At 40.1% G+C, this 285,730-nt stretch overlaps 2 protein-coding genes and 2 long non-coding RNA genes across 4 annotated transcripts; 2 read left to right on the top strand and 2 right to left on the bottom strand.

Annotated features, from left to right (window-relative positions):
- The first annotated feature begins 3,807 nt into the window (after positions 1-3,807).
- LOC118498746 lies at positions 3,808-5,332 on the top strand. The gene is made up of 2 exons (XR_004901211.1): positions 3,808-3,995; positions 4,797-5,332. It is a non-coding gene; the product is annotated as an uncharacterized LOC118498746 (long non-coding RNA).
- Positions 5,333-13,119: 7,787 nt separating this feature from the next.
- LRP6 (LDL receptor related protein 6) lies at positions 13,120-151,956 on the top strand. The gene is made up of 23 exons (XM_028533098.2): positions 13,120-13,456; positions 34,291-34,684; positions 63,605-63,802; positions 87,449-87,645; positions 89,338-89,469; positions 92,261-92,657; positions 93,711-93,882; positions 111,261-111,477; positions 112,190-112,479; positions 113,740-113,966; positions 117,044-117,228; positions 117,860-118,186; positions 125,116-125,318; positions 127,885-128,096; positions 129,075-129,265; positions 133,885-134,094; positions 138,980-139,105; positions 140,319-140,555; positions 141,351-141,461; positions 146,263-146,493; positions 147,982-148,118; positions 148,770-148,867; positions 151,630-151,956. Exons 1-23 carry the CDS (start codon positions 13,402-13,404, stop codon positions 151,922-151,924), a joined length of 4,842 nt encoding a protein of 1,613 aa, XP_028388899.1. The 5' UTR covers positions 13,120-13,401; the 3' UTR covers positions 151,925-151,956.
- On the bottom strand, positions 61,009-63,576 carry LOC118499135. Its single transcript, XR_004901654.1, has 2 exons — positions 62,250-63,576; positions 61,009-62,034 (listed from the first exon to the last, which is right to left on the bottom strand). It is a non-coding gene; the product is annotated as an uncharacterized LOC118499135 (long non-coding RNA).
- A 14,755-nt stretch (positions 151,957-166,711) lies between the features above and the next one.
- BCL2L14 (BCL2 like 14) lies at positions 166,712-187,861 on the bottom strand. Its single transcript, XM_036019329.1, has 6 exons — positions 187,659-187,861; positions 181,781-182,226; positions 176,961-177,140; positions 174,917-174,987; positions 171,746-172,012; positions 166,712-168,101 (listed from the first exon to the last, which is right to left on the bottom strand). The coding sequence occupies exons 2-6, from the start codon at positions 182,217-182,219 to the stop codon at positions 168,063-168,065; spliced, it is 996 nt and encodes a 331-aa protein (XP_035875222.1). The 5' UTR covers positions 182,220-182,226; positions 187,659-187,861; the 3' UTR covers positions 166,712-168,062.
- Positions 187,862-285,730: the final 97,869 nt, after the last annotated feature.

The following is a 285,730-nucleotide window of genomic DNA, read 5'->3' on the forward strand; positions in this document are numbered from 1 at the left end:
TCTAGAACTCTAGGCAGACTAGGAGGTCTTTCGTGTATCATCTTTGTTTCTATTCTGGCTGGGCTGGTTACCCACGCTTCTTTTTTTCCAGCCCAGGTTCTTCTTGAAGTCATAGAAAAGGTTCCATTAATTGCTAATCTGTGAAAGTCTGCACCTCTTAGAAGGGAGGCTTCTATGACCTCACCTCTGCCCACTTCTTGAGCCTTCTACCCTGCTGCCCTGGGGGCACCTCCTCTCAGGCAAGAACTCTGTGGGAGGGAACTGAGCAAAATTCTTATAGAATTCTAGCTCACAGAACTTTATTGCCTAAACACTATGTGCCAGGAATTCTCCTAGGGACTAGGATAGAAAGATGGTTTACAAAACAGCTTAACATATTCTGGAAGAGACAGCCAAAGAAACAAATGATTTAGCTACAGTGAAGTTAAATGCTATGACGAAAGTTTTTCTAGGGGGATGTAGAAGCACAAAGGAGGAACATTTAAGGCAGGGAAAGTCTCCTGGAGAAATCAGAACTTGCACTTCAGAACACCATCCTGAAAGTAGCTGTGAGAAAAAGGTGGAGGTATGTACCTCCAACAAAAGGAATGGTTTAATCCAAAACAGGGAGCTGAAACAGGATGCAAGCGCTGGGATGCAGAAGTACTCAGAAGTCAATGTAGAGGGGTGGCAGGTTAGGCAGCTGGAGAGGGAGATGGAGGGTGATCACCTGTCTCACCTTCTCCCCTGAACTATCCCAGTTTTAAGCATCAAAAGTCCCCTGTCCTTCAGTCTAGTCATACTAAGACAGAAGGTCATGTGTGCCATGAAAAGAAGTACACATGCTCTGGCTGGTGTGGCTCAGTGGAATGACTGTCAGCCTGAGAACCAAAGGGTCCCTGGTTTGAACCCCAGGACGGGCACATGCCTAGGCTGTGGGCCAGGTTCCCAGTACGGGACCCTTGAGAGACAACCACACATTGATGTTTCTCTCCCTTTCTTTCTCCCTCTCTTCTCCTCTCTCTAAAAATAAAAATAAAAACAATCTTAAAAAAAGAAGTATACATACCCATCAGTATGTAAGACTCTTACTAAAAGCAACGGGATATACAGTGGTCCTTCCTCATCCACAGGAGATACGTTCCAAGACCCCCAGTGAATGCCTGAGATCACAGGTGGTACCAAACCCTAAAAATATTGTTTTTTCCTAGACATACATACCTCTGGTAAGGTTCAGTTTATAAATTAGGCACAGTAAGAATTAACAATAATGACTAGTAATAAAATATAATAATTATAACAATATATTATAATAAAACTTATGTGAATATTGTCTGTCTCTCTCAAAATATCTTATTCCATCTTCATCCTTCTTCTTGTGATGATGGGAGATGATATGATGCCTAAGTTATGAGGCCAAGTGAGGCGAATGAGACATTGTTAAGTAAAATAAGGGTTACTTGAACACAAACACTGAGAAACTATGACAGTTGATCTGATAATCAAGACCACTACTAAGTGACTAATGAGCAGGGAGTATATACAGTGTCGATTCGCTGGACAGAGGGATGAGTCACGTCCCAGGTGGGAAAGAGCAGAACAGTGTGAAATTTCATCACATGACTCAGAAATGCATGAAACTTAAAACTTATGACTTGTTTATTTCAGGAATTTTTCATTTAATGTTTTCAGACCGCAATTGACCATGGGTAACTGAAGTCACAGACGAGGGGGGAATACTGTATTTGGGAAAGTCTCCTGGGGCTGTATTAGCAAATATAGGTGCTAACCCTTTACCAGCGAAGGGAAAGCCGACTCAAGTCTCCTGGCTTTTGCTGTCCCACACAAGTGGGAAAATTAAAACATGTACAAAGAAACATTGTTCAAGAGAGAGGTAGGAAAGGCAAGAAGCCAAGGAGGGAGGCTAAGACTTGAAGTGTGGAGTTCTGTATTCATTGTTTCCACTTACACATTCTCTGTAAACTCCAGCTTCCACATCTGTGAAATGGGATAATACCTACCTCCTTGGTGTGTTTTGATGATCAAACAACAGGGTGCATGTGAAAAAGCTTGGTAAGCTATAAAGCATTATATGAGTATCACTAATAGGACCACTGTCATACTCAAAATGTACGCAACCACATCAATCTAGAGAGTGTAATTTTGGTAGGAGTTGCATCACTTTGCTTCCTGCTTTTCCCCAGCACTGTCATCATTAACAGCTCCAGCGTGTCAGCTGGCTGGAGTGCGGTTGAGAGTTGCTGGGAGAATTGCTAGGGCAGAGGCAGTCCAGAGTTGTCTTCTTCTTCTCCCACAGCATAAACATTTACATCAGTTAAAGTGGGATTGAAGTGTCCCAGGTTCGATTCCCAGCCAGGGTACATTCCTGGGTTGCAGGCCATGACCCCCAGCAACCACACATTGATGTTTCTCTCTCTCTCTCTCTCTCTCTCTCTCTCTCTCTCTCTCCCCACCCTTCCCTCTCTAAAAATAAATAAATAAATCTTGAAAAAAAAAAAAAAAAAAGACCATAAAAAATAATGCTGTTCAAGGACCTGTTGTACTTATTTACTGTGCTCAACCCACTTTAAAAAAAAAAAAAAAAAAAAAAAAGTGGGATTGAAATGAAAAAAAAGGGGGCTGGGGACAGAAAGGCATGGAAGAGATTCGCTCTAGATTTCCAAATGCCATCCTAAAGATTGATATCAAGTCAGATCATACCCTGCTTATGGTCTTTTAACAATTCTCTTTTGCCGGTGGGACAAGGCTCACACTTCTTGATCTGGTCCCTACTTACCTCTCCAGATTCTCTTTAGTCTTTCCTCCACAGGCTGCATGCCAGCCAAACACACTGCCGGCCGTAAAGGAATCTGTCCTGCTCCCTCCTTGCCTTCCCTGTCCTTTCCTCCTCAGACTTCCAATGTCGGTTCAGGAGCTTCCTTCGAAGTGAATTCTGTGTTGTCTCCCCCAAAGCCAGGCGTCAGCAAGCCCATAGCACCTTGGAAACATTCCTGGTGCAGGGAGAGTATGGAAAGCTGGGTAGCAGATGAGAGCATTGGGTTTTCAGGCACACTTTGGCTTTTACACTCCCATCAGCCATTCATTTATTTATTTTTTAATGAATAATTGGCCCCCGCCCCTTATTCCACCATTGAGAAACACTAATCTAGGAGATCTGCCTAAATCTTTTGAGAAAGAGTAAATTTTGGTAGGACTGTTTTTTTCTTTTATTTCTGAGGGAAAATTTTGATTCATGTGCCTCTAAACTGAACAGATTCTGCCGACGGTGAAGGAAAAAGAATTTTTCCCTCCCTGAGGCAGTATTTCTCTCTGTCCTCTCAGCAATGGCAAAGGGCACTGGGAGGAGGGCGTTAGTTTACTTTCCAGTCACAGTTTCCTTTCAATACTATTTCATATTAGTTTCAGATGTACAGCATAGTGGTTAGATAATCATATACATTACACAGTAATCCCCCTAATATTTCTAGTACCCCCTGGAACCCTGCGTAGTTATTACAATATTATCGACCATGCTCCCTATGTTGGACTCTTTTACAACCGCCAATTAGTACCTCTTCATCTTTTCACCCTTTTCACCCAGCTTCCCACCAACCCCCCTACCACAGCAACGAGTCTGTTCTCTTTATCTGTAAGTATGTTTCTATTTTTTTTGTTCAGCTATATTGTTCTTTAGATTCCACATATAAGTGAAATCATATGGTATTTGTCTTTCTCTGTATGACTTAGTTCATTTAGCATAATACCCTCCAGGTCCATCCATGCTGTCAGAAATGGCAAGATTTCTTTCTTTTTTTTTTTAAGCCATTTCCTCCTTTAGGCAAGGCATCAGAGGGGCAGTGGAGTGGGTTGTGAAGAACATAGATACTGGAGCCAGACAGCCGGGCTGCGAGACTTTGGACTGAACTTAGTGCCCGGTGTCCACATATGTAAGATTGGGTGATGTCAGTGCTCACCTCACAGGATCGTCATGAGGATAAAGTGACTTAGTATACGAGGTATGAAAGCACTACAAACAGTACCCAACACGTACTTGTTACTGCTTATTATTAATCTCACAGTTTCTTTTTTTGTGAAATGGTAATAATACTCACTGGAGAGAGCTGATATGAGAATTGCTCAAGATAAGCAGGAGGTGCTTGGCTTAGAGAAGATCCATAATAAATCTTTTACCTACTCTTTTAGCTCTTGCCCTTTGTATCATAATTCTTTATTTAAAGGGATCTCCACCACGAAAAACTCTTAGCTTCTCTAGGAAAGAATGGATTCATCCATCTTTGCATCCTCAGTAGGCCATGGAAAAACTTAAAATGGCCTTAATTTCCTCTCAGTGAAATTCTAAAAGGCCACAAAATAGGCATTTAATCCCTAAAATTTTGCCTCTTTATAACCTGTGTCAAAGCCATAGTTTATTATTATTTTTTAAATTTCGTGTTTTGTGTTTGTGCTTCTTTGTGCATATATTTTTCCTCCTTATTTCTCTCTTCTCTGTTTTCATCTTGGGCAGAGTTTCTTAATCCTGCCACTAACAATTCTTTGTCGTGGGGACAGTCATGGGATTGTAGAATGTTTAGCAACATTCCTGGCCTCTACCCATGAGATGCCAGTAGCATCTCCTACCTCTAGTTTAACAACCTAAGATGTCTCTAGACATTGCCAAAAGTCTGGGAGAGGGGACGAAATCTGCCCTCCCCTCACTTATTCCCCTGTTGAGAAACACTGGTCTAGGGAATCTGCCTAAATCTTTTCAGACACAGTAAATTTTGGTAGGACTGATTTTTGTTTTCTTTTATCTTGAGGCAAAAATTTGGTTCACGTGCCTCCAAACTGAATAGGTTCTGCCAATGGTGAAGGAAAAGGAATTTCTCCTCCCCAGAGGCAGTATTTCTCTCTGTCCTCTCAGCAATGCCAAGGGGCTCCAGGAGGAGGAGATTAGTAGGACCATGTTTTATGTATCTGGACATATGCCTCCAAAATAGCAATTGCATATTTCTTTCATTTTATTTTGTGCGGAAACAAAGAATGCAGTGTTTTACAACTCAGATTAAAGCTAAAAATCACATCAAGCTGTCTGATTTTCTAGGAATGAGAAGTGGGAGAGGGTCGTTATTATGGCGTAGCTGCAAACTAACTTTTCAACATCAGAAAAACTTTACAGCGTGAAAGAAAAATGTATATGTTGAGAAGAAACATAAATGTTGAAACACATTGTTACTATAAATCCTGAGTCTGAGACACAATTCATAATGCTGCTTTACTAATAGTACAATTTTAAACCTACTTAAGCTGGGAAATTTGTTATCAGGTGACTCATACATGTGGGGAAATCCAGTTCGTTTGTGCCAAAGATGAAATAAAGCGATTAGGTATTTAAATGCTGAGATTCCACTTAGTCTTGTGAATGAACTGCAGTAATCTTGGATGGGGAGAAAAGAAAGAGGGTAGTTACTCTTCAAGTTAAAAAATGTTAAAAGGTTTTTTGGATTCAATTAATAAAACCTTATATTTATAACACATTTATGTTTAAGTAGCATAAGTACTGTTATTTCTTTTTTATTTTGAAACATTCAAAAAATTTCTTAAAAGTTAAATACAGTAAGTACCAAGAACTTTTTGTTCTTAGCCATTTGAGAGTAAGTACAGACCTGACGTTTTGCCACTCCCAGATGATCGTTAGTGTTATTTTCTACAAAACAAGGGCTCTCTTCTGTCTAATCACAATGAAAATCAGAGAATTAACACTGATACATGACTGCCATCTAATCCTCAGACTCCACTCCAGTTCTGCCAATTGTCTCAAGCAAATGTTTTATAGCAATGGGTCTGGTTAGAATCACACACTGCATTGAGTTGTTCTGTCTCCCCAGCCTCCCGAAGCCTAGAACAATACCTTGACTTTCATAACTTTGACACTTTTGAAGAAGACAGGTTATTTTTCGAATTGTCTCTTAATCTGGGGTTTACTGGCATCTCCTTGTGATTGGGTTAAGGCTATACGACTTTGGTAACAAGACTATAATAGAAGTGATGCTGCTTTCTTCTCATTATATTCGGTCAGGTGGCTCATGGTTTCAGTTTGTCTCATTACTAATGATATTCCTTTTGATTCCTTGATTGGGGTGGTATCTACCATGCATAGCCTCTGGGAACATGCTCTTTTTCCTCCCAAGACCATGTTAATAACCCATTCCTCATCAAACTTTTGATGTATTCATTTACTTATTTATGTTTGTTTGCACTCATTTCTATTTTATTCAATGGGTTATTGTATTTTGCTCTCATTTTTAATTTTGATGCTCACATTGTTCCTGATTTGGCCAGTGGAAGTCCCTCTAAGCTGGCTTCTATGTCTTTTTGACATATTCCCATCATTTCTTGAGTCCTCCCTTGTTCTCTGTCCCAAGTTGTTCCAGACATGCTTTTTCCCTACTCCAGATGTGGTACCAGCCATTTCTCTAAGGAGCCCTAGTTTCTTTCAAAGGAAGATGTATTTGGAAGCCAAGGTCTCAGACACCAGCTGTGCTCATTGCTGGGAGACTGCCACACCTGCTGTGTAGCTATAAAAACGCGTCACTCGGATCTCCTGGTACAGGGAGCATAACTGACTGACAGTGCCAACGACTGCCCCTGTACCTGCCGCCCTCTGCACAGAGGTTACACTTTCCAAGGGTTACTCCCAGTCAGTCTGAGGGCGCAGCAGGGGCACTAAAGCAGGCGCATTCTGGCAGGACACAGAATTCTTCAGTGGGTAACTCTGGCTGGGGAACGCCCCATCCACCTGGTAAATCCGTTCTTGCAACTGTGCCGTCCAAGACCTTTCCTACTCCAACCCTTCCTTCCTTGTCTCCTTCCACAAATGGCAGACTACGTCTCAGTCTCAAGGGTCTCTCTCCACTTCTCATTACCTATCGCTGTATAGCAATTACTCCCACAATGTAGTGGCTTAAAACAAAGTAAGTATGTATTCTCTCACAGTTTTTGTGGGTCCGGAATTCGGGAGTAGATTAGCTGGTCTGGAATTTGTCACGATGCTGCTGTCAGGATGTCGGGCCCAGCACAATCATCTGATGGCTGGACTTGGTCCTGGAGGATCTGCCTTCAAGATGATTCACTTGGCTGTTGGCAGGACATCTGTCCTCCCCACAGGGACAACTCCATAGAGCCACTTGAGTGTCCTTGAGACATGGCAGATGATTTCTCCCTACAGAAAGTTCTCCAAGAGAAGTCAGAAGCCACTGTGTCTTTCATTGTCCAACCTTAAAGGACAGCAATAGGCCAGCTCTATTCAGTATGAGAGGGGATTTCCCAGGGGTGTGACTACCATGAGGTGAGAATGCTTGGGGGCTGTTACCTTGAAGCCTATCGCACTCCCCCAATAAATCTCTTGCACATCTAATATGACCTTGTTAAATCACTGCCCCGGGCCCTCCTAGGGCCTCTGGAAGAAGCCTGTGAGAGTGGGGGTGGTAGGAAGGCAGCTGAAACTTGCACGGCCTTTGCTGGGCACACCGGTTACCCTCTCCTCCAGAAGCAGCTGTCCTCCTCCTCCTCCCCTCCAAGGCCAGTCCATCCTGCTGAGCTCCAGATCTGCTGGACCGTCTCCGATGCACTTTTCTTTCCTCATTCGTTGTTACATCATTCACTTCAGGTTATAAATACAATCGTGTTCCTTTCAAACTTAAAGTAATCAATCAACCCTAACCAAGTCAACCGCCAATTCCTCCACCTTCAAATTCCTTTCCAGCCACCCAATTGCTCTCTTGCCTTCAACAATAAAATTCTGGGAAAACCACTATTTTCCTTCCCTGTTTTCCATTAATCTCTCCATCCACTGCATTCTTGCTTTGGTTCTTATAACTCTGCTGAAATTGCTTTGTCTAAAATTACCAATGACTACGTTGTTTACTTTCATTTTATTGGCAGTTAAAAAACCCCTAGTCATTTGAATTAAAAAAAAAAAGTCCTCACAGTATTTCAAATAGTTGTGTCTAAAGCAGGCCTAAGTTTCCTTCTCTTCCTGTAAGTACACTCCTGAGTGTTCGTCCACTTTTAACAATTTCATGTTTAGCCTTCATTCTTTTTGCTTTGCCCATCCAAATCCCAAACAGATGTGTACAGCTACATAGGATTTCTCTCTTTCTCTCTTATTTCCCTTTTTCTCTCCCTTCATTCCTTTTGTCTTCCAAATAAAAATTCCATCATACCATGCATATACATATTATTCTCTAACTTGCTCTTCAGTTAACAATATATCAAATCTGTACTTTCAGATCAATACATATAAATCTATATAATTATTTTTAACAGCCGTATAGTATTCCACAACAAGGACCTATTCTCTGTTGAAGTGTGTTTAGGTTCCTTTGATTAGGTTGAACCATATAAGACTCGTATCTGTAGGGTTTTTTTTGTGTGTGTGTGTTTATTTTCTAGTACAAACAATATTATAAATATCTGTTTATAATACATATCTCTTATGCATATACATATGCTTATACATATCTCTACAGAGTTTTGTTTTTGTGGATAAAAAGATGTGGGATTTTTGTTTAAAAGATGTGTTTATTCTACTCACTGAAAGTAGATTGCTTTCCTAAAATACCGGTATAATATATGGTCCCAGCAATGACCTTCAGGGAAGTTATGCCACAGTGGCCTTTTTTTTACTGCTTCTCTTAGAAGACTTCTCCCCAGTTCACTGTATTTGTCATTACCACACCTTCTCTCCTCGCACCACTTCACACCAGTTTTCCCCCTGCCTCTTTTTGGTCCCTCCCCTCCCCTCCCCTCCCCTCCCTTCTCTTCTGTTCTTGTTTGTTCCTAGATATTTGAATACCGCCTGGTTCCGCCCTAGCTTACTTCTCTAGCCACACTAAAAGCTCTGTTCTCCTATTAGGTAAGTTTAAGGTTTCAACGACAATCTCTACCTACTCTCAACCCACCAATGAGGTAGCCCAAAGGTCCCTTCACCTGAATTAGAAATAGGATTTCCCTTCCTGAAGACATTGTACTGTCACTGTCCAGAAAAGTGTGGTAATTACTATTCAATCACTGTTCAATATTCTACAATATGTCCCCAGGATTGTGTGGTATATAAGCTCCACAATCCTCATTGATAGCTGTATTTACCATTTTTCTCCTGATTTCAAACTTCTGTATCAAAACTGTCCAGTGAACATCTCCAGATGGATGTTTTACAGATGCTGCCAGTATAAAAAACCCTTCTTGAAATACTTATGCATTTCTTTTCTTAGTAAATGAGACTCCCATTCACTGGGGTACACAATTCAGAAACCTGAAAATGCATTCTAGATCCCTCCCTCCCTCCCTCCCACCCTTGTGGTTGTCAATTCACAACCAATAGGTTACTAAGTCCTGCTGTTCAGATTTCATATTCCTGAAATCCATTATTTCTTTTCAGTCCCCAGTGCTGCTGTCTTGACCATCCTTTTCAAAGACAAAAAATAACTTCCCACTGGTCTTCCTATTTTCTGCCCTGCCTCCCTTCTATTATACATACTGTTGCCAGAGAGTTTATCTAACATGCAAATCAAGGAGAAAATAATGTCCACATTGTTAAGAGGCTAAAATCTAAACTTTTTAGCATGACTTTAATAAGAAGTTCTTTATTATCCAATGCTACTTACAAGCCTTGACACATTTCCTGACATTCGCTAAAAGCAACTTATGCTTCGGCTATATGGGTCTACTTTCCAATCCCACATGCCAAAAGCTCTCTAACAATTCAGTGCCTTTGCAAAAGGCATCCTTCTGCTTGGAATTCCTTGTCTTGTTAGCCTGAAAAACACTTATATTTCAAGCCTCAGCTCTAGGGTTATTTTCCCTTCTGTAAATTTTTCAGGCAGACTTAAATGCTTCTGCACTTGAGTTCCTTATTAATATGGTGCACTCTTGCACTATAGCAATGTTAACATTTAAATTATTTGTTATATTAATTAATGTTTCCAAACTAGGTTGTAAGCTTCTTAAAGGTAGCAACTCTGATTAATCTCCTATTTGCATCCTTAACACTTATTGTATTTTGTTTTGTATAACATGCACCCACATTTTTGGCTTAAACTTTCAGTAAAAAAATCCTTCATTATAATTTTTTAATTCAATTTTTTGTCTATTTATATTTAGAAACAAAGCCAATTATCATATTCCAGGGTATTATTTTGCATAGTTATTGTTTTCTAGAGTTACACTTTTAGTGTATAAGCATAAATAAAATAATTAAAAATACTTATATATATACAAAATTAGTACTACTATTGTACTAATGTATAATGCACATCCTTATTTTGCCCTAAAAAATTTGGGTCAAAAAGTGTACATTATACATGACAAAATAGTGACAGTGATTGGCATTGATTATTTAATAGGGGCTTAAATAAATGCAAAAACAAATTAGTTGAGTAATGAGAAGAATAGTATCCAGACAAGACTTAAGCTTATAGATTTGTACTTACATAATTTTTAAAAATTGTAGAAGAATATATAATACATTAAGAGAAATTTAAGAACAGAAAAGTAAATACATTATTTCAACATTCTGATCCTTGGTTTAGTGCATTTACTTTCAGTCTTTGCTCAAATATGTGAGATTTATATATATATATTTTTAAATATTTTATTTATTTATTTTTTAGAGAGGGAAGGGAGGGAGATAGAGAGAGAGAGAGAGAAACATCAATGTGCGGTTGCTGGGGGTTATGGCCTGCAACCCAGGAATGTACCCTGGCTGGGAATCGAACCTGGGACACTATATTTTTTATATGTCCATGTATGTGAGATATTTTTATATGACAATATATGAGATATGTGTTCATATATGTATGTTTATATTTTACATAGCTGTAATTAGAATCTACATGCACTTTTACCTGCTTTTAAGTTTAGCTAACTATAAACATTTTCTAACACTGTTGCATCATCTTGCAAAATATCATTTTTCAGCATTATATCTCATTCCCTTACTTAGATGATAGTCTAAAGAAATTTATGCTGTACTCAGTTTTCTATTATAAACAGGAAGAGATTCAGGTTTTGTGAAATTGACAATTTTGAGGGATTTAAAAAAAAATACAAAATTAATCTTATTTTTGCAAATAGGACCATGTGACCAGATTGTTAGCATCCTTCACTGGGCTCTGGAAGGGGCTTGGGAAAGTGAGAAGTCCTAAAGAGTAGGTTTCATTGGCTTCACTATCATCTATGTGTAGCTTCAGTGATAAATAATTCTGCAGTAAACATTTTGAACACGCAATTTTTGTCTGTTTTCAGTTATTTCCCAAGATTCCAAGTTACTATGACACCATTCACCTTAAAGGAGTTGAGAAGGAAAGGAAATGGTTATATGTTGAAGTTTATATATATATTATTTAATTTAATACCTCTTACAAACCTGAAGGAGGCATTACCCCCGTTTTACAGAGGAGAAAACTGAGGTGTGGTGCATTTAAATGTCACACCCGAAGTCACGCATCTAGTTACGGGTAGGGTTTGGATCCTCACGCATGTCTTACTCCAGAGCTCATGCCTTTGTCACTGACATCATGATGTCTCCACAGCCTCAGTAGCTTTCCAGTAATACAACCCCTGCTATTGATGAAAGACATGGTTCTCATTTGTGTGTTTTGAGGAGGCCAGAATACAAAATGTGCAGAGTACTGACATGGTTTTTGGAAGAAGGTAATTTAAATCAACGGTGGCTAGACTTTCATTTAAGTGAATTTAGGAGAAAGTGATTTAGCTCTCTGTCTTTCTACCTTACAGACATGCATGGCTCTGGTTCAGCATACATTTCTTGGAAGCAGGCTAGTGAAGTCAGAAGTAGACTTGGGTTTGGGTCCTGCTGTTCAGTAGTTGAGTGGCCTTGGGTACGTCATTGAACTCCTCACGTTCTCACTTTCCTCCTTTGTGCAATGAAGATAGTAACAAAAGCTGTGTTACCGCAGGGTAGTTTTAAGTGTCAAATATGACAATGTGTGGGTAAGCACTTGGTGAAATCCAATGTCACTGAGATACTGGTAACACTGCTGGAGCAGCTCCACTTCTTCGCCTGCGTGCCCCCAGGTAAGGGCATGTGACAGCTGGGCAGAAGGGAACTGATGGCTCCATTATCGTTAACTCTTGGAGTGCCCTCCTAGTCTGCGGCAGCCACGTGATTTTCAGGCACTGTCTGTGAGGAGACTCTCGAATGCCCAGTGCAGTGGAAGCAGCAGAAGCAGTGCAAACAAGTCTGAGATTCTGGGGGAATTCTTTCCTCCTCAAGCTGAGAACTAATCATCAAAATATGCCAACCATTCATTATAATGCAACGTGTAAAATTCCAGATACAGTCCTGTCCAATTGTCCCTTTGCTCTGTCTTAGGTGCTGACGCATTTATCTTGGAATTTTATCTGCCAGGTTAGAAATCTTTAGTTCTGGCCTGACTTAATTTTGGAGCCAGTCTGTAGTTCTGGGAAGCCAGGAGAAAATACAAATCTTAGTTTGAATTCAGTTTGAATATCCTTCACTAGATCCACGTTTAAAGCTGGTGTAAGTACCACTGGCTTTTATTTTCCTTAAATAACAAACTGCTAAAACCTGCGTGCTCAATCCTGAAGATTGCGCTCATCACCCGGTGTCGGGATCCGCGTTGCTCCGTGAGCGTGGACCCGCAGCTCAGCCTCCCCCAGCCCGCCGGCCCCCATAACCCCTGGCCCAGGTGGCAAACGGCGTAGACAGCAGGCTCCACCTGGCTCTGCCGGCGGTAGCCGCACAAAGAGCGGAGCAGGCGGCGGCCCGGCCGAGCCGCAGAAAGTAGTCCCGACTACGCCGGTTCCAATGTTGTTCGACGTCGCCTCACGCCCTCCGCAGGGAAGACCGAAGCCGCCGGCCCAGGAAAGAATCCCATTGGAATGCGTCGCTGGGCGGCCTTTCTCTTCCAAGTCTCTTCAGCTCGCGGGGCAGACACCCCGGGGTCTCCAAGCAGAGGCTGTGCGTGCGCCCCCCACTTCTTTTCATAACTGCACAGGAGGCGGCGCCGAGGGAGGGGGTTCGGCAACGCGCAGGAAGACCTTGGCGAAGACCAGAGGCGGCGGGAGGCCCGTATCCCTGCGCCGCTGCGTGAGAGGAAGAGGCTGAATGAGGAACTGCGCGGGGGAAGCGGGGCGCCGGGGGAGGAGGCGGCGGGATGGAAGCAGACGCTGGCGTCGCGCGAGCCCCGGCCAGGGCGGCGCGGTAGAGAGGGCGGCGGCGCGCGCGGAGGCTTGACGTGCGCCTTTCTTTCTTCTCTCTCTGGCAAGCTGGGAAGCATGAGCGTGCAGACCTGCTGCTGCGGCGGCCGCCCCGGCTCCTCGCCTCCCCCTTTTCTGGCCGCCCCTCGCCGGTGAGAGAAGAGAACGCGAGAAGGGAAGATGGGGGCCGTCCTGAGGAGCCTCCTGGCCTGCAGTTTCTGCGTGCTCCTGAGAGGTAGGAAGAGTGGAGGGGACGGGAAAGTTGGTGGGGTTTTGGGGGGGGAGGTGGCCTTGTTTTGTGTGTATCTGGGGGGGAGGGGAGGGAGGGAGAAAAGGGGGAATAGGAGCGAGGAGAGGCCTGGTCGTGGGGAAGGAGAGAGAAGGGGCCGGGAGAAGGGGCTGGGCGCCCTGCCTGGCCACAATGCAGACCCCTGCCTAGGTTTCTGGACCGTATCTGGGCAGATCGTAGCTTCAGTCCGGTTGCTGGGCTCAGTGAACCCCTGCAGCACCATGCTGTCGGAATGACTGACGGTCTGTGGGTCTCTTTCTGCCTGGAGTCCTCAGGAAGAAGGATCGTTGTATATATTTTGGCTTTTAGAATATTTGAGCCCAAGATGCTTTAACGTTGGTCTCCCTCGAAGCCCCCACTTTTCTGTGTGTCTTACGTGAACTTTTAGAGCCCTCTTACTATTTTTTCAGGCCTTGTTACAACTAATAATTGGCTTCCGTGGGGGATATAATGATCCTGGGAGAGAACACAGTTGGGAAGTGACTCCGAGGTTGTAGGTCGAGCAGTTCAGCACTGGGAATCATCTGAACTTCAGCCCATAATGAAATGGAAACGTTGACCTGCCCCTATTTTGGGAGCATGCAAGTGTACAGTTGGCACTAACTGGGAAAGTCATCCTGGTGTGAAAAGGAGCCTGTCTTTGGGACCTACGTTATCATTTGCTGCGCTCCCCAGGGGACTGCTTGGCACTTGGGTAAATAACCTAGGCTCTTCTAGGTGATTTGCTCTAAGAATCTCATGCATTCCCTGGTCCTGTGGTTTTTTGAATCGGCCTACAAAGCTGTCACTTATTCTGTGGCTTCTATTTTGTGACAGTTCACTAAGGCTTGACCGGCCCGCAGGATTTCAATACCTCCTCTCAAACTTAGCTGTCCGTCCTTGTCGAAACGGTGATGAGTCCTAGGCTCTTGAGCCAGCAGAGGAATTTAAGTCCTGATTGATGGAATGGCTTGTAGCCTTTTTTTTTTTTTGTTAAGATTCTCGCTTGTGTTCATGGTCATTTCTTTTCAGGCATGGGACTTCTTGAGTCAGTGGAGATTTTTAGTTATTAATTTAACAAGCTGAACTTTTGGTAAGCCTCCAAAACTTACTGAAGTATAGAACACAATAGTAACTAACGATCTCATGATATAAATGAGCCAGGTGTGCCATTCCTGTGTGTACATACTAATTTTGTATGAGCACGAGTTGCCTTTTACTTTTCTTTACTTTTTTTTTTTGAGGAAGAATTTTTTCTTTACTCCTCTGTAGGATTATTATATTTCCATGTTATATCTACTTATACTTAATAATGAGGACTCATTAAGCATATTCCAAACTGTTTCCACATGTAAACCCCAGAAAGATAATGCTCATTTAATTTTCTTGGCAGAGGATTTAATGAGGTGTTATGTACTTGAGAGGTTTAATAAGTGTATGTCTAGTATAGTATACTCCCTATTGAAAGGGGGTTTTGCCATAGCTGTGAGAAACAATTATATTTGACATCACATATGTAGATATTTTAAGACAAAGTTATAATGTTAACAAATATGGGAGTCTGCTGAGAAGTTAAAGTCTTGGGGAAATCTAAATCTATAACCCAGGATGCTTCTGGTTGCCCAACTGTATTTCTTGGAGGGGGATCCTGTGATGTAAATGCCATTAGTTTATTTTAACACCAAGTTTGGCCTTGAGTTGGGTTTGTTCATTACCAGAGTTAAGAGAAGTTGCATTTGAATTAATATTTTTGAAGTGTGGTAGTATTGTAACAAGACCTAACAGTTAATGGTTTAAATGGCCTCATTTCCACTAAGTGGAGTTTTCATTTTAAATGTAGCATAATAATGGTCTTTGAATTTAACAGCACTTGACTGTGAATACATATTATTTGAACTAAAACTGCCTTTTGATGTGGAAGATTTTTATTCATAATTTAGATTCTTTTCATTCTTTGAAAATGTCATCTTCTGTTGTAATAGTGATATTAGTTAACCTTAGGCTCCAAGGAGAAAAATGTTATTAATTTGTTGAATTAAGGACATTTTTCTGCCCTGAGCAGTGTGGCTAGGTTGGGCATTGTCCCTCAAAGTGAAAGGTCGCCCAGTTAGATCCCCTGTCCGGACACATGCCGGGTTGAGGGTTTGGTCTCTAGGTGTGGTGCATACTAGAGGCACCTGATTGATGTTTTCCTCTCACATCTGTCTGTCTCTTGCAGTGATGTTTCTCTTCCTTCCCCTCTCTCTAAAAATAAAATGTTAAAAACAAAAGACGTTTTTCTTTACAGAAAAGTTAGAGCTTTAACATTGGGAAGATGGGATGATGAGAGAGTTTGGACAACTTTTGTCCTGTAGCTCTGTTACATCAATAGCTGAAAGTTGGGAAGTAATACTGTCATCATCTAGGCTGCATTTCTTCTGTCCGTGTCACTGGAGGTGAATGGAAAGAATTGGAGATTTCAGTACTAAAATTTTGGGTTTAAATTCCACATTTCACTACTTAATAACTTTGTGTTTCTGGTCTAGTCAGTCAGTTTCTCTGGGCCTCAATGTCTTTACCTGCAAAATGTAGGTAGTAATATTGCTCTAATTTGCCATTTTATTGGGCATATTAAATGAAGTAATGAGTATGAAGTAATAGTGGGGATTGAAACCCACCTCACCATTCTTTTTACATTGTTTCTGTTAAGTGCTGACTCTAATATGTGGCTTGTAGATAAACAGCATGTTTATATAAGAATCCCAGGAACTAACTTAAAAGGATACAGACTCCAATCTTCAGGCATCCCACCTCCAGGAGATTTGCTGACCTTCAGCCGTGGAGCCAGGATGACTAAACCAGGATGATGCACACCAGACCGTCACTTGCCTTGTTGGAATGGACTATGCTCGTCTGCATGAAGAGAACTTTTCAGCCCCCTCCCTTGACCTCTTTGTCCTGCTCCCCTCTCCCTCCTTGTAAAAGCCTCTGCCTGCACTGAGATGTTAAGATGAGCTTTGAGACAAGAGTCTCCCATCTTCCTAGAAGGTGAACTTTAGGACATGAGTCCCCCATCTTCCAGGTTGTCAGCACTCAAAAATAAACCAATTTTCTTTACATCAGCACCTGCCTCTCGTGTATTGGCTTTCGAAGAGGCAGGCAGATGGACAGACCTGCTTTCGGTTACAAAGTGACCTGCCAGTGTCATTTTTTTGTTGTAATTTTTTGACTGTGGACATGGCCACAAATGCTGGAGGTTTGAGACTTAATTTGTGTAAGATTCATGAATGCTTAAAGGTGGAAGAGATCTTGATCATTTTGGTCTAACCACTTTATTTGCAAGTGGGGAAACTCGGAGTCAGAGATGATAATTTGAGCAATAGCCTAATGCTAATTAATGGTAGAGCAGGGATTTATTTTTCATTCTTTCAGCAAATACAGGGTGGGGCAAAAGGTTTACAGTTGTGAGTATGTGAAACAATTTATTCTTGTTTTATTATTTATTAATTATTGTATTCCCATACAACTGTAAACCTGATTTTGCCTCACCCTGAGTGTATGGAATACCTACTGTATCTTAGGGCTCTGGTATATTTGTGAGCAAAATGGACATGGTTGCTGCTCTGATGGACCTCACAATCTAAGTTGTCATTTTTAACCATTCTCTTAATTCCGTCCAGGTACTGATCAGAAAAGATTATATCTCTGATGATCTAGAGGAAATATTTCTATAAGAATATATGTTTTGCAGTATTGTTAGTGTGTGTAATCTGTAAATACCATGTCCCAGCTTCCTTTGAGGACGCTTTTTGTTTTATAAAAATTCTTTGCTACTTATTTCGGTGGGGTGGTGGTAAATATGTTAGGATAAGAGACATAGTTTCTTAAGTTATATTTTTATAGAACTGACCCTTGTAAAAATTTTTAAAAATAATACCAGAACGCTGGCTGGTATAACTCAGTGGATTGAGCATGGGCTGTGAATCAAAGGGTTGCCAGTTCAGTTCCCAGTCAGGGCACATGCCTGGATTGCAGGTCAGGTCCCCAGTGGGGGCTACGTGAGAGGCAACCACACATTGATATTTCTCTGTCTTTCTCCCTCCCTTCACCTCTCTCTAAAAATAAAAAAATAAAACCTTTAAAAAACAATATTACTAGGTATGACATAGTCTTGGGGAGGTAGAATAAATTTTGGAGTGGGAATCAAAAGAATTAGATTCTCATTCTAAGTTTGCCATTAGTTAGCTGTGTGACCTTAGATAAGTCACTTAATTTCTGTACACCTTATCTTTATTAGGATAATGGAACTTTCTTTTGGAGATCATAATTTATATTTGCACATTAAGGACTCAAACATCCCCAGGCAGAAAGACCAACTTAATAACTTTGTTTAACCCACTATTTCTCAAACTTGACAATGACTTTTTTTCACATTCTTTTAACATTCTGCTGACTCTGTTCCAAGCAACACATTTGAAGGGAACCTTGACTAGATAACTCTTCAGGCATTGGGTTGATTCATGTGAATTGATACTTGATGACAGTGTCATATACAGTTCCCCTGGTTCAGTTTTTTGTTTTTGTTTTTGTTTTGCTTTAATTGGAGGTTTTTCTATTTGCTCAACTGAAATACTGTTTTCGTATAGTTATGCATGCTTTGGTTATCAGAAATGACTTTTTTTTGACTATCAAAAAAGATTCTGTAGAGAGGTATATAAATGGAAACCATTTATGTGAACTTAAAATTTGAACATAATAGAAAAACAGCACAGGTTACAGTTCTGTTTAGGCCACAGGTAACTATGAGAAAATCCGTTTCCATCATAGAAATTTTATTGCAAACTTATATATTCAGAGAAGATTATAAAGGGGTACACTATGTTAGAAATGTATGGGCTTTGTTGACAAACAAACCAAGTTCAAATCTTCTATTACTTCATGTAACCTTGGACAAATTACTTAGCTTTAGTTTCCTCTACTGTCAGGTAGGAATACATTACAAGATGATTGTGGGAATCAATGAAATAATATTTGTAAATGGATAGGACAGTGCACAGTCAAGAGTAGACTTCAGATAATTGGTTGCTATTATTAACATGGTTAAATTGAAAGAAATATTCTCAGGAAAATATTTAAGTGTCAAGCACTGTTTTAGGTAGTCAATAATTTTAGGTCAGTGGCTTTTTAACCTTTTTGACTCTTCTGATATTTTCTATTTTGTTTTATATAAACAAGATGACCACTACCTACTAAATTTTTTTTTACATTCTAAAGGATTGTAACTCTGTGTAGGCAAAATAATTTTATCAAACCACTGTCTAATTGAGAAATTTTATTATTTGTTTATAATTAAAGTTATTCAGTTGATGGACTTTTCTCTATAAGGATAGGTAAAGGTTATATTGAGTTCCTGTATTGCATGTTTCACCATTTGTTTCACCATTTGTGTATCTTCTGTAAAATGAGTCCATCTTAATGAAGAGAACACTTCTCTATGTGAATAATTTTGACATTTAGTTAAATACATGTACTGGGCAACCTAGGATTAGGATGCTTATCCTTGAAATTATTCATTTTAAATGTAATTCATCATTAATTCAAAGAAAACAGTGTTGCCTGATACTAGGATACACTTCGTTTTTCAAGCTTGTGTTAGCCTCACAAAAGGTGCACGACATTCAGATATGGGACTGGGAAATACTAAAATGTGCCTGGGCTCCATGTGGTGAAAATTGCTGGTGCTCAGTGCTGTGATCCTGGTAGCTGTGATATGACTTGCTCTTTTTTGTTTCTGTTATATCTTGCTTGGAAAGGCCAGAGATTGGAGATGTGAAATAAAATCATATTTTCAGGCAAAAAAAAGTGAAATTTTAAGTTATTCATTGACAGTAAGCCTAAAGTTATTGATCAGATTTTTAAAAAGATTTATTTATTTATTTATTTTAGAGGGAAAGGGGGGGAGGGGGGGAGAGAGAGAGAGAGACAGAGAGAGAGAGACATCAATGTGTGGTTGCTGGAGGTTATGGCCTGCAACCTAGGCATGTGCCCTGACTGGGAATTGAACCTGCAATGCCTGGTTCGCAGCCCGCGCTCAATCCACTGAGCTACACCAGCCAGGGCGATCAGATTCTTGGTAAAAAAAAAAAAATGCAGAGGTGAATGTGGTCAACAGTAGTCCTGTCTTTCAAGAAAGTAGTCACCCAAATATTGGAAAACTGTACCTTTATCAAGTAATGTATGTTTGATCAGGAGACCATTTTCTCTAATGGCCTTGGTTAGTCATCACTTATCATTCCTGGACCAAAGCCTTGTCAAGTAAAGGATTTAGGGATAAGAATCTTCCTCCTTATTGGCCAGCTTTATTGGAGGTGTAATTTATGTGTGTCCATATATCAACTGTATTTCGCAAGTCTGAGAAAGCTAACAGCTGAACTCATTAAGGTGAACTCTTAGCTACATATTATATGGTATTTCTTTGTAACAGTTTCTTGATTTATGCCAGCTGAAGACAACAGCCCTTTGTTAGGTTAAAAAGTGTTTCAAGAATGGATTTTTTTTCCTTCATATACCACGATGGACCAGAGCTTTGCATATATTAGGTATTCAAGTTTTATATTTAAAGCACTGTAAAAAGATGTGAATTTTTGTGGTATTTATACAATCTTAAGTTATAAATTTGTAACTACTATAAAGTTTTTTTAAAGCACAACTAATCATACTAATAGAAATAAATCATGTTTATAACTGAGGTTGAATTTGAAATGTGGATTATGTAACATTTTCTGGTGTTAGTATATTAATATTGCATTGGTGATATAATAATGTGTTCAAGTACATTTCTAATCCAGTTTTTTAAAAAATACATAATTCACATGCCATAAAGTTCATATTAAAGTGTCCAGTTCTTTGGTTTTAGTATATTCGCAAGGTTATACAACCATCACCACTGTCTAATTCCAGAACATTTTCATCACCTCCAACAGAAACTCAATGCCCCTTAGCAGTCACTTCCCATTTCCCCTTGTCCCCAGTCTCTGGTAACCACTAATCTACTTTCTGTCTCTATGGATTTACCTATTCTGAACATTTCATATAAATGGAATCATACCATATGTAGCTTTTTGTATCTGGCTACTTTCACTTTGCATAATGTTTTCAAGGTTCATCCATGTTATAGCATGCATCAATACTTTATTCACTTTTATGACTGAATAATACTCCATTGTGTGGATATATGAAGTACTTTTGAATGAGTGTGTGTTCGATCATTGAAATTATTGAAACTTTTATCTTGAGAAATTATTTTTTAAATCTGTTTTTGAAGTTATAGAAATAGGCTTAAAAAATGTTCCTGTTTTTCTGCTGGAGAAGCACTCTATAGTTCACCAGCATCTCATTTCTGTGTATTGACTTATGAATAGCCCTGCCCCCATTAAACCTTTTTACCAAATTCATACCTAGGACAGAAGGTATATTAGAAATTACCTGGCCTAACTTACTCATTTTATAAATTAGAAAGATGACTGGCTAATGGCTAACCTAAGGCCAGATTGCTGGTCTGGACAGTAATTTTATGTGCAGTGCTTTCTCAATGTACCTAATTTTATGTGGGTCTTACTATGGTTTTGAAGATGATACTACTTTTTTCCTTTTTGTTTTTCTCCTCACCCGAGGATACTGTATTTTCATTGCTTTGGGGAGGGAGGAGAGAAACATCAATTGGTTGATGTTTCTTGTACTTCTTGTACCTTCTTGTACTTGCCCCTACTAGGGTTGGAATCCGCAACCTGAGTATGTGACCTGACCAGGAATCGAACAGTGACATTTTAGTTACAGGACAATGCTCCAACCAAGCCACACTTGCAAGGACAATACCAGTCACTTTTGATAGAGGAAAATAAATGTTAGTGTAATTTTGGAGTTTGCAAATAGGTGTCTTGTCATAGCACTGTTAAATAAAAACATCTGGATTTAGGTAAGGAGAGACTTTTATTCAAAAGGATTATTGCAGTAGGGAAAATGCTCTGAACGCCAGATCTAGGCATCTCAAAATCAAACACAAAAAGACTCCTTTTATAGAGAAGGGTAAGCAGGGCTAGTAGGAATTTTGTAGAAGAGTGTGCCAAGTTGGTAGGGGTGAGCAGATTGCGTGTCAGGATACTTAACTGGAATCTTTTATTTCCTGTGGCCATCTTATGTTTGAAATGAACTGTTAAGGGAATACGTTCTATATGTACTAGCTTAAACTTACAGCAAGCCAAAGTTTAGGGGAGAAAAGGCTGACTAAAGTTTGGTCAAGCCAAGTCAGTGGATAGGTAATGGGCAGTTGTGAGCACTAGGTCAGTCTCCCTGTTGTTTAAAACAAAAACTGTTTAAAAAGTGTTGTTATTATTAGGGATATATTGCTGCTATAACAAAAATAGTATAGACTAGGTGGCTTATAAATAATAGAAATTTATTTCTTACATCTGGAAGTCTAAGATCAGGGTGCGAGAATGGCCAGGTTCTAGTGAGGACCCACTTCTGTTTTGAGCTCTCTGTATCCTCACAAGGTGGAGAGCAGAGAGAGGATGCAAGCTCTTTCTTAACTCTCAAAAGGATACTAATCCTATTCATGAGGATTCCACCCTCTTTATCTAATCCTAATCACCTACCAAAGATCCTACCTCCTAATACTATCACAGGAGGGGTAGGATTTCAATATGAATTTCATATTCATATTCAATATGAATATGAATTTGATAGGGAATGAACAAAAACATTTAGACCACAATGGGATAAAATAACTTCACAATTGCAAAAGTTTGTCTCATTAGATTGGCCTGATTATTTATGTAGAGGTAGGTCTTTAACGTTTGCTTTGCTGAAAGTTTTTATAAGGAATCTTGGGTTGGACTTTTAAAAGGCCTTTTGAAACCAGGAAGCGAAGCTAGAATTCACCCATCAGGTTTCACTTGCACTATCTATCAATTTGGGTGAATTCTTTAGGTTCGCAAAATATCTTAGGGTTCTTGGGCCTGCCCAGAAGTGACCTTGTTTATTTCACCTGTAAGGCTGGGAAGTCTAAGCTGGGTGCCTGTCCAATTTTCCCATTGGGACTGTAAGTAAGCATTGGCTTTGTAAAGTTAACCATAGCTCCTTAAAGGTGTCTGGTTATATTTGATTAAATGAGCACCACTTTCAAATATGCCCTTCCAATCAAACTTTGGTTGCATAACCAGTGTTTCCAACTAGGACAGACTCTTATTGAACTTATGCAAATAACTGTACTGCCATGAAAATATAAATACTCAAAAGAATCTTTGAATTATGGAGGAGTCAGGGAGAGAAAAGATAAGTGTTTTATTTCTGTTCACAGAAGCATATTTTGCTTAAATTGTTAATAAGTTATAGATAGCGTAAGAAAAGAGGAGGTTCCTTATATCAAAAACAACAACAAAAAACCCCCCCAAAACCAGGACATTAAAGCATCAGCAATATTTTTAAACCAAACTCAGAATCATCCTTCATCAGTTTATTCAGTCCTATGTAATTAATTTTGTTCTGCTTGGATGTGGGTTATCAGTCTCATGAGTCCATCTATCTGTTTTTCTTATAGCTTTTTTTGAAATCCTGAGTCAGTCCACTGGTATAGCCTCAAAGATATTTCAGTGAGGCCATCAGAAGCTTGTGCCCGAGTACCTGGTATAGTTATTTTCAGTGGTCCTTTTTTTTGTTGACATGTAGCTCATATGTAAGTCCTTTCAAGAAATCATCAGAATAAAGCAAAAAACTGCCAATAGATGACAGAAGACTTAAACATGGAGATGATTAACTTATTAGTGATAATTTACAAAATTGAAAGATCTGATGGGACATTTTTATACAAAATTACAATTGACAAGGAAGTTTGGTTTTCGTGACGTAGAATCTAGATCAAATCAAAGCAGTTTTAGATAAAATATAGTGATTCACCCTTGTTTTAAAGAATAGTGAGTCTGGAATTAGTCCTAAACATATCTATAATAAAATTCCCTTAGAGCTAAGGGATGTGAATCCCCAGTGAGAACCATTGGCTCATTTAAAATATACTGTATTCAAATTAAGTCAAATTGTGACCATGTTAACATAAAAATATCATTGAAGTTATAAAAGGCATAACTGAATTATGACTTGTGATACTATACTGTGGTCTAATATTAGGCAGAGCAGCGCTGGGACTCGTGATAATTAGAAACATATGGACAGTGAGAGTATTGATAAATTTCTAGGAACTACTATATAGTTTCTGAAATAATCATATTAATATTTACCCATACCAGATTTAACCTAGGGGAGGATAACATCTCTTCTGATTTGACAGTGCTTCCCATGTAAATCTTAAGATGATCAAATAAACCTAACTAGTTTTTAACACCCTCTTTTTACCAAGTGAAAGAATAAATCTTTGTGAACCTCAGGGACCCCTGGGATATTTCAGAGACAATTGTAGGTGCAAAAGACATTATTTTGGATTTGATTTTGAAAAGACAGAATGTCACAAGTCAAGAGGTTTTGAAAACTTGATTAAATATTATTATAGTTTGATGAGAAAAAAGTACATGGCTACTTAGGTAACCAAACTGTCAGAATCTTTTTTTAAAAGTTTACATAGGGAGGAACATGATGGTAAAGAACCTTACCTATCTTTCAAAAGGATATGAGAAGACTTTGTTTATTTAAGTACAGTCACGCTCTGCTTAACGATGGGGATATGTTTGAGAAATGCATCATTAGGAGATATTCCATTGTGTCAACATCATAGAGTGTACTTACGCAAACCTAGATGGTACAGCCTACTTCACACCTAGCTAAATGGATAGCCCAGGGACTTTCAACTGGTGTGCTGCAAGAATTTTTTAAAAAATGCATTACCTGACTATGTAGTCAGGGGCACTGACCTCTTTTCCTTTAGATTGTCAAATAAAAAATGACAGCAGCCAACACAAAATAGCTGTCTGATATGAATGAATCAAAATTACACCTAATTTTTGTCAGATTGGTAAAAATTATATTTTGGTGTGTTGTAGAATTTTAGTAATTAGTTTATGTGTTCCCTGAGATGAAAAAGGTTGAAAATTGCTGTGGTATAGCCTATTGCTCCTAGTCTGTAAGTCTGTATAGCATGTTGTTCAAAATAACGTGAGATTAAATCAATCACAAGAGGAAATGATACAATCAAGACATGGTAAACCATGTATGAGGCTGCTGCTTGTATAACTCAGCATCCTGTTGTATAGCCAGCTTTTTTTAAAATAAGTAGACAGGTCCAGTCTAAAATAATAAAAAGTATAGTATAGTAAAAACATAAGCCATTAACAGTCATTTTTTATCGTTATGTAGTATTACGTGCTGTACATGATTGTATGTGCTATACTTTTATATGACTAGCAGGGCTGTAGATATGTTTATACCAGCACACCACAAACATGTAATGCATTGTAGTATGATGTTATGATGGCTTTGATATCACTAAGTGATAGAAATTACTCAGCTCTGTTATATATATATATGTGTGTGTGTATATGTCTATATGTGTGTGTGTGTGTGTGTATAAATCCTCACCTGAGAACATACTGATTTTAAAGAGAGGGGGAGGGAGAATAGAGAGGGAGAGAAACATCTGTGTGAGAGAGAAACATGGGTTGGTTGCCTCTCCTAAGCACCTCGGTGAGGGACTGAACCCACAACCTAGGCATGTGCTGTGCCTGGGAATTGAACTTGCAACCTTTTGTTGTATGGGACTGCGCTCCAACCAGCTGAACCATACCGGTCAGGATTTAATTTAGTTCCATTATAATCATATGGGACATCTGTCATAGACAGTTTGTTGACTGTTGTTGACTGTTATTAAGACATAATAAAGTCAACATCAAGCACAGGAAATTCTGATAATGTATTTTGTCTTACAAGGAGATTACTCAGAAGGCAAGAAAGAAAATCTTTTATAAGCTTTGTTAAGAGCAGACCAATAACCCAAGAAAATTTTGTTATTTTAATAGCAAACCAAATTTTATTTTACATCAGTGTAATGTTTGATACTCAAGTGCTTTTTGGAAATCTTACAAATAAGCCTATTGAATTTTAGCTGGCTGTTATCACAACAAACAAAATTCCTTTTTCATGAACTCTTTATAGCTTTCTATATTCATTAAAGTTTTGTCCTACATTTTCCTCTTCTCACTCTGGAGGAATTAGTCATTTTACTTTAGGACTGTTTGTGTGTGTGTTTTTTAATTAAAAACACATCCTACATACTTTGCATACAGGTTGTTCTTTTCTGTAATTATTTCTTCTAGTAGAGTCTCTACATAAAATTAGAACTTACAATTACAGTATCGACTATTTTGCAGAGAAAACTATGAGGTAGATAGTTGTGAACTGTCACACGCCAATAGACTGACCGAGCATATGAATATACACATCTTACAACTTTTTATAGCCTATACTTTCTGATAGTACATCTTCTCAATGTTGGAGAAATGAGTATGTTCATTAATAGACTCAACTATATTTAGCTTTGGTGCCATAAAACAAGAGGCAAAAAACTGTATAAAATTGGAATGCTTATATGTTTCAGTGTTCTATCTTACTTTGAAATAACCTAGGTATTTAATGACTATCTGTGAATTAACTTAGAATAAGTGTGAGTTTTTAAGTTAGTAAAAGATTTTGGGAACTGTTTCTATGTTTGCTTATTACTGTTGAAATAAAGTTTGTCAGAATTATGCTAACTACAAATTATGCTAGTTATTCTATCAGTAAACGTCAGGGACCTATAGGAAAAAAAGAGTCCGTGGCTCAGGCAGCCCCTGGTTCTTCCCAGTAATCTGCTTGGCTGGCAGGCCTCCTTCGGTTCCCAGCACCATTGGCTATGTCACCGGAATCTCCAGTTCTTAATCCAAAACCACATGGCACCTCCTCATGGCCCACTAGCCAGGAGTCCTTTCACCCCTTTCTTTCCTGCAGCATCTCCCTTGCATTCTTCCAAACTGCTAAGAAAGCTCTGCATTGCTGCTACATCTTGCTTTCTGGCATTCTAAGCTGCATGGTTCTTCCTTTCATGGCTGCCGCATCTGGGTTTAAATCCCTACTCTAGTCTTCCTCTGCAGCCCCATTTCTGACTCCTCTCACAGTCGGCTACACCTGTCAGCATTCCCACCTGCTAGCATTCCTGTATTTTCCAGCTTTTCTGGGCTGCCATAGTAAGTCCGGGCAGGCATCGCCCTGTGGTGTGGAGCCAATCATCTCCAAGCTCTTACGCAGGCCTTACCAGCCAGGGAGAGTTGCCTCCCAGTTATATCCTGTGGAAGTCACTCCCATCTCCCTGGCTCAAAGCATGGCCACAGCTATTTAACATACCTGTGAGACCAGTTAAAGGTTATAGATATGTTAAGTAACTGTTCTAGAGGTTTTCTGCAAAACTGTTGCTATGCAAAACAGTTCTCAATGGCTGTGCTCCATGTGTCCCATCTCCCAGTTCAGACTTGTGGGGGTGAGGACATGCTATATTTTTAATATTTCCTGGACACCCTGAGTTCTGGACCTCATTACAAATCCTTCTTTTTGGGCCCCCCTGGCTTCACCCTCTTACACTAGGAATGCTGCCTAGAGATAGGAAAATATTTTATATACATAACATATGAAAACATACATATAGACAAAGGTAGAGAGCTTACAGCTTCAGTTTGAAATTTACAGCTCACTTTCTTTACCTTTATTTTTTTCCTTTCTTATCTTAATTGTGTTTCCTGCTCAGTCAATTAGTGCTGAAGTGTACTCAATGATGTTTGTGGAAGACACCTTTAAGATAATCTTTGCTTTGATGGATAGTCTTATGGAGGTTGTGGACTAAATTTTCAGTGAGGGAACAAAGAGAGACCAAGGACTGTCTGGGTGTGTCTAAAGCTCATTTGAGTAGATAAAAGATTTAGCCTGTTTCCAATTTTTTTCTTTTTCTTAAATTCAGGTCCCTGAGCTCTTAATGAGTCCCTAGTGGGGAAAAGGAAGAAAAGGGAGTCTTAAAGCTCAAATCACTACAGGCAGATGAGGAGTTAGGTAAGAAGGGAAAGGTCTGATGGGTGGATATAGGGATAGTGGAGGCTGGGTATTAAAAGAGGATAGATTAAGGATTCACAGGAGCTGACAGGAAGGTCATGGGTGGTAAAATGGAGGAAATAGCAGAGAGTGATGGAAAGGAGAGGTTTTCCCTAAAACAGTTTTGGAAGTTTCCGAGTTTCCCAAGGAGGACACTGAAGTTCTAAATTGTCTTTAGAAAAATTTTGCCAGTTTTGAAGATACTGAACTTGAAGTAGTTCTGTAAAGGTGAAGTGCGCAGTCAGTGGAAGAAGAAGAGGGAGGGCGCCCACTAGAGTGAGCGTTATCTGTGGGATTAGATAATTAAGTCAGAGACAAGAATTTAAAGGACCGGGGAAGAGGACTATTCCTGTGTGAGGAGTCAAGGGAAAATAGAAGAGACCTCACAGAAGAGCTGGGATTATTCTCACTTTAGTCAGGGTGTGATTCTCTACTTGGCAAAAAAAAAAGTTACTTTGCTTGAAAATATCAAAGTAACTCCTTACCATGTTGCTGTAGACAAGATGGAGCACTGTTTTATGAGTTAAGCTTAAGGAACGGTCCCTCCTGAGCAGGAGAGGAGTTTAATTGACTCACAAAGTGACATTATTGAGGTGGGAATGGTGCGGATCCATAGGTGAAGCCCAGTCCGCATCCAAGTCAGTCACCATAGAGATTTTAAAAATAAATCCTTACTTAGGGAGAGGTTTTATTCGAAAAGACTACTGCATTAGGGAGAATGCTCTGGCCACGAGATATGCAGGTATTTGAAAATCAAACACAAAGAAGGCTTTTCTCTTAGTAGAAGTGAATAGTGCCCGCAGGATCTTTGTGGGAGAGTGGGACAGGCAGGTGAGGGTTAGCAGATGACAGGACAAGGGCCGTTTAACAGATATCTTTTTCAGTGGTCAGGTGATACTCAGAACGAATCCTTAAGAAAGGATTAAGAGTTCTTCATTGGCTTGTTTGAGCTTAGAGCTAGCCAAATTTTAGGAGTCTGTGGGGAAGAGAGAAGCCTGACTAACTTTGGTCAAACCAATTTAGTGGGTAAGTAATGGGTATTTGTGAGTACTCAGCCAGTACTTAATGTATAATCCTTTTGGGCTTTTGACAATAATTTTAGATCAGGTTCTGGGAATTTCTTTTTAATTTTAGTTAATGCTTACCATATTATTCTTCAGTGAACTGCTCGAGGGATTGGGGATAAAATTAGTTATAAATGTGGCTTCTGTTGTGGTATTTTGTTTGGAAATACTTTTTTTTTTTTTTATTTTTTTGTTTTTGTTTTTTTTTTTTGTTTTTTTTGTTTTTTTTGTTTTTTTTTTTTTTTTTTTTTTTTTTCCAAGGGCGTAGATCCTAGTTGAAATAGGAAATACTTTTTTTTTTTGATCATTTTTTTTTAAGATTTTATTTATTTATTTATTTATTTTTAGAGAGGGAAGGGAGGGAGAGAGAGAGAGAGAAACATCAATGTGCGGTTGCTGGGAGTTATGGCCTGCAACCCAGGAATGTACCCTGGCTGGGAATCGAACCTGGGACACTTTGGTTCCCAGCCCGCGCTCAATCCACTGAGCTACGCCAGCCAGGGCTAGGAAATACTTTTAAAAATGGTTATATCAGAAATGTGGTAAAGAACCTACGGGCTCAAAGGAGGAAAGCCAAGGCAATTGGAAAGATTCATGGAATAGATAAGATTTGAATCTGGCCATGAAGGATTGCTTGCTAGAATAATGAGAGAAAAGTATGGAGTGGGCAGGAAGATGAATACACTGGAGCAATGGAATACGATGTGTTCAAAACCAGTTTTGAACCAGTTTGTATGATGGAGAGACTGTAATAGGTAAGGTAGAGTCATAGGTACAGTCACCTAAGGTATCGAGGCTTTTTATTTTAGGCAAATCTTATCAGAAAGCTTTTTGAGTTGGATAGAGTTGAAGTATTGGAAGTAGAAAAGGGAAGGAAGTGTGTTGAGATCACTTACATTAGGGTAGATTAGGTATAAGGTCATGAAGATCTAGAGTAGGATAGTGGTTCTAAAAATGGAAGAGGCAGATTTAAGGACATGTTAAAGAAGAATCAACACACGGCAGTAATTAGCAGACTGGGGGTGGGTGGGAAGGGAGGTGTCAAAGACTGCTCTAAGGTAGACTAATGAAAGGAAAATTGTGGTATCATTGACCCTTGAGGGATTTTTTTGGGGGGGGTATTGGGTGAAGGTAGTGAATTTTAAATTAATGGCAGGAAGTGATGGCCAACAAGAAGTTACAGGTACAGAACTGGAGATGATGATTTGAAAATTACATGAATAGAGTTGCTTGTTGACCTGGTGAACTTGAATAATTTTCTATATTCTCTTATTTGAGTAACAACAGAGAATCTTGGGGATACCTATATTTGGGAGTTGGAAGATTCGAAACTAAAAGGCAGACAAAGTATGACCAGTAAAACAAGAATAATAGTATACTGTACATAGGTAAGGATACAACATACTCATATTGAATGCTGCAGAAAGGTCAGAAATTAGATTTGGCCACTGGATTTGGTTATGAAGACTTGGAGAAAGCAGAGACAGTTGAGTGATGGATAGGAAGTTAGGCTAAGGGTTAATAGCTAATGGATGGTGGTATGAAATGTATACCAATATGTAAGTTTTGTGGTTAGGAGAAATAAAATTATGCTACTAGTGATAGCAAGGTTAGGGTCATCAAAACAAAGTTTTTTGTTGTTTGTTTGTTTTTAAGATTTTATTATTTTTTAGGCAGAGGGAAAGGGAGGGTGAAAGAGAGAGAGAAACATCAATGTGTGCTTTCCTTTCACGCAGCCTCCACTGGGGACCTGGTCCACAATCCAGGCGTGTGCCCTGACTGGGAATCAACTGCCGGCCCTTTGGTTTGCAGGCTGGTGCTCAATTCACTGAGCCACACCAGCCAACGCAAAACAAAGTTTTTTTGATAGCAGGCACCTGGCAGGGGCCGTCAAAGATACAAGACATAGAAAACAGTTGATAAGAGCAGAGTTGCAGAGTAGAGGTAGGGAGGCTGAACCAAAAGTATTGCTTAATCTTAGAAAGGAGGAAAGACAGCTTGTCATTTGACACTTGAGGACAAGTTAAAGGAGGATTGGTGGGATACAGAAAGATTTTTGAGAAGTTTATTTAATAAAGATGTTCAGGATGGAAGACATTTACCTTGTTTCCTGCGTTACTGATTATGTCGGGTGATCTGAGAATGAATGATTCAAAGCATGAAAGTTGTCTTTAGGAATGCAGAAAAAAATTTAGAAAGGCTACTAGTGAAAGTTTGTTAGGAAGTTAATAAAGGAAAATAAAGATTCCTACATACCCAGGTAGGTTCCACTAAATAGACAATGGTGGCTGTTTGGGTTATTTGGGTGTTAAGAAGTCAGAACTAACTTCTTTGGATTGGAAGATACTGAGTGCATATGTGCTATAACTAGGGGCAAGTGTCTGTGGGTCCAGTGTATCTCTTTAGTAGATTAAAACAATGTTGCTGGAGGGAATAGATGTGTGGAGGTGAAAGTGGGTATAAGGAGGATAAATGGCAATGGAAAAATACAATAAAAATTAAACTTACAAAGATAGTACTGCAGATTGAATTACACCTTTTAGCTATCTCAATACTGAATAGACATTAGTGACAGTATTGTAGAAATATTCAAGTAGCAGAACAGTAGTTAGGATGAACTCTGGGATTGCTTTTTTTTTAGATTTTATTTATTTTATTTTAGTCAGTGGAGAAGGGGGAGGAAAAGAGGGAGAGAAAACACATGTGCCCTCACTGGGGATCAAACTGGTGACCTTTTGCTTTGCTGGGTGGCACTCAACCAACTGAGCCATTACCGGTCAGGGTTGTGATTGCCTTTTAATATGTGTAGGTTTACATACAGTCTTTTAGTAATCCTTAATTATAACCAGTACTACTAACTTAAACAGGAACAACTTTTTTCTCCGTGTACATTGAGTAAGGGCCATAAATGACCAGAAAGTTTCTTGCATTTTGTAGGCAAGGTGTTTAGTAGAATGTTCACATTTGATTTAAAAGTCATAGAAGACATTTAACTGCTACATAATGCCATATACAAATTTGGCACGCAGTTTTCCAAGAATTGTGCCATAAAAAAAGGTTCCCAATAAATACTAGATTATTACTTCTCTTGGATTTTAAGTTGTAAGTGCACTGGGGTTATTTCTTAGCCCTGTGCAGCATTTAGCATTCTACCCCTTAACTGATAGGGACTTTTTTCTGATTTTTATAATTGGCCCATGTTATGATGCGCATTGTAAGATAATGCAGTGTAGGGACTGATAAATCAGTACTATGTATGAAAGCCTGAAATGAGTTAAAAGTGAAACTGTGAGGGACATTTATTAATTTGCGAATAGCAGCAGTAAATACATAGAATAACATAAAGGACTCATTGTCACTTTTTAAAAAATGGTCTACTCATTAGTTTTTGACTAAGAAAATTGGATTTAAGCTTAGAAGGGAAGTTCATATTTGTTGTACTTACAGATGAAAATAATGGGACTTCATAACTCTTTTGGCAGACAGAGTCCAGATTCCAGAGTCCAGAGTCTAAGATGGCTTAAACAGTACTCTTTCTTGACCCCTTTGTTTTTGAAATAAATTTCTTTTTAAAAATTTAATCTTTATTTTATTTTTTCCATTACCATTTAGTCCCCTTATACCTCCCTCCCTCAGCAGTCACCACCTTGTTGTCCATGTGTCCTTTTTCCTTGAAATGTTTTAAAAAAGAGGGAGTGGTTGCTTTTAAATGATACTTGTCTTGGCTTTGGATGACACATTTTAAACGTTTAGTAAGGAATTGTGAGAGAAGATCATGTTAATTATTGCATCATAACTGGTCATATTTTTGCTGCCTCTTCGTGTTCTTCACCTCAGCCCATGCTATATGACCACTTGTCTGTTTAAATTTTAATGAATTAAGATTAAATGAAATTAAAAATTAAGTATCTTAGTCACACTAGTCACATTTTAAGTGCTCCATAGCCTCATGTGGCCAGTGGCTCCTGCATTGCATAGTGAAGAGAACCTTTCTGTCATCACAGAAAGTTCTGTTGTATAGTGGTGCTCTAGATCTTTAATTTCCATTGATACCAGGAAAGTAAATGTCTGAAACTTGGAACAGATACTTTAAAAAAAACAAAACCATAAAATTTGTACTACTGCAGTCATAATAGTAGCTTCAGCTTTCTCAAAGTTAAATATTATTTAGGATAAGCTTTATATTTAGTTTTGGTATTAGGTCTTACTCAAAGGTCATTCTAATAATATATAAAAGAGAATAGCCCCTGGGTGGTGTAGCTCAGTGGATTGAGGGCAGGCAAAGGGTTGCTGGTTCGATTTCCAGTCAGGGCACATGCCTGGGTTGTGGCGAGGTCCCTGGTAGAGGTACTTGAGAGACAACCACACACTGATGTTCTCTCCCTCTCTTTCTCCCTCTCTTCCCCTCATCTCTAAAAATAAATAAACAAAATCTTTAAAAAATAATAATAATATAAAAGAGAATAAAATAGTTGTATTAAGAACTATCTCTGCCAGACTATGTTAATGGTTTATTGAGATAAAATTGCTGTACAATAAATTGCATGTGTAAAGTATAAAATGTAGTAAGTTTTGACATGTATACATCTCTGGAACCATCATCATAGCCACTATAATTGTAGCCATCATCTGCAAAAGTTCCTTATGCCCCTTTATAATCCCTGCCTTCCATTCTTTTTCAACCTTCCTCCTATTTCCAGACAACCACTGATCTGCTTTTCGTCACAATAACTTGAATTTTCTAAAATTTATATAGATGGAGTCATGCAATATATATTCATATATTGTCTGACTTCTTTCATTGTACGTAATTATTTTGTGATTCACCCATAGTAAGTTGTACAAATAGTTTATTACTTTTATTATATGAATATATCACAATTCATTCATCCATTGTTTGTTGATGATGTTTAGGTTGATTCCAGTTTGGGTTATTACAGATGAGCTGCTATGAACATTTATGTACAGTCTTGGGATTGAATATGGTTTTATTTCTTAGGTAGGTTGTATGTTTAAACCTTTAACAAACTGCCAAACTGCCCTGAATGGTGGTGGTTCAGTTGGTTAGGTGTTCTGCAAAGCTCAGGGTCTTTGGTTCCAGTCCTGGTCATGGCACTTGCCTGGGTGGGGTTCAGTCCCATGTTGGGTGAAGATGAGAGGCACCAGTGTTTCTCACATTGATGGTTTCCTCCCACTCTTTTTCCCTTCTCCTCTCTCTCTAAAAATAAATAAATAAAATATTTATAAAAAACTTGACCATGTCTAGAAAAACAAAAAAAGAAGAAACTGCCAAACTGTGTTCTAAGGTGGCTGTACCATTTCACATTGCCCTAGCAGAGTATGAGCATTCCTGTAACTCCATATTCTTGCCCATTTTTTGGTATGGCCAAACTTTTTAATTTCATCTGACAGACCATTTTAACAAGACTGCCCTGGTAGAATTAATATTTTCTTTTGCAACTTTCTGTATTTAAAATGCTGCAAATATATTATTTCATTTGTGAAAAGATTTTAAGACCATCTTCTATAGATTTATTTACTCTTTTTTGATAGTATTTGTTTCCTGATTCTGATTTGAACTCATTTATGAGAACCAATACATTTCCTTTCATTTACTTACATATTTTTCTTTTTTTATTCTAGCGGCCCCTTTGTTGCTTTATGCAAACAGACGGGACTTACGATTGGTTGATGCTACAAATGGCAAAGAGAATGCTACGATTGTAGTTGGGGGCTTGGAGGATGCAGCTGCGGTGGACTTTGTGTTTGGTCATGGCTTGATATACTGGAGTGATGTCAGCGAAGAAGCCATTAAACGAACAGAGTTTAACAAAACTGAGAGCGTACAGAATGTTGTCGTTTCTGGATTATTGTCTCCTGATGGGCTGGCATGCGATTGGCTTGGAGAAAAATTGTACTGGACAGATTCTGAAACTAATCGGATTGAAGTTTCTAATCTAGATGGATCTTTACGAAAAGTTTTATTTTGGCAAGAGTTGGATCAACCTAGAGCTATTGCCTTAGATCCTTCCAGTGGGTAAGTTTTGTGTAATGTACAAAGGGTATTGCATCTCCTCCTGATTTCTCTTCTCTGGCTTAGTCTCGAAGCTTGGGGAGAGAGCTTAGTCCCCTCTCATCCCCAAGAAAAAACAAAGAGCAAAAACCAAATTTTATATTCTTTGGGCTTTTTTTGTCAAGTAGACTTGAATGTGGGGATTTATATTGTGTTTTTAGGGTGTTTCTATAAATAGTTTTTTGTTTCTAATGCCACTTATGGTATAGCCATATTTACAATTCTTGGTTTTTCTTCTCTGTTTATTTTTTGTAACTATGAGAGGATAATTATAAGGCAGAGAAGAAGGAATAAAGACTCAACAAGAGTAGTATTTGATAGCTCAAGATTATAGAAAATAACCTGCATCTTACAACTTTTGTTTTATATATATATATAGTCATTTTTGATAGTAGTGTCTTTTATATTAAACTGTATTTATTTAATGTCAATATTCAATGAAAAATAAAAATTAAATTGTTAAGTAATAATTTCTTTCTAGTTAGATAAACATATATTTGCTATAAAGGTTTATTTTCACATGAGAAGGGAAACTTAAAGCCAAATATCCCCTTAGAAAGTTGGAACTGTGTCCTCACATGCTTCTTTATTACTATGCTTCAATCCTGCCGTATACCATTCCTGGATATTTCTTTGTTGAATACAGTGTCATACAAGACTCTGTCTTAGCTAGGTATAGATGACTGTCTCAACAGGAACCTGAAATGAGTTACTAATAATTGATAAAATTCTAAAGAGAAATAACTTGTAAATAACTTTTAATATTTTGTTTTCTTTGACTTTCAAGTATGTCAGAATGCTTCAAAACTTATTTATAAAAGGGAATGTATTAATATTATGTAATAAAACTTGGGGAAAATGAAAGACAGGTTTATAGTTGCTCCTTTGTCTTGATACCAGGCCTTATTTAGTACAAAGGTTAAAGATGATGCCACGTTGTAGGGAAATGAAAATACTTGTTTGACTCTAAGAGAAAACGGGCAATAGCGTAGTGAAATTTTAGGATGAGGAGTTTTGGAAAACACAAATATACATGGTTTATATAACAAAAGTTATATTTTTTAGAGGGACATTAAGATATCTGCTAAAGTCAAATGGTCATTTAATAATGCATCAGAAAATATTATAGTGGCTCTTGGGGTAGGTAAAAGAATTGAGTGTCCCAAGGAGAAGTTGGACGTTGGATGTGCAGTGATTTGTACTGACTGACAAATTTGGTTGTTGAGAACTTGCAAGATATTTTTGAGAAATGTAATCTGTGTTTTGCCAACAAAGTTTGTAAGTCTCGGGTAGTGTTGAAATGTTTCTGAGGTTGCTGCTTGGTAGAACGCACAGGGTTTTGGTGATCATTGGAGGGTAACATTTTGATGAAAAGATAAATAGTTCTTTTTGACAAATTCAATCTTATGGTAAGGGTGATGATGGAAATTCACCCAAATATCTATTATGAAATGGTTAGTATGTTCAGAGCTCTGCTTTTTGTACTTTCGTCAAGAGAGAGAGCTGGTATCTCTAAGGATTTACTATCTAAGAACATGAAACTTAGGAGAGAGATAACTTTTCCTTCTTCAAAATATGTTTATTTGTATTACATAGTAGTATATGTAGAGGGGAAGAGTGGTAAAGGAATTAGAGGAGCCACAAGAACTGTTAATGAAGCTGGGTGGATAAAATAACTCCATTACCACAACTCAGGAGCGGCATTTGATAATTTCTGTGTGTGATAATGATTGTGTGACAGTACATATTCAAAGGAGCTGAATTTATAGGCAACTCTTGATTATTCATGGTTTAGTAATTTAATTAGTAAATGAATCATTATCACTTAGTAGTAAAACTAATGAGCTTTATTTCTAGAAAGCAGGTCTTATAAGTGTTTTGGGAAGTTTGCCATTTGATTAAAAAAGCACATTAGAGTTTCTGGGGCTTTTATCCAGGATACTTCCCAGAATTGAAGGCAGGAATTCACCAGAGATTCAACTGGTGAAGGAACTAGAAGAACCAACAATAATGTGCTTTGAAGGTAGAAAGTAGTATTATTTAAGCTTCTAAGGGATATTCAATGAAGAATCACTATATTTTTTGATCTTTATGGTTAGTGTTGAGTGTGTGTGTGTGTAAATTCACCCCCTCTGAACACTTCTCTTAATTAAAAAAATTTGGGGGGGGAGGTGCTATTTTGTGTCATGGGGTTATTTGTAAAATCATGCAACTGGAAAAAAACAATGCAGCCAAATGGTATGTACATTTGAGAATTACCATGATGGAATGTATTTAAAATTCTATTTTAAACTCATGCATTTAAATACATATTCTGTCAGTTTGTCTTTTGTGTTATCTTAGATCTGTGTTAAGGGTTGTGATTTTAATGGAAAAGTAACTTCAGATTGAGTACATCACTTATCAAACAGAAGAAATGATTTCCACATTTATTTTGGGGAAAAAGTGAAGTTTTCTTCCAGAGAAAGTACATGAAAACAGTGCTGAGGAAAAATGTAGGCTTTATTAGAGTTCCTGGATCCTGGGTTATGAGGTTCAGAAGAGCTGACTGAGCTCACTCTCACATCAGCTTAGTAAAAGGAAAGCTACTGAATGACTAGTATTGTTTGAGTCCTGGGAACTAGTGCAGACATCTGTGTGCTTTCGGGATGTATGGAGTTCTTTGTGTAATCAGTCCATTTAGCCTAGACTGAAGGATGATTTTTATTTCCCTCCCTAAATTTGGCCTCTATTAGTCTGAGTTTTGTTTTTTTTTTTCTTTTTGAGTGACTGGCAGTGTACAGTTTAGAATAAGGAACAGGAAAATGTGTATAGCAGTTGTTCCAGAAATGAACAACTATAGTTACAGAAAGCAGTATCCTTACTTTATTCCTGACTGCTCCTAATCATGGAGTTCCTTAATCTGTTCCATAATGACTATACTAATCTTAGTGATGCTGAGGACCTGCTGTTTCCAATACAAATAAAGCAGTCCCAAGGTTTCTAAATTTTTTTAAGGATCTGTTCATATTCCAAATCATTTTGGATATTTTTTAAAGAGTTAAACTTTAGTGATTCAGTCAGAAGTGAATTCCTACTGAACAGCTTTGGATTATATACAGTTGACTCTTGAACAACACAGGGGTTAGGGGCTCCAGCCCCTCTCTGCAGTCAAATATGCACACATTTTTGACTCCCCCCAAAACCTACTGTTGACTGGAAGCCTTACTGATACCATAAACAATCAGTTAACACTTTGTTTGTTATTTAACCTTACAATCAAGTAAGCTAGAGAAAAGAAAATGTTATTAAGAAAATCGTGAGAGAAAATATATTTACAGTTTATTGAAAAAATTCCTTGTGTAAGTGAACCTGTGCAGTTTAAACCTGTATTATTCAAGGGTCAGCTGTATGTTTTAAAAATACATTTTTATCATTGTTAAGAATAATATTAACAACACTAGAACTTCTTTAAAATCCTTGCAGACCTAACTTAATGGAAAATGAAAGGTTTATACTGTCCCTATCAATTTTACACATATAATTGTCATATCTTGAGTATGTTTAAAAGTATTTTCTACACTGGTATATTCCAGATGACAACAATAGTTCCTGCCACATAGTAGGTGTTCAATAAATATTTTTTGAGTGACTGGACTTTATGTTTTCTTTTATAATCCTGTTTGTTTTCATTGTTAGGGGAGAAGGTTTTCTCTAAGCTGGTGTAAATTTTAGCATGGGTGCTTATGAATTCTAAATCTATATGGCTTTGATTACAATAGTTTATTTAAAACATAATTAAGAGTTTTGTTTTTTTAACAGAAGTTATTAAAATCACTTTATAAAAATATACTCATTGGAGCTTGTTTTCTGTCACACCTTGTTCTGTTTTGAAAGATGTCTTGGTAATTCGGGAACCCTATTTTCTATCCATAAAATCTAGAGCTGGGTGGGAATGTTACACAACTTCTAGCTAAATGCCTTTACTTTGGGGTGAAGAAACCAAAACCGTTGGCCAAGATAAGATTAGAGAAAGCCAGATTCTTAGTTGAAATTTTCTAGGTCTGTGTGTGGTGCTTTGTTCTTTGTGAAAAGTATCTTGCTGAAGCTATGTTTTATTGTCGTTTTGTTTTGCAAATGAATTATGCTTAAAAATGCAACCTGGCAGCTTTATTTCAAGGAGAATATTATAAATTCTGTGTTTTTAAATTTTATTCACTGTACCAGTTTCTTATTTTGCCATTACTTTCCGCTTCCTTCTGCTTAAAGTATATTCTTTAATATTTCTTTCAGCAAAGTTCTGCTAATAATAAATCGCTTTTATCTGAAAATGTATTTATTTTGCCCTCATTTTTGAAATGATAATGAATTGATTGTAGAATTATAGGTGAGACTTATTTTGACTAAGTCCTTTGAAGATATTATGACTTTGTTGCTTTAATAAATCTGCTATTTTCTAATTATTGTTGCCTTGTAAGGTATTTTTTTCCTGGTTATTTAAAAGCATCCCTTAACTTTTGATATATTTCAAAATATACTTCTGTGTCTAGAAGTGGTTGTATTTTAATTTACCCTGCTTATAACTGATGTTTCTAGAAGTTTAATCCTTAATGTTACTTGTTAATTCTAGAAAATTATTATCCATTATTTCTTACTTTTCCTTCATTTTTTTAAGTCTCCTTTGGAACTCTTGTTTAACATATGATGGATTGTCTGATTTTTCTGCTCCATACCTCTTATTCTTGCTTTTATAACATCTATCTTTTTATCTCTCTAAATTACTATCTGGTTAATTTTTGTACCTGCCTTCCATATAACTAATTCTTTCTTTAGTTGTGCTGAATTTTATAGTTTGTAATGAATCAATTGAATTTTAATATTATTAGTTGTATTTTGCTTTTCCAGAAGTTCTTCAGTCTCCTCATTTAAAAGACTTACGAGACAATGTCAACCTGTGTGAAAGTACAGTCTATCAATAATCGTAGACCTTAAAAAGTTACAAAAATAGTATACAGTTCTTGTATAATCTTCACTACGTTTCTCATAATATTCACATTTTATATAACCATAGAACAGTTATCTAGATCAGGAAATTAATGTTGATACAATACTATTAACTAACCTGTAGACTACATTTGAATTTTTCCAATTTTCCCACTGGAGTCCTTTTTCTGGTATAGAATCTCATATTCCATTTTGTTATTATTTCCTTAGTTTTGTCTAATCTGAGATATTTTTGCAGTTTTTGTCTTTATAACCTTGACCTTTTGAAAATTACTGGCCATTTTGTGGAATCTCTCCCAATTTGAATTTGTCTGATGTTTTCTTATGATTAGATTAAGGTTATGCATTTTTGTCAAGAATGGCACACAAGTGATGTTTTGCTCTTCTCAGGGCAAATTAGGTACATGATGTGGATATTGGTGATGTTACCTTTGATCACTTGCTTGTGGTGGTATTTGCCAGGTTTTTTTTTAAATAGCATTTACTATTTTTTCCCTTGGAATAAACATTCAAATCTATGTGATTATCCTGTTTCTTGTCATGCTTTTATCCATTAACATTAGCATTCTTTGATAGTTGTCCCAGACAATATTGGGAGCACCTTTAGACTTGTTCCTGTGTCTTTTTTACAATCCCTCATCATGTTTTAAGTACTTTTTTACTATCTGGAAGTACAAGATGTTCCAGATTTATCTTGTCCTCTTACTGCCTCACCCTTGGAATCAAATGGTACTTAGAAGCTAAGATCTGAGCAGTTTATAACGACAAAATTTATTGCTAATGGTTTTGGAGGCTGGGAAGCCTAAGATCAAGGTGCCAGCGTCCCCTTCTGGTGAGGGCCTTCTTTCTGGTTCATAGCTGGTGCCTTCTTGCTGTGTTCTCACCTCATGAAGGCCTAGGAATCTCTCTGGAACCCTTTTTTTAAAGCACTAGTCCCGCTAATTTCACCTCCCAAAGGAAGGCTCCACATCCTATTTGAGGAGACACATTCAGACCAGAGCACTATATAAATCATATAAAAAGACTAACCAGTAATTCTAGGTGTTTTGTAAAAAGAGGGCTTTCAGGTTATCTTATTACCAAATTACTTGATATAGAAAATCTAACTTTCATGTTTAAATATTGCCTTTTCTTATTGGGGATATATGTGCATGATAGTTGGGTATTATTCATACTTACAAATTTGTGTATTTATAACTTCTTTAAATTACAGGATTGTATAAATAACAGGATCATGAAGTGATTTATGATCTGGTTTAGATTTGGTTCACTTAGTTTTTATGGCCCAATTCTAAATGTCTTAATTAACCACCTTTGTATGTAATTACATCTAGTAAAGGGTGAACATTTATCCCCTCAGTTTATTGAAATGGAATATTTCTGAATATTTTGATTAGGGTAAACTGGATTCAGATTCAGTATACATATTAGTGTGAATATTTTGGAAAATTTACTATTTTAACCTTACCTATTTATAGAAATTATATAACTTTGGATTATAATAAATTTGCATAAAATGGCTAGTATCTAATCTGATTGGTTAGTTGAGATACAGTGTTTTTACTTTCCTGTCATTAAAAATTTTGATGTCTTGAAAAAAATTTTTTAATTGTATATTACTGATTATGCTATTAACAGTTGTCCTGATCTTTCCCCCTTTGTACCCCTCCAACCAGCACCACCTACTCCCGGACCTCCCCCTACTTCTTCAGCCCCCCTCCCCCCATTCATGTTCATGGGTCATGTATATAAACTCTTTGGCTACTCCATTTCTATACTGTACTTTACATCCCCATGGCTATTCTGTAACTACCAATTTGTACTTAATCCCTTCACCTCTTCACCCATTCTCCTTCACCTCCCTCCCATCTGGCAACCATCAAAACGTTCTCTGTATTCATGATTCTGTCTCTGTTGTTCTTGTTTGCTTAGTTTGTTTTTTAGATTCAATTGTTGATACATATGTACTTTTTGCCATTTTATTGTTCATAGTTTTGATCTGTCTCTTAAATAAGTCCCTTTAACATCTCATATGATAAAGTTTGGGTGATGATGAACTCCTTTAGTTTTTTCTTGTCTGGGAAGCTCTTTATCTGCTCTTTGTTCTAGATGATAGCTTTGCTGGGTATAGCAGTCGTGGCTGTAGTCCCTGCTTTTCATGACTTTGAATATTTCTTGCCAATCCTTTCTAGCCTGCAAAGTTCCTGTTGAGAAATCATAACCTTAGGCATCTTAATTATGATGTGTCTCAGAGTGGGCCTCTTTGTATTCATCTTGTTTGGGACTCTCTGTGCTTCCTGGACTTGCATGTCTATTTCTTTCACCAAAATAGAAAAGTTTTCTTTCACTATTTTTTCCAAATAGATTTCCAATTTCTTCCTCTTTCTCTTCTCTTCTCCTTCTGGTACTCCATATAATGTGAATGTTTATTCACAGAGGCTGCTTATACTGTCCTTATTTTTTGGGATTCTTTTTTCTTGTTTGCTCTGCATGTTTGATTTTTGGTTCCTTATGTTCCAAATCATTGATTTGATTCTTGGCTTCATCCACTGTACTGTTGTTTCCCTGTAAATTGTTCTTTATTTCAGTTAGTGTATTCTTTGTTTCTGAGTATATCTTTTTTATGCCTTTAAGGTCCTCACTAAGTTCTTGGAGCATTCTTATAACCAGTGTTTTGAACTCTGCATCTGATAGATTGCTTATCTCTATTTCGTTTAGCTCTTTTCTGGAGTTTTGATCTGTTCTTTCATTTGGGCCATGTTTCTTTGTCTCATCATTTTGGCAGCCTCCCTGTGTTTGTTTCTATGTATTAGGTAGAGCTGCTATGACTTCCTTCTTGATAGCATGGCCTAATATAGTAGGTGTCCTGTAGGGTCCAGTGGCACAGTCTCCTCTATCACCCAAGCTGAGTACTTGAGGTGTACCCTTTGTGTAGGCTGAGAACACCCTCTTGTAGTTGAGCCTTGATTACTGTTGGCAGATAAATTCGAGGGATTTACCCAGGCCAGTCAGCTGTAAGGACTGGCTGTGACCACTGACCACTAACCTTCAGCCTCCTTGGGTGATCAGCTGTGCAGGTGTACGGTGGTGGTGCTCTGACATGGTCTGTATCTCTCCACTGGGTATGCTGGCCCTGGAGTTTCCTGGGTGGTGCAGGCCAAGGTCAGCACCAAACTGTGTCCTGCCTGGTGCCACCCTGCCTGAGCTATAAAGCAATCTGAGATGGCTGCTACTTGTGCTGGGCTTGGAGATTCCCAGGCAAAGCCAAGCTGTGAATCTAGGCCTGCTAGTGCTGGGCCTGGGCTCACTGAGGCCAGCCATTGCTTGTTTGATAGGATTTAGGAAATTATGAAGCATGAGCCCAAACCAGCCATTCATATGGAAAAGCACCTTGGTTGGGCTGGTCTGTTGGGTGGGGCAGAATCTCTGGGGATCTCCAGGGGTAGGGGAGTCACACAGTTTTAGCCAGGTTGATGGAGTCTTAGACATGGCCCTAGCTTGCTGGCTCTGTGGTGGGAAGGCTTAGAAAAGAGACAATGGTCTCTGCTCACCTTACTGCCAGACTCTTCACTTTCTCCCTATATACCACTGGTATCTTTCAAGCTGCCACGCAGGTGCTGGGGCTCAGAGGGAGTGAGTCTGAGTAGGTAAGTCTGTGTGTGGGTTCTTTAAGAGGACCTGCTTGGGGCTCTAGCAGTTTCTTGCACCGACTCAATTCCTCCTGGTGTTTGCAGCCAGAAGTTGTGGGGACTTACAATAGAACCATAGGCTGGGGGACCTGGTGTGGGTGTCGGACCAGCCTGTTTTGTATCCGTGTTCCTCCTACTAGTCTGGATGGGTGTGGTTTCTTTAATTCCGTACTTGTCAGACTTCCATTCAGCTTGATTTCTGATGGCTTTGAGTGATGATTGTTCTACATTTTAGTTGTAAAATTGATGTGGTTGTTTGAAGAGGTGAGCCATGTCTGCCTATGCCACCATCTTGACCGGAAGTTGACATCTTGAAAACTTAATGTTTACTTTACTTTAATTCCTAATTAAAATGTGGCCTATTGTCTATTCTTCGCTTCATTAAAAATTTATTTTCCAGAAGGCTTTAAAAATGGATATCAGGCCTGATACAGCAGTAAAATTATATGTATGAAAATTAGTGAACAGCATATAACAATCTGGTACTAGTTTTCATGATTTTTGATGAAGAGCAGATGTTCATGCTATTGCATAGTGGAGCTATAACCACATATATTTAATTCTTCAGTATCAAGCAAATATGTTTATCTTCTCTTAATTCAAAGTCAAAATAGAACCCATTGAAGCCAAAGTAAACCAGGGGCCAAATAGATTACATAATTGGAGAGTTAGTAATAATTGTTGCCAAAGAGATTTCTTCTATATGAATCTGTAGCCTGGCTTTTGAGATGCCATAGGAGTTATTTATCAAACACTTATATTTCCTAAAGGATACTAAAATTGGCCTTTAAATCTGATGCTAATTTTAAAAAACAAAAACCTTTGCAGAGTGTATTATGCAAATAATTAATTTTCAGTAACCAAAGTTTCTAAGCTAGGTTAACTTCCTAAACAAAACAACTAAATTAAACCAAAGCTACTCCTTACTTAATATGTATGCCCCTGTTATTATTATTATTACGGAGTGCAAAATAAAATGATAATAGTTAATGAGTTTATCTTAGTCTATTTTTAGGTAGCTAGGTCACAAGGAGATTTTCAGACTTCTGTCATTTTAATAATAGAAAATGTTTATGTCATATTCTAGCAGAGAATTCAGAGAATTTTTTTTTCTCCAGAATTTTCTTTTTCCCTGCATGCTGAAGTCTCTATTCTGTTAGCAGTCTGGTGTTTTCTATTCTGCTTATTGATTTTTTTTTTAAGATTTTATTTAGGGAGGGAGAAAGAAAGGGATGGAAACATTGATGTAAGAGAGAAACATTTATTGGTTATCTCTCATAAGCATCCCTGACAGGGACTGAACCCACAACCCAGGCATGTGGTCTCACTGGGAATCTAACTGATGACTTTTCGCTTAGCAGGATGCTGCCCAACCAACAGAGCCACACCAGTCAGGGCTCTGCTAATTGATTTAAAAATAAAATTCATATCTTTCTCTTATTGACTAGTGCCCACAACCCCTTTAATGTTTAACACTCTCTTAAAAGTAGTAGCCCTCAAATATTGCTCCTTGTTAAATCTGACATCTTTATGTTATTCAAGTTTTTTTTTTAAAGCAGGTGCCCTTTACTGTATCAACCTGTTTTCTTCAGATTCTCTTATGCAGTTTAACAGTTACAGTCAAGAGTTGCTATGTCTGATATATATTTTAATGATGGACATGACCTTTCCTCACCTTTCCAGTGCAGATATAACTCTTGTTGATTTATTTGACACTCATTGAGGCCATAATGCTTTCTGTTGGCAGCTCTCTTTAGTTGTGTAAATATTCTGGGAATTTTGAAGTCACAGAATAATTTTTAAAAATGACAAACAAAAACTCCTAATGGGTTCAACTTAAAAAATTATATATAATAGATTGATGTGAAAAATTTACTTGGAAGTTTTCTAGTTCACATAATCTCTTTCTGATACATATATAGTCTTTCTGATATATATATATATATATATAGTGTCAACCTTTAACATTTTTTTAGTACCTAGAGGAGTAGAGTCTGTTCCATTTATGGAGATATTATTGTATATTTGCACCATGTCTGGATTATACATATTTGAGGACAGAACATACTAGTCTTGTCTTGCACTGCACTTGTATTAAGGGATATGCGTTGGTGTTCATATAACATTGTTAAAATGCTGTAACTTTGTCCCCTCATGTGGCCAAAGTAATCTCCTCAGATAATAATAACCCAAGATAGAAAAGAAATCCTTTGTATTTACCATGGATACAGGGGATACATTGTCTGATTTTGGAGGACAAATCCCAGTGGATGTTTTCTTTCCTCTCTCCAGGGTTTTTCTTCTCCCCTCATGTTGAATGATGAGTTTGGGCTTGCAAAATGTAATTTCCATTCAGATCAGCTGCCATACTTCTCCAACATCACTTCACTCCTTTTGGATCAGCTTCAGTGCTGTATCCCTCAATGCCATGAATGCTTCTCTCCTGGTTCTCGACGACCCACTGCCATTTTTCTTCATTCTCTGGAGAGGGACAAAGTCTTATAAAGCAGATTCTGAGCGTGAAGCCTAGGGAAAAATACATGGTGACCGCTGCAAAAGAAGATCCTGGCACAGAGCTCCCTTCTGCCCTCAGGTTATTGCATTGACTGAGATACCCAAATTGTGATATTTTAGGAATTATCATTTATCTCTTTCTTATTCCTTTCTTTGGAATAAGAATATGATTTAGCTGCCTTTGGAGAAATGTGTGAAATGAGGATTTTGGCACCAATATTACTGACCAATAAAAAAGAATGGTTGGAGTGTTGTACTGTAACCAGAAGGTTCAGTTCCAATCAGGGCACATACCTGGGTTGTGGGTTTAATCCCTGGTCCAGGCATGTGGGAAGCAACCAGTCAATGCTTCTCTCTTTCCCTCTCTAAAAGCAATGAAAAGAAGATAAGTCTTCTGGTGGGGATTAAAATTAAAAAGTTGGGTATGATATATTGGGTAAAAGGAACTGTGTAGGCTCTGGTAAAATAGTTTTTCTTGAGGTCATGCCTTGTTAAGAAGAATGAAATGCTCTGATGTACTTCACAATGGTTACTTTTTGCTCTTCTTGCTAGAAGCACAAGGGGATTTTTCTTTGATCTTCATTTTGAGGACCTGGTAGATTTCCTGGAGGTAAAACTCATAAAAAGTGTGAGGGCCCACTCATGACTAGTTCCCTCTGGAGTTTTTAGCATTTAGATTTGTCTATACACTAAGCCTCTAGCAGTTTGTCAATTACAGCTCGGGTTTTCCTACCTTGGTATTGGTTCCTATGGAAGTTTCTGCCTGTTGGTTTCTGTTCTGGTAAGTTGTGATTCTCTATATTTGCCTGCCTGTCTCTCTGGTTTGCTCTGTGACCTTTTCTCTGATGAATCCAAGAATAATTGTTGATTTCCCAGTTTGTTCAGGTTTTTGCTTGTTGTTAGGATGGAGTGATGACTTCTAAGCTTCTTACCTGCTGAACTGGAAGTCAGAAGTCGGGGAGGGCTTTGCTTCTTTGCATTCAAAATCTGAATACATGAAGAATGGGTAAAGTATAATATGATATTTGTTAACTAGAAGGATTTCACAAAGAGAGAGAGAGAGAGAAGTCAAGAATCTTAATTTTGATAGATGAGTTCCTGGCATATTCAGAGGTTTTTAATCTGGGTTGGGGCTGGCATCCAGAGAATAGAACCTCTATGCCCCTATATCTTATTTATATCCCTAATCTTAGTCAGGTTCCCTGAACTATTGGTATTAGATCTAATAATAATGTTATTTATAACAGTAAACTACAGCAAACAGATCCTGTTTAGACTGATTTTGTTTAAAAATCCTTACAGTGAGACTGGCTAAGTGAATTTATATTCTTAGTTTATGTAAGGGAAGACTGAAATAGAAGTGAAAGCAGTAATATAAATTCATAACTGTCTTTTAAAACTTCTGTTTATTAATGATAGAAGTATAAGTGAAACTTTTAGAACTTGGTTGTAAAAAAGATACGAAATCTGTTTTCTTACATAACCCTGCAACATTTTAACTTTGAAGCCTAATGATGAGCAGACAGCTGTTAACCTGAAAACAAAGTTTACAGAAATGGGTCTCCTCAGAGATTGTGAAAAAAGTGATCTACATGGAGATAAGCCTACAAACATGTAGACTGTATTCAGGGTCCAGAATAAATAAAAAACACCCCTGTTTTATTGCAAAATCTTTGATTACGAAATCAGAAGCGTGTAATTCTGTAACATAACAGTATCACATTAAGGCATACCATATGACATTTTAGGTGAAATGTTCAGATTGTTGTCCCTCTTGTGAGACGTTCATGTGTGCTATCAATCATACTCAGGCAAGCCTTATGTCTGCAAGACCCTGTACTCTGTTCAGTAGAATTGAAGGAGACTTTGGAAATGTATATTTGCCTGATGAATGAGTGGTAAAATTGTTTATAAGATGTTTTGTATAGAGAAGGTACAAGGCATTTTTTTTTTTTAAAAAGCAGTGTACATTTGTCAGAATCAATCAGTGTAACGTTACAGCAGAAAGTGAAGCTTAATGTATGCAAGTTTTTAAAAATCAGGAGGTTGGAGTATCCCAAATTGGAATGCAGACTGCAACAGACAGAAAAATCTAATTCTAATAGAAATGAATGAAAAAATCTCACTGAAAAGAGCAGGAAACAAAAGGTGTTGACCTAAGTAACTTTGGAAATGCACAAAACCTGTAAGACTAAAGGAGGAGGAACTGCACATAAGCGGTATCCTCTTATTTGATAGTGTTGCTTCCCTAAAGGTTTAGTTAGCAATTCCAAGTCTATACTAGAATTAGAGAAAGTAGGTGATAGGTAGTGGGAACCAGGTTTCTCACTGTTGTAGAAAGTTACAGATAAGCAGCTCGTTTCAGGCTAGAAAGATTCATGAGATAGTGGCTAAGAGTTAGAGACATCAGTGTGACCATATATTTATTAATCTAATAGAGATACAGTGTACATTTTAGATGAGTTTAATTTGTTAACCTCAAAACAATAAAAAAGAAATATTTCAGTTCTGGAATTAATACAGTTTTTCTTTTATAATTATGGTAGGAATAGTAGAAAGTATATTATAGTTATATTTTCAGAATTTGCTTTGGGAAGTATTATAGAATCCATAGATTTCACAGAATGGGGAAGAGTCCTAAGTCCAAACTTGTGTATTACCAATCCTATTGTTTAATGACTTTTGATGTGAGGGAGATTTGTATTGATGGAAACAAATACAAATCCCTTGATCATAGAGTAATGATTCTATTTTGTAGTATTTGTAATTTTATTTACATTATTGTTAAATATATGCTCCATCCTACCTCTTTCCCAGGGGGAATCATAGTAACAGAATTCCTGCATAGCTAATACTTGTATCTAATTTTCAGTTAAACACTCCATTTGTGGCAGGACTTGTAGAATGGCCACTTCCAAGTCATTGTGGGAGGCCGAGATTAATGACTATATAACGTGCATGTAAACTTTTGGGAAAATTCAGATCTATATATATTTTTTTTTAATTTTACTTATTTATTTTTAGAGAGGGAAGGGAGGGAGATACAGAGAGAGAAACATCAATGTGCGGTTGCTGGGGGTCATGGCCTGCAACCCAGGTATGTACCCTGACTGGGAATCGAACCTGTGACACTTTGGTTCGCAGCCCGCACTCAATCCACTGAGCTACGCCAGCTAGGGCTCAGATCTATATATTTTTGATGAAACAATTAGGGAAATATCCTTAGAAACCTTGGAGCACCTCTGTAACTTATAATGCGTAGTGAATGGCATAAGTATTTAACCACATTCTCTGGGAGAATGATTTAAAGCATTTTATCTTGATGTTGGACTGTATCAACTGTAATTTTGGTTTCAGCAAATAGTCACAGTATAATTGAAATTTAATCGATGGTTTTTCTGAGTTGATTTAGGACCATTTTGCCAAGTGTGTTATGGATTTATCTTAGAAATACTGTTTAGGGTTTTCTAGAGTTCTGTATATTACTATTTCTATGTATTTCTGATGTTACAAAGACACATCTGTAAGAAAAGATAATACTTTGGTCTTATTCTCTTGTTACAACGCAGAGTCTGATTTAGTAGTTTTCGGGTGGAGCCTGAGATTTTGCTGAGGTTGTTGGTCCAGGGACCACATTTTGAGTAGTAGGCTTAAAAGCAAGGGGTGGGCAAGTGTTCTCTCTAAAGGCCCAGACAGTAAATATTTTAGTCTTTGTGGGCACATACAGTCTCTGTTACATGTTACTTTTTTCTTTTTCTTTTCTTACAACCACTTAAAAATGTAAAAACCATTCTTAGCTCATGGAGTCATACACAAACAAAGCATAAGTCAGACTTGACCTCCTGGCCATAGTTTCCATATTCCTGTTAGAGAAAGGGTGTACACATTTAGTTGTTGATAGAAACACAATTCTAGGATGGGTGTTTGTCATGACTTTTCAGCACTTCAGATGATCATATCAGTATTTTTTGACCCATTAATAAAGTAAAATATTGCTGATGGTTCAGAAGCGTTTTGTTATTATTTACAAAAATTTGCTTTCCTTATTTAAATTTTGGTGTGATTTTACATACAGTAAAATTCATCCTTTTTAGTGTATAGTATTAATGAATTTTATCAAATGCTGGGCCCTAGTTTAAATGGTGAGGACAGATTTTAATCAGTAATATATTATTGCGACATGGAAAAGAGTCCAGCATGAATGGAACTCAACTTTGATTTGTCAGTGTTTTAAAAAGAGAATGAGAGATTGGGGTGGGGATGGTGGTGAGCAGAAGTTCAGTAGAGTCAGGGGAGTGTAAATTACAAAAAGCTGGATCGGGAGATTGGTTCATGTAAAACCATCTGGATTGGTTAACTGTCGCTTATCGAAAGCTCCCACCCTCCTGTGGAAACTGGCAGACAGGACCCCATGTTCAGGTGTCTCTGGAACAAACAATAAATTCTTTTGGCAGCTTTGAGTTTTCTCAGGGAGGCACTTTCAGAAGGGCTCAGGTCATCCTTTGGATGAAGCTATGAACTGTTAGAAACTCTGTTAGTGTTTTGTCCACATCTTTATAAGCCAAATTGAGGCCTAGTTGAGAAAGGACTCAGGGGATGCTGACCAGAGTTTAGTCGCAGAGAGAATCTTTGTTGGTGTCATCACCACAGTGGAGATAAAAATCTCCACTGTTCATCACCCTCTGCCAACCACAAATTTCTTTGTGCTCCTTTGTATTTACTTTCTTGCCTCGTCCCCAGCTGCTGGCAATTGCTGATTTGTTTTCTGTTACTATAGTTTTTTGCCTTTTCTGGAATGCAAATAAATGGAACATACAGTGTGTAGCCTTTTGAGATTGGCTTCTTTTAAAAAAAGTCTTTTAAAGATTTCATTTTTTTATTTTTAGAGAGAGGGTAAGGGAGGGAGAGAGAAACATTGATTGGTTGCCTCTCATATGCACCCTGAATGGGGATGAACCCACAAACTGGCAATGCTTCACCTCGCGGAATGATGCCCAACCAGCTGAGCTACACCAGTCAGGGTGAGACTGACTTTTTTGATGCAGCATAATACATTTCAGATTCATCTATGTTGTGTGTATATCGGTAGTTTGCTTTTTGTTGTTGTTCTGGCTGAGTGGTATTCCACTGTATGGATGTATTACAGTTTGTTTATCCATTACTTAGTTCAAGGACACTTGAGTTGTTTCCAGTTTTGGTGAGTACAAATAAACCTACCATAAACTCCAGTACAGATTTTTGTGTGAACATAAGTTTTCATTTCTTTTTCATTACTCTTGGGTAAATACCCAGAAGTCACAGGTTGCTGGGTTCTGTGGTAACTCTAATTAACTTTATAAGAAACTGAAAATTTCCTCAAGTGGCTATGCCAGTTTTCATTCCTAATAGCAATGTAAGAGAGTTGTAGTTGCTCTGCATCCTCCCTAGTATTTGATATTGTCATCTTCCTTAAGCCATTCTTAACGTTTATGTAGTTATAGTTCATTGTGGTTTTCATTGTATTTCTCTAACGACTAAAAATGGTAAGCATCTTGGTATGTGATTTATGTTATTTGTATATCTTCTTTGTTGAAATATATCAATTTTTTTTGCCAAGTTTTATACTGTTTTCATTATCGTTGAGTTTTGAAAGTTGTTGGTTTAGTCTGGATACAAGTCCTTTATCAGATGTGTGTTTGATAAATCTTTTCTCCTAGTCTGTGGTCTGTCATTTTACTTTCTTAACATCTTCCAAAGAGCAGACATACTTTGATTTATCAGTTTTTTTTCTTTTAGGGATTGTGCTTTTGGCTTTTAATGTCAAATCTTAGAAATCTTTGCCTAATCAAAGGTTGCAAAGATTTTTCTCCTGTGTTTCTTTTCTAGAAGTTTTAGGTTTTACATTCAGTTCTGTAACTCATTTTGAGTTAATTTTTGTATGCATTATGTGGTATAATTGAGGTTCATTTTGGTTTATGGAGGTACAATTGTTTCAGCACCAAATGTCCTCTGTTAAATTGTTTTTGTATCTTTATTGAAATCCAATTGACAGTTTGTATATATATGGTTCTATTTCTGTACTATGTGGTCTCTTCTTTTGATCTCGTTGTTTATAGTTTTGTTAATAACATCTATCCTGATTACTGTAGTACAGATAGTAAGTCTTGAAAGCAGTTAGTATGAGTTCTCCAAGATTGTTTTTCATTTTCAGAATTGTTTTGACAACTCTAGTCTTTGATTTACCAAATGAATGTCAGTGTCAGCTTGTCAGTTTCTAACTTAATCTTGCTGGGTTTTGATTAGGATTATGAATTCTAATCATTAACTCTGGGAGGATTTATATACTACCTATACTGAGCCTTTCCATCCATTAACACGGTATATAACTCTTCATTTATTTAGGTCTTTGATTTCTATCATAAGTGTTCTGTAGTTTTTGGCATACAGGTCCTGCACATGTGTTGTCACATTTATACCCAAATATTTTATGTTTTATAATTCTGTTGTAAATGATACTGCTTAAGAATTTTAATTTTCATTGTTCATTGCTTTTGTGTAGAATATAATTGATTTTTTTTAATTTTTAAGGATTTTATTTATTTATTTTTAGAGAGGGAAGGGAGGGAGAAAGAGAGAGGGAGAGAAACATCAATGTGCGGTTGCTGGGGGCCGTGGCCTGCAAACCAGGCATGTGCCCTGACTGGGAAGCGAACCTGTAATGCTTTGGTTCACAGCCCGCACTCAATCCACTGAGCTATGCCAGCCAGGGCAGAATATAATTGATTTTTGTATCAACCTTACATCCTGAGATCTTACCTCATGTATTGGTTCTAGTAACTTTTTGTAGATGTTTTTTGATTTCATACATAAATAACCATATCTGTGTATAGAGACAGTTTTTATTTATTTATTTTATAGCCTGTGTGCTTTTTTTACCTTGCCTCCTCTTTTTTTTTCTTTTCTCCCTCTTATTCTACTGGCTATCACATCCACTAGGATGTTAAATTGGAACGGTGAGAGCAGACATCCTTGCCTTACACTCCAAGTAGCATTCAGCCATCCATCATTATTTATGGTGTTAGCGGCAAGTGCTTTTGTAGATGTACATTAAGGTAAGGAAGTTCTCTATTCTAGTTTGCTGAGAGTGTTTATTATGAATTGATGGTGAAGTTTTTTCAAATGCCTTCCAGTATGTGTTGAAATGATACATGATTTTTCTTTAGTATGTTGTTATGGTGAATGTCATTGATTTTCTAATATTGAACCAGCCTTGCATTCCTGGATTAACCCTACTTAGTCATGTTGTATTAATCCTTTTATATATTGTTGGATTTGGTTTGCTAAAATGTTGTTAAGGGTTTTAGCATTTGTGTTCACGAAAGATACTGGTTTGTAGGTTTTTTTTTTCTCTTGAAATGTCACTTTCAGATTTTGGAATCAAAGTAATTCTTTATAGAATGCATTGGCTATTTATTGTTCTTTCCTATTCTATTTTTGGAAGAATTTGTATGGAATTGGTATTACTTAGTCTGCATGTATTTGGTGGAATTTATCAATTTAGTCAGCTAGACCTTAAGTTTTTAATATTGTGAGGTTTTAATTATGAATTTAATTTCTTTGACAGGTATAGGACTTCTCATATTATCTTTTCATGTGAGAACTTTCATAGTTTGTGTCTCTGTCAAATTTTGAAGAATAAGTTGTAACTTTCTGATGCTAGATTTTGTTTTTATTCTTTAAGTTTTAAATAACTGTTTTCTAGTTTTTTTCCCCCTCTGTGGTTACCTTGAAGTTTAATCTTTTGACCTATATGACCCCAATGCAAAATTGAAGGTAACTTATGCTTGCCTTTTGGCCCTCGATAGTATCCAGGTAACTCTAAAATTGATACCATTATTAGAAGAATGGATATCTATTTTACTTTGATTCTTGGAGTTTCAGGCAGAAACTGAGTCAGTAATTTTGACAGCCTTAATGACAACCCCCCACACAAACATATGCAAAGAGACTTGGTTTTGGGGTGAGTCTGTCTACTGTAAGATTGCATACTTTTTTCAGCTACTGATTGGTATATGTTGATTTGAAAAGGTGAGTAATAAGTGATGGCTTTTTTTTTTAGGCATGTTCAAACACCATTTCTTCTTGGTGAAAACTCAGACTTATCCATTGCTTTTTGAGTAATACAGTTTTGTTAAAGGCATGACAGTTTTTAAAATATTGATCACTTAATTGTACCTAGTTAAAAGAAAAAAACAAAAAATCCATGATTATTAAAAAAATAGTTGTATGATTTCTTTCACACTTAATTTGGCATAACCAAGGGAAGATGAAAGTTGATCATTGTCAAAGTAACACAGTGTCAAAGTGATTACAGTTGACCCTTGAACACTGCAGGGGTTAGGGGTGTTGACTCCCCCCCCAAAGACTTAAGTACTAAAAGCCTGCTATTGACTGGAAGTCTTACTGATAATATTAACAGTTGATTAACACATATTTTGTGTGTTCTATACTGTTGTATTCTTAAAGTATGCTAGAGAAAAGAAAATGTTATTAAGAAAATCATAAGGAAAATACATTTACAGTACTATACTGTATTTATCAATACCATAGGTTTATTTGTTTGTTTATAAGATGAATTATCTGTCAGTATCTATATCTTACATGATAAAAAAGCAGTGTAGGTATTATATGTATTGCTAACATGACATCAAAAATAAAAAGATAATGTGAAAAAGATATTTATTTATAGGTATAGTTCTTCATGATTCGTAATGAAGAAGCTGCAGTATGATTGCTTTATGGTAGCCTAGTGGAATTGATATGATTCACAGTAACTTAGCATATACACTAATGCATGAATTGTTATAAAAGTTTTATGGCATATAGTATTTTTTTACTTTTTAATTATATTTTATTGATTATGCTATTACAGTTGTCTCATTTTTTTTTTCCCATTTATCCCCCTCTACCCTGCTCCCCTCTCCAGCATCCGCCCACCTTAGTTCATGTCCATGGGTCATATATAGAGGTTCTTTTGCTTCTTCATCTCCTATGTTATTCTTAATGTACTGTGTCTATTTTGTACCTACCAATTATGCTTCTTATTCCCCGTACCCTCTCCCTCCTCGCTGATAACCTTCCTTGTGATCTCCATTTCTGTGATTTTGTTTTTGTTCTAGTTGTTTGCTTAGTTTGTTTTTGTTTTTGTTTTTTTAGGTTCATTTGTTGGTTTTATGAGTTTGTTGTCACTTTACTGTCCATAGTGAATCCTAAAGGCAGCAAGAGGAAAGGACAGAGTTACTACAAAGGAGTGCCCATAGGACTATTAGCTGTTTTCTCAAAAGAGACCTTACGGGCAAGAAGGGGCTGGAAAGAAGATTTCCAGGTCATGAAAGACAAGGACCTATATCCAAGGTTTCTCTGTACAGCAAAGCTATCATTTAGAATGGAAGGGCAGATAATGTACTTCCCAGATAAGGTCAAATTAAAGGAGTTCATCATCACCAAGCTCTATATTAAAAGGACACATTATTAGTTTGATATGAAATATCATTCACCTGTGCCTATGTAAGCATTGACTATCCACTTAAATACACATTTTTCACATGATGGTTTTATACAACAAATACTTAGGCGATGATGATGATGACACAAAATGTCTTGTACAGTTCTTGCCATATAGTTACTGGATTTTCACATGAATACACATATATATCAACAGATAACTTTATTAACTATACCCCATGATGATTATTTACTACTCATTACGTGGAATTGAACTATAAAGGTCTCATCCTTGTCGTCTTCACAATGCATAGGCTTAGGAGAAGGAGGAAGAAGAAGGGTTGGTATTGCTGTTTCAGGGGTAGAAGAGGTGGAAGAGGTAGAAGGAAAGACAGGAGAGGCACTCATACTTGGTGTAATTTTATGGAAGTACTTGATGATTTCTGTCTGACTTTTGCTTTTTCATTAATCTAAAAATGTTCTTGTATGGTACCAATCCTTCTGCCATTTGCTTTAGTGTCAGTGCCCATATTATAGAAGGATCCATGTCAGAAAAGAAGACAAAAGAAGCCATCTTTAAAAAAAAGAGAGAAAAAGAAAAGCAAACTTGAGTAATCAGAATCTTCTGCCAGATTGTCTAATCTCAGTTTGTTTTGTGGCACTGCTTCTATGTGTTCTTCTTAGTCTGGCGCTGGTTGGAAGCTCTCATCTTCATCAAGTCATCTTCTGTTAACTCCTCTGGTATCGTGTCAGTTAGCTCTTGAATTTCTCTGAAGTTCATATCTTGAAACCCTTCACCCTCCACCTTTTTTTTCTTTGCCATATCCACACAGTCTCTTTCATGATTTCCTTGGTTGACTCTGTTGTGAATCTTGTGATGCACAACATCTGGACACAGTTTTCTCCAGCAGGAGTTCATTGTTTCAGGCTTGATGTCTTTTGTGGCTCACTCTATCATAACAATGGCATCTTCAACCATGTAATCCTTTCAGACTTGAATGATATTCTGTCTGGGTTCTCTTCCATAGCATTGGCAATCCTTTCCATACAGTACTGTGTGTAATGAGTCCTGAAAGTCCTTATTGAACTAGAGGTTGAATTAGAGATGTGTTTGTGGTTAAGTAGAGCACTTTGATGCCTTTGGTGAACTCACAGCGTTCTAGGTGGCCAGGGACATTGTCCAATAGCGAAAGAACTTTAAAAGAACTTTGTCCCTGACTTCAGGGACAAAGCATTGATGGAATCAGTGCAGTAAAATAGTTTCCATTGTCCAGGCCTCATGTTGTACAACCAAAAGACTGGCAGGTGTTTACTTTTTTCCTTCCAGGCTCAAGGGTTTGGAGAGTTACAGACAAGGGCAGCCCTGATCATAAACCTGACTGTATTTGCACAAAACGGTAGAGTTAGGCTATCTCTTCCTGTATTAAATCCTGGTGCTCGTTTATTTCCTTACTAATAAATGTTCTTTGTGGCTTCCCCTACACCCTTTGACCACCAGAATAGGCTACTTTTGTCTGCATTAAAAACCTGTTCAGGCAGATATCCTTTCTCAATGATGTTCTTAATGGCCTCTGGGAACTTGTCTACTGCTTCTTGATTGGCAGAAGCTGCTTTTCCTGTTATCTTGACATTTTAAAAGCCAGACCCCTTTCTAAAATTATCTAACAAAAATTTTTTTTAAATCAAGCCATCCTGTTATCTTGACATTTTTAAAGCCAAGCCTTTTTAAAAATTATCTAACCAAAAAAAATTTATCAACCATCCTTTGCTGGCATTATGTGCTCCAGCTTTAGATCCTCTTGTTTTGCTTTAAGTTGCCATGTAATGACTTCACTTTTTCTCTAGTCATATTAGACTATATAGGTATGCCTTTCTTATAGCAGTCCTACACCCACATAAAGGCTTCACTTTCAATATGAGGTAAAAAGGTATTTCACAAAATGTGTAAGGTTTTCACACTTGATTGCATTCCTGCAGCAACAGCTTCACAAATGTTTCTTTCTTTCTTTTTTTTACAACAGTTCTTATACTGGATTCATTTATCTCGAAATGTCAGGCAACTGCAGCTGTAGACCTCAATTTACAGTACACATCAAGCAATTCATAGTTTTGCTTGTAATGTCATGACTTTTCTCTGCTTCTTGGGAACACTTCTAGCATCACTGGTGGCATTTTGTATGATTGTTATTCAGGGTTTACAGTATTGCACTAAACACAATGAAAAAATACTCGAGAATTGCAAGAGATCACTTTTTACTGATACACAATTTACTGGAGAGATGAGCTGCTCACTCAGAAATGACTTGGGTCACATGGGATTTTAAGCAGATACTTAGCATGACACTTGAGTTTACCACAATAACATCAGGAGGTGGCTGCAAAATTATTATAGTAGTACAATAAGTGCTACAGTTAATTTTATGCCCTTATGATCCAATACAGCATCTTTGTATTTGTTTACATTTCTCTTGACTATGAATGGTACCATGAACAGTCTTTAAGTGTTGTGTATGTTTTGATAATTTTAACTTTTTATAATAGAGTTGTGCATATTTTATGGCAATGAATGATAAAATAGACTAGTGCCTATGTATATTTTATGTAGTCATGACGTATAATACTGAACATTTCCTAAGTTTTCCAGTATTTCTACATATGTGGTTTATGTGTGTTTTTTCTAACATTGCTGCAGATTTTTAAGTAATTTTTCTATGTGTTTTTTGAAAAACAATTTTTATACAGGTGAACTTGCTCAGTTCAAACTCATGTTGTTCAAGGGTCAACTGTATACTGTTTGTATTGTATACATTTTTTTAATACACTAAATTTTAATGATGGTTATCTTCTCTGGTGGGATAAGAACCTTTTTTCTTTCTTTTTTTTGAATTTTAATTTTTTCAATTTTTTAAAAATTTTAATTGTTGCAGTTCAATTTTCTATATTGTATACATTTTGATGAAAATTCCTAGGTAATTAATCCCTCTTTTACCATTTTGGCAACATTTTCTAAACTGCAGACAAAAGATTTTAAAGGGTACTTATTGTAATATTCTATTGCTCATATCTTGAAGAAAAATAAGACTGTATGTATGATGTGTTGAATGAATTAACACATTAAAATCTCAATTGAGGGTTGTCCCTATTTAAAGAATTGGATGTGAAAATCTTGAAAAGTTGTAGAAGAAATTTGAAAATTCATTTTTATTCTCACAGATCTTTGTATATTTGCTCTTAGTAAAATTTAAGCAGTAATTGTCAACTTTTAAAATTCCATTTGTCAAAAAAATGTTCGAAGAATACATAGAAGTCTATTATGTAGGTGGAGTTTACTTGGAGCTTTGCTCCGTTACATGGTTTTACATGCCTTAAGGACTGAGTGTCACCTGGGGCTAATTATTAGTTAATATTTAGGATCAGCTGGTTAATGAGTTAAACACATTAATGCTACTTGTACAAAAACTGAGTGCTGTGGATAAACAGGTACAGAAAAAGTCAGATTTGTTTTTACTGGTTCTAAACTCTGAGTGTATTAGAATTCTTTGGGGAGCTAATGTCAAGTCCCAGTCCGAACCTACTTAAGGAAAATCGGTGATGGGAGAATGCAAGTTATTGATATTTTTAATGAGTTTCTCTTGAAGGGGTAAATGTTCAGACCATACTGTAACTGTTAATTACATGTACAATTCTAGTTTCTGAATACTTAAGAATTGGTTATCTCACAGTCATTATGTAAGGATGATTATTGGGTTTTGAAGTTACAAAGGTGTGGATAAAGCAAACAGTTCAGTTGGTTGGTTTTCTTTCACACCTTATTGTGTCATTGTTTATGGTGACATAAGTATCAAATCTGTCACAAATTGTTCTCTATATCAGTTTTCATCAAGATACTGTTTTGGGTAAGTGTACAGATCAGTGGTTTAGGATGTGATTTGCCTGACAGTTTTCTGCCCGTCATTCTGATGAATGTTGACATTGGCCCTTAATGAGAGGAGGGAAGAGACTTGAAACATGCCGATTGTAAGACTGTGGGGGTGGGGGGAGTTCTAAGATATAAGCTGTTGTTGACAAAGAGTTGAAGTGACTTTGTTTAAACTTTTAAAGTAACACTTTGGGATCCTGTTTGGATCTAAAATGTGTGTCAGTATTCATAGTTTTAAGCAGCAGAAATCCCTTTAATTTAAAAACAAAGTATTTATCCCTTTAATAAAAAAACACACAAAGTGTTTTTAAAGCATATATTGGGTTAGTCATAGAATTTCCTAAATGATAGAAGGACGAGGCTTGGAATCTGTAGCCAGGAACAGTACTCCAAATCATACCACAGACCTAGGACAGTGCAGGCACCACTGTTAGGTAGTATATTCACCACTATTTGTACTCTCTCAGTGACTTGAGGCAACAGATACTCCTAAAACTGCTGTCGTGTGTTCTTGCAAAACTGGATGGGTGGGTTAGAGAAGGATGAACTAATTCAAACTGGATTTATTTAGCCCTTGTTACTGCCCCCAACCTCACCAGAATGGTTGCTTGTGGTCCTTGTGGCTGCTACTGCCACCTTTGTTTCCTTCCATCTTCACCTCCTTTTCTTGGTTTGTCAGAGAGGAAAACCCAGATCTTACTGCCCCTGTCCCAATTGAAGTAGAGGTTTTGAAGGTAAATACCTGATGTTTTCGATTTCTTTAGGTTCAGAAACTGGTTCTGCCTTATAAAGTGGAGGATTCTCCATGCATAGGAAGGTAGTTTAGATGCTAGATGTCCATGCAAAAATGCCAGCTATCCACGACATTTTGTGAATGAATGGCCATGGGATTCGTGGGTATCTTTGCTGAGATTTGAATGTTGTTTGCATTTTTTTCCCTTTCTAATGTTGAAAGATAGAATGAGGTGTAATGGTGGGTATAAGAGGCGAAGAGAGTTAATAGAAATACAAATTTTGTAACTGGAATGGGTTTTAGGAATAATCTAAGCCAATCTAATAAAGTATACCAATTATAAGAGCTAATGTTCCTTAGGTAAATGCCATTTGCTGAGAAATCATCTTTACTCCTGATAATTAAACCAATTTCTACCCCATTAGTTTTCATAGAGAAGCTGCTATGTAATGTAATGAACAGCACCCTTATAATATCCACAGTGACAGATTTCTTCGGCATTTGTCCCTGCAGCATCAGGGCAAAGTGCAGTTCAATAAAAGTAGGTAAGGTGAGCTGGGGAAGTGAACTGAGATTTCTCAAGGGCAAGATTCTTCTTAGAAAATAATTTGGGAATTCCTGTAATATATCAGACAGGTAATTGATGTCCTTATAGCATATATGGACTTTGAGGCCTCCCTGGCTTGTCCCTTTGCTATTTTTTTGTGTGTTTGTTTACTTAATGATTTGCCTCATTAATTATTTTGAATGTATTCCCCTCTCAATGTCTGCTTCTGAAGTTACTGCTCAACTTTTTTTTTTTTTTTACTCTAAAATTTTGGATCACGTAAATGACAGCAAAAAGCAAAACAAAAAAAGTAGTTAGAGACTGGGTCAAAAAGAGAAGGCCACAGTTTGGACTTTCAAAAGAAAATATTTGAAGGAAATTTTCACTTCCTGGAAGGCTACTATTTTTTTTCTTAAAAAATTTTTGTATGCCTGACTTTCTAGGGTTTGCCCCTGGATCACTGTATTTTAGTGGTCTGCTAATGATTGATTACCTAAATGTCTTGAGCCAGTAAATGTTTCATCATTTTTCTTTGAATCTGTTCGTGGTTTGGGGAATCTTTTCAAATTTTAGAAGGTTTAATGTTCATCCCACATTCAGCCAGAGACTAATTTTCAAGGGTTCTCTCTGGTGTCTCTTGAGCCGGAGCAGCCTCATGCATGCACACAGCCTTCCTGACCAACAAGGATGAGTGTGCATTTTAGGGGGCCCTCTTTAGTTGTCTCTTACCCAGGATCTCCTTATTAAATTTACGTCTGGTGTGCCATTTTGTTGCCTTCCTCAACCATTGCTGCTGGGATTGTTTGCCACTGAGAGAGCCCTCGTTTTTTGACACTATTCCTAGGCACAGATTTTTCCGTTAAGCGCTTGAAATAAATTCAGCCCTGTCTTTCAGGGCCAGTTAGCTGCCAGTCTTTATGGCCTGCTGTGGCCGCTTGGGGTAGAACTTCCGTGCCACAAACCTAGCAGTACTGTGGATGGTGATGCTAGCTAGTAACCTCTAGCTGAGATACTGTATTTCTTAACTGAGATTTTACCAAATTTTCTTGAATAAGTGCTTCTCATTTTGTTGTATATCATTTGATCAATTTTCAGAGACGTTATGTTTGAAAATCTTTTCCTGTTTTTTCCTTGCTTTCAGGAGAGATGATTTGCTAATAAGTTCCTTCACAGATTCATTTTGGGAGCTCTGGCCTTTCTATTCTTTTTATATTTCTTTGAGTTTTTCTTCACACTGTAGTCAGTCCCTGCCACTCCAAGCTAGTCATTTCACCTCCAGTTTTAAAAGTCCTCCAGTATCTTTATATTGCTCTAAGAATAAAAAACAAATTCTAACATGGTCTAAAATTGCCTTCTTATAGTTTTATCTTACATGAATTTAATCATTCTCTTCCCCTTATTCTGGACATTATCCAATCATTATCCTTAATTTAGGGAGCACTTTACCTTTTATTCTTTTTTTTTTAATTTTAAAGATTTTACTTATTTATTTTTAGAGAGGGAAGGGAGGGAGATAGAGAGAGAGAGAGAAACATCAATGTGCGGTTGCTAGGGGTCATGGCCTGCAACCCAGGCATGTACCCTGACTGGGAATCGAACCTGCGACACTTTGGTTTGCAGCCGGTGCTCAATCCACTGAGCTACACCAGCCAGGGCCCTACCTTTTATTCTTTATAAATAAGGCTCTGACCTGTGGCTTAAATGTTGGAATCTGAGGAATACAGTTTTGAATTTTTGTTTTGCATTTATTAGCTGTGTGGCTTTGAGCAACGTGTTAACTTTTCTGAGTCTTTTCATCTGAAATAAGGTGATGGAGGTAATATTTCATAATGTTGCTGTAAGGCTTACATAAGATAATGTGTGGAAGGCTGTTAGTTAACACGATGCCTTGTAACTAAAAATTATATTTTCCCCCACCTGATATTCTTCTCCCTTCATTTGAGTAAATACTTTATATGAAATATCAGTGTGCATAAGTGGAATCATTCCAATATCACCACCCCACCAGTTTTTCAGTAAAGGTTATACCTGAATTTCAATTGCATTTAAACACATTTCTTGAATACCTCATATCTAGTTCATAGCACCTCATTTAACTTTTAAAAATGTTTGTAATTGAAATATAATGTATTAAGACTTTTATCTTTAAATGAAGAAAAAAAAATTTCCCCCTCTGGAAAGAGACTATTAAGATTTCCTTTTTTTTTTTTTTTTTTAATTTTGTAAAAATTCAAATCTGTAGAAGCAAGAATAGCACAATGAAATTCTGTATACTGTACCACAGTACAATGATCATATTCAGAAAATTAACTTTAGTACATTTCTATTATATGGGGATTTTGACAGTCTATCAAATTTTGATAGGTTTCCCAATAGTATCTTTATAGCATTTTCCCCAACTGATTAGTCTGGAATCATGCACTTAATGTAGTTGCCATGTTTTTTTGTTTTCCCTTAATCTCCTCCAGTGGAAATTATTCTCTTTGACTTTCAGGACATTGGTATTTTCAAAGGCCAGTTGTTTTTTCAGAATGTTCCTCATTTTGGTTCTGTTTCTTCATAAATTTGTTCAGGTTTTGCATTTTTTGGCAGGAGCGTTGTTTAAGAGATCTACATAAAAGATGGTGTGTCCTTCCTGTGCATTACATACACGATGCCTGTTTCTTCACTTACTAACGATGTTAACGTAAATGCCGTGGTTAAGGTGGTGTCCAACAAGCTTATTTTCTCTAAAGTTACCATTTTTCCCTTTGTTATTAATAATTAATCTATGGGGAGATAGATTGAGATCATGTAAATGTCCTTTTCCAATAAACTTTGATCTGATTTTTTTGTATCCTGTATGATCCTTGATTCAATCAGTTATTACCAGGTAGATTATTAAAATTTTGATAATTTCTAGTGTTTTAACGTTAGTGTTCTTGAGTTTTCTTTATATCATAGTGATAAGTATGAAATATGGATACTTTGCTGTTAACCTGCTTATATTATTGGTTTATTTTTGTATGATTTTTAGATTCATATACTGGACAGACTGGGGAGAAGTACCAAAGATAGAACGTGCTGGAATGGATGGTTCAAGTCGCTTCATTATAATAAACACTGAAATTTACTGGCCAAATGGACTGACTTTGGATTATGAGGAACGGAAACTTTATTGGGCAGATGCAAAACTTAATTTTATCCACAAATCAAATCTGGATGGAACAAATCGGTAAGATTAACTTTATAGATTTATTTTTAAACTTTAAGTAAATACCACATGTCTTGAGATAGTAATCAAATTATAAAGCCTAATTTCTTAAAGAAGAAATTAGTGTATTTCTTGCTAAGTGTCAAAGGAAAAGAAGAACACACTTTCAGTCTGCTTTTAAAAGGTAAATATGTGATTGAACAACAAATAAATAAAAAAATTTAAAAAGAGGTAACTGTATTTCTCATTTCTGTTGGTAACATTTAGAATTTATGAACTATATGTTCTTTTTCTTTACTCTGAGCTAATTTACTTCTTCAGTGGTTCTCAACCAGAGATAGGACTTGTACTCTCTCCAAGAGTGTTTGGAAATGTGTGGGGAGTTTTGTTTAGTATGAGGACCGGGAATGCTATTAGCATTTTAGTTTCTCCAGGGCCAGGGATGCTACCTTTTGCAATGTGCTGGACACCCAAGACAACAACGAGTCATCCTACTCAGAATTACGTGTAGGGCCAGTAGTTACTGCTTATGGAAACTTATTTGGTAAATCTCTAGATTAGAACAGTGGTTGGCAAACTTTTTCTGAAAAGGTCCAGGTAGTCAATATCTTGGGGTTTGTGGGTCATTTACGACCTCTGTTGCAACTACTTACCTCTGCTGTTTTGGTGTGAAGGCAATTATAGATAATACATAAGGGCATAGGCATGGCTGTGTTCCAGTAAAACTTTATTTACAGCATATATAGTGAGCCAGTGGGCTGTAGTTTGCTGATTCCTGGGGTAGGACAAAACCTACTGCATGTATATTACTGCATGTATATTACTGCATGTATACTACAGTATTCAAGGAAGACAGTTATAATACATAAACATGGAATTTCTCCTCAGATCATATTCAGATTTTTAAAGACACTATTTATGATAGTGTGTTTGAGTGATTCTTTGGATTTCTAGTGGTCTTATTCTAAGACTCCAACAGGAACCTAGAGAGCCTTAGGTAGAGTCAAAAGAATTTATCAAAGGGTAAGCATTTGTAAGTTATTTGAGTGATGAGTCAGGAAGCATTTAAAAGTATTAAAAACCAGAAAGATTTCAAGAATTTATTAAAATAAACTTTTTGTAGTAATGGAATAGTGTATTTTGGGCCTTGTTTCAAAAATGAGTGAAATGACTTACACCAAGATGGTTGAAAAATAATTGAAAATAAAATGTCAAACAAATAATAAGTATATGATGAACATAAAAACATTGTTGTGTTTAACTTCAAATTTGACTTTGAGAGGGACACTAGAAATTGAATATGGCCATGTTATAATTTTTTTGACTCCCTTGGTATACCTTCACAAAAACCAATGAAACTACATAGCCAATCTAAAAACATACCTTAAAACTAATCTCAGGCATCCAGAAATACAAGCAAGTAAGTAGGCAGACCACTAACAGTCAAAAGACCTGCATAGTGTTACTGCCTGTGTAAGAGTAAGGATAGAGAGGGCGGGGGAGAGGGGGAGAATGAGAGAGCATGAGAGAATATATATGAGGTGTTTCATTGAACTTAAATGCAGGAGACCTCCAAAATAGCCTCAGCTATTTACTAGACAATGTGGTGGACTATATTAAGAGCAGCAGCTGAAATGAGAGGGTGGGGGTTGCCCACTCCAATATCAGGCAAGCACGGTTGTGTCCACGGTGAAGACAGACAAGGGTAGAGCAGTCTGGCTCCAAAGAATTCTGGAAATGGCCTGCCAGAGTTCCCTTCCTGAACAGCGTACCTCACTGAGTAGAACAAAATTGAATAGAATGGTATCATCAGAATTGAGAAGAAAGGGGAAAATTAAGGGGAAGGAAAGAGAAGGTTCCCATAAATATGGACAGAAGAACAACTGGGAGATCTTACAAAGGAAGCTACCATAGTTTTTAATATTACATAAAAACAACAGGAGACTGAATTCTGTAAAGTTAGAAAACTAGCTTGAACCTTATTTTACATAAACATGAGAAACAAGTATCAAGGTAAAATCCCATCTAAGGTTATTATAAAGAACATCTTATCTATAGCAGCATTTCAACTTAACTTTGAATGTATACTTAAGCTCTACATTTTTACTCTCCCCTCCATGTTAGTGTTTCTGATGTCACAATTTACATCTTTTTCCTTGTATATTCATTAACACATTGTAGTTGTTTTTACTACTTTTATCTTTTAACAGTTATAAATACTAGATTTGTAAGTGATTTACCCACCACTATTACAACATTAGAGTATTCTGAATTTGACTAATTATTGTATTATTTATTAACCTATGTTTTGCCCACCCATGTATGACATTGTAACTATAGTTGATAACTGCTTTATGTAATTCACATTTCTTAAGAGAGTCAAACTTAAGTGTTCTCACCAACACCCCCTCCCGCCAAAAGCTCTACCACAGGTGTCCAGCTTTCGGCTCATGGGCCACATACATCCCAGGATGGCTATGAATGAGACTCAACACAAAATCATAAATTTACTTAAAACATTATGAGATTTTTTTGGTGTGATTACATGTTGCAGTGTATTTAATGTGTGGCCCACAGACACCAAAAGGCTGGACACCCTGCTAGCCAGTGTGGCTCAGTTTGTTGGAGCATCCTCCTGTAACCCATGAGGGTTTGATTCCTAGTGAGAGCACATGCCAGTGTTGCAGGTTCCGTTCCTAGTTGGGACTCGTACAAATGGCAGCCAGTCATTGTTCCCCTCTCACATCGGCGTTTCTCTCCCTCTCTTTCTCCCTCCTGTCCCCTCTCTCTAAAATCAGTAAGCATGTCCTTGGTGAGGTTTAAAAAAAACCCAAAAAAGAAAATCGAAAATAAAGTTTGTGAAATGTGATGTTTTAACTAGATGGGGGAATCCTTTCACAATTTGTATGTATATTTTATCACTATATACACCTCAGTGTCTTTCAGTTTTATTTGTGAATTATACCTCAGTAGAGCTGAAGAAAAAAAAACAATGATGAACAGAATAATGCCTTAATAGGAAACTCCCTAGTAAGATATGATCATAAAACAGATCAAACCTCCACTTTAAAATGCACTATCAGTAATTGACACACCAGTGTTATGTGTTAAAAGCCAATATAAATTAAAATTAGAGAGCTCAGAAGTGAGATGACAGAATCTTGGAATGTGTAAATAAAGACAAGTCATTTCAAAGAAGATAGCTAAGCCAGCAGGACCACAAAAGTGAATAAACAGAAAAGATCTTTAAAATAGAAGTTGAAGAAAAATTTAAAGACCAAAAGGAATGTGAAAAGATAAGAGGACTTGAGAGTCACAAATATGGAAGACAGGCAAACAAACGGCCCAGATAAAAAGCTTTTAGGAAGATAACCAAAGCAAGGGAACAGAACAAATATTGGAAAACTGTAATTCACGAAAAGTCTCTTAAAAGACGATTTGAAAACAACAGAAAGAGAACACTGTGTACCTGAGAACGTAAGCCAGAGCAAAAAACATCAAGATATATTCTAGTAAAATTTGTCTGTAGAAAAAGAAAATATATCTTGGGGCCTCTGAGAATAAGGTAGATGACTTCAAAAGGAAATTAGGTTAGTATCAGACTTTCTCACAGCAACACTCCCTGTAGTGTTAAATGGAGTTAGTGTTTTCATAGTACTACAAGTAAGAAAATGTAAGCCAATGATTTTTACCCAGCAAAACTGACTCTCTCCATATTAAGCAATAGATAACATTATCAACACATAACAAGTCAAAAAATGCTGTTTCCTTGACTCAGTCCTGAAAATGTTCTAGTGACTGAGCTTTAGACAACCAAAGTGATTAGTGAGATATCAAAAGAAGTCTTCATGAAAAGTATTAAAAATATAATTCCTTTTTAAAATTTTTTATGCTATTACAGTTTTCCCTATTTTTCCCCCTTTATCCCCCCTTCACCCTACACCTCCAACCCTCCAGCATCCCCCCCACTTAGTTCATGTTCATGGGTTATACATATAAGTTCTTTGACTTCTCTGTTTCCTATACCATTTTTGACCTCTCCCCATCTATTTAATGCCTATCAATTATGCTGCTTCTTCCTTGTACCTTTTTCCCCCTATTCCTCCCTTCCCCCTCCCCACTGAAATCCCTCCATGTGATGTCCATTTCTCTGATTCTGTTCCTGTTCTAGCTGTTTGCTTAGTTTTTGTTTTCATTGGTTTTCTTTTATTTTTTTAGGTTCATCTGTAGATATTTGTAAGTTTGTTGTCATTTTACTGTTGATATTTTTGATCTTCCTTTTCTTAGATAAGTCCCTTTAACATTTCATATAGTAATGGCTTGGTGATGATGAACTCCTTTAGCTTGATCTTATCTGGGAAGCACTTTATCTGCCCTTCCATTCTAAATGATAGCTTTGCTGTATAGAGAAATCTTGGATGTAGGTACTTGCCTTCCATGATGTTGAATACTTCTTTCCAGCCCCTTCTTGCCTGTGAGGTTTCTTTTCAGAAATCAGCTGACAGCCTTAGGGCACTCCTTTGTAGGTAACTTTTTCTTTTCCTCTTGCTGCTTTTAAGATTCTCTCTTTATCTTTAATCTTGGATAACTTAATGATGATGTGCCTTGGTGTGCTTCTCTTTGGGTCCAGCTTCTTTGGGACTCTCCGGGCTTCCTGTACTTTCTGAAAGTCTATTTCCTTTGCCAATTGGGGAAGTTTTCCTTCATTACTTGTTCAAATAAGTTGTCAACTTCTTGCTCTTATTCTTCTCCTTCTGGCTCCTCTATAATTCAGATACTGGAATGTTTCAGGTTGTCCCAGAGATTCCTCAGCCTTTGTTCATTTTTTTGGATCCTTGTTTTTCCATTCTGTTCCAGTTGGATGTTTATTTCTTCCTTTTGTTCCAAATCATTGCTTCGAGTCCTGATTTCCTTCCTGTCACTGTTGGTTCCCTGCATATTTTGCTTTATTTCATTTTGGGTATCTTTCATTTGTTCTTTCATTTTTCGACCAAGCTTAGTCAGTTCTGTGAGCATTTTGATTGCCAGGGCTTTAAATTCTCCATCAGATAGGTTGGCTATATCCTCCTCTCTCAGCTGTCTTCCTGAGGTTTTGCTCTGTTCTTTCATTTTGGCCCAAATAGGGACCAAGCTTTGCTTGGGACCCCTGATAAGCTGTAAGTTGGCAGGGCCTTCCATATTCACCTAGGCAGGGCAAACCTCCTTGTTGCACTAAGGTGCTGCCTTGGTTTCTCTCTGTTTGCTGCCTTACCAGTCTGGTTGTTCTGTTGACTGTTTCTTTATTTTCATGGTTGTCGGAATTCAGTTCAGTTTGATTTTCTGGCCCTTCTTGTTGTTCATTGATTTTAGATTGGTTGTTTTCCTCCTTCTGGTTGTGTGAGGAAGCAAAGGGTTTCTACTTACACCTCCATGTTGGCTGGAACTGAAAAATATAATTTCTTATAGTATGAAAACTAAAGTATGGTTAAAACTGAGAGTGTATAATACATAATGAATGTATGTTTAGATAACATAGATAAAGTACCACTATAAAGTGTTAAAGTGAGAATACAAGAATTACATGCAAAAATTTTGTTAAATTCTATAGTAACTACATTGCTGTATTAGTATTACTATTTGTTCTGAGTTTCTTGAGACTATTTATAATGTTGCATCATCAAGTAAGTGAGTAATTATCAGATATATTAATTCTATTACCCTTGCCTATGTAGGATTCTTGGTGTGGAGAAAGGAAATACAGATGTAATACTGCAGAAACTGATGACTCTTAATTTATATTGAAAATACTGACATGAACTCATTAGGTATTTCATATTACAAAAATAAATACATGCAAATATATGTTTATACTTTTATACTGAAGAGGCCTAGGGGAGCAAAAGCCTCCAGGTTGTAGTACTGAAAACCGTACTAAAATACTAAAAAGAAGCCATACCTTTAAAGTTAAATAGCTGATTCTAAGTCTGGCAAGAAATGTATAAGATAAAATGAAACATTGTCAGATCAAACAGCAAAAGAAGCTATTATAGACTACTAGGGTCATTTCAGAAAGCCTAGAGCAGGGGTGTCAAACTTATTTTCACCCCGGGGCCCCATCAGCCTTGCAATTGCCTTCAAAGGACCAAATATAACTTTAGGACTGTATAACTGTAACTAGGCCTTAACAGTTAAGTGAGAGCTCGGCGCTGCCACCAGGTAGAAACAAGGTGCCGGGCTGGATAAAACAAGGTGGAGGGCCGGATTCAGCCCATGGGCCTTGTGTTTGCCACCTGTGACCTAGAGAAATTACTTAAGAAGCCTCTCACTGGTCAAAGATTGATAGAAACTCATCAATCTTTGTTTAAACCCTTGAATTTATAGTTATGTTTTAAAAAGGAAGTGGTCACTTTCAAAGGATGTTTAAACCCTTGAATTTATAATGATGTTTTAAAAAGGAAGTGGTCACTTTCAAAGGATATGTAGGGAACCAGTTCATCATCTTGAACATTGATAACAAAGAGAAAGACTCAAAACAATTTATCTACCCTTTTCTATATGAACCTACAGGTAGCTAACAAAATAATAGACATAGGAAAACTATTTCACTTAAATGAAAAGGAAATGATATAGTTAGAATTACCATGAGTCTGATCAGACTTGCCATTTTCAGAAAATTTGCAGGTAAAACAGAGGACAGAGGACATACTGAGATATACCATGAGTGTACATCAGCAGATCTGGACATACAAGTCCAGATATCCCAGGTCCTTTAACAGATCACTGTAAAAAGTCATGAGGGAACCTATAGATTAAAAGAGACTGAAAGGATAGTGGAGGGAGGGATGAATAAGCAGAGTACAGAGGATTTGGGGGCTGTGAAAATACTCGGTGATGTTATAATGATGGATATGTGTTTTTATTCATTTGTCTAAATTCAGAGAATACAAAGCAGCAAGAGTAATACCTAAGGTAATCTGTGGACTCTGGGGAATTATGATGGGACACAATAGGTTCTCCAGTTGTAACAAAAGTACCACTCTGGTGGGGATGTTGATAAGGGTGAAGATGGTACATGTTTGGGGGCTGGGGGTATGTGGGAAATTTCTTTACCTTCTCCTCAATTTTGCTGTGAAATTAAAACTGCTCATTAAAAAAAAGAGAGAGACTTAAAATACATAACAAATGAAAGAAACAGGTGGTCAAGACTAAACTGTTTTTCTGTGGATGCACACTTGGGTAATAAAACTGTCAAGAAAGGTAAGGCAGTGACTACCATAAAGTCAAAATAATGGTTACTGTTGTGGAGAGGGAGGGACATAGGCAGGGTCCATGAAGGGCCTTCTAAGGTTCTTGGCAAAATTCTTTCTTGATCTGGGTTAAGTTTACAGGGTTTGCCATATAGTAACTCATTAAGTTATATATCTGTCTTGTTTGATTTTTTTCTGTATTTGCTTTATTTTGTAATAAGAATTTAAAGATAAGCTACTTGTGTGTTTTTTAGCAGTTAGAGTAAAGTGAGGTACCTGCAGACACTGTTGGAAAGGTGGAAACTTAAGAGCTCTTTTCAAGAGAAGGCTTTCATCATCTTAAATTTAAGAAGAATTTTTCATATGGAATCATTAGTGCTGTATTGGGTATTATTTGCAATTTTTGTGTGTGTGTTAATTTCATATTACTTTTTCATATTGGTCTTTGTTTAAAATTGAGGGGCATAATTTAGTAAAGGTAATTCTACAAAGCTACTGTTATTAAAAGAAGCTAATCTTGTCCTTAAAATAAGGATAGACCTGAAAATACCGAGAGAAGGTGTAAGCTTGATATCCTTTAAATGGTCTTCTTTAAACATCACCATTTTAACTTTTGCATTTGATAAGAGGATGTAGCAGGGCACAGCACCACACTTACTAGGTGTAGAGTACATGGTATTCTTTATTATAGAATAATAATTTGTGCTATTCTTTGTGAATAGAGTGCTTTCGATCATTTGTCAGCAGAGCATGAGCTTTGGCCACTCTTCGAGTGATAATGGACTTGTCCTTAAACTTTCACACTTTTCTAATTCTTTTTGAAATGAATAGTAGTCAGTGCATTTGCCAAAATACCATTCAAACAGTTTAAGGATACAAATTGGTCTTGGAAGGGGTAAGCTAATTGATCAGCACTTGGCCTTACAGAACAAGACCCATAATCTTAGATATGTTAAATTCTCCAAAGAAATCTAACACAGAAGTTAAAAAGTCTTACCATTCAGTTCTGGGAAAAGCTGTATGTATAGTTGCTGTGCTAAGTCTTTTTTTTCCTTAATTGAAAACTCACAAGAACAATACAATTTCCATGATGAACTTCGAAGATTCATTTCTGTGCCACTTCCTTAGAAAAGAAACAACAGGAATTTATAGTATATACTCAATTATTCTATATTTGTATATCTTCTTCCAAACAATCTTTCATATAAGCTGTGGAAGATAGTTTAAGTGTATCAATTGTTTTTGGGCATAGATAATTCAAGGCTCTCATGCATTTCCTAACATGAATTAATTATGCCTCCTAAACATTATCCCTGCAGAAAGTACATTACTTTTAAGACTCTCATGTCTTTGTGAGATGAAATAGACACTTTTTCTCCATTTGCAATGGGGGAAAACTACAATATTGATCTTTTAAGAAAAAAATTATTGATATATTGTTAGGATGGCAGTTCTCCTTAAACTAGTCAATAGATTCAACACAGTCTTAACAAAGATTCCCAGAGGAGGTATTGTGGGTGCATATTAAATAAAAAGTTAAAATAACTCAACTGATTTTGTAAGATTACAAAAACATATGACAGTTTCCTACGTGATTGCAAGACATACCATAAAGTTGGAATAATTAAAGCAAGAGGTACTAAATCTAAGAACAGATAGAGTTCAGTGGAACAGAATAGAGTTCAGAAACATGGCACATGTATATGACTAATTGACTTTAACATAAGTGTCAAGGCTGTAAATATGCTCTTTTAACCTGTCTTGACAGACACTGAAGAAAAATAATAAACTTTAAAAACTAGGAGGAATATAAAAGCCCTCTCTGGAAAATTATAATTCCTAATTATGAAAGTCAGGTTTTCAAGTTCAGGTTATTAAAGAACACTTTCTCAGTGTAATTCAGCAACAATAGGAAATGTGACAGAATGGTGGAGGCAAGTCTAGAAAGATGGGCAGAAGTTAGATCATAGAAGGTCTAATATTCTAAGATAAGGCATTTGAATTTCATCTTGAAAAGTATTAGGAGTCATTTCAGGTAGTAAATTGACATGGTTGGATTTGTCTTTTAGAAATATCATTTTGGTAGTTGTGCATACAATAGTTTAAAGATTATTTTACCTTCTTAAATCTTCCAGTGCATCATCACTGTTTTCAGGAAAAAGTACAAAATCTTTTATTGTGAGTTAAATGCTCTAATTTCCTTACCTAATTTTAAACATGTTCTGACCACTTTTACCCTTTGTGTACTATGTCCCAACCCTAATGAACCACTTGTGGCTCTCTGAAGGCATCTATGATGACTCCTACATTTCTGCTTTAAATGGTTGGTTGGGGGAAGTGTCATTCGTTGAGATAGGAAATCCTGCAAAAGGGGATAGATTCACTTTTCTCCTTCCCTTTCCCTTACCCCTTTCCCCTTCCCTCCCACTTCCCCTCCCTTCCCCTTCCTTCCCCTTCCAACATAGGAAAAGAATAAGTTTGAGTTCAGCTTGGACATGTTTGCATTTGAGTTGTTTACAGGAAAATTATGGTGATAAAGTCTAGAGACCTTTGGCTTTATGAGCCTGCAGTTCAGCAGATTAGTTTCAGAGGAAGATATAGATGTATAGTTATTATCAAGTTAATGGTTATTGAAGCCATGTGCCATAAACAGGGGGGATTTTACATCAGTGCTAGAGATTTAGGAAGAGATAAGAACCACATACCAGAAATCTTGATGAATTCTCCAGGGTTTGAGATGGAAGGACATCCCAATCTGATTAGGCTGTTGCATCATCACATCCTTGTTCGCCTGGGTTCCAGGAAACCCCTCAGACCCAGGCAGAGTGACATGTTGGTCACCTGCTGAGTTTGTGAAGAATCTGCTTCTTTGAGAAGCAACTTGAAGAGATTTACCCAAATCAATAATAACCACAACTCCAGGTATGATGGCTGGAGGTGAGGGTGATGAGGAGGAGGTGGAAGGTAGGCCTCAACTAGATTCTGTTAGCATCTCTGGGAAATACACCATACACTGAAGGACATACATGGCAACCATGCTTGACATGATTGCGCTGACTGAGCATGTTATGCAAAGATTAGAGGTATAGTTAAAGCCAATTATGAATGAGCACAGTGGTGCCAGAGAACAAGCAGGACCACTATAGCAGCATACTTCTTGGTGCTACTAGAAACGTGCAAAAGAAACACATGAATATGCTGCTGTTATCACTAGTTTCAGATCCCTACCCTGTGATTTGATTTTGGAAATAAAGTGAAGCTGTAATACATTCAAAATTTATTCGCCTTCCTTCTTCTGGATCTGGAAGCTTAGACTAGGAATTTGCAGACTGTAAAAGAATTGGTCTCAACTTCCAACAAAGTATAAACCTCCCACTGAAACACAAGATGATAGAAAAAAAATAACAGCACATGAGAAGGTACTATAATTCAAATGGATGACCCATATTAAGGAATCAAAGCAGATATCTTCCTGTAATTTCTTATAAGGTACAGGAGAAAAAAATTATCAAAGCTCAAAAGGACACATGTATGAAAAGATAAGTAGTATGAAAGAATACATTCAAGATCAGTAAAAACAATGATAATAACATGATTGTTCAATTTAAAATACAGTACAAACACTGACAACCAGATAGATGACCAAAAAACCCCAGTGAAATGGAAAATAACCTCTAAATTGTCCCACAATTTGGAGAAGCAGAGATGAAAACAATAGAAGAAAAGATTTGAGACATGGAAGTTGAACCAGAAGTTGTCCCTGTGTTGCTGTAGCAGGAAGACATTCTTAATATGTAAGGAGTCAGATGTGTCTTTTATATTCTTTTTCTTAAAAACTTAATTGATATACTTCAGAAGATTAATAGAGATGAATTAGACTAAAGATCCAGAGTGGGAAAGGCAGATAATTAAATATTTGTGAAGAATAAAATCAGTTAAATAAGGAGTTAAATCTAGTAATTGCTTTTAATGTGCTTTTAAAAACTTAATGCAGCTGTGAGATATTTTGGAATAGAACATAAAAATGATAGCACATATTATCTAAAATTCCAGGTTTTATCAATAAAAAAAAAAACAACCAGTAGTGGGATGGTTAGATAAGAAAGGACAGGCAGGGGTAAAACCATGTTAACTTCTTACCTTTACAGGGGGTTTTAGTAAATACTATCTTATTCGTGACATTGATAATAATCTTAAAATAGGATGTTACATGGTTTTAAAATGTAAAGGTTATTAAAATTTTGATAAGTTCGTATATCCTCTAATCCCTACAGACATAGAAAGAGCATATAAATTTAGTCTAGTAGGAAAGTACATGATAAAGGGGAGAGGTAAAGTGTAAGGGAAAAAAAGAGAAGTTGAAGAAAAGTGTAAGATCAAGCAGCTGTGCTCTTAAATATAAATGTAATAATTCTGAATATTGAACAATATTTTTAACCATACTGCCCTATTGTGATTTTTTAAGTTGTATTTTTTTTACTCTTATAAACATTGTTGGAGTAAAGAGGAGCTTGTGTGAATCTACATCTTTGATTACAACTTTAGAATTACTAGAAGTATGATTTATATATCAAAGTGCATAGAAATTTTAAAGCCAATCTTTGTTTTATGGAGTGATTTTACTAATTTCCACTGCCACACACACAGCATTTCTGCATATCTTATCTACCATTTTTAAAATACTAAGTTAAATTAAGAAAAGATAATCTATTTGGGAATTTAAAAGTATATTTTACTTGTATTAATTGCACTTTTTCTTTACTAGTGAGAGCACTTTTCATAGTGTATAGTAGATTATTATTATTTGTGGTAGTTAATTCTATAAAGTTGTTGCATGCACTGAAATAGTGAAAAGTGAGCCATTGCTTTCAGGTGAAATACAGAAATTAGGTTCCTGGTAACTGTAGTCAAAACATTTTTATTAACAGATTACTATATAACCCTTAAATGTATGAGGCCTGTCCAGAGAGTATCCAGCCATGTAATGTGAAAAATAGGGACATTTATTGAAGAAGATAAAAGATAAAAGAAACATTGTTCTATGTACAACTCAGTTCCCTTCAAAGTAGGCACCTTGGAACCTCACACAGTTCTCCCAGTCCCCATCAGCTGCCCTGTTATATTTTTCTGAATCTCATCAACAGTCTGAAATCTCTTCCCTTTCAAAAGGTGATGTTAGTTTTTGGAAAAGCCACAAGTCACAGGGCACCAAATCTGGGCTGTGAGGGGTCTGAATCACCTGGGTGATTTGACGTTTCACCAAAAACTGCACGAGATGTGACACATGAGTGGGCACATTGTTGTGATGAAGCTGCCAATCACCAGTTGCCAATAGCTGTGGCCTTCTGAATCATTCGAATAGTTACCGTGAAGGAATGTTCAAGCTTACACACAATTTGATGTAGATTTGGTGCTTTACTTGCTCAGTCATTTTGAATGGGATGGCTACACAGTACATATGCTTGCTCAGTGGCATCTACTGCCCCCACTGACTAGTACAGTAAAGTCATTGTTCACACATGCACATTCCAATGCCTTAACTGTTTTAAAAACAGAAACCATTTGATGTTTGGGAATTGCTTGTATTGTTATATATACATGTACATATTCTACATATACCTGTAATGATGAAAGACTAGAAAGGTATACTTTGTATTTCAATTTTTTTATATCATTATTTCTTATATAATCATGAGAAAATAATTACTTTGGGAAAAAGTGAATACTAGATTTTGCTGAAATGGTTTCATTCTGCTTCTGTCTTACCTCTACTCCAGATATATTAACTTTACTTCTGTCTGACCTGCCTATAATTTTCTTGAACACAGTATATATAGCTCAGCCTTCCTTTAAGTGAGGCTTAGATGTTTAAGATGTTATTTACATTATTTGAGTCATTTGCCCATTTTAAAATTGGGTTATTCATCCTACTGTTGAGTTGTAAGAGTTTTATGTATTGTGGATACAGTTTCTTCATGTGATGTGAGTTAGAAATATTTTCTGTCAGTCTGTAGTTTATGGTTTCATTTTCTTGTTGGTGTGTTTTGAAGTACAAAACTTTTTTATTTTAATGAAGTTCACTCTGTCAATTTTTTGTTAAATGTGCTTTGGATGTCCTAAGAAATCTTCCAGAGTTATGAAGATTTATGCTTTTCTTCTTCTAAGATTTATGCTTGTTTTCTTCTAAGAATTTTGTTGTTTTACACACAACCAGTTTTCCGGCAAGATGGAGGAATGGGTGGACACACTGTACCTCCTCGCACAACCAAGATTAGAACAACAGTAATTTACAACAATAATTTACAGTCAGAATAACGCCCAGATCCGGCAGAGGATTTACCTGAATGGAAGTCGGGCAGCCAAGAAGTTGAAGTAGACGCGTTCATCTGGACTGGTAGGAGAAGACGAGCCAGGCAGGCGTGGGGCTGGCTCCGGCCCGACTGGTCTCTCCGGTCGGTGGCGCGCAGAGGTTGGGGAAAGTTTGGCGCGAAATCAGCACGACAGCCATCTGGGGCACAGGAGCACAGCGGTGATCCCTGAGTATGCAAGCTGCGGCTGGCAGACCCAGAGGGGTAGCGATTGCAGCCCGGGAGCCCAGAGAAGGATCTGGGTCCAGGAGAACGGAACTATCGCCATTGTTTCCTCCCGTCCCCGCTCCCGCTCCTGCTCCCGCCCTGCCCCCACATATAACGTCACAATCTAGCGACTGGGTTGCCCAGCCCCGGTGAACACCTAAGGCTCCGCCCCCCAAGGCTCCGCCCCCCCACCGTAACAAGAGCAACCAGATTCCCCCCCCCCCCAAAAAAAAAGGAGAGACAGGGGAAAAATATGTTTTCAACAGAGCAGATCAGTCCCCCAGGACTCATTCTTTTGAGCGACCGAGAAATAGCCAATCTATCAGATGCTCAGTTCAAAACACTGGTGATCAGAAAGCTCACGGAATTGATTGATTTTGGGTGCAATTTAGATGAAAGGATGCAGGTTACCATAAAAGAGATGCAGGAAGATATGCGGAGGAGAGCCAATAGTGAAAGGAAGGAATATGAGTCTCAAAACAATACAGTGGACCAGAAGGAAGATAGAATCAACCAAGCAGGAAAGCATGATGAAATAAGAATTCAAAAAATTGAGGAAAAGATTAAGAGCATCTAAGACACCTTTAAACGTTCCAATATCCGAATTATAGGGGTACCAGAATCGGAAGGGGAAAAGCAACAAATTGAGCACATATTTGAACAAATAATAAAGGAGAACTTCCCCAATCTGGCAAAGGGAACAGTCTTCCAAGAAATCCAAGAAGCTCAGAGAGCCCCAAAGAAGTTGGACCCAAGAAGAAACACACCAAGGCACATCATCATTACATTAGCCAAGGTAAAAATGAAGGAGAGAATCCTAGAAGCAGCAAGAGATAAGGGGACAGTAACCTACAAAGGGGTTCCCATCAGACTGTCAGCTGATTTCTCCAAAGAGACCTTACAGGCAAGAAGGGGCTGGAAAGAAATATTCCAAGTCATGAAAGACAAGGACCTACATCCCAGATTGCTCTATCCAGCAAAGCTCTCATTTAGAATGGAAGGGCAGATAAAGTGCTTTTCAGATAAGGTCAAGTTAAAGGAGTTCATCATCACCAAGCCCTTATTTTATGAAATGCTAAAGGGACTTATCTAAGAAAAGAAAATAAAGAAAAGACATGTATAGTAAAAGGACAGCAAACTCACAAATATTAACAACCACACCTAAAGCAAAACCAAAAGAAACTAAGTGAACAATTAGAACAGGAACAGAACCACAGAAATGGAGGGCACATGGAGGGTTAGCAGCAGGGGGGTGGGAGGAGGAGAGAGGGGGGAAAAGGTATAGAGAATAAGTAGCATAGAATGTAGGTTGAAAATAGATAGGGGGAGGGCAAGAATAGTACGGGAAATGTAGAAGCCAAAGAACTCATAAGTATGACACATGGACATGAACTAAAGGGGGGAAATGTGGGTGGGAGGGGTGTACAGGGGGGAGGGGAGAGAAGGGGGGAATGGAACAACTGTAATAGCATAATCAATAAAATATATTTAAAAAAGCAAAAAAAAAGAATTTTGTTGTTTTAATTATTGCATTTAGTTCTATGATCCATTTTGTGTATGGTGTCTTCTGCTCTTTTGTTAAATAGAGTTGTAAGTTCTCAGTTATTTTTTATGGTGTTGTGAATGAGTTGTTTAATTAATTACAATTTTTATATTTAAAAAAATACTCCACATATAAGTGAGATCATATAATATTTGTCTTTCTCTTTCAGACTTATTTATTATAATGCCCTTGAGGTTCATCCAAGTTGTTGCAGATGACAGGACATCCTCTTTTTGTGGCTAAATAGTGTTCCTTTGTGTGTATATACATTACATTTTTATTATCTGTTCATCTCCCCATGGACACATTGGTAGTTTCCATGTCTTAGCTATTGTAAATAGTGATATAGTGAATGGGGGTGCAAGTGTCTCTTTGACATGATGATTTTGTTTCATTGAGATATATACCCAGAAGTGGAATTGCTGGAATTTAAATTTTTTTGAGGAACCTCCACACTGTTTTCAGTACTGGTTATACTAATTTACATTCCCATCAATGGTGCACAGGAGTTCTCTTTTATCTACATCCTCACTGGCTTTTGTTAGTTTTTGTCTTTTTCTTGATAGCCATTCTAATGGGCACAATGTGATATCTCATTGTGGTTTTGATTTGCATTTCCCTAGTGACTAATGATGTTGAGCACTTTTCATGTGCCTGTTGGCACTTTGAATATCTTCTTTGGAGAAATGTCTGTTCAGGTACACTGCCCATTTCTTAGTTGGATTAGCATTTATTTATTTTTGCTATTGATTTATGTGAGTTTATTGTATATTTTGTTTTTTTAACGATTTTATTTATTTTTTAGAGAGGAAAGGGAGGGAGAAAGAGAGAGAGAGAGAGAGAGAGAGAGAAACATCAATGTGCAGTTGCTGGGGGTCATAGCCTGCAACCCAGGCATGTACCCTGACTGGGAATCGAACCTGTGATGCTTTGGTTCACAGCCTGCGCTCAATCCACTGAGCTACGCCAGCCAGGGCTAAGTTTATTGTATATTTTGGATATTAAGCCCTTATTAAATATATGATTTTAAAATATTTTCTCCCATTTCATGGGTTGCCTTTTCATTTTTTTATCATTTCCTTTGCTGTGCAGAAGCTTTTTAGTTTGACGTAGTCCCACTTGTTTATTTTTTATTTGTTGCTTATGCTTTAGGTGTCATATCCACAATCTTTTTCAATTCTCATGTCAAGGAGCTATTCCCCCTGTTTTTTCTTTTAGGAGTTTTACAGTTCCAGGTCTTACATTTAAGTATTCAATTCATTTTGAGTTAATTTTTATAAGTGGTATGAGGTAAGGGTCTAATTTCATTTTTTTTTTACCTTTGAGTAGCTAATATTCCTAGTACCCCTTATTCAAGAGACTGTCTTTTCTCCATTTTTGGCTCCCTTGTGTAATATTACTTGACTGTATACATTTTTGTAGCTCTCATTGCTAATATATAGAAATGTGATTTATTTCTGTATATTGATCATGTATCCTGCCAACTTGCTAAATTAATTACGTCTGGGAGGCTTTTAAAAAAATTCTTTAGCATTTTCTACATATAGAATCATATCATCTGTGAATAATGACAGTTTTACTTCTCCATTTACAATCTGGATTCCTTCCATATCTATCTACCTATCTATTCACGTTGTTATTCTTGTATAAAACTGTATGGTGGCCACACTGGACTCCTGATATGGTCACTTGGTGAATATGGTCTCTTTCCAGAGGTTGGGAGTAGTCCTTGCAGATGACATCAAAGTTAGCCTTGGTGAAGTTTCCTAGAGTGCAACTTCTGGCAGAGGTGTGTAGCAGTTGTCGAAACCAGCCACCATCAGCCTCTTCTTGGCCAGAGAAGGCTGATGTGCACCAGCAGAGAGCCAGCCACAGCGCCAGTCACCTTGCAAGGGAAGTATGGGGCTTGCCAGTATCATTCCCCTGGTAGCTTCACCATGTGGTTGGTGGAGAGCTTGACCAGGATGATGGCCCCATGGATGGCAGTGGTTAACTCCTTGGGATACCTAATACCCAAACAGCCATGTAAATTGTAATCCCTGATGGTGACATGCCTTGAACCAGATTCACTGCCCAGCGTGTGTCTGCTTTTGCACCAGAATAATCTTTAGAATCTCATCTTTGAGGCAGGCATTTCCCTGGGGGGGGGAAATCAATGATCCCAGATTCCTTGCTGGTCAGGGAAAAGAGATAGATCTGCAGGGACTTGGTTTTTATGTCCTTGACAGGTGACCCAGGTTGGTAAGGGGGTTTACTCTTCAGCTTTGCCTTTGCCAGCTCTATGGCTTCTGAAGCTGCTGCCCAGGCCTCCCAGGAAGGCACCGTGGCCTCTGCTTCCGGGGCTTCTGGTGCTTCGAGTGCTTCTGGGCCTCTCCTCAGCACCCATGTCATTTCCCATTTGGTATTTTCTCAAAGAAGCTGAATGCCTTCTGTTTTTGTTTGATAGACGGACTAGATCTTCTGGTATAGTACTGAGTAGAAACAACCCACGGTTTTTGATCTTTGGGTGAAAGCATTAATTTCATTTCTCATCGAGCATGATCTTAGCTGGAACATTCCGTAAGAGACCTTTTATCAGGTTGAGGAAGTTCCCTTCTATTACTAGTTCTTCATAACTTTTAACATGACTGAGTATTGGATTTTGTCCAATGCTTTTTCTTTATCTATTGAGACAGTCATGTAGTTGTTTTTTATATTATGAACATAGAATTGAATTAATTGGCTTTTGGTGTTAAACCAATCTTGTATTCCTGAGATAAACCCCACTTGGTATGGTGTAGAGTCCTTTTTAGATGTATTAGATTCAGTTCAGTAATATTCGGATTTTTATGTCGTTGTTCATGAGAGATATAGGTCTCTAGTTTATCTTTCTTGTGATTTGTCTGGCTTTGGTACCCGTGTTTTACTGGTTGAGAAGTGTTGTTTCTTCTATTATCTGGGAAAGTGTGTGATGGGTTGATACTGTTTCTCCTGTAAATACCTGTTAGACATCATCAGTGAAGTCACCTAGGCATGGAGATTTCTTTATGGGAAGATTTTAAATTATTATTTCCTTAGTTGCTCTAGGTCTTCAGATTTTTATTTCTTCTTGAGTCGATTTGGTAATTTGTTTCTAAGATTCATCTAAGTTGTATGTTTTGTTGACATTAAGTTATTCATGGCATCTCTATCATCCTTTTAATTTCTGTAGGGTCAACAGTGATATCCCTCTTTTTATTAATAAATTTATTTACAAGTTTCCCAATTTGTGTCTTTTGTCTTTTTTTTTCTTGGCCTGTCTAGCTAAAGATTTGTCAAGTTTGTGGATCTCATCATAGAACCCACATTTAAATTTATTGATTTTTTTCCCTATTGTTTTTCTTTTGTATTTCATGGATTCCTACCCTAATATTTTAATTTTCTTTTTTATGCTTTCTCTGGATTTAGTTTGCTATTCCTTTTCTAGTTTCTTAAGGTCAAAGCTTAGATTATTCTTACGAGATCTATCTTCTTTCTAAAACAGGCATTTAGGGGTAACTTTATGGAATGTTCCCTAAGCAGTCCTTTGGTGGCATTCCATAAACTTTTTCCTCATAAGCTTTTGTATGTTGTATTTTTTTTACTTCAAAATATTTAAAAAATGTTCTTGTGATTTCTTCTTTGACTCATTGCTTATTTAGAAAACATTAAGGAAGTATTTAGAATTTAGAAAATTCTCATTTGTGGAACTCTCAAGTTCTTTGTGTAGTTAATTTCTCAATGCATTCCACTGTTATTGGGGAATGTACTTTCTGTAACCTCAGTCTTTTAAATTAATACTTTTTCTGTGACTTAGCATGTTGTCTTTTCTAGAGAAAGTTTTGTGTATAATTAGAAGAATGTGTATTCTCTTATTGTTGGATGGAGTCTTCCATAGATGCTAGGTTAAAGTGGTTGATAATGTTCAAATTTTCAGTTCTTTAATGATTTCTGGCTTCTTGTTCTGTCTTTTAATGAGAATAGGATGTTGAGTTCTTTTTTTTTTTTTTTTTTTTTTTTTGGATGTTGAGTTCTTAGATTGTTATTTTTGAATTGTCCATTTCTTCGCTTCTGTCAGAGATTGCTTCGTTTTGTGCCCTGGTTTTTACATGCATGTGTGTTTATAATTCTGTTCTCCTGATGATTTGACCCTTTGTCCTAAAATATTCTTCTTTTCCTCAAGTAATATTTTTTTCTTGAAGTGTGTTTTGTATTATAGAACCACTCCATCTCTCTTTTGGTTACTTTTGGCTGTACCCTTTTACTTTAAACAAATTTGTATCTTTGAATATAAAGTGTGTCTCTTATAGACAGCGTAGTTGAATCTTACTAACAAGCTTTATCTTTTATAAGCAGTTGACTCTTGAAAAACATGGGTTTCAACTGTGCAGGTCCACTTAATACCTGGATTTTTTTTTTTCAGTAAATATACGATTGACCATTGGTGTTCCCTGGGTTTCGCATCCAACTGCAGCTCAGAAACAGTGTTTTTGATCATGGTTGCTGGGAATCTAAAGATACGGAGGGTAGACTGTATGCATTGTTTTGTACCATTTTTTAAAGGGATGTTAGCACCTGTGGATTTTGGTATCTAGGTCATCCCGGAATACCAAGGGACAACTGTAGTTAAGTTTTAGAGGAGTCAAAAGTTATATGTGCATTTCAAGTGCTCTGGGGTCCATGTTTCTAATCCCCATGTTGTTCAAGGGTCAACTTTGTACATATATTAAGGTGTTCAACTTTTTGCCTTTTGATTGGATAGTTAATCCATTCACATTTAATGTTACTAATGATTAGGTTAACATCTGACATTTTGATATTTGTTTTTTAGATATCTTTTTATTCCTCTGGTTCTTCTTTTCTGCCTTTCTTTGTATTGAGTATTATTTTCCTTTGTTGATTTTCTTTAAACTGTATTTTTGGGATTAAAAAATTTGAGTGACTATTCTAGAGATTGAAATATGCATTTTGTCAAAATCTACTTTATGGGAATACTAAATTAATACCTGTAAAGTATAGAAATTTTAACTCTAGTATACTTTCATTCCTTCCTCCCTTCTTTGTGCTATTATTGTCCTGTATATTACACTTCTATTATGACCAGCACAATATTATAGTTATTGCTTTATACAATCTTATGTGTTTTTAAAAGGGTTAAAAAGGAGAAAACATTAGAGTCTTTTATTAACTTACATATTTGCTGTTTCTGGTATCTTGAGTTTTCATGAGGGTTTGAGCTATTTAGTGTCATTTTTCTTGGTCCAGTGTAGTTCTTTGTGCTTTCAAGTATTTTATTTTTAAAATAAATCTCTTTTCCTATTTCTTTTTGATCTTTAAAAATTCCTCCTTCGGGATGTAATGTGCAACAGCAGATGTACATTAGCAGATATAAGAAAGTTGTAAAGAAAGTTAATCCTGAGTTCTCATGATAAAGAGAAAATGTTTTTCTTTTCTTTGAATTGTATCTTTATGAGACGGTCGGTGGCTGTTAGTTGTGATATTTATTTATAATATGTTGGTCTCCGCAGTAGAGATCTATTTTTTAACTCCTGTTATTGTTGAGGCATACTACTGACAAACTGAGCTTTGATCTTGCCTGCCACTGTTGTTCTCAGTGCCCATGACCAATTCCTCCTCACAGTAACTTGCATTCCAGGGGCCAACCAAGTGGCAGGCCTGCTTGATAATCCCCATCAAAGAGAAGAAAGGTGAACACCATATACAGCTATTTCCACTTCGAGGAACAAGTCACCATTGACTAGACAAACCAGTAAATGACCAAAGAATATGACAAGAACCTGTGCTAGCCTTTTCAGCTCTGCTTTTTGTTCAGCTCTGTTAATTGTATTATTTTATTTAAGAAATGAAGTTTTACTGAGCAGTTCCTGAGTATCTAATAAATAAATCTACCTACTTTGTACACATACTGATGTGTGAGATCCTGGGGAATATAAATAAGCTAGAGTCTGGTATTTACTTCATTGTAATAAGTTAATCAATTTTCAGAACTTTTTATTGATTTAAATACTACCACATGAAATTTCACTTGTGAAATGTTACTCTTCTATCAGAAATACTAAAATATTAAAAACATATATCCTAAAATTGAGGATTCATTTATGAAATCTTTATTAAATACCAAGCATAATGCTAAATGCTTTTAAAGATGGTATTATCATATAATCTTCACAATAAATCAGTGAGTTTAGATTATTATCGTCCCTTTACAGAGGAGGAAAGCAAAGCTTGCAGAAATGATATAAGTAGTAAGGGTCAGGAACAGTTGAACCTAGCTCTGTTTGATTTTTTATCAATGTATAAATGCTTTCAATCAGTATATGCAAGAGTGTATCTTGTAGGGAGGGAGTTTGTTTTTCCTATTTGTTTAGTCTCTTATGTTGAGTTCACTAGAGTGAATTTTAACCTTTCACTTAACATACAAAGGACATAGGATTTTTCTCCCCCAAATTTTTCATAGATTTGATTATATAATTTACAGTTTTAAAAAATTGTTAGAAGAAATGCTGAGTAGTTTTTTTTTTATTCTTTATTTTTCAGTTGTGTTACTTTTCTTTCTTGGCAGCTTCTCAGAACTCTCTCTTTACGTCTTACCATAAGTAATTTTGGGAGACTTTCGTGTGGAATATGCAGGCCTGTTTAAATTTGGCCTTGAGCTATGATATCACTCATGTAAATGCCATGATCACTTTAATGAACTTAGTAAAAAGCGGAAGAAACCACTTCAGAAATAGACATTGTGACTATTCTTTTTGGGAAGTGAGAGAGATGAGTAATTTGTTAGGGAAGAGAAAATTAGAAAACTGAGAGGAGAAAATTGTGGTGATGTGGGCTGGCAGAGTAGGTATGAGGTTCTAAAATAGAAAGTTTGTTTATTAAACTAGTCATGCTAATCTTGTATTCAGTTTTTAAAAATTTGCCCCAAATGTGAAACACCTTAGGCTAGGACCATTTCATGTGCAATAACAGATGCTAATTCTGCTTAGGTAAAAATTATTTTATTGCACTCAATTTATTTAACTGGTAGTCAGTCTCCTTCAGGGACCTAAAATTGGATTGTCTTCCCTAAAATACATGATGCTCTTTATTTCTCTTCAGTTGCTTATATTTTCCCTCCCTACCTCCTTCCCTTTTTTCTTACCCCCTTGGGCAATTTATGAAAATATTATATTTGATAATTGTGAAAATGTCAGAGCATTTATTTTCTTGAATATTATTTTGGCTCAAAACATTTTTTTGTTCATTATTCAAGAGTATTTACTGCCCTAGCCCATGTGGCTCAGTTGGCTGGAACATTGTCCCATAGACCAAAAGGTTGTGGGTTTGATTCCCGTTCAGAGCACATACCCAGTTTCGAGTTTGATCCCAGGTTGGGGCGTGTATGAGAGGCAGCTAATCAATGTTTCCCTCTCACATTGATATTTTTCTTCCTCTCTCTCTTTCCCTTTTTTTCTAAAAGGAATGAAAAAGAAATGTCCTAAGGTAAGGATTAAAAAAAGGAATATGTACTGATTGCATAACTCTCCATGACACTCTGCAAAGTTCTGTGCCTTTAATACTAATCAGGCTGTTCACCTTTTCTTTCACACAGTATAGATTGCTTGGGACATTTTTTGGTGTGCTTTGCCTGATGAACACATTCTGCCAGTGACAGGACTTTCTTTTTGCTACATGACTTGTGGGTGTTAAACCATATAGCAGAAGGCCAGCTGAGATGATCTTTTGCTGGAGCTAGACTGGGGTTTGCAGAGAAAGCTCTGCCAGAATGCCTTTTTAGCCTCATGTGTATGATTTTACTGTTTCAGTTATCAAAGCCATAAGAAATAATGGAAGAAACGAGCCTAGATTCTTTGTTCTTCCACATCAAGAAGGGAAAAAACCTATCGCTGATTTAAAACTACTTCCCAGTGCCAACTGTAAACTGTAGGATTTTTCTTTCTGCCTGCCTTTCTCTTTCTAATGAGATGAATTATGTGGAAGGATGGAAGATGTGAGTCCAGAGATGGGAATGGGCAGCAGTGTTAATCCTTGGGTCTTCTCTGTCTCTGTTAATTTCTAATGAACCTGAGGGCTGCTACCAATTTGGAGACTACTCTGAAATACTTGGTTTGGGGTATTTGGACACCATGACAATATATTTGAATTTACTGTGTGACTTATTTTTCACAGGTGTATTTGACCATAAGATATGTGTTACTCAGGATTTGTATGTGTTAATGTGGATTACAAAACCATTTAACGAAGAGATAAAGTTTTGATAAAAGAGTAAAATTTAGAAACGTTTGAGTTTTTCTCTTTGTGTTAATAGGCAGGCAGTGGTTAAAGGTTCCCTTCCACATCCTTTTGCCTTGACGTTATTTGAGGACACATTGTACTGGACTGACTGGAATACACACTCCATTTTGGCTTGCAACAAGTACACTGGCGAGGGTCTGCGTGAAATCCATTCTAACATCTTCTCTCCCATGGATATACATGCCTTCAGCCAACAGAGGCAGCCAAATGGTAAGTGATCTTGATTTTTAAATTCCAAGTTGGAATAGCTTTGTAGAACTGTGATGTCTGGCGTTCTTGAGAGGCAGGAGGAGGGAGGGCATATCCAAAGGTAGCAGGGAGGAATTAAAAAATAGGGAGAACATCAAAATACAATGCAGGTTAAACAACAGTTTAAACCATTTGTAGCTTGATATCTGTAACTCCAGATCACCTCAGCTCCTTGTTTGGATTTAGAGTTATGGAGGTAGAGAAGAAGGAAATAAAATAAGAAATTGAGATAGCTCATACACAAATGCATTTCTTGTTCATATTATGTCTCTCTAATGTGTGTTTGATATTTCCTATGAATATGTTTAAAAACAAATTTTTCTTGAATGGTTAATTTAACTGATTAGTACCTCAAATTGCTGAATAAAATACCTACTTAAACTTTTCTGTTCACACCCCATCTCCTTTTTTTCTTAGTTTTGCTTTAGTTTTTTGGTCAACTTTTACAATGACTTGTTAACTTACAAAGGGGAATAGAATTGTGTTTAAAGGAATTTGAGAATGTCAGGTGCTTGGCACTTGTGTGTAAATAAATGTTTGGCATGTGTCTGATTGTATTCCATAGCTAGAAATGAAGGCTTTTTGGATTATACATTGCTTTGTATTAGTTTAGGTGACATAGTCAAATATTGAATTTGTTGTATTGGACTTTTGTGATTATGAGTCCATAAAAATGTTTTTAAATGTATGTGTTACTCTTTTGTAAAGAAAAAAACGTTCAGTCATTTGTATGAATTTTTTATTCTCATGGTTAGCCCTTAGAAAAGAATTTTCCTGGTTTCTTTTTGTTTTTAATGGCACTTTTTAATCCTTTATGCTTTACTAATTTGAGGATTTGCAATTATCTGTTATTACTTTCTTTTATCTTTCATATTGTGTTGGTCTATCATACATTGATTTCTTTCTATGAATATTATTTAAATCCATTTCTTTTAATAGTTTCTACAAATTTGCTAATTAATTTCTGCTCTTAGTTTTCCCTTCTTTAATCCATATGCTTATTTTTTCCATGGTAATCTTTCCGAAGTATGATTTCTTGACATTGGAATTACTTCTCTTGGCTTTCAGTGCCCTGTGCCAGTCTGTTCTCATTCTCTGTTCATTCAACTTTAGTTCTTATTAGTCAACAGAAATCGTAATCTCCAGTGGGACCATTTATCTTATTTCTGCCAGTGTATGGCCTCCAAGCTCTTATTCATGTGATTTCACACTTGAAATGTCCTGTTACCTATCTTTCCTGTCCTTCAAGGTTCCTCTCATGTCCTACATCTTCCATGAAGCTTTTTTTGTTTTTTAATCCCTAGTGATTTATTTCCCATTTGACTCTATACTTGTTTACACAATCTATTAGGTGCAAGACAGGATTCAGCTTTGTTTTATCGTTTGTTAATTTTGGTATACTGACTAGATGGTGAGCTCTTTGAGGGCAGGGACATCCTGCTTTATTTCTTGTGTATTCTTCTTGGATTCTGAACGCTAAGTAAATTTTACAGATTAATTCCCTTCCTTGCAGATGGTGTAGTAGTGAAGCACCTGGATGACATTTGGTAATAATTTGGTTTATCACAGTTGTTCATGTTATGGTTGTTAACCTTTGTGTACGAAGATCATCTGTAATCATTGGTATTAATCAGTGTGATTTATATTTGACAGCTACCAATCCATGTGGAATTGATAATGGTGGTTGTTCCCACTTGTGTTTGATGTCTCCAGTCAAGCCTTTTTATCAGTGTGCTTGCCCAACTGGAGTCAAACTCCTGGAGGATGGAAGAACTTGCAAAGATGGTAAGAACATGGTCTTCAAGAAGGAAAAATTTTAAATAGCAATTAGGATTCTTTATGATTTATTTTATTTCCTGATAACGTGCTCTATAGGTCATAGTGCTTTGGGAGACTTGTTACGTAGTGTTCATAATTGGTTATATAACAGGAGCGTTTTGTGGGTTTTGGCCTCTTGAAAACTATTTTAAAAATTTTAGTATTTTTAATATGCTATTTTTGAAAAGAATTAGGTTCTATTTCTTTTCTCTGTCAACTTTCTTAGTCATTTATATCACAAATGAATCCTAAGGAAATGAATATTCTGTAAGGAATATATTTTTAACAGTAGATGTAGATAGCACTTGTACATAAAGAACCTTTGTGCAAGGAAAAGGTGTTCATTAAACTTATAACTATAAAGACTATCATGAGGTTGAGAATATTTTCTGAAAATAATTGAACAATTTTTTAATTGCCTTTTAATGACAGAGAAGTGCTTTCAGAAGAAGAAAAAATTTTCATATTGTACTGTTTAAAGCAACCTCTCTCTATACTTAGCAACTACACTGCCTCTTCTCCTTTGTTAAGTCTCTGTGGCAGCGATATTCAGCTGTTGTGTCATGGCATAGTGTTGTGCCGTAAGAATTTAAAAATGTGCAGTGCCTGACTGTTTAGTCAGGGACACTGACCTTTTCTCTCATAGATGATCAAATTGAAAAATGACAACAGCCATCTGGTGTGAATGAATCAAAACTATACCTATTTTATTGTCAGACCGGCAAAATATTTTTGATGTGATGCAGAATTTTAGTAATTAGTTTATGTGTGCCATGAGTTGGAAAAGGTCGAGAATTGCTGCTCTGAAGACAGGGTATGTTTGAGAAGTACACTGACTAGGGCATTTCAGGGGGCTTTTGGTTTGGGGGAACACCAGTTCCTTCTTTTTCCTCTTTTTCCTCTTAATGAGAATGTTGTTCTTTATTCTTACCCTTGTGGATCACCATCTGGCTCTCTAGCCACCAGCAAGACCTGGTAAGAAAATTGTTATATTTAGCAGTGGCTTCTTTATCTAACTCTGAAAAGCAGAAGCCTTTTTTTCAGAGTTGGTTAGAGAGTTCCTGGAAAGGGGGGTCAGGCAGTCGGAGAGATGGAACTGAGCTGGTGTGCAGGATATTTGTCATGACTTGGCGTTGATAAATTATCCTCGTAGCTAAAGGTGAAGCTGGCCGACTCTTGTCAGACGGTTTCCATGGCAAACAATAATTTGGTTTCCATTTAAAACAAAAGGTTTTTGTAGTGTTCCTTTTTTTGTTTAAAAATATGTAGCCTGGCTTTAAAACAGGACTTTTTTTGTTTGTTTGTGTTTTTAGCAGTAGTGGTCTATCTATTCTCTCACAGCATGCAAATGCAATTCAGATATACATTTGACATGTAATAGCCTTAAGTTAACTAGTCTATTTTGATACCTTGCTCAAATTAACAACTTCACTTTCTGTGACTTCTTTGTTTGCAAAGTTTCGGGCTGGCTCCTTTTGGTAGTTACAGCAGAGGCAGTGAATTTTATGGTTGGTGCTTGCTATGGCATTTAGGGCTATATTTTCTCCAAGACAGAATTCACTTACAGTTAATTCTAGATGCAGAAAACTGATGTTGAGAACTTTACTCTTCCCAGTTTTTTTCAACTATAATTCCAGATTTATAATCAAAGTTTAATGCCAGTATTTTCCTTTGGATTCATTTCTTTAGTTGGGAATCTTTTTTCACTTCTTCAGATGTCAATTTTCTTACTATCTTTTATTAGCTTTTATAGTTAGGTGAATTTTTGCTAGTTATTTACTGAAACATTACAAACCAAAACAAAAAAATATTGAGCTTAATATTCTCAGTCTTAGCTAGTTTTTTATTGAATACTAATTTGAGTTTAAAATATTTCATAAATCTGATTTAAAACTCACTGAAATAAAATTTTGAAATTATGTTCTAATGAAAATAATAATTATTAGCTAATATTTATTGGGTACTTTTATGTTCAGTACATTCCTGAGTCCTTGCAGCAACCCTGTGAGATAGTAAAAAACTAGGCTTAGGGAGATTAGGCATTTTGCCTAAATTTGTATAGCTACTTGAATCCATTTCTGGTAGATCCCCAACTCTTACTTTTAACCACTGTGTTAACATTTACCTGATTTCCCTCTCTCTGCTGCTGCTTTTCCTTCTCCGTAGCCTCCTTTGTTATAATTCTTTGCCAGACATTATCTTTGTCTGAACAGCTTGACTGAAATATAATTACATACCATAAAATTCAGCCATTTCAGGTGTACAAGTCCATGAGTTTTAGTAAATTTACAGATTTGTGCAACCATCACAATCCAATTTCAGAATATCTTCATCAGTCACAAAAGATCCTTGCCTTAGATTTCCTCACCTTTTTAAAAATACACTTCTTGAACACAGGACCTGTATTTTGTCTCCTTCCTCCTTTAATATTCAGCTGCTTAGTGTTTTAGTCATTATTTGTTGTTTATCATACCATTAAGTAGCTGTTTTATTTCCAGTGGCTATATAATGAATGAAATGAGAGAGGGAATCAAAACTTGATTTGGGGAGCTCAGGTATTAAAGAGCTTCACCTCATAGTCAAGCTCTTCTTATTTCACCGCATTACAGTCTGTTTTCACCTTAAATAGATCCTAGTGTCCTTTTATACTCATTTTACTTTTCAATTCCTGAAGAAGTTCTGCATCCTTTTTAGAGTGGCTAAATTTTGCCTGTGGGTTTCAATTCTTTTTCCCCCCATTTATTCCACCTTGTTCTAGGTGCTACTGAATTACTGCTTTTAGCCCGAAGGACAGACTTGAGACGCATTTCTTTGGATACACCAGACTTCACAGACATTGTTTTACAGTTAGAAGATATCCGCCATGCCATTGCTATCGATTATGATCCTGTGGAAGGCTATATCTACTGGACTGATGATGAAGTGAGGGCCATACGCCGCTCATTCATCGATGGAACTGGCAGTCAGTTTGTGGTCACCGCTCAGATTGCGCATCCTGATGGTATTGCGGTTGACTGGGTTGCCCGAAATCTTTATTGGACAGACACTGGCACTGATCGGATAGAAGTGACAAGGCTCAATGGGACCATGAGGAAGATCTTGATTTCAGAGGACTTAGAGGAACCCCGGGCTATTGTGTTAGATCCCATGGTTGGGTAAGAAGCTCCACTAATAGAAAATTTTGCCTGGTGTTTCTGTTTTCTACAGGTCCCTAAATATATTGACAGAAAACAATGTGAATTATATATGATTTCTAATAAATAGCTCTTTAGTGGCTTTCCATTTTTAGAATATAGTGATTGTAATAGAATCTCAAGTTAAAGAATTGCTAGTTTTTTCCTTGGATTTTTTGAATATTTTTTCTTTCTAAATTAAGTTCATGCTTGCTAACTTTGGGTGTTGGCTGCAGATTTTGCCGAGGTTGTTGCATCATGACCAGGAAAAATGAGGAAAGCAATGGTTTTCAGAACTCTTTTTCTTCCCCTAGAAGACTTAATTTCATTTCATTTGCAGTACTTCTAGAATATGGAAAAAAAACCTTACATTATGTATTTCTAAATATACAAATGAATTCATTTTCAAAACTTGTCTGGCCATGCAGCTGGACTTCCAGTCTTTTTTTTTTTTTTCCTTTGTCATAACACCCTGGCCACAGTTGAGGGAAACAAAGATTTTTATATACTCAGCAATGTTATTTGTTAACTATGAGATTCATTCTGTGGACGAACATAATGGCAAATCATTACACTTTGTTGTGTATCAGTGCCTTAGAGCCACTTAAACTCCCAGGAGCCTGAAGAAGCACTTAGCACTACAGGGAGAATTAGTTATTTTGGAATTCAGTTTGTAATCTGACTGTTAACCTTTTTGTGTCAGAAATGACAAATGAGCAAGAAAAAGAGAGGGTTGTTCACACAAAGAAACAAAATATTTTGAAAAAACATGACTAAAAATGTAATCTCATTATTGGAAGGCATTTTTATTATCAAATCTAGAAAAATGTTTAGTCTGAAAATTTCCTATAAGCTTATATGCTATTAAAAGTGTCTTAAACATACTCTTAGTATATTTAAGTGCTGTGTTTTTATTCCTTTGTATGATATTAATTGGTAATACCAATGTGATATGAGGGTTGGACCTCACCTTTAGGACACTAAAAGCTACAGTTTATTATCCGTTTTTAGCTCATTTTCTTTATACTTCTATAGGTACATGTATTGGACTGACTGGGGAGAAATCCCGAAAATTGAGCGAGCAGCTCTGGATGGTTCTGACCGAGTAGTGTTGGTTAACACTTCTCTTGGGTGGCCCAATGGTTTAGCCTTGGATTATGATGAAGGCAAAATATACTGGGGAGATGCCAAAACAGACAAAATTGAGGTTTGTTTTTTGCTTTTTAATTTTAAAACCAGTCTTATAATGGTTTTAAGTTGATAGTAATTTGATGCAAATATTCTTGCCTCTTGTCTGGGGTTCTAGAGTTTCTTTTACAGAAATGTTACTCAACCTTCAGGATTCTAGCAATTATGTATTTTCTTGCACATAACTCTAGGATTTCTGAATTACACTTGTAATGAGAAATGGGTATTCATTTTGTTTTAGTCTTAAAAACTTATGTGAATGATTTTCTCCAGTATGGGTAAAAGCTACTATCTGAATTTCCTAGGGACAGTTTCTGCTCAACTCAAATATTATATAAGATCTATTCTGGAAAAGCTGGTAGTCGTGTCAGGAAAACAAAGCCCATGTGTGTATAGCTTTTTTGTTGTTTCTGGTGTTGGGGGCAAATGGTGGAATATATAAGTATTGAGATGGTTACATGCAAACAGGTTTTAAATTGATTAGAGCTATGTGAGGAGAGAGAGTAATTAACCAGAGTTTGGGAAAAAATATTTATCAAATGGTAGAGTTAAGTTGTGGCAGTCAGAATAGAATTATGGTGGAAACAACCAGTGGTGAATATTTTATCACAGTGTTTGATAAGTGGTGTATGTCTTTAATATTGAGCATGAAGTCTAAATTTCACAACTTTGAATTAAGCTGTGCTAGAGTCTGTAGACCTCATATTTAAAACAGAATTTCAAATACATTATTCTTGTGGTGGATGCATGACTTTTATATAAGGAATGACTTTGAATGTCTTTTCAAAGCCACAGGAGATATCTCCTAGTACATAGGTAATTTGGGATCTAGAGCAATTATTTCACAAAGGTATTCTTAGGAGTTCCAGGGACTCTGAAGGAATAATGAATTAAAGGGCCTTCCTTTCAGAATGGAAACTTGGAATAGAAAAAAACCATCAGTATTCCCACCAGGCTCAAATACTGAAAACTGCCCCGTTTATTCTTGCAGCTGGTTTCCATTAATAAAAATTTTGCATAGACTTGATTGTATAAATTTTCTCCCTGTTGTTAGTGTTTTACTGCCTCCTCCTTTCCCCTTTAAATCCAAGTTAGTGTTTGAATCTTTAACAGCTGGAGCTCGGTGCTAATGAGACAAAGGTTATGGGTTCACTTTTCAGACAGGCTATTAGCTTCACTTGGGTTGGCTTGAATACAAATTGCCCACCCATTCTCAACCAGTTCACAAATGTGTATTGTTGATCAGTTGTGGACTATCCATGAATGTATAGGTGTTACTTCTCTTAGAAAAACAGTTTGAAGCTTATGTGTCCAAGAAGAATGTCTGTACATAAGGGAAAAGAATGTAATTCATAGTAGGTAAGAGTACATGATTTCTTATTTTGTAGGGCTTTTTTAAATTACATGGTCTAAAAAATGGTCTTACGTTATTTTAGCTTAGTGTGACTGATTAGATTGTAAATAAAATGTTTCTTACTTGGAATTTCTCAAGTTTTATTTTTTTCAATTTCAGGTCACTTTTATTTTTTTTTTAAAGATTTTATTTATTTATTTTTAGAGAGGAGGGGAGGGAGGGAAAAAGAGAGGGAAACATCAATGTGTATTTGCCTCTCGTGTGCTCCCATCTGGGGACCTGGCCCACAACCCTGGCACATGCCCTGACTGGGAATTGAACCAGTGACCCTTTGGTTATCAGGCTGGGATTCAGTCCACTGAGCCACACCAGCCAGGGCATATTTTTTTTTAAGATTTTGTTTATTTATTTTTAGAAAGAGAGGGGAAGGGAGGAAAAAGAGGAGGAGACAGAAACATCAACACGAGAAAGAAATATTGGTCTCTTGCCTTTTGTAGGCACCCTGACTGGGGATCCAACCCGCAACCTGGGCATGTGCCCTGAATGGAAATTGAGCTTGTGACCTTTCTCTTTGGGGGATGATGCCCAACTAAATGAGCCATGCTAGTGGCTCAGGTCACTTTTAGCACTTTAGATATAGAAGTTTATTCAAAATCACAAGTAGTTCCGGAGGGACTCATATAGAGAAATGAGAATTTATGGAGGTTCTGAGTAATAGTGTTTAAGAGTAAAAATGAATACACATTACATAATAGTACATAAATAATATTGATGATTAAACAGGATTTATTTTCTTAGTTTGCTGTGAGTCCACTAGATCTTAAAATTAGTATTCATTCTGGTTTGTTCTGTCTTCCTGTGCTATACATGTGTACACAGTGGTGTCATTTACTCCCTCACTTCTTTGCTTCTTCCCTGAGTGTGGTACCTGCATTTTTAAACCTGCCTTTCAGATCTGTTGCTCTTCCTCCAGGTTTTCAGGGAACACAGCTGCTGATGTTCTTTGTTCTCTTTTTGGTAGATTATTTGCAGTTAATGGTACATCTGCTTCCACCAAATTATGCATACATACTTCCCCTTATTTTTTTCCCCTGGAGATTCTGGTGAAATTTCTGTAATTGAGCATCAGTGCTTTTGTCATTTTCTTTTCACAGACACAACTAGGAAATAAAGAGAGCTGGTATTCTTATTTCGGTCCTTGATTTATGATGACATGTAAAATAGCTGATATATGGCAAACTAAGGAAAGAGCACAGCTCTCCAGAGAAAAACTGTTCGTTTGCCTTTCTGAAACTAGTGATTATAGGAGTAACTGCCACCACAGGCTTTTTGTCTTGCTTTACTTAGTAGTAGGTGGGTTATAGTGAACTTGAAAACTTCTGGATGATACATAATTTTAAAAATGCTTCTATTTCCAAGATTATTTGCTAGACTTTTGTTATGTAGCAGCTGATCCTAGATACTGATCTGGCCCTAGTCTAGGTCACATGGTCTCTTCTAGTCCCATCCTTTTGAGAAAGCTTCCCAACTTTTGTCATGTCCAAGAATGTAAGCTGCTTTTTTTCTGGGACTGTAAGAAAATATCTAAGTATGGATTAAATAACCCTGTTCTTTTCTGGAAAACTTAGAGCACAGGTGGCAAACACAAGACCCACAGGCTGTATCCGGCCCTCCACCTCGTTTTATCCGGCCAGCACCTTGTGCTCTGAGCTCTCGCTTAACCGTTAAGGAGTAGATACATTTACGCAGTCCTAAGATTACATTCAGCCCTTTGGAGGCAACTGCTAGGCTGATGTGGCCCCAGGTGAAAATAAGTTTGATACCCCTGACTTAGAGTTTACTTGGGATCAAACTGCCGTATATGTGTTTGTAGTACATTTGGGGAGAAAATACAGTTATTTGGTAAATATGTGTAGTAGTGTAAGGCATAGTAAATTCTTGTGTTTTGAGTGGATCTTATGGGAAAAGCTCAGAATGTTCATTTGCTATCTGCCCCCTCAGTGGAGATTCCTTAGTTCCTGTTCAAGGTTTATATCCAGCATCTGCAGAGAGAGATGAGACACAAGGAATTGCTAATGATGTCAGAGTTTTTAAGATAGTCATAATACTGGCCCATGCTTTAATATAAGAATGCACCTTTGAGGTTATGTCTGATTTCCTTACTTGTCAGCTGATGGTGACCACTTTTCTGTAGGTGTCAGTTAAAAGGTACATGCTGGTGCTTGTTTTTGTTGCTTCTTCATTATGCTGTTAATCATTTAATCACCTTTTATGAACAGGCTCCTGGTTTACTTGTCTGCACTGGACTCTCCCAGCCCCTGCCCCACCCAAGTGTTAATATAGTATTCTGGGGCTTTCTGATACTAAATACTAAAACATTAGCAGAAAGGATCATTTCTATTTTTCCGACATGGGGAGCATCAAATAAGCCTTTATTTCTGCTGTATAAGGCCTTGCAGTAGACAGAAACACATTGTGTCTTAACAACATTCTCATTTTTCTTGGTCAGGTTTCACTGCCAAAAACATCTGTTGCACTCGAGTGCCTGCAGTACTGCTTACCAACAGCAAAGACATATCATTGATAATTTATAAGTTTAAAGCATTTTCTTGCCATTATATAAAGAATCTACTGTTTGCTTGTATTTTTTCAGGATGCTTTTCTCATTACATCCCAATTTAACTGATTGGCAAAATTAATGCACTTTGAATTACTGGTTTTATTGAAAATAATACTGTTATAACTAAATTTTTCTTACAGTTTGTTTTCTTGTTATGTACTTTTTATTTCATTTCTCCCCTTTTGTTTCTGAGCTTTTGCTGTCAAATTCAGCAACACCTAGTAGTTATAGGTAAAAGAGATTTTTCTTGTCTACCTTAAGGGCATATGATTTGTTTTGAGTCTCTCTTATTATAAATTTCCATACTTTAGAGAATACAGTGTCCATAGTAGTTTTGTTCAAATCTAATTATACTTGGCAGAGCTTTGTTGGGAAACAGAAATGGAGATTATTAGAACCTTGAGTACCAAGAAATTTTGAATAAAGAGGGCATTATTGTGTAGGATCTGTGCTGAAAACTTGGCATTTGGTGAATGTTCTATTTCATATTCTAAGGCTGAAATTGCAGGGCTACATTTTCCTCCGATGACAACTTCCTCTATTTTATCAATACCCTAATAAGGAAATTTGTTTCCCAAGTATTCATATTTCTTTTTAAAGTAATTTCTTTGTCTGGCATCTTCAGCCTGCGTATTGTGAAAGTCTGTTAAAACACACAAGGACCCATTTATGATGATTTTTCTGTTGTTTGTTTCTAAAGATTACTTCCTTGTTAAGAATTTATAATAATACAATCATCTGTTGAGATAAAGCTTGTCTGATAACAGGTACTACCAAGTGCTTTCTTTTGAATCTTTGCTAATTTATAACATTCAGTGTTCCTTAAAATAGATTATATTATACTTTCAGTTTTAGATACTCAAGTCAATGAACTTAAATGCCTGAATCATTACCCATTCTTACTACTTTACCACACTATGTATATGTATGGATGGGTGTAAATACAGGGTCTGATGCAAATAATGCCCCCTTTTATTACAAAATCTTTTATTAAAAAATCATAAGCATGTAATTCTATAACATAATCACACTTAAGCACACCATATGACATTTTAGGTGAAATGTTCAAATTAAATCTATAAATTATTATACCCATATTACTACCCTACCAACCACACTCAAGCAGGCCTTACTTCTGCTGGACCCTGTTTATATTTTTCCCCACACCTTCTTGACATATAATAACAGAAGAATGATATTGATAAACTCCTATCATAAGATTGATTCCTCAGTTCAACAGAATACCTGGATTTTGGGCCGATATTCATTGAGTGATAAACATGGTGCTGCCCCATTGTATCACCTTGCATCTGTTGGGGTGTATCTTATGATACTATATTTTTTTAAACTCCTATTTGAAAATTACCTATTCATGTATAACTCTAGCAACATTATTTAAGTTATCATCTACAGTAACCAAAGTAGTTCATCATCCAATTAGATGCTGTCTTATTATCCATTTGATTTAGACTCTAAAAAAAATGATTGCATGTATATAATGCAAGGAGAGAACCATCCTTGATGATAAGTGTAATCATGCTTTCCTGAACTGCCACAGCAAACCCCAGAACCTCACCAATGAAGATGCTTTGCCTCACTTAGGAGTTAGTATGGTTTTATCTATGTAAATTAGAATAATCTGATGCGCGTTGGTACTTAGAAAGCATTTTTAGTGACCAAGTTTGAACTTGTATTTGGATTTTTTTTTAATGTTATGCTTTTATACTTTTTCTTCCCATGTTTTAGTATAAAACCATGTGTGCAGGTATTTTTAGTTTCAGTCTGAAATGTTTAAAGCTGTTGTTTGAAACTTGCCAAACTTGTAAATGCTTTTTTATTAATGGAGTCCATCTAAAACATTATTTTTCAGGAGGTTATGTCTATATAGGTTGGAAACTATTATACTTTTAAAGGGGTTGTAGAGATTTCATTTTTGTTGTTTTTAGAAGCTTTGGAAAGGGTAAGCAGTCAGATAATGACAAGGACCACAGTTTTGGGATTTCCTGGTAAGGAATTTGTAACACATTGAGCAGTTAACAGTGACAGGCAATTTAACTCTTCGTTTCAATTTAAAATTACCACCGGCTATTTTTAAAGAACCTGTGTAATAGTCATTCCTGTAGTTATCTGTAATGAACAAAGGATTCTCTGTCAATTTTTTCCATTTTAAATATAGTTTACAATTTAAAAATTAAGACCTTCTAGTAATCTTAATTTTAGCATGCAGGTCCTGTCATTTTGTTGTTGAACTCTACTAGATTTTCATTTATTGTACTATAATTTGTTGGGGGTTTCTTTTGTTGGAGTTGATCTGAAATAACTAAATCTCAGAGAAGGATTAGTATTCTTTTTATTGTAGTGAAATTTTCAATAGACTGGTGTTTGTTTAATATTTCATTTATAATTTTGAGCTTCTGAAATCTGCCAGGACTTTGTAAGTAGGAATGAAATTAGAGGCTTTATGGAATTAATAGAGCCCCTATTCAACATTTTTTTGTTTTTGCTGTTCATTTATTTTTTATTTTGGATTAACAAATGACTTGGCTTTTATGTTTGGTTGAGAATTGTAATACTACTTTTGTGTTTTAGTTAACAGTTATTCTTCAAATATGTCAGAAACTCTTCTGTGCTATGATAGATTTTATTAGTCTATAGACCAGTAAGTAAACAGTGTTTTATAGGTTTCCAAAGTGTTGTCTTTGAATAAAATAAAGCTGTTTTCAAATCTTATAAAATTAGCTATGGTTTCTAGATAGCATCATATACTCACACAAACATTTTTTCTTTCTAGCCATGTTTCTCTTCCTAAAATTCAGCAGTTTCTCTTCCTAAAAAAGCACTAAAAAAGCTTAGTGCTTTTTGCTTAGTTATCATCTTTTTTTTTAAAATAGAAAGCTATCTTTTTTTTCCTCTTTCTTTTTTTTTTAAGATTTTATTTATTTATTTTTAGAGAGGGGAGGGAGGAAGAGAGAGAGAGAAACATCAATGTGCGGTTGCTGGGGGCCGTGGCCTGCAACCCAGGCATGTGCCCTGCCTGGAAGCAAATCTGCGATGCTTTGGTTCATAGCCCGCGCTCAATCCACTGAGCTACGCCAGCCAGAAGTTACCATCTTTTGTTTGCTCAAAGTCATGGAACTTTCTATCTAGAAAGCAGTGAATGGAATTCAAGTTTCCTGATTCCTAATACAGTACTTTTTGTGTTGTGCTCTGCTGCCTCTTTTTTATACTTACTCATTTTGAAATAATTTCAGACTTACAGAAAACTTGCAAGAATAATCTTTTTTTTTTAAAGATTTTATTTATTTATTTTGAGAGAGAGAGAGAGAGAAAGAGAAACATCAATGTGCGGTTGCTGGGGGTCATGGCCTGCAACCTAGGCATGTACCCTGACTGGGAAACGAATCTGCGACACTTTGGTTCGCAGCCCGCGCTCAATCCACTGAGCTACACCAGCCAGGGCAAGAATAATCTTTCACCTAGCTTCATTTTACATACTCATGAAACAATTACCAACATCAGGAAATTAACACTGATACCATTTCCATGATGTATTACTACTATATGTATTAACTGGAATTCTCCTATAAGGAAGAGCTATCCCCTAGCCTCTGTTTACTCAAATTTCAGTGTGGACTTGTGGACGATTATTTTATTCTATAAGTTATATCCATTATTATAATCATATTGTTGTAAAAATTGTCCCAGAATTGTCATTAAAAGCACCCTCAAGTTGACTCCTGCATCTTTTTCACATGCTTTCTGCTTTATTTTTTTTAAATTGTGGTAAAAACACATAACATAAAACATACCCCCTTAACCATTTTTAAGTGTACAGTACAATAGTGTTAATTATATGCCCATTGTTGTGTAACAAGATCTCTAGAACTTTCTTCTCTTGTAAAACTAAAACTGTGCCTCTTGAAGAACTCCTCCTCCCCACCCCCAAACTGGCAACCGCCATTTTACTTTCTATTGCTAAGAGTTTGACTACTTTATATATTTCATATAACTGGAATCATGTAGTAGTGTCTTTCTGTGACTGGTTTATTTCACTCAGCATAATGTCCTCATGGTTCGTCTATGTTATAGCATATGACAGGATTCCCATCTTTTTAAAGGTGGAATAATACTCCATTTTATATACCACATTTTCTTTAACTATTCACCTGTGTGTGGGCATTTACGTTGGTTTCACCTCCTGGTTATTGTGAATAATGCTACAGTGAACGTGGGTGTGCAAATAACTCTTGAGAACCTTTTTGCACTTCTTTTGGAAGTATACCCAGTAGCTGGGTTGCAGGATCATGGTAATTCTATTTTTAATTTTTCAAGAAGCTTCTGTCATTTTTAAAGCAGTTTCTGAAACAGCAGTATATTCCAGCTTTATCTTACTTCCTTTGTCTAAGCCTTGGAATCAGCTGTTGCTCCAAGGAGCCATGGTTCTTTTCATGAAGGAGTAGTATTTAAAAACCAATATCTGGGCATAAGGCATGCTCATTGGTACTGGAGTAATTTACCTTTTAGTACTGAAGTGTTACAATTTATTTTTTTCCTACTCAGAGGGCAGATAGGATTTATTTTAGCTATACTTGAAAAGAATAAGAGAAAGCAGTTAGTTTCCCCTTGTTAACGTGCTCATGTTTTCCCATAGGTTTTATTGAAGGCTCCAGGACAGTGAGGCTCTCAGAAATGTCTTGAGAAGCAGTTCAGTAGAATTGACTAAGGTGGTGTTGCTGTTTATTTTAATGATGCCTTCTGAAAATAATCTGTCCTCAATTTTATAGTTTTCCTGAGTAAGTCAGGTTTTAGAAAGCTTTGGTTACAATAGCAGTTCTTAGCTCTTTCTGTAAAAGGACATAGTAACTGCAAATGCTTAATATTCTAAGCATGTTCTTGAAAAAAAATTAAACCTACTGCAACTATGATACTTTCCCTTCATATTAAAAATCACTTGTCTCTTTACTTAGTCATAATATATCAGGAACTGCGTTAAAAGGCTTTAGGTGCATCACTGTAATTGCCCTTACTGCTCCCTGAAACAAGTGCATGCCATCTCTTTACTTCCCTTCCTGAGTCTAAACATTTCTCTTCACTTGTCACCCCAGTGAGATTCTGCATGACTGAAATGTTATTTTTATGGATATATATTCTGATTCTAAGTGCCTTTCTGTGAAATTTTATTTTATGTCCTGTGAAGTCTGTCAGCCCCCAAGGATATCTGTTTGTATCTCTCCTATACTTCCAATTCACTACTTGTTTTAGATGTCGCCTGGAACATTAGAAGAAGAATGGTTCCTTGTGAGTGTAATTTGGTTTCCCTTTTGGAGCTGCATAGCATTCCCACTCCAGTTCGTTTTATGAGGGGTGCCTGGTTGTCCTGTTGTCATCTCTTTCTTGAACATGTCTAGTCAAGTGAAGTTGCATAGCAGCAATTTTGGTTGTAGACTGGCTGCATTCCAAGATTTCATGGGTAATCCTGTCTTGACATTTAATGAACTGATGAAACTGCTCCAAAAACCGGATGTGATGTTTATAGAAGGTTTGCTCTTACCTCCTCTCTGTGGAGATAATGTTCTGGTTAACCCACATCTGTTTCCTCTTGTAGCCCACATTCTCAGTGTGGTTTAGGGATATTTGAGAATGCCTCAGAATGTTAAATCTATACCGCAATGTGGTTGAAGCAGCTGAAACCACTGGAGACTCTGGTTCAGATTTGTAGGAAGATTTTAGAGGTGACAGAAGCCTAATTTCAGTTCAACTAATTAAACCACTCTGAGGTAATACAGTGAAGCACACCCTCAAGAATCACCAGAAGATTTAAGTAGTGTTGACTCAGCTATTAAAGTATAAGGCTCATCAGTCTTTTGGAATCGCCTAAAATGGTTCACTCGTTCTGGGTTCAGAAGATACAAGCAAACTTTTCGGTGGGGGGGTTGTTGTTTTAAACATAAGGGGCTTAAAACCCTATTTACAAACCTAGAAACCTGTCCAAAACTGTTCGTAGTTGGGTATGAGAAATGCAGTAGTGATTTTCTTTGAGACAGAGCAGCATGTACTTATTTCACTGTATTGCTTCTGCCCAATGAAAAGAGGTTGTATGGTTGGTAAAGGAGGAATATTTAGGGGAGAAGCTAATTTTCTAACAAAAGTGTAACTCTGCACAAATAATGAAAGAAAAGTTTCAGAAAGTAAGCATTGGACTCACATAGGAAAATATATAGTTCTTCACATGTAAAGCTCTCACAATCAGATTTTATTTAAGCTGTTGATCCCTTAATCTCTTCAGAGGATTCTTATCATTGCTTTCTGCAGATTAAGGGCAAAAATAATAACATTTATTAATAACAGCTCTCCCCTCCCCTTTCCAAACCCCTCCTCCCTTGGACTCGTTCTTTATCTTTGCTCCATTCATTTTTCTTTTAATTAAGGAAACTTTACAGATATAGTAAAACAGAGTAAAGATTCTCATGAACCACCCACCTTCAACTGTTGTCAGTGCATGGTCGGTCTAGATGGTCTGAAAGGGAGAACTAAGGAGATGACAGATAAGATCCTCTTATTAATATCATAGTTTTGAGGTTTTAATACCTCTGTTTTAATACTTCTGTTTTGAGGTACCCTAAAAGCAATGAACGAATCAGGCCTTTGCTCTTAGAAATCTCAGCTAGTGCTTTGAAATGCAAATTTGCAAAAAGATATAAAGAGGTGGAGTTTTAGTAATTTTTTCATCAGAAATTGTTTTTTAAAGTAATTTTTACCCATATTAGAATTAAGTATAGTGTAGCTGAGGAGAAAGGAAAGACCAAATAAAAGACAGTTGTTTGTGGGTCTACTAAGCCTGATGGGCCTGTGACAACCCTGAAAGTGGCAGGTGTAAGAGGGGACAGAGATCTTATCTAAACAGGAGTAAGTTAATTTTATTGTAAGCAGTGTAGTCACCACCATGAAATTCTAATTCTGCGTAGTCGTTATGGTAGCCAATAGTCACATACAGCGATGGAACAGGTAGAATGTGGTTATTCTGAATTGAGATGCTTGAAGTGCAAAATACATACTAAGACATAGTATGAAAAAAAAAACCAAAATAAAATCTCATGAATAATATTAAAATAAAAATGCATATTGCCCTGGCTGGTGTGGCTCAGTGGACTGAGCGCTAGACTGCGAATCAAAGGGTCACTGGTTTGATTCTCAGGTCAGGGAACATGCCTGGGTTGTGGGCCAGGTCCCCAGGAGGGGGCACACAAGAGGCAACCACACATTGATGTTTCTCTCCCTCCTTTCTCCTCTTTCTAAAAATAAATAAATAAAATATTTTAAAATAGATATATTAAAATAAAAATATTTTTGCTATATTGGATTTGATACTGGATTTCATTAAATATATCAATTTATTAGGTAAAATTAATTTTATTTTTTTCTTTTAACTTTTTTGTTTTCTTCTTTTTAGAGAGGGAAGGGAGGGAGATAGAGAGACAGAGAGGAACATCAATGTGCGGTTGCTGGGGGTCATGGCCTGCAACCCAGGCATGTACCCTGGCTGGGAATCGAACCTGCGACACTTTGGTTCGCAGCCCACCCTCAATCCACTGAGCTACACCAATTCTTTTAACTTTTTAAAGAAGCTCACAAAACTCACCTTTGTGGCTGGTATTATATTTCTCTTGGACAGCACTGTTCTAGACTTGACCCTGTTGTAAAACCTACAACAGACGAGACTAGGAAGACGTGGAATTAAGGGAAACAATGTGCTTACAAAATTACATTTAAAAAATCTTTAGTATATCTTAATTACATTAATTTGAAATAGATGTGATATATCTCGTTTTAGTGTGGGTTTTATTTATGCCCCACCCCTACCCAGTCTCCCCCAAAAGACTTTCATATTTCACTCTTAAAGTGAGAGAGCAGGAATAGCTGGAAGGTCCTGGTGCCCTAGTAGGTAAAGCTACAGAATCCTTAGTTGTGACTCCTAGAGAACCCTGTTTAAGTTCCTGGCCATTGTGCTATTCTAAAGATCTTCTTAAGATCGGCATTACCATTTTCTTTGTCCAGATGTTGCTAAAAACCTTACTATGTCCTTTGTTCTTTTTTTTTTCCCCCAGAGACCCTTGCTTGCACTTAGTACAGCTTTAACACTGATCCAAACCCTAGTTTTGTCCAGGGACTGAGTTGAAGATCAGCCAAGTGTTTCTGATCTACAATCATTTATGTGTAGTTCTGAAATAAAAAAAAAACTCTAGAAACCAAAAATAATTTTTGTTAATTCAGTTGGTGGTGACGCTGCCCTGAAGCTATGTAAGAGTATTTGTAGTCATTATTTGTCTCCCTTTGTAGAAATAGTTATATGCGGGCAGTGAAGTGCTGCCCTGACCCGGGTGGAGGTGACATGCTATGAGCATTGTGTTAACCTTTCTAAACATATTTTTTAAAATCTACACTCTGAAATACAGCTGGCCCTGAGACTTAGATAAGAGATTTTGGACTTCTCTTACCATCATCTCACAGGTAATTCTGTGGGAATTACCATAATTCTGTGTTTAAGATATTAATTTCTAGCACACACAATCTGAACATGGAGACAGAGGTAAATGAGGTCTTCCTGGAAAACAGCCTTGTTATGTCATGCTCCTTAAAATGCATTCAGAAGTTTTTGTTTTCTATAATGCTCCTTATGCTGAAATTTCATACCTGCCATAGGGTGGTATCTGCCTGGCATGGCCTTCTTTAAGTACCTTTTGTATTCTTTCTTTTGCCCCAGGGAGTTTCTTTCAAAGTGTCCTTAACTCTGTGTGTTAACATGTGCAATTTCTCTTATTGTGGAAAGTCCTTTTCTCTTTTTCTTTGTCAAAATTCTCCTAATTCTTCAAGGTGGATTTGAATTCCTGCTATTTCCTGAAGATTTTCCTGGTAAGCTATAGGCTAGAGAAGGGTATAATTTACCTCTAGATCGTAATTCGTAAGCCAGAAGAGGTCCTGTTACAAATTTCTTAGCCTTCACCATGTCTTCCATGGTGATTTGCACTTACTAGGTATGTTTGTGTTTGATTTTGGTGGGGAGTGGAAAGAGGGTCTGGCAGAGCAGCAAAAGTATGCTCTGATCAATTGTCAAACTGCTCCTTTTTGCCTATTGTTTTAGTTACTGTACACCTGAGTAGTATAAGCAAACAATAAAAATAGATGTTTGAAATGAGAATAAGGCCGTGTAGTTTTCTACTAGTTGCCAGACTATAGAAAGGTCTGTATTGCTTTTATTCTTCAGTTTAACAGTGTGTAGTTATTCCGTTTTTTTTAAATTTTCATATTCTTTTATATTTGTGTATTCATGTTTACTTTGAAGAACTATATTTTATAAAGTAATCAATTATAGCTATTTGAATGTAGCTCTTTACTTTTAAGGACTAAAGCATTTCACTAAAATAATTTCAAAAGTGAAGAACCAGCAGTACATCCGATACTGTGCTATGTTCACAGCAGAGATCTTTAATTTTTAAATCAGTTCTAATTTGCATGTGAAAGCTGCCAGTGAGTGATAGAGCTTATATTTGAAATCCATATCTAATTCTGCCAGAATATTGTTTGCTAATCATAAGATTATTTTTTAGAGCAGAAGAATGAAGAGTAACTGCTGAATAGAAGATGCTTAATTATGTAAACTAAAAGAATCTTTTGGAATTGTGCTTTTGTTATTTTTCTCACTATGATTTTCAGTTTCTTTTTTTGTTCATTATCCAGTCATACTTAATCAGCTGTCTTATATTTAAGTTGTTCATTTATCAAAATGAGCCAACAAAAATGTTGCAGGACGACATAGCTAAAAGAGAAGATTTGGTTGATCCTGTAACATTTTTGAAGTTGGAGTTTATATTCTTACAAAGAAGCTCATTATTAGGCATCTAATTCAGTATTAGACATTTAGATTGGCAAATTTTAATAGAAAGGTGAATATTTAGACATAGTAGTCAGAAAAATTCGTATTTATTAAGTATAAAGTAATGCATATTAATTGATTTGAGATAATGCTGAATGAAACTAAGAATAAAATTAGATCAGATAATGTTTAAATACCATAAGCTTGTAAGGAAGTAGTGTTTTAAAGCATTATAATATGGAATATTAAGCACTTGGCATTTGATGTGCCTCTGATAGGATGATGAACTCCACCTAATGGAGAACATAGGTTCATTGTCAAGTATGTGGTATTTTAGATGAGGTAGCAGTGTGTTTTCTGGGAGAAGGGAATTCTGCAATAGAAACTGATGAGACCTTAGAATACAACTTTACATATTTGTAATTTTTCCTATGTAAGATGATAGCAGAAGCCATAAGCCTTGATGAGCTTTTTGGAGGGTGTTTACAGACAGAGAGGAACTCAAGAAATCTTGGGAAATACCCACCCATATTTGAAAAAGGAAGAAGGAACCAGTGAAATGCAGAGATAAAAAGCACTTTTGGCTATAGAAAAAGAAATAAGATACTGTGCCATGAACCCAGTGTAGAGTTTTAGTGGGTGGTTAAGATGGTCCAATGTTAAAAAGAGGCGAAAGAGCTCAAGAACTGAGAAAAGCAAGAAACTAGTCATTGGCTGTTTTCAGTAGTCACGTAACCTGAGGCATAGATTGGGAGCCATTTGTAGGCAGGTAAGGGAACAAAAGATGAAAGGTAGAAGCAGCTGTTGGCGATCATATTCAAAGAATGTGGCCATTAAAACAGCATCATTCAACTTTTATACAGTGTCTATAAAATGGGGGGAATTGTGTTAAAAGCAGAAAAGAAGGGCTGTATGGAGAAGGAGAAATTGAAGATCTTTGAAAAGAAGGAAATAGTACTGGGAGAAAAGTTCTTGTAAAGGGGGTAGAGGAAGATACTAGAGTCAAGAGATAATCTCCCTGTTAGGACAGAGAGGGAAAAGTGTAGAGTTTTCAAAATAAGCTTTCTCTACTAAAATAGACGTTTCTGGATTATATGTCTAATGAAGGAATGATTTTTCACCCTGATCAGTTTTCAGGCAGTAATAGAATGGGACCAGAAATTCTTTCTCAGAGCACTGCCATTAGAAGGGAGCAGGAATATATCCCTTCTCCAAAAGTAGGCAGTAGAATGCACTTTACATGGATTTAAAATTTGGGCAAGAATTCCTTTCATTCATTCAAATGGTTGAGCTCTAGGATCTGAGGATAAGAACTGTTAATAGAAATTTTCATTTCCATTCTTAGGAATGTTCCTTGAGTGTCTTAGGAAACCTGTCTCCTTTTAAAAATTATTTAACAAATATTGATTGAGTTCCTTGCCAGGCTCTTTAATAGCTGTGGAAGGCAGATGAATGGTTGAATTAAGGTTCCTGCTATTTTAGAGTTCACATTTTTTAGATATGTAATCTGCCCTTTTCTCTGCTTATTCCTTTTACTCTTAAACACCAAATTAATTTTAAGATATAGCACAGACAGCCCTCACTAGTGTGGCTCAGTTGGTTGGTCATTGCCCCACAAACAAAGGTCATGGGATCGGTTTCCCATCAGGGCACATGCCTGGGTGGCAGGCCAGGTCTGCAGTTGGGGGCATACGTGAGGCAACCAATTGATGTTTCTCTTCCTCTCTTTCTCCCTCCCTTCCCCTCTCTCTAAAAATAAATAAATAAGATCTTTAAAAAAAAGATAAAGCATAGACATCATAAAATATGTCCAGGAATGATCTATAACAAGAAAATATAAATAGAAGAGGGAATTTCAGGGGGGAATGGGTAGGGATTACAGGAACAAATTTGGAGGACACATGGACAAAAACTAGGGGTGGGGGGTAATGGGGGGAAGGGGGGAGGGTTGGGTGGGTGGGCTGGAATGGGAGTAGGGGGGAGAAAAGTGTACTTGAACAATGATTAAAATAAAAATAAATAAAAAAAGAAAATATAAATATAAAAAAACATAAGCTCATGGCTCAAAGAGAAATTATTAACTTGAAATAGTATTTAATATAGGAGTTGGATTTTAACTATGTTTATAACTGTTTTTTAAAGAATTTTAAAAAATTTTTTATTTTTTTATTTTTAGAGAGAGGGGAAGGGAGGAAGAAAGAGATGGAGAAAAACTTCAATGTGTGGTTTCCTCTTGCGAGTCCCTTCTACTAGGGACCTGGTCTGCAACCCAGACTTGTGCTCTGACTGGGAATCCAACCAGCGATCCTTTGGTTCACAGGCCGGCACTCAGTCCATTGAGCCACACTAGCCAGGGCATATGTTTATGACTTTTAAAAAATTTATTTAAATATAGATTTAGCCAGTTGGCTTAATAGAAGTTCTGTTGTATCTTATATGAACAGATAAACATTCAATTAATATAAATTTCTCTTTCATCAGCTATAAATCAGATATTTATTGATATTTGCAAGTGAAACTACTAGAATATGGCATAGTTTTGCTTGCTCAATTTTTAAGTATTTTGTCTTTCTGAGGTTTGGATGTTCTTGGAATATCATTAGGTTTTTTTAAACTTTTAGAGAGGATAGATGAAGAACATCTGGTTGTCATTCCATCTAGGCAATCACAGGGTTGGCTTACATGGCAATATTTCTTACTAATTGTATGGATAAAAAATTAACACTTGCACATAAGACTGTATTTGATATTTTTTTGTAGATGGGTTAGGGGGCAGATATTGATTATATGTCCATGTTTTTAGTACCAGAATAACATTTCTGAAGGCTAATTTGCCTGGCACAAGGTCACCTTAAAAAGTAGAAATGGTCTCAATTAGGGACTTCCAAGTTTGTGCTTTAAAAGACTTACTCCATCGTTTAGAACAGAAGATGCTGCTATAATGTCAGAGACACCTTGGTTACTTCTAGGGAAATTGCTAATGTTTATGAGACTGTTAGAATGGATTTAATAATATAAGTTTCAAGTAAAAACAATGAAATAAAAAATATACTAAAGACTCCTAAAAAATATACTGAAGGACTCCTAAAAAATACTTCAACTCCAACTCTGTTTACAAGCTGTGTGACCTTATGTGACTCTGTTTCCTTAGATGTAAAAAAAGGCAAAACTCTCAGGATAAAATGTGTTATAAAGCAAATATGCAATGAAATAATGTATGTGAAGGTACATTATAATTTGAAAACAAATGTACAAGCAAACTTAAGGTGATATTGTATATTTAATTTTTACATAGTCATTTAGTAGAAGAGATGCATGCGTACTAAAGCTAATATTGCCAAATTAAGAGATTGGAGACATAGAGGTAAAATATGAGCTTATTTTGACTTTGATATCATCCTCATTAAATCAGCTTTTTGTCATTTTGTGAAAGCATTGTGATAGGGATAAATACTTTTGGATTTTGATGTCACTGGCAAGTTGCATTTGTCATTTTCACATACATTTGAAGAATAAATATACATTTTTTTCTCTTTAAACTTAAACATGAAGGTTATGAATACTGATGGCACTGGAAGACGAGTGCTAGTGGAAGACAAAATTCCTCACATATTTGGGTTCACTTTGTTGGGTGACTATGTTTACTGGACTGACTGGCAGAGGCGGAGCATCGAAAGAGTACACAAACGGAGTGCAGAGAGGGAGATCATCATAGATCAGCTCCCTGACCTCATGGGCCTGAAGGCCACAAATGTTCATCGAATCATTGGTAAGTAATTCCAAAATTCTCTTAGAGGTAGAAGCCGTGAATGAGCCAAGATGGAGATAGGCAGAATTTTATAAAGCAGCATGGTAAATTGTTGATGTTTTGAGGGAGTATAAAATTAATCTTTTAACTCCTTTTTTATTTTTCAAGTCAGAAATGAGTCTTTTAAATGTTGCTTTTCTACTCTGCATAGTTTGTATTGAAGGGAAACACACACACACATACCCCCTTCATCAAAAGAATTCAATCCTATTGTATGAATAACATAGTTTATTTTAAAGCTTACTGTGGATACAAAGGAAAGTATTTTGCCATACTTTAATTCCTAGTTGATCGGCAAGGGAGTTTTGAACTGCTCCATTTCCAGCCTTGTCCAGTTCACCCCTTTTTAGGCCCTCACCCCTGGAAGGTCACGATATTGATGCCAATTTAGTGCAGACACCCAGTCGGCATAGCGTGCATACTACAGCTCAGAAACTCCTGGTCTCTAGCACTTCTCCGGCTGGGTGTACCCAGTAGCTGGAGCCGTAGCTGCCAGCCTTGTATTCCATCAGTGCTCTTAGTGCTTGTTTATGGGATTAGAATGGAACCGCTGGGTTTGAGAGCAGATATAATCATAGGTCTCTGTGAACCAAATGCTTAGTAATTCTAAAGTAAAAATGTGTTGATTATGTCAATGTGTGTCCTTCTGTGCCCTTCCATAATTATCTTTTAGGTTCCAACCCCTGTGCTGAGGAAAATGGGGGATGTAGCCATCTTTGCCTCTATAGACCTCAGGGCCTTCGCTGTGCCTGTCCCATTGGCTTTGAACTCATCAGTGACATGAAGACTTGCATTGTCCCAGAGGCTTTCCTTTTGTTTTCTCGGAGAGCGGATATCCGGCGAATTTCTTTGGAAACTAACAATAATAATGTGGCCATTCCGCTCACTGGTGTCAAAGAAGCTTCTGCTTTGGATTTTGATGTGACAGACAACCGAATTTACTGGACTGATATATCACTCAAGGTTGGCAAAAGAATTGAAGTATTAAAACTGGGGAGTAAAAAGGAGAGCTTCTAGGTCAACCTCCTTCATTGCTTAATAGGCAATGTTCAACAAAGAACTTAAACTTTTTAAAGGAAATCAAGGGAAAACCCCATTCATTATTTAATTAAGTGCCTTTTAATACAAGGTACTTTGCTTGAATGTCTAAATCTATAAAACATAATCTTCCTCTACTTTGTTCCATTTGAAGGTAACAAATGACATTTGCTGCAATTAGAGAGTAAGCAGTTGTATATTTCACACAAATGGCTTACAAAGACTTGACTCTTAATTTTTTTTTCAACAAAATTTGGAGCCTGACTGAGGTAGAAAATGCCAGTTATGAGTTACAGCACAACTTTGTTTTCTTTTTCCTAGAATAAATATTGAAAAGCATACTGAATCAAAAAGGAGTTCTCAGGAAATCTGGAGAATAATGTTTTCTTCTTCCAGATTGTTTTGGGCTTGTTTCATATAACTTGTATAAACTTTTGTCTAACGTGCAAAAATCATGGGGTATTGGAGCCAGAGTAGGATTCTGATAATGTTCAGTAAAATCTATTGAGTGAATAAATGGAGTAAATAAATAAATCTTGGCTTTTACTTTGGCCTTCTAACTTTCGACATCTTGAAAATAGAGATGATCTCTATTTTGCAGGGCTATTGTGAGGATTAAGTGAGAAAATATGTGTACACAAAATACTTAGGATAGTGCTTGACAGGAAGTAGCAGCTGTTATTAACAGCTTGAATTACGATTGTTTCAAATTTTAGAGAGCTCAGAGCTACAGTAGGGATAATATGAATATGGCATTATGCATTTTATGTAAGGTATAAACTTGTTGAGATCTCAAATTGACACAATAACATGGCATACTCTCAAGTACCATCAGAAAGCTACCTACCAGTTAAGAGTCTACAATATTCTAGTCACATCTCTCTCACTTGATTACTAATAAAGTTTAAAAAGAAAGTCATTCTATTGTCTTATCTGAGTAAATTTTGGTCCTTAAGAATCTCAGAAATTTCTCCCTGAATTGACAATAAAACTTGAGGTCACAGTTGCATTTATTAGTTTGATATCATTTTTCCCCCTGTACTCATAAAATATATGAGTTGTTTTAAGAAACTATGCCTCTGCCGCTTCTGGATCCTCCCACCCAACAAAACCTAAACCAAACATCTTCTCAGTAGTGTTTTGTACTTAAGCCATTTAACTTTGTTGTTAATCTTACTTTTGCAGACCATCAGCAGAGCCTTTATGAATGGCAGTGCACTGGAACATGTGGTAGAATTCGGCTTAGATTATCCAGAAGGCATGGCGGTAGACTGGCTTGGGAAGAACTTGTACTGGGCAGACACAGGAACAAACCGAATTGAGGCATCAAAGTTGGATGGACAGCACCGACAAGTTTTGGTGTGGAAAGACCTAGACAGTCCCAGAGCTCTTGCGTTGGACCCTGCTGAAGGGTAAACAGCTTTATGTATGCATTCTTTGCAACTACATTGTGCATGGCCTAGTATGGGTTATATTCTTAATGTCTTAATTTTTATTAGGACTCAGACAACTAAACTATAAATAGGCTTTATTTTAAAATCATTAGCTAACATTTCACTGATTTAGAATTAATTATTAGCTGAATTTTACTTTTGTCACTATGAACATTGGGTGAAAAAAGATTAGTAAAATGGATTAATAATTAAATATTGCTGGTCGTGTTTGTATACTAAGTAAACAGGCTTTTTAAAGGTATCATCAGGTCTACATTCGCTTGTAGTCTCTCCCAAGTTATACTGATTGCAACCTATTGAAGTGAATCCTCTGAAATAATATGTGCAAAGAAATAACTGCACTTAAAAAAGCTCCACTTTATAATACTCATTAATTCAGGAGGATAGCTATTTTAGTCATTATTATAAGCTTGGAGACACTTTGGTATTACACAGTTAACTGTTTTTGATAAACAGTAAACTATTTATTTACAAAGTGACATTTTCTGAGAGTAGATGATTTTTCTGCATGATTTAGAAATATTAAAAAGCCATTAGCTTAGAGATCTGAAGTCTGAAGAATAATTCCATGTTTTAATGTCTCTTGACACAAATATTTTTAAATTTTATTTTGTTGTGTTTTTTATCACTATTTATCTCCCTTATACCCTCTTCCACCTCCACCCACCCACCTTCCCCCATAATCATACTGTTGTTCATGAATTCTTTCTCTTTTTTGCTTGATCCCCCCACTCCCCAATTACCCAGAGCTGTCAACCTGCTCTCTGTTTATGAGTCTGTCTCTGTTTTGCTTGAAGTTGAGTTTGTTCATTAGATTCCATGTATGAGTGAAATCATATGGTATTTGTCTTTCTCTGACTGGTTTATTTCACTTAGCATAATGTTCTCCAGGTCCATGCATACTGTCGTAAAAGATAAAATTTTCCTTTTTTATGGCTGAGTAGTATTCCTTTGTGTAAATATACCATAGCTGTTTTATCTACTCATCTGTTGATGGACACATAGGCTGCTTCCAAATCTTGGCTATTGCAAAAATGCTGCAGTGAACATATGGGTGCGTATATTCTCATGAATTAATGCTTTTGGTTTCTTCAGATAAATTCCCAGAAATGGAATCATTGGATCATAAGGCGCTTCCATTTTTAATTTTTTTAAAGATTGTATTTATTTATTTTTAGAGAGAGGGGAAGGGAAGGAGAAAGAGGGGGAGAGAAACATCAATGTATGGTTGCCTCTCATGCACCCCTTGCTGGGGACCTGGCCTGCAGCTCAGGGTTGTGCTCTAACTGGGATTTGAACCACGACCCTTTGTTCTCGGGTTCGAGCTCAGTCTGCTGAGCTACACCAGCCAGGCCCATTTTTAACTTTTGAGGGAACTCCATACCGCTTTCCATAGTGGCTACACCAGTCTGCATTCTCACTAACAGTGCACGAGGGTTCCCCTTTCTACACATCCTCTCCAACACTTGTTGTTTTACAAGTTTTTTATAAATTTTGGATATTAACCCCTTATCAGATATATTGGCAAGCATGTTCTCCCATTCTGTGAGTTGTCTTTTCATTTTGTTGATGGTTTCCTTTGCTGTGCAAAAACTTTTTAGTTTGATGTAGTCCCATTTGTTTTTTTTTCTTTTGTTTTCTTTGCCTGAGGAGATATATCAGAAAAAAATAAAAGCAGAAGTTAACAGTGTAAACATACAGGCATATTTTACCATATTTATTATTAAAAATAGTATTTCTGAAGTCACTTTAATTCCACAGTTAGCTAGTTAGCCACTTAATTAGAAGGCCATACCAAAGACAGCTCTGTGCTGACATGTTGTGGTTGGATTATGGTGATCTTTTACTTTGAGCTTCAGTTACCAGACAGATAAATTTAGTAGTTGGGACTAAGGACTCTAGTTTATGTGGCTGCTGGCAACTGTGACATTTCTCTCACAGTTGTTTCTCTTTGGCTCTTGTGGTGTGCGCGTGCCTGTCAGCTGACAAGTACAGATGCAAACAAAGCCCAAGACCAACTTTACTTTTCAGAAAAGCATTGCTACCAAGTCAGTCATCAGCTGACAGGCTGACGAGTGAATGTCTGTCCTCAGGTATTTGATGAGAGCTGGCATGTGGAGTGCTTTCCTAGGCCTAATTAGAGTGTTTTGAAACTAGCATCTTACTAGTTTTAGCTGAAAGGGCAGTTGGCTAAGGAATAGGATCTGGTTCTAGCTCTGTCATGTAACTGGCTTGAAGACATTAGACAAATAATTTATTTCTTTTAGTGCTTTGGCCTCCTCCTAAGTAAAAAGCCTATAGGACTGTAGGGCCTCTCCAAGGGTAATGTAAAATACTTGACCAAGTAAAATAAAAGCAGAGGAATATTTTAAAATTTCACAGTGATGACAGGAGTAGCATTCACTGCCCAGATGACCCAGTAAGGGGTGTCATTGCTCTTATACACATAGTCTGTTCCCTGGGACCATGTTAACCAAATATGCGAGTATTTTCAAACTTTGCTTTTTTACCAGTTAAAGGATGTTAACTTATACTTTTGATGTACACTCCTGCACCTTGATTTTAGGGAGAGTTGATTATATAAGTTGAAAAGTAAGTTTCAACTACTAAAAGACAAAATTTAAAAACACAAATTACTTGTATTTAGAAATACATAAAGATATTTTGTTCAGAAATGAACCAGATTCAGATACCAGAGCTTTAATCCTTTCCCAGTGTCTTGAATATTAGTTTTATAAATGCAAGTGTTGCAATAAGGAACTCATTGGTTTGTTTCCAATTCCTAGGTTTTGGATGGAACAGATTCATTGGAAAAACTAAGGAAAGCTGACTCACTTCCTTTTTAGGATATAAGAAAATATATTTAGTTGAGGGTGCCAAAATAATTGAAAAATTATAGCTATGATTTTGTTTTACCAATTTCCTTGATTTAATATGTATTTTCTTTAAAGTTATTTAATTAACTATGTCTGAATATGGCCCTTTCTCCCCAATAATCAAAAGTGAAATGTTAAATGTCCACTTTTTGAATTTAGATTCATGTATTGGACTGAATGGGGTGGAAAACCTAAGATAGACAGAGCTGCCATGGATGGAAGTGAACGTACTACATTGGTTCCAAACGTGGGGCGTGCAAATGGCCTAACAATCGATTATGCTAAAAGGAGACTCTACTGGACAGACCTGGACACCAATTTAATAGAATCTTCAAATATGCTAGGTAGGTTCTACTTTTTATTCACAGATAGTAGTATATTATTCTTCTATGCAAAAATCAGAAAGATTGCTATTACCATTAGGTAGATTCTATAAATAAAACTTCTCATGAATGTCTGGATTCTACCTCTGTTTGGCATTGTATTCTGTTTATTGTTACTAATAGTGGGCTAGGCACTTGGACTCATATCTCTTTATTATGTGGAAATTTCATTATTGTTGTACTTGTAATGGAATTTATAACTCCCTAGATATTCCGGCAGTGACTTTTTGTATCAGTACAATAAAATATATGCATTTCCATCTTGTTATGGAAGGAAGAAGAAAAATTGAACTATAGATCCTTATGGAGAGAAAATAAGACCACAATCAAAAGAGACCATTTGCAGGAGTTTAAACAAACTCAGAGATTTATAGCAAGAATATAAGCTTGAGGCATGGGGTCAGGCTGCAGATGGATTGATTTCACAGGACTGGTCTGGTTTTAGAATTGCTTTTAAATGAATTGTTCAATTTTAAATTGCTTACAAATGTTTGTTTTATATGTTACAATTTGGGGGAGGGGGCAGCAAGACTCATAGTCTCACATATTTCATCCCTCTGCTTTTCCCCTTCTACTGCCTCTCCGAAAATAGGACTCAACCGTGAAGTTATAGCAGATGACTTGCCTCATCCTTTTGGCTTAACTCAGTACCAAGATTACATCTACTGGACGGACTGGAGCCGACGCAGCATTGAACGTGCCAACAAAACCAGTGGCCAAAACCGCACCATCATTCAGGGCCATTTGGATTATGTGATGGACATCCTCGTCTTTCACTCCTCTCGGCAGGCGGGGTGGAATGAGTGTGCTTCCAGCAATGGGCACTGCTCCCACCTCTGCTTGGCTGTGCCAGTTGGAGGTTATGTGTGTGGATGCCCTGCCCACTACTCTCTCAATGCTGACAACAGGACTTGTAGTGGTAAGCTGCGTTTCCTCCGGAGAAAACTAGAATTAGAGGAGAAATCAGGACTTTGAAAACTGGTTAATGTTCTTTCTAGAGTAAAACATTGTATAATCCCGAAGTTGGTCATCTGTTTAATAAACAAGGGAGGGACTAGAGATGGAAAAATACATGTTTTTGTTACTTTTTATTTGATGACAGCTAGTTGATATTATGGAATACTTGATGTTACAGAAAAATCTTTTACCCTTCAATATTAAATATTTAGTTCAAAATCTGCATAGCTTCATTGAGAGAGACAGACAGTCCTACATGTGTGCTATACATAATTCATATTTACTCATTGTAAAGGAAGAGAAGAGTAGTACAAACAGTACAACAAAAAGAATCTCCAAAATATAAACATCTTGTCCTTTGAAGTTCATAGAATAGGCTAAATATTAAAAAATTTAAGTGTAGAAGATGTAGAAGACCAGATAGAAAAGGCATGTGAGTAAATTTAGTCCAATATGAGACAGTCATAAGTAGATGGGAAACTAGAAAGCACATGTTGTGAACATGGTGGGTGGTCGCTACTTAATTCCAGTTGTTGTTACCAGATCTTCTTATGTAGTCTTGAACCCAGATTTTTTGGGGGGGGCTACAATATCTCCTGACCTCACATGTTAATAGGTACTGCGTATTAAATACACACACACAGCTAACAACAAAGCACAGTGCATAACAAAACATGTTGGCATAGGGAAACCTAGTTCATGCTTTAAGTATACATGAAAGCCATGTTGGTGGATAGATAAGAACAAGTTGGTAGATATGATAAAGAAATAGAGAATTAGATCAGAAAAAGTAGATTCATGGGGGAGAAGTAGGGTATGGTTCACTGGGGTAGAAGATACAAAACTGTACAATATGGGATGCAATTTTTGAAATTACTTTATTCTGTTCTTGAATGTAAGAAATCACATAGGAAAGGATAGGTAGGCTTCTTCAGCCATGAAAAGGAATGTAAGTTTATAGTTTAATGATTTGGAGTCTTCCATGTTAGTTTTGTGTTTTACTAAAGCATGTCACATTAGTTTTTCTAAACCTTTATTTTTCTCATTTGGGAATAATAATAGTAACTACTTTGTAGGGTTGCTGTGAAAATTAAATGAGATATAACATGATTGATTGATGTGGAGAATGGATTTGAGGAGGATAAGAAGTGGTAGAGAAGTCAATTAGTATAGTGTGGTAATGTCAGCAGACTTGGACTTTGTGGTGGCAGTGGGAATGGTCAAGGTATATTTTGAAACCCGCATGGACAGGAGTTGTGTATGGGGAAGAAGAAGAGGAAGAAAGCAACTATGATGTCTAGATTCTTGGTTTGATCAGGTAAGTAGGTAGTAGATGAGGAAGTATGAAGAGGAAGGATGGTTTTCAGGAAGAAATTAAAAATTTAATTTTAGGCAGATTTATATTGATATTTCTATGGGGCGTTGGAATATAAATACTAAATAAGTTGGCTAGAAGATCCCAGGACTCAGAGAGAGAGATGATATTGGAGATAGAAGTTTTGGAATTGCCAGCATGTTTTTAAAATAGGGGAGTTACTTAGGGAGATGTACAGTTGAAGTCAGCACATCTTTTCTGTAAAGGGCCAGAGAGTAAGTATTTTATTTAGGTTTTGTGAGTTGTAAAATTTCTCACACGTGCTCAACACTGCCTGCCGTGGCATGATTGCAGTCATAGACAATACATTTTAAAAATGTACTGAGTTCTGATAAACTTTATTACAGAAACAGGCAGCAGGCCAGATTTAGTTTGTGGACCATAATTTGCCAACTCCTTATGTAGAGAAAAGAAGGCATCAGGTGACTTAAGGAGCTCTGGTTGAGGACGGAAAGCTTGCAGGAGATACTGAAAAGTAATAGCCAGAGAGGTAAAAGGAAAACCAGAAGAGAATAGAGACACAGGAGATGAAAGATAAGATCGTTTCAAAAAGAACTCTGTTGGATGCTGCTTGAGAGGTTGAGTAAGATGAGGCCTAAAATAGTATCCATTGGGTTTTTGGATAAGGTCATTTTCATAACCCTGAAGAGAAAAATTTCAGGGAAGTAATGGTAAAAGACTGAAGTAGATCAAAAAGTGAATGGAGAAGAATGGGAAGTATGTGTAGATGTCTTATTCAAGAAGTTCGACTTTAAATGGAAGGAGAAGATGGGGGTAATAGCTGATTGAGGATAGAGACAAGAAGACTATGGAAAAATCCTTTTGAGATCATTGTCATGAGGGCATGTTAGTTGGTCAGTGAAGGCCATGAGAAATCAGTGCTGAGTGTTCCTAGTAACTGTCGTAGGCTACTTTTCCAAGATATATCAGCAGAGACTCGAGAAGACTTCCGTTGTGTGCTCTTTTTATTATAATAGTGCTATTTAATATTTGTGTATAGATGTATTAGATTTTAAGGCAGATTACCAGAAAAGTTTAACACAAAGTGCTTGCCCTTAAAAAGTTCTCTTACATTGTGTAATTTACTGCTTGACCTGTGTTTCAAAAGCTAAATCAGGTCATGTTTCTGTGCTTAAAACCTTACAATGGCTCCCATTTCACACAGAGTAAACACCTAGTCTTATAATGGCCTACAAGTTCCTGCATGACCTGTACCCAGTACTTGGAACCTCCCCCCTTTTGCTTCTGTAACCTCAGCTTTTACCATTGTCTTCCTTGCTCTTTCCAAGACAACCATACTAGCCCCATTGCAATTTTTCAATATTCCAGTTACTGCCACCTTCTTATTTCCTCTGCTTGGAACGTTCTTCCTGCGAATATTTGCATAGATGTACTTCCCCTCCAAGTCTTCCTTATTGTGACTTTCACCGGGATACCTAATCTACCCTATTTAAAATTTGCAAATCGCCCTTCCACCCTATCTAGCATGCCAGTGCTCTTTACTTGTACTTACTTTTTCTTTTCCCTGTAACACTTAACACTCTATAATATGCTATATAGTTTATACACTGTATTATTTATGTGCTATAACTTCTTTATTATGTTTATTGCTTATTGTCTATCTATTGGAACATAAACTCCACAAAGTATCATTTTTTCCTGTTTTTTCACTGGTATATCTTAGGTGCCTCGAATAGTGCTCAGTAGGTAAATTGGTATTCAATAAATCGTTGTTAAATAAAAGAATGAAAAAATAGAACAGGATTTGGAAAAACATGTGTCCTCTTCCATTCAGCGGCTTTGTGACCTTGGAAAAATACTTAAACTTTTGAGGCTTCCTTTAAAAATTACTTAACCTTTCTGAGTTTACTCACCTCTAAAATGGAGATGATGATTTTGGGGATTAAATATCTTATATGATGTGTGACACATTGGAGGTTTTAAATAAATGTTCGTTTGTTTTTCATCCCAAGTCTCTGAAACAGTTTTGTTTTCTTAATTTCAAAATCATGGCTACATGGATCTCCTTAGCTGTCATCATCTAATGCTTATTTCTTTATTTCCTTATTCGTTTATTTGATCAGTGAATATTTATTGAACACCTCCTACATACTGGGCATTATTTGAGCCAGTGGAGAATATAGCAGTGAATGAAATAGGCATCAGTTCCTGCTCTCATGGACCTTACATTCCAGGGGGACAGATAACGAATAGATTAAGTAAATTATATCGTGGATTAGATGGAGATATGTGTTATGAAGAATTAATAAATGTGAGAAATGTCGGGAGGAGGATTGCAATGTTAAATGTGGTTATTAGAGAAGTCACTACTAAAAAGTGACATGTCAAAAACTGAAGGAGGTAAGGAAATGAGCTACGTGGATATCTGGGGGGGGGGACCTAATGAGAACAAGGGGGGCAGCTAATGCAAAGGCCCTAGGGAGGGAACATGTCTGGCATGTTAGAGGAACACCTAGGAGGCCAGTGTTGGAACAGAGTGAACAAATAGATTACATCAGAGAGGAAACAGGAAATCAAATTGTGTAATCCCTTGTTCAGGACTGAAGTGGCTGACTTCTATGGCACCTTTGTGCAAACTGGGAAAAGATACTTCCTCTGGACAGAAACAGCTGCACGAGTCCATGGCTTGGGTAATGAAGTATGGATTGTACTTCAGTCCCAACTCGATGCCTATTGGCACAGTAAGACGTGTTGGGCCAGGCCTTGTGGATTTTGCTGTTCTTACACAAGAGCAGTGCCTCCCTTTAAGCCACAGGTGAACACTTAAACCTTCAGCAGAGAACTAAAAAGCTCCCTTCTGCTTGCACCTCATCCTCCAGCTTCTGCACATGGCTTTTTTCATTGCAGGAATATAAAATTCAGACAGCCCAATAGAACCATTTTTAAAGCACCCTTCCCCAGGAGATAGGGTGGTTAGAGGTTACATAAATTAGGATGGATTTAGGCTTATGAAATTGTATATTCTTTCTTACTTTAAGCATTGAATGACTTGTAAATAAGTCAAAACATCAGCTTCCTCTTAGAAACATTAAGCCAATTAATTTTAATTGCTAATGTTATCCATAGACTTCTAGAAACAAGCATTTATTTCAAGCTATGTTTGGCTTTGTTGTAATGCACATTTCTAGAACATCCAATTGTAGAATCTTACTGAAGCTTAAAACTTGACTTAAACAATAAAGTTCAATAAAACATACTAGGAACCACATATATATTTGATACTGTTTCCCAGTCAGGGAAAAGTTGGCAACTAAAATTTTGGGATCTTCTAAGTTTCAGTGTATGGCTTAGTATAGGTGGTACTTACGCTGTTGGAAACTTACAATTTCGAGACTTCTCTTTTCTCTTGCTTTACAAGAAAGTACTGCCAAAAAAACAATTCTTTTTTTAAATAATTTTTTTTATTGTTGTTCAAGTATAGTTGTCTCCATTTTACCCCCACTACTCCCTCCCGCCCCACCCATCCCCACCTCCCATCCTCGATCTTATCCTACCCCCCTTTGGCTTTGTCCTTATGTCCTTTATACATGTTCCTTGGTGACCCTTCCCTTTTTCCCTCCCCACTCTCCTCTGGTTACTGTCAGTTTGTTCGTAAATACAGCCCTGACCGGTGTGGCTCGCTTGGTTGGGCATCATCCCATAAAGCAAAGGGTCACTAGTTCAATCCCCAGTCAGGGCACATGCCTAGGCTGTGGGTTCCGTCCCTGTTCAGGGCATGTACGGAAGACAGTTGATCAATGTTTTTCTCTTGCCTCAATGTTTTTCTCCCTCTCTTCCCCCTCTCAAAAAATAAGTAAATTTTTTTTAAAAAAGAAGGAAGAAAATGGGTGGATTTGTGAGCTATTCTCTTGTGACACATGTTCTTACTACTTAAGGCACAAGTTCTACTAAAATTGCTAAAAGTTGTTAAATCAATATGCAGTGAACTCAAGATAATAGAGAACTCCAGTGGGATCATTGGAATATGTTCTAAATTTTCCAAGCTAAGTGTGGGCTTTTAGCCAGTGAAGAACTTAAAGCAGAATTTCAGTGTTATGAATACCAAATTCCTTTGCGAGTACCAGTGAGTTTCTCTGGGATGCAAGCCAGTATACGTTTGGGTGTAAAAGTAAAGTAAAGCAGGGAACCACAGATAATAGAGCCATAAAGAATGGGGCACAGTGGGGAAAAGACGGCGTTAAGCTTCACCATTTACATTTATTTCCCTGAGAAGGGCAAAATTCTACTGGATTTAGTTGATGGCTGACTCCCAAGAGAATGAAATGCTATGAAATTTTATGTATTTTTAATGAAGATTTTAAAAGTGCTGTTAGACTCAAGTTGTTGGTAGCACTGTCAAATGCTGTTATTTTCTAGATGTTTTCCTGCATTAAAGATGCTCACACAGCAATCAGAAGCCTAGTCCCTAGGAAAGGGTAATGTCGTCTCTGTTGCATTACTCCATTTCTTAAATTTAGGGCATCAACTTAGAATCAGAGCAGAATATTTTTTTTAGTGAAAATATAAATACAGGTCTTGTTATGAGGATTAGAGATAATAAGTAAAAGCATTTATTATTAGTTTGGCAGGACGAGAGAGATTTTTACCAGCTCCTTCTCACAGCGAAAACCACATACCCCCAATGCAAAATAAAGCCTGTATCTGCAGTCCATCAGGGTTTGTTTGATTTCCATTAATCCAAGTTTATTGCTGTTGCTACTGATAACAATAAACAATAGTTATTTTTAGTTTATATAATGCCTTATAATTTTTATTGTTATAATTGACATATAATGCCTTATAACTTTAAAGTAACTTTTCATATGTCATAAAATTCTTATAGCAACTCAATGAGCAAGACAAGATAGATAAAACCTTACTTTAGAGTTGCATAAGCATCAATGCAAAGAGTTTCAGTGACTTAGTTAAGATCAAGTAACTAAATAGTGAGAGAGCTGAGACTAAAACTAGTCTTAATTGCTTTTTTAGTCCTCATCTGAGGATATGTTTTACTGATTTTAGAGCGATAGGAAGGGAGTGGGTGGGGGGCGGGGAGAAATACTGATCTGTTGCCTCCCATACATGCTCTGACCGGGGACTGAACCTGCAATCTGGGTATGTGTCCTGACTGGGGAATGAGCTCACAACCATTGGTGTACCAGACAACAAAAGATTGTGGAGGATTATTTACTTCATAAACAGGGAGACTTTTGTATATCTTTTGTCAAATGCCTCATTGACATCAAGCCTTCTGTGATGCCACTGTACAGAAAAAGAGGCTAGGTAGCTATGTCACTGAGTCAATTCATAACTGGTTTGGTAACCAGAGTGCTGATTAGTGTCACTTTAAAGAAGGTTTCTGGGGATATTCCAAAAGGTTTTGTCCTCAATTTTAACCTTTTTACCTCTTCAACACGTATGTATGTTTTGTATGAGATACAGCTATAGGCTGATCATACCTTTGAGTGATACAGAGTTTAGTTTGTGTTTCAGATTTGCTCTTTTCTTTCTTTAAGCTCCAACTACTTTCCTGCTCTTCAGTCAAAAAAGCGCGATCAACCGCATGGTAATTGATGAACAGCAGAGCCCTGACATCATCCTTCCTATCCACAGCCTTCGGAATGTCCGGGCAATTGACTATGACCCACTGGACAAGCAACTATATTGGATTGATTCACGACAAAACATGATCCGAAAAGCTCAAGAGGATGGCAGCCAGGTAATTCAAGTCTCAGTGCAAAACCCATTTTTTTCTACCTAGTAATTAGACTAACCAGTCATCCTATTTTATTGTATTTAAGTGTTGAATCTACATGTGCATGTGTGTGTATGAAACTGAAATTCTAGACTGAGCAGCTTTTTCCCCCTCTAATGATCTTTCAGTATATAATTGATAATGCTATTGGAATGAAAATTATATTTAGATAACTTATGCTCATATATTGGTAATGACTTAGTCGCTACCATCCATATCCATTTATACAGTTTTTTTCATTATGGTTTCATTTACATGGAGTATTGGAAGCTTTGAAATCAAAAAGACCTCAGTTCTGATCTCAGGTCTATCACACATTAGGATTTTTATAAACTTTTTAGCTGAATGGAATGTAGAGCACATAGTGCATTACCTGTTACATGATAAGAGACTCAATAAATAATGGTTCTGTTACTAGTTGATGATTATTTAAAAAGTTCAAAGGATAAGAAACACATAACACAGCCTCAGTAAAATTAAAAACATCTAACAGGGCTGTCCAGCCTTTTGGCTTCTCTGGGCTGCACTGGAAAAAAAGAGTTGTCTTGGGCCACACATTAAATACATTGTGACACGTCATCACAAAAAACTCTTAGAGTGTTTAAAGTAAATTTACGATTTTGTGTTGGGCCACATGTACAGCCATCCTGGGCTGCATGTGGCCCATGGACCACAGGTTGGACACCCCTAATAGGATATGCTATTAATCCAGTGGCATTTTTTTTTTTTTTGGTAAATATTTGGTGACTGTGGGATGGGAATGAAGACATTATCAACAAAATTTACCTATGCTTGCATACCAGTCATGGTTTGTATACTATCCATACTTCTTTGCTTTCTTTTTATGACCAAATAGTATTAGACTGGGATTGCTACAAATAATTATTTGTTATCTTCCCATAGCAATAATGTTCAGTTTAATTTTGAACATGTTAAAATTTAGGGAGATGAGATTACTGATTTTTTATATGTCTTTTCTTACACAGAAGAGCAAGGGGTAATGTACTAGATTGGCCAAAAAGGCTGTATGGTTTCTTCTGTAACATAAAAGACACATTTTTCATTTTCACCAGTAACTTGACACATTCAATCAGTCACAGCACATTCTCCATACACTGTGCAAATCTTTTTTTGTGTGTGTGTTTTTAGCTTTCTTGAAATAGTAAAGCATAATACACCAAAAATGTCACTTATTTTCTTCCATCTTTGACATTAAAATGGCTACACAAAAATTTTCCAGTTTTGATAAGTTGTTTTTAAATGCACCCTGATATGACAGCTGTCACAGTACAGTCTAGCAAAGTTGTTTTCAATGAAGTTAAAGACAACTGAGAACTACTAGAGCCATCTTATGGGAAAAAACAAAATGGACTTTTTGGCCAACCCAATATTTAGGTCTACTGAGGGATCATTTAGTTGTATAGTCAATAGCGGCATATTGTAGATGGATTTTACTCTTTGTAGGCCAAGACCTGTAGAAGGAAATTAGAACTGTTATTATACAGCCAAGGACATGGCAAATAAGTAAGATAGCTTCATTAAGGAATACATTGCCTCAGAGATGCTGAGTAAATGAAATACAATTTATTCAGCTAGAACAGGTGAACAAAAGGCTCTCTTTTTGCTTGGCTTTGTAAAAAGAATTTTTGGGGTGGGGAGGGGTGTTGGATTTGAGGATTGCAGGCAGGCCTGACTGATAAACATGGTTTATAGCCCGAATTGCCATTGTCTCTAGAGCAGAGTTTGTCAGCTTCAGTACTATTGACATTTTTGGGCTGGATAATTCTTTTTTTTTTTAATCACCTGGATAAGGGGAAGGGAGGGAGAGAGAGGGAGAAAAATATCAGTGTGAGAGAGAAACATCTATCAGTTGCCTCTCATACACACCTCAACAGGGGATCAAACCTGCAACCCAGGCATGTGCCCTGACTGGGGAATCAAATCCAAGGCCTCTTGGCCCACAGGATGATGTTCCAATCAACCAAACCATGCCAGCCAGAGCTGGGTTGGATAATTCTTTGTTGTGAAGGACTGATCTGAATATTGTAAGCTGTTTAGCAACATCTGTGGCCTGTGGCCACTAGATGCCAACTACACCTCCCAGAGTCATGACAATCAAAAATATCTTCAAACATTGTCAGATGCCTCTGGTTTAGACATTTGCAAATGCTCTTGTTGAGAACCACTGCTTTAGGGGTATTTCTAGGGTGTGGTTCTAGGCAGGGTTGTCTGTAAGAGAGAGCTGCCCCCTTCTCACACTCATGAGCACACTGTCAGATTCTTAGAGCAACTAATGTGGCCTTAGCTCGCTCTGCTGCCCCATGCCATAATAACCCAAGGGAATATTTGAAATGCATGTTAACAAAGAAGCACATTACTTATAAAACAATGTATCAGTACAAAATATCCCTTGAGACTTCCTTCTCCGATGAGCGACCATATAAATGTAAGTATGGTAAATGATCGCCTCAGGGCTATCTGGTTTAGAGTCTGATATTCTATGTGTATGTGTGTCTTTTTCTTTTCTTAGGGCTTCACTGTGGTTGTGAGTTCAGTTCCAAATCAGAACCTAGAAATACAACCCTATGACCTCAGCATTGATATTTATAGCCGCTACATCTACTGGACTTGTGAGGCCACCAATGTCATTAATGTAACAAGATTAGATGGGAGATCAATTGGAGTGGTACTAAAAGGCGAGCAAGACAGACCTCGAGCCATTGTGGTAAACCCAGAGAAAGGGTATGTTACTGAAGTACCATTCAGATGTCTTAGCGTCTCAGACCTGCCTTTCTTTGCATGCCTTGTTTATTTACCTTGCAATATCCTGTGTTAACAATGAAAAACTTGATATTCTCCATCTATCCGCCCCTGCATTTTCTTCCTTTTTCTCATTTTACTGTCTAGAATTTCCTTTGTTAGTCTCTATTGCTTTAATTTTCATTTCTACCCATCCTTCCTTCTAGGACCATTTGAACTGCAGCATCCTCCTTGAAGTTTTCCTTGATTTACTCCAACCCTAGCCAGATGTGATTTTCCCCTCTCCTGAATGCCCAGTACTAGTACATCTGCGTCTCTCTAGCCATATCTAGTCCTTTCTAATTGACATTACAACTTTTACTTTTCAGTCTTATATTTCCTACTGGTATTTAGGTTCCTTTTTGCCAAGAATTAATGTATCTTCTTTCATTTAGTACAAATCTTTGCATTTAATAAATTGCACATATTTGCATCTGAATGAATGATAAGGAATTCAGCATGAAAGTAGCTTCTCAAGAGTTACAGGAAAAGATGAACTCTAGAACTTAAATATAAGAAATGACTTTTATGACTTGTTTTTAGTTGTGAAATGGACATTAAGGGAAGGAATTTAAAATTTCCTGTCCAGGTCTCTGGTTACTGCTTATTTATTTCATTTATTTTATTTTATTGTTGTATTTCAAAAAATGTAACTGCCAGTGTCTAATGCTTTGTTTTATTAACTGCTTATTAACTTTCAAGTTTATTAAACTTGAAAGTTAACTCCCTCAGAAATTCTGTGTACCCTTTGTTAATATTACTGAAAGTAACCGTATCTCCTAGCCTTTTAAAAAATATTCTAAACATTTCAAAATAAGATTTTTAAGTATTCTACCTGTTTTGGTTTTAATCAGTAAGAATCTTCTCATTTTGTATGGTTTCTGATTTTAGTAAACTTATTATTTCCTCCTTTCTCTTTAGGTATATGTATTTTACCAATCTTCAGGAAAGGTCTCCAAAAATTGAACGAGCTGCTTTGGATGGAACAGAACGGGAGGTCCTCTTTTTCAGTGGCTTAAGTAAGCCAATTGCTTTAGCCCTTGATAGCAGATTGGGCAAGCTTTTTTGGGCTGATTCAGATCTCCGGCGAATTGAAAGCAGTGATCTCTCAGGTACCCCCAAAATATGTTTTCTTATTTTTTTAAAGATTTTATATTTTTAGAAATAGGAAAAGGGAAGGAGGAAGAGAGAGAAACATTAATTTTCGAGACATACATCAATCTGTTGCCTCTTGCACACCCCTAGCTGGGAACCTGGTCTGCAACCCAGGCATGTGCCCTGGTTGGGAATTGAAACAGTGACCTTTTGGTTGGTAGGCTAGTGCACAGTCAACTTAGCCACATCAGCCAGGTCCTGCTTCCTTATTTTGATTTGAGGTATTAAGATGATTTGTCAGTAGCATTTGTATTTTCCTTCCATTGTATTATTTTTGTACATATTTCTTTATAGTTTTTTTCACTAAAAATAGTTAGCATTAGGTAGGTTAGGAAGAACTTTTTTCTTCAGCCATCAGTATGATTATTCCATCTGTTATCTAATAACTTGCCAATATTCATTTGGGCTTAGCTCTGTAAATATATTTCTAATGTATTTCTGCTCCTTTCCTAATTCTTCTGCTCTACTTTATTTCTGATCATCTCTGTCCTGAATTCTAACCTGTGATTAGTTTCATCCCTGTTGATTCCTCTGGTCTTAAATGTTTACACACTATTCCTAGATTAATTTTCTGAAGCATCATTTGTAATCATGTCACTACTGTACTAAAAAAATCTTCAGGGTAGTCTCATAACCTGAAGAAAAAATGTTTAGCTGTGCACTTAAGTTGGTATTCACCTTTCATAAGCTCATCAGCAAACTCAAATGATCATAACAATCCTGGTATTTTGAGACTAATTCAAATCATTTGTTGGTCTTTAGATGTACTTTTACTTTCTCATTTCTCTGCAGTCCTCTGTCTAAAATCATAGTTGCTTCTTCCCACAATTTCTGATGTCCAAATATTCTTTGTGATCTCACTAGTGATCATGAAAATGAACTTAAAAATAATACATTATTTATGTCTATCAGAGTGGCAAAAATATGTTAGAGTTGGTTATACCCAACATTAGCAAGAATAGCAGAAAATGGCATGCTTCCCTGTACTTTGGTAGAAGTTGGTAGAACATTTTTGGAGGGCAGTTTGCCAATAAATTGCCCTTTCAGTTAGCTGTGTTACAGAAATGCTGACCCAGTTGTAGGAGGATATTTGCTAAGCATTATTTTGAAATAGCCTACTACAGAGAACTATGAGGTCTGTCCAGGAAAAGTCCAGCCATTGTTGGTATAATGAGAACAGTTTGTGTGATATTGATGTAACCCGGCAGCCAAGGAGAGTGGACTAGAATGCACATATGTGAACAATGACAACTTCACTGTATTAGTCAGTGGGAGCGGTAGATACTTGTTGAGTAAGCGTGTTTGTGTACTGTGTGGCTGTCACATTCAAAATGGCTGAATGAGTAGAACAACAAATCTGCATCAAATTTTGCATTAAGCTTGAACATTCCTCTGAGGAAACTGTTTGGATGATTCAGAAGGCTTTCTGGGATGATGCAATGAGTGTAACACAAGTAAAAGTGTGGCACAAATGCTTTAGAGATAGTCGAGAACCTGTTGAAAATGGTTCTCATTCTGGAAGGCCTACAACAAGCAGAACACCTGAGAATGTTGAACATGTACAGGCTACTTTCAACAAAGATCAGCAACTGACAATGAGAAAACTAGAAGGGGCTCAGGGGATTGTAAAAACTACTGTGTCCGAGACTTTGATGCAGGATCTTGACATGAAGTGTGTTGTGGCAAAGTTCATTCTGCAGCTTCTGCTACGAGAGCAGAAGTAACATCATGCTGCATTTGCTAATGACTTAATTCGAAGAACTACCAACAGCCAGATTTCCTTAAGAAAGTCATAACTGGGGATGAATCATGAGGCATCATTGTCCTATGTACAGTGTTTTCTGTATCTTGTATCCTCTTCAAAAAATACCTCTTTCATATGTGGCTGGGATGGATACTTTCCGGACAGACCTCGGTACGTTCAATATCATGTGTATGGAATAGTATAGTCATTCCAACAAATAAGGTAGATTTGTGTGCAGTGGCATGGAAAGGTGATTTTTAAAAACTAAGTTGTTTATTAAGATCTAATTTTGTTTAAAATATTTCATAGGTATTGTATTTATTGGCAAATTGCCCTCCAAAAATATTTATACTATATATACATGTATGTATACATATATAGACACATAATATGTATATATACTTTTAAGAATATGGGTGTACATGTTTGTTTATTCCTTGAGAAATACACAAATATACTTTGAGAAAGGTCTGAAAGGCTAGCATACTAATAATGTTAATAGTATTTATTTCTGTATCATTTGAATTTTTATATGTTTAAATACATTTGTACTTTTTAAGAAACTAAAAAAATATTGTCTTTAGAGGTTCAAATGCTTCCATTTCATTTGCCTTCTCTGATTTCAGATAGTGATGGACATATTTGCGTGTGTGTGCACATTTACTTAGTATGATGTATGTTTTCCTCTCATTGATGACCTATATCTTTTATATCACCTTTAATTTGTATAATTGTTTTTATATCAATGTTTTACCTTTTATTAGTATTAAAGATATTTCTCCCTTCTCTCCTTTTCTCCATTTCTCTTCATTTATGATGCTTATTTTTGTAAGAGTAACATGTGTTCATTAGAGGCAGTTTAGAAAGTACAAAAAAGGGAAAACTCATACCATCATCGTTACTTAACACTTTAATGAATTAACTTTCATTTTTTTCCATGCCTTTTTTTCCACCTTTAATTATGAAATGGTTCCAACGTGAAGAAAGCACAGGGTTCCTACCACTCAACTTCGTCAGATCTTATTGTTTGGTGGCCATAATTGCTTTTGAACATTGCTTCCTCCTCCTCTCTCTTGAACTAAAACATTTGAATTTTGAAGCCCTTGTATATCCCTCCCCAATATGTTCTGAATAAAGAATGCTTAGAAATCAGTAATAGAAAAATGAACAAAGGCTATGAATAGTAATTCAGAGAAGAAATATGAAAGACCAATAAATTAACTTCAATATCAAACAGGGAAATGCAGATTTTATTGATAATGGGATATACTTATAAAATAATTGGATTGATAATAATTTAGAAGTCTAACAATACCAATTTTCATTTATACTTCTGGTGGGAATTTTAAATTGATGTAATCATTTTGGAGAGCACCTTGGATCTATCCATTCATATTGAATCTATATACACCAGATTACATAGCAGTTCCACTGCTGTGTTTAGCCCATAGAGACATGTTCTGATATAGGCGCAAGAATATTCACTGCAACACTGCTTTTAGTGGCAAAAAAGTGGAAATAGCATTACTAAAACTTCAACTGGGTTTGCTTTGGATTTATAAGTCAATTTAGTAGAATTATTTTCTTTGTAATATTAGTCTTCCAAACCATAAACACTGGTTTCTCTCTTTTTATTTGGAACTTTAATTTCCCTCAGTGTTGTTTATTGTTTTCTGTATAGAAGTTGCCCATGTTTTATTAATTTTTTGGTATTTAGTGCTTTTGAATGCTAGTGATAAAGAGTATTCTAAATTTTTAAGACTTTATTTTGTGGTTGTAGCTGAAACATATAAATACAGTCCATCTGTTCTCTCATCCATCCCCCACCGTGATATCCTGAGCTCATTTCCTGTAGTTTCTTTCACATTTTCTATGTTACAGAATCATTTGTGTGCAAATACTGAATTTTTTTCCAGTCCTTTTCCTTGTTGCTTTATTATACTGTCTAGGACCCCCAAAACAGTGGTGATTGTAATAATAATGGAAGCTTTGGGGTTTTTTGTTTGGCTTTGCTTCTTGATTTGGGGGGAAGCATTTAATACTTTGTAATTAAGTATTATGTTTGCTAAGGCTTTTCTATAGATAGCTTTTATTTTTATCAGATTAAGAGAGTTCCCTTCTGTTCCTACTTTGCTAGAATAAAGCAAACTTGGAATGATACAGTATCCTTTTTATATACATTGATAGATTTGGATATTCTATTGTTTGTGTAAGATGTTTGCATCCATGTTCATGAGAAAGAATACCCTATAATTTTCTTTTCTTACAATGTACTTGGAGTTTGGCTGTCAAGGTTACGTTGCCTCATTAAATATGTTTCCCCTTTTTTTGTTTTCTGTGAGAAAGGTTAGTATAATATTGGCAGCATTTTTTTCTTTTTTCCTTCTTTATATAGTCACCAATAATATATCTTTTTATCATAGGATCTTTTTCTGCTTCACATTTTTAGCATCCCACAGAACCTTTTATACTGAAATGCATTTAGTACATGCTTCTGTTTTTATATGCTAGAGCTTTTCATAAAATTTTATTTGAAAAATGGACTCAGCTTTAAAAATCATTCAAAAACTGCTTTAAGTTCTTTTCTACATTTCTGTGAATTAGAATACAACTGTATATTGGACTACTTGCTATTGATTGCCCTTGAATGTCTAGTCTATTGTCTGTTTTCTGGTATGTGTATATCTTCTAAGAATGATTCTGAAGTTTTGTAGTCAAGAGTTTATATTTTCCTTTTCAGAACTTTAGAATCTTAATTTTCAGTAAATAATTGTTGAATGTATGACTTGACCCACATGAATTATTTCTGGTGAATGTTCTCTTCTTTCCAAGGTGCCAACCGAGTAGTATTAGAAGATTCCAATATCTTGCAGCCTGTGGGACTGACTGTGTTTGAAAATTGGCTATACTGGATTGATAAGCAGCAGCAAATGATTGAAAAAATTGACATGACAGGTCGAGAGGGTAGAACCAAAGTCCAGGCTCGAATTGCTCAGCTCAGTGACATTCATGCAGTAAAGGAGCTGAACCTTCAGGAATACAGTAAGTGCTGATGGTCTACTGCTAATTGTAGGATTTGTATTTATTGTTAGAAATTAAAAATAAGATATTCTTTTGTATCTTCTTACCACTTTATCCTGAAGATTTTCATGTACTGTTAGGTTTTCCAATTTTTTATCTTTATACTAAACTTACCTGGGAGCTTTTTCAAATTAAACATTTCCTCATAAAATAGGAGTGGGGTAAAGGAATGGTCTTACTCATTTTCAAATATTTCCCCAGGTACAACAAAGGCCCCGCTTGTTATATGTTCTCTTTTTCTCCTTTCTGTCTTTCAGCCTCTTTAAGAATATTAGTATAAGGCATGTATTTCTTTGGTTCCCTGTATACCTCATAATTCAAACAAAAATAAAAGTTATATTTACATGATGATGAATATATTTATGGAGTAACTTTACTCTTTGGCAAAAGCAAAACAAACTAAAAATTAGTGTGCAAAAATTGAATACAGCACTTTAAAAAGTGCCTGCTTTTCCCCCTCTTGAATAAAATTTTCAATTCTCAGCTTAGAAAAGTAGCCAAAAATATTCTTTTTATGTTATTGAAAACTTGAACTTCTTGCCAAGATGGAGGCATAGGTAGATATACTTTGTCTTCTCATACAACCAGAAGAAGGACAACAAAAAAAATTTAACAACAAAAACAACCAGAACTGCCAGAAAATCAAACTGTATGGAAGTCTGACAACCAAGGAGTTAAAGAAGAAACATTCATCCAGACCAGTAGGAGGGGTGAGAAGGGCAGCTAGACAGAGAAAATTCACAGCAAGGCAGCAGCCGGAGGACCAGTGAAAACTGGGTGAGGTGGCGGCTAGCAGAGTGGCCAGATAAACCAGGAGGAACAACTGGGGAGTGAGAGAGAGAGCGCACAACCTAGGGTTCCAGTGCAGGGGAAATAAAGCTTCAGAACCTCTGACTAAAATATCCTGTGGGGGTTGAGTTAGCGGTGGGAGGAACTCCTAGCCTCACAGTAGAGCTTGTTGGGGAGACCCACAGGGCCCTAGAATATACACAAACCCATCCACCCACCCAGGAATCAGCACCAGAAGGGCCCAATTTGCTTGTGGGTCGTGAGGGAAGTGACTGAAAGCCAGCAGAGAGCTGAGCAAGTGGCACTGTTCCCTCTTGGACCCCTCCCCTACAGACACAGTGAAGCACCACACACTGTGAAATGGGTTGCCCTGCCCTGGTGAACACCTAAGGCTCCACTCCTTACTATGTAACAAGCACTCGGAGACCAAAAAAAAAAAATATGGCCCAAATGAGAGAACAAATCAAAGCACCAGAAAAAATACAACTAAGTAATGAAGAGGTAGCCAACCTATGCAATGCAGAGTTCAGAACACTGGTAATCAGGATGCTCACAGAAGTGGTTGAGTATGGTTGCAAAATAGAGGAAGTGAAGGCTATGAAAAGTAAAATAAAGGAAAATGTACAAAGAACCTACAGCGAGGGGAAGGAAAGTGGGACTCAAATTATGGTTTGGACCAGAAAGAAGAAATAAACATTCAACCAGAACAGAATGAAGAAATAATTCCAAACAAACAAACATGAGGAGAGGCTTAGGAACCTCCAGGACAACTTGAAACATTCCAACATCCAAATCATAGGGGTGCCAGAAGGAGAAGAGGAAGAGCAAGGAATTGAAAACTTATTTAAAAAAATAATGAAGGAGAACTTCCCTAATCTGACAAAGGAAATAGACTTCCAGGAAGTCCCGGAAGCTCAGAGAGTCCCAAAGAAGTTGGACCCAGGGAAGCACACACCAAGACAATCATAACTGCATTACCCAAAATTAAAGATGAGGAGAGAATCTTAAAAGCATCAAGAGAAAAGGAGACAGTTACCTATAAAGGAATTTCCGTAAGAAGAAATCAGGCAAGAAGGGGCTGGAAAGAAATATTCCAAGCCATCAAAGGTAAGGACCTACATCCAAGATTGCTCTGTCCAGCAAAGCTTTCATTTAGAATGGAAGGGCAGATAAAGTGCTCCCCAGATAAAGTCACGTTAACAGAGTTTATCATCACCTAACCCTTATTGTTTGAAATGTTAAAGGGACTTATCTAAGAAATAGATGATCGAAAACTATGGTCAAAAACTTACAACAAACTCACAACTATTGACAACTGAACCTAAAAAAAAAAAAGAATAGACTAAGCAAATGGAGAACACATGGAGGGTTAGCAACAGGGGAGTAGGGGGAGGGGAGAGGGGGAAAGGTACAGAGAATAAGTAGCATAGATGGTAGGGAGAACATAGGGGGAGGGCAAGAATAGTATGGGAAATGTAGAAGCTAAAGATCTTATGACACATGGACATGAACTAAAGGGGGTGAATGTGAGTGGGAGAGGGTGTGCAGGGTGGAAGGGAATGAAGGGGGGTAATGGGACAACTAATAGCATAATCAATAAAATATATTAAAAATAAAAAAAGAAAGAACAGATTAAAGCTAACAACTAAAACAGGAACAGAATCACAGAAATGGAGATCACACGGAGGGTTATCAGCAGGGAAGGGGAGGTGGGGGAATGGGGGAAAAGGTACAGGGAATAAGAAGCATAAATGGCAGGTAAGAAATGGACAGGGGAGGTTAGAATAATATGGGAAATGGAGACGCCAAAGAATTACATGTATGACCCATCGAAATGAACTAATATGGAGAAATGCTGGTGGGAGGGGGGTTCAGGGCAGAGGGGAATAAAGGGGAGAGGGAAAAATGGGACAACTGTAATAGTATAATCAACTATATATATATGTATTTTTTTTTAAAGAAAACCTTTGAAAATGAGCGATCATCTTTAGCCTAGTTACTTGTTAATAGGTGTCTACAATCAAAAGTACCCTCATCAGTAACTACTGTAGGTCTTACATGATTGTACCAGGAATGCAATCATGTTAAATGTAGGACTAAAGAGAGAACTATTGAAACTCCTCAACTTCTCAGCACAATGCTTTCAAATTAAATAGGAATATGAAAGAATAGAGGAGTGAGGTCACCATTGCTTGTTCAGGTCTTCATGATGTTGTCACTGTTTATGGACTTAGAAGCTAAGTTTAGAGATGTCAAGTTTTAAGAATTTGACAGTTAGCATTGTTGCTGTTCTGTGTTGTGACATGTACAATAATTCATGCTGAATATGTAATAGATGGAAATAAGATAATGACACAGTACCTAAGTTACATATTCAATTGATATAAAATCTCACTTGAGCTTTTCAAAACTTCCTGGGGGCAAAGTTATCTTTTTTTTATAATTCAACATTTAAATATGGTTTTATACTTGGAAAAACATTTTAAAACTTTAATAACATTAAAGAGAATAGGATTTATGTTTATCAAAAGTGTATGGCCCATAGGCAGATCACTTGAGGCGGAGTGATGGTACTCAGGAGGAGGAAATGGCACTTGACTGCATAAGGTCTAGTGAAGAATTATGAAAGATAACTCTTCTATCATTGCTGAGTCTGGGTCTAATTTCACCTATAACTACTTTATTTTTCGCATGTCTGAATCAAGTATCTTTAGCTCCATTTGGAGTTGTAGGGGGTTGCCATCCTTTGTTGTCTTCTGTTTGGTTTTAGGGTTGCTGTGTGCCCAGAGTAGTAGGAGAGGCATCATTCTGTGATTTGTGCTGAGAACCCTAATTGGGTTAACATTCGTTTTTTATTGAATTTATTGTGGTAACATTGGTTAGTGGAATTGTCGTGTTGTGTGTTCACCACCCCAAGTCAAATTTTCTTTAAAAAAGTGTCATGGAATTGAGGGTCGAGAAACACTGGATCCTAATATAGTTTGTGGGTCCTAATGTAATGACTGACATGTGTTTTGGGACAGTGAGCTGACTCCCTCAATCTCATCAGCACACGCTAAAGCAGAACTGATGTGTCAGTGAAAAGAGAATCAGATAATGAATGGGTGTCTCTACGTTAGACGTTGGTATTCTGTCCTGACAGATATCCAGTTGCTTTTCACACAAGCTAAGTAGAAAATTCATAACAATGATTTCATTAAATACAACCTGTGAGACAGAGTTTGAAAAGTTGCCAGACTGTGTATTTATTTAATTTAACCCAAATATGAGGAAAATGAAACATTTGTATCATTTCAGGTTATGTTTTGCAGTTGACCAAGCAGATAATTTTGATTGTTTCCAAATGTTTGAGTTCCCTGTGAACTTAAGTTTTTTCTTATAACAACTCTAATTATCAGTGGATTCTATATTAAAATATACTTTTTAAGCCCTGGCTGGCGTAGCTCAGTGGATTGAGCGCGGGCTGGGAACCAAAGTGTCCCAGGTTCAATTCCCAGCCAGGGTACATTCCTGGGTTGCAGGCCATAACCCCCAGCAACCACACATTGATGTCTGTCTCTCTCTGTCTCTCTGTCTCTCTGTCTCTCTCTCTTTCTCCTTCTCTCCCTCTCCCTCCCTCCCTCCCTCCCTTCCCTCCCTTCCCTCTCTAAAAAAAATAAATAAAATCTTTAAAAAATATATTTTAAAAAAATATATACTTTTTGAGTAATATCATCTGATCTTTTAGAAAGATCTGAGTTAAACTCTATAGTTTAGAAGCATTTTTGTATATTAAATAGAACAATATCTAGGTCTCAACCTTCTGCCTACAAATTAATATGAGCTGTGTCATTACCTTGCTTAAAATAATTTAAAATATTTTATATATACATATGTACAGACAGTGTTTTGAACTTTTAAATCTTTGTCCTCATTTTCTTGAAGGTTGTGTAGGGATGGAGCAAGGAAGCATATACATGTGCAAATATTAAAGTCTGAGGTGATTTACATTTTGTTTTCTTGATACTTCATAAGTGGTAGATTTTTAACTAAACTACCTTCCCTCCCCTCCCTGCAGGACAGCATCCATGTGCTCAGGACAATGGTGGCTGTTCACATATTTGTCTTGTAAAAGGAGATGGTACTACACGGTGCTCTTGCCCTATGCACTTGGTTCTGCTTCAGGATGAGCTGTCATGTGGAGGTACATGTGTTATCATTTCCTTGTGCAGATTGTTTAAGCTATTCTGTAACTGAATAGGTTAATTCACTGAAGGGAGGAACTATTCTCTATAGTGGCAGGAATGTTAAAATAATCTGATTTCTAATGAGAGGAAAATTACTAGGGAACTGAGTTTATAAAGGTATTAAACATTATAATCATAAGCTGATATAAAAGTGTTTTCTACTATAAAAGATAGATAAAACACATATTGCTGTGAACAGAGATTGAAAAGGCTTATATATGCAAAAGTTAAAATCATTGAAAAAATGGTATTATAAGAATATTTTATTCTTTTAATTTTTCTACTTTTAAAAAAAGTAAGTAACACGTATTGAGTAGCAGCAGCATCCAAGACACTGTGCTTGGACTGCAGAAGATTTGAAGGTCTCGGAGACAGACCGGCGTGGTTGGGGAGATCAGGTGTGTGCGCAGAAAGAGTTAAGCTCTGGTGCTTCGAAGTAGCAAGTGTTGCACAACACTGTGAACATAGTCAATGCCACTGAGCTGTACGCTTTAAAACGGTTAACTGGTGGGCTTTTCTACATATATTTTACACATTTTTTTAAAACAAAATGCTTCCATATCAGGGTCTTGGTGTTAACTCAAATAAGGCAAATCTTAGAAAAATTTACTTCTATGAAGTAACACAAATAAAATTGAATCAAGGATATCACCTCTTATTTAGAAGTCTTAAAAAAAGACCTTTGCATTTTTCTTTGTATTTAGTGATTGTTTTTAGTGCACATATTACATGAGTAGCATGTTTTACCTAATGTATACGACTGCATTACCCAAAGCAAGACATGCACTTTTGTCATTAAGAAAAGTACCCTCATGTCCATTAGCAGCCAGTTCTCATCTTCCAAAAGTAACCACTGTTCTGATTTTTATCCCTGTAGTTTAGCTATGCTTGTTATTGAACTTTATAGAAGGAACCATGATATATGTACTCTTTAATGTCTGGATTATCTTAATATAATTTTGAGATTCAACTGTAGAGTGGAGTATATCAGTTTCTTCCTTTGTTATTTCTTCTCTGATTAAATGAGATGGGTGGATTACAGATTTTATCTATTATGAAGTGTTTTGTACAATATATATTAATTATTAAATGAGCTCCACTCAGGTGTATTTGACCTCTGTGTGATACTTACTTTATTTTTGTTACTCCCCTCCCCTTTGTCTATTGAAGAACCCCCAACATGTTCTCCTCAGCAGTTTACTTGTTTCACGGGAGAAATTGATTGTATCCCTGTGGCTTGGCGATGTGATGGGTTTACTGAATGTGAAGACCACAGTGATGAGCTTAACTGTCCTGTGTGCTCAGAGTCCCAGTTCCAGTGTACCAGTGGGCAGTGTATTGATGGTGTACTCCGATGCAATGGAGATGCAAACTGCCAGGATAAATCAGATGAAAAGAACTGTGAAGGTATCTAAAAATTTTAAGACCCAGTTATAAAGTCCTTTCTCCATTAGGATGTTTGCAATTCAGAGTGGAGTGTTGCTTTGGCTCAGTGGTAGATTTGGGGTTTTCAAGTACATTTGACCTTATTATGTTAAGTATAGTAACATGTTCCAAATTGCTGTTTTAGTTCACTTAATATGCATAAGATTTATGCACATTAATAAGCATAGCAGAGGAATGAGGCCAAAAGAACTTCAGTATGTAAAAATAGTACTTGTTTCCAATAAACTTTGAATTAGTGAATTTATTTCAATGTAAAATAAGTTCATTATTTTTTTCTTTCCTCCATTAACCTTTAACATGGTAAAAAAAAACCCCCACAAATTCTTTGGAATTATTAGTGAATGATGAAATTTAACATAAAGAACAAAATAGGAGCCCGTGACTGGTGTGGTTCATTTGGTTGGCTGTTGTCCCACAAAGGGAAAGGTTGCTGGTTCAATTCCCAGTAGGGGCACTTGCAGGAGGCAGCTGATCGATGTTTCTCACACCAATTTTTCTTTCCCTCTCTTTCTCCCTCCCTTCCCTTCTCTCTAAAAATAAATAAAATCACTTTTTTAAAAAATGACAAAATAGGAAATTTCCTGCTGGAATTTTTTTTCCTCTACCAATGAAAGTTTTCTGAGAATGATTTTTAAGATATATCTAAAAGTCTCACATTTGTTTTCATTTGTTCCCACAAAGTACTTTTTTGATTCTTGGTAGTATTCAGCTTTACAACATAGTAAAAATAAAAAAACTATTTGCATTTTTCCCCAGTGCTTTGTTTAATTGATCAGTTCCGCTGTGCCAATGGTCAGTGCATTGGAAAACATAAGAAATGTGATCATAATATGGATTGCAGTGACAAAACAGATGAACTGGAATGTTGTAAGTAGGACTAACACCTGTATATTACTCTTAAGGGAGAATTTTTAAAATACATTTTTCTTTTCTTTATGTGTGAGTTTCACTTGTAATCACTATTTCCTTATTAAGAAACAAATATTAATATTAAGCTATTTGTACCAGGGATTTTTTGTTTCGCTTTTAATAATTCCTTAAAGACAGCAATTTTCTTATGCAAAAAAAATCTTCATAGGAACATTTAGTAAAGCACCAGAAAAGAATAAATATTGTTTTGCCACAGCCAAAGTTAAAAATTCTGAAACAGTTTACAGACATACCTAGGAGATAATTGCGGTTTCAGTTCCAGACCCCAGGCCTCCTCATTAAAGTAAATACTGCAATCAGACCAGTCAAACTAATTTTTTGGTTTCACAGTGCATATAAAAGTTATGTTTACACTGTAATGTAGTCTGTTGAGTGTGCAATAGCATTATGTTTTAAAAAGCAATGTGTATACCTTAATTAAAGAATAATCTATTGCTAAAAAAAATGCTAACCATTATCTAAGCCTGTTGGGAAAATGGCACCAATAGACTTGCCTGATGCAGAGTTGCTATAAACCTTCAGTCTGTAAAAAATACAAAATCTGTGAAGCACAATGAAGTGAAGCATACCAAAACAAGGTATGTTTACAGATACGTGGAACTCAGTCAGTGGTCAAAACTTAAGAATTTCTGAACATTAGTCCATGTTCAACATCCCCCATTTTTTTTCTTGACTCTAGTCTCGCAGTGACTTTAAGACCTTCCTCAAAATGCAGCCTGAGGAAATTTGTACCAGTGTATATGCACAGGCCTAGAGACCCTAGGATGAATAGCTTATAGTTTCTTCAAGGTTCTTAACTATTGACCAATGCCCTAATCTATAATATATCCCAAATTGATCAACCTAGTTCTGAATGGAAATCAGCATAAGCCTCGTCTACCCTGTCAAAACTGGTTTAATGAATTATGGAGAGCAGGATGACAGCTACGGTGAGGGAAGTTGGGGGTGGAAGGATTGAGCAAAAAGGAAAAAGGACTCATGGACATGATTGCAGGGGCAGGGTATAAGGGAACTAAATGGTAATGGGAAAAATACAATAAAAAACAAAGAAAATAAAAAAAGAAATTCTTTAATCTTAATAAAGACTTTAAGCTGATATTTTAAAAAATTCAAATGGCATATTCACTGAGACTTGTAGTATCTATTCATATTCATGAAACATTACTGGACACCAACTATGTGCTGAGCATGCAGGGTGCCTGCACCAGTGCTCTTAAAGCTGTCTATTTTGGGGGTAGTAGTAAGATTAGGGCTTTTAAAGCCAGTCAGAGATGGAATTGAATTCTAGCCCGCCCCTCTTACCAGGAACTTCGTTCTTACCAGGAAGTTTAAACCTTAGTTTCCTCATCTTTGGATTGAAGATAATATTTATCCTGATGGCTGTGGGAAAAAATTAAATGAAGTAATATATATATAAAACATACAGCCTGGCTCTATGTGTGTTACGGTATCAGGAGTATCAGGAGATACTATTGATAAAAGAGAGTGATAAATGATATCAAATGTGCTATTTTAGAGATCTTTGCAAGTAGCACACAGGAGAGAGTGGTCAAAGCTTTAGGAATGAAGATGCAGCTCATCAAGGAAGACTTTTTAGAACAGTGATGCTGAAGATATAGGATGTTGATCAATGAATAGTGTTAATTATGCAGATAATTAGAGAGATTGAATTCCTGGCAGAGGAAATATCCTATTCAAAAGCAAAGTGAAATAGGCACGTTTGGCAAACAGCATGTAAATAGGACTGCCAGAGTACATGCTGCATCATGAGGGTGTCAGCAGGAGAAAACGTATGTAAAGGTGAGATCATAGAGGACTTTGCTTTTCTTCTGAAGAGCCTGGACAGTATTCCAGAGTAATGGAGAGTCATTGAGCAACTTAAGTAAAGGGTTGTCATTGCTGCGTAGTTGTGAAAGCTGTGAAGCAGATGCGTTGGAGGCCATAAGATTATATAGGCAGGGAAAACTGTTAGACTGTTGGCTTTCAAATCTTTTGACCAAATCAAGAGGTTACAATGACATGGGTACACACATAAATAATGTCATACAACAGTGTTTATCCATACTATGTGAATGCATTCTGACATTTTCTGCTTTAAAATGTTAGTTGCAACCCACTAAATTGTTTTCACTGTCTAATAACTTGCAGCCTATAATTTAAAAATACTTGAGAGACTGTTGTAGATCAGGCAGACGATGATGACGATGTAAGTTGAGAAGGAGCAGTGTGGTAGATTGATTTTAGTTATTTTGGAAATAAAAGGGTTTGGTAACCATTTAGATTTAGTTGATAAGCTTAGGTGGACACACAGATACCTCACTGAGTGACTGGAGTCGTTCATTAACTAGAATACGTAGCAGGGACTGAAAACTGAAGTACCATTCCATATCTTGGCTGCAGATGTAATGTTTGGCTGATGTAAGGGGTTTTTATTACTTTATTTTTGTTTTTTATTTAATGCAAATACCTTTGCTACAGGCACCTCATTTATTTATGATCTGCTTTACTCCTGGAATTTAGGAAACATGGCAGATGATGGTGACATTGAGTTCAGTTTGCATATGTTGCATTAAAGTTGCCCATTAGATGTCTCATTGAAGCTGTTCAAGAAGTTGACCATATGGGTCTGTAGCTCAAGAGAGAGGTTTGGGCCCTTCAGTTTCTTAATGATAATTAAATCGGAGGCAGTGGATGAAATCTCCCAGTGAGAGTTAAGCAGGGGAGGAAAATAGCAGGAGATAGACAGAACTCTAGGAAGCAACAGTACTTAGAAGTCAGACAGAAGAGAATGAAGCCAACGAAAGGAAACAGAATAATTAGAGATAGTGAAGCTAAGAAAGTGGTGTCTTGGAAGGATATTGATCAGACATTTTTGAGGAAAACAAGAGCCAGCAGTATTGAAAGTAGAGAACGTATAGAAAGGCCAGTGAGGTGAAAGGTTCATTGAATATGGCAAATAGGAGAATGTTGACCTTTGCCAGACTGATTTCAGTGTTGTGGTGAGGATAAAAACCTGATTTCAGTGAGTCAAGATGTGACCTAGAGACTAAGAATTTGGGTTGTCAGCATAAACTTTTCTTTCCTGATTCTTGGCATTAGAATGGAATGCTCAGGGCACTAAAAAAATTGAGATGGTCGCTCCCGGGACTAAGCCGAGTCTGTGCCTCAGACGCCGTAGAGGAAATATGTGATTGGCAGCCCTTATGTAATTGTGTAACTTTTGTGGTACTGTTTTCTCTCATTGCTTTTATTCAGTCTATCACAGGGTGAGTTTAGCTATGGGGATGGGTTATTTCAGGTACGATGAAACAGAAGGAAGGTTTTTAAAGGGTCTGCAATTGTGACCTGTAGTCTGACTACGTTCAGAATGGAAGAATTTTCCTCCTAAGTCAAATAGTAACATTCTGAATTGGATGTACCCTTTTGTTCTTTCTCTCTACCTCTAATATTGATGCCCTGTGCTTCTAAATCCTCAATCCTGTGAAGGTGGGTGCCTTGGGCAGGGTCTTCCTTAGTGCTCTCATGCTCTGGCTTGCTTTCTGAGTCCTCGAGTACTCAAGTACCAGAGACCTGTTCCTTGCGTTCACGCAGCTAGACTCACCCTGAAGGCCGCAGCATGTTGAGCCTGAGAGAGCTAATGTTCATCTTCAGCTTCTAATTTCCTTTCACCAGACCTAAATGTCACTTTTCAAACCTAAAATCAAGTTCAGAGTTGCTTTTGGCTTCACCATTCCAGGTAAAACATTTCATGACTTTTCCAGGTTCATGTGTTTGGGTCCTATAACTGACTCTGAGATTCCAAACTAAGTTTGTTGACTTTAAATGATACACAGAATGAAGTTGGATAGATTTTATATGTATAGGTATTTAAAAAGTCTTCATGTATATGTATTTAAAACTCTACAGTTCACTTAACATCTTTATTTTTATCATTTATACTATGCTTCCCAATGTGTTTATTTCTGTCTTCATTTAAGGATACTTCATTTGATTCCTAATGATAACATTTATCCATAATCCATGGGGTGCGGTGTACGTGTATGAGGGGTACCCCAAAAATCTGGAATGAATTTATTAAAAATTGTGTATTCTTATATGTTTGAAGGTGTTCAGTCACCTTCAAAGCACTCTTTTTGATGCAGTACACCTATCAAGATGTTTTTTTCACTGCTCAAAAGAACTCGTTGGTTTTGATGTCTCTTAGTGTTTCTGCCGTTTTTTTGTTTCACCTCTTCCACACTGGGAAAACATTTCCCTTTGGGGACATTTTTTCACCTGGGGAACCAAAAAAAAAGTTGTTTAAGACGAGATTGGGTGAATAGGGATGGTGTGGCACAGGGGTCATGCTGTTTTTGGTCAAAAACTGCTAAACACTCAGCGCTGTATGGGCAGGTGCACTCATAAATCACCCATCATGAAATGGTCAATGCGTTGAAAGAGACTTCAAAAAAATTCACTGCAGTTGAGTGTAGCCTCTCAGAACAACACCAGCTGGTACGCTGATACAGATGGGTTTCTGGAACACTCACCTAGTAGGGGAAGCCTGTGTATTACAAGCAACCCCCCTCCAGAAGACAATTTCAGTTTTTTTGGATCCCCCCTCCTATCCATATGAAAGAAAAATGTTTCTAAGTTGTCTCCATTAGCTTCACAGTCTGCTCGCAAGCCCTTTTTTTGATTACTACTTTGAATCTGTAGTTGTTTTTCATTATATAACCGCACTGCATTCTCATTTTAGATCCAACTGAGGAGCCAGCACCACCACCCACCAACACAGTTGGTTCAGTTATTGGAGTAATTGTCACTATTTTTGTGTCTGGAACCATATACTTTATCTGCCAGAGGATGTTGTGTCCACGCATGAAGGGAGATGGAGAAACCATGACTAATGACTATGTAGTTCATGGACCAGCCTCTGTGCCCCTTGGTTATGTGCCACACCCAAGTTCTTTGTCAGGATCTCTTCCAGGTGAGTTAAAACTGATCCACTGAAAATCAAGTCTTGGGTCCTGGCAGAATTCTCAATTTTCCATAATTGAAACCAGGATACTTACTGCCCAGAGTCCATTTCAAACTAGACCACATTGGGTTTTAAAGGTTTTGAGAACAAATGTTCTCTTTTACATTTAGCACCTTCTCTGTACACAAAAGATCTGAGGTAGGGGTTGGTAGAAACTGCCAAAGGATATAAAGCAAATAACATACACAGCCATTTATATGTACTGCATTTTTGGATGCAGTCTACTAAACGTGAATCAGCTAGTCACTTGGTGAAAAGTCGTAAACCACAGTTCTTTAGGTTCTCTATAGGTGACCTCAGTACTACTGAGCCCACAAATTAAAGGGGGGCCAAAAAATAGACTAAGATTTCTTTTCAGCAAAGATCTGGAAATTGCTGGGTGACTGCGGGGAGGGATGTAATGTCTTATGTCTTCTCTTACCTTTAGGTGATGACAGTAGGACTAGGGTTATCCAGGCCTAGCCAAGTAGCCAGAAGTTCTGTGCTTGGGTAAAAACCACATTGCTCTAGAGCAGGGGTGTCAAGCTCAATTTCACAGGGCGGGGGTGGGGGGGGCCCACATCAGCTTTGTCATTGCCTTCAAAGGGCCTAATGTAATTGCAACTCCTTAACAGTTAAGGAGTAGTTACATTTATACAGTCCTAAAATTATTTCAGTCCTTTGAAGGCAACTGTGGGCTGATATGGCCTCCGGTGAAAATGAGTTTGACCTCCCTGCTCTAGAGGGTACAGATTTCTTGTCAGTGTTTTCTCACACCCTCAGTGTAAAGAAGCCTTTGTTTTGGAGAATAGGGAGAAGGAGGTTTCAGGCAAAGCCCTCTGAAAATGAGGACTTGTTCTGGGTGTAACTAAATAAACAGACACGATTTTTTAAATGTTAATGATACTATTCTGTGTCACCATATCAATTGGCAGTTAGTACAATTTAGGAAGTCACCTTGGAAAAGAATGTAAATTTTTCTTGAGCACTGGTGGTTGTGATTAGAATATTTACTTAGCTGAAGAAATAATCTTCCATACATTGTATTTATGCCCTTAAAAATGGTTTTAGTTTCTTTCTGACCAAATCTATTGTTTAGTCTACCCTGCTCCACAACTCCCACTCTCCACAGCCCTTTCTTCCTCAAATCCTCTAAGAAACTGAAAACCACTCATTTTATCTCATTTTGAAGAGCTCTGCTTCCATCCTGGGGCAGGCAGAGGGAGCGGTAGGTGTTCTTGGCCTTGCTCTAGGCCAGCTCTCAATGGAAGTGTTCACTGCTAGGGAACATTCATTTCCCTTCTCCATGAAGTGCTTTCAATAATTATTAGGAAAAGGGGGCATAAATTGTTTCAAAGTCGAACTCTTTTGTCGGCATTTATAATCCTAATATTGAATAAAATTATGTCATGCATCTTTATTGATCTTTCTCATCTTCAGTATTTGTCTTCATTTTAGGAATGTCTCGAGGTAAATCAATGATCAGCTCCCTCAGTATCATGGGGGGCAGCAGCGGACCCCCTTACGACCGAGCTCATGTCACAGGAGCCTCATCAAGTAGTTCTTCAAGCACCAAAGGCACTTACTTCCCTGCAGTAAGCAGTCTGTTTTCCTTTGTTTCGCTCTGAATGCTAAGATACACAGGATCTTAGATTTTTACCTCACTTCAGTGTGGGTACTCAGTGATGGTGATGTAAAAAGTTTTTAAACTTAGTGTAGAATTTAGGCATATAAGGTTCAAAGAAGGCTTTACCATCACCTTGTGAGCACTTACAAATCTTTCTTTATGTTTATTGTATACTAATCAGCATATATGGAAGCACTGGACATTAATTTCTACCTAGTAAAAGTGGCACTACTGAGTAGTACCTCCTGAGACGTTTAGGACCTTCATGCCGTGACCTCCCGAAAGAGGAAGCACATGGCACTTCTCCTATGTCAGTAATTTTTCTTTAAACAATTATATTAAAAAAATCAAAACTCAGCTATACTGAATTTAAACCAGTGACTTGTAGATTATAGATTTCCTCTCATCACCTTGCACTGTTTAGCCGTGATGACATTGTGTTGTATGGAGTGGAGAGCCACAATCCTAAAGTCAGTTCTTTGGAAAGGAAGGAGTGTACTAATAGTCTAATGGGAAGGAATAGAACAGAGAGGAAAGAAGAGAAGTTGAAAGAAAGTCTAATAGTCTCTCTGTGGGGTAGACCACTGTTATTTTAATAATTTCATTATTTTCCTTGTAGATTTTGAACCCTCCGCCATCCCCAGCCACAGAGCGATCGCATTACACCATGGAATTTGGTTATTCTTCAAACAGTCCTTCCACTCACAGGTCCTACAGGTATTACACATCCTCCTCTAATATAAATTGAAGTCTTTATTAGAAGGACGAAGTATTCCTCTAGTTGTGGGCTTGATGTAGACCCAAGTGCGTAGATAGATGATGGTCACCGAGAGAGAATGGGCATCTTGTCTTGCTAATACTCGTGTTGCTCCTAGCACAAATTCTTTTCTTTCAGGGCATTGCACATTTTTTAAAAGAGAGTCACAAATGCTGGCTTTTAGGACAATAAGAGTATAGCCTTCAGTGCTTTGGCAGTGTTTTTTAAGAGAATGTTATCCATCAAACTGATTTCAAAATAGGTAATTTGCTCAGGTTAGGTGTGATTGATAGTCTAAGGATGAAGTACTGGGATAAGACTTGTGTGTTCAGAGTTGTGAGAGCTCTAAAACAGTTGGATTTTTAAGAGCACAGAACTTGAGGGAAGCTTAAATTCAGCCCTTGTTTACATACATTATAATTGCATGGAATAGATTACGACTCACTAAAATAAATGTATTTGTAAGCCGAAGGGGAGGGTATGCCTTTGTGCTGATTTATAAATATATAGAGCAGAGTGAGCAGGTTAATAAACATAAGCACTCGTGTTGCCCTTACTCTTTCCTCTTATTTGAAAGGCCAGCAAATAGTCAAGAGCTTGATACTCTCTGTCTACACACTTAGTGCCAGTATTTATTGGCATTCCTCACGTGCCTGTTGTCTTCAAGATAAGGTTTCCTAGCATTCCAATCAAATAGCCCATATCTATAACCATATAGATATATAGAAATCAAGTAGAAACTTGTTTATACTACCTCATTCAGAATTCTCATTTTAGTGTTTAAATGAGATTTTTTTGAGATGGGCTAGACTCTGAATTGATTTTTATATTTTATTGTAAGTGTTGCTTTCCCTGCCATAAGTCTGCTTTAAAATGCCAAAATAAAGGGGTGAAAACCTGAAAATTAAAAAAAAAAAAAAAAAAAACAGAAAAAGAAAAGACCTAAAATTTTATTTTAAATCTTTAAATTTCTGTAAATTGAATAAAATGTTTAATTAAAGTGATCATAACATCAAAAACAATTCTTAGTCATTTCCCACATCTCAAATTAAGCCCATTTTGTTTCTTCTCAATGAAACTTTTTATCATTTGTTGAGATTTTCGTTTAAAATAGAACTTAAAAGAATTTGTTGATTCTTCTTTCTTCTTTTCCTCCCTGTTTTTTCCTGTGAAAATGGAAGTGTTGGGACTTTTAAATGTTAAGCCAAGGAAGTTTACCAAGGCTTGACTGACACCTGATTGGACAGAATGATAAGACCTAAAAGATACTATGACACATGTCGGTATTGGTAGTGAAAAGCAAAGAAACAAACAAACAAAACACACACTGTAATAAACCTGCTCGGCAGGTTCTGTAGCTTTTGTTTTTTGGCAGCCATTTCTGTTGAGGCAAGTCCTAATGGTATCGAATGGTCTGCATCCGGGGATATTATCCATGGCTCTCTCTGTCACTAGGTGTTTTATGGATTGTAACTTCAGTTTTATACTTGTTCTTGCCCCTCTCTTGCAGTTTCTTTGTTTGATGAGAAAGCATGTAAGATTAACTTCACCATATTGAAAATATAAAAGTATAAGAAGTTGCAGGTGGAAGTAGAAATGATAGAAAAACCTGCACGTTGCCCTGGCTGGTGTGGCTCAGTTGGTTGAGCACTGGCCTATGAACTCAAAGGTCACCAGTTCAATTACTGGTCAGGGCACGGGCTTGGGTTGTAGGTAAGGTCCCCAGTTAGGGGTATGCAAAAGGTAACTGATGGATAGCTGTCTTCCTCTTTTTCTCCCTTCCTTCCCCTCGCTCTAAAAAATAAATAAAATCTTTTTAAAAAAGAAAAACTGGGTGTTAAATGAGCTCTTACTTTCTCTAATGTGATCCTCTCTTTCCAGTACCTTTTTCTTTAGTTAGCCATGCTGCAAACTTTTAACAGCTATCAATTACTTGAAAAGGTAAATAAACAAGTGTAAAAAATAAGTCAGGTCAAATACATATTAGAAAATTCACTGGTTCTGTGAATTTATTATTTTAATGTTCAGTTAAAGCTGCTCCTGTGACAACACGCTCATCTCTGCACGGAGAGTCGAAACTCTCTGAAACCACAGCAGTTTCCCTCTGCTGACCGAACACGAGTGGGATGATGAGCCCCTTAGGCTGTCTACAGTGTTTAGTCTGGCTTGTACAGTACTTGATTTTTAAAAAGAGAATGAAGTCGTCAGACATCATTAGATCATTCATCAGGTAAATGATAGAGCAGTTAAAGAACGTGGAGGGAGCGTTACCTGTTTGAGTAGTGTAAAGCGTGTGAAGATCCTTCTTCTCTCAGACCGTGAAGTGGCAGAAATGAGTGAGGTTCGCTGTAAGTAGACTAAACGCTGACTGTGTTAACTGACAGGTTTTCCAGACGTGACCATTAAGTACAACTGAATAGTTCTTTTTTATTTCGTGATACAGTTTAACTTAAAGCTATAAGAGCACATCCAAAGTCACCTCCTCATTTCCATTCTATCCATGTTTAATTGCCTCTAATCACATTTTATCTGCAAATGTGAAATGCATGCTATCTTCCACCTCTGGACTGCCATCGAAAATTGCCTTTTGGTCTGTGCAGATTTAAATTGCAGTAGCTTATTATCTTCAAGATGAAGTTTATATCCAATACCTCTATATTTTGATAGGAAAAACCACTTTTTAATAAAACTAACTCTTCTCTTGATTTTCTTCCAATACCAGCTACAGGCCATATAGCTACCGGCACTTTGCACCCCCCACCACGCCCTGCAGCACCGATGTTTGTGACAGTGACTATGCCCCCAGCCGGAGAATGACCTCGGTGGCAACAGTCAAGGGCTACACTAGTGACTTGAACTATGACTCAGAGCCTGTGCCCCCACCTCCCACACCCCGAAGCCAATACTTGTCAGCAGAAGAGAACTATGAAAGCTGCCCGCCTTCTCCGTACACAGAGAGAAGCTACTCGCATCACCTCTACCCTCCGCCACCGTCTCCCTGTACAGACTCCTCCTGAGGAGGGGCCCTCCTCCTCTGACTGCCTCCAACACAAAAATGTACATACAGATTTGGCTGAGATCTGGAGGGGGGGAGGGAGATACTTAGAGAAGGATGAGGCAGGCCATGTACAGTTAAAAATTATAAATGGAGTAGGGAATACTGGAGATATTTGTACAGAAGAAAAGGATATTTATATATTTTCTTAAAACAGCAAATTTGCTGCTTGTGCCATAAAAATTTGTATAAAAATAAATTTGTACTAAAAGTTTTATTTTTGCAAAATAAATACACAAAGCATGCCTTAAACCCAGTGAAGTGACTGAGTACAGAGGAAACAGGCATAATAAAGGCATCAGTGACCAGGAGTGTCTGGGCTTTATTGATACCAAAAAAAAAAAGAAGAAGAAAAATTTAAATCCATCTCAGAGCAGCAAACCATAGATACTTGGAAGTAGCCAAATAGCCTTCATGTTACATAACATTTGAGGGCCAACAGGTTTAAGAAATCCTGAAAAAAAAATAATACTAACTTTGGACGTAGGGCTTTGTTTTCTCTAGGAGTCCAACAATTTTAGTGAGGAAAATAGATATTCATAAAAATCCGTTCTGGGTACCGCTGTCGCAGGAAAGGTCAGCCGCCTGGTAGGATGCCGCGGGGCCGTCTGTGTGCGCATGTCTCTGTCCCTGTGTCCGAGTCCGCGCCGCCTTCAGAGTTTGGTTCTCGCCGTGTTTTTACCGTCCTTGCTCCCCCAGCAGCTTTATAGGCCCGTTTGCCAAGATACGATTTATTCAAAGCTTTTTATCTGAAGATTAATTAAATGGATTTTTCTAAATTAAGGTTTCATTTTAATATTTATACTAGCTCCCTTCCCCTGAAGGCTTAGCTCTTCTGTTAGACTGATGTTTTCACGTAATGATCAAAGGTAAGACATATTATTGCTCCTCTTTACTTCTAAGATTGTTTAATGTTCATTAAACTGTCTTCTTACAACACATATAGACAATGTTTAAGAATTACAAATTTAGCTATTATTTTTTTGTTGTAAATTAATCATATATCCTTGCAGTACTTTCAGCATATAATATCACAATATGAAATCATTTTTATATATATTTTCCTACTAAAATATTTTAATGTGTTCCAGTAAGAGACAATCTGTGTAAAAGGAGAATTTTGTTATCATTAGGTTTTCCCTTTATTAACTGTTTGTGACACTTTCATGTTCTTTAGGCCAATTTTTCTCAGAATGATGTCTACATACATACCTCCTCTAATGCGTGACATGAGTTTAGTATCTTTCTGTTACCTAATGTGAATGTTAGACTTTTTCAAATTATCCGCAAATTATCCTTATAATCACCTTGTATATATTTGTGTGTCCTCTCTTATCCCAATATGGATTAAGATTTAACAAATTTAACAACACAGATCACTTGAGAAGGCAAACTATTAACTTCTCAGCGGTCAGAGCTCGGGGCGGGGGGAGGGGGGGCGGGTACTGGAAGGCTGTCGTGTCACCTGCCCGACCCGACCTGTGCGGGACTGGGCCGCTGCGTCTTCCGCTGTCGGGGCTGACCTGTGGGGTGACTCTAGCGCTGCTCTTCCACCTTGCCAGAAGTTAGTTTCCTGCTTTTCACATGTTTTCAACATTTCTCTGCTACAATTGAATGTGTTTTTAAACTCGTGTACTTTTTACCTTAACAGATGTTGGTCAGCTAGTTATTGAATGGTTTTAAAAAAAAAAATCTGTCTTGCTGGGGCCTCTGGATTTTGGGGCCCAAGAGAAAACAACGGAAGAAAGGATTCAGAATATCAGCAAGGATGAAATACTTCTTTAAGCAATTAAAAAATACCTAAGTAAACTTTTTGGAGAGGAACAAAACTGGTTTCAGAATAATGCTTAGATTGTCGAGGACACCTAGTAAGAATTGGGGGCACTTGATTTCGCGTATAAATAAATGGTAATCCACCAGTTTCTTGCATTTCAGTCAGACTAGCATTGACTTCCTCTTGACGGAACCAAGTGCCCCCCGCCTGACGGAATGGACACTGCAGTTGTACTCTGTGACACACAGGGGCACTTTGTGCTTAAATGAAGATGGGAAGGTTAGCAATAACTGGGTATCGGTTAGAATTTGACAATTCTATATGTTTACATTTTTTAGTGTGCATCTTTATCTGGGGGGCTTCCCATGCGGGAACTTGCACTATGACGAACTAAGAAGAACACTGCCTTGTTGTATCTCAGTCCAAGTGCTTGTACTGCGATGGCAATGGCCTCTTCTTGCAAAATGCTAATTTGTGTGCCAATTTGAAATTATTTGAAGGTGGTTCAGTTTAATTTCAGAATCCTCTTTCTGGAGTAGTTGAGATGGATTTTTAATATTTTGGGGCATACCTTCAAAATGGGAGAATTGTGGGAATTCAGGGAAGATTTATTGGCCCTTAGGTTACATGGACAGTTAAGCTTAAGTAAACTACCGTGTCTTGATTCATTATCCATTGGGGCGCGGGGATGAATAAAATGTCATTAGCTTTCTTAAAAATGTATTTATTTTGAATGTTTTAAAGTATTCCCACTTACTGGTGTGATTAGAATTATCTGAGAAATTAGCTTTAGCAAAGGATACGTTCTGTACACTATAGTAAGCTATTCCACATTGAAAGTGGTCTTTTATGACCCTGAAATTTTCTAACTTGAACTTGGCTCCTGCAGAGCCCTGGTCTTCTAAACAGCAGCTCACTGGTTTTGCTCTGAACCTTTAATACATTTGAGAACAACTGTTCTAAAAGGCTGACGTGTATTTGGAAACCTAATATAGGTAGATACATTGGAAGGGGGGTGGTTTAATTATCTGAGCAGTAAAATTTTAGTATGTTTGAGGACTGCATTCATTTAAAAACAACTCTGAAGTCAATAATTTGTGTAAAGCCAACTCATTCAATATTAGGATATTAAAATAGCCTCCATTGGTATTACGTAGCAGTTAGTTCTGGGGAAAATCTTTGTTTTGCTCTAAAGGTACATTAATAAAGAAGACTTAAGTACAGTTGGTAGCTCTGGCTTACCTAGCCTATTGATGAACTGTGTGTATTTATGTGACCTGACAGCAGCAATCATGGTAGGCATTATTTACTTCCGGTGCCAGAGAGGCTTTCTTTGCACAAGCGTGCTTCTCTGCAATAAAAGTGCTGCTGCTGTTTCCCTGTCTAGTCCTGTGCCTAGATTAGATGCTTGTAAGTGTAGTTTTAAAATTGTTTTATATCTTGGAGGAGAAAACATGCCACTCCATTAATTTGCATGCCATAAGAGCTGCACACTGTATACCATTTTACATGTAACAACAAAAAAAAATCTTGGGCTTTTCAAATCCCAAATATGCCATGCTTTATTAAGTTACAGTATGTCTGGAGTGTGGGTATGAGTGTGAGTATCAGTTGTCTGACAAGTATCTGGACGTTTGCAAATGGGACTGTGCAGGAGGTGTAGACATGAACTGAGTCATAAAGAAGTAATCGTATGTTTAAAACGTTCTCAGAATTTTTAAGCTCAAGAAATTTAATTTTATTTGGTATTTCTTTCCTTATCCCAAGTCTAAAATGAGCCAAGAGAAATAACAGATGATTTTAGAAAGTGCTGGTAGCCTGTGTGGTTTCTGACTTCTGGGATGGCCTCATTTTATAATGGTCTCAAAATTTAGCTCTTGAAATTCTCAAAGTTTTTAGAAGACATTGGACCTAAAAAAATCATTTTACATTTGTAATTTTTAAAGTTCTTAATTATGAATATTGTGAATCTGTATACTCAGGATATTTCTGGCTTGACTGTGTGTATTCAAAAAATATTCAGGATTTGACAGATAAGAATTATAAACTAAGCAATTTCTTGTACTCAGAACTGGATTATAGACCTAACAAAAATGCCCCCCCCCATCATTACTTAGGGTTTGACTAAAAGTTAACACCAAAGAATTACAGACAACTGCTTTTGCTTAACTGTCCATTCTTTTTTAAATCAGGGTAGAGATGCATATATATGTATGTGAATATATATATGAATATTCTTTTAACATGGATAGTAAAAAGACAGAGTCTGATAGAATCTAACGTTATGTGAAAAAGTATCTGGGGTTAGCAAGGAAAAATTTTACAAGAGTAAAGAGGATACTGAGAAACTTAAGCTGGACTAGCCTGATTTGCAAGTGAAGGACCTGGTGCTGCTTTCAGATGTTTATCCTTTGTGTTTTTAAATTTTTTTCTTAAGCTTTAATCTTCGTTTTGTCTTAAAGTCAGCTGGTGTTTCTTGTTCTCGGACTTTGGTACGATGGTGCTTTGCAAGGATGTATTTATATTTTAATGGCCAACATTTGGTCAGCCCTTGTCCACTATTCACTTCCCCCTTTTTGTAAAATAAGTGCTTTAATTGTAAACTGTATAAAAATACCTTGTATAAATCCCCCTTTTGATTATTACAATAAGCTGAGCTGTAACAAATGAAATGTTGATTTTTATAATAAAACAGTGGAAAATAAAAGTGTCATTTCTTTTCAGCGAGAAATTAAAACCAGCTGCTTGTGCTGTGCCGTGATATATGACTGCTGTGTTTCAGACACAACAAAACCCACCTTTATTTTTATTTCAAGTAAAACACAACCTTGGAAGAAAGGCTTTTTATTAGGCAGTAATTGAGCTCAAACATCAGGTGGCTAATGGAAACCAAGTTTTAATATAAAGGTCTTTCCTTTGAATCAGTACGCTTGCCTTGGCTTAGACATTTATGTAACCCTGACCCCCAACAAAAGTCTAGTGCCCGCCTGACAATGTACACAGTGGTTTGCTTGGTTTAAGGGCAGGTACAAGAATGCAGAAAACAGTTTAAGTTGTTTTGGGTTCTTTCCCCTAGGTAGGTTTTCATCTAAGTTTATACAGTCTTTTTAATTTCAGTTCTTTGCCTTGTATATAGTTGCATTTAAATGTAGTGATTTCTAAATAAATTTAAATCAAAGGATGAGTTGGTTGAAATATAGAGTTAAACTTGCTGATGGGGTTCAGGGCACGCTACCCCAAATTACAGTACCTCGACATATTAAATGTCTGAAGCTGAAGGAATTTGAGAAATAGCATGTGCAGGAAGCTCACTGACCTTCCCCTGAAGTAGGCCCTAAAGCCCCTCGTGAGAAGTGTCCTCCCTGAAGCCAGAGGACAGGAGCAAGAGGGACGCAGGAAACTGGATGAACAAGCCTTGCTGAGTCGTCCCCAGTTTCCTACACTTAGCTCATAGTGTTGAGTTAGCTGAAAAGTCCGTTTAGTTTTTTCTGTGAAGTGAAAGATACATTTTTCATTTTCACCAATAACTTTATTGATTTGGATATTTTGAGTATGGCAGCTATATCCCGCGTGGTATAATGTTGTTTCTCAGTTAATGTCTCGATTTGATCACTGTTAACTTCAGCTGGTCTACCCAACCGTGGAGCATCTCCTGGTCCAGTGAGAAATCTCCAACATGGAACTTCCCAAACCACTTTTGACACATTTGATCAGTCATAGCACCTCCTCCATACACTGCACAAATCTTTTGAGTTTCAGTTGCATTTTTACCTTTCTTGAAGTAAAGCATAATATACCAGAAATGTTGCTTGTCATCCATCTTCAGTATTAAAATGGCTATACAAAAATTGATCAGTTTTGATTTTTTTTAATGCACACAGATACAATAATCTAACAAAAATTGTTTTGAACAAAGGCAAGCACTACTAGAGCCATCTTAGGAGAGAAACGAATGAACTTTCTGGCTAGCCCAATGTTTGTCCCATCGTATCTTTACTAAACTTGCAACTCTCCTCAAACCTAGCATAGAAACATCAGATTTAACCATTTGTCTTTATTTTCTTATGAGGGCTCCTGTGTTGTGTAAAGCTTAAGTCATTTGTATGTTATTCCTTGTTAATGTCTAGAAGAAAATTTTCTTCTTGAGATTTGCATTAGCAAATTCACGTTTTATCACCATATAAAGCCAATTTCCAATAGAAGGGCTAAAAATAAAGGATAGTTTTGCTAACATTGGGCTTGCATTTACTGTGCACCAGCCACAATGCTAAGTATTTGCTGTTTCCCTCCTCAAAATAGACAACTGATTAATAAGCGGCCTTGATGGGAAATGCCAAACTTGAGCATTAAAAAGTACAGTGCAAAATTTCTATCAGAGGCAGTGGCAGTGGGTAGACGGGGAAGGACACTGAGACTTAGATTCTAATCTCTGGTCCATTTTCATTAAGTGTCAAGGTGTGTCTGAACTCATTCACTATTTGTTGGTGTTAGGCTCTGTTAGAGTTTTCTGTACCTTGACTCGTCAGCCAGTTCTATTACCTGTTCCAGAAAGCTACTTGTACATAAAGCATTCTAGGCAATGAGTAGTACTACAAGTCTCCCGGAGATGAAACAGCTATCTAGTATCTTGTCCAGATGCCTATTCCAAGCTTCCTTCCCCCTTTGCCCCTTCTCTGGTCTTGCTCTGCATTTTAAAGGAATTTACACTTCTCAAACGAGAGTCAGCCCCAGGCAGGCCCATGATACAGCACAAGCTTTATGGCAGACAAAAATTATTTTGAGAGTGTTTTTTTACTTCTGATCATCCTACCCAAATCTCCCCCACTGCCATTACCCAATGTCATGGCCTTGAAGACTTGTGTTTTGTCTGGTAAGTAGAGTCCTTTTTCTTGGGGATTCCATGGGAAGGAGGGAAAGTGTTAGGGCCCTTGAGTTCTATATAATGCTTGTGTTTCTTAGGTGCAGATGTATATTATGGGAAGGTTTTTAAGTAAACTCAATTTTGATATAGGGCAATTTATACTTTCTATTATGTCAATTTTCATCATTTATGTGTTTCATGAATTTGTCCATTTCATCTATATTTTCAATTTATTGGCAAAAAGTATGTCTCATAAAAAAAGTGTCTTGTGCTTTTAATGTCTTCATTTCTGACATTTGGTAATTTGTGTCTTGGTCAAACTAAAGGTGTATCAATATTATCTTTCAAAAATGAGGTCTTATTCTAATTAACTTTTTTCTATTGTATGTCTATTTTCTATTTCATTGTTTTCTACTCATTATTTCTTTTACTCATGTAGGTCAAATTTGTTTAGCTGCTTAAGATGGAACTGTATGGATTTTAGACTTTCCTACTATAAGCATTTAAAACTATTACATTTTCCTCTAAGCATGTTTATCCTTCAGTTCAAAACATTTTCCAGTTTCACATGTGATTCCTTTTTTGGACCATGTACTACATAAAAATGTGTTTATCTTCTAAATATATGTGACTTTTTAGATATAATTTTGTTAGACTTAATTTCATAATGGTCATAGATACTCTATAATTTTAACTTTAAAATTTATTGAGACTTGTTTTATGTGCCAGACTATGGTCTAATAGTGAATGTTTTATGGGCATTTGAGTAGTAAGTACTCTGCAGTGTTTGGATGCAGTTTTCTATAAAGTCAGGTTAGGTTAATACTGTTGTTCTAGTCTGCTACATCTTTGCTGACTACTATCAGTTACTGAGAGAAGAGTGTTGAAATCAACTAAATTGTTGGTTTCTCTATTTTACCTTTTTGTTTAATAAATTTTTTCTTCATTTTGAGCTCTGTATATTTTTGGATTATTATTTTTAAAATAAAATCTTTTTTATTGATTTTAGAGAGAAGAAGGAAGACAGAGAAACACTGATTTGTTGTTCCAGTTATTTATGCATTCATTGGTTGATTTTTCTATGTGCCCTGACTGGGGATCAAACCCACAACTTTGGCGTATCAGGACCACACACTGACCAACTGAGCTACCTGGCCAGGGCTATTTTAGGATTATTATATCTTAATAATTCACCCTTTTATCATTATGTAATGTTCCTCTTTGTCCCCATATTCCTTGAACTGACGTCTACTTTGATACTCTACCCGTTCCTGCCTTCTTACTAGTTTTGCATATATTTTCACTTCTTTCAATGTATCTCTATTTTATGTATGGACATAAAACAGTATAATTGGGTCTTCCTTTTTATTTATTCTATTCCTGCCTTCAATTGGAAGGTTTAGCCATTTCCATTTAATGCAGTTACTGATATGATAGGGTTTATTGTCTGTCTTGCTCTAGTCTTCTTGTGCCAACTGTTGTTTCTCTTTGGCTTTTTTTGAATGGATTATCTTTACTAGTCCATTTATTTCCACTATTGACTTATTAGCAATGCTGATGTGGTTGATCATTGCTGTATGATTTACAGTTTGCATTTTTAATTTGCTGTAGTCTATCTTGAAATAATACCCCACGGTGCATGTGAGAACTTCACAGCACTCTGTTTTCCCTGCCAGTTCTTTGTGGTTTAGTGTTGCAAATGTCGCAATACATTATTTGTGCTTCAGTCAATTATATTTTTTAAAAATTTAAAGATGAGAAAAGTATTTTTATTTACCCATATATTTATTGTTCTTTGGTGCTTTTTATTCCTTTGTGTAGATCTGATTTTCAGTCTGGTATAATTCTTCAGACTGAAGAATTTCCTTTGGTATATCTTACACTTTTGGTCTGCTCATGATAAATTTTACCTTAAAAAAAGATTTTATTGTTTTTAGAGAGAGGGGAAGGGAGAGAGAAAGAGAGGGAGAGAACATCAGTGTGTGGTTGCCTCTTGTGTGCCCCCTACTGAGGACCTGTCCCGCAACCCAGGCATGTGCTCTGACTGGGAATCAAACCTGAGATCCTTTGGTTTGCAGCCCGGGGCTCAGTCCACTGAGCTACACCAGCCAGGGCATAAGTTTTACTTATGATTGGCTGAAATGTTTTCATTTTGTCTTTAAAAAAAAACTAAAACAGCATTGTTGAGGCACAACTCACATGCAATAAACTACATGCATTCAAAGTATACAGTGATTAATTCTATGATGTGTACATTCATGAAATAAGACAAGGTACAGAATGGTTTCATCATCCCAAAACACTCACACCTCTTTGCATCCCCAGGCAAACAATGATCTGTTTTCTGTCACAATGAATTTGTTTGCATTTCTAAATTTATACTGTGTGTGGAGAGGTTTAGATTTCATCCATATTAAAACATATACTAATAGTTTATTCCTTTTTATGGAATTTAAGTATTGAATGTATAGTATTCCATTATATGGATATGGCACAGTTTGTTTATTCATCTATGATGGGCTTTGACAAAGTTACTGCATTTGGTACAAGTTTTAGACAAAATTCAATTTTTTTTAGTAAATTCCTGAGTGAAATGATTGGATTATTTGGTAGCAGATTAACTTTTTAAGAGTCCGTCAAAATGTTTTCCATCTGGGAAATCATACTTTTGATCATCTACTTTTTCTTAGATAAGTCCCTCTATCATTTCATATAATAAAGGCTTGGTGATGATGAACTCCTTTAACTTGACCTTATCTGGGAAGCACTGTATCTGCCCCTTCTATTCTAAATGATAGCTTTGCTGGATAGAGTCATCTTGGGTGTAGGTCTTTGCCTGTCATGACTTGGAATACTGCTTTCCAGCCCCTTCATGCCTGCAAGGTTTCTTTTGAGAAATCAGCTGATAGTCTTATGGGAACTCCTTTGTAGTAACTGTCTCCTTTTCTCTTGCTGCTTTTAAGATTCTCTCCTTATCTTTAATCTTGGGTAATGTAGTTATGATGTGCCTTGCTGTGTGCTTCCTTGGGTTCAAATTCTTTGGGACTCTGAGCTTCCTGGACTTCCTGGAAGTCTATTTCCTTTGCCAGATTGAGGAAGTTCTCCTTCATTACATTTTCAAATAAGTTTCATTTTCTTGCTCTTCCTCTTCTCCTTCTGGCACCCCTATGATTTGGATGTTGGAACATTTAAAGTTGTCCCAGGGATGCCTAAGCCTCTCCTTGTTTTTCTGAATTCTTGTTTCTTCATTCTCTTCTGATTAGAATGTTTATTTCTTCCTCCTTGTCCACACTATTGATTTGAATCATGGTTTTCTTCCTATCGCTGTTGGTTCCCTGCACATTTTCCTTGATTTCACTTAGCACAGCCTTCATTTTTTCATCTAATTTGTGACCGTATTCAACCAATTCTTTGAGCATCCTGGTTACCAATGTTTTGAACTGTGCATCTGATAGGTTGGCTACCTCTTCATCGCTTAGTTGTATTATATCTGGTGCTTTGATCTGTTCTCTCATTTGGGCCATTTTTTTTGTTTTTTTTGGTCTCCAAGTGCTTGTTACATATTAAGGGGTGGACCCTTAGGTATTCACCAAGGTGGGGCAACCTTTGTCACTGAGTTGTGCACTGTATGTGGGGGAGGGGTATGAAAAGGAATAGTGCCACTTGCTCAGCTTTGCCAGCCTTCAGTCACTTCCCCCGCTACCCACAAGCAAATTGGATCCTTCTGGTGCTGGTTCCGGGGCGGGTGGGCTTGTGTACATTCTAGGACCCTGTGGTTCTCTCCAACAAACTTCCCTGTGAGGCTGGGAGTTTCTCCCACTGCCGAGACAACCCCCACAGGTTTTCAATCAGTGGTTTGAGGCTTTATTTTCCCACACTGGAGCTCTGGGTCTCGCAGTCTGTCCTGCTCCCCAATTGTTCCTCCCAGTTTATCCACACACAAATGTGGGACCACCCAGTCCGAAATTTGCTGTCTCTCTGGGTCCGCCAGCTGCTGCCTTGCTGCGAGTCCTCTCTGCCCAGCTGCCCGACTCTGCCCCTCCTATCTGGATGGATGGATGGATGGATGATTCTTCTATAACTCCTTGGTTATTGGACTTCCATGCAGTTTGATTTTCTGCCAGTTCTGGTGTTTTTTTGTTTTTAAATTTGTTGTTTTCCTTCTTTTAGTGTGCGAGGAGGCGTAGTGTGTCTATCTACACTTCCATCTTGGCTGGAAGTCAGCAATATGCAAATTTTAATTATGTTAATTCTTCCAGTCTGTAAATATGGTGTATGCTTCCATGTATTTGTATCTTCCTTAATTTCTTTCTTCAGTGTTCTATAGTTTTCTGAGCACAGGTCTTTTACTTCCTTGTTTAAATTTATACATGATTTATTTTTCTTGTTGCTATAGTAAATGTGTTTTTTTCTAGTTTTTATTTCTGATATTTTATTGTTTGTGTATGAAAATGTCATTGATTTCTGAATATTGACTTTGTATCCCACTATTTTGCCAAATAAACTTATTAGGTTTAGTAGTTTTTTGGTGGAGATGATAGAGTTTTCTATGTACACTGTCATGTGTTCTGTGATTAATGAGAATTTTACTTCTTTCTTTCCAATTTGGGTGTGTTTTATTTCTTTTTCTTGTCTGATTGTGGTGGCCAGAATTTCTACTATTATGTTGAGTAAGAGTGGTGAAAACATACCCTTGTCTTGTTCCTGATCTTAAGGGGAATGCTTTTAGTTTTTGCTCATTGAGTATAATGTTGGCTTTATGGTCTTGTATATGGCTTATATTTTGTTGAGGTATGCTCCCTCTACTCCCATTTTGCTGAGTGTTTTTATCATAAATGGGTGCTGTACCTTATCAAATGCTTTTTCAGATCTATTGATGTGATAATGTGATTTTCCTCCTTCATTTTATGTATGTGGTGTATTAATTTTCTTGATTTGTGAATATTGCACCATCCTTGCATTCCTGGGATGAATCCCACTTGATCATGGTGTATGAGCTTTTTAAGGTATTGCTGGATGCAGTTTGCCAATATTTTGTTGAAGATTTTAGCATCTATGTTCATCAGCAATATTGGCTTGTAGTTTTATTTCTTTGTTGTATCTTTATCTGTTTTGGGGATTAGGATGATGCTGGCCTCCCAGAAAGAGTTTGGGAGTCTTCCCTTATCTTGAGTATTTTGGAATAGTCTGAGAAGGATAGGGGTTATGTCTTTCTTAAATGTTTTGTAAAAGTCTCCTGTGAAACCATCCAGTTCAGGGCTCTTGAGTGCCAGGAGTTTTTTGATTACTGCTTTGATTTTTGCCAGCTGTTGTGTCTGTTCAGGCTTTCTTGTTTCAGTTTTGGAAGATTATATTTTTCTAGAAATGTGTCCATTTCACCCCAGTTTTCAAATTTCTTGGCATATAGTTGTTTGTAGTAATTTCTTGCAATCTTTTGTATTTCTGTGGTATCAGTTACAATTTCTCCTCTTTCATTTCTGACTTTATTTATTTGGGTCCTCTTTTTTTCTTGATGAGTCTGGTTAAAGGTTTGTCAATAAAGGCTTTTCAAAGATAAACAAAAGATCAAAAACTAGCTCCTGGATTTATTGACCCTTTTCATTGTACTTTTAGTCTCTGTGTCATTTAACTCTGCTCTGATCTTATTTCCTTCTACTCGCTCTGGGCTGTGTATGTTGTTGTTCCTACAGTTCTTGTAGATGTAGGAACAACAGATTAGGTTCTTTATTTGGAGTTTTCTATCTTTATTAGGTAGGCCTGTATTGCTATGAACTTCCCTCTCAGGATTGCCTTTGCTGTGTCCAACAGACTGGACTGATGTGTGTTCATTTTCACTTGTTTTCAGAAACTTTTTGATTTCTTCTTTGATGTCATTATTAACCCATTCATTATTTAATAACATGCTATTCAGTCTCCATGAGTTTGGATGTTTTTGAGTTTTTTCCTTGAGTCCAGTTTCTAGTTTCAAGCCCTTGTGGTCTGAGAAAATGCTTGGTATGATTTCAATTTTCTTCAATTTGTTGAGGCTTGTTTTGTGTAAAGGACTTCATTTAACATTTTTTGTAGTTCAGTTCTGCTAGTGAGGAATTCTTTTATCTTTTGCATCTCTCAAAAAGTATTTCACCTTCCTCTTTAAAACACCTTTTTTGGGGGGGTATAGAATTCTGTGTTGATAATTTTTTTCTCTTGATACTTTAAAGATGACACTATTTTATTATGTCTTATATTGTTACAAGAAAAGTTTGCTATCAATTTTTTTGTTTCTGAGTATGTCATGTACCTTTTTCTCTGGGTACTCTCAAGATTTTTTTAAATCACTGGCTTTGAGCTACTTATGATATACTTTAGTGTAGTTTTCTACATGGTTTTTGTAGTTGACATTTATCGAGTTTCTTGGTTCTATGGGCTTATAGTTTTTTATCAGACTTGGATATATTTCACTGCAGTTACACATAGATTGGCTGATAGAAGTTATCCAAAGTTCACTATTGCTTTTGCTTTTTTCTCCCCTGGTCTTATTTTTCTGTGTTTTATTGTGAATCAGTTGCTATGTCTTTGAATGTACTTTTCTGTTCTCCTACATACTGTAGTCTGCTGTTAATCCAGTCTGGTCTGTTTTTCATCTCAGAGTTACAGATTCCTTTGGAAGTTTTAAATCATATTTATAATTTCTGTGTGGACTTCAAGGGTCAGTCTTTCCTTTGGCTTATTGAGTAAATGGAATACAATTATAATAGTTTTTTAACATCCTTGTCTAGTAATTCTATCAGCTGTATCATTTCTAGGGTGGCTTTTCTTGATTTTTCTCCTCATTAGTTTTTTTGTTTGTTTCTTTTTATGCCATGTAATTTTTCAGTTGGATGCCAGACTTGGTCAATGTTACCTTGTTGAGTGTTGGGTATTTTTGTGATCTTGTGAAGATTCATGAGCTTTGCTCTGGAACACAACTAAGTTATTGATCCTTTGCTTCTTGCTCTTCATCTTTATTGGGCAGAACCAGAAGTATGTTTAGTCTTGGGCTATTTTTTTCCCATTTGGTAGGCAAAATTCTTGAGTATTTTACCTATTGCAGTGCAAATTTTGAGGTTTTTCCATTCTGGATAGTGGAAATAGGCACAACTCCCAACCCTGTGTGAGTTTGAGAATGTGTTCCCATAGTATTTTCAGGTGTTCTTCTTTGAAGCCTTAGATAACATCTTCATGTGCATGTATTGTTCAGTATTCATCTGAAAACTTGAGGGGACCTATCTGTAGATCTCTGAAGCTTTGTGTGCCATTCTCTTCTCTCCATTATTTTCCCTGCAAACTTGAGCTGCCTTGGCCTTCCTGGACTCCCAGGCTCTGTCTTCTCTATTCAGGGCGACTGCTGAGCCCTGCATGGTGGGTTCCTCTCCTTCCGACACAGCCCGAACACTCTCTACCTGCGGTGTTCTAGGGCAAGCACAGGGCTCACATTGTCTCTCATCTCTCCGGACCAGTTCTTCATTACCTGATGTACAACATCTTGAAAATGATTCTTTCAAACATTTTGTCTTTTTTTTAGTTATTTTAAGCAGGAGATTAAATTCAGTTACTATTACTTTATCTTAGATGGAAGCTACAGATGACATTGAAACACTTAAAAAGCTTGTTAAAAGCATACACACCTTGGGCCATACTCCAGTCTCACTGATTTATAGGTTACAGCAGTAAGGCTGAGGCATGATTCTGCAATGGTGCCCTGAAAATATGCCAGGCATTAGGTATACAAAGTTAAATGAGGCATCGTACTTGTTTACGAAAGAGTTTGCAATCTGGCGTGAAAGACTTGTTCTTATGGTATAAATGTATTAAGTATAATGTCCACATACATGGTGCTATGTAGCATCCTTGTGAAGAAAAGCATCCAAATGTAGCCCCATGGCTGAGAGACGATTTTGCCAAATGATGGCCGAAAGAGGGTTATGAATGGTTGCTTGTGGAAGGAGTGAATTTGGCAAGATGGGCTCGAGTTAGCCGAATTAGAGGAAATAGGGGGAAAAGGGCCAGCAGGCAAGGACACTGCAAATGGAGAACATGGTGTTACGAAGCCTCTGGATTACAAGATTACACTTGTAGTACATGACACACTCGGGGACCTGCAGACAGTTTGACATGGTCGGATCACAGTGGGAGAAGAGATGGTCTCCAGTGTCTCCATCTGCGAAAGGAGACTCCTTTAGCTCTGACGTTTCTGACTTTCAGTGTGGGGAGGAAAGAAAGAGAATAACTCGGTTCCATTGAGATGGGTTGGATAGTGAAGCATGTGAAAATAGATAGACTCACTTTTCTCTTGAAGTTGAAAGTGTATCTGAATAACCCATTCATTTATGTGTCCATCAAAGGTTTTTTCCAACACCTATTTTATGTCAGACTGCATGTTGGGTGCTAGAGATTCAGAAATTTGTAAGACCCTATAATTTGAAAGCAATTTTAAACATTGCTGTATGTCTTAACTACTTACTGTGGGACATATTTTACTTACTAAAATACCTCATTCCAAACAGTATTGGTTTCAGAAAAACAATCAGCGACTGCTTTGAGAGGAGAGCAAATCCTCAGCTCAGCTCAGGACAGCACGTACCAGTGGACATAAGCGCACACTTACTTGGCACCAAGACTAAGCACTGTTCTGAGCACTTTTTATAAATTAACTCATTGGATCCTGACAGAAATTGCAGTAGGATTTCTCACTGCTTTAACCACAAGATAGTCTTATGACACCTTTTCGTACCAGCTACTAATCATTACCCTCCCACAATAAATAACAAAGAAATCCCCGAAGGCCCTGAGAGGCAGAGAGGAGGTCTATGCAAGTTGAGGGCAGTAGAGCCGTTGTTTTCTGCCAAATGAAAGGTTCTCAAACTGCCCGAGAATCCTCCTAGAGAAGGGAGTCAAAGGGGCGGGTGTGGCAGTGTTTCCCCAAACTCGCAGAGGTGGCGTCGTCTCCAGTCTCTCTGAACGGTGTCTGCTAACACGCACAGCAGCCTCTTCCTAAAGGGATGCTCCAGAGAACGTCCGCAGGCCATCCCAAGCGTCGTTTAAAAAAAACAACTAGTGCTAGAAACCCAAGAGTAGGCACATGCGCAATTTATCATCTCGCCCTCACGAGGCCGGCGAGTGTCACACTTTCCCTAAGGTGGCCGCCAGGGGCGGGGTGATGGTTTCGGATCTGAATGTTTGAGAGGAATAGCCTCTCTAGATCTCCTCACACGCTCAGTGGAGGGCCTGAAAAACACGGATGGCAAGGCCACGGACTGCAGCCTACGAGACATAACCAAGGCCTCTCCGGATGCCTCTGGATTCAGGGGAATAACGGTTTTGACGACGTCAGTGCTCCGTCTGCCTTGCACGAGTTTATTTTCTCCCGGAGTCTCTGCTGAGAGCGATGTGCCCGGGGCCCACGGTTGGCTGATGAGTATTCCAGATTACACGTCTTCTGATGTTTCAGTCTACTTCTTCATGTGATACCCCAAGCACTTTTTCCTAGAGGGGAAAAAGAGAAATTAGATTCTTAAAATTCCAAGTTGGATTCACTGTGGAAGTGAAAACATATGCCTGTTAACTCCGCTCTCTTATCCCAGGCACGACCCGGGGCTCAGAGACTATATTAGGGATGGGGGAGGGTTTGGAAAGGTGACCGGCATCCTTGGTATGCCTGCAAGGAAAACGCCAGCGAAGGACTTGGGTTACACATCCAGGGCTAACAGGCTAAATGGTAAAGGGCTTAGGTGCTGTATTTAAAATTCAAAAGAATTTTGAATAAGGAAAGGTTGATGGCTTTCCTCTCCTTTTATAAGCCTCTCCTTTCAGGGTGCTGTGGAATGGGAGAGGTTACAGGAGGGCAGGGCGATTGTGTGAACAGTGAGGAAAAAGGGCCAAAGGGTAAATTAAAATCCCGTGGTAGCTTGTTTAGCATATGCCTTGTAAACAGAGTTGCTATTCATTTGATTGGTTGATTCATTATTCTTCAAGTTATTAGCTGAACATCTATGATATATATACAACCAGTGGGAGCTATTAGAGACGAGAAGAGGCATAAAAGTGTGTAGTTCTGCCCTTACAGATTTGCAGCTTGGTTGGGAAGATTAGATGTGCTTGCATGGAATACTGAGAAACTTAGGAATGAACCCTGAGCTCCTGAAAGCTTAGGAATCATTGTCTCCCTTCCACACCACTGCAAGGGCATCCCCGAGAGGCACCGGAATACCCAGGGCCGATGGAAGTCCCTGGAGCCCTGCCACCCAGGGCCTCCGTTTTTTCCCTGTTTGGGGAAACCGAGCACGGGGCTTGGCCCGCACTGCCTTCAGCCTGCTGTAGCTCATAGCGACTCACAGATATGTTTTCAGATCAACATTCTTATTTTTTACAACTCTTTTTCTATCACTTTGAAAAATTAGTCCTGTCTTATTTTCTCCCTTTCCTAATATCCAGCTTCACGCTCCAAATAAAACTAAATTATGGCCAAGCCTTGAAATTGGGATTTTTGATGGTCCGGAAAAAGTAAACTAATAAATTTGGAATGGAAATGGCAAGTGATAAAGAACTAGTGCCATCAAATTCTAAAGCCTTTGAAAGTTCCCTTTGTTATTTCTACTGAAGAATCCACCTATTTTTCTCTAATTAGAAACTAGCATATAAATTTTAAAAAATAAGTACATAAAAATGTATTTTCCCCCTTTTTGCTTGCTTACTAGACTTAGAACCACTGTTTTCATAACAGATTTATTGACATATACCATAAAATGTATTCTTTATATACTTCATTGGCTTCTGGAATGTGTGCAAAGTTGTGCCTCTGTCTGATTTTAGACAGTCTCATCACAAAACGAAACTCCGATTCATTAGCGGTCACACCCCATTCCCTCTCCCCAAAGCCTGGGAAGCCGCTCATCTGTCTCTGGATCTGCCCATTCCGCACATTTCATAGAAATGAAATCACACAATAGATGGCCCTTTTGTCTGACTGTTTTCACTTAGGATCATGTTTTCAAGGTTCATCCATCTGTCAATACTTTATTCCTTTTTGTGGCTGAATAATATTCCATTGTATGAATATGCCACATTTGGTTTCTCTAGTCACTGTTCACTATTGATGAACATTTGTGTTCTTTCCACTTCGGGGCTTATGAATAATGAATGCCGCTATGAACATTCACGTACGAGTCTTTATGTGAACATTTGTTCCCAATTTTCTTGGGTACATACCAAGGAGTGGAATTGGTAATTCTATGTTGCACACTTTGGGGAACTGCCAAATTGTTTTCCAAAGGGCTGGACCATTTTAGCATCCAACCAGCAACGCATGAGGGTTCAAATTTCTCCTGTCCTCACCCACACTCGTCTATTTTATTTCAGCCGTGCTAGTGGGTGTGAAATGGCATCTCGTTGTGGTTTTGATTTGCATTTCCCTAATGTTACAATGAAGATGCCAAGCAAGCGTCTTTTCATATGCTCATTGGCCATTTGTATGTCTTCTTTGCTGAAATGTCTATTCAAATCCATTGCCCATTTAAAAAATTGGGTTATTTGTCTCTTTGTTTTTGAGTGTTAAGAGTTCATTACATATTCTAAATACAAGTGTATGACTTTCAAATATTTTTCCCATTATATGGGTTGTGCTTTTACTTTTTTTGTGATGACCCTTGAAATAGAAAAGTTTTAAATTTTCATTAGTAGTCCAGCTTATTTTTTCTTTTCTTGCTTGTGCTTTCGGTGTGGAACCACCATTGTTTATAGAACACGTTTGGCATTTCTGTTACATTAATTAACTAAACAGACTTCTGAGAACTGGCCTGGGAACCCAATTGATATTTATGATCTCTATGGAAGAATATATTTTAAGGACCAACAATGATGGTGACTTCCTGCATGTAATTACAGTGCAGGCAGGAAGTGTTGTAGGAGGGCCAGAGGCCGGTGAGGACCACCAGCCGGGGCGGTTGGGAAAGGCTCTGCGGCGGAGGAGGGACTTGGAGGGGTCCTTGCGGGAAGAACAGCTAACGCTGAAATAGTGTCCAGGAATCTATCCTCTTAGCATGAGTTGAGGCTGCTTAAATGTAAAATACTTAACAGCCTTAGTTGTTCAGCCACTTAAGGGCTGGCATACCCGGCACAAAAGTGGGAAATAGGAAATATCCGAAGACAGGGTAGCCTCACGGGCCTCCACGGAAGAGCCCGGTGGGCACTTGGGTCCCTGAGGCAAAGTCGGCTAGACTTCCTCTCTGGGTGCCGAGAGATTAAGGTTGGTTTGGACACCCCCGGCTCATGCTGGCCACGTTCCGAAGAGACTGAACCCCGCTGCTGGCCCAGGAACATTCTGGGAGAAAGAGGACTGATGATGATGATGATGATGATGATGATGATGTGGGGCCAGGGCCCTATCCTCTGAGATTTAAAGCTCTGGGGCAAAGCATTCTGACAAGGCTGACCCTAGGAGGCTGTCTGAACATGACAGTTCGGAGAAAATCTCAAGGCATGGGGATAGAGGAGGAGGGAGGGGCTGAGGCTGAGGCATGGGGTGAAGATATCTCTTTTGTTTGGTATCGGGTCATTTAAAACAGATGAAAATTTAACCGTTTGCTTTTTAGTTTGTATCAAAAACTAAAAAGCAATTTTGACCGTTTGTCCCGGTCAAAATTCTGGGTCAAAGCCCCAATGACACAAAAATGTCATCATCACCCTGAACCCCTGCCTGAGGATTGTCCCCACATCCTCTCAGCCTCTGAGAGTGTGAGGCAGGGTCTGCCTCTCCCGACTCACTGCCCCGTGCTGCCGCCTGCAGAGTCTGTGAACACAGAGATCACATCTATCTGAACATCTCATCTCTCAGCATCTCCTCATTTCCTGTCACATCTGCCCAGTCCCTGCCCCCTGACACACATAGCCCGTGTACCCTTTGGGAGCTCAGTAAATATTTATTGATGAAGATAATCACTAAAAGTATGTTCCCACCAATGGGATATATCTCTTGCCACTCAAGTTTCAAAACCCATGAGAACTGCTTCATGGATATGTTCCCTTCACTAAAAAAACAAAACAAAACAAAACAAAAAAATAAAACCCTCGAGCGTTCCATCCCATCTACTCTGAGATTGGGGACGATTCCTTTTTTGATAACATGCACTTACCCATCCACCATGCTGCTGGATCCAAGGTGAAAAGTGATCTTTCAGGTACTTGGTTCCAAAGCCCAGCACCTTGTTCATGGGGTGGTTGTCAATGGCGGTGAGCTTGGCCGTGACGTCTATTGCCAGAGCGGCCTTGAAGCCCTGAGCTTTGACCTCTGATTCTCCCCTGGTATCTATCCCCCCGAGGAACTGGTCTGTGATGGTCTTGAAAACGGGGTAGGTCAGGCCGTCCCGGAAGCTGTTCATCAAGGCTTTGTCCTTCTTCAGCTGCGTACAAGAGGATAAGCGTTCAGTAGTGCGGCTTGGCCCGGTCGGGCAGACCACCTGGCTCGACAGTGGGCCGCTAAACACCCAGTGGGAAATGCTGCGTTCCGGTCTCCGCCATGGCACAATGTGCTGCGGAGCCAGACCAGCACGTGCCTGCTCTGCGACTTCTTTTCACCGGGACAAATCGGTGATGGACCTGAACAGCCCGTTCACTCCACATTCACAGGATGTTTCCTGAGCTCCTGCAGGGGCAGGTCCTGGGGACAAGAGAGACCCAGGCCCTCACTCTGGGGCTCACAGTCTAGCGACAATGACAACACAATGCCAAGTGCTTTGCTACAGGTCATGTCAGGGGCTGACTCCAGAACTCAGAAGTCACTGTGTTGGCTCAAACCCCTGCTCCAGCTCTTCCTTGCAGTGCAATCTGGGAGAAATTACTTAGCCTCTCACCTTCAGTTGTGTCCTCTCTAAAATGGGGTGATGACAGTAACTATACTGCAGGGTGATTGAGTGAAACACTAGGCACAGTGCCCCACGTGGAGACGTGCTTGTGAAACGTCGGAAATTTTTCAGGGTGCTATGAGAGCACAGGGTATCAGGGAGGACTCCCCGAGGGGCATGAGTTCACTTAAAAAAAAAAAAAAGACCCGAATCTACCGATTCCTTTCCATGGCTCTACACATTCTATTTTACCTCCCCCTAGTATCTCTCGGCTCGGCCTTCTTTGGACTTCCACACTTTTAACGGAAAAGTAAGTATTGAGTCACAAGGCAGACATCGCCCTCGCTCACAGCCATCCTTGCCATGTCTGTTACTGTGACGGGTGTCCCGTGAAAACAGAAATGCCTTAGCAGGGACTAAATGTTTATTTGAACATCCTCTGGTTCTGTGCTTGAGGAATGATAAGATGAGCAGGTTTTCAACAAATGTTGTTTATAACAGGGATGTTCTGGGGATGAGTCAGAGGCTGCAGAAAGATTTTGGTGGAGCAGTGTCCTGTGTCCGAGCCCCGCCCACCCGCAGCCTCCAGGAGGCACGGGGGCCTATCTGCGTTACAGAGCTGAAGCAGGAATGACCCGAGTCCTCCACACCAAGAATGGACTCCTCTTACTCAGGGACCCGGCTGAAGAAGCTAAACTCAAAACCTCAGCGGGCAGCTGGAGGCCTGGACTCTGCCAGATGGTAAAGGAATCCAACACCAGAAAAGAACGTCTCCCACAGAGTGTCTGGGCCTTCCCCTGGCCCTTTCTGGCCCCGTGGGCTCCACAGCATCACCCGGAGGAGGTCCAGGTGCGGGATGCAGCTGTGGGCACAAGCCCTGCAGCCAGGGCCGGGCCCTTCTCCCCTGTCACTGTCCCACTCTGGGGGCAACTCACACCCACGGCGCACAAGTCAGACTTTCTATGTGCTCCTGCCCGAGTTCTCTACTGGGGAACCACATAAAAGGAAGAACCACCATGTGCTGTAAATAAATATAATGCAGAGTATCACCCAAATCATCAAGAGAGTGTGACAGACAAAGTGAGGTTTTTTCCCAAGTAGCAATTTGTGGGGCGAGAAAGAAAGCATCTCTCCTTGTAGCCAGAGGGCTTGCCTTCCTCCCGCCTCTGGTCCGGGCCTCCCTGACCTACAAGTCACTGCTGAGGGACGGTGGGAAGGAGGCTGCTGGGAGAGCTCCAGAAGCTTCAGGCCTTAAAGGACCCTGGAGGACATCTCCTGGATCCGTCCCAGGTCAGGCCCCCAACTGTTGCTTTGGTTATTGGCATCTACTTGAACTTCATCTAGGGACAGGAAGGTCAGCCCTTGGCTCTGAAGGGCAGCCACCACGGCCGGCAAGGTCATTCTTAAAATGGGGAGCAGTCAACTGCCCGAGACTCCCGTTCATTGATGTTAGCTCTGGAGAGACTCGGGGGTGTCCTGGGATCGTATACCATGTTCTCGTGTCTGCTTCCTCTGCACCCTGTCTGCCTCAACGTGTGGCCCCGGAGTTTACACCCCGCCCCTTCTCTTTAGTCTCAGATCCCGGTCTTCTCACTGTGTCTCATTCTGTGCCATTCAGCACCCTGGCCTCCAGCCTGTGACGAGGGCACAGGGAGAGCAGCCACAGAGCCCGCAGTGACTAGGGTGGTCAGTGCTGTTGCCCCTTCTGCAGCCCCCTTCTGCAGGGCCTGACTTCTTCCCCCTCCCCGGATCCTGTCCAAACCAGGAGATGGGTCCCCAGGCCGGCCCATGATTGACAGACCCTCGAGACCCCTCTGCAGCCTGTGGGTGACAGGCATGGAGGGGGTGGTGTTCAGAAGCCCTGCGGAGTGGAGTGGGGAGCCTGCTCACCAACGCTTTATCTGCAGGCGCCTCTCACATGTTTCTAATTGGAACGACGGGTCTCAGCTTCTAAATGGCAGGAAACCCAATGTTCCAAGTAACGCTAACTGGCCTCCCCAGCCGGATCGCTGGGAGAGACTTGAGCAGAGAGCAGTCCAGCCGTAGCGGGAGGTTTCAGACAGGGCTGCAGCCCTGGAGCAGCTGCGGGACGCAGCTATCCAGGCCGTGGGGCCAGCACAAGAGTCTAAACTTCCCCGAGGATCAGTTACATGGGGAACTAGACTCAGAATTCTATTCAGCAAATTGTAATTTATTGGTGTCTTTTCTTACAATAACAAAGTTACTTTTCTCGTTTCCAAAAATTCCAAGGAGGCTCCAGAAGGTTTACTTATGTTTTCCAAAGTGATTCATTTTTGAGATGCAGCCAGCATGAAGAATTTCGACTCCAAGTGAAATAAAATTTAGGACTAAGTGGAAATCAGAACTTCGAAAAGGAATACAGGCTGGAGTGCAATTCTGTTCTCATGTACCAGTGCCCAGGCGGGGAAAGAAACCGGGTTCGTTCTAGAAGTGCCATCATACCTCTATCTCCATCTGATCCCCTGAGTACTTCAGCAGCTCGACGATTTTGGCTATTATTTGATCTTCTGCATCTGTTGGGAAAATCCCAGTTATTTCTTTCTTTCAAGAAAAAATAATCTTAAATTTTCCCAGGGACAGTGCTTAGAGCTTGGTTAGGGATTGAGGAAGACAAGAGGTCGGTAATTTTTAGCAAATTAAATCTCACATCCTCTTTGCGAATTTTAGGCACAAACCACCTCAAGACACCTTCTACTTTCTGTTCTTCTTTCTTCCCTCGCCCCCAGTTCTCAGGTGAAATTCATCACCCTGTTTACGGTCACAACGTTGCTGAAGACATTGGTTCTACCACAGGGGATCCTGTCTCTAAAGATATTTAGGAGAAATTGCTCTCTCTGCTCTTCGGGCTTCTCCTGAGCAGAGGCATATGTATATCCCCCATTTGACCCCATTCCCCCTTGGGGTCAGCGGCTGGCAGGGGAGAGGCAAGCTCACGGCGCCCGTCTGAGACCGGTGTCGTCTTCTGGGCCTGCATTTTGAGTCATTTCTAGCCTCACCTTATTTTCCTGCTACTGTTTTCTTTTCACACTGTTTTTCAAATTTGATTTATTTTACTATACCAAAATGTATACTTTGTATGCTGTGTCTTTACAATAAGGAGGGGTAAAAAGAAATATAATCAATAAGTTCTCCCACCCCAAAGGCTAAAATGGTGGATGGCCAGAGAGGTGGTGACGGTTGGTGGCTGGTGTGTTTGTTTGTCAGAACGGAGGAGGTGCGGTAATAGATTTTTCTTGTCTCAAACGTGCTAACGATGATACATGAGGAAAACGGTCGTTGCCGTAGCACAGAATCCACAGAGAAAAGCCCGTGACTGAGAGAACGGAATTTTTTACTTATGGCACAATCTGTGAAGTCCTACAATCCTCGGGTTTGTTCCAGATAAAAGGGAAAGAGAGGCCAAGAAATCATGTCCCAGGGAGGTCAAGTGAAGGGCAAGGTGAGTGGGAAGTCTGAGATTCAAGTCACCTGGGAGAAGGAGGAATGTGTGTCTCCATCCCCCGAGTGTACTTTTTATCTCATGCTGCTGCTTCTCTCAGGAAAGTTGTAACACTGGCCCAAATTTCCCGTGTGCACAGAGGGCATGGGCCTTAACTGGAGCTTGGTTTAGGGGTATCACTTTCCATTGCCCAGACACACACAAGATAGCAATGAAGTGGACACGCTTTGTTTTTAGCAGACTAAGAGGTGTCTTCTCCAGCTCCTCACTCTAAGCCCTGCTGACAGACGGTGGTCCCAACGCTAGGGCACAGGGTGGACAAACTCACCACTTTGCTGCCGAGGCTGGGAGACACCTTAGCCTCGCTGTGCCGCAGACCCAGGCCCCAGCTCCGTCCCTCATCCTCCACTGCAGTGTGGGGACCGACAGCCAGGAGAGAGGGCTGTCAACAGTGAGGGAGTATAGGACTGAATTTCCCACTTGGTCCGGCTCCCCTCCACCCTAGGATTTCTGCAAGTCTGTTGGAGTCTACTGTCCCAGCTATTGCTATAGTTTTGGTGACAGCTGACCCAGTCTAATCACTACTTCTCAGCTCTGCTTTGTCTTCTGCCCCAGACATAGTTTTCGACATCTGCCTGCTCCTTCACAGGAGTCCAAGGCAATGTTATAAATCTCTGGGCTGCTGCTGGATCTGGACCCTCTGCACTCCTGTGAGCAAACTGGTCCCCGGCCATTGCTAACACGATTAAATCTAATACTGCATTTCCCCCTGTGGACAAAGTTGATTGCATGCTCTGTATTTCCTCCTCTCCCTCACTAGACTTTTCTTTGGACTCAGCAGTGAACTTGGCATGTTGCTCCAATCTGCTGGCTCATTCCTCTTGGCTTGGGCCGGCCTCGCAGGCTGAAGGTCAGTGCCGCCAGCATGTTGCTGTCATGCCCTTGGTCCAGTCGCAGAGTGCTGAGCTGAACCAGCACATAAATGCCCGTATACCTCTGTGCCGGGAAAACACTCAGCCCCACACAGACACTCTGAGGGAAGTTTACCTTTTTTAGCACTTGCCGACCTAGGCTGGAAGCTTGGGCCCTGCGAGTGCAAGAAGGCCTGCGGTTCCAAACTCCTCTTGGACTTGAAGCTTCCTCCCAGGGTGTGCTCTTCTGGAGGTGGCCAGGAATAAACGATTTCAGCAACTCGGTTGGCAATGGAAGCGACTTTGGGGTCCACAGCTGAAATAAGACAAAACGGTGCTGAGAGGCCCTTCCCAGAAGAACTTGGCCGAGCTCATTGGTATGCGCAGTTGCCCTCAGTGAAAGACCAGCCCGGAGCGAGGGGAAACCGCCTGGGAGTGCGTGTGCAGTGCAGGCCGCCCCGCAGAAAGCGCTGGCACTTGCCTGGCAGAGGCTGAGACAAGGGAGGAGTCATCCACAGGGGAAGGGTCACCACCTTGAAACAATTGTCTTGTACCCTCTGTATGAAGTCTTTGCAAAATTGGGGTCCCCTTTCCCCTTTGTGAGGGAAGAAACACAAGCGGGTATGCTTAGTTCTTTGCTTGAGGAAATGCTCATTATGCTTTTATTTTTATTTATTTATTTTTTGGACATCCTTTATATTTTGGAGAGCTGGCCTTTATGTACATAGGAGGGCATTCAGTAGTTGACAAGCCCATGGGGGTTGGTCACTGAGGAAAGATAAATATGCCTGCTCTCTGGCCATATTCATTACTCAAGTCTATTAGCAAATAAACACCGAACTCTCCTGTCTCCTCCTCTCTCTCCCAGGTCCACTGGGAAACATCTAGTTAATGCTGATAGGAAGCAAGGACACATCCAGTGCAGCCCACGACCTTCAAGAATTTATAATCTGGGAAAAGAGCATGTCATGTATTTGCACATGTAACTAGAGAATAAAGCATTTGGGACCTGAAGGTTTTGATGACATTGGCCTCCCGAATGTCATAGTCCATGAAAGACAAGTTGGCTTTGCCCCTGGTTGGGGAGGGGGCTGGGGGGACAGGTGCTATTTCTGAGTTGTTTAGGAGTAAAATATTCATTGTTGAGTCGTTACTAAATTCTTAACTTTTAGAAGCTTGTACCAGCTTTGTCTGTGATGCCAGATGAAGCAATCCCATCATGGGATGTTTGAGAAACAATATTGTTTAATTCACAGGCTTGAAGTAACAGAGTGGGGTTTTGGCTGGAAGGCTGGTGTGCCTGGGAAATTGCTGGGCTTTCTAGATCAGGATAGGGAGAGGTGATGCCTGGGTCTCAGGAGGAACTGTGTCACATGAAGAGCAGGTTTGGACATCCCATGGAGCTGCCCAGGCGATGTCTGACCCTCTCTCCCTGGATTCCTCCACAGCACGAGGACAGTGGGGCTCTCCCTTCGCCGCCTGGGCACGTGCTGAAAGGGCACAGAGACTAACGCTCTGTCTGGAATGCCTTCTTTTTAAAAAGGCATAATGGCTCCTTTAAAAAGTCATTTTTCATGCTCCCTTCACAGGGTTGAAAAACAGATGAGTGAATCAGAGACAGAGGAATGGACAGGTCAAGGACAGGAGGGTCCATGCTTTCCTTCCCATGCTAACCACTAAACCAAGTATACTTTCCACTTTTCAAGCACCTTATTGCAGCCCAACCAGCCTCCTCTAGAACCCTGGTCACCCATGGCCATTGGCAAGGAAATGGCAAAAGACTGGATCCTGAAGTCAATGGGAACCTTCCTTTGCAGTGTCCACAGGGCACAGGAAAGAAAAGCTTGTGTCTTCTTCCTCGGTAAACTTGTGCAGCCTGTCTAGGATGGTCAGTGCGTGGTTCTCCCACCAGAAGCCACATTGTGCCCATCTTGCACCCAAAGAAGGCAGATAAAGATCCCAAAAGCTGTCCCCCCACCTTACCCCCTCGTCCCTCCTCCATGTGGCAGGGCAATCACAAGACACCTGGCAGGTACAGAAGGACCCAGGCTGACTTGCCTGTGTACAGTGTACAGATGTCTATGAATTGGGGGCATGGAGTGAGCAGTGCAGATGAAATGTGTGGGAGAAAAACCATAAGCAAATACATTTTGACTCAGATGAACTAACTCTAATTAAGACTCCCATTTTGAATATCTTAATTTTAAACATTGGAGAAAGAAAAGTTTCTGTTCTTGTCTGAGTAGGCTCCACCTGATAGGCAAGGGGAAGTTGGAGGGGGTGGGGAGAGAACAGGGAGGCCGCCCATTCTTTGGAGCCTATTTTGGGGGGTCATTGTGGGGCTAAGGAGGGCAGGGTTGGGAAGGTGCCATTGAGCCTTTGGCCTGAGGCATTTGTTTTAAAGAGAAGGGGCAGAAAGGTTGTGAGAGATTTCCACATGGTTGAGAATGCTCTTTTCCACTCGGTATCCATTTTCTTCTTTTTCTGTAACAGACTCCTGCAATGTCAGAGGCAGCTACGGATGCATGGATAAAACTACATTTCCCAGCCTCCCTTGCAGTTAGGACTGGCCAATGAGATGTAAGAAGAAGTTAGGGGCAATTTCAAGAATGCTTTCTAAAAGGGAGCTGAATTGTTTAGAAAGAAGACACATGTCATGTTTGTCCTTCCTTTGCTTCCTCTTTCTTTCTCCTGGGAATGGAGACATAGTGGCTGGACTCACAGCAGACACCTTGGAATGGAAGGTCACTTTGAGGTTGGAAGCCACTAGTGAAGGGATGGCAGAATAAGAATCCCTAATGACTGTATGGAACTACCATATCAGGCCTGGGTGATATGGGTCGCCCAGGAACTTGGTTCTTCTGTTGTGGGAGAGAAACATAACCTCTAGGTTCTCACAGCCTGCGGAGGCCTGCTGGGAACAGGACTTCCATCTTGACAAATATGTCTAGAGGCTGTGGTCCAAGGCCAGTTTTTGCCGCAGGCTACGAGCAGGGTCTCCAGAATCCCAGGGAGCACACAGCCCTTCTTAAAATCGAAGATGTTTGTGCTCCAGATGGCAATGGATCCTGTCTAGGCCAGAGACGTGCTGTGTGCACAAAGCAAACAGCGGCATAGTGACTCCTGGTGGCAAACCGAACAAAACCGGAGCGATGGGGCAAAGGCAATTTGTGCTCCGGCTGCCCGGTTCGCGCGGAATTTCCGAACAACCTTCCTACCACGGCCATCGGACACGGGATCCAGGCAGTGCTGCACCTCCCCCCCGACACACACCCCCTTGGAATGTAAACTTATTGAAAAGCACATAAACAAAAGTGAGTTTGTGAAAAGAAAACAACACTATACGTATGTTGCTGAGACTAATCTTAACTGCAACATTTCACGTGTAGTGAATCACAGCTGAGGAGAAACAAAAGATTCACGAGGGTCTCTAAAATGGGTTTTGACATCCATTTTTCTACATCAGAAGGCCTGTCAGTACTAGTCTTTGGCCTGGGGACATCGCTTCACAGTTCTCAATTAAGCCCAGTGTCTGAGTCCTGGCAATGGCAGCCCAGGCTACATTGCGACCTTCAGTTAAAAGAACCCAGGTGACGCCAGCTGCTGAGCTGTGATTTATAAGTGGCAAAAGAGAAATGGAACTCGAGGTTCTCTTGGGTGACACCCAACATAAAACCAACGAACGACCCACACAATTAGCTTGTACACACGAAAGCAAGGGGGAAAGAAAAAGGTGAGAAGAGAAGGTAACTGTATAAAAATGTTTATAGCTAAGCCTACGTAGGAGGTAACTGTCTACTTTTTAGAGATGTCTATGTATGTATATAGAGATCTCGAAATTTTAGGAAATAAAAAAAGGTCAAATGACACTTCTGTAATTTGGAAAGGCAGAATGTCACTTATCTCAAGAAAGCCAGAAGATTAGTTTGTAAAATCTTCCGTCTCCTGGCGAAGTCCAAAGAACAGGCCCAGCAGAAAAGCCTATGTAGATGCCTTCAGATTGTGGTTTGCTCCAGAGCTCAGGCCCATGCCCAGGGTAAGGAGCCTGTTGTACCCCCAGGTGGGGGTGGGGGGCTGCCCGGGGAATCCGACCCTCACTTCTGTTCTCAAACGCCGTGTCTGGTGGGGAATGGAAACTTCTTTGACCATAGGACTGATCTAAAGCTGTCCTTATGCGAGCTGATTGTCCAAGCAAGCCAGGGAGGGCAGATTTAAAAATTGAGACATTACCGCCACCTGTTGACTAATTATAGGAAAGTTACCCGGGCCAATCATCCCAGCAGGAGGGGTGCTTTCTTTCAAATGCTGGGCCTCCCGCACTAGACGTTGTTGAAGAAGCTTATGCCAACGTTTGTGGTTGAAGGGCAGCTCTCTATGATGAAGCCTTTTGTGAAAATATTTTATTCAACACAGTGTATTTTGTCCTGCTGAGCGAAATTTTGTCAAAATACTTCTCAATTGTTTTTTAGGGTGGTTTCGACTTTGAAAAGTATTTTTTTGTATATAGCCACCTCATCTTTTCATCTCTTCCACTGGGTAGGGAGGATGAGACGCCCGAACCTACAGACGGAAGCGCAGGGGCCCAGAGAGGCAGTCTGACTTCCCTTAGGAAGAGCGGCTGCCCCAGCCGCTGTCCAGAGTGCCTTCCTTTGTGCTGGTCTCTGGCACAGAGGCTGAAGAATCTGGACAGTAAGCTTATTCGTAGACCGTGGAGCCAGAAAACCAGTCCCATCACCTTTTGCTGCCATCCTCATCCTTTCTGCTCAGTCTTGAGAAAAGTAGGGCAATTATTATTGACTGTTAATAACTTGGGAAATGGAGGCACAATGGACACCCCGCCTAAGGCCACATCACCAGCTAGGAGGAGATGAACTACCACTCACACAAAGGAGGGAACGATTTGGTTACGGGAGAAAAAAGAACCCCCCCCACCCCCGCCCCCACCACCAAGCCTACCTTCGGCCTCTATGCACTCTTCCACGTTAGAAGAGGACTTAGCCCGTTGCTGAGTGTGACGAGACCCCTGAAATTCCACCCGCCTTCGATTCTTGGCTTGGGTCTCTGTCGTCGAGCTCTGCGAACCTGCCCCTGTCTCTGCCCCTTCGAAGAATGTTCTCCAAGACGACTTTTTCTTGGCAAGGTTTATGGGCTTCTCGCTAGATCGGGAACCTCTGCAAGGCCACGACACCTGTGTCCACGACTCATTTGCTGACCAGCTCCCCAGTACTTTCTGGGACAGACTTCTTGTTCTCAGCGGCTTTGGTGAGGACACAGCAGCCATGATCCTGAAGACATGGTGCTTGGTGTAGTGCTCCAGGATCTGGAATTCCATGCTCTTCGTGTCGTCCTCCTCCAGGGGGATCTCCTCCAGGTCGCACGGGCCGGGGGTGCACATGGCGGGCCTGCAACGACAAAGGGCACACGCGTCCTCTACCTGTGGGCCACCTATTCTTTGTGGGTCAGGAGAGGCAGGGGAGACTCGGTGAACATTTACAGAGCACCTATTCTATTGGTTCTGGGAGGGGAGGGGAAAAGTCAGGGTCCTTTTTGAAAGTTCAATCTTATGGAGACGAGGAGAGAGGCGTGTGTGTAGTCAACTCCGAAGAGCGAGCTAGGACAGGAGCAGGGATGCGGGGGGCCGGGCCGGGGGTGGGGAAGATGGCCAGAACAGACAGCTGCAAGCAGTGGGCGAGTGAAGGTCCCTTCGACAACAGAAAGGGTTTAGGTGGGTGGGTGGATGGATGTTGGGGCTGAGAACAGGATGGGCAGAGGGGAGGCTGTGGGTGAATCTGCGGAGTGTTTGAAGGGTGGTGAGAGAACCATTTGGCGTAAGCATGCCCTTCGTGATTAGCTGGGTCTCAGGAATGTGGAGCGGCAATAAATCAAGTGGTCACTGGGGCCAGGGGATGGGAAGCTTTGAATGTTAGGCTGAAAGGAGCCCAAGACTGTGGAGGGCGGTTAAAGGTCTTCTTGGGAGAGGGCAGGTGGGCACGGGGAAGGCCAGCTCGGGAGAGGGAAATGTCTGGGGTGCAAGGCCCCTCCCACCTTCTCTCCTCCTTCATTCACCCTCTCCTTTTAGTTTGTGTGGATTTGCTCCCGCTATGTTTGGTATTCCGTGTAATATTTCATCTGAAAAATCCTGCTTTTTTGAGTGACCGGATCACAGACATGATTTAGGAAGATGGACGCAAGACAAAAAATTACAGGGACAGAGGGGAAGGGTTTCATTTCCATCTTCACATGAAGAAACAGATAGATGCAATAAACTGACTCTGTTCAATCTGAGCTTTCATGAAATAATTCCTTTTCTGTTAATAGTCTACTTTACTTTCTTCTGGTGTATGTTAAGGACTACACTTTCCTTTTTGTTCCATGTGCCAGAAAGCCTGGATCTACCAACTTTCACTCAATTAAAGTTTCACCGTAGATGGACTGAAAAATAGCTTAAGCTCCTCCGACTAACAGTCCTGAGTTCAAATCCTAGTCATGGCATTGACTAGTTGTGTGACCTGGGCAGGGTACTTCACCTCTCTGAACTTGAGTTTCCTAGGGGTTAGTTGAAAATAACAAGGGTGTGGCGAGGGTACAAGCCAATGCATGAGACGTCTCAGTGCAGAAACTGGCTCAGAAAGGGTAGCTAGTATTTGTTTCTAGTACACCTGTCGTCCCAGGCTCTCTGACTCTGCCCTCGAGGTGGTTCTTAATCATATTCTCTTCTTCCCTTACTGGTCTGGCTTTAAGACTATCTTTGGTCACGTGAGCTGGTGCGATAACAAATCAATAGGAGCCCTTCTTTTTCCCCATTGTGCCTTCTCACACCAAGACCGACAAAAAGAGAAACGGGCAGTGACTGCAGACAGGGTTTGAGGCCGTGTGACGTGGTTCGGATAAACTGGACTGGGTGCCTGGAGGCTGCAGGGTCAGGGCTGGCTCAAGGTCCAACTTGCAAAGTCCTCGGACAAGTCACAAAATGCCTTTGGTCCTCAACGCCCAGTCTCTAACTCTTCTCTCTGACTCTGGCATCGGTAGGAAACGGAATATCCGCCCTGCAGGCCAGCTGGGTGCTTCCTGTTTCCACACCTGGGATGACAGGAAAGCCGTTTGTCTGAGGAACTGCTCCTTGGCCAGGCCCGGGAAAGCCAGGACTTGGTTTCCGTTTGTAAAACGCAACTCACGTCATCTCACTGGCCAACCACGTAGGGAGATGGCATGACAAACTGTGAAAACCCTTGTACACTGCGAAGCAGTGACACGTGCTGGTTTGCACAGAGCAGTGGTTAACGTGCTGGTCTCTCGACTCAGGTGACCTTGTTCAAAGCCTGGTCCTTGGGCTTACTACTTGTGTGAACTGGGTGCAAGTCTTAATTTCTTTGTGCCTCCATTTGTCCACCAGTCAGCTGGGGATAAAAAGTCCTCCGTCATCAAGGTGGGATGTGGATAAAAAGGATGAGTACATACAAAGCCCTTCACACTGTGCATGGTAGATGAGAAATGCTCAACCAAAATTAGCATACTTATTCATTAAAATGACATTATTTTGAAGGGTTGCCTTTTTGTAAGTAAATTTTAATATTTATAAAAGCAAGCTCATTAAATGCAGCAATTAAGAAAACTAATGAATCACCTACAAAGATTAGGTTCAACATCAAATCAACACTCTTCTTATAGTTTCCTATACTTCTCCCTGTGCACTGTGTGTATGCAAGTATGTCTGTTGTAAGGTACAAACACTGGACCTGGCTGGCATTCCCAGCACCTGGCACAATGCCCGACACATGCTAAGTTCCCCATAAATATTTGACAAATGAATGACAAATGTGTGTAAGGTTGCCAGATAAAATATGGGACATCCAGTCAAATTTCAGGTAACACATAATTTTTAGTATAACTATGTCCCCAGTATTGCAGGAGACATGCTCGGTCAGCTGCTCCTCGGTCTCTGATGGGGTTATGTCCAGATAAATCCATTGCATTGAAACTATCATTAGTCAAAAGTGCATTTAACACACCCAACCTACCGAACACCATAGCTTAGCCTGCCTTGTGCATGCTAAGAACACTTACATCGGCCTATAGGTGGGCAAAATCATCTAACACAAAGCCTGTTTTGTACTAAAGTGTTCACTAACTCATGTAATTTATCATGCGTGTTACTTTTGCAACATGGTAAAGTTGAAAAACCACAAGTAAACAATCATTAATTGGGGGACCATCTGTATTTAAAATAAGTATATGTTGTTTATCTGAAATACAAAGCTAACTGGGCATCTTGGATTTTTATGCAAATCTGGCAACCCTATGAGTGAAAGATGTTGCTTAGGACTATTGAGACCTCAGGTAAGTGTGAGCAAAGACAGTGGGCCAAAGGTCCAGACTGAGAAACCTGGGAAAAGCAAGAGAATGAGCCCGACAGGGTGAAGTGAGCTGTGTGGTCAGAACTCTGGGCAGCGACTTGGTTGGGAAGTCACTGAGCCCAGGCAAGAGCCCAGAACTGGAATGTGTCAGGAGAGGATCTATGAGGTTTTTATTTTGAAGCTTCCTTTTGAATTGGGCAGCTCAGGACACGGTCGGCAAGAAGTCCATTTGGATGCTACAGGAACTATGTACTGCGTAGAAGGAAGGGTGAGTCCTCTCCTCAAGCCGTAAGACTACGCTTTCGAAGAAACCTCTATGTAAGTTAAAAACCAAACCAAACAAAAAACCATACCTTTCTAACACAGTGTGAGGAGTACTGGAAAGTTGTGTGTGTGTGTGTTGCACACGTGTGTGGCATTGTTGGAGAGACGAAGGGTCCAACTTATTTAAGAAATAAGTTTGCTAAATGCTGATTCAGAAGCAAGGTCAGAAAAAGAGGGAAACCGCTGAGGTCAAGAAGGACCACACAGTCCTTCCATTTGTGAAAGAAATTTTTGTTGTGTTATAGGCTAGAGAGGAAGGAAGTACTTGGCCCGAGGGGGCAACCAGCAACGTTAAGGGTGAGAAGTAGAGAACCGTGCAAGGGCTCAAGCAGCGACCCCCCCAGGCGAACCGGGCCACACCTCCCGAGGGGGCGGAGCGCGGTGAGCGCTGTGGACAGGCCCTGGGAAGCAAGCACTCGGCTAAAAGAGGATGCATGGAGACACAAAAGTACTGGCTAAGACACTGCAAATGCATTTAACAAGTGCAGATTGTTAAGGGAGAGCCATGTTAAATGAACAGCTAAGTCTTATTTTAAAGCAGCGGTGACTTAAGTTATCACATGTCGGATCCTTGCTGCTCTCAGCTACTCCAGTTGAAAGTGAAAGCCCAACTTCTGGGTTTTGGGAACGCAAAAACGGTAAGTTTCAAGACAATGTTAATATGGAAACAAAGCCCTGGGTGGGGCCCCCTGCGCTCAGAGCGGGGAGGGAAGAAGGAGCTCCCCGTAAGACCTGTGAGACTAGTTCTAACTCAATGAATGGCTCACCACCCTGTATTTACATACTCTCTCCTTATCTACATAGCAAACTACACAAACCTACTCCCCAGAGCAAGGTTACAAAGTTTCTTTTGTTGGCCTCTTTTCCCACCCGAGTCCTCTCGTCTCCCCCTGCAGAGAAGGCGCTGCTGGGTGGGCAGTGTGTGTCCAGCCTGGGAGCCCAAAGCTGCAGGGGGCGCGCCTGAACCTCTGCTATTGCCAGACACACTGGGAATTTTTCTAGCTCTAGATTTGTTTGCTGAGGTTACATTTCACTCCCCTGTGGGAGGTAATGGATGTGTGAATGGAGGAAGCAGGCTCCCAGGATGAGTGAAACTACAAGTTTAACTGGATACAACTTACACTGGGTTCACTTGGCATCGGCTTGCCCTAGGGGTGAGGGGTGTGGAGGCCCCTGGGGCAACAGGCTCAGCAAAAGAGCTGACTTTCATTGCTCTGGACACAGATGAGGCCTGAGTGTCCCTCACCGGCGTAGACACTCATCTCCAAGGAGGGCTCCTACAGCAAGTGATGAGCTCAGTCTGGGCTGGTTGCCTTGAGCGTCCCCTGGAGCACCCTGTGCCCTCGATGCCCTTCAGAGGCTATCTGCCCTTCTCCTTCCATCTCCAAACTTCCAGCCTTTGACAGCCTTCCTTCCTCCTCCCCTGGGTGTCACGTCTGAGTATGATGTGCTCTTTAATCCTAAGGGTGAGATGAGGCATGTGGTAAACTGCCTTAACTTTGTAAAGTAGATACTAAACTGGCAGAGCCATAGGTCATATTTATCAAACAAAAGGACTCAAGCTCTGATGGTAGGAGAGAGGGGCCAGGGCGCCAGAGAGGAGGGAGCTTTCTAGAGGGGAGGGAGAGGGATTGCTCATGTTATCTCGGCCTGGTACTCAAGGAAGTCCCTAAGGAGTCTGCCAGGCCTAGACCTTGTGACCAAGTTCCCACAAGATGCTCAGGACTCTGGGCTCCAACCCAGGATTCCTGCCCTCAGCCCCATCCCTGCTCTAGGGAGGAAGTCAGCATCTCCAGGCCACTGACTGGCTGTCATGCCATCACCTATCTTGTCATACATGCAATGAGAGAGAATGGCATTGTGTTAAAAATGATTCAGCCACTTATACAATCTTAACTGAATGATCCCCAGCCTTCTGTAGCAAAGGAGAAGTGAAAGAGAAAATGAAATATCTCCTTTCTCTTTCCTGGAAATTCTAATGAACTAGATTCTAAGCTGTCATTTTGCATTCTGAGACTTACATGATATGAACTGTTTAAACAACTCAGTAAGCATCTCCCCTAGTTACATTGCCTCATTAGTAAAGCCAGAACTGAAGAGCCAACTGTGTCCTCCTGGGAAGGCTGAGAGTGAAGACTGGTGCCTCCTGGTGTTACCTGGTCTTGAAGCTGTCAGTGCTTTCCTCTGCTTCCGGTAGGTGGCAGGAAGGGTGTTTCTATACCTGAATCTCTCCCCAGGAAATTTAAGAGGAAACTTTCCCCGAGTCTTCTTGGCTTCTCACTTGGGGAGGTTCGTGTGGTCTAAGGCTTCATCTGGTGCTGCCTGTCCAGCTTTAGGACTCAGGTTTTAGTGAGGCTTGGGGGAGGAGCACCACTTCCTCCTTAAGCCCTGCCCCCTCCACCCACCTCCCCTCCCCGCCCACGTTTCATCCAAGGAGTGGCTGACCTTCACTCCTGTAATTTGATTCTAAAAGGACTTCTGCATCTTTTCTTTTTTAGTTGGCAAACCCTGTTTTTTCTTTTTCTTTTAAATATATTTTATTGATTATACTGTTACAGTTGTTTCATGTTCCCATCCTTCATTCCCCTCTGCCCTGCATTCCCCATCCCATCCGCATTCCCCGCCCCCCTTAGTTCACGTCCATGGTCATGCATACAAGTTCTTTGGCTTCTCCATTTCCCATACTATTCCTAACCTCCCCCTGTCTATTTTCTACCTACCATTTATGCTTCTTATTCCCTGTACCTTTGCCCCATTCCCCCCATTCCTCCCTTCCCCCTTCCTGCTGATAACCCTCCATGTGCTCTCCATTTCTCTGGTTCTGTTCCTATTCTAGTTGTTTGCTTAATATGTTCTTGTTTGTGTTTTTTTTTTTAGGTTCAGTTGTTGATAGTTGTGAGTTTGTTATAATTGTTATAACTGTTCATATTTTTTATCTTCTTTTTTTTTTTTACATAAGTCCTTTTTAACATTTCATACATTAAGGGCTTGGTGGTGATGAACTCCTTTAACTTATCTGGGAAGCACTTTATCTGCCCTTCCATTCTAAATGATAGCTTTGCTGGATAGAGTAATCTTGGATGTAGGTCCTTGCCTTTCATGACTTTGAATAGTTCTTTCCAGTCCCTTCTTGCCTGTAAGTTGTCTTTCGAGAAATCAGCTGATAGTCTTATGGAAACTCCTTTGTAGTAACTGTCTTTCTCTTGCTGCTTTTAAGATTCTCTTCTTATCTTTAAACTTGGGTAATGTAATTATGATGTGCCTTGGTGTGTGCTTCCTTGGATCCAGCTTCTTTGGGACTCTCTGAGCTTCCTGAACTTCCTGGAAGTCTATTTCCATTGCCAGATTGGGGAAGTTCTCCATTACACTTTCAAGTAAGTTTTTAATTTCTTGCTCTTCCTCTTCTCCTTCTGGCACCCCTATGATTTGGATGTCGGAATGTTTCAAGTTGTCTTGGAGGTTCCTAAGCCTCTCCTCATTTTTTTGAATTCTTGTTTCTTAATTTTGTTCTGTTTGAATGTTTATTTCTTCCTTCTGGTCCAAACCATTGGTTTGAGTCTCAGTTTCCTTCTTGTTACTGTTAATTCCCTGTCCATTTTCCTTAATTTCACTTTTCATAGCCTTCAGTTTTTCCTCTATTTTGCAACCATACTCAACCACTTCTGTGAGCATTCTGATTACCAGTGTTTTGAACTCTGCATCTGATAGGTTGGCTGTCTCTTCATTGCTTAGTTATATTTTTTCTAGAGCTTCGATCTGTTCTTTCATTTGTGCCATATTTTTTTTCTTTGTCTCTGAGTGCTTGTTACATAGTAAGGAGTGGAGCCTTAGATATTCCCCAGGGCGGGGCAACCCACCTGGCCCCACTGTGAGGGAGGGGTCTGAGAGGGAACAGTGCTGCTTGCTCAGCTCTCTGCCCGCCTTCAGTCACTTCTTCCCATAGCCACAAGCAAATTGGATCCTTCTGGTTCTGATTCCCAGGTGGGTGGGTTTGTGTACATTCAAGGGCCCTGTGGGTCTCTCCAATGAACTCTCCTGTGAGGCTGGGGGTTTCTCCCACTGCTGCAACCCCCACAGATTTTTTTCAGTCAGAGGTTTTGAGGCTTTATTTCCCTGCACTGGAACCCAGGGTTACACCACCTGTCTCACTCCCCAGTTGTTCCTCCCAGTTTATCTGCTCACAAATGTGGGACCAGTGGTCTGCCAGACACCACCTTGCCTCACATCTTCTCCATCCCAGCTGCCCATCTCTGCCCCTCCTACTGGTCTGGATGAATGTTTCTTTAACTCCTTGGTTGTCGGACTTCCATACAGTTTGATTTTTAGCAGTTCTGGTTATTTTTTGTTTTCAAATTTGTTGTTGTCCTTCTTTGGGTTGTGCAAGGAGGCACAGTATATCTACCTATACCTCTATCTTGGCTGGAAGTTCAAACCCTGTTTTTTTTTTTAACTGAATTTATTTATTATCAAAGTCACCGCCCTTCAGGAAAATTATATAGGTGTTTTCCTGATAGTTTACTTCATTTTTTTAACTTTCTTTTCAGTTCTTCTGTTCAGCAAATGTTTACTATCTAACACATGACAGGTATTGCACAAATACTTAATCTTAACTACACTGAGAGGCAGGTGTTATTCTCACTTTATACATGAGTAAACCAAGGCTCGGAGAAGTCAAACATCTTGCTAATGGTCCTATCATTTGAGCTGCAATCTAAACCCTGGTCTTTTTGGCTTCACACTATATCATGTCACCTCTACTATGAAAACCAAAGGTCGTATTCAAAGGGAACCACAGGAACATCTTTAAAACCATAGCCCTAACCATAGTAAAATCCACAAAGGCTCATCTAGAGGTCATATGTGGTAAATTTAGGGATAGTATTCTCTGTGTGTACGATAGAAGAAACACTTAAATATGATTTTACACTCCACCCAAACTCTTAACTGAAATAGACATGTATGGCCATGCACGTGATCGTGAAACGGTACGTGCTGGCTGACTGACACGTGCAGATGGAGGAAGTGTGGACAGTGCAGGAGAAATCATGACTCAGCTCCTACAAGTGCAGGAAGAACTGACGGTTTAAATACTAGGCACAGAGACCAGCAAAGAGTTGCTGTGGGAAAGCCAGTTCAAAATGAGTTTTAACCAGCAAGCTCGTAGTTGTTGTACATAACGTACATCAGTCTAGTCACCTTAAAGGGTATTAACAAAAAATTAAGAGTGGTTTTCCTTACTTTAAAAATCAGCCCTTTGGGGGATGATGAGATATAGTTATTTGAAACAATTCAAGAGTCAACAAATGCACTTGATCAGTAAGTCAGTCACGGAGTACGGACTGGAGTTGCTACTGGAGTCCAGAGGTACATAACTGCACTGGGTGCAGGTACCATTTGGAATCCCACCAGTCCTTGGTGAGGTATGGATGAACTGAGGAAGGCGCAGCCAGCACAAGGAGGTAGATTCACTGAGGACAGAGAATGTCCATTACTCATTGGACTTCTCATCTCCCACACCCAACAAGCGGGCACGTATTAGAGATGGGACCCCAGACATGTTACATATTAAAAAGCAAAACCAAACCCACTTTTCTCCTGATTCTAAAACTTATTCCTAACAGTGTTGAAAACTCTCAAAACATAAAAGAATATAAAGTAAGGACCACCATGATCCAGTCTGTCGGTGATAAGTATTGTTAAAATTTTGGTGTATTTCTTTTCTTCTGTGACAATACGGTGAACTACCTTTCAGGCGTCTGCTGTTTCCCTTCGTGCTGCCCCAGTAATGCGCCTGCTGAGAGGAAGACCTGCAGCCAGGTGGACAAAATGACCCCTCGTGATATCCAAGTGGACGAGAGGTGGACTCGCCTACCCAAGCTGGGCCAATTCCATTCTATACGCCAGAAATTCAGAATTGCGTTACAGAGAATCTAGCCGTGTATTTCGACTGGGAGGTCATGTTCGGCTTCCACGCAGCAGAGGAGAAAAAGCTGGTGGGCAGAGAAAGAAATGAAGGAACTAGAATTGGAGGGCACTGGTCCCGGGGGCAGGAGAGAGGACTGCCCTGCATCCAGACAGCTCCTGCTTGCCACCCAGGGTCCAGGGGTGCGCTTGCTTTTTTTTTTTTTTAGCTTAAGCTGATTTGAGTGTTTCTTTCAACCAGATGAATCCCTCAATAAATGAGATGTCCATGGTTTTCTATATTCAAGATGTTATTATAGTTTTGTGACTTGCTTTCTCCATTTAACATTTATCATAAAGAGATCTCCATGCCAACAAACATATTTTGTAAATGGAATTTCTAGTGGCTGCACAAGTCCAGTGAAGGGAAGCACTGGGATTATTCCACCAGACAACTCTTTTTCACATGTTTTGTTTGCTTTCAACTGCTCACTGTTGCACATAATGTTGCAGCGTATAATTTTGTCACCTTTGCTGATATTTTGCATTGTTTCCTGAGGAATTATTCCCAGGAGTTGAATTACTGAGTATGGATTATTTAAAATTATTATACTGATTTTCAACCTGCCTTAATTTTGGATTCTGGAATTTATTTAAATTATTACTGGGAATATGTCTCGGGAAAATCTTTAAGTGTTTGCATGAATGCATAAAAAGCTCTTCTTCAGGAAAATTTGGGTTTTCTTGTCCATCACTATAAGTGAGTAGCCAAATAAAACTCAAAAGGCCAGCTGGGCAGATTTTAGAATGGGTGCCACATTACTTTGGGGATGTGACTCTCATCCTTATACCAATCTCAGTGATGAAACTTGATGAAATGGGATCCGAGAGGAAATGACTAGTTCAATGAAACATTTGAGGAAAGGAACTGCGGAGAACCACTGATTGCTACAAAGCATACCTGGGAATGGTTCAGAGGATGCGATCCCAAACATGCCATTTTGGCGTGAGGAATATTTTCAGCTGAAGGCAATTAAGAAGCGCACACAAGAACAGCTCTCTTATTTCTGTCTCCATTCAGGAAGGGAAGGAGGATTCTTAACTACTGGAGACAACTCTAGGCGTTCATTATCCTAGAGCCGCCACCAGAGGAATCGACACAACGGACCTTACTGACTCAGCCCGGACCTTGGATCCGTCTCCTCCGTACATTTACCTCCCACACTTTGCCACCCCAAAGCCTAAAGCCCTTTCGTTTGTCTTCCCACTTCTCCACAAATTTATTGTTATCCCCCACCCCCAGCTTTACTGAGGTATAATTGACGAATAAAATTGCAGTACATATAAAGTGTGTAACATGATGATTTGTTATACATTATGAAAATATTTCTACCACTGAGTTAATTAAAATATCCACCAGCTTATTACATATTTACCCTTTTTTGGGGTGAGTGGTGGTGGTGAGGACACATTTCTACTCCCTTAGCAATTTTCTTCCATTTGGACTTATGTATCCAAAATTTATTTATTTTTTTAAAAGATTTTATTTATTCACCTCTAAAGAGGGAGGAAGGGAGGGAGAGAAACATCCTGTGTGGTTGCCTCTCGCGCATGCTCTGCTGGGGACCTGGTTCACAACCCAGGCATGTGCCCTGCCTGGGAGTGGAACTGGTGACCTCTTTGTTCACAGGTCAGGGCTCAGTGCACTGAGCCAGTCCAGCCAGGGGCAAATTTTGATTATACAGTACAGTATTATCAAGTAGACTCCCATGTTACACATCAGATCCTCAGACCTTATTCATCTTATAATGGAAAGTTTGTTCCATTTACCAGCCTCTTCCTGCTTCTCCCAGGCCCCAGCCCCTGGCAACCACCATCATCATCTCTGCAACTTGTGGTTAGAGTGTCTGGGTGAGGACAAAATTATAAGGGCAATTGAAGCAATGGCATTGGAACTATTCTAACTGGTCCCACTAGAGGGAAGATGGATGATGCTTTTGGTATAGAGATCACCTGCACAGAGGCAGGATATGAGTGTGACAGAAGATTTTAACTTCCTTGACTCCTACTAAACACTCCTGGTTAACAAACAGAATCTCACACTTGACACTAATATCATCTCTTAAGTAAAAGAAAGCAATGGTGATACAGGTTTTCTACACTTGAATCTACACTTGGTGAAGAGGAACTTGTTAGTCTACTAGCAGCGATGGGAACCCTGGGGAAAAAAATTAATGTACATTATCTTGTAGAACCTGTGATCATTATGCTAGAATTCTCACCTGGCATTTCCTTTTAGAGCAAAGCTAGGCATGCTGTCATGGCCACAGGCTCCAAAGAGGCATAATGAATACAGCTATTGTTGTACTGAGACTTCACCAATTATTAACTGGGTTATGCAGTAGGTACTTACTGTTATGCTCGCTTTATAGATGAGGAAATTGAGGTACAGGGAGGTTAAGTAAAATTGCCCAAGGTAACACAACCATGTAACTTGACCATCTTAATTCTGTATAAATGGTCCCTGATTATCGCTGCTTTCCATTCTCTTTATTTTCTGGACTTATTTTTACTGCTGTTGGACCTTGGTATATAAGGAACAACTGGAAGGTTTTGAAATCAAGAGATTACTGGATATCCTTTCAATGGACTGCCAGACCCTCTGGAGGTTATGTGATTTTGTAGACAAGTCTACCTTTGCTGGTTTTTGATTGGGCTGTTCTAAGTTTGTAGAAACAGAAGCTGACTTGTAGGAAACTGATAGTAATGTAAATAATTGCATCCAGTAAATGCAGATTGTCTCTCTGGAGTGCAACTGCTTATTGGCCCGTGGGTAGTGACCGGTTTTTCCAGTTTTGCCTCTGTTTGTAAAACCATTTCAGCATTTCTTATGGGACTATGACAATGAAGTAGCTGAATTCTCCTTTTTGAGCTAATAAGAAATGATTGGATGAGCTCTCACTTTTAAGGTACATATTAAAAAAGTCCAAAGGAAGTGTTAAAAATTGTTCTTTACTTGTTAAAACACTAGGGTAGACTACATCCAGGACTACTGTGGTAGGTGGTCAGGCTGCTTTCACTGCATTGGGGTTTTGTGGAGCAGGAAAGACACTTGGCTCAGCCCGAACACAAGGAGGAAACCCGGGAATTCATAGCTAAGGAGCGGGTGGAGGGTCAGGAGATGGCACATTAGTGAGAGGAAGCCTCAGGGTTAAGGGGGCTTCTGGCTACACCGACCAGGTAGGACTCCTGCGGAGGCCACGGTGACCAGGCAGTCCGTGGGGGACGGCTGGGTGAAGAGTTTGGTCAGATATCAAGGGCGGGAGATTTGGATAAACTGACTTAGTGGGAGTCTTGCTAAAACTGGGCCCTTAGAGAACGAGCCCAGGGATGGGGCTCCACTGGGCTCAGCGAGGCCTGGGTCAAGTTTGGCCAAGGACAGAGTCTTTGTCACTGGCTGTGACAAAAAGCCAATACGAAGTGGACTAGGCCCAGAGGGTCAGGTTGAGCTGAGATTCCTGAAAACATTAATGACAAAAGGAGGGACTTTCCAGATTCATGTACAACAGAAGCGAGAAGGAAAACAAAACACTCCGACTTCCTCTCTTCTCTGCAGAGGAAATGACTGGGAGACGGGAAGCTTTAGATAAAAAGTAGGTGGCAGAGCGTGTTTGGCAGGTTTCAGTAAATCACAGGCTCCCCGTAGGGTGACCCAGGGCCAGCCTTCAGTGGTGCCCGACGACCGGAGATGAGGACCTGCTCAGTTTTCAGGGTGCTGGAGAGCTCGGAAAACCTCACACGGATGCTCACTCCTTGAAAACACCCCTACACAGCTGACTTGCGAACCGTCAGAACAGAGTTCCGTGCGCTCACTGAGAGTCGGTCAGGACACACGAATCCCACCTGCCATGATCGGGGCACAGGTGGAGGGGGGCGGTCCTTCAATGAAGTGGACGATGAAGTGGACACTCATTGCGGCGAGGCCGTCAGTAGAGCCCTCAGGAGACACGTGCAAACAGGTGGGAGAACTGCGGTCGAGACGACACTGTGACTGCAAAATGTTGTGGACGGTCTCTCGTCCATGTGGGAAGTGTGTGTTGACGGAATGGAGGGCTTGACTTCCCCGCATCGCTCTCTTTTCCATCTTCTTTCTTCCCTCGGCAGGTGAGCCTGGAGGGACTGCTCAGCTTCTCGGGCCCTTGATATTATGTAAGAAGTGCCTCGATCTCTAATGGTTTAGACTACGCGAGTACTCGGTTCACGTAAACCAGGAGGGATATAACTCACCTTGGAGTTCTGCCCTTGCTTCTGCTTAATATTTTTTGGCATTGACTTAGATAATGACGAGTCTGCGGATGATGCAAAGGAGTCCCAGAGCATATGAGCTCAGGACCTAGCATCAGACAGTCCTGGACACAAACCTTGGGTCTTTATTTCCTAATTGGATCTTCAGCAAGTATCTTAACTTCACTGGCTTTGATTTCCTATTCTCTTAAACGTTTATAACAACACATTCCGTGTAAAGACTAAACTATCATATAAGACACTGCATGAAACACATTTGGGAGGGTGCCTTGCACAAAGTTAATGCTCCACTACCTATTAGCTGTTACTGTAATACTAAACTGGAAGTGATAACATTGATAACATATGATTCGAGATTACCATAGGGTGTAGCTGAGAGCTAAAACCTAGAATGACTTAGGGCTCAACGAAGAGCCCAACATCTAGGATTAACTAATAAACTGCGTGTGCATGAATGGGGCTGAGCTGGTTTAACGGTGGCTCATGTCAAAGTGTTTTAGGGGCTTTAGGAGACGCCAGCGCAATCGGAGTTGTTGCTGCCACGTGGCTGCCAGCAACGCCAATGCTGTCTTCGGCTGAGTGAACAGGAAAGCTCTGGTGCCACGCTACGCTCCCCCGGTTTGGCAGAACATGCCTGTGCTCCCTTCCACCCTTGCAGTTTCTACTGAAGAAGTAAAGTGGGAATCCAGAATGTGTGGGTTCAAATCCCAGCTCTGCCACCAGACTGGCGCTCTGAAGATGGGCACATTATTTAAGTCTCTGTGCTCCTGCTTTCTCAGCTGTAAAATGGGAGTAATAAAACTTGTACTTATGTCACCGGGCTGGTGTAAGGATGCAGTGCGACATAAACATAAGTACCCAAAGTGCTTGCCAAGGTGTCTGGCTCAGAGTAATTGCTAAAGAAATATTGTTGCTGGTGGGCACAGTGACGGTGGCGCCAGCATCACATTCTAAGGACGTTGTCAGTGTCCCAAAAAGACGTACCAGATTGGTGAGGGTGCTGCCTCAGTATGACAGGCAGAAGAAACAGTGAATGAATTACCCTCCTATCTTGCCTCAAACACACACACTACAACCTTGACATGGGCAGGGGTTGACATTTTTATACTCTTGCCTACAGTGGGCACACTCAAACTAACAACACCCCCTGTGACCTCCATCATCAGATTTTAGAAGTCATCGAGAGCAGGGCCCTTATTTAAAATATGCTCAAGGTCAAACAGGAAGGTAAGAACCAGGGTCCTCAAGTCCGTATCCAGTGCTGTTTCTACTCACCACCTGCCTCCTTCCCGCAGCTACCTGTGGGAGTCTTTCAAACTCTGACTCAAATCCCCTCTTTGTTTTGAAGCCTTTTTGGCTCCCCCAAGTTGAATTGGCCCACCCTTTCCCCGTAGCTACATCATAGCAAATTTTGAACATTTTTCACAGTACTTATCAGCCTTCTTTGACTTAGAGTCCATTGTCCATGCTTCTGTCTTCACCTTGTTTGCCTGAAGAGCAAGGAGATCATTTAGTCACTTTAGGGTCCTGTTTAGCACATGTGTGGGGCTTCGCACACACTGGGCCGTCATACAGTGATCGTTGACTTGGTTACTAAGGTTGGGTAACGTGCACTATTCACCTCAGAAGAGAGAAGATTTGGGGGGAATGGGACCGACTCTCATGGGGAGGAAGGGTTAGATTCGGCTACTTAGCTCCAGTGTGCAGAGTGGGGACGAACAGGGCTGGCAGTTGCCAGGAGACGGATGTGATCTAGCCGTGTGGAGGAAGTTCTTCACACCGAGAGTCAGTCAATGAGGAGGTGGGTGCCTCGTAAGAAGTCAGGTTCCTCCAAGTACAGGTGAGCATTGCAGGGTGTATCCCTGAGACTCCCTGTTCACGGCCTATGTCTCAACACCACTAGAGATCTTGGGGCCACTTTAGGGTCCACATGCAGCCGCAGGTGCAGCACATGCCCCGCATGCCTGGTGCACTAACGGGGTTGAGACGGGCCCAGCGCTACCCTGTCTTGAATTTGAGTCTCACTAGTCCATTGTGCAAAGGGGAATGTACCTCCTTGAAAAGCCAGACCCTCTCCTCATCTCCTCTATTTTTTGCAACATCCCTTCCCTCTCTCTTGCCCACCCTGCTCATTGGTGTCTGTCCATCCAGAAGGTCACCTTTATTTACTACAGGGAAAAGTCCTGAGTGTCTCAGTTCTATCCTGAAACCTCTCAGCTTAGCTTCAGTTATAGTGATATTCAAACCTTATGTAGCACTTTCCCACAAAGCCTCAAACCCATCTCTTCTAGGCTCTTAGTGGTAGAGCTATACAGTTTGCATTTCTTCTAGCCACTCCATTTCATTTCCAAAAGTTGGGTCTAGCTATTTCTTTTCTGTTTGCATCCTAGGTATATTGCTATAAGCTTTTGGTGAACACCTTTCTGTTTTCATAGCCTGCTCTCCCATGAGTAGGCACCCACCCTCTGGCATTGCTCTCAGCACCATTTTCCTTGTTTCTGAGGCTTCTTCCCAAGACTCCCAGCCTCCGCACACCATGGACACCCTCCCCCACGCATGTGTAGCTGGGTTTCTTCACACACAGCTCTGCTTCCCATCCTTGGCTTTGAGAGCCTCTGTCACCTGGCCTCACACCCAAGGTTCTTGCTCAGAGTGGTCAGCCTAGTAGAGTATCTATGATTCACCCGAAATGTGGTCTCCAAAGCAGCTTCTCTCAAAACTCTAAACTCTAGGTGACATCTTAAGAGGGGTTCTGTTTCAAAAGTTCGTTTGTAAGAAACTTGCTTAGAACTCACATTTTCCCCTGGCGACAGTGTTCTTCATGGTGGTTAGCTCAGCCAGGATGGCCCGGGAGAGCCCATTTAACTCGTAGGATTAAGCGAGGCACCGGAACCACTGGACCTTTAGGGGTAATAATAGTGACGCAGAGCCCAGTCACAGTGGGCAGCGGTGTTTCTACGGGGAACTGCTCTCAGAGTTCCGCCTGGGGACACTGGGATGCCCCTCCTCCACTGTAACAGAAAACCCACCACAACTTATTGAGGAATACCTAGCACTGGGCAGTGTAAACATGTTAGATGAGTTACACTGCTTTGTCCTCACGTCAACCTGTGATGGGAGCAGTGTGGGTGCTGCCATCACCCACCTTGTACAGATGAGGGGATGGAGGCCTGAAGAACTGCTCTCAGCGACTGCAGACAGGCTTTCTAATAAAACCAGCCTGGCGAGTGCTGGGAATGGAGTGGGGATGCTGGAAGGTCGGAAGGGTGAGGAGGGAACCACTGGGGCAGCAGGTGGAATGAGGACTGGGCCAGGGCTGGGGACGGTGGGATGTGCTGCAGGGGGACCGTCCAGAAGCAGCGTGGCTCATGCAGGAAGTTTTCAGACATCACACATTCTCTTCCCTGAGACTCGTCCTTGACAAAGGGATACTCAGGTCCTGGTGTTCAGTGTTCAGAGCAACAGAGAATTAATTGCCACCGTCTGCCTGTGAGAAGGAAGAGTGGCTACCGGCAGCTTCAGTCCTCGAGGTGACAGAGGATGGTGTGGTGGCACCTGTGATGGCCCCTGGTTGTCACCACGCCCTGTGCCCATGCTGATGACCAAGTAGTGCCCTCCCATCATGAGTAGAAGGATCTGCCCTGTCCTGAAATTCTGGGCTCAGTCATGTGCCTTGCTTCAGCTGTCGTGATGTAAAAGCCACCACTGAAGCCCACGACAGAGGTTTGTCTGCTGGAGCTCGCTTTCCTGGGTGCCCCAGCTGTTGCCACGAGAACGCATCCAGGCTGCCTGCTGAAGATAAGAGGTACATGGAGCAAAGCCAAGTTCCCCGTTGACTCAGAGGGGCCCGGCCCATGGTCACACCCCATGACCATGACTGAGGCCAGTCAAGATCAACGGAGCCACCTGGTCTGTGTCAGCTGAAGCTTTCAGACTGATAAAAAATAATTTATTTTTGTATGCCCTGAGTTTTTTTTTTAAGATTTTATTTATTTATTTTTAGAGAGGGAAGGAAGAGAGAAAGAGAGAGAGAGAGAGAGAGAGAGAGAGAGAGAGAGAGAGAGAGAGAGAGAGAAACATCAATGTGTGGTTGCTGGGGGCGATGGCCTGCAACCTAGGCATGTGCCCTGACTGGGAACTGAACCTGTGATGCCTGGTTTGCAGCCCGTGTGCAATCCACTGAGCTATACCAGCCAGGTATACCCTGAGTTTTTAAAAATTAAACTTATTTTGAGATAATTGTATATTCAAATACACCTGTAAGAGATAATAAAGAGAGATTTTGTGTTACTCTTTATCCAGTTTTCCTCAATGGTAATGCCATGCAAAACTGTAGTGCAGTATCGTAACCAGGGTGTTGGCGCCGATGGAGTCACGACACAGAGCATTTCCCTCCCCAGAAGGACCCCTCGTGTCAGCATTTCCCAGCCACAACCCTTCCCTCCTGCTCCCGTCCTGTCTTATAACCTCTGGCAACTACTAATCTGTCCTCTGCTTGTATAATTTTGTCATTTTAAGAAAGGTATATAAATACACTCACACAATATATAACCTTTTGGGATTGGAAGTTTTCACTTGGCATAATTCTCTGGAGATTCAACTAAGGTACAGGTCTGCCAATAGTCTGCTCCTTTCACGGCTGAATGGGGCTCCAGGGTGTGGATGTCCCACGCCTGGTTCAGCCCCTCGCCCGTGAAAGGACAGCGGACTGCTCCCCGTCGGGGGCTATTATGGACAAAGCTGCTGCCATCACTTGTGTATAGGTTCTGTGCAACTCTCGGTCCTTGTGTCTGTGAGAGGCACTTCTGGGACTTCCAGGAGCGTACTTCTGGGTGACATGGCAGCTGCATGCTTAGTTTTTAAAGAAACTGCCAAACCCTACCGTTTCACATTCCTACCGGCAACAGGTGAGGGATCCAACTCCTCTGCATCCTTGTCGGAACTGGGTGGTGCCGCTCTGTTTTGTTCCAGCCATTCCGGTAGGTGTGCGGTGGTTTCTCACAGCGGGTTTCATGTGCAGCTCACCCACAGCTAATAACGCAGGGTGTCTTTTCACGTGTTTGTTGTCTGTGTGTTGTCAGTGGTAAAACGTCTCTTCATGTGCTTTGTCCATGATCTAACTGGACTTTTAGCTTTTTTTACTGTTAAATTTTGAGAGATTTTTATGTAGTCTAGATACTAGTTCTTTGCCAGGTATGTGGTTTGCAAATATTTGTCTCCCCCTCTGTGGCTTGTCTTTTTTATCTTTTTAAACAGGGTCTTCCACAGACCAAAGTTTTTGATTTTGATCAAGCCCAATTTATAATTTTTTTTTTTTATTGATCATGCTTTCTGTGTCAAGTCTGAGAACTCTTTGCCTGGCTCTAGGGGGTGAATATTTTCTCCTATGTTTTTTCCTGTATGTTTTATGGTTTTACTTTTTTTATATGAAACTTTTTTAAGATTTTATTTATTTATTTTTAGAGAGGGTGGGGGGGGGAAGAGAGAGAGACAGAGAGAGAGAGAGAGAGAGAGAGAGAGAAACATCAATGTGTGGTTGCTGGGGGCCATGGCCTGCAACCTAGGCATGTGCCCTGACTGGGAATCGAACCTGCGATGCCTGGTCCCCAGCCCATGCTGAATCCACTGAGCTACACCAGCCAGGGCATGGTTTTACTTTTGACATTTAAGTCTGAGATCCTTGTTGAATTAATTTTTGTACAAGGTGTGAGACTTAGGTTGAGGTTCATTTTCCAGTCACGGATATGCAGTTGTGCCAGCTCTCCTTCCTTTAGCGAACTGCTCTGCATCCTGTCAGAAATCCGTTGGGCGTGTTTGCGTGGGTCTGTTTGGGGTTCTTTCTTTTGTTCCACTGAGCTGTGTGTCAATTCCTCCACCAATGCCATATAACCTCGATTACATACACTGATTCTCCTTCTTTTTAAAAATTGGTTTTGGCTCTTCTAGTTATATTAAATATACAATACCACATTTAGCCTTCCAGTTCAGCATGGCACACACATACCTGAGCTTATTCTCCACCCCACCACTCCTTATACACAATTACACTGAAGGAGTAAAAGGCATGAACCCATAAGGACAAAGACAACTGGGCAGGGGCCACCGAGCAGAGACAGGAGCAGAGAAGAGATGTGGTCACGTCTGGGAGGTAGAAGTGCTTTGAAGGGTGGTCACTGACTCCGCCCGAGCAGAGGGGGCTGAAACGCAAGTGCCTGGGGGAGGAAGACTGATGAGCGGTGGGTTGTTCACTGGGGCGCCTCGGAGCCTTCGGAGTTGGAGACACCAGCTCAGTGGAAGGGGCAGGGGTGAGTCATGGGGCTGAGGAACGGGAGGTGGTTTGAATTGGAAAGATTCTCTAGGGATCTGCTATACCTCTGACCTACACACTGGGCACCCGCTGCTCCCTAACTCCTGCAGGACGTGAAGCTCCTTCTCTGGAGAGACTGAGCAGAGCCTCTGGCTGTGGAGCCTACCAGCCGGGCAGCCCCCGTCATCGTCCCTGCTCCCACTATGGCACCAGGCTCGTTCCCCAACAGCTTCGTGCTGAGAAGACCAGAGCGAAAACCAATGGAAACTTTAATTTCCCCAGAGAAAATACAGGTGACAATTGGGGGAGGGGTGGGAGGGTGTCTCCCAGTGACAGAGTGGCTCAACATCTCATCTCTCCCTAGGCCAACAGGTGACACTTCTGATCTAATCACACAGCTTTCCCAAGTAGCTTATTGGTGTCGTTTTAAGGCATAAACCAACAACCAGGGGTCACTAGACTTCCAAGGGACACCACCAAAATAAAAGGCAGAGATCAAAGTGTGTGTGTGTGTGTGTGTGTGTGTGAACTTATCAATTTGAAGAAAAGGGAAATAGTGTAAGAAAGAGGCAAAAAGAAAAAAAAAGGACTTAAAAGAAAAATTGTAAGTATCCTTAGAGAGAAGATATTGTAGTCACGAATCGAGAATGAATGCCATTAGAACAAACAAAAGAGGAGATACCAGAAAACAAGAAAGAACTCTTAGAAATTAAAATAATTAGAACAGCAATAAAAACTCAACAGAAGTTTTGGAAGACGCAATTGAGGAATTCTTGCATGAAGTAGTTTTTTAAAAAAGACTGGAAACTAGGATACTGGGTTGGTTCATTCCTCCCTTTTCTCTTGTCTCCCTCCACTGGGGTCTGATACTAACACTTTCTTTCCCAGCCTCTCCTGTAATTAGATTTGCCCTTTGATCCATTTCTAGCTGTTGAGTCAGAAGTTGAAGTCTGCAGGGGGTTTGTGGAAATCTTTACTTTCCTGATACAGATGCAACTCCTGTTTTCTTCTTCTTTATTCCTGCCTTGGATGCGGATGTGTTGGTGGGAGCTGCAGCAGTTATCTTGTGACCATGTGTTAGAGGCCAAGAGAATCCCAGAGAGCTTTGCCCTGACATTTTTGAGCCTCTGAAATAATACCAATCCAACTACCTCTTGCTTTCTTATAAAAAAAAAAGCCTCTTAATTTATTTAAGCTACTACTTAATTGGATATTCTTTTACTCCTAGCTGAATCATATTCCCTAATATAGAGAGAAAAGTTAAAATCCTAGAATATCTATTCAAGTGGTCCAACAGTTAAGTACTCGACATTTAAGAAACAGAAAACAGAGATAATGGGTGGAAGAAGGATTATCAAAGGAACAATAGAAGAAAATATCCCAGAGTCGAGCTTTCACATCTTGAAACAACACAGCCCAGTCACTAAAAATCAACAGGATGCAGGATGGAAGTATTTCACAGTTTGCTTTCAGATAAATGGACCGGAGGTCAGGAAATTGGCTTCGCCACAGTAAAGGAATATACAGTAAAAAGAATGAACGTTGCATAGATATTCAAAAGGTTTGTCAATCAGTGCCAACCCCCAACTGTCACACTTTAAGAAGTTGGGAACTCGTGAAAACACAGTCGTGCCTAGGGGGCCCATTCAACACCAAGGTTTAAGTTTGGGCTGCTGGGTGTGTACCTGGAAATTGCCATGTTTTATTTTAAAAGTTGGCTATTTTGAAAGATTATTATGTGCTCTGAGATCTCACGGACCTGGTTCTGATTCGGTGGTCCGGTCCGGCAGTCTCCTTAACTCCTCTGTGCCTATTCCCTCTCCGCCCGGCTGCTCCAGGGGTCACTGGGGGGCGGCTGGGGATTCTGCAGTGAAAGTGGGCGCCCAGCTGGCAATTCTTAAGCGCTCATTCCCTGTAATGATGTTTCTGAAACTGAGATTCCACCTGCACATATGCACCACACCCTTGCGTTCCTTCCTTGTTTCAGTTCATAAGAGCTTGAGTTACCCTCAAGCTTATCCAGTGTATTGGTTCTTAAACTGGGATTCCCAACCCTTAGGGCCTGGGAGAGTTGTAACTAGGGTCTGTGAGTTAGTCGCAATAGTTTCAAGTCTACAGAAATCATACACGTCGTACTGGGGATCAGGATAAGGAGGGGTCAGGTGTCTTTGTTTTCGTCTGGGATGTAAATTCACTGGGGTAACTCTGGTGGCTTCGTGATGACCAGAAGCTCTGGCCGATCTTTATAGATCTGATTACTGAAGATAGAAAAGTCATTCGTTACTTTTTTAGAGACGCGTGTTCACCGGCAACCTCTTCTAAAACCATGGAAGTTACGGAGAAAATGGCGAAGAGGGTAACGAGTCTGGGGCATTAAGGCCCACACACATTTAGCAGCTTGCCCAAGGTCACCCTGATCTCTCCGGCAGCCAGCGCATGCCCACAGCGACTCTCCACCCACCTTTGTTTCCCACCACCTGCCTCCTTCCCGTCTATCAGCTACTGCTCCGGAGGCCCAAAACCCAGGGTATTGCAGTGTCAGGGGTGCCTGGGCGCTCTATAGGCGAGGGCCCTGGGAATCATGTAAAAGGGAAAGGATCCTTGACAATTTGTCATGATTTATAGGTACGGCCAGAAATTTCCCTCTTGCTTCCTTTTGTCAATGAGGGAGATTGGTACTCTAGACGATTTAAAATGCTTGGTTACTTAGGAGAAAGAGAAAACTCTGTTGCTTGTTTGTATTGTGTTGTGTGCCTGTGAAAAGACAGGAGACGCTCAGCCAAGGCTGAGATTCCCACGACAAAGCAGGCCAGGCATGAGAACTGAACGCATACCTGTCTGGAAACTGGAGCCTTTAATAAACACAAACAAGGGGACTGGGAACAAAACTGCTTTAATAAGCTATGGTCACCAGGTGGCGCTACACACACGCTGTCAAATCCAACAGTTTCTCAAACCTGGGGCATTTTTCTGGATTTTCTGAAGCAGAAACAAAACAAAACAAAAAACAGGTAGGTCCAGGTAGGACTAGTATCTCAACTTGAGGTGGTGGAGTTGAAAGAGATGGTGAAAAAACCCCCCAAACTTGCCCTCTAATTGTGTGGGCAGTTAAAACACTAGAGAATCCACTAGTGTTTGGGGGCTTCATTGAGTCAACCAGGAGCTGGCCAGCTTCTCAAGTGAGGGAGACTCGGGAAGTGACCCACTCCAGCAGTGGCTGTGGCTCGGTGCAATGACCGGCTGACCCTAAGGGGAAAGGCAATTTTCATTTCTATACAGGGGAACTCATTTCCTTCGTTACTTCCTCCTCCGCCCCGGCCCCCACCCCAGGAATTGTGAATTCCCAACCCAGCTGGGGCCTGGGAGCAGGACAAGGGCAGTGAACCAGCAGGGGACCCTTCTTCCTTCCCACTCCCTGAAGACCCTCCAGCACCCCCACCCGCCCCTTTCCCCCAAAGGAAGAATGCTTGCGGTATATCCATGCCCATCAACAATCATGGATTTTCCTGCCAGTTTTGATTTAAAATATCTTGAAAGTTTCCATTCAAGGGCCATGTTGTATTAAAGGGAGAAAATAAAAGCATCATGCCTCCTACCCTAAAGTGTTTTCCTGGTACCCCACCTGCCCCCAACCCCACTACAAAAAAACAAAAAACAAAAAAAGAAAGAAAGAAAGAAAGAAAGAAAGAAAGGAAAAGAAAGAAAATAAAAGAAAGGAAAGGAAAGGAAGGAAAGAAAAGAAAAGGAAAAGAAAAGAAAACAACCAGGCTTTCAGCCCTCTGGCACCTTCAATTCCAGGCCAATGTGACGGCACCCAGGCCAGCTCCTGGTGTCTCTGCTGATGAAGCAGCGACTCCAGAAGGTCCTGGTGCAGCCACACCTGGACTCTGCTTGGCTGCAGTTTTGGAGGCAACACTGTTGCAGAACAGTGGTCGCCACACTTTAGCCGGCACCTGCAGAGGCCGGGGCCTGTTCAGACACAGACTACTGGGCCCCACTTCCAGAGTTTCTGGTTTGGGGGTCACACTGGGAAATTTGCATTTTTAACCAGTTGCACTGTGAAGCTAATGCTTCCAGTCTGGGGATCCCACTCAAGAACAGCTCTTTCAAAGTAAAGAACAGGTGTGGGGAAGGAGCAGTAGGAAGAAGCCCCGGCTGTGGCTTGGAGGGTCTTTTCTCGGGGGTGGGGGCAGGGGCGAGTGGCGTATGTTTCAGCACTGCAGGGCGCCAAGACGGCCTGACCTCTGAGATGCTGCAAGTCCTTTTCTCTTCTTTACAACTAGTGGTTCTGAACCTTGGCAGTGCATTGGAATCACTTTAGGTGCCTTAAAAAAACACCCCAGTGACTGCTTCCCAGCCCCAGAGACCTGGACTTAACTGGTTTGAATCCAGGTAAGTCCAGGTGGTGTGGGCGTTGGACAGTTTAGAAGCTCTGCAGGTTTTTCTGGTGTTCAGAGGTTGAAAAACCACTGTTCTAGGCTCTCCTTTCTTTGCAGTCTTATATCCAACCCCCAGTGAGTGAAAGTACTAATCATCCATCTTCTAACACTCCCAGCTCTTCGTCACACCTCCCTACCTCTGCCCACCCTCAAGCTGGCACACTGTCACATCTGTCTCTCCTAGTGAACTCCTACATATGCTTCAAAACCCAATCCAAACTCTTCTTTCATGGTGGAGATGGTCCTGGCTTCCCCTGACAGTTACCTGCTTCTCTATGTCCTAAAGTACTTTACACACACTCGAATTATAACCTTTATTTTACTGTATTGTAATTGTCTGTGTTCATATCTTCCCCTCCCACTGGATGTTGTACCCCTCAGGGGGCTTAATATAACTGATGGAATAAGTCAGTCCCATAAGTGGAGACAAGGCTTAAAATGCCAAAGGTTTGCCCTGACCAGTGTGGCTCAGCTGTCTGGGTGTCGTCCCGCAAAGTGAAAGGTCGCTGGTTTGGTACTGGTCGGGGTGGGTATGAGAGGCAACTGATCAATGTTTCTTCCCTGCATTGATGTTTCTCTTCCTCTCTTCCTGCCTCCCTCCCTCTCTCCCTAAAATAAATACATAAATACATACACACACACACATGCACATACATACATACATAAAATGCCAAAGGTTCTGGATAAGGAAGTTGATTAATCTTGATTTTCTTCTGCAAACTGAGTACCTACAGTGGTTCCAGCTCTGGTGGGGGCTCGGGAAGCAAAGTCAAGTGAGCCCTGGACCCTGCCCCAGAGGAATTTCTCCTGAAGTTGGACTCTCTGAAGCTAGTCGTGCTCTCATTACACTCAGAGCTCCCAGAGAGACCACCCGGAGCCCAGAACCATGTGCACCTCCCTCTCAGACCCTCCACATGCACCATCCACAGGATGGAGTGAGCTTACTGGCACGTCTTTCTTGAATTTGCCCTTGTCTGTCTGTCCAGATATTCAGTTCCCTGGCAAGTTCATGCTTGGACCTTTGTTCCCTGCACACCTCGTGCTATCGCCAGCTCATACGTTTCTGTTCTTTGAGATGCGCTTCTCACCCTTGTCTGCCCTGCCTACGGGTCTCCCTTCCCTGACCCCAGGCCGAGGGCCTTCTCTCTTCGTGCTCTCTTAGCATTTTACACGTACCTCTGCCATCATGTTGACACATGACTGCTTTTTAATGAACCCGGCACAGAGTACGTTCTTTGTAAGTATTGACTTGAATCGATGCTTATGCAGATTCTAAAACTTTATTCACGTGGGTTTGAAATAGGCAGGCATGCTCTCCTGGAGGATTCTAACGCAGGTGCAGTGTCCTGTGCTGGGGCTGAGAGGTGTGGGATCACTGTGGAATTGGAAGTATGCTGGGTGCTTTCAAACTCTGAGCACAACCATCTTCACTGCCGTCGGCCTGGCAGTTACGGTTATCCCCACACACCAGGGCCAGAGCCACACCACACGGTGGCTGGTTTCTAAGCCCCTTCCCCTGACTAGAACCAGGTGTTTCCTGAAGGCAGGGACATGGTCCTAATAATTTTTGTACCTGGTGTCAGAGCTGAGAGAAATGAACTGAATTACACATATTGCACGAAAGCCCTGTTTTAATCTTTTCACGATTAAAAACCTTGTCATATTCTCATTGTACAGTTACCTACTTCTTAGGTCAAGTGTTGGCTTACAGTTTTCCTTTCTAGATCTACTGTCTTTGTTCTCTTCTGCCATTTTTTTACTCTGCGCTTTTTTTTTTCCTTCTGCGGGGCACTCTCTCCCTGCCAAGTGTTGGCATGGAGTACACAGGTCTGGAAGCCTGTCTCCTGCCGTCCGTACAGCTCGAACAACCACACTCCACACCAACCAGCCACACTCTCCCCTCCGTGGGGGTGGATCCCAAGCCAAGTTCACATGGTTGGTCCATAACACCATGAAAATGGTACCATTAGCTTTGGATCCACACCCGTTGGTGAGCGTGGCCCACGGCTGTGTGTGCCTGGAAGAATCAGGCTGGGAAGTAGTGTGGCTACTTAGAACCTGCTGTGTTAGTTTTTGTACCCGCCAGGTTTACTTTTCCACTTCCCTTATTGTCTTCCTCCTCCTCTCCATCCCGAAACCCACCGCCACAACCTCACGTCTATTCTGAGGACGGCGTCAGGGCAGGGTTCCACTTTCACTATTTCATGATGTTTTCACGAGAGATCTGTAAGTTAGCTCGGTCTGGTTCCTGCCATTTGTTCTTGGTTTGACCCATCTATTCTTTGTCCCTTTTTCCCTCTCCCCTGTCTCCTTTGGATTAGTGAAGTATTCATTAGTGTTCCACTCTGTCTCCTCTATTGCCTTTTCTAGCTTCAGCTCTCTGATTTATTTATTTCAGTGTCTTCTCAAAATATGCATCTTTAGCTTTTCCCAGTCTGACTTGAATTAATATGGCTCCATGTGAGGTGTAAGAATGTTACAATACTGTGCTCCCATTTGCTCCTCGGCCGTGCTCTGTGCTGTTGTTATTACATGTTTTACTTCTACATGTATTAGAAGCCCAGAAACACGTCACCATTATTTTGGCCTTCAATAGTCAATGTAAAGAAATAAAAAAATTTAAAACTGTTTTATATTTCCTCCATATATTTGCCGTGTCCGGCACTGTTCTTTGTGTATGGTAGATGTATGTTTCTATCTGGGATTTCCTTTTGGTCCGAAGAACTTCCTTGAATAGTTTTTATGGTGCAGCTCTGCTGGAAATAAATTCTTTCGGCTTTTGCTTACCTGACATGTCTTTACTTTGCCTTCATTTTTGGAAGACATTTGTGCTGGATATAGAATTCCAGGCTAACAGTGTTTTCTCTCAGAGCTTCAGCGGTTTCATTCCACTATCTTCTGGCTCTTGCTGATTCTGATGGGAAGTCGGTGATCAGTCTTATTAATGTTCCCACTTAAAAAGGGTATTTTTTGTTGTTGTTGTTTCCACGATGCTTTTAAGATCTTCTCTATTTTTTTCCCAGCTATTTCACTGTGATATGCTTAGATGTGGTTTCCTTTGTGTTTGTTTCGCTTACGATACATTGAGAGTCTTAGATCTGAGGACTTGTATTTTTTTAATCACATGTGGAAGTCATTATTTTTTTGAAATATTTCTTCTGTTCTAATTTCTCTTTGCTTTCCTTTTCAGTTTTCAGGTATACAGGGTCCAGCATAAATGATGCCATTTTATTTTATTTTATTTTATTTTATTAATTGTTGTTCAAGTACAGTTTTCTTTTTATTCCCATCCCAGCCCAACCCCCCAGCCCTCCCCACCTCCCTCCTATTTCTACCCCCCTAGTTTTTGTCCATGTGTCCTTAATACTAGTTCCTGTAAACCCTTCCCCATTTTCCCCTGAAATTCCTTCCCCTCTCCCCTCTGGTCACTGTCAGCCTGTTCTCCATTTCAGTATCTTAAAACAATGCCCCCTTTTATTACAAAATGTTTTATGAAAAAAAATCAGAAGCATGTAATTCTTTTTTTTAAGATTTATTTATTTATTTTTAGAGAGGGGAGGGAGAAAGAGAGAGAGAAACATCAATGTGCAGTTGCTGGGGGCCGTGGCCTGCAACCCAGGCATGTGCCCTGACTGGGAATCGGACCTGCAATGCTTTGGTTCTCAGGCCATGCTCAATCCACTGAGCTATGCCAGCCAGGGCAGAAGCATGTAATTCTGTAACATATCACACTCAAGCACTCCATATGACATTTTAGGTGAAATGTTCAAATTAAAACTATAAATTATTATACCCGTATTATTATTCTACCAACCACACTCAAGCAGGTGTTACTTCTGCTGGACCCTGTATATGTGTTCAACTGGTTAATATTGTCCCATGTGTAACTGAAACTGTTTTTTCAGTCCTTTTTTCTCTGTGTGCTTAATTGAATACTTTCTATTATTCTCTCTTCAAGTTTATTGATCTCTTCTTTTGTAGTGTCCGGTCTGCCGCTAAGCCCATCCTGTGAATGATTTTAGTAATTGTTTATTTTTCCATTCTAAAGTTTCCACTTGGTTCTATTTCATAGTTTCTCTTCTCTGATAAGATTAACCATCTATTCATTCCTTATATCTATTCTTTCCCTTTAAGTTCTTGAACAAACTTATCTCATCTTTTTAAAGTCCTGGTCTGTTAAATCCTCTGTGTCACCTCTGGGACTCTCTCTATGGACCACTGTTTCCACTTGGTTACATGTCATCCTTTTTTTATTGCATGCCATACTTTATGGATTTTAGTGTCTTCCTTTTAAGAGTATTTTTTTTTTTTTGGCAGGCAGCTGGTTATTCGAGGGTCAGCATGATACTGCTCAGTGTCAGCCTTTGTTTTTGTTATGGTGGGTCCAGTGCATCGCCTCTGTACGGTCCGGTGACCCAACTCCTAAGGTGAGGCCTTTCCTGGATCTTCAGTCGAGTGTCCAGAGTGTTCTTCAAACACTCTCCACTGTGGCCACTGAGAACACCAGTGTCCACCCCACTCTGTGACCTCTGGAATCTCTGTTCAGGACACAGCTCTCTGGCACCCTGCATGTACGCAGCTTTGTTTGCAGCCAGACTCGGGTGGTCCCTGTGCGGATTTCTGGATTTCTTCTCTAGGCAGCTCCTTCCTCTCTAGTGCCCTGCCCTGCTAACTTCAGCTTCTTGGTCGGCCCTCCCGTTTTGGTCTGCTTTTCCTCCTGCCTTAGTTTGGATTATACTTCCCTATGCTGTGGTTTTGGAAAGCCCCAGGCAGAAGGCCAGAGTAAACACGGATTTCACCTCTTCTGTTTTACTTCTCTCAAGGTTCCCGTCTTTGCACCATCTGTGGTCGACTCCCTGAAAACAGTTGTTTTATATATCTTGTCCAGTTATATTGTTGTTTATTGGTATTTATGGTGGGAGGGTAAGTCTGCTATCTCTTTCTCTGTCACGGCTACACCACAAGCTACTCTGTGGTTAGGCTATTAATCTATTTTATATTTGAGGCACCTGAGGCTCCGAGTTCAGAAGCACCTCCTTGCTCGCGATCACATTAGAACCAGCTGAGTAAGGGCGGGGACACAGACCAGAGCCCAGGCTCTAGAGCGGGACTCGCAACACTTCCCCCTTTGCTTCTCGCTTTCCATTCTGTTCCTCTTCCCAGAGACTATACCATAGTCTCTTATCCACCTTCATATGTTCACTTCTATTCTATTTCATATTGTCTCTCATTTTCTTGGTTGTGAACTTCACTCCACCTTATTTGGCAGACACCATAGTTTAAATACTTACCCTTCTCTTTCTGCTTCTGTTTGTGTCACAGTGTCTAGCCATGTTTCTTATACATTCTTGTATTTTCTCAGTGTTTAGCACTGTGCTTGGTTCATAGACCATGTTTTTATTAATGCTGACTGAAGCAGAGAAGAAATGGGATTCATTTTGTGCATCTTCTCACCCTTTTCCACGTGTGCTATTGAAAACAGGTGCTGAAGGGGGCCCGGGGGAGGAGCAGAAGTTCTCGGGAGTCGGAAGGAGGCCCCAGAATGTGGCTGCTTCTCCACACTCAGCTCAAACACCCTTCTCCTCGGATATGGGTTGCTGGCTAATGATTCATGTATTTCTTTATTATTCTTGGCATGCAGGAATAAACCCACGGCCTTTTCCCTTCTCCTGTACCTTTTTCCTCCTGGAAACCGTTTCACAAAAATCCCCTTTATTAATCATTTCAATCATGTCACTAAAATCTACCCACTGCGTTTAACCATTACTCCTTTTTCCTTCCATTTCTAGCACACTCTAGAGTTCTGTAGGCGATTTCTTTATTTTTGTTGTATCTTTCTCTCCCCCCCCCCCCATTTCCCTCCTCTGTACAAACTCCTCTAGAAGCCTCTCTTTGTGCATTTCAAATTTCATCATTTCTTTCCAGTTTCTTTATCCTGGCCTCTCTTATTGTTGCTTCTACTTGAGGGACTCTGGCTTTCTCTTTAAAACCTGTCCTTTCGGGGCCATTTTCCTTGAGCACTTCCTCATATCATTTTCTAACGTGCCCGCCACTGCCAGCTCAGGAAGATCAGAGGCTCACCCTGCCCTTGATCTCACCTTCTTTGCTTTTAATCTCATCTCGTTCCAGGAGCTCACCCCCTTCTTTATACCTCCGCCAGACTTCTGGTTTCTAAGAAGTGAATGTTGGCTATTCCCTTCATAAATAAAAACGGGGGCATCACTTATGTTACATGTCGCAACCTGTATTCTTTTTTGTACATAGATAGATAATGCTGTTCTTCCCTTTGGGTCACCGTGTAGCCAACTGTTGGCCTGTGCATTTAAATAAACATCTCTAGTTCTGTGCTCTTACAACCTGGGTTATTTGGGTTGCTGGGGCCCTTCGATCTCTCTCTCATTTCATTCTTTTCTGAAGAATCAGTGGAAAGCTCCCTTTCCTCCCCCCACCCATTCTCTTCTTGCGGTGTTTAGGAAATTAGTCATATTTTAAAATATGGCTCTTCTTTTCACATTTCTTTTGGGGGTTTTAAGAATCTTCCTGGGGAATATGCATATCCATGAAGTGGATTGTGTTGCTTCTTCCATCCACAAGCCTCGTTTTGTATCGTCAGATCCAGGTCCCATAAGTCTTCGGAGAGTTCCCATTATAAACTGCAAACAGATATCTCACTCTTCGTAAATTGTTTGGTAGGAAACCTGTGGATCCATTCCTGTTCTTTGTACATGATCTTCTCACAGGTAGTATCCAGACCACTTCCTACCCAATTTTATCACAGTTTGTCTTTCCATGGACTCCTGTAACTCTTCCTTTTAGTGATAAATTTATGCTTTTATGTGGACTTACTCTTTATTCTTTTTGTGAATTTAATTAGTCTTTTAAGACGTCTTTTAAATTTCTCTTCCTTTGTCTGCTTTTTTCTGCCCATTATTTTAAGACTTGGGATCTACCCACAATCAGTTGACCAAGCTTCCCTCTCTCTCTGCTACTTCCTATAGCCATTCTTTCTCCTCTAGTTCCCCACCATATCAGGTGGGGACTTCTTCTGTGAAGAAGGGGGAACTTCTGTGAAGTTCTAGGACTTCACAGAACTTTCCATCTGGAGTTAGGCTTATCCATCTAGGCGCGATTTCTCCCAGGAAGCTATCTTCTAAGGGCATTGATCACCACACTCTGGCTTCTTTGTTTTCCTTTTCCTGTTTCCCACCACCAGCTGGAACCAATCATCTTTCTTTCCTCTTCTCCCTCTGGAGCCCTACAAACTCCATTTCCTTTCCTTGTCAGGCCCAGGTAGCTCTGTTGAGTCCATTTGAGCAAGTGTTCCCAGCTCACCTCTCATTCTGTACCTTTGAAGCCAGCCCAGCTGGTCCCACCTCCATGGTTTTTGACCTGCTCTTGGGCAATCTGCTTATCTTTTTTCCAACAAACGCCATGTGCCAGGTAGTTATGGTTTTGTTTTCAACAGCTAAAAGTTTGACTCCACATTACACTCAGCTGATGTCTTGAGTTTCATCTTTTGCAGGTCTTTATCCTATACAAAGAAGCTAGAAAAATATCTAAAACTTCTCTGGTAATAAACAGTTCAATTTCATATTTCCTCAGCCCAGCCTGCATAGTAGTCAGCCATTATTGGCTCTACCAAGATGGCGAATACCTAACCAAGTGTCATTAACTGAATCATAATGGATTAGTGGATGAAGTCTTTAGATTTGACCTGCCCAGTGGAATCACTAGAAATTTCCTATGGTATCCTGACCCTCTTTACTGATAAAGTGTCTAAATTAAATCAAGTTTCTCTGGTGATCTTAACTTCTAGGAAAGTCTGAAAATCTATACTTTGTGTTCGTCCATAATGAATTGAAAATCACGTCCTTTATCACAGGTCTCAGACTGCAGGGACTTGGAAAGGTACCACGTGATTGCTGTTTCCATAGTCTGGCATTGGAGAGCCTTTTATTATGTCCAGTTCTGTACAGTAGTTGGATGAAAGCCAAGACTTTGGCAGATAGTTATGTGCTCCCCACACTGGTCCTTTGTACAACTGCATCGGCAAATGTGGTGCTGGCCCCCTAGAGAACTGTTGGCTGGGTTCCTAGGCTCTGGTTTGAACACTGCTGTTAAAAAGCAAATATTCCTGAAGGATCTTATCAGATAATTTCTTAGAGAGAGCCCCAGTCATGCCGTTGCCCTTGGAGTCCAGTGGACAACACAGCTGCCCATTCTGGCTCTTCTACTTAACAGCTGAAGAATGCATAGAGTCCGTGTGCCTCAGTGTCCGCATCTGTAAAAGTGGGTGTGCAATACTCACTTCATTAGATTGTTCTCATAATTTCATGGGGGCTTCAGAAGGGTATTGTTACTATAAAGTGCTGTTACATATAGTGAAAGTTAATTTATGCTTCTTTTGCTCCTTCTTGTTTTATCCTGCTTGGAGGGAGGGCATGACTGGTACCCAGGACATACAGTTAACAATGGTGAAGAATGATGATACCAATAAAAGACTCGGGACAGGTGGAACAAGTCTACCCTGAAGCAGAGAGGGCAGCATAGGATAGAACACTGAAAACCGTGTGGACACAAGTGAAGGAAATATGTCTGTCAGATGAGAGGGGTCCCTCTTTCTTTAATCCATGGTGCATGGTGAGTATCAGCACTTGTGTTATTGCAGGAGGCTAAGGAATATAATTTACAGCTTTTTGATTCATGTGTTTCTTTTGGAGGGGCCAGGGCAGCATTAAGATAACAAAGAGCGTTAGAGCCCAAGAGAACAGGACATGGAAGAGTGGGCGGGAGGGGGAAGGCTCACTGAAGGCAAGCAGTGCCCACTCACCAGCCTTGTTCAGGACAGACCCTGGTTCTCTCCTCGATGCTGAACATCTTCACATCAGTCACCCAGCTTAGAAATGGGAATCGGTATGATGGGTTAAACCGGTGAGCCAGAAGGACCTGAATGTTAACCAAGGGGCTGTCCTACCCAGAGGAAGAGCTGTGGGGCTCTGATGCAGAATCCTAGTTGTAGCCTTTGGTCTCAGGCATCTGGGTGGAGGGTTGGCCATCAGAGGAATGAGCTAACATTTGGTTGGGTTACTTCTTGGCCATGTAGCCTTGAATATGTTTCCCAACCTCTCTCTGAGCCTCAGTTTCCTAATACCATCTAATATTACTACTTATGTCACATTTTTTCTTGTGGTTATTAAGTGACAGGTACTTGAAGCTTTCCCACAAATCTTATTTTCCCATAAAGTTTGTATGGAACCTTATTATTTTAAAGCCCAACATATATCTGTAACAGATAAGGAAATTATAATCTAAACAGGTCACATGTGTGTTAAGACAGCTAGTGGCGGAGGTAAGAATGGAAGCCGGGGCTCCTGTCTCCCAGAGAAGGGCAAGGGGAGCTTGGAGGACTGTGTGCGCCACTCTGGCCAGGTGAGTAGACTCTGAAAGACAAGGGCCAGTAACGCTGGCAGTAGGGTTCTCTGTGTGTGTGTCAGGCACGGGTGAGGAGAGCAGAACATAGGATGAAGTCTTTTGTGAGTGAGTTACTGCTCAGCCCTGTTCCTACAGCACCTGCTGAGCTGAAACTGCCCAACGTTCATCCACCAATCTGTAGACTCCCTTTTAGCAGGTACATTTCTGTGGACTTGAAGGAAACCTAGGGAGTTGCAGGAGGTGAGGTTTTCCTCCTCTAACCCAGAAGGAGTAGGCTGGGGAGCAGGGCGAGGGGAGTGTGACAGTAGGGGACATGATGACTGCATCCTTGGTGCCGCCTCCGCCTTGCCAGATGGACAGAGTAGACCTCTGTGTTCATGAGATAGATTCCTCGATGTCAGCCACCATCTCTTCTTCGGTGAGTTGTAAAGTCAGGGCATCTCTTTTCAGCACTGTAGGATGGCTGCTTCTTCATGTCCTGCGGTAAGACTTTCCCTGGAACGGGAGGGATTGAGACAGGAGCACTCTCGGGAAATAGGAAGGGGGTGTGGCTAAATCCCTCACAGTTTCGTGATTTTTTGTAGGAGGACCGCACAGCAGTTTGGTTCTTTTGCAGTTTCTATCATTTATCTCCACACCCTTACTCCCTCCTACCTGCATCGCCTATAAGTGTTTTAGGATCCCTGGTTAGCCAGCCCTTTTCCTCCTTTCTACACGCACTGGGGTCCCTCAACTCGGATGTGCTTCACTGTGTCTGAGGTTCATTTTGGTACCTGGGCAGACTGTTCAGGTTTCTGCTCTCTCCTTGGGTTCCCAAGGGCTCAGGACAGTGCTGTACTGGACCAGAAACTTCCAGCTTGCAAGAGCCAAATATAATTTTCAGGATTTTTTGTGAATCAGTGGACAATCATGCTGACAACTTGAAATTGGCCAGGTTGGGAATATGTATACCATAGGAATAAGCACATGTTATAAATCAGGGGGCAATTTTCCTGCATAGCGAGTTGATAAACTTTTTTACTGGCTCACTGATGTCTAAGGAGAATGCAGGGTTCAGTGTAGTCCTTAGGAACAGCGTCTGTTCAAGTCCCCAGAGTGCCCTAGAGCACCCGGAGAGGATCCAGTGGCCCGACACCCTAATTCAAGGCATCCAGCCCCTTTGGACACTAGATACCCTGGGAGAGAGTTGCAGAGGGAACGAATACTGAGAAACACTCTGGGCTGGTCAGTGACCAGGTTTCTCCTCCGGGCTCCTGGCCACTGTTGTCCTGGTGTGACTAGAGGGAACTGCTCTGAGGCAGAGGGGCCACCTTCTTTAATGTGACAGCAGGGACAGGCCCAGGGCTCCAAGCCTGCTTGGAACTCCACGCCAGGACTCTCCCCTTTCCCTTCCTTATCTCTGGATGGCAATCACACAAGTCGTCAAACTGTCACTAATTTCCTAACCAAGGCATGTGATGTTTGGCGGGTGCCCAAGCACCTGACTCTATGACTTTGACTCACCTTGACCTTTGTATGATCAGACCCTGGAGGAGGCACTGTACACGGGCTCTGCCTCACTCCCAGCCCCCCGCCCCCCAAACACCACTTTCCCTCCTGTTCCTCCATCTCCAACTCCTCATTAAAACAAATAACAACACAACAAAATGATAACACCAACCAAACATCTATAAAAACCAGACCGAAGCCCCATTAAAAGAGGCAGCCCCAAACACCAGTCTCACCCTTCAGCCCTGGAGAAAGCTAGCTCGCTGCCTTCCACACAATGATAGAAACACGCCACCCAGGAAGCATGAATCCTGCATCCTCCCACGACTTCATCTGCACAGAAACAGACACGTCATCTGCTTCCATTTCTGGTTTTCCTGTCCAGAAATCATTCTCTTTTCGTGACACTAGAGCTTGTTGCTACAAGGGATGGTTTCTGGTGAGGGCGGCAGGCAGTGCCCGCTGGCTGGGTGCCAGGATGTGCCAGGACTGAAAGGTGCCAGGACAGGGAAAGGCTGAGAGCTGAGCTGGGATGTGGGAAGGGAGAACACGTGACAGGGGACACACTCTCAGAGACGACCAAGTTGAGTGCCTATGTTCATGCTTTCTGTTGGGGTCCAGAGAGGGCCATTGACCTGCCCCGGGTCATCCCATGGACGGGATAGACGTGGGACAGAGGAAGGACGCATCATGCCCCAAAGTTCCATGCCAGATGTGACGGGTGGCAGGGTTTGCGCCAGCTGATGCCCTTGCAGGAGAGGCACATGGTGCAGAGGGAAGAGCCCAGCAGGGGATCCCGTGTGTGGATTCTCATCCCACACTGTCCTGCGTCCTGTCTCGGCAAGCACTTGGATTAGATCAGGGACTGGCCAGCTGTGGCCCACCAGCTGCATCCAGTCTGCTGCCTGTTTGGGTATGGCCAGTGAATTAAAAATGGCTTTTACATTTTTAAATGACTGAAAAAAAAAGTAACATTTTCATGACATGTTCTGTTTCTTTTAGATTCCACAGATAAGTGGAACCACACAGTGTTTGTCTTTCTCTGACTTATTTCACTCAGCACCTGTGGGCCCATCCATGCTGTGGCAATGGCAAGATCCCATTCATTTTTACTGTCGTGCGATATTCTATAGCACGTGTATCACACATCTTTTTCATCCATTCATCTACTGATGGACAACAGCCTTCTTCCAATGCAGCCTACTGCTCGTTTGTGTTGTTATTGAAAGAGCAGTAGGATGTTGGGTATCAAGACATTTTGGTTCTTCCCAGCTCTTTAATTTATTTTCCCAACAAATGTTCACTGAGCCCCTCCCATGTACCAGGCACTGGGGTACACAGGCGAGCCACACAGACCACAGCGCCCCAGCGAGGGAGCAGATGCTGTACAGACAGTCAAGTGCATAGTACAATGCCAGGGAGAGACACAAATAATAATAAACAAAACAAAACAAACAAAAGTAAAGCTCTCTAAGGGATTGAAGGGATTCTGGCACAAGCTGGCTGTGCAGGCTTGGCAGAGCAGAGAGACTGGCTCTAATCTGGTGTGTTCAAGCAGTGCTCAGGGGAGCCCCAGGAGTCTGGGAAGGGGCCTGAGGGGGCGTCGAAAGGTGGCAGTGAGACGCCAATGGCAGGACCCTTTGTCTCCGCTGCACAGAGCAGCACCTTAACAAACTTTTTTTTTGAAATAGGTTTCTGTGTGAAATTCTACTGGATGAAAATGTCCTACTGTTTTAAAAAAGTTTGAGGCCCTCATTATTGGATAGTCTGTGGGTTTTCTTTCAGCGTAAAGGTGGTGCAAATTGCTAGAAGTTTTTCACAGGAACTGCTGCTAAGCCAGACCTCCCTCACTGGTGCCTAGTGCGACTGTGAGTGTAGCATTTACACTCATTGGTGTGAGTTTTTGTCTTCTTAGTTTGGTCTATCGATCTGGTAGGCAACATTAATTCTAATGCCTTATGTATTAGTGATACCTCCAAGCTTTGGTCTTTCTGCAAATCTGTTTTATGTGCTTTTTATACCTTCATCCAAGGTGCTTATAAAAATACTGGTTAGGATGGGGCCCAGGGTGCAGACCTTCAGTTCTTCAGTAAAGACGAATGGGTTGTTCTAAGCAGAATCAATGGCCTTTGACTTTCACGTGTTCCAATGGCTGTGGACCCGTCGAAGCTTACCAGCACCCACCCCAACCAATGGCTTCCCTCCTTATCTCCATACCGCCTCATTTTCTATACTTATTTAATGGCTGCTACCTATCAAGATCTGGCAGCAACTCTGGGGAAATAAGATAAATAAGACACAGAGTACACTGCTGATAGGCAAGATGGAACTATAAACCACTAATCACAGCAGTGTGTGGAGGGCCAAAGAGAGAGACGAACCAGGGCACTGGTGGGAAGAGCTCGGCTTTGCCTGGAAATGTCAAGGGGATTTTCTCAGTCAAGAAGACATCGCAGATGGTATTAGTCAAAAAGGGACCACGGGAAATGTCCAAAGTCATATAAAATCTAGATAAGTGACACCAGTGGCATCCCTCTGATTTAGGCACTCAATAAATGGCTCCTGAATCTAATGTATAAAGGTCAGGAAGCAGATGCAATCTCGGTCCAGCAGGATGGAGGCGTCAGCTGAGGCGCGGGGAAGCAGGGCTCAGGTGGTGGGTGGGTCGCAGGGGCGGTGCAGAGGAGAGACATTAGGTGGCAGGGAAATCAGAAGTTGTTGAAAAACAAAGTGGGACTGAGGGAGAGCAAGAAGTGACTCAGCCCTCTACACCTGGCTGGTGGCGCTGCCCGTGCCATTAACCCAGACTGCGAGGGGGGAAATAGGTCTGTTTCACGACCTATTAGAAATTTGGTGGAATATATTCCCCCCCTCCCGCCCCGCCCAGCTTTTCCCTTGCAGTTCTAGAAGAGTTTGATTTCAGGTTTCCACCAATAACTGCGGAAACAGGCGAGGACGCCTTCTAGGTGTGTGCCGGGAGCAGCGATGATTTCCATTCTCTCCACGGAACCCTTCCCCCCGAGACGTGCCCTCTTCAGTGTGACTTGGTTGGACCTAAAGGTTTAGCTTCCCCTTTGCCGCAGAACGTGTGTTTGCTTGTCACGCACTTTTCTGTTAGGGTAACCAACTCATTCTGGTTTGCCAGGGACTTTCCCAGTTTTCATAATGAAAGCCCAACCTCCTACAAAGAAATCCCTTTGGCCCCAGGGAAATCGGGACTGTTGGCCACGCTAAGACGTGCGTGAGGTGCTGCGCGTGCCTGCTGTGCGCATTGGCGAGGAAACGCAATTGCTGAAACAGAGTGTAGCTAGCTCCCTAGTCTTGTCTGCCCCGACTGAGAGGTGGTGCACGGGGCCTGGGCAGTAGCAGGGTGGGACCAAGGTGGTGGTTTTGCTATTGTTGCTCCCCTTCTTCCCCCGCCCCCAGGGGTCACCCCAGAAAGTGCGCCGCGGAGTAGAGGGGCTTGGAGCAAAGCTCTGGGTAGCTTGCCATCGGGCCAGCCGCCTCTCTTCAGGGCTGAGCCAGGCCCCTCTTCATTTACTTTCTCGAGCACTTAGATAATTGAATGGAGAAATTCAAGAAGACACAACAAAGAATGGGGCTGGGCTGTCCGTCCCTGAGACCTCAGACGTGGAAGGTCCCGGGAGAACTGCTTTTCCCCGTTTGCGCCTAATCCCTGGAGGGCATTTACCGCTCCGGGAAGCTGGGCAAACACAGTAGCCAGAGCCACAGTCCTCGGAGAAAACGCCGGGTCAGTAGAACCCGGCGGCGGCGGCGGCTGTCCCGAGCGAGCGGCGGGCGCAGGGGGCGCGTGGAAGGTTTCCTGCCCCCGCCTGCTGCTGCGCCCCCTGCACCAGCGCTGCCTCGCCGGGGAGGGATGCAGGGCGGGCGAGTTACGTCTCTTCTCACTTCCCTATAAAGCCTGAGACACTTTGGCAAATCTAATCCTAAATTTATTGCCGAGGCTAAATCCAGCAGCTCCCTCATGCCTTCCCACTCCTCCAAAAGGTTAAACAGTTCCCACCGGGTGCTAGAAAGGGTTATTGAAAACAGCAGGGTTTTTTTTTTTTTTTTTCTTTCCTTAACTTCAGCGCTTCTGGTAAATCTCTGATCCAGCATCTAGTGGTTAACCACTGATACAGGAAATGACATTTAACGTTTTTATCACTCAGCCAGAAATGGAAGAACAAGGCAAGTCTGTGTTTAGGGAAGATGGATGGTTGCCCACCACCTTCATCTTAAAGGCGCACCACCTTCCCGCCCCCCCCCCCCCCCCCCCGCCCCCCGAGTTCTGCTTGGGGGCTGGTAGTTCACCTCCTCTCCGCTTCACCGGCAACAAGGAAGCAGGGATGGCAGGGAAACACTCCCAGCCTCGCTGCTCAAAAGGGAATCCAAATGTTGTCTGTCAGCTGCTGAAAGGATTCGCATGGCACTGCTTCCCCTTTCTCAGCGGCAGTTGCATGTGGGGACAGGCGGGCAGGAAATGAGTGTGGATGCCGCGGTCCCAGGCACTTGGAACCACAGCAGCAGCTCTGGTTCCACGGGCGTCTGGACGCAGGGCCACCTATTTGGGGTGGACTTTGAACAGAACCCCTGTCCTAATAGGAGGACAGTTCACAGAGGGCCCTTACCACCCCCCCCCCCCAAGACAACCAGCAAAGCAAGAGCGTCAACCCCGCAAACCACAGCGAGAGAAATGACATCGGTTTCACTTGCAGTTTCCCTTGCTGCTGAGTTCTTCTGTGTTCTTTTTTGTTGTTGTTGTTGTTGTTGTTGCCCTTTTTGGGTGAGGTGTTTTCAGTGCAGCTGTGAAGCGAAATCCACTGGGTAAGAACAACACTAACAGCAGCAACAACAATAATAACGCACACTAACATTGTTGAGTGGCAAATGGTCTACATCCACGATCTTTACATTACATGCTCAAGGTCTAGAGCTGGTCAGGGCTATGGCCAGTCAGGATTTGAACCCAGGTCTGCCTGTTGTCAAGTCATCCTGCCTTATAGTCATCTAATAATAAGCACAGCCCTCGGCACCCCCTTGCCCACCCTCTCTTGCACCCACTGAGCAGGGAATGGGGTGGATGTGGGGGAGGGGGGCTGGGCTGAGGATCCTAACAGTGGACACACTGGTGGAGTGGGTAGGCAAGATCAATCAATGCATGGCTGGCAAAGAGCTTGTCTTCCCATGCTCAGTAGGGCCCAGAGTAGCTGATAAAATTCTCCAGGTCCCTCCCTTATTTTAGTAGGAACTAACATGATCCCATTTTCATGAAAAGAGATGCTGAGGTGCTGAATTGTCCTTCTCCTCCACCTCTGGGCATTTCCTCCACGGAGCCCTCCCTGCAAATGCCTCTCCGTCCACACCAGCAGGCAGGGCAGAGTGGGCCAGCGCTGCTCTAGAGGGCAGGACTGCTGGCGTCCGGGCAGGGCTGTGTCATGCCTGGTGAAGCTGACTGCTCTTCAAGAGTCACCTCGTGACTTCTGCTCTGCCCTGTTCTAGAGAGGATTGATGTGACGGCCATGCACAGCCTCTTGGAGCCTCAGTTTACCCATCTGTGTCCTGGCTCTGAAGAAATATGAAGTCTAAAGAGCTCTGAAAAGTACATTTGTCTTTCCAAATTTCCACCACCCTCCGTGCAGAGAAATAAGTTGCTGTTTGACATCAAAGCCTTCCTAACAGGGCAGAGTTGCCGTATGTGGCTGCCATCACCCAAGGGTGTAAGCTGAAAAGACTGATTTCCAGCCGTGCTCACGGAGGGGTGGGAGGTAGGTCCTCCCCAAGGCAAGGCTCTTCTCCAAGACGTATCTTTTCTGCTCCAGGCCTTCTCTGCAGAGCTGCCCCTGGAGGGCCAAGGTGGAGGCGTCAGAGATCTGTCCCGGTGACAGATGCCAGGCATTGTTTCCCGTGCAGGGCGCTGGGGAGCAAACACCAACCTGGCAGTTTCCCTGAGCTGGAGAAATTTTGGTCAACTCAGTGATGCCCATCTCTGGCCACCCACTAGAGTTATCTGGGGAACATACAAAACACCCATGTCCACACCCACCTTAAAAACTTCTTTAATTGGCATTCGTATGTTTTTTTTTTAAGGTCCTTAGGTGTGTGTAGTTCGAGTAGAGCACTAGTGATCTAGATGGAGAGACAGATAAGTTAAAAAGAGAAACAAACACCAAAGCTATCCCGATTACGATATGCTCTGACTGCGGCAAATGAAATTTGCAATGGGAACACAGAGGTAGGGCCACTTACCCAGCCCAGAACACTGGGGAGATATTGCGATGTAGGAAACATCCCAGCTGAGATTTCAAGAGCAAGAGGTAACCAGGTGAGTTAGGACTCGGGGGCTGAGGTGAGGGGAGGGGAAGTTCCAGGGTTTCCATGGGAAGCAAGAAGTATTTGGCCGGGAAGAGCCCGGCGGGGAGCCCCACGATAAAGCAGGGGGAAGTGACCAGGAGGCGGCTCACAGAAGACACCTACGGCATGTTTGGAACTTTGGATTTTATCCTGAGGGTGACAGAGAGCTAATGATGAGTGGTAGTCAGAGGAGGGACTGTGATTGGTTGTGCAGCACCACAACCATCTCGGAAGGGAGCCAGACAGAGGTCGGGAGGAAGTTAGAACGCACTTTGGTGATGGTTTCCTGAGCCATGTTAGTGGTTATAGGGATAGCAAGAGGTGCGTGGAAATGAGAGATGTTAGGACATAGGTTCAATTCAACACGGGGAGTGAAGTGAGAGAAAAGTCAAGGATGACCTCCAGGCTTCTGTCCTGGGCACAAGGGTGGACGGAGGTGCTGTTCCCTGGGCTGGCCCGGCGGTGCAGGAGGCTCTCCATGCCAGTGAGGAGGGTTGCGAACCAGCGGCTCACGCAGAGCGCTAGAGGCCAGGAGGACGGGCTGCGTCTCCTGGCAGCTGTCTCCCACCATGGTGGCTCAGAGCTCCTGGGAGCATCGTGGGAGGACTTGTATCCCAGCAAACCGATTAGGGCATTGCTCCATTCTTTGCAACTTGCCGGCCTATTCAGATTCTTGTGTATCCTCTTCCCTTCCTCCCCTCCCCACCCACCCCCGCTCAAGATGTTTATTTCCTCAGTTAGACCAACCCTCAGACACTGATGGAATCTCAAACACAAGCAGTAATAACTAATTTGCATTTTCTGTGACCTATGGGCTAATTTCCATTTTCCTCCCCTAAGTGAAACTTTTCAGCCCCCCTCTACCCACATAAAAAAGCTTTTAATGATTCCTAAAAGTATCTTGTATGTTCCTGTTGACAAGTTCAGCTCCCCACAGGCTCCCGGTGGCCTCTGTCTTCCCTCCCCTAGGCACCCGCCCCCTCTGCAGACTCTCACTCTTTCCTCATCCCGCACAGTTAAGTCGTCTACTCCTTCCAACCCCTGACGCCCACCTCGAAGATCACTGTCCTCTTCCCTGCTTTGCGGGCTGTCTCAGTCGGGCTGCGCTAACACGTTACCGTGGACTGGGTGGTTTAAGCAATGAACGTTTGTTTCTCACAGTCCGGAGGCTGGAAGTCCAAGATCAAGTGCCAGCATGGGTGGGCTGTGGTGAGGACCCTCTCCCAGGTCACTGGCTGCCTGTTGATGTCTTGCTGTGCTGTCACATGGCAAAAAGAGGGCGAGAGAGCTCTCTGGGGTCCCTTGTATAAGGCTACTAATCCCATTAATTGCTCCACCGTCCTGACGGAATCATCTCCCAAAGGTGTGGATAGAGACCAGAACGCTCTGGAACTCATTAAGTCTATTTAACAACATACCAACTCTATCTTCTTCTGCACATGTAGTAGCTTCGAACTTTCCTCCGGGCTGGAGTTTAGATGTGGCCCGTGAAAATAAGCAGAGAGGATGTCTGTTACTTCCAGGTGGAAGATCTAAAAGCTGGGGCCTGCTCTGCCTTATTCTCTTTTCCTTCTTCCTGGAATGAGGCCAATGCTGCTCGGAAGCAGAGCCATCAGCTAATCTGCAAAGGACACAAGGATGAGCAAGAAACAGACCCCAGTTGCAAGCCACTGGGACTTGGGGGAGCCTGCTACTGCAGCATAACTTAGTTTATCTCAGCTGATATAAGGGTCTGTCAAGGACTTTAATATAAAGTACAAAACTGAGGTTTTGCATTGCGTGGAAGCTCACGGCTAAGTTGCCAGAGTTACATGGATGCTGGCAGAGGACATGATACTAGAGGCAGAGATCAAGGATTCTACTCCTCACAGCACAGCGAGAATCAGGAGCTTCACTGCTACACTAGTTTCCCCTGCCCCCAAATCTCCCTGTGATAATGTAGACTGGCCCAGTCAATGCTGCACCCAGTGGGGTTGGGTTAAAGCTGAGGAAGCCCACGCTGAGGAAACCCCGCTTTTATAATGGACTGCAAGCCAACCTGCCCCTCCCCCCCCCCTTTTCCTGGAGGGGAATATTTTCTTTACCTCGTTGGAAAGCAAACTTTCCCTCCACTCTGGATGGAGTCAGTATCTCTATTCTCCAAACCTTCTCACTGCACAAACATTCTTGAAAAGATACTCTGTAACAAAGTGTCTCAGTGCCTCTATGTGCAAGAAGTGCAGAAATGTAAGACCTGTGGAGAATGTCTTCCAACAATCTCTTTGGGTAAATGGAGGAAAGCGAAAGGCAAAAGGAGTTTGGAGCCTGATTAGGGAGGATTTTGGAGACTACTTTGAGAACCGGACTTTGTCTGGCAGGCGATGTGGAGCCATCTCATGTGTGGTATGGAGGACAGAGGGTGGACTGAAGAAGGAGAACACCGGAGTTAGGAGAAATTAGGGCTAAGCATGTCGGTTGGGGAATTTGACTGTCTGAAGGGAGCCAAAAGCACAGGGTTGGTCTCTACTTGGATAATTTCTATAACCTTCAAGGTTCAAATCAAAGGGCATCTTGTTTGGTAGTTAAAAAAGTTGTTTTTCAAAAGCAGAAGCTTTTTGTCAAAGACAGATGATGCAGACTTGCAGCCAGTGCAACAGGTGGAAAGAGAGGGACTGGCTGACGCAGTAACGGGACCCTGGAGCCAGGGCCCTCGGCGCCCCTGTCTCCGCGGACACCCGGACGGCTCCCGGAAGGCGCCTTGAGAGCTGCAGACCACACCTGGAATCCACTTTTCCTTTCCCCATTGGCCCAGGCAGAACTGACTGCTCCTTCCTCTCTGTTCTCTCAGCAGGTTGATCTCCTCGCCAGAGCATCAGTCGTCACCTAGACGCGTTTGAGGTGAACATGCTTCATCTCCATCTCCGTGCTTCCCGGTGCCCAGCGCGGTGCCTCCCTCCCCCGGAAGGCTCCCAGCCGACGTTTGCCGGATGGAATTGATGTGAAAAACACATCGATGAAACAATGATAGAATGACAATTTTTGGTCAAGCTTTGCATTTTTAAATTTAGTGGACTATAACACAATTCCTGAGACCTGGCCCCGGGTAAATAAGACTCAAGAAAATAATGAAATAAAAAAGATAGCACTTTCTATAGTGACATAGGTTTGGTTTTAGGTTGTTTTAGTTTGCCTAATGCACTAACGAATGCTTTTTGAAGACACAAAGAGCTTTTTCTTAGAAAGGAAACCACAGTCCAAATAAATAACATCCTCCAGATTAGAGGGAGAAAATCGCCAGCCCATCCTCAGGTACTCAAATCCCTGCAGTCACCTGTGTTTCCATCAGGTGGGGGAGGCCAGCCCTGTGCTGATGCTGCTGACGGATGTGGATGCCGGCAGGGTATTCACTTTAGAAGAAACGAAATAATGGAAACGAGGTTGAGCATGTTCTAGGTAGCTGCTAGTTCCTGGTATCTCTGAGTGCTCTGCATTGTCACAGGGTGTTGTTATGCCTGTTCGTGTGTGAATCTGGGAATGAAGTCTGTGTGGGTAGAATTTCTATTCCCCCTGCTTTGGTTTTGCCCCAGCCACCGTCTGTCTGTCTGTCTGTCTGTCTGCCTGTCTGTCTGAGACAGGGCCAACCCTGAGTTACAGTGAGGGAGGAGGGCGTGAGGGACAAACCCGAGATCCCATTGTGAGGATGGACCCAGGCTTTGACGGGCTGAGACTTAGACAGGGGTTGGATCTCTCTGTAAGTGGGAGAATGCAAAATTAGGTGTGAAAAGTGAACTTAGAATGAGAATGAGAACAGAAGTCATAGTAATAATATTTTTATTAACTAACTACTGGACATACCTTTATAGTAGTCTTTTAAAAGTTATCTTAACCATCTACTCTGGGGTTTCATATGACAGCAATTTTGTGGGATTCTTTTATAGAGCGTATAGAAAGGTTATTCAGTCTTTCGTCTAGCACAGTCCATGGAAAAATCATTTATTTTGATTACGGACAGCTTAGAAAAATTTCTTTAAGCTCCCCAACTAGGGATTGATAACACCAAGAAAATGTTTAAAATTGTCAGATTTGGGCAAACTACCACCCTGCTTCTGTCATGTGAGAGCTGTAAGATTTCAGGGCATCGGAGCCTTTTCTCGTGAGTTTCTACCTTGAATACTCTTCGCACTGCGGATGCTGTGTCCTTAGTTCCCTGGCATATGATGACTTTTATGTTATCTCTTTATCCACACCAGTATTTCGTGTCAAACCAGTGAGAAATTAAAGTCTTTTCTCAGTGAATTCCTATGATTCATGTCTCCTTATAAATTGGATTATAAACCTATCCAAGAACTTATTACTGATCATTATTTCTATTTAAAAGGTGTGTCTTTTCTTACTGTTGATGAATTCACTACCTTTGGTAAGAGCTCATTTTTGTTACACTTTGCTGTTTGATATTTATTGATTTTATTACTCAACTTTATTGTTTTTATTTTGTACGTTATTATTGTTTTAACATGAATTTTCTCACAGTTCTTTAACAAATGCATTTATTGAACTTTAATCAGAAGCCTGCAATTTCTCCTTTGTTTCATTAAAACATTTCAGATCTTTGTATGTGTATGTTCAAGGCAGGGAGGAAACAAGTTGGATTATGAGCTTAATTTAGCACCCAGAATGGGCCAGGGTTCGGTGGGTGTTGCTTATAAATGGGAAGACTCGGTGGGTGGGGGGCAGTTAATTTGGGTTGGAATTACTGATATCTTGTCAAACCCACCCAAGGAAAGGGGATATCAGGACAGGAAGACTAAGGTAAGGATGACCAAGCCAGGAGAGAAACAAGGTCGATTCTCTTTAGAGAGTAGCAAGGATGCTTTGGAGAAGAGACAGGCACCATGAGAAGGCCTGGGGGTCAGCAAGTCAGGAGGGAAAGCTGGAGGCCACAGGAGGATGTCGGGGCTGGGGCCCCTGCAGGGAGGGGGCGGGAGCGGGACTCCCACAGCGGTTTCCAGGGGGCTCACAGCTCTGCGGTCAGTGTGGTTGGTGAGGTCCTTCTTGGGGAGCCCGGCAGGACAAGACTCCTTCTTCAAGAGACCGTGAATAGTGGGGGATCCCAGATTCTTCTCTCAGGCCCTAACGGGCTGGATTTTTCTGACCAGACTGAAGTGATCTGAAGAAGGCAATATTGTATAACAAACCATACGTTTTGGAGTCAGAAAGATCTGGGTTTGAATCCTAGCCATGAAATTTCTTATCAATCTCATTTCCCCTTTTGCAAAAATGGGTATACTAGGATATATCTTTTGGGTAGATAATATATCCATCTCATAAAATAGTGTGATGAAGAGTAGAGTAAATTTCATAGTATAATAGTATATATAATATATACATAGTATAATCCAGAGTATATATAGTTGCTTAAAATGTCATGGTTTAAAAAAATGCCAGATATGTTTTCATACTTTCACTGTATTTTATCAATTTATTTTTTATTTTTCAAATAAAAAAATGATATTAGATTGACCTACCTCAGGCAGGTCTCAGAATTCTCAGTTTCTACCTCAGCTTGTTTGCTTGTACTGCCAATGCTGGATGTGTTACACACACCAACACGTGCACACACATGCCACACACATTTTCACATACACTTTAACAGTCATCACCATACAGAAATAAAGCCAGAGTCCTAGAATTAATTCTAGAGTTTAAAAACATATCTGAGCTTCCTGGACTTGAATACCTTTTTCCTTCACTAAATTAGGGAAGTTTTCTTTCACTATTTTTTCAAACAAGGTGGTTGTAAAGAGGCCCGCTCTAAGACACATCATAATTAAAATGCCGGGGTTTAGGGATAAAGAGAGAATCTTAAAAGCAGCAAGAGAAAAGAAGTTAGTTACCTACAGGGGAGTCCCCATATGACTCTCAGCTGATTTCTCAAAAAAAACTTTGCAGTCTAGAAGGAATTGGCAAGAAATATTCAAAATCAGGAGAGGCAGGGACCTACAGCTGAGATGGCTCTACCCAGCAAAGCTATCATTTAGAATTGAAAGGCAGATAAAGAGCTTCCCAGACAAGAGAAAACTAAAGAAGTAGATCATCACCAAACCATTATTATATGAAATATTAAAGGGACTTATTTAAGAAAAAGAAGATCAAAACTATGAACAATAAAATGGCAAAAAATACATATCTATCAACAATTGAATCTAAAAAACAAACTAAGCAAACAAGAGGAACGAAGACAGATTTGTGGATACGGAGAGTATTTTGATGGTTACCAGATGGGAGGAGGGTGTGTAGGAATGGGTGAAGAGGTGAGAGGATTAAGAAGTACAAATAGGTAGTTACAGAGTATCCAGGGGGATGTCAAGTACAGTATAGGAAATGGAGTAGCCAAGGAACTTATCTGAATCATGACCCATGGACATGAACGATGGTGGGGGGTTGCCTGAGGGAGTAGGGGGTGCTGGGTGGAGGAGGGCAAAGGGGGCAAAATCAGAACAACTGTAATAGCACAATCAATAAAATGTAATTTAAAACAAAACATGTCTGAGTTCTGATTCCCTCAACTTTGTTTTTTAACACATAGATATTTTTACTGATACAAGATTCCTGATTTTAGAAAGGAATCTGTTTTAGATCTCTGTGCATTGATGTTCACTGGCTATAATTTCTTGAATTGTTTTGCTCCTATTTCTTTGATTATTCCCTTTATATCATCATTTGGATTTATTCTTTTTGATGTGCGCTCCACCCAATGTAACATATTCACAAGTTCAGCTGCAAGACACCAGGTGCTCATCCTCTCACAAGAGAGAGGCGAGTTGGACCCAGTGAGAACTCGGAGTCCGTTGTCCTGAGTTCGAGCGGGTAAGATGCTTTGGGGCCCGTGGGAAAGAACCTCGCATTTCTCTCCTTTGTCCCACTGGGCGCTCTCACCCTCCACCTTGCCGCCGTGTGTGTGTGTGTGTGTGTGTGTGTGTGTGTGTGTGTGAGTCCTTTAAGCTCTGCACGCGATCGTCTCACCTTGAGAAAGTAAGGAAAGGAGGGGGAGTGTCGTTGGGGGAGGGTTTAGGTAGGTGAGAGCAGGCGTTTTCCACAGAATACTGTGATTGTACTTTTACCCTTGGAGAAAGGTGAAGGAGAAGGCCTCCTTGATCATGTTTGGTGTCAATATGAAGTATGATTTGGTTTTGAAACTAATGATGACTTACTGAGCAGTTATTTTGTCCTACTCATTGAGACCCAGCTTCTCCAAAAATTGTCTTCCTGAAGGTGCAGGGACCTCAGTAAAGAAGCTAGGGCAGCCAGTGACGATTAGTTCTCAATTCCTGCGCCTGGGTCTTAAGGAGAGACTGGCTGATGGAAGGCCAGCTGGGTTCTGATACCATGGTCATGGACGGAGGGGCTCTCCAGAGGCAGCCAGGTCCTAACCAGCGGGGTGGACGGGGTGGGAGCACCCGGAGGTTGTGAGCCCTGGTCCGGGTGAAGGAGGCTTTGGTGCGCATCTGGCTTGGTTGGATGACAGTGTATCACCCGACCTGGTATCTATCACTTCCTCCATAAAAAGAAGGCAAACAAATAATAAAGAATAAAAAAGAGAAGCCTGTCAATGGCCAAGTCATAACTTGAGAGGTGACGTTTACATCTTCATGACTCCTTTATCTTCAGTGAGGAACTCAAGATCAGAAAAATATCCTCCGCTGGGCCTGCAGTGGAAGACTATGACAATACCTATTTTAGAATTTCCTTTTTAATTTACAACCCTCAATACCCTATCTTTTAAATTTTAAGTAGCTAGTGTATACCTTATAAGAGCAGCTAGTGTAGAGTGGTCAATTTAACTAACCCACAGGAGGATTTGGATAAAACGTTGAACAAGAATGTGCCATTGTCACCACATGAGAATGTGGATCACGCATAACAGAACTCTCCCTGACCCTGGAAAGAAGAAACCCCCTGTCATTGTTGGACCAACGGAATGATCTTTGAATGTTGGTAGATGCATTGCAATTACTAGTCATGAGAATAAAATTAAAATGACAGGAAACAACGCATTTGACATCCCATCAGGATTTCTTACTCAGGAAAATTAATGTCTCCGGTAGAAGGCCTAACCAGGCTGGAAGGAGCCCCTCACAGGTGAGAAGGTAGCACCGCCCTCAGGCATGTGACTGGTGAGCACAATGCATGGAAATTCTGAATGGGAAAAAGGGACACGAGGTTGTCGTCATGCAGACCCCTTGGTCGTCTCGTGTCTTATGCCCCCGGATGCTTGTATTGCAGGTGATAAAAATAATCCTACCCCAATGGGCTTAGGCAAGAAGAGAATTTGTTATTAATAAACAGTGACAGTCCCAGGCTCCAGGGGCTACTTGTCACAATGCTGTCATCAGACGCCCTTTCTCTTGATGCACCTGCACCCTGACGCTTCACCTGCGTTATACCCCATCTCAGAGGCTCTCCCTTCGGGGTTATAAAGGCTGCACAGCTTCAGGCTTCACATTTTCTCACCTTCAAATCTCAGGGGAAAATACACAGTGACACCTTTCCAGAAGTCCCAGCAAAAGTCCCACTTAACCTCATTGGTGCTTTTGTGGCCAGAGAATGCAATGCTTTGTGAAAGTGAAGGGAGGTGCGTCCCTAAAGAAAATTTGAGTCTGTTGGCAGAAGGAGGGGGAGTGATTGTTAAGGAGGCAAAAGACAATTGTCTACTCTGTATGTGAACCCAGTGGCCACCAGTTCTAGGACCTGCTTCTCTGGGACCCTCTGCCTGTCTAGTCTGGGATAAGTTCAGAGCACATGGGGTTGAAAGACGCACAGGGCTCTTTCCTGAAGGCTGGCTGGCAGCTGGGCTGTCTCCAAACGTTGTTCCTCTCTTTAGGAGACACTGTCTTGAGGACAAGGTTGGAACAGACAGCAATTTTATACATGCTCTGAAGTGTGGAAAAATATGGGTACAAGGATCATCCTGAACTATCAGGCATATAAGAAAAATTAGTGTTCACATGGTCTTTGCCTCCCAGCATGTGCCTGGAGGTCCATGAGAGACCCCTATTTTAGCATCTGACCATTTCCAGGCCAGGAAAGATTTGTGCCTTTTCTTTCTTTCCAATCTCTGACCCCAGATGAAAGGCATAGGGTGTCTGGTGAATGACTGGTGAATGAATCTGGCAGTGGTTCCACTTCCTGGTTGGCTAATAAGAAAGCTTCAGGCCATTTGCTTTGGTAATTACTGAAAAGCAGAGAAAGGTGATTTTTGCTCCTTATTCCTAGGAAAAGAACACATAGAAAATATTACTGTTTTTCTCCAGGATTCCATAGTTTTCAGACAAGTTTGACCACAGGTAGACCCACATTTTTTTTTGACATATAGATTGAGCAGATTTTAACTAGAATTTCTCTTGATTATCTCTTAATGAGGTTCTTGATGCCAAGCTGCACTGGCTGGTTATGGCAGCTGTAAGGGCCTTTCTCACTAGTGGGCACATGGCAACTATTGGCCTCTTCAGTAAGCATGGTAAGCTCTAGTGACTTAATTATTTATTTGTTTTTCACCCGAGGATATATTTATTTATTTATTTTTTTAATTTTAGAGATAGCCCTGGCCGGTGTAGCTCAGTGGATTGAGCTCTGGCTGTGAACCAAAGGTCGCTGGTTTGATTCCCAGTCAGGGTACATGCCTGGGTTGTAGGCCAGGTCCCCAGTAGTGGGTGAGTGAGAGGCAACCACACAGTTTTCTCTCCCTTTCTTTCTCTTTCCCTTTCCCTCCTTCTAAAAATGAATAAATAAAATCTTTAAAAAAATCTTTAGAGACAGAGGCAGGGGTGGGTGGATACACACACACACACACACACACATACACACAGAGGGGGAGAAGAGGGAGAGGGAGAGGGAGAGGGAGAGAGACACACACACACACACACACACACACACACACACACACATCTCTTGGTGATTTGTTGCCTCCCGCTTTCACCCCAACCAGGGATCTAACCTGCAACCTAGGTATTTGCCTTAGTTGGAAATTGAACCTGCAGCCTTTTGGTGTACGGGATGATGGTCCAACAACTGAGCCACTGGGGGCCAGGGCACTAGTGACACTTTAAATCCTCATCAATTGTACAGTTATTTGACCAAACTGAAATACAGTGTTGGCTAATGAAAACAAGGGAATGATGCTAGAATGGGAAGAACCCAAAACCTATTTGAGTGGGTCTCAAATCTTCACCCCATGTTTACTATTTGGAACACCCCCGACGTCTTGCTCAGGATTGGCAGTTCCTCCTCATGGAACCATAATACACCCTACCTGGAATTAATCGGATGCATGCCAGGATTTAGACAGAGATGCTATGTCCAGTTAGCCTCGTGAAGGAATGACTATACTAGACACTTGTTCCAGAAGTAAAAGTGTAAAAATGCTGATATATCAAAAGATCAGCTGGAGAATCAGGCTACCTGAGGAATTGTTAGCTGTAAATCACCCCACGGCAGACGAATTCATTCTGTCGTCTGGAGAGAGACCAGTCTTGAGTCTGTGTTGTTCCAGGGAGATAAGAATGCATTGTGCACGGCCTTCCATTTTAAAAATCTATTAAATTCCATTTAAAATTATAGAATTCACATGTTCTGTGTAACTGGTAAAATAGCATAAATAAAGAAAATTAAGCATCTTTCTCATCCTCTTTTCATTTCTACCCCTGCTCCTTTACAGTAACCAATGATAATGATTTACTATTTTTTTCACATCTTTCCCAAATTAATCCAAATATGTATTATTTTGACTTTCAAAGATTGAGATTACACTGTATATAGTTTTATGATACTTTTTTTACATAACAATTTGCTATGAATATCCTTTCAGATCAAAATGGCTAAGTCATTCTTTTTAATAGCTTTAAGCAATCCATGGTATAGATGTACCAAAATTTATTTAATCTCTACTCAATGACTATTCAGGAAGTGTCCTTTGGAAGTAATACTGCAATAAATATTCTTTTAAATAGATCATTATAAACTAGTACTTTCCTTCCTCATAGGACCTATTACTAGGGGTGGGATTGCTGGGTCAAAGGTTATTGTATTGGAATTTTTAGTAGCTCTGCCAGCTTGCTTTCCAAAAAAGCATAGCAATTTCCACTTTAATAGCAATGTATGAGGGCGCTTGCTCGTACCAAATTCTACAGGTTTTTAGTTTTAAAAGCTTAATTTTTTTGTCAATTTGAGGAGCAGGAAAAATGGCATCTGCTTATTACTTATTTTATATTTCTCTACTGACCAGTAAAGATGAGCATTTTTTTCATACGTTTAATGGCCATTTGGATTTCCTCTTGTGTGAATTGCCTATTCTACTATACTGAGTTGGATATTACTCATTACACAGGGTCTGGCACAAATAAAGCCCCTTTTTAAATTATGAAATCTTAAGCATGTGATTCTGTAACATAACAATATCACACTCAAGCACACATTTGACATTTTAGGTGAAATGTTCAGATTAAAACTAGAAATGATCACACCCATGTTAGTACCCTGCCAACCACACTCAGGCGGGCGTACTTCTGCCTGACCCTGTATTTTGCAGACATTTTTTCCCAGCTATCGTTTGGTTTTGACTTTATTAGCCTTTGTCTTTTGTTAAAAGATGTTTTAAAAACTATGTTTATCTCTTAATATGTATTAAAAAATTTCTCAAGTAATGTTAGTTTTTTATACAAAATCATTAAACCTAATAAACAAAAAAGAGAAAATAATAAACATCCATTAACATACCACTCATAGGTAACCACCTGTAGATAACTACTTATATTTGGGGGTACACCTCCTGTCTTCTTCACACATTTCACTCCTTGTTTTAAAACATCACCATTGTTCAATAATTTTTTTAAAAGACAAAGAAAAGTCACCGATGAAGGAGAGAACTGTGAATGGGTATACTGGGAAATGGAAATGTGGGACCCTTTTCATAGCCGTGTAAGACATTTGGGAAGATACAGAGAACAGATGGTGAGTGATGGGTAGTACTGATGAAGAGGGAAATTTATTGTTCATATCATAACAATTCTGAAAAGCACTTTTTTTGCTCATCTTAATCTCTCTGAAATGAGGAAGTGTCTTATAAGCAGCGGTGTTTCACAAACACTGTGGGCCGGGCAACCGTCAGAATGTCATCATTGTTGTCAGCACACGTGTGAACTTGTTTACAGCTTTCACCATGTCTGCACTTCACTTGAGTTCTGCTCCCTGTTTGTGGTATAAATTTTGAATTTAATTGTTATTCGAAATGTCTTCAGAAAGCTCACACTATGATTGCATCATCATGAACTAAACAATACAACCTAAGGCAGGAAAAAGAGGCAAATCCCAGATTTCAAGATAACAAAAGTGTGACTAGTTTATGTATCACACATGACTATCCTTAATACATTATCTGTATGTAGTGGTACTAAAATAATGGTGCAACTTATAATTGATGGTGACTTAAATTTAATGTATATAGTAATAAATTGTTTGGTTAAGTCATAGATATGGGACATGTATTTTTCAAGAGATTCTATAATGTGGTTATGCTTATTTAGGAATATTTCATATATTACACTTTTGGAACAAATAAGATACAGTGAGTGAAATTATACAAACATGACCTGATCAATAATAACATCCAACATGCGGCCGGAGCAGCAGAGGCAATACAGAAGGAAAAGACTGCATAGTTTTAGGTTATGGATAAGAGGAGATGTTGCACTGATTGTGTGAACTCAAGAGCTTCTTGGACATGGTGTATGTGGTTATTTCTCCTGTTAATGTGGATGAAGCAGCATAAATAATCCATAAATTCATGTTGCTCCATCGTCCTGCCTATCAGCATGGCGGCATGGAAGCAATCCTGGGCTGGAGATAGTAGTAATCATTCTCCTAGGGATTTTGGTCACTCAGCAGCTTTTGTGAGTGGAAACCTATTGTTTTCCTTGCTCTTCCTGTGCCTCAATTCAACCAAAGGGGGGCAAACCTGCCCAGATTGGATGGAAGTGGTTTGGCAGTGGGAAGATAGATAGCACAAGGAGTCAGTGTGAACAACCCAACTTTGTAACCTAGCTTAACAGCTAATAGCACAACTGATGGCCATCTATCTTGGATCTTTCCTTAAGAAAAACAGGACCTGAGCAGGAGTATCCTAATATGAAAATTCACATAGTTTCTGTCCACTCTTAACCTCTGCCTGTAGTTTCTTATTAAGACTCTTGTTTTTTCTGGCTTTATCAGGAACTTGCCAGGACCAGTTTTCCTAAAGTGGCTGAGTTAGGGCTTAGTACTTTTCTCAGCTTCAACTTGCCAGAAAAAAAGAATGGAGACAAAGCATTTGGAAACATTTCCTTTCTTGTAAACCCACATAGTTTTGTGCAGGTTGCCCTAGCTGTATGTTCTTTCCATTCAGATGATCCTAGGAATGTTTTTAAGCCCACCAAATACATTTTTAACTTCTCACATTATATATTTATTTCCAGCATTTTCAGCATGGTTCCTTTTTAAAAAATTTATCTCCCCAACTATTCACTCTTGTCCAACTTTTCTGCAATATCTTTTTATATGTTTATGATAGTTATTATTTAATAATTACTTGTTGTATTATAACATAATATGATTTATAATAGAATTTTTTGAGGTCCATACCTGTTCATTCCAACATCTGGGCCATCTCTGGGCCAGTTTCTATTGCTATTTGCTCTCTTGACCATGGATCACATTTTCTTGCTTCTTCACAGCAAGATGCACAGAATCTTTTTCGAGTGCAAGGCAGCATCCTGCCAATGGCTTAGAGCATGACTGGCCAACTGAGAGAACACATCCCAGGCACCGTCAGATTTTGTAAGTGCTCTGAGTGCAGCAACTCACCTAAGGTTGCAGGTGGGGCTGGAGAGCTGGAAGAAATTCCTCTTGAGGTTGGCTGAAGACAAAGCAATAAACAGTCAGCTAGGATTAGCTTTGTCTGTGTGTGAGTAACTGTGGTTTAAACATGATAACAATTCACTTCTCTTTCAGACATAAATCTTAGTCCAAGACACTCCTTGATACCAGGCACCTAGAACCTCTTTACCTTATTGTGTGACTTTGGGTACATGATGTAAGATGGTGGAGCTCATATTCTAGGAAAAAGAGTAGAAGAATATGAAGAAGATGGGTAAAAGATGCAGGTATCCTGTCATTTAGGAAAGGTTCTCAAAGACTGTCCAAATCACTCCTACTCATTCCACTCATGAGTACTTTTCCCACAGCAACATATAGCTGAGAAACATAGCCTTTGTTGTAGGCAGCTTTTGTCCAGCTAAAATTCAGGGTTCTACTGCCACAGAGGAAGAGTAGAATATGCTATGTGGAGCAACTAACAGTCTTGGTCACCAATCAGCTTTCTAGGGAAGAACATTAGAGAGTTCCAGTTTAGTCCTGAACCTTGAAACCATGTTGAGGGAGAGAGCACTGAATATTGGAACATCTATTCCAGTAACTCTGTGTGGGCCTATAGAACCAGATCAGTGATGTGTTCAGAGAGGAGCACCCAATACTACAAAGGAACTGGAAAATCATGCCGCATATGAAACAGCTGAAGAGACTGAAGATCTTTAGCTTAGACAGTTCTACCTGCAGCCTGCAGGCCATGTGCATACAGCTCAGGATGGCCCTGAGTGTCGTCCAACACAAAATCATAGATTTATTAAAATGTTATGAGATTTTTTTGTGATTATGTGTCACAATGTATTTAATGTGTGGCCCAAGACAACTCTTCTTCCAGTGTGGCGCAGAGATGCCAAAAGGTTGGACACCCCTGGTTTGGAGGAAAGAAGAGTTGGTGATGACACTGTATTTTCACATATATGAAGGGCTATGTAGTGAAAGGTCTGGTGAACCGGAAGGGCAGAATCCAACCAGTGAGTAGAGTTCAATCTACAGAGGGAAATTCTAATAAGAAGAACTGTCTCAGAAAGTAGTGAGCATACATTTATTTCTGTCTTCTTATCACTGATAAGTAATGAGGACAAAATAGTAAGCAAAGAAAGTTTGGTTCCTGCCCTGATGATACCTACAAGCTGGTGAGGAAGATGGAAATTTATCAGATAGTCACACACACACACACCCCATAAAGTATAGCAAATCAGTCTGAGACTGTTGAGGGAGAAGAAGCAGCAGACTGTGAACCTTCTGCACACCTCATACAGAGAGGATCGGTGCTCATATAGGGTCTCAGCTAAATGACTTACGGTCTTCCCTGGTTCGCTGCTAGAAATGTGCTCCAGGTGTGCGACAGTGAGACGAGCAGAAGAGGTTTGCCTTGGAGGGCAATGTAAATTTCAGATTTGTGGAGCTTCTAAAGTGGACTTTCTAAAGTCCCACAACGGGCCACCACAGGTGACCAGATTGTGCTAATGAATCTTTTGCCTGGATGGAAGAGGTTTTGGTTGAACTCATGTGAATTCATAGTCTTGAGAACTTGAAGACTTCAAATAATTGATTTGGGAGAAGTAAAGGCCCTCTAAAATCTGTACATTTTCTGAAAAGTTTCTGAAAATTCTGAGAAATTTTTTCACCGAGGACTTAAAAAAAAACACAAAAACTCCCTTTCGCCCAAGAAAACCGCCAGGAAAGAAACCATAAAAACTCTCTTTTTCAGTTCTTCCAATGTCTAAATATATCAATACACAAAACATGGTAATTTTATGGTGAAATAAGTTATACATAATGCATTCCTGTGTTACTAAACGAACAGCATGACTTTATATCTTTAAAGGGCACTAAAAATAAGTTTTGCATGTATTTCAATCCCCAGCCCCCAAATTTTCTTTGAAGAAAATTTTTTTTTGTTCTTCTGTAGCTTAGAATTTCTGAAAAATCTAGTCTGTTCCTTTGTTCTTGCTGCCTTTTAGCTCATGTTCTATTCCTGCAAAGTTTATGGGGATGACATCAGCTGTTCTTTTAGCCCAACTGACATGCAAGGTTTAACCCCACCTAATGCCTCACATTTACCTGCTAAGTTGTCTGGAGAGCTGAAGACTGGATGAGCATCCTGTCCGTGGTTTTAGCCAAGGTGAGCTGCTTCTTTTCTTCCCGGCTTTAGTTTCTGTGGGGGCCTGCCAAGCACACTGATATGCAGTAAGTTTATCCAAAGGACTCAAGAACCATACAGCTAGCGAGTAATTTGTCTTCATGACATCCCCAGGAGGCATTCAGGCAAGAAGGCTGTAACCATCGTGGGGCATTGGCAAGAGGATCAGCTTGGAGTCTGGACAGAGTGGTTGGAGGCCAAGAGTCTTGGGTCTGCCCCAGACTCTGTGAGACCACGGGCGGGTCATTCACCTGCTCTGACCTCCCTTTTCTCATTGAAGATTGAGAGTATTGGAGAAAATCTCCACGGTCTTCATAGGCTCTAACATTCTATGAATCTATTATCCTGACCCTACATTCCAAAGTAAGACGGTGAGAGGATTGATGGAAGGTCGTAACATGGGCTAATGGGAAAGTTGAGCTTTTTTGTTTCTGAATGGCACTTCAGTCTTTCGTTAAATATGTTTATCTATGTAAACACACAGGACAGTCTTGGTTTACCATGGGAAGGAGTGAAAATTAATCTGGGAGAAAACAGGATTGAGGGGAGAGAATAAATTCTTTGGTGCCAAAATGACTTTGTGTCATAGCACCAATAATTTCAGTACCTACTTCAGGCTGTGTCACCTTGAAAGCTCTTGAGGAGTAGAACTGGAGAGGGAATGGCCCCTCAGTTTCTGGTGCTGTTTCCTTGGCTTATAGCCTTCAAAGTCTTTCCCTTGAATGCCTGGCTTAGTTTGTAATCACCCAGCTTGATACTTAGTTTGAGTTATTTCTGACCAGTGCAAAAGTGATTGGGCTACTCTCTCCTGCTAAGGTGATGGAGATGGGCTGAGGATCGGGGTGACACATTTGTCCTAGTGGCACAGGAGTCCTTGGGACAACTTTGCCCTTCCCAAAACGACTCTGAGGACAGGATTGCCAAGAGCCCACTGGGGAGTCTGGCCTTATTTTGTCTCCAGACTGGTTGGCACACTCAAGAGGCTGAGATGAACATCTGAATTTAGGAATGTTTAATGCTGATTCAAAACTTAAGCTGCATTCTGGAACTACCCTGCATTTGTAAACTTTTGAGTGGATTGCAATCAATATGTAAAATGTGCATATGTGCTCTTTCAAAAATGACTAATCTCCACCCAACCGCACTATTTCCTTTCTTGCTGCCCACATTCTAACCCCACAAGGGTGGTTCTAGTCATTGTCAATAATGGCACTTCTTAGATTTCTTAGATCTGAAAATAAAAATAAATGCCTCAGTTTGTATATGAAGTGACGTGAGTTATTGTGCACGTAGAAAGTAATTCTGAAAAATTGGAAATAACCTAAACTTCCATCAATGTAGCATTGGTTACATAATTTACAGTAATTTGCAAATGAAATACAATGCAGACTTTAAAATGCATATATATGTACATATATATTTGTTGATAAGGACATGTATTCTTACATGTGAAACGAGTAGGTTGAAACCAAATGTAATAGGTTATCCCATTTTTGCAAAAAATATGTGTATGCACATACTATAAACACTGAAAAAAGTCTGTAAAAGAGGACTTACATAAACATCTATAGCTGAGGTAGGAGAAGAAGTTTCTGTTGTCCAGATGAATTTCTGGCCTGGACCTAGAACTTCAATATTTTTACTACATTGTTCAGATATTATCACCTTGATTTCCAAGGCTTTGTAGTTGCTTGTGCATAAACAATTGAACAGTGGCTAACTATGGGTGATGGGGTTATGGATAATTGTGTTTTCTGCTCACCAGATTAAGTTTTTTACATAATGAACATTCATTATCTCTATGATAAAATAGTAGACATAAGAAAAAGGAATTCAGAAGATTATTCTTTGCTTGGGATTTTTTTTGGAAATTAATTTGAACTTTATTTCTAGTTCCAACTGTTGTATCTACTTCCTCTCCCAATGTCTTTTTGGCTCTAAGTTCTTTATACTCCCTTATTTTGCATTAATTACATCCCTTCCCAAACAATGGTGAAGTCTTGATGTGTGGTAGGTTGGGCAAGACCTTCCAAAAGAAAAGTGATTTTCCATTTGGGTGGCTGATACTGATCTCTTGGCAATTTGGCTAACCTGTGAGGGAGAAAACATTGTCTGGGAAGTCAGAGGAAAAAACCAGATATTGCCAGAGGAGGAAGAATTGGTTGATGTGTGGAGGTTTAACCATCAGTGTAGAAAATTGAATTCCTGTTCTCAATTCTTCATAACATTCAAAGAGAATTATTCATCAACACCCTTGCTATGGCTACATGGTGGGTGGGATATGCCATATTTTCCCATGTATAACACATACCCACGTTTTGTGTGCATCATACACAGGATTATTATGCCCATTTTTATACCCATGGTATGTGATCATTATGCCCATATATAATGCACATCCTTATTTTCCCCTCAAAACTCTGGGCAAAAAAGTACACATTATGCATAGCAAAATATAGTACCTGTTACCCCTTCACTTTGAGTTTGGCTAAAGAGAGTATTAGTGGGTGGCACATGACAGAGGCTTAAAAAAGCCTGTCATTCAGGCTGCTGTTTTCTGTACATCAGTGATCCTCTGAGAGAAGAACTTCCTCCTGTGCATTCAGTTGCCGGTTCAGTCTGAGCCCCAGAATAAGCATACATGCCTACAGCTTAATGTACAGTTTGGAGCCCAGTATAGCTGACCTGCAACCTGAACCAGAGCTCTCCAGCTTAGCCTACCTGGCCAGCCAAACCACAGTCCATCTTGTAAGTTCATAAGTATGAGATTAAATCCTTGTTTTAAGCCTCAGAGTCTTGGGGTGGTTTGTTACGTAGCCTTACTGAGGCAATAGCTGCCTGATGCACTGGCTTAAGGCTGCTAAACAGACCCTTCTGAGTCCCTCCTGGATAAAAAGGGATTTCTGGCTGGACAAAAGGTGTGGAGAACCTCTCCAGAGGTGTTATGGTGATAACAGGGGAAGGAAAAGAATAAGGTCAACCTGACTTCCCATCTTTGCTAACCAGCTGCCTCTAATTTTTCATTTGGGACAAATGAGGCTTTCCCTACCTGCTTATAAATATATTCCAGCCTCACTGGAGCTCTTTAAATGAAGGATCACATTGCCAACGTTCTAGCTCTGGGTCCCCCAAATTCAGTTTGCTGTCAGTTCCTCACCAAATCAGGGGGTCATTATGAACAATTTAGCAAGCCAGGAAGCCCAGATTATCTACTGACTTTGGGTTTTCTGTCAACACCGTTGTTTCTTACAAGACCTCTTTCCTTCCATTTTAGCTTTCCTCTTGGTGTGAATGCCACCAGGCTGCTGGACACATCAGAGGTCTCGATAGAACATGGTAGTGGAAAACTCACAGACAAGTGGCAGGGATATTGGATGTAGTTTGTTTTCTGTCCAGGAACTTTGCAATCTGGGGGGTTTCCTTGAAGCCGGGATTGTGTTCAGATTCCCAAGGGCAAGTCTAACTAGATTCACCTTCTTCTGTGCTTGGCAAGAAATGAAGAACGCTCTTGGATGCCTGCCTCATGTACGATCAATTGTTACTGCTCATTAGACGGCCGCAACACAGTCCCGGGGGTGGGGTGCTCTGGAGGAACAGAGAGACTCAGGGACCTCAGTGCATAGAGGTCGTCTGGCAGCTTCCTGCAGCAGTGAGGACATGAAGTCCGGGCCAGGCTTCCGCGCAGAGCCCACCTAGAAGTGGTAGGACTGGAGCTAGAAGCCCGAGCAGAAGACATCCCGCCCACTGTCTCTCAGTGGTGCCCGTAGATTCCCACCTTTCCTACCTTTTCAATGCAAGGTACTCACTGAGACTGAATTTACTTATGGGGCTGATTTTAAAAATCAATGACACTTTAAATACCATGCAGGCAATACATTGTCTGTGTAAGTGGTTTGAAAAATGTAAAAATGTACAAACAAGAAAACAAAATCACTTGTGACTCCACAACCCAGACGTCATCACTGCTGGTGTGTTTTTATTGTCTTGAGTTATATTACGCAGTCAATTTGGCATTGGCATGCAGGTCATTACATTTAAGAATTTTGTAGAAATTATTCTTCTTTCTCATTTCACATTCTTTAAAAATGCTTAAATTTAATTACTGAAAGTTAATCCATCATAATCTATTTAACTTTTCCATTACTGATGGGTGATTAGTTTCCCCCGATTTTTGCTATCAGAAATACTGCTATGATGAGATTTTTTTCTTAGCGTTCTTTCCTAGAAGGAAAATGGGAAATACTTTTAAAAGACTTCATATTGTTTAGTGAGATATCAAGTGCTGTTGTTAGTAGATAAAGGAATATTAAAATTTTTAAAAGCACTAGGATGATTAAATGATTTATACCTTTTGACTGTAAAATTATTTAAATTTCAATGAAATAATTTGAAATATCACCACAAATCTATGCTCAAAAATTTTTTGCAACATTTTATTTTTAATAAAAGACTGAAAAGAGAAATTCCCTGTACCAGGAAATTCAATAAATGATAAAATACTTTTTGTGAAAATAATATTAGAGTTTTAAATAACAAAAATGATCATAAATGCAAAACAAGGCCACCAAATTTCATGTATTGTATGAGCTTGAAGGTGAGAAAATGTGTACTTTCCTAAATATCAGCGCATGATTGAGTGATTTTTTTCCCCTTCTTCTCTGTACTATTAAGTTAAATATAATACTTTTATAATCAGGACAAAGAGTGTGCTGTTGTCCTTACACTCACATGTTGGGCATGAGGTCACTTCCAGGGAAGGAAGGGATGCCTGGCGAGTGCGGGCCCCACTTCCTTCCTGGCCAGGACCGCCGAGAGCCCAGCCAGGGTTGGGCGGCGTGCTCACTCCTTTGAACCAGAGAAATGCCTTGTTTTGCTTGGCTTCCTATTGTCCGCCTCTGGTTTGGTTTCCCCGAGTATATACATTTCCCAAAGTCAGTTTTTCTAGTTTTCAAACATTTTGGTGCCTTCTTCAAAATGAATAAAAGCCTATATGTTGAATCCAACCCTCCAATTTTCCTCTTAGTGTTGTTTTCAAATCTCAGATAAAGTAATTTTTCAAGTTGGGTGTAGATGTTTATATAGACACGCATATCAACTTTGTTAAAATATAATTTACATATCATATGATTAATTCATTTAAAATGTACAATTCATGTTATTTTAGTATATTCTCAGAGCTGTGCAACCATCACGACATTCGATTTCAGAACATTTTCATCACCTCAGCAAGAAACCCTGTACCCTTCAGTGGTCGCTCCCCGTTTTCCCCAATGCACTCACCCCACCCCACCTTAGGTGAATCACTAATCTATTTTCTGTCTCTACAGATTTGCTTATTCTGGACACAATGAAATCCTAGGATATGCAGCTTTTGTGACTGGCTTCTTTGACCCAGTATGTTTTCAAGTTTCATCCATGTCATAGCGTGAATCAGGACTTCATTCCTTTTCCTGGCCAAATAATATTCTATTGCATAGATTTACCACATTTTATTTGTTTATTCATCAGTTGACAAACGCTTAGACTATTTCTACTTTTTAGCTATTATGAATAATACTGCTATGAACATTGTGTACTAATTTTTATGTGAATGTATGTTTTTATTTCTGTTGAGTCCACTCCTAAGAATGAAATTGCTGGTTCATATGACAATTCTATGTTTAAACTTTCAAGGAACTGCTGGACTGTTTTCCAAAATAAATGCACCATTTTATACTACTACCAGCAATATATGAAGGTTCTGATTTCTCCACATTATTGCCAATACTTACGATCTATCTTTTGATTATAGCCATCCTAGTGGGTGTGCAATGGTATCTCATTGTGATTTTCACTTGCACTTTTCTAATGCAAAACAATAACGATGAACATTTTTTCATGTGCTTATTGGCCATTTTTATATATTCTTTGGGAAAATGTTTCTTGAGGCCTTTTGTCTATGCTTTGATTGGATTATTTGTCTTTATTTTGAATTGTAAGAGTTCTTTATATTTCCAGATACAAATCTTTATCGGGTATATGGTTTTAACATATTTTCTGTCATTGCATGGGTTATCTTTTTTACTTTCTTAATTGTGTCCATTGCACAAAAGTTTTAATTTTGATAAAGTCCAATTTATTTGTTTTTTCCCTTTTGTCACTTGTGTTCGTAGTGTAACATCTAAGAAGGTTTTACCTTTCCCAAGATTGTGAAAATTTACTCATATTTTCTTCTGAAAGCTTTATAGTTTTGCTCATATAGTTAGCTCTCTGCTCCATTTTGAGTTAATTGTTGTGTGGGGTGTGAACCAAAGTTCACACGTTGAAGCTCTAATCCCTAATGTGACTATCTCTGGAGGTAAGGTGTTTAGGAGCTAATTAGATTAAATGAGGTTGTAAGAGTGGGTTCCTAATCTGAAAGGACTGTGGCCTTCTTAGAAGAGGACAAGAGAGATGTCTCCCTTCATCATGTGAGGATACTGTGAGAAGGCAGCTATCTGCAAATCAGGACGAGAGATCTTATCAGAATCTGCCTGCTGACATCCTGATCTTGAACTTCTAGTCTTTAAAACAGAAAATGGATACATATTTTTCAAGCCACCCACTCTATGGCATTTTGTTACGGTGGCCCCAGCTGACTAATATGGGGGTCTGGTCTCATTCTTTTGCATGTGGATTTCCAGTTGTCCCAGAACCATTTGGTCAAAGGACTCTTCTTCCACAATGAATTGTCTTGGTTCCAGTTACTCTTAAACTAGCTCAGGACTGAGACTAGAATCTGTTCAAATTGTGAGTGAGCAGAGGAGAAACAGTGAAATAAATAAAACCCTTCTATTCTTCAACTCCTAAGTAAATCATAACATTCTAGAATTTTGATCTGAAGGTTTGTCCATGCTAAGGAAGGACTTTTGAATCTTCCTTTCTTTGCCAGCATTTGATAGCACTTCAGTAACCTTGCATCTGCTTCTGTTGGCAAGATAATCAGGCGAAGTCAGGCATATAAGACTTCAGCACTGTAATAAAGGCTGTTCCAGTATTCTGGAGCTCAGCTGGTGCTACTGCAAGGAATAAGCAGAGGGAAACAGGAAGGAGAATCAGTGAATACATGTGTATAAGTGATTACATATTTAGTAATAATTTTTGTTATAAACCTGTAGATTTTCACAAAAATCTAAACCTCACCCAAAGAAAGAAAAGCTTTGTCTATCTAATTCTTTTTCCTCATAACCCATTGCCAAATTTAATTCCTGCTCCAAACCAACATTGAAAGAAAAAAAACAACAACAATAAAAACTCTATTGCTCCCCAAAGCACACAATGAGTTCATTGATCTGAGAACAAGTTAGTTCAATTGCTTGCTTTACCTCGTTGCTGGGAAAAAAAAAAACCCCAAAACCTCCTATAAAAACATGGTTTGTGGGAAAAGGTGGGATTACTCTAAAAAGCTTTTCTTTGTTTCTGTGGACACGCTACCCCACAGAGCTTGGGCTGTGTAGTGAGCAGCACTTGGGCTGAAATTCAGGCGTTGCAGATGGATCACGGCTGAGCTGCCGGTCCAGCCTGTGGTTTGGGCATAACCAGAAGTCTTCTCAAATTACCCATAAAGGAAATAGAGACAAGCACAGTGATTCTTCTGTAAGGACACACTCTTGGATTTCTACCTTTTGGTTTTCCAGGGTACCAACCTGACCCCCGTGAAGACACAGAAGAGGAGTCTTTCCTGTACCCCATTCTCAACTCTTTGGATTGGATAAAGAACTGAAAAGCAGACATGGTGAGGCTGACCTTCTGTGCACGCCTCATGTGGCAATGTGGCCAGATGTCCCCAGTCAGAAGGGTAATTCTAGGGCAGATTTTTCTCTTCACATATTCAAAGCTGCGATACCGTCTGCACAGACCTTTTCCTGGCTATGAAATGCCATGGGCACGTTGCAGGCTTTCAGATTCTACGTGCATTTTTATCTGTAAGACTGGGTGCAAGGAAAGTGACTGAGGCAGCCCTGAGGGACTGTGTCCCCTCTTCCTGGCGGGTGGGCAGGCACGGCAGTCCTGGCTGCAGCGGCACTGGCTCAGCCCCTTCCCCCATGCTGGGTCACAGCTACAGGAAGTGTCTTTTAGTAGGAGTTAGTAGACCTGGGTGGGTTGGTAATTTTTCCTTTTTCTTTATTAAATTATGCATAACTGGTTGTTAAATTAAACTCTTCTTGTTGCTTAGGAGATGGGCACCGTCTCTAAAGTCTGAGAATATTACAACAGGTGCTAAGTAACTCCTCTTTATTGCCACATCACAAAAGAATATAAGGTTGAACACATGTTGAGAATGGTAAAATGAGATCCGTTAGCATTATAGTCACCACCTACAACCTTTAAAAAGAGTTGAAATGAAGAGCCCGAGGGTGAGGATTCCCTTGGAGGCAGGTGTGAGAGTGCTTGTCCCCTCCACCCACAGGGGAAAGGACCGAGGGGACTTCCCGCTCACTTGAAGCCAGTTGAGAGGAGCTTCCAGGTAGTTTCCAAATACTCTCTGGAGTGGGAGGAGTGTGAGGACTGACACAGAAAGAGATGGTGAGGCCCAATGCAGAGAGACATGAAAAAACGGAGACTGAGCTTTCTTAGACAATGGTGAAGAAAGGGGTTCAATTCCATGGGCACCAGCTGTGAGCCATGTGGGAAGTGAGCCAGCCTGGAGCTTTCTTGAAAGAATTTGGTTCACAAGGACTCCCTGGAAGGGTGAGGTGACCCGCAGGCATGGATTACCAGGAGCCTACAGGTCTGGGGGAAGTTGAAGCTCAGTCATCCAGAGCAGGTCTCACCTGTGTTCGGTAGGATATCACTTGACATCAACACGAAGGCACTTTTGAGAAAGAAACGAATGCAGTTAACGAATATGTTGGGTCAACAGGCCCAGCACCTGTCCAGCACCTGAGAAACGTCCATGAATATGAACTCCCACTGCCCCTTTCTGTGTACAGCTTTTAAGTCTAGGTTCTTTCCAGTGTATTTTATCCCCGAGATTCTATCTGCATCTTGGATGACCATCTTTTGTCTCATTGCTTCTCTCCCTTTCCATGTTTTGTGCTTTTCTTTTGTTTTTTTTTTAAGTATATTTTATTGATTATGCTATTACAGTAGTCCCATTTTTTTCTCTATTTCCCCTCAGCCCTGCATGCCCCTACCTTCCAGCATCCCCCCACCCCTTAATTCATGTCTGTGGGTTGTATGTATAAGTTCTTTGGCTTCTCTGTTCCCTACACCATTCTTAACCTCTTCCCATTTATTTTATGCCTACCAATTATGCTTCTTATTCTCTGTACCTTCCCCCCCATTCTTCCCCTCCCCCTCACCACTGAAAACCCTCTATGTGATCTCCATTTCCCTGGTCTGTTCCTATTCTAGTTGTTTGCTTAGCTTTTGTTTTTTAGGTTCAGTTGTTGATAGTTATGAGTTTGTGGTCATTTTACTGTTCATAGTTTTTTATCTTCTACTATTTCTTAGATAAGTCCCTTTAACTTTTCATATAATAAGGGCTTGGTAATGATGAACTCCTTTAACTTGACCTTATCTGGGAAGCACTTTATCTGCCCCTCTATTCTAAATGATCGCTTTGCTGGATAGAATAATCTTGGATGTAGGTACTTGCCTTTCATGACTTTGAATACTTCTTTTCAGCCCCGTCTTGGCTGTAAGGTTTCTTTTGAGAAATCAACTGATAGTCTTATGGGAACTTCTTTGTAGGTAACTCTCTCCTTTCCTCTTGTTGCTTTTAAGATTCTCTCTTTATCTTTAATCTTGGGTAATGTAATGATGATGTGCCTTGGTGTGTTCCTCTTTGGGTCCAACTTCTTTGGGACTCTCTGGGCTTCCTGGACTTCCTGGAAGTCTATTTCCTTTGCCAGATTTGGGAAGTTTTCCTTTGTGCAAATAAGTTTTCAATTTCTTGCTCTTGTTCTTCTCCTTCTGGCTCTCCTATGATTTGGTGTTAGAGCTCTTAAAGTTTCCTAAGCTTCCTCATTTTTCTGAATTCTTGTTTCTTCATTCTGTTCCATTTGGATGTTTATTTCTTCCTTTTGTTCCAAATCGTCAATTTGAGTCCCAGTTTCCTTCCCTTCACTGTTGGTCCCTATATATTTTGCTTTATTTCACTTTGTATAGCCTTCATTTCTTCCTTCATCTTGTGACCGAGCTCAGTCTGTACTGTGAGCATCCTGATTGCCAGTGTTTTGAACTCTGCATCAGATAGGTTGTCTATTTCCTCATTGCTTAATTATTATTCTGGAATTTCTATCAATTCTTTCATTAGGGCTATATTTCTTTGTCTCGGCACACCTGTTATGTTGTAAGGGGGTGGGGCCCTAGGTATTTGCCAGGGTAGGACAACCCTCTTTGCTGCATCGTGGCGCTGTATTGGCGGGGGGGGGGGGGGGGGGGGGCGGGTCCGAGAGGGAACAATGCTGTTTGCTTGCTCCACTCTGGCCCCACTTTCCAACAAACTCTCCTGTGAGACTGGGAGTTTCTTCCACCATGGCAACCCCTGCAGTAGTTTACAGCTAGCTTTGAGTCTTTAGTTTTCCATTCAGACAGCCCCGCCCCTCCCGACACCAGTCCTCTCTGCTTGGCTGCTTATCTCCCATCTCCAACCCTCCTACCAGTCTGGGTGAATGTTTCTTTAACTCCTTGGTTTTCAGAGTTCCATGCAGTTTGATTTTCAGGCACTTCCGGTTGTTTATTGTTTGTAAATTGATTGTTATCCTTTTGATTGTTTGTGGAAGTGAAGTGTTTCTACCTACGCCTCCATCTTGGTCAGAACCTCTTATGTGCTTTTCTTAACAAAGGAAACTTACAACTTCAGTTCAAATTTCCTTTAGCAAAAAACTTCCCACAGATAAAGTTCTTCTCAGAAGGCTACTTGGACCAGGAATCTGGGATCTTCTTTTTCCTTTTGTTTGTGGGCAGAGTTTCCGGCTGGCCTGCAAGGTTGAGGCTGGCCTATCCCCCAATCATTCTGAGAGGAAGGGACCCTCCAGGAGGTCTCCCCCCAACTTTTTTTAGAGATGCTTTCAAGGAACTCTGATTAGCCAAGCTTCAGAAGCTGCATTCACTTCTCACCCTACAGTCCTCATTTTTGCATTTTCAGTTTCTTTCACCAGACTCAGCATTGGCTCCGCCACTGGGCTAGAAATCACAAGCCAAGAAATAGCCTCCTCCCTGATTCTCAGCTACCTCCTCAGTGTTCCCTGCTCTGTGGCAGACAAAGTCTATATTAAGGGTGCTAAATGTGAGAGTGGCTTCAAGAGAGCTGGCTTCAAAATGGGCCAAGAGTTCCTCATTTGGCTGCTAGACTACAGGCGACAATGTTTGAAGTTGTACCAAGTGTCTGGTCAAAGCAGAGATGGTAAGATTAAAAAAAAAAACCCAAAATGCCTTAGACGCTGGGAATGGGCAGACGCTAGAATTCACTCTGTGCTTTAGCAGCACGCAGAGGAGATTCAGCTGGTCTGAAGGAAGGAGAAGTGACTAGAGGGCAAGAGGCCAGCCAGCAGGAAGCTGTTCCAGGCGGAGGGCACCCAGGTGGAGCGGGCGATGGAAGACAGCATGGGACGTGGTACCTGAGAAGATTCTGGAAGAGCAGGAAACTGGATCCACTTGGCTGCACAGAAGTCTGTCAGCATGAAACACAGAGGCTGGTCCTGAAGTATACCAAGAAAGAGGACTGGTTCAGGAAAGGCCTGTACCCAGCAGTAAGGCATGGTGCAATGCCCCCGTAACGCTGGTCCAAGCTGCATTCTCCAATCAGACTTTATGAGAAATTCCAGTCTTTTGAGCTTTTTAGCTACTTGACTGCTTTATTTTTTCACTGTGTAATTCCTTTATTTTCTGCATATTAGTGCCTTACCAATGCTACCACCATTAAGAAGACATTTCTAGCTATTGTACTTTTAGTTTGGGGAAACCAGTCTACAGATTCATTGCCTGTATTAGGCAAGATTAACCGCATTCAAAACTTAATTGACTTCTTTCTCTCTTTCTTCCTTTCTCTCTTTCTCTCCCTCCCTCCCTTCCTTCCTTCCTTCTTTCTTTCTCTCTCTTTCTTTCTTTCTGAAGTAAATTTTATTTTATTTTTAAAAAATTCTATTTATTTATTTTTAGAGATGGGAAGGGAGGGAGAAAGAGGGGAAGGGAGGGAGAAAGAGGGGTAGAGAAACACCAATGTGCAGTTGCCTCTCACACACCCCCTACTGGGGACCTGTCCCCCAACCCAGGCATGTGCCCTAGACTGGGAATTGAACTGGCGGCCCTTTGGTTTGCAGGCCGGCACCCAAACCACTGAGCCACGCCAGCCAGGGCGACTACTCTATTTTAAATTGCACCCCAGCCCCCACCCTTTCCCATCTTCTTTACTCGGCTCCTTTTCTCTTCCCCATGGCACTTGCCTCTTCTAGCATTTCTCCAGTTCATCTGTAAAGGTTTTTAGTACACTTTCGAATGGCTTTTGGAAAAAAAATATATTAACTGAAGGGTCCGAATGTTATTCTATTGAGATAGGTTGGGGCATATTAAACTTAGGGAAAATGCTTTTTAGGGGAGAGTATGTGGGGAGAGTATGCTAACTACTATCAAATATCTAAAACATGATTTGGGGGCACAGGTACTACAAACAGTCTCTGGAACTTTAGCTCCTGGAAGCTATGCAGGAAAATGATGATGGTGAACACTTATTGAGTCCTTCAGTGTTAAGTGATTGACATGCATTTCTGTTCTCCACATCCCTGTGAAGTAGCTAAGGCCATTCATCCCACTTTACAAATGGAAACTGAGGCCCGGTGAGGTTAAGTGACTAGTCCTGGGGTTCAGTTCAGGTCTGCCTCATTCCGGGGCCTGTGTGCATGCTGCTGAGTTTAAGAAAAGAGTACTCCAACAATCGGAGCTGGCCGGGGATGGAATGGTGAGGATCCCACGTGGTCTCTGCTTTGAGCCCAATCCAGGAGAGGCTGGGTGACCATCTGCTAGGACGGCTGCAGAAGGGAGATGGATTTAGACAACTTCTGAGTCTCTTTCCAACTGTAAGATCTTATGAAAACTCAAGTGGCAGTCCTGTGGGAAAGGAATTAAATTAGTTCTTTGTAGCTCTGTTCAATAGAGTAGCATTTCTCGGGCTTTTCCAGCTAAAACTCCCCAATGTCAATGGCAAGTGAATAGATACTCCTGGGAAGTCTGGGGTAGAGCTGCCAGAAGCAAAATTTTGTGTCAAATCTAAAAAAGAATTTATTTGAACTTTATATTATACATGAAAATATTTTTATTTTAATGAAAACTATTTTAAATTAGAATTTTTTTAGAAAGCCAAGACTTTCGAAGCAAAGTTTAAAAATTCCCTTTCAATTTGGTTCATCAGGAAGGCATGCCATATTTATTTTATGGGTTTATACACCCCAAACACAACACCAAATCTCCCAGAGGAAATATATATCTTTGTATGAGAAGTAAAGCAGTTGTGTTAAGAGCAATAGTAAGAAGTTCTAAGGAGGTTAGATCAGATTTTATTCCAGCGCAAGAGGGACCTGTCCTAGAGTTGCAGTTGCCTGGCAGTGGAAGGACCTCTAAAAAACTAGCAAGTAAGCAGCCACTGAAAAGTTTCCAAGCAGAAGTGGAGTGTGGGCCTGGGGAAGTTAACAGAGGATTCTGCTTCAGGAGTGCAAGTGCCAGAGCAAATTCATGGCCATGATGCAAGGCAAAGGTGCAACCCACGCTCTCCACCCTGCAAAGAAGGCTTGTAGAGAAGGCTTATGAGAGCGATAACAATGAACACAGCCCTTATTATGCGCCAGGCCCTAATCCCAAAGCTTTAGTGTATCATTTAGTCCTTAGAGAGACCCATATCCTCACCAACCCCATTTTCCAGATAAGGAAAGAGAGGCACAGGGAAATTAAATAAGTGACCCCAAGACCTCACAGCTGCTGAGAAGCAGGGCGGGGTTTGGCATGCAGACCGTTGGAGTTTGGACTGGAACTGGTCCTCTTGGGCACTCTCAGCCCTTTCTGCCTGTCCCACACCACACAAAACCATCTCCTCAGTCCGTAGCTCTGAGCTAGAAGGGGTCTTGTCCAGGGGAAGGAGGACTGGTGGTGAGTGGTTGGACATCTGGACTGTGGTCCACACTCTGCCACTAACCAGGTGACCTTGGGAAGGTCACTTACTTTTTCTGTTTTTTCACATGGTGATTCATTACTTCTGATTCTGCCATGGACACCAGAACGTTTTCATATGTCTTTTACTAAAACTCAGGGAAATTGTGCCACATCATGTAGGAGTTCCATTCTGCAGAAATGAACTGCAGTAAAACGAAATAAAGCAAAGCAAACAACAATGAAAAGAAAAAAACCTCCCGGGAAGTGCCTCTCTCTCCTTGGATTTACTTTTCCAGCAGGTAGAATCTTGTCGCCCAGGGGCTTTAGACTCTGCAGGGAGTGTGTCTTTCTCTAGATCAGGGAATTTCTATTCAAGGATGTTCTTTATGGTTCCCAGCTCCAGCATTATAACAGGACTTTACTGGATCTGTGTTACACACTGTGTATTTACATCTTCACAAAAATATGGGTAGATTGTGTTCAGATGGCTGTCTGTTTCCCAGTTGAAATGGCCACATGATGGACTGAGGTGGGACAATGGTTGAGCTGTGAACCCTTTCTGGGTGCCCTCGCACTACAGTGAGAGGATGAAGGATCTTCGGGGTCTCCAAAGAAACCTCTGCCCTGATGTTCTCCCCTCCAACACCAATGGGTACAGGAGGGGCACCTGATACGGAGCCACGTGGGTTACTGAGAGCTTTGTGAAGCAAATTTTACTAATATTATTAGCTAACATGTATTGAATACTACATTCTATGTGCCAGGCGCTTCATTCACATTAAGTACGCATAGCCGTCCTGGGAGATGGGTGCTGTCATTGTTTTATTTTACAGCTAACAAAGCTGAGGCCTATGGAGGTAAAGTAAATTGCCCAAATCACAGATAGTGAGAGAGCCGAGATTCAAACACTGGCTATTGTATCCCAGACAGAAATAGCTCAAATCTAAAGAAAGGAGAAGAAAGCAAATGTATTTGTTTTAGGAGTTATTTCTCTAACTCATTATACAGCACCCATTTAGGTTTTTTATTTGTCCTAGATGACTCGTCTTCCCAAAATTTTTAGTAAAATCTTTCTCTTTGCTTATACCTTTAATTAATTCCTTCTCTCTGTGATCATTACTACATTATTACAGATCATTGTGAAATCTGTTTAGAATGCACTTGTATGAAAAGCATAGTGCAAAATAAAAATTAGTCTATAAAACATGCCGACAGGGTAAGCAGTGCCTATTTGCAGGTTTTCCCCACACAGCTCATCTGTGTCTCGGTGCTGGGGGTGTGGAGAGGATAGTCACAGTGCCTCTTCTGTTTTTCCACAGCATTTCCTGAGCAGGCCACTGGGGCTTTTGGAACTCGTGCCCATCCACCCATATCTCAGTATAAGCTGAGAGGCAAAGTAGTAAAAAAAAAAAAAGAAAGAAAGAAAAAAGAAAAAGAAAGAACGAATTGCATGATTACCACCACGAGTCTGCCCTGTGCATCGGAGAGATGTACCAGTAGAGTTAGGCTTCTGAGTGTATGAGTCCATCTTCCCCCATGAGTGGGGTGGGAAGGGAAGTTGTGGTAGCATCTGCCTGGATGATAAAGGTGTCCTTTCATAAGTGAGATGGCCTGAGGACAGTGTGTCCTGCTCCTTCACCAGCTCGAAGTCCTCTCCCTAACAGGGATCTGAACACTCATTCATAAAGCCTTACTGCAAACACCAACAAGGTATGTTTTCAGGAGTGGGAGGGGTGGGCCGAAAAGCTATTCTTGGCCCACACTGTGATGCCTCTACCCGACTAGCAGCTGGGATTCTGCTTGTTACCTGAGTGGAAGCCAAGAGCCATAGGGGGGAGAGGGCCTTGGAGAGAGGCTCTTTGCCCTCCTCCTGTAAGGCAGTGTTCACAAGGAAGGGAAAGGTTCACCGGTGTTCATGCATCTCCTTAGAAGTTGTCAGAAAGGACTTCTAAATTGGGCATCTCTACACGTGCAGTGTTCTGAAGAGGATCACATACACAGTAGGGGAGCAGCCGAGTCGCCATCATTGCTGAGGCGGGTCAGCCTGCGAGGGTGCTTGGCTCCAGCCCCTGAAGTTCAGGACAGATAAGCTAAGGGAGGTGCACTACAGCAGCAGGGGCACCGCAGAAACTGCCTCCAAGAACTGAGGCACGGGGCTTCTTCTTAGCCTTTCAGGAAGCAGCGCAGGGGTTCTGGAGAGGCGGCGTTTTTAGCCGTCTCACCTGAGTCTCCTGCTTGTGGCGCAGAGGGACCCTTACGGGGGTGAGTTGAGTTTGGGAGAAACTTAGAGACGGTGAGTATAGACAACACCTTTAGGGAATTTTATTGCCAAAAATGGTGAAGAGAGCAAAGGAGAGGGAGGTAAGTGACTGGTGAAGTCAATGGAAGTTTTATTTTAAGATTGGAGAAGTAATAAGAGCTGGGAGGCATGACGCAGAGTTGCATGTGTCATTATGGATACATCTCGAAAGCATGTTGTTGAGTGGCAGGCAAGTGCAGAATAAAAGATTCTGCATGACTGTTTTATTGTAAAATGTAAAATACAATTTAATCTCATTATTTCTTTATGAGCATATATGTAGTCAATATTTTTTATTTCTTAACAATTTTTTTCCTTATTTTTATTGTTGACACTCTTACAGATGTCTGGTTCTCCTCCCCCTTGTGCAGTGCATGTTTTTAAGAAGACTTCATGGGATGACCCCCTTACCCTCGGGCTGGGGGTTCCCCGTGGGAACAGAGTCCAGTGGATAGGGTCAGGGAGGAGCACTGACACAGCACTACGTGACCCTAACTGGTTGTGATTGTCATAAAAAAACTTAACAAAATATGGTACATTGTGAAGCGTGTTAAAACCAGATGTGGATACATGAATACTGTTTTAAAATTATTATCTATACTTCTTTCTTTACAATGAAATACTTGATAAGGTAAAACAAGCACAGACAAAATTATCGTCACCATCCTGAATCATCAACAACAGTAAAGGCATTCTCTGCCACTTGGAGGATTTCAAATATAGGTCTACCAGAATATATGGGCTATGATTATGACTTTTAACGTTCTTTTTTTAGTGCCTTAATGCTGTGAAAATAAAATGTTTATGCACTGCGCATGTGTTGAGTGAAAGGCTGTGATACCAAGTTCATGCTCTGCGCCCTACCATCTCCCTTCCCACCAAAGGGGAGTGGTCTGGGGGTGATGGTGAGAAGACAATGGGGAGATTTTCTGATGATGGTTCATGTAGGTACAGTTTACCTGTACCTTTTAATTAGAGCAATGTTGACATGTTTGCACAAGTAATTTTGGAGAGAAGCTAAAGCTATGGGCCAATGCCTGGGTTGAGACACCACTGGAAAATATAAAGTTAATCATTGTGGGTTTGACATTGTCCCTCATAAGCACTGAGAAGTAGCCACAATTGTCTTATTATTATTTTTCTGATGTTCACGATTACTTATGTTGGCCTTTGCCTTGAATTTCTGCAGTGTGCGTGTGCTGGATACTGAGGTACTGGCAGGGTTTGGTGATATCTAAGATAGACGAGGAGCGCAGGAATGAGGTTCACTAGAGAAAGCCTTTTATAATTGATCAAGAGATGAGCCTGAGTATCTGCCTTTTCACAAAGGGTCTGGGACAAGTTAAAATACCCCTGTGGGGATACAGTAGGAGAGGGGTCTAGAAGGGAGAGCAGACTCACCTGTTCCTCTTTTGGCCTCTCACAGTTTCTGAAGGTACGATACCAATGGGGTATACTAACAGATCAATGAAAGAACATTCTAGAGAAGCTGGTTTCATTTCAATATAATTTTTTTCAATTAATTGAATGGGTCTCATGGCACAGGGCTGCCTCCTACAGCGGACTCCAAGGAGGTGTAGGCAGATCAAGCTTAGAGGCTCCGATTGGTGGCATCCTGGGTGGTTTCAGGTTGACCCTTAGGAGGAAGGTTGTACGAGGAGGTCCAGCTCCAAGGGTGGGCTGAGTCTCTGAAAGGTAGGGCCTCTCTCTCTCCCTTGGTATCACAGAAGAGTTGCCTCTCCCTACAATCTCAAGGGCACCAGGGTGGGAGGGTGGAGAGCACGAATACTACAGTCTCCCCAGCGTGATACTGTTGGGACACTGTGCTTCTGCAGATGAGCCAACCACATGTGTTCTTGAATTTTAAGAGAAAACAGAAGATTTAGTGAAATGTTATTGGATATTCTTCTCTGAATACCAGTGGGCAAATTGCCCACAGTCCTCCCATAAGCAGCTTGAGATAGCTAAGAGGTAAAGGACAAATCACAGTGAAGACATTGTTTATACAATACCCCAAGTTGACCTTTCAGGATTTGGCTCTGTTTCTTTTTGATAGGTACCAGAGTCTAGAGCTGGGCAAATGAACTTGACTGCTCATCTGTCACATTCGATCTGGCTGTCAGAAGGACTGAGATACCAGCCAACTATTCATGACTTGTCTCATCAGGAGCTCAGCAGCTGGCTGCTAACCGTCAAACACACAGTCCTGGCCCGAGTCCACAGTGGAAGGTTGGACTATTTTGCTTGAGGATTGCTCAGGATGGAGCCCCTTGGAAGGACACCAGACAGATGTCCAGGCCCATTCAGATGGTGAGACAGCAGCTGCTTTGTTATTCTGAGATGAGGCAGCGTTCCCAACCCGTGGAGCTCAGTGGTCAGGGCACAGTCATTCAGACATGGAGCCAGGGCAGAGTCACGACGGGAAGGATGGCAGCAACCCTGGTGTCAGGGGAGCTACCGTGCAGCTAACTGCGTTAGCATTTCTAGAAAGTGTCAGAAATTCCTCATCTTCCCACCTGGCTCTTTGTTCAGTGAAACCACCCATACTTTTAGCATGTCCTAGAGAGATCTATGCCCCGGAAGCGATGGAAGGAAGGGGGCGGAGAGATGCCCTGCACTCATTTTCCTTTGCAGCTCTTCACCTTCTGCAATACCTCTTTCCATCACGGCCAGACCCTTCATGGGACAGAGGAGCAGTCTGAAATATTCAAGGTCATCGTGTTTGATGGAGCCTCCCAGGGTGATGGAGACACAAATTATCCTGGGCTTAATAAAAACTAACTTTATTTAATATTATGTCCAAAGCACTTTTAGACAAAGTCTCACCTCTCAACTCAACAATATGCCCATTTACAAATAAAGAAACTGACTCAATGGTGGAGGCGTTCACTAGACAGTCACAGGTTTAGGAAGGGTGAAGCCAGAACCGGACCCAGAATCACTCCTTTAAATCCCCATTCCATCCATTTCTATGCTAACCTGCCTGCCGTCTCCAGTTTCTGTATGCTCAGGTGTGGTGGGGGATGCTTGGGTGGTCGCTGCACCCGTGGACATCCAATGGCAAGAACGTAAGGGGATTCACTACCAAGAGCTAGTGAGGGGTGCGGCAAGGCCTCCAGCACTGGGCCTACCCCACTACATAGTCATTTCCAAGAACAATTTTCCTCTTTCTTGTGTACCTATGACTCCCCAGCAACTTGAACAAAGGTGCCCACAAATACTGGATTAGTTTTTGCAGTATTATCTCTCTCAGTAGATTGTAAGGGAAAGGGATGTTATTATAGTCAATGTTGTATTCCCATATGAACTATGAAGGGGAATAGTATAGTGAATGTTTTTATGGCTTTTGAGATAAATGGGCTTCAAATTCTGGCTCTATGCATTAGTAGTCTTGGGACCTGGGGTTAGTTTTTATACCTCTCACATCCTAAGATTCATTCTACGTAAAATGGGAAATGCAGGAGTACTGTGAGGATTAAAGGAGATAATGTATCATGGACACTCAGCCTTTACACATTTAAGATTTTTGGTTCTCATTATGAACTTGAATCAAATGGACTTCAAGGCTGAAGAGTCAGGGCAATCCTGGGATTTAGGCCTCAGGTAGGTCAAAGTTTCATCGAGCATCACATGCTCTCAAAAATAGTCCCTCCTGCCTATAGGCACTTCCCATTGTGTCAACATTTATTGGAGGATGCATAAATTCTATAGGCACCCTCTCATTAAAATAATTAGCATTTAGTGGTCCCCTTTTAAGTGGATTGTCCTGTTGACAAACCAGAGAAAGATAAAACTCTATTTAATAACTAAACAGATATTTATTTACCTCTTACAATATATTTAAGTTGAACCCTATAAAATTCCATTGGTAATTTTATTTCCAACCCAAATGCCACAGATTTTCTTTTCCATTATTTTGAATCCCAATACACTCACCCTGTCCCGAGGCGTAAGCTGTCAGGACACAATTCCCTTTCATTCTGATTTTTGGGTTATAATTACTTGCATTTTCTGTTTGTCTTTGTAATCACCAGATCCTCTCATTAACACCATCTTGTTCATCACCCTTAGGACGACACATGACTAAGTAGCTTTATGCCCATTTTATAGATGCCAAAAGGGAGCTTTGTGGAGGTTTCATGAAGTAGCCAAGCATTGAACCAGGGATGTTCTGACTCCCGAGATCAGCACTTTCCCCATCACACTCCAGCTGTCCCCTCTCCATTGTCATCAGAGTCATCATCATTGGTGCGGTATAAGGATGTCTGCATGGCTGAGTTATCACCTCTTTCTCTTTATTTGTTGCCTCCTGGTTTTCATTTCTAGTTTTCCTTAGCTGTTTCAGGCATTCGCACACCCAAGTCCAGCTCCTGTGATTTATCTTATTACATCCTGAGAAGGAGTGTCAAGGAAAGGACCTGGGTGTTCAGGTCTGCCTCACCTATAACTTTGCCAAAGATTCTCAGCTTACTGTCAGCCCAGTGTAGCCATAATATGATGACTTCAGAACTTGGAAGGTATTCTTTTGTTACCTGCATTTCCCTGGCACAGCGGACAGACCATTCATAGAGGTAGAATGCTTTTCGCCTCAATCGTAATAAAATTTTCAATTATTCATCAGTACAGTAGCTTAGACAAATGCCCAAATTATTATTCATCCATAGCTAAATAACCTCCTGCTTTTTTTTTTTTTTTGGAGCTGCAACAAATACTGCTCTTCCAACACTGGCAGAGGGCTCACTCAAAGAGTGCTTTGTGTCTTGCTTTCACGAGGAAAGGAAGGGAAAGCTAGTGCTCCCTGCTTGTGCCTGGGCCTCCTCCCTCACCTGTCCCCCAGGGCAACTTTGGCCCAAGAGCCTGGAGTTAGGGAAGCTGGGAAGAAGGAGACTTTGAGTCCTGCAGCCCTCAGACAGGCAGTTGGGAGGCACCTTGCTCAGCCCCCTGGTTTACCTGGCAAAGGATCTCTGGGCCCAACAGCTGCACAGCTGCACGGGGCCTTTTGCCAAAGGAGCAAATGAATTGCAAATGCAAATTGCAAAATGGAGAGTGGTTCTTGATTAGATCTATTTTGTGGCTTATTCTCTTTTATACTCCATGGCCGCCTCCCTGCTTGTCTCCTGCAGGCCCAGGTCACTGAGAGGGCGAAGCCAGGGAGGAGGAAGTGTCCCAAGCTGCAGCCCTTTCACTTCCTCCTTTCCCCAGATCCCATGTGCGGAGCTTTTCCCCGGGCTGGATAGCTTTCCAGGTTCTCCTCTCCTCTCCTCACCTCTCCTCTCCTCTCCTCTCCTCTCCTCTCCTCTCCTCTCCCCCCCCCTCCCTCCCCTCCCCTCCCCTCCCCTCCCCTCCCCTCCCCTCCCCTCCCCTCCCCTCCCCTTCCCTTCCCTTCCCTCCCCCCCTCTCCTCTCCTCTCCTCTTCTCTCTTCTTCTTTTTCTCTCCTCTCCTCTCCTCTCCTCTCCTCTCCTCTCCTCTCCTCTCCTCTCCTCTCCTCTCCTTTCCTTTCCTTTCCTTCCTTTCCTTTCCTTTCCTTTCCTTTCCTTTCCTTTCCTTTCCTTTCCTTTCCTTTCCTTCCTTTCCTTTCCTTTCCTTTCCTTTCCTTTCCTTTCCTTCCTTTCCTTTCTTTCCTTTCCTTTCCTTTCTTCCCTTCCCTTCTCTTCCTTCCATCCTTTCCTTCCTTCTTCCTTTCACCTTCTCCCCTCAAAATTTACCATAAGACAGATCTCGCGCCAGAAAGTCTCTTGCACTCTGCCAGATACCCAGGGTGCCATTCTGCACATTTGAGACATGCCCCAGCTTCTCCATGTCCCCCCAACCTCCAATACCCTGAAACCTATGGAACTTCTGTGGTATCCCCATTGATGCCACCTCCGCAGACCCTGGTAGTTCTCTCTGTGCTTGACACCTGACATCCTCCTGCCTCAGAGCATCTTGGTCCAATGCCACTTCTCACTCCTTTAATCTTGGATCTCCAAGGCATCTTCCAACCCTGTCCTTTCTCTCGCTGTATCATGCCCTTGCTGCTCTGCATTCCTCTCCCTCACCCTCCCTACCTAACTCACTCCACTGTGCCCTGCGAACCCTAACCATTTGGTGTTCAGCTTCCTCAAGCACTCTACCTCCATCCCCTGTCTTCCCTGCCATTTGTCTTTCCTATAAGGAACACCACACATGTGTCTTTCTTCACTGAAGGTTTTCTATTCTCCCATTTCTGGGTCATGTCATTTCTCTCTCTGTTAACCCATACTGGCTTTCAGCCTTGCTGAGAGTGAAAGCTGAAGTCCTTACAACATCCCTGTGTGATCTGCCCCCTGTTATACTCCAATGACAACAAAGCCTACCATGTTCTGCCTTTTCCCTCACCCCTCTCCAGTTTCTTGGCAGAGTGGTAAGGTCAAACCTAATCCTGCCTCAGTGCCTTTGCCCCTGACGCTCTCTCAGGCTGTAACATTCTTCCACCAGACATTTGATGTCTCAGTCCTTCTTCTTCCATATCCATTCTGTACACAGTAATGCCCTGGCTCCCCCTCACCCCACCAACCTAACTTTTAAATAGTACTTATTGCTCTTAAATATTATTGTATATACTTATCTTTTTGTTTATTGTCTGCTTCCCTCCATTAGAATACAAGCTCCATGACAGTAGAGCTTTTGTTTTGTTCACAAATAGTGGACTGCTAAGGGCTGAGTTGGGTTTCCCCACAAAGTCATATATTGAAGCCTGAACTCTGATATGATGGTGTTTGGAGATGGGATCTTTGGGAGATGATTAGGGTTTAATGAGGTCCTGAGGGTAAGTCCCTTATGATGTGATTAGTGCCCTTATAAGAACAGATACCAGAGAGCTTGCCCTCTCTGTTTCTGCCATGTGAGGACACAGGAAGAAGGAAGCCATCCGCAAGCCAAGAAAAGGGACCTTTTCAAAATCTGGTCATGCCGGCACCTTGATCTTAGACTTCCAGCCCCCAGACTGTGAGAAGTAAATTTCCATTGTTTAATAAGCCACTCGATCTGTGGTAACTTGGTATGGCAGCCCAAGCTGACTAAGATTTGGAGGTTCACTAACATGTCCAACATAGCAAGGGGCCAGGAGAGAAAAACTGGGATTGTGTGGTTATTTACCTCTGGCTGCTACCTCCTTTTCGCATAAAGGTTATTGCCCCCTTCTCATGGTGGCACCTTGTAACTCACGTAGATTTTGGAATCTGGCTCCCTTCATCTTTTCCTCCAACTTTATTTTTAACATCGTGTAGGTGATTTGTCTCTCGCACTGCTTCCTCAGTTTCCCAGTGCCCTTTAACTCCCCTGCACTTGACCGCACCCCACCCCAGCACTTGTTATTGCCCCAGAACTCTCTGACACCCGTGTCTCATGTGTGGCCATGAAGCCTGTCCCTCTGGCTCCCCATGGTCTTCTTCCCACTACACATGCTCTCTGACTTCATGGAGATTTTTTGGCCATTGATTCCTTCATTTCTTCCCAGCCAGGAAGCTCCAAATTGTCAGATTTGCCACCGGAGGGGCCAGGTGCGGCCTGAATCCCAACCAGCACTTGGCTTGGTCTGGTTTCTGTAAGCGTACACTGGGCAGGGCGTGACCTGGAATAAGGACACCTTTTCCTCTTAGAAAGGACAGACCACATCCTTCCCTGGGCCCACAGGATTGCGTGCCCACCTGGTAGGACATTTTCAACAATGTTCCCCGAGGCAGTGTGTAGGCTGCAGGGGTTTGATGTACTCTAGAGTGGATGGCTACTTGAAACTCGTAAACTCTTGAACTCTGCACTTCTTAAACATTTTCTTCATAGTGAAAACCCAACCCACAACTGGGGGTAGGAGGGGAAGGGAGACAAAACAGGCATGCAATTGAGTCCTTAGCCTTGGTTGTTCCCTTGCTTCCAAGAGCAGATACTGATTTCTTGTAGAACCCACCAACCGAGGCACCTACAGGAGACTCTGACTCAACACTGAGTTATACAGAGAAGGCCGGGCATAAGCATCTGCTTTCCTGGGAACATGGTGGCTGAGGGGGTTTGCTTCAATAGTTGGCAGCAGGGGGCTGGCCTCTGAGCTGAAGCTTTGTGATTATGGCAGCGGCCTAGCTCCTCTGATGGGCCAGTCCCATAGTGTGTGTGTGTGTGTGTGTGTCTATGTGTGTAGGGGTGTGTGTGTGGGGGGGGGGTGGGAGGGAGCCATTTCTGGACACTTGGCCACCTGTTGTTTTAAAATATTTTTTTCAATTACAGTTTACATATAATATTACTTTGTATTAGTTTCAGATGTATAGCATAGTGGTTGGACAATCATATACTTTGCATAGTGTACCCCCAGATATTTCCAGTACCCCACCTGGCACCATAAGTAGTTACTATAATACTATTGACTATATTTCCTACTTTACATCTCCAGGGCTATTTTATAACTACCAAGCTGTACTTTTCAGTCCCTTCACATTTTCCACCCAGTTCTCCAATCATCTGGCAGCCATCAGTCTGTTCTCTGTATTTGTGACTCTGTTTTGTTTGTTCATTATATTGTTCTTTAGATTTCACATGTAAGTGAATCGCATGGTAGGTATCATTCTGACTGACTTATTTCACTCAGCCCAATAACCCTCTAGGCCCATGCAAGCTGGTCACAAATGGTAACATCTCCTTCTTTTTATGATCAAATAATATTCCATTTATATATGTACCACAGCTTTTTTATCTACTTATCTATTTATGGGCACTTGGGTTGCTTGCATATCCTGGCTATTATAAATAACACTTCAGTGGACTTAGGGGTGTATATATTCTTTTGAATTAGTGCTTTGGGCTTCTCTGAACATATACACAGAAGTGGGATTGCTGGGTCACACACCATGATCAAGTTGGATTTATTCCTAGATGCAAGGTTGACACAATATTTACAAATCAATTAATGTGATAACACCACATAAACAAAATGAAATAAAAATCATGTGATTATATCAATAGATACAGAGAAAGCATTTGACAAAATCTAGCACCCACTTATGAAAACACCCTCAGCAAAGTGGGAATAGAGGGAACATAACATAAGAAAGACCACATATGACCAACCCACAGCTAACATCATACTTAATAGGCAAAAACTAAAAGCGTTCCTCTTAAGATCAGAGTCTGTTTCTTAACGGCTCTTGGTGAGTTTTTGAGCTACCAATATCTCTTTCTGCTTAAGCTAGCTGGAGTGGATTCTGTTCTGACTGGAACACTGGCCACCATGAGAACCCTCCTTGCCTTTCCCACGTTTCTGTCACCTGTCCTTCCTCTGCATCCACCCAGCAAAACACCTACCGGCCTTCCGTTCCTTTTACACCTGGGCAGCTGAGCAATTTGTGGGGGGGAAATCACATAGCCAGTGCTGATGGTGGCCATTCGGGCCTCAGCCTCAGTTGTGTCATTGTGGACACCCAGCCATCCTTTCCCTTCTCTTTCCATGGTCATCTCCCATTCTCTCCAAAAATGGAAACTTGCACACTTTCCTACATGCCTGGCCTCTTACCCTCAGCAGGCCGCCCTTTAACTTTCCATTCTATTTACCCCTCACCCCTTCCACATTTGGTACCACCCCCTTCCCTGCCCATCTTGGGTACCTCCCCTGCATTTCCTGCTTGAAGGCTACTTTGCCACAGCACCTCTGGCCCTATCTCTTCCCACCTTCTTTGGACATTACTTAGTCCCGCATCTTCTCCCTTTCTTTTTTATTCTCAAAAAATAACTGAAAAACATAGAGTTAGTTTGCATGCTAATTATTTTGTATGCAAATTGTTTCTTCATATGTGATGGAATCTGTTCTTAAGCTGAGGTAAGGATTTATGCGTGAAAGCGGGGGGCGAGGAAACACGGCGAACAGTCTGTACATAGTAAATCTTGTCTGCATTTTTTAAGGGGGTAAATTGATCAGCTGGCAGCCAGAGAAGATGGTCAGTCTGGGCCTCCTGTGCTTGAATATGTCACAAAGGGAAATCGATGAAACAATTTGAGTTGTTTATGGACTCTCGAGAAAACCACATTCTCCCTCTCTCTCTACAATGTCTCCACATGTCCTTCCGTCAGCTTCCCACCCCCATTAGGACCTCTCGTTCCCTGCTGGATCTTTCTCACGAACCCTCTCTTCACACTCAAATAATTCCCATCTTGAAAAAAATGATTCTTCCTTAAACTTCCCCTGCTAGCATATTCAAACTTGTCTGAAAACTCACCTCTCCTCTTGGTCTCTACTTCCTCACCTCTTTTCACTTCTTACTCCACGCGAGTTGGTTTTTGTAACACCGCTTTGCCAAAACTCACTCAGTACCTACTAAACACAGGGGACGGATTCAGTTGTCTTCTTACTGGATTTCCAGCTGTTTCTGACCCTTTGGGATTCCCAGGACACCTCTCAGTCCTGTGGGGTTTTTACAATTATATTTATTTAATTTTTAGAGAGAATAAGGAGGAAGGGAGAAGGGGAAGGAGACAAACATTGGTGGTTTTCTCTCACATATACCCCAACCAGGGACTGAACCTGTAATCCAGGCATGTACCCTAACTGGGAATCAACCAGTGGGCCTTTTGCTTTTCAGGTCAATGCCCAACCAACTGAGCATAGCAGCCAGGGCTCAGTCCTGGTTCTTTATCTATGATCATCTAGAGTTCATGGGCTATTCTTCACATCACAGTCTGAGGTGTTGGCACCTCAGGGTTTTTCTTAGCCACTTCCCTTCCTTCTGGACTCTGTGTATCATGCACTCTCATTTTTTTTTAGAGCTAGTAACTATGTGCTGGTGACTTCCAAACCTGTCGATGATTGCTAGAAAATATAAAGAAGGAAATTCCAGCCAGAGGAAAGAGGAGAATTTATTTTATCCTAAGACAAAAATACTACCATTTCACTGAACTCTTCCCATTGTATGATGACCCAGATACCATATTTCACTGGGGAGTTACTGAAATGTTAAGGAGAGGCAACCTAGTTTGCTAAGGTGCGAGCAGAGCACCGCTTTCCCAAGTCGCTCCTCCCTTCCTGCCCCAGAGACCTCAAAATGAAGACTAGGAAGTGGCTGCCTTTTGGCTCACTCCATCCATCTGTTTTCCCTGAAGTTCCTCTGTAAATATTGACACTATTTAGGTCCAGGCATGGGGAATATTCTCTGCCATCACCCAGATGGGTGGCTGGGCCTTGGGGGTGGCAGCTATGTTATGTGCACAATCTACCGGCCCGGTCAGGTCACTGTAGGTCATTTGTGTGCTGCGGAAGCGTAATCGGGGTGCCCCATTGTTCAGCATTAGGTAAAGAGACTCTCCTTGAGGGGCTGTTGTTGCTCTTCACAATTTTTGTAGCAGAATTTGTTGACACAGCTAGAGGGACCTGATGCTTTAAGAAGGCTTCTTCTCCCTGTGGCTCCCCTCCTACCCCTTCCACCAAAACTTCCCGCCCCTCCTGCCCCCCTGTACAAATGGTTTCTACCATACATTCGGGCACTCAACCACCCTTTGCTTCGATATTTTCTTGTCCCCCAACACCTTGAAGGTAGAGACCATGGAGCTCATACGTGATGTATATGACATGTTTCCAGTGTGGAAAGAGACAGGATGAGCCTAGACTATGAAGCGGGAAGAGGATGAACTCTGAGTTGGACAAACCCATGTGTGAGTTCTGCTCAGTTGTTTACAGGTTGTGTGACCTTGGGGTAACTATTTCTCTGAGACTGCCGTTGAATAACTATAATATAGGGGTAATAATACACTTTATGGCATGGTGGTTATAACAATGAAATGAGGAAGTACAAGTAAACCATGGCATTTATTAAATGTCCCCAAATGGCAGCTGTTAGTAGTATCATTAGTAGATTCTTAATAGATATTTCTTGCTCCTATTGCTTCTCTTCTCTCCCTGGAGAATTCACTCAGTCTTGTAATTCATCCATCACTTCTTAGTGGGTAATTCCCTTTCTCTGCTCTCTATGGGCTGCATCGCACACCTGGGCATTTGTCACTGCTGATGAATATTGATGTATGTGTTTTTGTGTTTATGGTTTGTACCGTAAACTCCAGTGTAGGGTTCCTGAACTATGGATTCTACTCAGTGGCTTTGAAACCCCACTGGCTTTCTCAGTAAATATTTGGGGACACAGATGAAAATCATTTCACCTTAGAATGTAATTGGATACATGCTGAGGTGAAAATCCTCCCTTACCCTTCAATCTATATTCTACTCCCACCCCTACCCTCTCCCCCTTACACAACCCTGTCCCCACCCAAGTTGGGGCCCACTGTGCTGGCCTCGGCTAGAACAGATTGCTGTGCAAGTACTTGGCAGAGTAATAATCTATTTGTGGATATGCAGAGATTGGCTGTATGCTCGGCAGAGTTATGAACTGCCACTATTAACACCCATGAGTCACTAGCATCATGGTGGGCTGAGTGATTTTTCTGCAGGCTTATAGTATATGTGATACTAAAAATGTCACTGTCCATCTGTCTAATCAGCTTCTGTTCCATTGATGTCACAGATATTTAAATGAGCTACTCTTTTCTTGCCCAAATACACAGGGACTTTATGTAATCCTCAGACCCCTCATGCGGGCATGGTTTGGTAAGAGAAGTTAAGAAGGAAAATACTCAAATGAATGAATTCTGTGCTGCCATTCCTGAAGCCAGATCACTGGCTTCACAGCCCGGAAGTGGAAGGGCGAGGACTGGCTGGAGGGACAGAGGGGTTGCATGGCCCTTAACCCAGTAGAATTTCAGCCCCAGGACACTATACTTTATTGACTCTGCTGCTTCATGTCCACCTTCTAAGTCACTCAGAAATTCTTGTGTGACCAGCCTGACCCTAGGCCATTAGGGAAGGGAATTCTGGGAAATGTGGTTTCAGCCTAGCTAACTTGATACAGTACAAGCCCATCACAGATAGTAACCTTGGTTAGCATACTAGAAAAAGAAAATCTTAGAAAAGGAGACAATATTAATCATATTTCTCAATTATACAAGTAACTTACTCTGTAATTAGTGAGCAATCTGTGGACAATACTTTGAGGTGGTGTGAATGTCCTGATGCCCAATGAAGTTTACCCAGTGGTTTCAGTATCTATTGATTATCCCTGTCAGAGTCCATTTTTAGTGTTGGTGGGAGCTCCTTCAGGCCAGGCCTTGAGGTCTTTTATTAATTTTTGTTTATTTATTACCCTTACCCAAGGATATGCTTATTGATTTTAGAGATGGGGAGGAGAGCAAGAGAAAGAAGGGGAGAAACATCAATATGAGAGAGAAACATTGATCAGTTGCCTCTCTGTATGCACTCTGATTGGGCACTGAACCTGCAACCTAGGCGTATGCCCTGACAGGGAATCGAACCTGTGACCTATAGAGTTTATAGGATGACACTCTACTCAACTGAGCCACACCTAACAGGGCCTGAGACCTTTTAACATGACTCTTGGTTTTTGTGTACTTTCTTGTTTTGGACACAAGAAGAGATCCAATGCTTGACTTATATTTTTCTGGTCCCAGACCAGGAACTAGACAGTTTCTTCAAGGAAACGTGGTCTTTTCAGTAAAGAATATATTTAGACACTAAGAACTGGTTGCTAGGCGTGCTCATTGCCATTGGTGTGTTACTGCACCTACGCCCTTCCAATTGGGAGTAACAAAAAAAGTATTTTTAAAAATCTTTAGTTTACTGATGCTTACAATTCAAATTTGTTCTTACCTTTTTTATTTTAGATTTGTATCTCTTTTCTCTCACAATCAAATTTTGGTTCCTAATAATAGTAATATATTTATTTGCTTTACCCTATTATCTACACAAAATATTTTGGGTACATAATACTATTATTACCACTACCAATAAATCCACTAAGTAAAATTTAAGATTTATATTCAGTTCTTTTGTCCTTAGAATATATATCCCACTAAGGATGTAGAGACTAGAAAATTAAGTCTTCAAATTATTTGGATTAATTATTTGTTTGGTTATGCTATTGAATTTATATAAAGTTAGGTTAAGGTCTTTTCATTAATAAAATGTATCTTTCATAGCAGTTTTGAATTGAGCAGAAAGCACAGAGAGTTTCCATATACCTCCTAGCCCTGCACACACACACCTTCTCCCACTATCAACATTCTGCATCGCAGTGGTGCATACAATCAATGAACCTACACAAATGTATCATCACACAAAGTGTATAGTTTCCCTTAGGGTCCACTCTTGGTGTTGTATACTCTATAGGTTTGGACAAATGTGTAAATGACATGTATTCACCATATGGAGATCAACCATCTGCATAAATTTACCTTTTTTAGAATGCCATATAATTAGAATTGGATGGTAGGTAGTCTTTTCAGATTGCTTCTTTCATTTGGTAATAGGCATTTAAGTTTCTTTTACGTCTTTTCATAGCATGATAGCTCATTTTTTTCTAGTGCTGAATAATATTTCATTGTCTGGGTGTGCCACAGTTTATCCATTGACCTACTGAAGAGCATCTTGTTGCTTCCAAGGTTTGGCAATTATAAATTAAGCAATTTTAAATTTCAAATGTTTATAGCAATAAACATCCACGTGCAGGTTTCTCTGTGGACATGTTTTCAGTTCATTTGGCTAAATACCAAATAGTACTATTGCTAGACCTTAAGACTATGTTTAGTTTTGTAAGAAACTGCAAAACTGTCTTTCAAAGTAGCCATACCATTTTGCATTCCTACTATCAATGAATGAATTTTCCTATTGCTCTCATCCTTGCTAACATTTGGTGCTGTTGGATTTTTGTATTTTGGCTATTTTAATAAATGTATAGTGGTGTTTCCTTGCTGTTTAATTAAAAATTCCCTAATGATAAATGATGTTGAACATCTTTTCATATGTTTACTTGCCTTCTGTATATCTTCTTTGGTGAGGTGTCTATTCAGGTTTTTTGCCCATTTTAATTAATTAATTTTTAAACTTATTTTTCATTATAGTAACAGGTGTGCCAAGACAGAAAAATTTGTCCCAAATGAAAAAACAGATCAAAGCTCCAAAAATAAAAGTAAGCAATGAAGAGAGAGCCAACCTATCAGATACAGAATTCAAAACACTGGTAATCAGGTTGCTCATAGAAATGGTTGAGTATGGTCCCCATATAGATGGAGAAGTGAAGGCTATGCAAAGTGAAATAAAGGAAAATGTACAGGGAACCACCAGTGGCTGGAAGGAAACCAGTACTCAAATCAACAGTTTGGACCAGAAGGAAGAAATAAGCTTTCAATCAAGACAGAATGAAGAAATAAGGATTCAGAAAAATGAGGAGAGGCTTAGGAATCTCCCAGACAACATTAAACGTTCCAACATCTGAATCATAGGGGTGCCAGAGGAGAAGATGAAGAGCAAGAAATTGCAAAGTCATTTAAAAAAGTAATGAAGGAAAACTTCCCCAATCTGGTGAAGGAAATAAACCTCCAGGTAGGCCAGGATGCTCAGAGAGTCCCAAAGAAGTTGGACTCAAGGAAGCACACACCAAGGTACATCATAATTACATTATGCAAGATTAAAGATAAGCAGCAAGAGGAAAGGAGACAGGTACCTACAAGGGAGTTCCCATAAGACTATCAGCTGATTCCTCAAAAGAAACTTACAGGCAAGAAGGGGCTGGAAAGGAGTATTCAAAGTCATGAAAGGCAAGTACCTACTTCCAAGGTTACTCTATCCAGCAAAGCTATCATTTAGAATAGAGGGGCAGATAAAGTGCTTCCCAGATAAGGTCAAGTTAAAGGAGTTCATTATCACCAAGCCCTTATTATATGAAACATTAAAGGGACTTACCTAAGAAAAAGAAAATGATAAAAAATATGAACAGTAAAATGACAACAGACTCACAACTATCAACGACTGAATCTAAAACAAAACAAAAACAAACTAAGCCAACAACTAGAACAGGAATAGAATCACAGAAATGGAGATCACATGGAGGGTTATCAGTGGGGAGGGGCAGAGGGAAGAATGGGGAAAAGGTACAGGGAATAAGAAGCATAAATAGTAGGTACAAACAGACGGGGGGGAGGGGTTAAGAATAGTAGTGGAAATGCAGAAGCCGAAGAACTTATATGTATGACCCATGGACATGAACTAAGTGGGTGGAGAATGCTGGTGGGAGGGGGGGTGCAGGGTGGAGGGGAATAAAGAGGAGAAAAACATGGGACAACTATAATAGCATGATCAATAAAATATATTTTTAAAAAACTACAAAAAATAAAATCAAATTGTTTCCTTATTGTTGAATTTTGAAAGATTTTTGCATATTTTGGGTAACAATCTTTTATTAGATGTGACTTTGGTAAATATTTTTTCTCTAGTCTATGACTTGTCTTCCCATTTGCTTGACAGTATTTTTCACAGAGCAGAATTTTACAATTGTAATGAAGTCTAGCCTATTGATTCTTTCTCTTATGGATTGTAACTTTGCTGACAGATCTAAAAACTCATCACCACTCCCAAGGTCATCCAGGTTTTCTCCTGTTATCCTCTGAGACTTTTATAGTTTTGCATTTTATAGGTCAATCTGTAATTTATTTTCAGTTACTTTTTATGAAGGATGTAAGGTCTATGTCTGCATTCATTTTTTTTTTCATGTGGATGTCTTGTTCCAGCACCATTGGTTGTGAAGACTATTGTTGCTCCATTGTATTGCCTTTGCTCTTTTGTAAAGATCAGTTGACACTATTGTGTTGGTCTATTTCTGGGCTCCGTATTCTGTTCCATTGAGTTACCCAAGAATTTCATTTTGGGGGGATGCCATTATGGTATCCAACACATTACCCCAAATGGTAATGTGTTTTTAATTTCAAATTCCACTTACTTATTGTTTTTATATAGAGAAGTGATTGAGTTTTTAGTGTTAAGCTTGTATCCTACAACTTTGCTATAATCACTGATTAGTTTCAGAAGCTTTTTGTTGATTCTTTTGGATTTTCTACATAGATGATTGTGTCATTTATGAACAAAGAGAGTTTTATATCATCCTTTCAAATACATATACTTCATATTTACTTATATTTGGTCTTGCTGCATTGGTTAGAATCTCCAGTATGATGTTGAAAAGCACTGGTGAGAAGAGATGACCTTTCCTTGTCCCAAAGATTAATTTTTGATATTTGGATTCAATTTTAGGCTTCACATAAGAAATATTTATTCCTAATTACTCTTATCCTTTTTCTTTATACCTCGTCTCATCCACTATTTTTTGTTCTTTCAATTTGTATTTATTTCTGATTTATATTTTCTGATTTTTTTCAAAAATAAGCAAATATATATACTTATTTTAATTATTCCTTCATACTTAAGCAAAAGGTGACATACTCTAGATACTCTTTGAGCCTGGCTTTATTCACTTCACAATATATTCTGAAAATCATTAATATCAAGTCACAGAGTTCGTCCACATTCTTTTTCTTTGCTGCATAATATTCTGTTGTGTGCCTTCATGATAATTTTTATTGAACTAGATGCCTCTGAATAAGCATTTGAGCTATTTCTAGTATTTTGTTATTATGAGTAATGCTGCAGTTAAAAACTATGTATATATGATTTTGTGTTTGTAGAAGTATATCTTCAGGGTAAATGCCTAAAGGTGTGATTGTTAGGTCAAAGAATAAAGGCACATATTGTTTTATGGGAAATTGCCAAACTCCCCTCTTTGTGGGTTGTACTATTTTTTACTCCTACTACCAGCAAATACGAGGACCTGTTTTCCCATGGCCTCACTAACCTGAGTGTATTCTTAAGAATTTGAATTTTTGCCATCTTGAGAGGTGAAAAATGGTACTCAGTGTGAGTTTAGTTTGAATTTCTCTCATTATACTGAAGCTGAGCATATTTTCACCTGCTAAGACAGGCCCTTATTTCTTGACTAGACAGTTACAGTGGCCACCTGACTGGTTTCCTTGACTTTGTTCTCTTTTAATTTTCTAAAATCCCACTAGGGAATTCTTTCTAACAAAAGCAATCAGATCATGAAGTACTCTTGGAAAAAGTCATTCAATCAGGTAATTGTTCATAGGAAAAAATTAAGCTGTTAGCATGGCACACAAAGTCCTTAATGATCGGTTCCCTGTCTTGATTCTAGTCTCTCAACCCTGTGCACCCTGCTTCTGCACATTTTAAACATCCTTTTTTTTCTTTTCCTGCTGTGCTCTTTCGAGTCTCTATGCCTTTATGTTTTCCATTCCACCTCCTTGGGATCCCCTTCCTCATCTTCACCAGAAAACTTCTGCTTAACCTTCAAAGCCCAGTTCAAATATCATCTTGATAAGGTCTTTCTTAACTCCCTCAGCAGAGCTACTCATTTCTCTCTGTTCCTATAGAATTTTGCAGCACTGATCCCTACAACAGAATTCATCAGATTGTTTATTGTTTCGTTTATCTCCACTGCTCTTTGAGAAGAGGGATTTATGTTATGGGTTTGCCTCCCAGGCTGAGCACCATGCTTAAACAGTTATGTAGTGAGTGCTGTATAAATGAATGTGTGCTTAATGAGCAAATACATGATGAGCAGGATCGCATCCCTCCTGGCTTCTGCTAATATGAAATTTGATGTTTTCCCTTTCTTTCCTCAGGCTTTTCTTTTTGTAGGATGTTAATGTGTAGATTTCACAGCTCAGTAAGCATGACCCAGCTTATGAGAGTGTCACAGCTTACTACCACCCAATCTTCTAACCTCATTTCCTTTGGCCAGTGATGAGCCATCCAATTATTAAATCTCAGAACTGGAATGGTTGTTGAAGAATCATTTCATTCTTCCTTCTCCTCAAGGCAGGCTCTCAGCCTCTGCTCCGTGGTACATAGGAGAGAAGACTGTGTAATTGCAGGCTTCCCCATCAGCAGAGTGCACACCTCTCCTTTCAGACATGTGTCTAATAGTGCTTGAAATAAGTCACCACAATTTTGGACAGGATGTGTTATAGGCATGACATGGATTGAATTTTAAGGTAACAAAGTAAGTCGATGTTTTTTTTTCCAGGTCAGACAAACTGCAAACACCTTATTACCAGCACTATCTTAATTACCTGTAGGTCTTATTGATGAAGATATATATATCTTCATATATATACAACTAAAATGCCTAGAGAACAAAGTTGAGGGTATTTTACTTGCTTATTCCTTTCCATCATCAGTTTCCTGCTCCTGCATTATTACTATTTTAATAGTCATCGTAACTACTAAGTATTAAGCTGTTACATCACCCATACTAATGTGATTCAAATGAAAATTGGCATTTGACTCCCACTTCCCAAAGCCCGTGAAGACAGGGGTCCTTTCTATTACCTAAGGAAGACGTACAGAGCCATTGAAAAATAACACTCCCACCCCAATCAACGTGCATGTGTGTGTTTCCCATTCTCTGCTCCCTCCGATATTAATAGATAAACTGTTACACCAGCCCCATAAGGGAGCTGTCCTAGCTGTCCGGAATGGGGTTGGAGCTATGTCACACATTAGGGAGCTTCTGTGGTCACACATCTTTAATCTTTAGCCAAGTTGGTCGTACTTACCATGAAGAATAGCACAACCTAGAAAACAGCTCAGAGAGGTGCACACTGAGGTTTGCATTCAGTTTAGCATATAATGGTTTCAAACAGGTGCTGTGCTGGATACTAGGGAGAGGGGATGGTCCTTGCCTTCATGGACTGAATTCCCTACTGAGGGGAGCAGAAAAATAAAGCAAATGAATAAATAAAAAATAAAACAATTTAAACATGTTATAAAGGAAGTAGGTAAAAGGATGGAGTAGAAAATAATAGGGCGACTTACTTTTATGACTTCAAGGACAGGAAGGGACCAGCCAGATGAAGAGCAGGACGAAACCTTGCCATGGATATGAAAGAGCAAATGTAAAGGCCTACAGCGGCCAAGATGTTGCCTTTTTAAAAAGAATTTAAGCAAAGGAAACAGTGAGGCTGGATCCTAATGAGCAAGGGGGAGTGGACCAGCAAAGCAAGATGCGGTTGAAGGGGCAGGCAAGGGTCAGGTGAAGCAGGGCCTTCGGGGTCACCGCTGAAGTTTGTATTCCGTTCTGAGAGTGAAGGGATGGCATTGTAGGGCTTTATGCGACCTGACTGGCCTTTTAAGAAGATCATTTTTAGTCCCTTAGAAGAATACATGGGAGAGCTGGGAAGACCAGTGAATGGGCTGTGTGTTTCTGGGAAGAGGTGTGAGTGCCTTGTTTGAGAAGGGTAGTAGCAAAGGTGGAAAGAAATGGATGAATCCAGAACTATCTTGGATGTGAAACTGATGGGTCCTAGCGATAGATTGGATACTGTGGGATGAAAGGCAGGGGGGAGTCAGAGAAAACTTCCAGAGTTCTCCAGTCCTGAACAGCTAGATAGATAGTGGTACTCATACTTTCTTTTTTTAACATAAAAAATTAAGAATAGAACTACCACATGATCCAGCAACTACTCTTCTGGGTATTTGCTCAAAAAATATGAAAACACTAATTCATAAAGATGTATGCACCCCTATGCTCATAAAATAGCCAAAACATGAAAACAATTCAAGTGTCCATTGACAGATGATGGGGTAAAGAAGATGTGAGATTATATATATATATATATATATATATATAATGGAATACTACTCAGCCATAAAGATGATAAAATATTGGCATGTGGCATCATGGATAGATCTGGAGGGTATTTTGCTAAATGAAATAGGCCAGATGGAAAAGGACAAAAACCATATGATTTTACTCATATGTGAAACATGAAACAAAAAAAGCAACAAACAAAGAAAACAAATAAAAACAAACTCACAGACCAGACCACAACAGAATGGTGGTTACTGGAGGGGATGAGGGGGCTGACTTGGGTGAAGGGCGTCAAATAAACTATGGTAATGGAATGAAATCGTGCTTTGGGTGGTAAGCACTCAATGGAGCATACAGAAATTAAATTATAATGCGATACACCTGAAATTTATATAATGTTATTAAAAAATGTTATATCAAAATTAAGTTTGAAGACTCGAACAGTACTAAAATAATATATAACTGAAAATACCAGTCCCTTCCTATCCCTCAGTTTTGCTCCCTAGCAGCAACCGTTTCTTCAGCTGTTTTCTCAGTACGTATCTCTAAGTTTCTAGATAATATGGGTGTATTGCTATTTTCCTAAAATGCCCGTGATCCTTGATTGTTTATTTACATTTCAGAGAGAGGCCCTAGTGCGTGGCTTAAAGCCTCACACCCGGGGCTGGCATTGTTCTCCGTGGCTAGGAGGCCTCTCTGAAAAGGAAACAGGTTGTGAACTGGCCTCGTACCCATGTCTGAAGGTTGTTTCCGTGGGCCCACTCAGTTTCTCCACAGAAGGAAATTCCAGTCTCTTGCCTGGGGACTTGCCTTTGACTCCTAATGTTCTAGGAGCCTGGCAGAGGAAGGGGGCTGGGTCTGCTTTCTCGATGAATTGCCCCCTTTTCCTCTCGGTGTCTCACACTCACCCTCTTTGGCGGTGTCCAGAGGTGGAGCAGCGAGCCTCCGTTTCTCTGAATTTCTCTGAACACTAACCCTCTGGTCTCCTGTTTAGGGAGGGGGTCTCGTCACTTTTATCCTGAGGTTGAGGGCTGGTGTGGGAAACCCAAGAAATCTGGTTTTGAACACATTACGAGGTGCTCATAAGTAGAGCTGGGAAGTATGTAGGTGGGAGTAAGGTTTGGGGCTCTGAGGAGATGTCCTATTTGGAGAGAAAAACCTGAAGTCACCAGCACGGGAGGGTCTATAAAGCCATGGAAACGGAGGCTGTCGTTCAGGCCAGAGGAGAGATCAGGGCCCAGAACCCAGTGCTGAGGGGCCCTGGGGAGCAGGGAGCCTGCAGGCCTACAGTGAGGGAGTGGGGGACAGGAGGGCATCCTTTCTCGGGGGTGAGAAGAAGGAGAAGGCCTACCCACACTGAAGGAGACCTGTAACTGAGGGCCCAAGCGTCCACTGGCAGAAGAGTGGATACACCAAAGGTGGTATGTGCAAACACTGGAGTATTATTCAGGCTTGGAGAAGAAGGAAATTCTGACATACGCTACAGCATGGATGAATCTAAAGGCATTATGCTAAGTGAAATAATCAAACACAAAAAAGCCATTCATGTGAAATACCTAGTTTACTCAAATTTGTAGAGAGTAAACCTAGAAATGGAAGCTGCCAGTGGCTGGGAGTGGAGAAGTAGAGCTGGTGGCTAACGGGCTCTTAGTTTTAGTGGGAAAAGAAGGCAAAGTTCTGGAGGTGAATGGGGGTGAGGGTTGCCCAACAATGTGAATGTGTTCAATTACCATTAAAGTGGACACTTCAAAATGGGTAAAATGGGAAATTTCATGCTATGTATATTTTGCCGCAATAAAAAAAAAAGAAATTAGAAAGTTCTAGCTAATACTAAGACTACTGATGAAAACAAAACAAAACAAAGTGGTATGGAGAAAACCCCAAAAACTAGCAGGTGAGAAAAGATAACAATGCCCTGTAAACCCATTTTGTTTATTTAGACTGGTTCCCCCTTTGCCCTCCCCTGCCTCACCCACCTTTGACATGGTGTTCCTGCCTAGTCCTTATGGAGGCGGTCTGCTATGGGGAGAACAGGAGAGAGTGGAGAGAGCTGGAGAGGAAGTAAGTTGAAGAATAAACATCTGGGGAGGGTGATGGTGTAGGGAGAGAGGAAAAATCACGGTTGAAGAAGGGACAAAGGGACGGAGAGGAAAGCTTCCTCCAAATGTGTGATGGCCAGGCAAGGAGACAAAGGCAGGCCAGCCCCTCGCTGCCAGGGCTTGCTTCACAACCGAGCAACAAGGACTCAGGATGTAGACCCCACAAAGCTATGACACACAGCTGGATAAGGTCCAGCTAAGTCAATTAAAGCCATGGCTCTCTGTCCTTGCAGAATCTGACTCGGCCGAGTAAACGTGCAACAAATGAATAAGGCATACTCATCTTCTTATATGATGTGTGTGTCCAGGGAGATTTATGAAAAATACACGTGGGTACATCTCTGAACCCCATCACTACTTCCAGCTCACAAGGTAAATGAATGGGAAACATGGTTTTGCCGTACTCCACAGGAGAGAATCTTAAGAGAGATCCATGATATTTCTAAAACACGTATTGTATAGCACAAGTAGTACTTGCTTATTTAGAGAAATTAGAAAATAAAGGAAAGCTAAAAGAGGAAAATTAAAATGTTCCCCAATTCCACGCCCTAAAGCTAACTACTGCTATCCAACAGGCATACCATAATTTCTCCTTGAGGCTGAGCAGGCTTGTCCGCTGCAGCCAATGGAGGATGGTGAGAGTGCAGCCAGGCGATCCCGGAGTCTGGTCAGAAAGGCCTGACGCGCCTGCCTTGTCATTGGAACACTTGCTCTCAGAGCCCTGAGTTGCCACGAAGGAGATCTGACTACTCTGAGGTTGCCATGCTGTGAGGAAGGCCCAGTCACGTGGAAACACACTTGTAGGCACACTGGTTAACACTGAGTCACTGCAGCCCGGGTGCCAGACGGGAGAGTGAAGAAGCCTTCAGATGCTTCTAGCTCCCGCTGTTAGATCACATTCGGCCAATCAGTTCTTCACAGTGGAGCTCCAGACTTGACTGAGCAGAGATAAGTCATCCCACCCTGGGCCCTGGCCAAATTTCTGACCCATAGGATCAGTGAGTACAGTAAAAATGGGTGTGGTTTTATGCCACCAAGCTTTGGGGTGGTTCGTTATGCAGTTATAGATAACTGAACACCCAGCTATTCAGTTCCCCTTCTCAGATGGAACCACTATTACCAGTTCCATATTTTCCATTCAATGTATTTTTTAAAGATTTTATTTATTTATTTTTAGAGAGGGAAGGGAGGTAGAAAGAGAGAGAGAGAGAGAGAGAGAGAGAGAAACATCAATGTGCGATTGCTGGGGGCCGTGGCCTGCAACCCAGGCATGTGCCCTGACTGGGAATAGAACCTGCAACACTTTGGTTCGCAGCCTGCACTCAGTCCACTGAGCTATGCCAGCCAGGTTCAATGTATTTTTTAAACAAATGGTTGCATACCATGCACTTTGTGCTGCACTTTGATTTTTTTTTTCATTTAACACCATCTCTTGAAGATTCTTCAACCACACATGTAGCGCTCTTTTATTCTTTTTTTATAGATGCATAATATTTTTATACAGGCACTCTCAGCTAAATGACAGGGATACATTCTGAGAAACGCATCATTAGGCGATTTTGTCATCTTGCAAATATCACAGAATGCACTTACAGAAAACTGGATATTATACTATAGCCTACTGCACACCTAGGCCAAGTGGTCTAGCCTATTGCTCCTGGGCTACAAGCCTGTACAGCATGTTACTATACTGAATACTGTAAGCAATGTAACACAATGGTAATTATTTGTGCATCTAAATGTATCTAAACAAAGAAAAGGTACAGCGAAGATACACCATTAAGGGAAAAAATGATACACCTGTACGTATAGGGCACTTGCCAAGAATGAAGCTTGTAGGCCCAGAAGTGGCTCTGGGTCAGTGAGTGAGTGGTGGGTGAATGAAGGCTCAGGATGTTACTGTACACTATCATTGACTTTATAAATACTAGACACTTAGGCTACACTAAATGTATAAAACAACAAGACATTAAATCAAGCATGAGAGAAAATGATAAAATCAAGAGACATGAAATTTATGAGGCACCTGCCAGCATAACACAGCCTATTGTTTTACAGAAAACTTTTAATAAGTAAAAATAGAGTACTCTGAAGTCACAATAGAATGTGCAGTATAGCAAACACATAAACAAGAAACAGAGTTGTTTATTATCATTATCAAGTATTAAGTACTGCACACAACTGTGTGTGCTGTGCTTTTGTAGGACTGGCAGCAGAGCGGGTACGTTCACGCCAGCATCACCACGAACCTGTGAGTAACGTGCTGCCACGATGTCTACACCATCCCTAGGTGCCAGAGAGTTCCCAGCTCGATTATAATTTTATGGGACCACCGTTGTATATGTGGTCTGTCAATTCGAAACATCATTATGTGGCATAGCTGTTTACATATTTCATAATTTAAATGACTAGCCCTATATTGATGAAGATTTATATTTCTTTCACATAACTGCAAGGAGCCAAAAGTCTAAACACAGTGGCTCAAGTAAATAGGGTTTTTTTTGTTTCCGTGGGCAGTCTAAGGGTAGGTGGTTGCTAGCATTGATTCAGCTGTTCAACAATGTTAGGACTAATCCCCCTTAGCCTACTCTCATGGCCTTTTTTGTTTGCTTGTTTGTGTGTTTGTTTGTTTTAGTCCCAGGATGATTTCTACAGGACTAGTTTTTCAAAGAAAAAAGGTGCCAATGTGTTTGTATATTTTTTTCTAGGAAAGCAAGAAATTTTCCCAGTAGATTTTCACTTAAGTCTTGTTGACCAAAACCAAGTCACATAACAACTATAGCTGCAAGGGAGGCTGGGAAAGTAGAGAACAAGACAGCCATCATAGCCCTTGTTTGGGGGTTCAACCTATTGCCACCCTGAAGAGAACTGGGTTTTATTTATCTGGGAAAGGGTGGAAAGAGGAAAATGGATATAATGGACAGAAAAATCACAGTTCTTGGCACAGTAAAAGGGCTTTCCCCACTATAAGATTATACAACAACTTCTTCATGTTTTCTTCTGGTATTTTAATGGTTTAATTTTTCACATTTCAATTTTTGATTCACTTGGTTTCTATATTATTAATTTTTGAATACAGATAGAATTGTTTTCTGAGATGATAATCCTATTGTCTTCACAGTATTTATTAAATAATCCACTTTGTCCCCACTGATTTAAAACTCCACCTTTATCTTGTACAAAATTCCTGTATAAATTTGAGTCATGTTAAAATTTTTCTTGATTATTCTATTGATACAGTCATGAACCAGTACGACATGTTTTAATTAGCTGTGATGTGGTAGAATAGACATTTTTTTTTTATTTTTCCCCCCAGAATTTTCCTGGCAACTCTCCAAATAAGTTTTAGAACCACTTTGTCAAGTTAAAAAAAAAATCTGTTGATATTTTATGAGGATGACGTAAATGGTAAGTTAATTTAGAAAGAATTAACACCTTGCCCTGGCTGGTGTGGGTCAGTGGGTCGGGCATCACCCCACAGACTAAAAGGTCGCAGATTCAATTCCTGGTCAGGGCACATGCCTGGGCTGTGGGCCAGGTCCCCAGCTTGGGGCGTGCGAGTGGCTACCAACTGATGTTTCTCTCTCACACTGATGTTTCTCGCCCTCTTTTTCTCCCTTCCTCCCCTACTCTAAAAAAAAAATAAATAAAATCTTAATAAAAAAGACAAAAATAACATCTTTATGCTGTTGAGTCTTCCTGTCTAAGAACACACACTATTTTTTATTTGGTTAAGATTTGGGGGGATTCCATCTGTAGCATTTTACAGGTTTCTGGCATGTTTTTTTGAGTTACGCCTATGTGTTTTATGTCATGTTCCCATTATAATGGATATTTTCTACCATTATGAGGTTTAAGCAAATGTTGTTTATATACATGAAGACTGTTGATTTTTTAATATTAACTTCAATTTAGACAACTTAAATTTCTTATTATTTATAATAATTTTAGTGGGTTTTTGTGGGTTCTCTAGGCAAGTATATTACCACCAAATGCTACTCTTTTCGTTTTTTCTTGCCTAACTGATTTTAATAATACAGATAATGTTACACAGAAATAAAAATTGTGACAGTTGACAGTCTTGTGTTATTATTTATGATTTAGCAGAGAATGTATAGATATATATGTATTTCTTGGTTTATATGTGTATATGTATTCACATGTAATGTTCTCAAGACACTATTCATCTATGCCCCCTTATAAGAGTTTTTCATTGATGTCTTTTTAGAAACCTTGTTTTGAAAAATAAAATTAAGATATAAGCCCTTGCATTCTAGACTTATCGACCAGGTAGGAGATTCTAAGCAGTACAGAGGAGAGGTTAGTGAGGAAAAGATGATCTTATCCAGACAGTAGTGTGATTATTAAGTTCATAAGAAGGTCAAGGGCAAGGTTTCAGAATGGAGCATATTGCAGTAAAACACATTTTTATCTACTGGCAAATAGGACCCATTTATGTATTGGGCAGATACTGACTTGTCAGACTGAATTTTTGCTCATAATTGAAGGTTAAATCCAACACAGTATATTTTGAAATAACATCATGTTCTTCTATATATCTGCGTTGCTCAGATCTTCTTGGAATGAAGTACATTTTTTTTAAAAAGTGTTTCCATTCATGTTTTTGTTATTTTAACATCCTTAAAATCTGTAGAACATTTTGTTCACATCCTTTCTGAGGTAAAAAATAATGAAACTCCTGATTTCGAGTTAAAGAAGGAGAAGAATATAGAGGAAAAAATGAGTGTTTTCCTTCTGGGGAAGGTTAATGTGGGTGCAATAATGACCAAAACCTTCTGAAGGCTTCAGGTTTGCAGAATCAACGCGCGCTGTCATTACTTTGGTATTTGCAAAGAGGCTGAGTTCATTCTAAATCCCCCACGTTGTGCTCTGACACTCAGAAGACTGACACAGGTTTTTGTTATTTTCCACTTCCTGGAGTGAGCTTTTAATGGACTGGAAGCAAACAGCAGCAGGAAAGAATGAAGAATGACTGCACTGGATTGAGTGGCTGTGCACAGGTGACAAAGATGGGAGAGGAGGACCCAAGAGAGCTGGTGCTGATAAGGATCCCACATGCTTTACTGACACTGAAGCTCTCCGGGGAGTTCAAAGGATGTTACAGTATGGTCTGATTACCTCTCCCAGCAACTCTGGACCATAGCTAATAAGGAGAAAGGAAGCTCTCATCTGTGGTAGCTAAATGCTGGATGGGGAACAATGGGGCCCTGTTCTTCTAGCATTCCCCAGGCCCTGTACAATGGAAACCCCAGTCCTCTCTGCATTCCCTCTCCAGGTGAGGTGACACTGGCCAGGACTCCTCTTGCCCTCCTCTTAGTTGAGTCAGCTTCAGTTTCTCCCTTGTGTTAGGGAAAGTGAATCCCATACTCCTTTTAATCACAATCGACAATACTGGCTTTGTGGGTTCAGCTGTCTCTCCAGTGCCTGCTCCTGAAGGGTGAAAAGTGATAAGTTAGAAACTGGACCCATTGAGCTGGCTTGGCTGCAAATCAATGACCCCAGGCAAACAAGTCTTATCAACTTTCATTCGATCAATTCTAATCCTTGAGCTGTGTAATTCTTCCCGAGCTGCAGCCCTTCCCGTATCTCTAGATGCGCAGAAACATTGAAAAGTAACCTGCAGGTGTCTGAATGAGGAATTTGGGGAGGAATGTGTCCCTGATAGATACAGGTTTTGGTGGTTACTAAGAGTGACATCTATTATATCATTTTAAAGGTTCTGAAAGAGCTCAAGTTACTTATTTTTGTAAAAAACGAAGTGAGGGAAAACAAGAAAGAAAGAGGAAAAATTCCCAGAAATTGAGTTTTTGAAGAAGAAAGATACAGTTAATATTTACCTGCCAATTACAATCATTATTATAGTTGTATCAGAACAAGTGACTCACATCTGAGATAGCATTGGGGGTAGTGTGGCTTCCCAGCCCAGGCCTCTGAGCTTCTGAGAGTCAGTAATTCACTCCACAGAAGAAACACCTAAAGTCCCTCTTAGGAACTCTTAGACCATTTATCTTAAAATTGAGTGTAAAACATAGTTCTTCTGGAACCCTCAGCATATTCCCACTTAATTTATCTGATTAAGTGCACATGAAGAAGAAAGGCTGGAAGGGAACTGAAGGGGTGGGGAACAGAGAGAAGAGGTTATAGAAACAGTGGAATCCCCAAAGTATAATGCATTCTGGAGTCATCTTGTGTAGGGGTAAGCAATAATACACATGATTCTGGGTTCAGCAAAAAATTCAAATATGTAAATATTATATGTTTGATAAGCCAAGGAATTATAACAGTGGTAAAGCTGCTATTCAAAAAGATTTGAGTAAATTTAAAAAAGTAATTCAGTCAACACAACGTTGAAGAAGAACAGGGTTGAAGCACTGATACCATCCAACTTCAAGACTCATTATAATGCGTCAATGAGACAGCGTGATATTAACAAAAGAATAAACAAATAGATCAATGGAAGAGAATGGAACCCAGAAGTAGACCCACATGGTGTAATCAACAGATCTTTACAGAGGAGAAAAGGCAATATAATAGAGCAAAAATAATCTTTTGAACAAATGGTTAGAACAACTGGACACCCATATGCCAAAAAAATATCTAGACACAGACAAGCTTCACAAAAACTAACTTGAAATGCATCACACACCTAAGTGTAAAATGTAAAACTATAAAACTTTTAGAAGATAACGCAGAAGGAAATCTAACAGGGTGGTCCTTGGTTTGGATACAACACCAAAGGCACAATCCTAGACAAAAGAATTGATAAGCTGGACTTCATAAAAATGAAAAATATCTGCTCTGGGAAAGACACTGCCAACAGAACACAGAGACAAGCCACACACT

Source organism: Phyllostomus discolor, chromosome 2, assembly GCF_004126475.2.
Source record: "Phyllostomus discolor isolate MPI-MPIP mPhyDis1 chromosome 2, mPhyDis1.pri.v3, whole genome shotgun sequence".
NCBI classification, from domain to species: Eukaryota; Metazoa; Chordata; class Mammalia; order Chiroptera; family Phyllostomidae; genus Phyllostomus; species Phyllostomus discolor.

Coding starts and splice junctions, on each gene's coding strand:
- LRP6 (XM_028533098.2), top strand. CDS start 13,402: ATGGGGGCCGTCCTGAGGAGCCTCCTGGCCTGCAGTTTCTGCGTGCTC. Junction 113,967..117,043: donor GCGTTGGACCCTGCTGAAGG/GTAAACAGCTTT, acceptor TTTTGAATTTAG/ATTCATGTATTGGACTGAAT. Junction 125,319..127,884: donor CTCAAGAGGATGGCAGCCAG/GTAATTCAAGTC, acceptor TTCTTTTCTTAG/GGCTTCACTGTGGTTGTGAG.
- BCL2L14 (XM_036019329.1), bottom strand. CDS start 182,219: ATGTGCACCCCCGGCCCGTGCGACCTGGAGGAGATCCCCCTGGAGGAG. Junction 174,988..176,960: donor GTCGGCAAGTGCTAAAAAAG/GTAAACTTCCCT, acceptor TTTTCCCAACAG/ATGCAGAAGATCAAATAATA. Junction 168,102..171,745: donor TCCAGCAGCATGGTGGATGG/GTAAGTGCATGT, acceptor TTTCCCCTCTAG/GAAAAAGTGCTTGGGGTATC.